Here is a 281,571-nt window from a genome sequence, read left to right on the forward strand (position 1 = left end):
ATGCTTTTAAATAAATTTTTCTTGTTTTTATTTTTGCATGTATTTTAAAAGCCTGAAAAAACATAGACATTTAATACCCCTTGATTGCAACCCCTGCAAGCTGGGCTCTACAGTATGAAGCCTGAATTCAATGATGTCATCAGATGTGTTTATGACCCACTGTTGAGCAATTGGCTTTTATATTAATAATCAACTGCATGTTATTACACATTTTTGGCAGGGGCTACACACCCACTAATTAAAGGTTTTCTTCTGAGCATCCCAAAACATTACACAAAAAAGCAGAGGACAATGTTTCTAGACACAAACCAGAGTCGTACGACTCTGACACAAACCAACCACACACTTTTAGTAGATCATAAGTAATAAAAGTCTGGTATTCTTTTTCTATGAGTCCATATTCCTCCTTTAACTACATCATAAACTCTAATATAAAGAAAAGTGACAATTAGTTTTAAATTAAAATAATAAATAAAGGAAATGTACAACTTTCTTAACCAAAAATATAATATTTTTGGAATTAAATTCACAATGACAGGTTTAATCATGAACATAAAAGTTTTCCAGCCCGATGCAGATAAAGAACAGGCTGAATAAATCCAGCAACAACAAAAAATGATAAAACTAATTACAATGGTTTCATCAACATACATAATGCAATTGATTCCTGAAAAACAGTGCAGCAGATGACTCTATATCGGAGAGGTTTAAACTTCAGAAAGGTTACAGGATGAACCACTGCCAGGTAACGCTCAACAAAAATCAAACACTCAAACAGAGGACGACCAGTGAAAAGTAGCCCTAAAAAACAAATCTCACAAATAGAGAAACTGAGGGTAAAACATTCTAATGTCATTCCACTTTCAGTTCCTGTAATGATGAGCCAAATAACACAGATATGTGTTGGACGACCAACCAAGACATTGATGCTTAATAAACAAATGAACAGAGAGTTTATCAGACCAATAAAAGGAGATGTAGAGTCTGTGAATAATTCAGTTGTGTTGAGGTTTAGTGTTGAGTTATTCATGTCCACTTTATCTTCTTTAACTGTGTGATCTATTGAAAGAGTAAATGGATTAGGTTATACACACTGCATAGAAAGTAATATACTGTTGGAGTTTTCTTATTATAATTAAAAAGTTTACTTTTCAAGTACACATGCAAAGCTTTAGTTTTAAGTTTTCTCAATTACATCTCAAATCTAGGGCAATCAAACAGACATTATAGAGTTACATGAAGAGTGAATCTGCAGTCTCTATGCATGTTAATACTGTAAATCTCTTTGCTGTGCTACATGAACATACTCTCATATCTGTTATGTTATGTGTTGCACATTTAGTCAAAACACATGCAAATGTTTTTTGTCTATAAGAAGTTGGTTCATATGATGGTCTTAAGTAGCCTGGCTAACACCAGACCAGTCTCATAGAGAATGAGACGTGGTCTGGGAACCATAGGCTCATTTTCTCGTATTTGAGGCGTGGTTTACGAATGCCCTGAGCCGTTTATTGGGCGCTACGAATGTCTATCAAATGCGTCTGTAGCTCATAGTCAATCGCATCCTTGCGATTCAGAATCGATTTCAGACATGCATTTTTAATGGGACACACAATTAATCGTTACATCCCTAGTTTTAACGTCTATAAGGGGACAAATTTAGATTACAAGAGAAATTGTTAATATTTTACATTTTTCAGACCTGCAATGAACAAATGTAATTTCCACCACATCTCAATATACAGTTGTTATTTAAAAATAGAATAACTTATGCCACTCCAGAATTGTCTAAGATCATTTTTGTACGCAGTTTTTCAATTTTTTCACATTGTACAGTAATTATACATTTGAATGGAACTTTTTAAATATTTTTTAAAAACGTGTGTGGTGATGGACATGAGAGGGGGGTAGTGGAAATGACAGGGTGTTGTGAAGTGACAATAAATTAATGTGACTGTAGAGATGTTCCGTAGAAAAATTCCTTAAACTCATCACACTCATTATCTCAATTCACAAAGTCATTAAACTTTCTCATTGTCAGCTGATGATTTTTGCAAACTTTTTTACAAACAAAACATAATTCATCAGCAACCAATTTTCTACACCACAAACCTCAGGACACACTACACTCATATCCAACATCAATTTTTTTCCTTTTTCTTCACTGGCACATTTCCATCCACTTTTAAGTAAGCCCTGGTCACTCCATTGCTTAAAAAAGCTACACTGAACCCCTCGCTCATGGACAGTTATAGACCTGTCTCACTAATAATTTTCATTTCGAATACACTTGAAAGAGCTGTTTTCAACCAGGTTACTTCCTTTATATATCTGAACAACCTGCTAAAGGACAAGCAACCAGGCTTCATATGCAACCACTCCACCGAAAAATAACTGCTATTGATCATGGAAGCATTACGGCTAGGTAAGGCAACAGTGGTGGCCGGTGACTTCTTTTTCGAGGGCGCTCCATGTGTTCTGCACGTCGAGGGATCCTATGTGCATCACATGTTTGTCAAAATAAGTGCCTGCTGCAGACGCGTCTAAAGGGTTTATGAGAAAAGAGACACTTGCACTTGCCAGATACTTGCATAATCTCATGCGTAATCAGAGTTTACTGTTAAGGGAATTTTGTGTGTATTTTGTGAACGTGAGTGTCTCTTTTATCATAAACGGTTTTGACGCGTGTGCAGCAGGCCCTTATTTTGACAAAACACGTGATGCACATGGTTTACATGATGCAACAAACACATATTTTGAAAACGCAAGCAACACACATGACACTCCGAACACTTACTTTGAATTTGCGCCTCTCGGATGAGCAGTCACGAGCCGCCACTATAAGGCAGAATCCAAATCCTCGGTTCGGGTTCTGTCGGCAGCCTTTGACAAATTCAACCATCAGATACTACTAGCCACCCTATCATCGCTAGGGATCACAGGTATTTCTCTCCATTGTTTATAATCGTATCTCTCTGATAGATCCTTCAGGGTGTCATGGAGGGGCACGCTGTCCACAGCTCACCAAATGGTCACTGAGGTCCCTCAGGGATCAGTGCTTGGTCCACTTCTTTTCTCCACCTACACAACTTAGGACCTATCATAAAGGCACATGGCTTCTCCTACCACTTCTATGCTGATGACACCCAGATCTTTTTATCATTTTACCCAGATGATTCCACCATAGCAGCACGCATTACACAGCCTGATTAGAACACATCTCAGCTCGACTAAAGCAGTTGGCAGAGAATCTATGTTTGGAAATATAGTCTATGTTGTAGAATAAACGTATTAACTGATCAAGTCAATATTTACCATGACTTATTCTTCATTTTGTTGTTGATGAAAATTTAAATTCTCTCCAGCATGTTCTCTAATGTCACTGGACATTTCCATTACGAAAATTAACCATGGTTTTATTGTGGTAAAAGTGTAGTAATCATGTTTTTTTTTGATGTATTGATTACTATCAGCAAAACCATGGTTTTACTACACTAACCTTGGTAAGCTAAATTTTTAAGCTTATTTTGTGGTTACCATGGTTTTACTACAGTAACCATGGTTTTTTGGTTTTAACTGTAGTAAAACCATGGTTAATTTTCGTAAGGGAAACCACTAAACTTTCACACAAACTTTTTAAAGGCACATTACAGTGTTGTGTTGGAATTGGAAATGACACCAATACTGTGCAACAGCTATATGTTGTATAAAAGTAATATTGATAGTGGTCTCACATTAAATATTATGATGTTTTTTTTTTATTATTTTACTAGTGCTTAATTCAGGTACATTAATAGTTACAAGCTACTAAGTCATATTTTTAAACTGTATTTTCATTGTTGAAACATAAAAGTCTGGGTGTGCAACAAGGAGAAAACTGTGAATTTGACACATAAGATTAAAAAGTATAAAAAAAACCCATAATGGAAAGGTAGTAAAAAAAAACGTTTTAAGGTGATTTTATTGTAAGTTTGACAAAGAAAGAGGAATTTGTCGAAAAATCATAGGCTATGTATTTTTGAAAATATGACCAAAGTACATGCTACACCCCCATAAGTGCCTACTGCAGACCCTTCGAATGGGTTTATGCATTTCACTCAATGCATTTCAATGGCTCAGTCACTGTATGAGCTTCCAAAACCTAATTGAAGTCAAGTGACGGCCGAGCTTTTTGGACTTCCATTGTCAAAACTCTCTTTCTAAAGGGCTCTGATATTACACCTCATTAAAAGAGGGGAGAGTTTAGTGAAACTACACAGAATCATTAAATTATATAATAAAATATTACATAAGACATCATAAAGTGCAAGGCGTTGTATTTTGATGTGTATGATTGTCAATCACAATAAGCTTGTTCGACTTCATGTGGCGCTACGACAAGTGAGTGACATTAAAGTACCGCGAGAGCGATGCGAGAAATCACACGGAGGAGTCTGATTTCAAATCGCTCTCGCGGTACGGTGATCTCATCCGCCTGCCGGTTCTTGTACTGGGCGCAATGAAGTCAAACAAGCATAATGTAAGCAACAACGGTCACTTTCGTTACGCTAAGGTATATCAGTAATGAAGGCTTTTAAATGTACAACTTGTAGTAGGCAAATTGGGACGCAACATACATACGTCTCGTACATTTAAAGCTACGCTACTCATTAAAGTGCAATCAAAGATGACAAACGATTTCCACCTGTCATGCCTATCACGTTGTAGCGAATTATTTGGCGGGAAACGTAACAAATAAATCACGCGCGTCCCGGTTTGATGTCCTAAACATTTAACTTTTACGTGGTAACAGAGCTTGCTTGCTGTGCATCATGTTTGGCTTTCTGCAGGTACTTAACAGCACGAGACTTCGACCTAAACGTGCTTTTATCCAGACCTTAAACATCACCTCAAAATCTACTAAACGGAGTAGTGGCGTTACGGTAGGTTTAAAAGGTAACGTTATAAGCAAATGTGTGCGCAGTAAGCTTTATCAAATAATGTTACTTAAATGCAACAATTTCTCTCTTAACTGCTTAGGAAAGTGTGTTTGTCATGGGCTTTCTCTTTGTTGCCGTCCTCGGTCCGGCTGGGTGGATCCTGTCCAGTTCGTCTGACTCAAACAGAAAACGCCAATCAGAAAACTGATCTGTGTTGTATTTTGGTTAACTTGCTCGTGTTCCCTTCCCATAATATTGCAAAAATACTGTTAGTTAAACTGTTTTGTTATTGGAGCACTAGTTTGTAAACGAACCTGAACCAGCAATCTTTGTAAGGCACGGGATGGAGTCATTGTTTGGTAAATCCATGTAAACTGACTTAACTCATTCTACTTAAAATAAATATAAAATGACAAAGTTAACTGTGGATCTTTGTCTGGCATGCACTCAGTTTCAGATATAATACAGATCATTACACAAATTTACTCCAGACATCAAGCGAGGTTTAAATCCCTTTAATAAAACTCATGAAAGGCAGTGTAACAAAGAAAAAACAACACAAAGCAAGTTGATAACATTTACAACCACAAAAAAACTACTGTACAACCCTAATGCTTTCATTTAATGCAGTGTCAATTTTTTCTGCAATCAAGAGCTTTAAATTTTGGACTGAAAAATTCATTTTGGAAACTGGAGTGGAAACAGTTTGTTTAATCATAGCATAAGCCTTGCATACAGACGTATGACTCAACTTTGCTGAAATGGGATAGTTTCTTTACAATGTAACCACAGAAAATACAGTATCACTTGTACAGGATATCATAATGGCCAGGGCGGTATAGCAGGAAGATGCGTGGTTCACTTCCTTCAGGGAAGATATGATGGTTCACCGTTCCACCCTCTCCTCTGTCCATGTATTCCACTAATATGGGCACATTCAGTGCCTGTGCCAAGGCAATGATATGGATGTGGTCGCTTTCTTTTGACATGGGCTCCACCTCCTGAAAGGTAAACATGGAATATTAGGCCAGCTGCAAGTAGTAAATAATTATGATTTATGCCGCAGTCACACTGGACTTTAAGCATGCAAAAGCTCTATGCAGAAACTGGTTATGACATCACGTCACAAGCTTATTTTAAAAATATTTTTTTTAATGTTAACTATACCATCTAGTCCAGTATGCAGATATGCACTATCATCTAAAACAAATTTTAAATGTATTTTTCAAAACAGGGTTTCCTGTCTGTCACACTTGCATGCATGAGTGCAAGTCAATGAAAAAAGTCCAGTGTGACCGTGGCATTATTCTTAAAGGATTAGTTCATTTTCTTAAAAAGGGATCCAGATGGTTTGCTCACCACCATGTCGTCCAGGATGTTGATGTCTTTCTTTGTTCGGTCGAGAAGAGGTTGTGTTTTTTGGGGAAAACATTCCGGGATTTTTCTCATTTTAATGGACTTTAATGGACCCCAACACGTAACAGTTTTAATGCAGTTTAAAATTGCCGTTTCAAAGGACTCTAAACGATCTCAAACGAGGCATAAGGATCTTATCTAGCAAAACGATTGTCATTTTTGGGAAGATAAATAAAACATATGCACTTTTAAACCACAACTCTTCATCTTCCTGTGACGAGCCTGCGCAACCTCACGTAATTGCGTAATGACGTTAAAAGATCGCATGTTACATATATGAAACGCACATTTGCGGACCATTTTAAACCGTAAACTGACACAAAGACATTAATTAGTATCATTCGACATACAACAACGTCAGAACGGTCCTCTTTCTCCATACTTGTAAACACTGGGGCGTAGTTTTGCATACGTCCTCCGTGACCTCTTGAGGTGATGACTTATTACGTGAGGTCGCGCTGGCGCATCACAGGACCGGAGATAGACGAGAAGTTGTGGTTTAAAAGTGCATTTTTTTATTTTTCTTGTCAAAAATGACAATCGTTTAGCTAGATAAAACCCTTATGCCTCGTCCGGGATCGCTTAGAGTCCTTTGAAACTGAAATTTTAAACTGCACCAAAACTGCCACGTGCTGGTGTCCATTAAAATGAGAAAACTCCTGGAATGTTTTTCTCAAAAAACATAATTTCTTCTCGACTGAACAAAGAAAGACATCAACATTTTGGATGACACGGTGGTGAGTAAATTATCTGGATTTTTTTAAAGAAAATTGACTAATCCTTTAATGACAGTTGAATACAGTTAAAAAGGCAAGTTAAGCCTGTAGTATAGTCTATACTAGCAAGGGTCTCTAACCTTTTTGTGGGCAAAGGCTACCACAATGGATAAAACAATCTAGAGGGCCACTTTTTTTATAAAACTTGTGTTTTACTTGATTTTATTTTACTTGTTGATATGTTTTATCACTGTTTAAAATGTTAACATTCATAAAAGAAGCGAAGCCAATATAATAAACATGTAATAAATAAATATTAAAATTGAGGCTATTAAAAGGATAGTTCACTTTAACATGAAAATTCTGTCATCATTTACTCATCCTCATGTTGTTCTAAACCTGTATGAATTTATTTTTTCTGATTAACACAAAAAATATATTTTGATAAATGATTGTAAACACACAGCAGTAGGTGACCATTGACTTCCATAGTAGGAAAAAAATATTTTGGAAGTATTGTGATAAATGACTAAGAAAACATTCTGATAAATGATGCTAAGCACACAGTTGACAGTACCCATTAAATTCCATCATATTTTTTATTCCTACTATGGAAGTCTAAGGTCACTTACTGCTGTGTGTTTACCATCATTTATCAAAATATCTTCTTTTGTGTTCATCAGAAAAAATTAATTCATACAGGTTTAAGAACAACATGAGGATGAGTAAATGATGACAGAATTTTCATTTTAAAGTGAACTATCCCTTTAATAGAAAGTGCTCTGGCAGGCAACTCACAGACTTTGTGCGGACAACCTGGTGCTCGCGGGCACCACGTTGGAGACCACTGATCTATAGTATAGTGTTTTTTTTATGTGTACGCAAATGTAGGGCCTTGCAAATTATAATTTATTTGACGATCTACGCAAACAATGTACAAACAGTGTACGTACAGTAGGCGGCTCACTCTTCTGATGACGTAAATTGTCATGTGCACTGTAGTGGACCCTTGCATATGCGTAAAAAGTGGACCATACTTCAGCTTACATAAAGTTTGCAGAGCTACTAGTATATTTATCTCATGAAAAGTTCAAATGTTGCTATATACTGTAGTAAAACATCTATAATTTTATCATCATCTGTGTGTGAAACATCCCCTTTACAATGGAACTTAAAAACAAATAAACAAAAATATAAACAAAAATAGCCATTTTTAAAGGGATAGTAAAAATGAAAATTGTGTCATAATTTACTTACCCTAAAGTTGTTTCAAATTTGTATAAATATATTTATTTATATATATTTAAGAAGAAATTTGTAACCAAGCAGATCTGGACTAGCCTGGTCCAACCAGACTCTCGTACATTCATTTCATTTGTACAGAGAGTCTGGCCACGCTCCATGCAAAGCGTTACTTCCGTTAAGGAGGGTCACCTGTTGAAGTGTAAAACTATTGGATCTGCCCAGAGTCACTCTGAATCTGCCATAACCAATCGCTAACCCCGGATTTCCACCCACTGCGGAACGGCTGCGGATCCACGGCGGAGTCAATCGTTTTCCATTCAAGTCAATGTGTGTATTTCCACTGACTGCGTTCCGAATCCGTCACAGCTCCGGCCATCCGCAGCCCTCCGGAACAAATACGCAGAGCTTCTATTTTTGCCAGATGCCGGACAGCTCCGCAGGGCGGAGCCATGACTATATCGCGTGATCATACCCGAATTCGCGAGATCTCGTGTTGTGATCTGGGCTGGTCCAGCAAAACATCATAATTTAACGTCATAATGGGCGGAGACAAAACTAGATATTGCGCGATCATCACGTGAGTTTGCGAGACTTCGTCACTTCAGCATGCAGCCGCTCTGCAACAAATACGAAACTGGTGGGTATGGCGGACGGCGGAGTGCGGAGCCGTAACGCAACGGAGCCGATCTGCAGCCGCTCCGCAGTCGGTGGAAATCCGGGGTAACGTTTGGTCGTTACGTATGTCATTCACCGAAACCGGCCGGAAACAACAAGTCCGAATGATCAGACCAACAAAACTTAGCAAACATTGTTCTTGCAACAACGGACCGAATAGCTTTTCTCACGTCTTTCTCCGCTGCCATTACTGAACTACAACTCAAACTGACGCACGACCTCAACGTCATCGTTCTTAGCAACCCCCCTCTGTTTGCTGATTGGACCTGCAGATTTTTGCCGGAGAAAACGAAACTCTACACAGCAGTCCCAGACGTAGTACTGAAGCGAAATGAAAATTAAGCGGAAACATAGGAGGGCGGAGCCAGGCTAAAATCTGGACTTCTATATAAGAAAAAAATTCTCTGGCAGTCAATAGTGTCCCAGATCTGTTTGGTGACAAAGACTTTTCAAAATCTCTTAATTTCTGTTCAACAGAAAAAATAAATGCATACAGTTTTGGAACAACTTAAAGGAATATAGTCTACTCATTTTCAATATTAAAATATGTTATTACCTTAACTAAGAATTGTTGATACATCCCTCTATCATCTGTGTGCGTGCACGTAAGCGCTGGAGCGCGCTGCGACGCTTCGATAGCATTTAGCTTAGCCCCATTCATTCAATGGCATTCAATAGCACTTTTGGGAGTACTTCGACTCGGCGCAGTAACACCCTCCCTCTCCCATTATGAGAGTGAGAAGGGGAGCGGACTTTTCAGGCGAGTCGAAGTACTCCCAAAAGTGCTATTACGCCATAAAATATAGTTCCTCTTTTAAATCCGCTTAGAAAAGCGCTACGTTTTATTTTGTACCACCAAACTTGCTCGTATAACTACTCGTCTTAAATAGGAAAAACGTTGATGTGTTTGGTCACTTCTAACTTTATCTCTAAATGGTACCATTGAATGAATGGGGCTAAGCTAAATGCTATCAAAGCATCGCAGCGCGCTCCAGCGTTACGTGCACGCACACAGATGATAGAGGGATGTATCAACAATTCTTAGTTAAGGTAATAACATATTTTAATATTGAAAATGAGTAGACTATTCCTTTAAGGGTGAGCCAATGAACACAGAATTTTCATTTTTGGGTGAACTATCCCATTAAGCGTCACAAACATACTCTCTTACCTGCTGGCAAAACTCTTTGACAGATCGACCTCCCTCTATGAAGTGCTGAAAGAACACATGCTCTCGCTGCAGGTATCCAGAGGTGAGAAGCCTCAGGTAAACCACTATGTAGTCTGAAACGCTCTGGTCATTAAAGGAGCTCAACAGTTCTCCGAGTGTTTGCTGCTTTTCACACAGATCAATCAAGTCCATAAACTGAGAAAGAAATCACAGGAAGCAAAAACGTAATTTATGCAAATGAATGATTAGTAAAATTATAGGACTGTAGCTCTATATTACAAATCAGAAATCATGCAATTAGGTTTAAATGACAATGCTACTTTTTCAACTCACAGTGTTGTGAAAGTCTTCAATAGTGAACTCAGTGAAGCCCTGGTTCACAAGGTCCAGCTTGCTTTTAGCTGCTACAGCTTTAAACCTAAAGTGTTAGAATATATTTAAAACAACATAGTAATGAAGCACAAGAATATATTTTAATAAACAAAGTTGCTTAGAAGGCAGGTAAGAAGCAAGCGCAAAGGTCTGCAACTTTTCATGCCAGCATCATCATTTATTGGGTTAAACAGTAGATTACCTTTGCAGCTCTTTGCTGTCATCCAGTAGTGACTCCAAATGTGCAAAGCCAAAGGCTCTGTAGAAACAATTCCCATCCGGCCGCGTCTTCCGAATGTGCGAATATTTTTTGTGAAGGTCCTATGGATGACAGCGGAGGTCATTTTCAAAAACATGAAATCAGATGTTTTTTTGGAATGCCTCAATCTAAACGATCAGATCAGAAGTGTGTTGTTGTTGTTGTATTATTCTTTCCTCATGCAATGAACATTCACTGCAAAAACAAATCAATGGGTTAATGCACAGTATATGCACTATAAATGTGCAGTGTTTTTGTCTTCATATGTCTGTCACAACTCTTATTGTATGGTAAAGTTTATTAACATTATACTTACACTTACATCATTACTATAGTCATTGATGTAGAAGCACTGGATATAGTCTGAACAAAATAGATGAGATTTCCTAACTTGGAAAATGAGTGCGAACAGTCAGCCTTGAAGATCGGATTTAAACATTCATTTCGTGGAATTGTGTGCACTGTGTAAAGAAAGCTGATAAAACTGCAGTCACCTTTATTTTGAGTTGGTAGATGGTGTCCTCTGCAGCATATTCTCCCTGAAGCACAGAGAGATCTTGTCTGTCTGACACTAAAGGATTAGTGGTGGCTATCTATTAAAACAAAACACATGCAATTCAAGTAATACATTTCAATTCTGTTATCATTTACAACACCCTCATGATTTTGTTAAATGTGTAAGACTAAGACTTTTTGGTGGAACCTGATGATCTTCACGAAACACACAAGGACATGTTTACACTCCTCCTTTTGGAGCCATGATGTTGCTTCACATGAGGAATGGACTGAAATTCAAGTCTCTGACACTACTCACTGTAAATCTTGCAATCCACCACAGTTCTTAAATCTCTTTTGCAAATATATGTATACTTTGTAGGGATGCAACAATAAAAGCCGATATACATTAATAATACCTGTCCGATAACTACTCTGAACACAGCCGATATTATGCACAACTATTTACTGTACTACGGCTTTTGATCAGTAAGGCCTTATCGATCTCAAATCACTGTTAGTTTGAGTCGTTTATAACATGCATGGTTCACGTGTTCTGAACGAAAATGCGATGCGGTAGGCTAGTCCTTTTTGTCCATCTCTGCTATTATAGATTATCAATATGGCGAAATGACATGGAAGCCTTCTAGGACTTACCCGTTCAATGTAAATAAAGAGAAGAAATTCACAAGAAACGTTTACAAAGAAAAGTCAGATCATTGGCAGAGGTAATTTGACACCAATGAGGACATATTTATGAAAAAAGACATTAATTTTGATTAATAAAAACACTTAAAAAAAACTACACATTGTCCAAAATTGTGACAAAATTTTCATTTCGGTGCATCCCTAGACACAATTTTCGTCATCAGAAGAGTGCTCCGCCTACTGTACATACACCCCCAGATTTTTTGAAACCCTTTGTTCACATAGACTATTGAATGTCTGTGTACACGTACGAATCAAAAATAATTATACTTTGCAAGGCTCTACATTCGCGTACACATAATAAAAAAACTAAATATTTTTCCAAAAATTAGAACTACCATTTGATTATTATTAGATCCTGGGACGGGTCAAAGATTGGAAAACAACATTGATTTTGATGCATTATTATTTTTTGAACAGGGTCAGATTTCTTTAAAAAAAACTCACACGTGTGATCCTAAAGCCACAAAATGACACCTAAAAACTGCTCCAAAAATATCATATATCAATATTTTTCCACTTTAAATTAGTCAATCTTTTAAAATTACTTCTGCATGAAACATACATATTTAATATTAATTATAAAACGGCCCATTCTGATTCTTCATTCTGATGAAACGCCGTGTTCTAATCCGTGATAAAATACCCCGGTAACCCCAAGGTTCAGAACGCATTACATATCACTCCGCCACTGTTACTGCGTACTGATTTATGAAAATAAACACCACAGTCTTTAATCATAATTTTTCTACAATTGCACAATTAATGGCGATATCCAGAAAAATGTCAATAGATATTGTTGAGTCATCTCGTCAATAAAGAGAAAACGTTCTCTTAGGAGTTTCTACCTTAAAATCATAGGTCCGCTATTATACACTAGATGGCGATCTTACCCAATTTAAACACTGACGCATTCACTCAACACTGAAAACACTGTGTAGTACTGTTCATGGCTCTGAATCTGATCTCTTACAAAAGCACGATATAAATGTTAATGTTTAATTCAGATGAATGTTGATTTATAAAAATAAACACCACAGTCTTTAATCATATTTTCATTGTGTCTTTGCTGCGTCTGCGTTGGTTGGGAACTGCGCTCTGTTTCAGCCACACTTCATTCTGAGGAGCTACTTTGTTTGGCGGAAGAGTAATATTTGTACTAATATAATAACAACTTATTTGTGTTTTATTTTATGAAATGCTGCTAACGTTATGCATATGAGGTAATTGTTTTATAAAATCAATAAGCCCCGCAAAGCAGTGGGGTTACAGTGCATTTTACAAAAGCTAAGGGGAAATTTGAACCTTTATGTGCCAGTTTGTTTACATTACACCATGTTTTTTAACAGAACCATGTTTTTTTAACTACCATTTGATTAATATTATTATTAGACCCTGGGATGGGTAAAATATTGGTAACAACATTGATTTTTATGCATTGTTATTTTTTGAACATGGTCAGATTTTATAAAAAAACTCACACTTGTGATCCTAAAGCCAAAAAAGTTTATAAATTATAGTCCCAAGGTTTTTACTATGAAGATGCTGAAATATAATAACAGTTTCAATCAATTTAATTTTGAAAATTTTGATTTTTCCAAAAGTATAAAACTGTTTAAACATTTTACTGTTTTTGTTACACATTGTTCAATGACATGAGTGTGATCTATTTATCTGACAAATGGAGGACAGGGGGATTGTTCATAAAACAAGCTATTATTTTTGCAAATCTATACTGGTGATTATACTGGCAAGGAAATTGCACCCTTTTTAAAAATATACACACACAATCTTTTGAACTTTTTGGAGGACATAAAGGGATAGTTTACCCCCAAAAATAAAAAATTCAATTCTGGTCATCATTTACTCACCCTCATGTTGTTTTGAACCTGTATGAGTTACTTTCTTCTGTTAAACACAAAAGAAGATATTTTGATAAATAATGGTAAGCACACAGTTGACGGCACCCATTGACTTTCATAGTGGGAAAAACAAAGTAAAAAGTATGTACTCACCATATTTTAAAATATCCTATTTTGTGTTCAAAAGAAAGACACAAATATAGGTTTTAGAATGAGGGTGAGTAAATGATAACACAATTTTTATTTTTAGGTGAACTTAATGGCAGTGCTGTGGTTAAATAGTGCAAATTAAGGGGCGCTATTACCCCCTTCTGACATCACAAAGGGAAGCCAAATTTCAATTACCTATTTTTTCACATGCTTGCATTGAATGGTTTGCCAAAACAAAGTGACTTAGTTTTTTTTTCACATTTTCTAGGTTGACAGAAGCACTGGGGACCCAATACAGCACTTAAACATGGACAAAGTCAGATTTTCACGATATGTCCCCTTTAAGTCATTAATCTGCTCACCTCTTGCTGAATGCGGTCCTGTTGTGCCATTATGGCCTCGTCATATGCGAGGCAGTTCACTCCTAATGAAACAAACCAAACAATATAATGAACAATACATTTGAAACAACAGCCTCTCCAGTAGGGGTTAAATCTTCAGCTGGCAGGCAGGAGCTGCCACAGAGAGACGTGATGTAAACAAACGCGTGTGTGGGAAAAAAACATACATGTTTTGAGTGACATTCCAAACATCGATTACTGTTATCATATCGCTAAATTAAATCACATTTCATTGAAAATATGTGCCTGTATATGTAGCGAACGATCATATTACTTTCCTGCACTAGATGTGCTTAACGTTTCTAACGCACGTCAACTGACAGCGTCATTTTAAACAACAGTGAAAACAGGACAATGTGTAAAAACGTTGAGACTCTAAAACACATGTCACTTGTTTGTAAAACAAGCCTAGTGTTCCTCACTTCTGCACAGTTAATACGCTTTGATCTGCATCGTCTCCTGCTAGCGCATTATTCAACGCAGACTTTATCCCTAACGCAAGATTCCTCGCGTGGGACCCTGCTCGTGGTTTTGTTTAAGCGTGCCGACTGATGATTATGACAGCGTGAAATAATTTTTTTTATTATTTTTCAACTTACCCTCCACCTCTCCCTTTGATGATTCCTGCTGCTCATCCGCCATCTTGATTCAATTATTTTTTTTCCGCCGCCCCCCTCATTCTATGTACACTTCCGGGTCATGTCATTCGCTCGCACATGCAAGCAAGACATTTAAAATGTTGCTTTTAAACCGATTTGTTGTCCCACTGAGGACTTTTCAGAAGCTTACGAAGGCACACCGATGGCACCATACAAGTTTGACAAGTAAGTGTAACGTTACTAATATTTTTATTTGACTATTTAATAGTTTTTTTTATTAGCCAAGAAGGGTACAATCAATAAGTTACATTTCATTAACGTTACGCACGCAGCGGTGCGTTTTTAAGCACTGAATAAAGTAACTGTAAAGCACATTATTTGCTTGTACAAAACGGTTATTGCATAAAGCCAGCACAGTATTAAAATATAAACACTCAATAACAAAAATGTTATACGATTATTGATTCAAAATCTATATTTTTACGCCAAGCGACGTAGTTATTCAGAGACAATTCAACAAAGTGGTTGCCAAGCAACAGACGCAGCGGCGCAGTAATACTGATGTAATAGGATCATAATCAAAATCCCAATCTTTCTGTTTTATAATATTTTTTATTTCAAAGCTTCTTGATTTAATTTTAAGCCATATAAATATTTAAAATTTGTATTACAATTATGTAAAACTTGTGTTGACAAATGAGTTGATTCAAAACATGGACAAAAAAGCAACATGGGACAGATTCTACACAGAAAATGGAAGCAAAGGCAAATTCAAACATTTTGAATGGTTCTTTGGATTTCCCGCAGTCCAGGACTTCATTCTTCCTGTAATACAAACTATGTCTCAATCCCACAGTGGCCCATTACACATTCTGGACATGGGATGTGGCACCTCCGCCCTAGGACCTTGTATTTACAGAAACTCCCCATGTGCTGTCCAAGTCACTTGTGTTGACATCTCCCCAGTGGCCATACAACTTTTGGAGGAACACACCGATACCAATTCATCCCAGCCACAGAACCCACTGTCTGCTCTTTCCTTTCAAGAGATGGACTGCACGCAGTTAACTGGACAGTTTGAGGCCAGAAGCCTGGATTTGATTTTGGACAAGGGAACAACAGATGCTTTGGTCAGGTCTAATGAAGGGCAAGTTAAGGCTGGTCAGATAATAAGGCAATGTTTAGAGGTGCTGAGGCCATCAGGAAGTCTATTACAGTTCTCAGATGAGGATCCTGATGCCAGGCTTGTATGGCTGGAGAAAGAGGTTAGAGGAACAGATATGGCAGCAGATGTGGGCGTTCAAGAAGTAGGGGAGTTGAGAGGAGTAACTTATTTTTGCTATCAGATTATAATGAAAATATAACATATGCAAGTTACAATTAATGATAAAGTGCCTAACAATAATAAGGCATTGATATAATCAAAAGAGTTTGTACATAATTTGCATCAGCTGAACACAATTGAAATCACAAAAATGTTTTTTTGTTTTTTTAAATAAATGTTTATTGGAGAATAAACAAACAAGTGTTTTGTCAAAAATATTTTGTGCTGAACTTTTCAAAGTGGCAAACCATCACTTACATTTATTTGGGTATCACATCATTGAAGAACTTCACACTCATCCAGAGTAAGTTATTTAAAAAAAAAAAAAAAAAAACATATTTCAAACAAAAGATAAAAACATCTGAATGTTGGCTATACAATATACACAGCTCTCATAACAAGAGAAACTAGCAAACAACCAATATGGCCAACATTTTATGCAGACTGAGTGGAGTACCTTAAAATACTTAAGTTTAAAGAACAGCTATATTTATGACACCCAGCTACACAGTTTCAACTGAATTTATTTATCTAGAGGTGGCGTGGCTTCTGTCGTGGATACGGATTATATGGTCTTCTGTTTCTTTGCTTCATGACAAAGTTGTTCACTGGCCAATAGGGGGCAGCACTCAAATTTGGATGACCTTTAAAAACAAAAAGCTTTTAGCACCATTTTTACCTTACACAATATTACATTTACATTATTATTATTATATTAAGGTGATTTAATAAAATAGGTCTAAACCTCCGACAAAGGCATTTGTTTCAAAGCTGTGATAACCTGGAGTGAAGGGTGGAGGTAGATCATCCCTGTAGAAAATTGGTGCGAAGCCATTATATTGCCCCATTAGTTGCCCTTGTCTGAATGCTGGACCGGGGGGATGACGGTAAACAATGCCACCTTGACAAACAAAATAACAAATATGAATATAAGCTAGCTACAATGTCACCCAGTACTTAGTTAATGGTGTTTAAAATGCATCTTAATGGACATTACTATGGTTGGTAAAGGGAATAAAAAAAAAATCTCTATCTTAAAGACACAGAAGGCAATTTTGTCCAGAAACATGTTTTGTTATGCCAGTTAAAAATCTCTTCACATCCTGAATTCAATCACTAAATACACTAGTCAACATTTTAAGTGGATTAAAACCTTTTATAAAAGTTGTCTTTGTGTTTTGAACAATACCTTAGGACAACTTCAAATGTTGACTAGTGTATATTTATATAAATATACATAAACTACACTCACCTAAAGGATTATTAGGAACACCATACTAACACTGTGTTTGACCCCCTTTTGCCTTCAGAACTGCCTTAATTCTATGTGGCATTGACTCAAAAAGGTGCTAAAAGCATTCTTTAGAAATGTTGGCCCATATTGATAGGATAGCATCTTGCACTTGATGGAGATTTGTGGGGCACCCGTTCCACTACATCCCAAAGGTGCTCTATTGGGTTGAGATCTGGTGACTGTGAGGGCCATTTTAGTACAGTGAACTCATTGTCATGTTCAAGAAACCAATTTGAAATGATTTGAGCTTTGTGACATGGTGCATTATCCTGCTGGAAGTAGCCATCAGAGGATGGGTACATGGTGGTCATAAAGGGATGGACATGGTCAGAAACAATGCTCAGGTAGGCCGTGGCATTTAAACGATGCCCAATTGGCACTAAGGGGCCTAAAGTGTGCCAAGAAAATATCCCCCACACCATTACACAACTGCATTAATGAGAAATTGAACAGATGTTCCTAATAATCCTTTAGGCATGTGTATATTGCCAAATGTTTTGGGACACCTGCCTTTTTATGCACATTAACCTGTATGACATCCCATTCTTATTCCATAGGGTTTAATACGGAGTTGGCCCACCCTATGCAGCTATAACAGCTTCAACTCTTCTTGGAAGACTTTTTTATACAATTTTTGACCATTTTTCTAAAAGCACACTTGTAAGGTCAAACACAAATGTTGGATGAGAAGGCCTCACTCGTAGTCTCTGCTCTAATACATCCAAAAAATGTTGGGTGAAGGTCAGGACTCTGTGTAGTCCAGTCAAGTTCCTCCACATCAAGCTCGCTCATCCATGTCTTTATGGACCTTGCTTTGGTGCACAGTCATGTTGGAACAGGAAGGGGCCATCCCCAAACTGTTCCCACAAAGTTGTGAGCAGGAAATTGTCCAGAATGTCTTGGTATGATGAAGCTGGAGTGATTGGAACACCTGAATTCAATGATTTGGAGGGGTGTCCCAAAACATTTGGCAATATAATATCCCTTCTGTGGAAGGCGCAGCAGGACCATAATATGTTCACCCAAAAAGTAAAAAAGTCATATAAACACCTATGATGACATGAGGCGAGTAAATTACAAGAGATTTTTTTCTCTCGATAAATATTCATTTAAATACGTTTTTAGGGGTTCTTTCATTCTTACCATTGTTGTAGTGGTTCACAGGCTGCATGGGTACTTTAAAGCGTCTCTGGTCGCTGTGAGAACCTGTTGAAAACAGGACTGTTTTGAATCACAAATGCTTAATTTACAATTAATGCACAGGAATTGTGCTTTACAAAGAAATATGTTACTGCCAAGTACTGCAGTTGAACAATAAGAATCATGTACTCCAGTGTGCGATAAGGAATTACACAGGTCATGACCGTACCTTGTTTGTTTCCTACAAGACTGCTTGAAGAAGTTTGCTGGATATGGCTCTGAGGCACAGCATGATCTGTTTTAAGCTCACCTGTACAGAAAGAACAAAAATAGAAAACCAGTCATATATGGAAGACCTTAAAGGAATATTCCTTTTTCCTAAAAGAAAAATCCAGACAACCTACTCACCACCATGTCATCCAAAACGCCGATGTCTCTCTTTGCTCAGTCCAGAAGAAATTATTTTTATTGAGGAAAACATTGCAGGATTTTTCTCATTTGAATGGACTTTAATAGAGCCCAACATTTAATACTTAACTCAACACTTAACAGTTTTTTTCAACGGAGTTTCAAAGGTCTATAAACAATCCCAAACGAAGCATTTGGGTCCCATCCAGCGAAACGACTGTCATTTTTGACAAGAAAAACAAAAAACATACACTTTTAAACCACAACTTTTCGTCTAGGTCCGGTCCAGCGCGACCTAACGTAAATGCGTAGTGACGTAGGGAGGTCACGTGTTACATATATAAAATGCAAATTTGCAAACCATTGTAAACAATAAACTGACACAAAGACATTCATTAGTATCAGTTGACATACAACAACCTAGGAACGGTCCTCTTTCAACACATTTGTAAACACTGGGGCGGAGTTTTGCGTTCGTCCTCTGTGACCTCTTAACTTCATGACGTATTGCGTGGGGTCACGCTGGCGCATCACGACCGAATTTAGACGAGAAGTTGTGGTTTAAAAGTGGATATTTTTTATTTTTCTTGTCAAAAATGACAATCGTTTCGCTAGATAAGACCCTTATGCCTCGTTTGGGATCGTTTATAGTCCTTTGAAACTCCGTTGAAAAAAACTGTTAAGTGTTGAGTTAAGTATTAAATGTTGGGCTCTATTAAAGTCCATTAAAATGAGAAAAATCCTGCAATGTTTTCCTCAAAAAACATAATTTCTTCTCGACTGAACAAAGAAAGACATCAACATTTTGGATGACATGGTGGTGAGTAAATTATCTGGATTTTTCTTTCAAGAAAATGGAATATTCCTTTAAGTAATTTCTTAAATGCAATTTCATAAAGTCCCCCTGTAGTTCATAACTTAAATAACTAAATACCCCTTAAAACTCATCTATAAGAATCAACACAGCATATGTAAACGTTTCTTCCTGTGATTTCTTGGTGCCATGTAACTCCTTTGCCTCATTTAGTATACACGAATCTATAAATAGGGGTTATGCACGCGACGTCACCTTCGGCGTAAGTGACTGCGGTTACGCCCTCTGAGTGGCAAAAGACAGAGCGGCAGCATTTGTGTACAGTGTGAAATCAACGAAAACGCATCTAAATGCGATAGACTGACTGTACTGTATTAACAGATTAACAAGAATTCGGAGCTATCGTTTTACAGACTGCCAAAAAACACAGAAATGAGAACTAAATAGATCGTTCATGCCAACGTCCACTGACCACAGGTGGGTTGACAATTTGCTAGGGTCACTATCAAGCAGAAGTCTTACTTTCTACTTAAATTACAAATACTTGAAAAAATAAGTTTATCAGTGTTTTTCTTTGGAAAACATACATTCCAAAACATATTATCATAATTTTTACTCTATTACATTTCATAAATAATAAGTTTTTGTTTTACTTTTAATATTTAACTACATTAATGTACTTTTACTTAAGTAAAATTACACAATCTTAATGTAATTAGGTATTAAATACATTTTAAAATGCAATATTAAAGAATACCAAGTATGATTCTATGCTTTAAAATGTAGTGAAGTAAAAATTTTCCCAAAACAAACAACCTAATAAAGCACAGATGCTTGGAAAAATGTAACTAATGTAACAAAGTATTGTCCACCTCTGCTATCAAGTTCAACTAAATTCGCAGCACCTGCTATGAAAACCAGCCATTTTGTTGAATGTTTGCCACTCAACCGGGTGTGCTCCGGCGTGGTCACGTGGAAAAGTGATGTCAATGCATACCCTCTATATGTGAATTAATAGACCAGCTTGGACCATAAATATACATGTACATAGATTCCGCATTCTGCAGTTCCAACACGAAAATGGTTTCCCAATGAATACGTGAGTTGGCTCGGACTGCCTGATCCACTTGATATGATTGGTTGTACGTTTGTGACGTAGGAAACTGAGGCAATTTCAAACCGCAGCAGAATTCAACATAAAGGACTGCCCGATGGTAAACCTGATGGCCTGATGCTGATCGGGCCAGCGTTTTACCCTCAGTCACCAAAATATATTTTCTGCCTGTGGCCGTTTGTATGTATGTATTCTTATGAAATGTTACCACCGTCGCAAACGTTTACTTCTCAGCAATGTCCTAAGGTTTCTCATACCTTATTGGGTGCTGTGGACACTGTTGCGTGTTACGTCAGCCGGAAGAGCAAAGAGACGTTAAGATTGTGCAGGCGCCCTCTAATTATGAGGCCGAACAAAAACTTCATTATTTAAAATCTTCGAAGCAGACATTTACTTGTGTAAAACACAACGAAAGAAACAATGCAATGTTTTGCACAGTTTGCCATCAGTTTCCAGGTAAAGCAGACAAGTCGGGAGCCTTTTTCGTTGGAACAAGCAACTACTGTAAACCAAAGCTTGAAGCTCATGTGAAAAGCCGACTGCATACAGTGTGCATGGTGTTGCCGATAACCCAAGTGAAAACCCAACTGGGCCAGTATAAAAAATTATTTGCGTTAAACCCTGCACAGTTTTGAGACTATCTTTGGGAAACTTTAATTTAATGGAGAAAAAACTCTTGATAAGTTGGAAATTTGGTTTGTCTTAAAGCATATTAAACCCCACATAGACGTATAAATGAACAATATAAACTTGATTTTCATTACAGGGGGACTTTAAATAAGAGATACTTTAAAAAAAGTTCAAATGTTATCACAAACAAAGCAAAGACACATTTATGCTAACAAATGTCTTTGTATTTCTTACCAGGGCTTGATAGTTCCACTCCCCATGCCTGTGCAGCATGCTCAAGCAGCAAGCATGTTATCTTCCGGTGGGCGACTGCGTTCCAGTGAATTCCGTCGTTGGTACGGAGATGCAGGCTGAAGCGAAACTGGAAATGCATGTCCAGTACATCAAATCCGAAGTCATCAGCTAACGTGGCTCCGTAGAAATTTGCCTCAATCACATCAAATCTTAATGATGGACCCTTATCCTGTATCTGAGTAGGTGGACAAGATAAAAAAACCTGCATTAGTTAGTGTCATTGTTAATGGCAGTTCACCCTTGTCCACACTCTTTGTAACTCACCTCCGGAACCAGGAAACCTCCCACTATCCTTTTGCCGAGGGGCATGGCCATGTTCCAGACAATGAGGCTTTCCTCTGGCAAAACAGCCTTAAGCTGCCTGAAGAATTTGTTCAAGTTAGCCCTGTATTCTGAATCCCAATTACGGCCGTACCTGTGCAGAAATACAAATTATTGCATTTTCTGCATTGTATTTTTTGTAAATTGCATTAAATGTCCATAACAAGCTTCAATAAAGTGAACGTGCTCACCTGGACACATCCCACACACATGAATTGACTATTACCAAGTCTGGTTTTATGCCACGCTCAAAGTCCGCCAGGATGCTTTCCATGTAGTGCGAAAAGATCCGAGTCACAAAATAAAACCGGACCAAATGATGGTCGCTACGATATTGACGCACTTCTCGGTACGCCGTCCCGTTGTTCATCGAAGCAAGTCGTCCACCCTCAACTAAAGTGTCCTTTTCAAAAGAAAACTCACCCTAGGAAATATAAATAAGACTGTATCAGACATTTCTCAATCATGAAACTCCATGTACTTAAAAGTGATATGCATGTAGTGATGTATAGTTTGTACTATGTATGGATTTTGCTGGTGGGACACTGGTATTTTAACAGTTTCATTCTAGCTGTCTAGGTCACATACGCTACATTATTAGGAACTTCTCATGCACCTTACAGTCTAGACAATTCCACAAAGCTAAATTGGGTTAATATCCATAATGTGTGGCATTATGTGGGTAGCAATGTTGCCTCAAAGGAAAAAGGGCCCCGGTTCGAGCCCTTAGGTGGCTTCTCTCTCAGCAGATGTGGAATTCCAATCTTTGTAGATTAACTATTATGGATTAACCGATTCTCTTCATAAATATAGCCATAGATTCTGGAATAGTGTTAATAAATAAATAAATAAATCCCCAAACAGACCTTTTACTAACTATTTGTTGCCCAATTGCTCTTTAATATTGTTCACATAAGGCCTAAATCTTCTTTTACATGAAACTGACATTAATCTGGTAAAATTTAATGAAGAGGTCATCTTAGCTTAGGACTTTATCTCAAACTAAATATGTATTTAGTTTTTGTTCAGTTCATCTGGACCAGTCGTTCTTTGTCATTAAAGACTGCAGTGTACATCAGAGTATAAATTAGGTTTTTGGTGATACAACGACTGTATAGTCTTTATTCTTTAAAGCAATAATCGACCTATGAATTTCTTGAGACAGATGTTAATTTTATGCCATTTTTGACTTAACACAGACATTAAAGGGGCCATGGCATGAAAATTAGACTTTTCCATGTTTAGGTGCTATGATTGGATCCCCAGTGCTTCTATCAACCTAGAAAATGTGAAAAAGATCAACCCAGTAACTTAGTTTTGGTAAACCATTCTCTACAAGCACATACAAAAATAGGTTGTTGAAATTTGGCCCTCTTTATGGTGTCATAAGGAGCTCTTACTAGAATAATACCACCCTCTTAATCTGCACTATCCAATCACAGCACTGCCATTTAGTGCAAAGAAAAAAAATTATTGACAGCACAATTGAGTTTCAATTGCAACAAACCACCATCATTGTGATCAGTGTTTGCGCTTCATCAGCTCATTTGCATTTTAAAGGACACACCCAAAATGGCACATTTTTGCACACACCAACAAAGTGGTAATTTTAACATGTTATAATAAATTATCTATATGGTATTTTGAGCTAAAACTTCACATATGTGTTCTGGGGACACCAAAGATTTATATGACATCTTAAAAAAGTCTTGTGAAATGGCCCCTTTAAAAAGGGATAACTCACCCAAAATGAAAATCATGTCATAATTTACTGCCCCTCATGTTGTTCTGAACCTGTATGAGTTTCTTTGTATGAGTTTCTTTACTTCAGTTGAACACAGCTGATGGTAAGAAAGAAACTCATACAGGCTTAAGAACAACATTAGGGCGACTGGGCGAGTAAGGGAGGTGTCTAAGTCACGTACGAACGTAAATCTAAATGGCAGTTTGGTGAACTAACTAATCCTTCCAAAACAGCAAAATATGTACATTATGTACGTTTATATACACAAAATAAATATATAATATCTTATACCAGACAGACAAATCATAACATACATCAATACAATACTTAAATAAGGTTAAAAGTAATGTAGCAAGAGAGGAGCATACACTTGTGACTTTACGAACACACAAGCCTACGTTTATCATTTTTGTCCAGTCAAGGAGACTGATAAAAATGGGCAAAAACTAACCTTGCTTCTCAGCTGTGAAGAGCTTAAATATGCGTCTTTCTGCAAGATTAAAACCAAGTCCTTGTAAACCGACCTCTGAACTGGATGAAAAGCAGAATTATTTGAATATAGTGCAGTTTAGAGAGACAATCAGGCCAATACGATAACTCCGTCATTACTCACTTGAGTCGCCCAAAATCACAACAAATTTGTTGTGGAGAAGTTGGTTTGCTTGGTGTTTAAGCACAGTGCCCGCCATGACTTTAAGGTTAACGTTAAGTTACCTGCCTTGCATTAACATGAGAGTAATTAATACACAAACGCAGCGTGTTTAACTTTGCGTTTACACAACATAATCATACACGTGTAACTTGTCTAAATCTTTATTTACAGCTTAATTTGAAAGTAAAACAACATATACCACCACCAAAACTTACGTGTCAGAAAATCCGTTAAGAAGAAACTGCTCGTAATGAGGCTGAGGTTGGTTGCCAGGGAAAGTAAGTGCGCCCCTTGTGGCTAATTTGGCTGCCAAATTGTCTTCATATGGATTTATTGTGATCTTATTTAAATTTCTCATAGAATGACGACGACAGCCATGTTTTTTTTTAAATTCCTAATATTATAGCCAATGTGGGTAAATACACAAACAGAAAATTAACAACTGTTGGTGACTTTTATTTCATTGTTTTATATTTCATTTCATTTTATTGTGTTTCATTTCTGCAATTATTATATTTTCGATATATAAAACGCAAACACATAGATAATTACAGATCAGTAGCGAACCGTGACTCTTCTACCACAACAATATAATGGGAGCAACGCATATTAGACATAATAGGTAATTTTTAAATGTTTTTAAATGTTGTTCTTAACAAAGTTAAAGTCGCCATGAAATTTTTTTTAAAAAATATTTTAGTATTTTTTTACAAATGATTATCTGTGAGCTTCGTTATTTTTTAAAAATTAATGTGCCCTTATATCTTCAAAAACACAAATCTTCCCCCAAAACGTTTCTCTTTAATTCCGGTATATGGGGGGGAGGGGGGGGTCCGGTATATGGACTGTTTCTGAAAACTGATGCGGGTTTCACATAGGATGCGGTGTGCGCTTGGTGCCTCACTGCCTCATGAAGCTAAAGGCATGAAGGCAGCTTAGGAAAACGCTTTTGGACACACTTCATAGGCAGCGTGTTTGTAATATAAACAGATAGCGCCTTTATGATAAATCACATATTGAAAACTACAATACTACTTTCTCGCTCGAAATGCATTTAAAAGGTGTAAAAAATGAAAATATACCAGCTGCTTTCTTGGCCGCCATTTTATTTTTTCAAACTCAACCAGGCTCGACCAATTACATTCAGAGTTAGGAAGTAAACCTAATCTCAGTTTCTGACTCAAAATGTTCCCACAGAGGCGTGTACGCATAGAGTGCATAAGGTGACTATGTTTAGTTTAATTCAGTACATAATTTTTTAAAATCGAATTACTTAAACTAAAAAAGTAACTTGCATTACTTTTTTGAAAAAGTAACTCAAATATAAGTAATGCGTTACTTTACTTGTTACTTCAGAAAAGTAATATTATAACGTAATGCACGTTACTTGTAATGCGTTTCCCCCAACACTTAATTTATATCACCAGGTGAAAATTAAGGCAATTGCTACTTTAGTTTCATTGCAACTTTAAGGGCCCCTGTGAGGGCCTACAGATGAACACAACAGCATAAAAAACACAATATTAGAGGTAGGGTTGTATCAAAAGAGTTGTTCTGCAATAAATAAATATTTTCAAATAAAATAAATATCTGTTCACAATCACTAAACACAATTTATACATACATTAGTATCATGAACCTAAATATATGCAATAACAATATTATACAATTATATATACAGGTACATTTACAATTGAGGTACAAACAAATATATACATATACAGTATAATTTACATACATAACCTGCCATTGAATGCTCATATAAAATGGTTTCATAGTGCGGTCTGACAAACATACAGTTGCAGGGTTTATATTCCACTAATCAGAAAGGCCAAACTGTTTCAGGTGTGGCTCCAATAGTCCTTTCACTAAATCATCTCTGCGAGGGAGCTTATTCATAAACTCATTTGTAGCTTTCACAGATTCTTTAAATCCCCATGACTGAACAATCAAATTTACCAGATTATATCTGTTATTCTTAGTTTTTTCAAGTTTAGACACAGGAATGGAGTCTCTGTTCTCACTGTTTCGCATTAAATGCTTTAGTTTTTTGAGTTCATCTTTGGAAAGATCCTCTATGATGTCACGAAGATCAGATTTCCATTTTTGTAAATTCTTACAATCCATGTTTCCTTTAATAAACAAATAAACAAATAATGAACATGTGAGTCGACTCATTTACTGTACATGTAATTCAAAATAAAATAAAGCTAAATAAATATTGTTTACCATGATTGCTTACAAGTTCTTCGCAGATGATTTGTTTGCAATTATCTACAGTTAAAAGAGAGAGAGAGAGAGAGAGAGAGAGAGAGAGAGAGAGAGAGAGAGAGCAAGAATTAGATGCTTGTTTATTACAGTGCCCAAAAATGCAACAAAAGGTTGAATTATCTCTTTTTGCTTTGAGAATTATCCAACGCTTCCAAGCATTTTTAAATGAAATACTATCATTTTTCTTTAATTTACGATTAATTTTAATTCGCAGTTCAGTCACACATTTGTCTAAAAAGACCTCAAATGTAGGATGGTGATTTCCAGCATGTAGAGATTCAAATAAACATTCCTAAACGACACACACACACAAAAAATGTTTGTAACCATACAACAAAAAGCAATACAGCATTTTAAAATTAATTCATTTTTACATTAAAGTATTAGTTTACATCAGCAGTGTCAAACTCTGCTTCTGAAGACTTCATTCTATTCCAGATGTTCATTCCAAATGTTTTCCCAACAGCATTTCTTTCAGCATTACAAGGCCCTTGATTTTTCATATATTTTTGTTAAGTATTTTTACACCCCAGTTTAGCTTCTAGGGGTTATGTATGTCTATATTTACCCCATTTGGTATAATTACCTTTGGTTGGACTCTTTCAGCTTGATTTGATATCAGCGTGTACTTTTCATTTAACCACAGTTTGCAGTTAGAGCTGGTCTGGATAAACTCATATTCTTGTTGCTGTTCTTTTATCTGCCAACCATACAAGAATGTGTGTGATATTTATTAAAATAATTTTTGTACAAAAAAAGTTTATGAAAGGTTGTCATACCTCTAAGAGTGGAACATTGCTTGGCAATAAGAAAACCCATATTCTTTGCTGTCTGTCAGACACATCTGGCTCCAGAAACAGCAGCACTTGCCCACTGATCATTTTGCGGTCATGATCTTTCTCATCCACAATTCCATACCGAGATAACCTACAGATATTTACAGCTATATGCGTTTTAGTTATTCTGACTGGTGTCATGAATTCCAGTTTGTCTTCATGTGTATGGACAACAGAGAGTTTCCCAATTTCATCAACTGTATATAAAAATAAATGGTACAAAAAGAGAAAAACAATGATTCGGATAAATAATGACAGTATGGTAAAATTATTTACAAGAGTCATGAATGATCCTTCTATGTTCTAAATCCCAATAACCTGCCCACCAGGATTTTAGGTATACACAATACTCCTATAACTAAACTGTATATATTAGTATATAATATAATTCTGGAATTAACTGTGACAAACATATTGAAAAAGCAAAGTGTTGATTATATTTTAATCAGCATTGAAAGGTAAACCCTTAAAGGGACACTCCACTTTTTTTAAATATGCTAATTTTCCAGCTCCCCTAGAGTTAAATATTTAATTTTTACCATTTTGGAATCCATTCAGCTGATCTCTGGGTCTGGCTCTACCACTTTTAGCATAGCTTAGCACAATCCACTAAATCTGATTAGTCCTTAGCGTCGTGCCTAAAAAAATAACCACCAAAGAGTTTCAATATTTTCCCTATTTTAAAGGACAAGTTCGGTATTTTACACTTAAAGCCCTGCTTTCAGATTGTTTACGATGAAATAGAACGGTTTTGACCGAAATTTCGACACATGCGGCTGCCCCGAGAATTTTCGGGTGTTTCTTGTTTCACCTCCCACCTCTATAATGGGTTTATAGGTGCACTGGAACAATCCTTCCTAAAATGCATTAAACTTTCGTTTACAAAGCATTCGTTTTAGCATTCGTTGTAAACTTGTGGACCTATTTTTCCAAACGCCTCACACCCGTATATTCTTCCGTTGAGAGCTTGAATAATAGAGACTCCAGTCCAGTTGGTGGCGATAATCCACCTTTGCCAATTGCAAGAATACAAACGGGTTCCCGGCGGCGGAGTAATACCGTACCTCACAGCACATCTAATACAAGTCAATGGAGTTGGACAAAAACTACGATAAAACCTGTTGGAATGCGTATTTTGCAGCGATTTTTGTGTGAGCATATCAGTGAACACCCCTGACCACTCGGTGAGTTTCACGTCTTTGTAAACCAAAGTTTAATGCATTTTAGGAAGGATTGTTCCTGTGCACCTATAAACCCATTATAGAGGTGGGAGGTGATACAAGAAACACCCGTAAATTCTCGGGCCAGCATCATATGTCCAAATCTGTCAAAATCTTTCTATTTCATCATAAACAATCTGAAAACAGGGCTTTAAGTGTAAAATACAGAACTTGTCCTTTAAACTTGACTCTTCTGTAGTTGCATTGTGTGCTAGGACTGACGGAAAATTAAAAGTTGCGATTTTCTAGTCAGATATTGTCAGGGTTTTGGAGGTAGAACCCAAGTGCAGACATTATGGGGTTAACAAAGAACACTTTATTAAATAACAAAACTGGAAAACAAAACCCACGAGGGAGGAAACAACATTGAACAAGATAATATAACTAAAGACAGATTAAACACTAAACGCGATTATAAACTTAACTAGACTAAACAGTGAACATGACTATAAACATACAAAGAACTTTTACACGCAGCAGCCAAAAATAGTCCCCTTAGTAACTTTCAATGGCAGTGGACTATTTTCGAGCAGTGTTTATATCATTGCGCCTCCTGCAGCCATGTTATGGCAGCAAATGCCTTGATTATTACGCCAGAATGAGAATATAGTTCCAGCCATATCGGCCTTGATAATCGCAGCTTTTAATTTTCCGTCAGTCTTAGTACACGATGTAACTACACAAGAGTCAAGTTTTAAATAGGAAAAATATTAAAACTCTTTGGTTATTTTTTAGCGCGATGCTAATGGTCTAATCAGACTCAATGGATGGATTATGCTAAGCTATGCTAAAAGTGGTAGCACCAGACCCAGAGATCAGCTGAATTTATTGCAAAACAGTAAAAAAAATCAAATCAATGTTTAACTCTAGTAGAGCTGGAAAATGAGCATATTTTCAAAAAAGTGGAATGTGCCTTTAAAGCTGAATGTGGAGATCTATATGGCATGCATATGTGCTTTCTGTCCATAAAGAGCTTTTGAAACTACATACTTTTATTACTCTAGTCCTTAATGCTTATTGATCAACAGACTTAAAGACTAAAACAACATGCTAGAGTGACAAGCAATGTTTTTTTTACCTTGTGTCTCACAGTGTGGAAGATGAAGTTCATACATTTGTCCTGCAGGCGTATTGATATCAAACAGAGGCCCAGCAGGCTCATAATGTGTTCCCATGAGGATACGCTTATCCCAGTGAGCCACGCTGTACTCTACACATCCACTTCCTTTCATTCCAAACACAAGTCCTGTTGCCTTGCACATGAAAAGGCCTCCTGTGTTGCACTGAAACCTGTAACACAAAAACAAAATGATTTTATAAAGCACAAATCATGTTCAAATTTTTGCATCTGATATGACAGTGTATAGAAAGGTTATAAAAATACATGAATATTTGCTCACCTATAGAAAATCTTGCCTTTATTCACTTCTAGTTCAGGCTCAAACTCCATCACATGATCTTCTCTCTGTGATATGAGAAGATAAGTTGTTATGCATTAACATAAACGCTTGATGCTTAATAACATCCTCTTTCTGCAAGTATGTCTACTGATTACCAAAGTGACATGGATCTGCGCTTTTGATTTTTTAAAATTTATTCAACAATTTTAAGACAACAATGAACAGATAACAGGGGGTAGATGGACATCACAATTTACAAAACATACAATACAATCAAATGAAGAGTTTGGTTCCAAAACGCAATAAATCCATTTTGACAAATTTCGGTAAAAATGTGTTTTCTATACCAAAAAAGTGACAAGATGAAAACAACTATTTTCCTTTACAAACTTTCACATAGCATCTTTAGGTTATAAAAACATAAAATATTCAAATCCATAAATTTATTTTCAAAGATTTATTATAAAAATTAATATTTTTTCCCACAAAATGCTATAAATCTATTGAATCAAATGTGCATTCATCTTTGCCATGTTATATTCATTTAGTTGAACAGTTATTGCTGCGGTTATACTTGCGACGTCGTCGCTGAACTTTTTTGACCGCGATCAGCTGTAAAATGTTTGGTCCTGCTCGATTTTCGATTTATTGCGTTCTGTAGAGAAGGAGGACTGGCGTTTGTCGCGTTTTGGGAAAAAAGGGAAAAAAGATGACAGAATAACACGGCGGATATTATATTTTGGAACCAAACTCTTCAAATATACTTTACTACAGAATTAAGTATATTAAAGCAACACCAAAGAGTTTTTTTACCTTAAAATAACGCTTCCAAAACAGTTTCAGTCGTTCATCCACTCTAAACAGGGCGAACAGCACTTTCACATTCGCTTTGCAGCCCTCTATCGGCCAAAACCGCACTAAAGAAGTTTCCAACCGTCGGGTAGCGGTCCTGTAGTCCGAGTGAATACTACAAAAACTTGCTTTACGGCAGACCTACAATCCAATCAGAGCCAGCTATGCCTCAGTATTTATGACAGTGGGTAATGGACAATTACGCTTCTAGCCTGTAGGGGGAGCAAAGAGCCAAAACTCTTTGGTGTTGCTTTTAATGTTTTTTGAGCTTTTGAATTTAAAGGCTTTGTCATACTGTCAAAGGTTTTGAAAAGGGACCTAATAGCCTCTTTCACACAGTATAATTCCAGTAAATTACCATGAATTAACCAGAATGAATTTACCAGTAAATACAAAATTGTGTTGTTCACACACGCAGTGACGTTCCGTCTTTTTACCAGTAAGACATCATTCACACATCAGTATCAAAATACCGGTAAATTCGGTGAGAAAGCGGAAGTTACCTGTGGCGCGCAGCGAGCTCAGTTTTGCATTTGTAAACAATCCACGTCGTTCATAACCACGGTCCTTTTTTTGTTGTCTTCACGTCTGTGGTAAACTCTGACAGTTGCAAAGTTGCTCGTGACCAAACAACATTGCATTAGGCGACGTCAAACCGGAAAATGCGTCTTAAACAACAGTACTGTTTGCATAAGGCTTCACAGAGGGTGTGCTGAGGACGTCGGAAATTCGGCAAGTAAATGGTAAGCTGTTTTAAACAACTTTGGTGAAGAAATGTGGACGTAAACTTCAGGTGTGCTCGACTTTCAAACAGCATGTGTGTGGACACGTCTGTAAACAGTGCGGGGTTAAACGCGTCATCTGTAGTAAAACGTTATGATTGGCCCGAAGCTGTCAGCGCGGTTTTACGCCGTCCGTTCTAAATGCCGGTAATGTGTATTTTTGTGTTCACATATAGCGCTTACCGGTAAATTACTGGTAATCTTACAACCTCTCTTTCTGGTAAATTGGCAGCACTGATTTACCGGAAAAGTTCTGTTCACACACGACATGTTAACTGCAATTTACCAGTAAATTACCAGTAAAGACTGTATGTGTGAAAGGGACTAATGTCTGTGGCAAACATTCTAAAATTAGGTTTAAAATGAATGGATCTGGCTTTATGAATATTTATGAATATTTGCATAGAAGAGAAATCAGAAAAATTTTTTATCAAGATAATGTCCTTAGTGCGCTTTTGATTTATTCACCCATCAGCTTAACTTCTGGTGATCCACAGAGAAACTTCAGTCTAAAAATGCTGGCCTTTCATTATCTGTCCAAACCCATGGGATAAAAAAGCATTCTGGGTAACAACAACCCAGCAGAGACTAATTTAAGCTCATTAGTTCATATTTTACCCAACCATGAGTTGAAACAACTCTCTACACAATGCCCTTGTTGACGTGCCCTGTCCCACTTGATCTATTGTATAACTGGTCTATAAAATTACTCTCTAGAACATATGCTACTGACATGTTTTGACGCCCTAACACTTTTTCCCAGATTGGATGCATATGTTATATGCATAACCCAACTTTTTAGAATGCTATAATATCAGACAAAAACTTTCTCTTTATGTATACAAACACAACGTTGTAACGTTTCCATACCTTAAAACAGGTCTTGTGTGTTTTTTCCATCTTGCTTTTTAATGTCAAATCTTTTGTCATATAACTCTGGTGTTGGGCACATTTTTGGTTGGTTTTTGTACCAGCATGTAGGGTTACAAAACGTGCTTCTTCCACCAAAAGCCCAGTCTCAGTTATTTGGTTGTCACAAAGGCTTTGGAAAAATGTAATAAACGATTTATTAAGTGTTTTATTGTGTACATTTTTTTTCAATAAAAAAATTGTGTGAAATATAGTTTTACACTATAATCACCATATGGTCTTTGTGAAACTGTTTCCTTCTAAGGCGCTGCACAGTCTCAGTAGTCCTTTGTCAGTAATCTCATTGCCACTTACACTACAAAATACAGGGTGGAGAACACAATATTAATCAGGCTGTTACAATAAAAAAATGCAGATGGTTGATAGGTCTACTAAAATTCATTCTTAGATAAGCTCAATGAATACTCACTCCAGAGTCATAATTTTGTGAAGGTAAGGGGTTAAAAGATCCAAGCATGCATCTGTGATTTGACAGCGACTTAGATTAAGATGTGTAAGCTCCTCTACGTAGTCCAAGACCAATTGCAGAGACTCACAAGTACGGTAGTTAACTGGAGTCTCACTGAGGTCCAGCTGTTTTCCAAGTGCTTTGGACAGTGATGATGCCCATTTCAAAGACATAGCCATTGGAGCATTTAAAATCAAGGTCAGAAACTGGCAAAGGAGGCCTTTGCCCAAGCTGTTGAGGGACACATTTTAGCAAACAAATCTTTAAATCATCAGATTATTACAGTGAACATACAGCAGGTAAATTAAGTATTGAACACGTCACCATTTTTTTAGGTAAATTTATTTCTAAAGGTGCTATTAACATTATGTCAGGACCCCGGTGTGATCGACTGCACTTTTTTTTTATTACCTTTTGTATCTCATGTGTGCACTCTCTCCTCCCTTCTCGTTATCCCTGATTGTTTTCTACCGCTGTTTCATGTTTGATCCCCTCTATTTAAGGTCTGTATGTCCAGTGTTTCACGCGTGTTCGTTGTACACTTCCGGGTGTTCGCTGCCATGGGTTGCCCGACTCTTCTTGGTCTTTGTTAGTCTTGTTTGTTTATTTTCTTCTGTTTTGTCTCCAGGACTCGGTAAAGACTTGTGTGAAGCCCTCGGTTCGCGTCTCCTCTCTCTCATTCATTCGGATTTATTGTGACTCTCTATTTCTTGTGGTTTACTCTTCCGTGGAATCTCTCCCACCCGCAGTCGGTGTGTCTGGTCTTTAGACCATTGCTGACTACATCACGCTCTCCTGGTACTGTGTAATCCTGTGAACTTTTTGTCCTTTTCTCTGCTCTGCTTATCGGTGTGTCTTTCCCTCAGACTAGATCCGGTGGAGCATTCACTGGTTCGGAGAGCTGCCATCTGCATGATCTTCTGGTTTCCGTGATCCGAGGAGAACATTCTCTCCAGTTTCTCCTAAGACCTGTGGTGGATATTTCTACGCCTGAGATCAGAGGAGAACTTTCTCTACAGTTTACCCCTGAGACCCCTTGTGGAAATTTGCTGCTGTCTTTCTGTTGGCTCTCCCCTATTCTAAATAAATAAATCTTCTATTTGCGTTCCTAACAGAACGAACGCGCCACAAAATGGAGTCTGCAGATGAAGAATCTGTCCAAGCAGTATTGGTCCAGCAGAGGGCGAGATTGTATCATCACTCCTCATTACTCACAGAAGCATCTCAGGACTTACGACTGCTGTCTGATCAACTCACTGACATTCACAACAAGTTAGAACAGATGACACAACTTATCGGAGAGGAACAGCTACACCTACTGAGGGACACCTGAGGGATCGAGCAGCCTCGAACGAGAACCTCAAGTTGTTAATCCTCCCATTTTTGACCTCAAGTTGTTAATCCTCCCATTTTTGATGGCAACTCCAAGACCTGCAGAGCTTTCTTGTCTCAGTGCTTCCTGGTCTTTGTGCTTCAGCCACGGAGATTTGCTGTTGAATCGAGCAAGGTGGCATATCTTCTCTCACTTCTGTCCGGCCGAGCGCGAGACTGGGGAATGGCTGTGTGTTGTTATTTGAGACCCTACGCTCAGAGATGATTAAACTCTTCGACCGGATGGTACAGGGAGATCTTGCAGCGGCTGAATTGACTCATCTCAGGGAAGTGCATCTGTTACAGATTACGCTATCGAGTTTCGGACTCTCGCGGTTTTCAGTGGATGGAACGATGCAGCCCAGAAAGCTCAGTTCTTGAGAGGTCTCCATGAGAAATTACAAGATGAGATCACGTCGCATGATCTTCCTGTCTCCCTGGAAGCTGATATCGACCTGGCTCTCTGAGTTCGTCACTTTTTTCTACACCTTTCGTCTGATCCTCCACTGCACAACGATGACAACACCCCCGTACCATCTTCCTCCTCGGCAGAGCTGATGGCAGCTGGGTCGGCTCCGGCTTACCGCTGAAGTTATACCACATTGACTCGTCAACGGCTTATGACAAGGCTCTCACCAGCCCGGTAAAAGGGTCCGCCCGCCAGTAGTTCCGGAAGTATTGGTGGGCGTTTCTCACTCGATTCTCTCGGATCTCGTACCTTGCTGGCTGTTTCCATCCACCTCGATAACAATGTGTTTCACTCACAGGATCTGTTGGATTCTGGTGCCGAGGTGAGTTTCATGGACGCGTCTTTTGCTGAGTCTTGGGGCATTCCTGGTGTTTTTCTTTCTGAGAGATTTTCTGTCTTTACATTAAAGGGACAACGCATGGCAGAGATCACACATTGCACCCCCCAGTAAGTCTTTTTGTTTCTGGAAATCATCATGAGGATTATAAGTTTAATTTGTTACTTTCTTCACAGTCTTCCATCATCTTAGGGCATGACTGGTTAAGGAAACATAATCCTCATGTGATTTTAGGCTTGTGCCGGTGTTAAATTTTCATGTTGCGGTGATTTATGAAGGTTTTATTACGGTAGACGGTATTACCACGGTGTTGAAATGCATTACAAAAACAAGTTGAAAAGATGAGCAAATGTCATTGTTATAGTGTAAATAAAAGATTTAATAACTTAAACTTGTTAAAATGATATAAATAAAACAATACACAGTAAACTGAACCAATCAGATTCAAACAGAATAAAGTCCAAACTGCAAAAGCAGTCAACTTTAGTGGTTTAAATGATTAAATTGCAAAATAGCATCAGTCTATATGCAGCCTGACGTTGGAAAGCCACTTTGACCGTTGACTGTATGGCTTCAGCTGAAAATGAGCCAGCAGCAGCACTGCTAGATGATTGGATACTCTGTAAAACAAAGAAAAATATTACTTCATGCCTTAAAGATGCATTTTAGACAATTATAGAGAATAAAATAAGGTAAAGGTTACTGATAGTTTGTCTTTACTTGTTTGTATGATTAAATATGATACATAAATATGTGTTCCTTTCATTTTAGTAAAATAACACATACAGCTAAATATGCCCATTTGTATTCACAGTACTGTTTATTCAACATACAGAGTCAAATAAATTACGTAACATATTTAAATAGTTATTATTACTGACGGAAAGTCTGACAGTGACACATCACTTAATTCACATAACGCATTTAACAGTCAATGAATATATACATAATGTACACAATTAAAATATACATAAAACACAATTTAGAAGATTAAAATAATTTTTGTAAAAAGATAACTTACCAGTGTAAAGATACTGAAATTTGGGTTATATGATCAAACTTGCGGGACCTGGTAAGAACTCTAGCAGCTGCGTTTTGCACTAACATTAATTGTAGTCTGTTTAATATTACGTAATTAACTTAACGTTACCTGTCAGGCTCAGTTTCAGCTATAATTAATAATATGTGTTTTACCAGATAGCAAGCGGTAGGATAGCTAATATAACGTTAGCTTAATAGACGTAATAATATTAGACAAACTAAACAGCGTAACGTTAGCTAGCGGACATTAGCATTGCTAAGCGGACCCTTAACTGTTATTATTTAGACACAAGATATGAAATATGATGCCATGATTCTTACCTTTATCTCCGTGAACTGTGGATGATTGTCTGGAAGATGCATAAAGTTAGTGTTCACGTAATTTGCTGACCTGTTCCGTCCACATATTCTACACATAGGGGAATTGTCTATCACCAGCACTCCCTCTTTGTTTTTTCACGAAGCCAAAAAAACGTCCATACTTTACTCCATACATAATTTTTTGTAATATGTAAATATAGTAAGCAGCAGCAGCAGCACTTATCCTTCCGTCATCCTTCTCCACTAGAGTCTGGTAAGGTGTGCACATGCGTATGAGTGACACATACGCAGCATCTGTGCAGTGTAATTTGAACCGGTCAAAGGAAAAAAAACAATTCACGTCTTTTCGCGGTAATTTGAAGACCCCGCAATAACACTACCGTGCAGTTTTACTACCGTGGTTTACCGTATTACCGAACACCGGCACAAGCCTAGTTGATTGGCAGAATAGTCTTGTCCCGTCCTGGTCTCCGTCTTGGTTCTGCTCCTTCTGGTCCTGTTTTTCAGGTTCCTGCGGTCGACGTCTCAAGGGTCCAGGTGGAGTACTCTGATCTTCACCGGGTGTTCAGTAAGGCTCGAGCTACGTCACTGCCTCCTCACCGGTCGTATGATTGTGAAATCAAACTCCTCTCAGGTACTTCTCCACCTAAGGGTCACGTTTTTTCCCTTTCTGGTCCTGAACGAGAGGCCATGGATAAGTACATTAACAAAGCTCATGTTAAAAAGAAAGACGGCTCCCTCTGTCCTTGTATTGATTACAGAGGGTTAAACGGCATTACTGTTAAGAACAAATACCCTTTACCTTTAATGTCAACTGCCTTCCAGTTATTACAGGAGCTTGCGTCTCCACTAAGTTAGATCTGTGCAACGCTTATCACTTAGTTCGCATTAAGGAGGGCGATGAGTGGACACAGCATTTAATACCCCCTCTGGACACTGGGAATACTCAGTTTTACCGTTCGGGCTAGAGAACGCTCTTGCTGTATTCCAGACTATGGTTAATGAAGTGTTGGGAGACATGATTAACAAGTTTGTCTTTGTATATCTAGATGACATCCTCATCTTCTCCCTTTCTATGCAGATACACACCCAACATGTTTGTCCAGTCTTACAACAGCTTTTGAAGAATCAGTTATTTGTCAAGGCGGAGAAGTGCGAATTCCACAAAGAGTCAGTTACATTCTTGGGTTTTGTTATAGCCGCTGGTGAGATTCGTCCCAATCCCGCAAAGATCAAAGCGGTTGCTGATTGGCCAGTACCCGACACACGTAAGGAGTTACAACAATTTCTGGGATTCGCCAATTTTTACCGGCGTTTCATCAGAAACTTTGGTCAGATCGCTAAACCTCTTACTTCTCTTACCTCCACTAAAGTAGGTTTCCGTTGGAATAACGAAGCTCAGAAAGCCTTTGATGATTTAAAATCCCGGTTCATCTCTGTGCCTGTTCTTTCTATTCCTGTTCCGACTGGAGGTAGATGCTTCGGATGTCAGTGTAGGCGCCGTTTTGTCTCAGCGATCGTAATTACGATATAGGTAATCGGGAGCTACTGGCGGTTAAACTCGCCTTGGGTGAATGGCACCACTGATTGGAGGGAGCCTCGGAGCCCTTCCTGGTCTGGATGGACCACAAGAATTTAGAATATATCTGTTCAGCCAGAAGATTAACATCCAGACAGGCTCGCTGGGCGCTCTTCTTTGACCGTTTCAACTTCACCTTTCGTACCGGCCCAGTTCTAAGAACGTCAAGCCTGATGCTCTCTCCCGTTTGTTTGGTGACTCTGAGCCCAAGCGGCCCGAGACCATTCTCCCGGAGGGGAGGGTGGTCGGGGCTATCGGCTGGGGGATCGAGCAGTGGGTGAAAAAGGCCAGACGAGGGGTGGAAGTTCCAGAGGGGTGTCCGGCGGGTTGTCTGTTGGTATCCGAGGCGTTGCGTTTGGATGTCATCCGGTGGTGTCATGAATCCAGGTTTGTCAGCCATCCTGAAGTTCAGAGAACGTTGGCTGCCGCCCGTCAACGGTTTTGGTGGCCCTCTATGGGTTTGGATGTCTGATGGTAACACTGTTATATTGACGTGGATCGCTTCTCTAAAGCAGTTCATTTCATTCCTCTGCCCAAACTCCCTTCTGCCAAAGAGATGGCTCAGATTCTGATCAACCACATTTTAGGTTACATGGTCTTCCCACGGACGTGGTTTCAGATAGGGGTCCTCAGTTCATCTCGCGTTTCTGGCAGGAGTTTTGTAGACAGATCGGCGCTACCGCTAGCTTGTCATCTGGTTATCATCCGCAGACCAACGGTCAATGTGAACGGGCTAATCAGGATCTCGGTAGTACGCTCCGTTGTCTGTCGTCTCGTTATCCAAACTCCTGGTGCCAACAGCTCCCCTGGGTCGAGTATTCTCATAATTCCCTTCCCGTTTCCTCGACCAATTTGTCTCCATTTGAAGCCTCCATTGGTTATCAGCCTCCCTTATTCCCATCACAAGAGCCCGATGCGGCAGTTCCGTCTGCTCTAGCTTTCGTCCGGAGGTGAAAACGCACTTGGAGGAGAGCTAGAACACTTTTGTTACAATGCTCCAGACGGATCAAAGCTGCGGCTAACCAACACCGGCAACCTTCGCCTGCTTTTCTTTTCTCTGCTCTGATCATCGGTGTGTCTTGCCCTCAGACTAGATCCAGTGGAGCATTCACTGGTTTGGAGAGCTGCCATCTGCATGATCTGCTGGTTTCTGTGATCCGAGGAGAACATTCTCTACAGTTTACCCATGAGACCCGTGGTGGATATTTCTACGCCTGAGATCTGAAGATAACTTTTTTCTACAGTTTACCCCTGAGACCCCTTGTGGGAATTTGCTGCTGTCTCTCTGTCCGCTCTCCCCCTTTCTAAATAAATCTTCTTTTTGCATCAGATTCCTCTGTGTCATGTCTAATACTGAGTTTACACCAAACGCGTTTTGGGCGTCAAAATCGCATCTACCGCGCCTAGTTTGCCGCTTGCACACTTTGAATGCATTTGCGCGTGTAGAGCGGAGTAGACGCGTGGAAAAAGCAAGCATTTGACGCTCGTCCGAGGCAAAATCCGCTTCTTGTGGGAGGGGCAACTGCTGTGCGAGTGTCTGTTTGCAAGATGACTGATGTTGATTGTGCATTTATCAAGAGAGTTACCAGTTTGTATTGGGTAACCTTACTATTGGGGGAAAATAAACGGCGCGGGTCGATAAACGTCACGTGACTCAAAAGTGAAGTGTGTATTACAACTCACCAGGTTGCCCAAAGTCCTCACTGACACTCTTTCAAGCAAGGTCCTTTTTATTCCTGTCTCCTCTATAGAAATAACAACTTGTGTCATATAGCTCCGAGTGACTGCTTGAGTGAGTGACTCCGGGAAATTACGCCAAAGTTCAAATTTTTCAACGCGGGCGTCAGCCGCAAATTCGCGTGAACCGCAAAATGCACAAAAGCACCATTCGCGCGTACCGCGCACAACGCTCAATTTGTGCCTTTCGTGCGAGCTTCACGCGCGAATGAGGCGGAAACGCGTCTTCCACTCCACGCCGAACGCCTCTTCCACGCCGCGGGACCTCCTGACGCGTGTCAACGCGTCTGCACATTGACTTAACATTGAAATCACTTGCGCTTCACGCCTCTACCGCGGTTGGTGTAAACGCACCATAACACATTAACTTTTTACCAGATGTTGGTAACAGCCCATGCAATCCACACATGCAAGAAATAAATCCAGAAATGTCCATAAATTAGGTTATGTGTAATCATGTAAAATGCAAAAGTATTGGATCCCTGAAAAAATAAGGTGCAAAAAGCTGTAATAACAGCTGGTTCAGTCCCAACTGATGGCCTATAAAATAGTGTCCCACTCCCTTTAGCAAGGTGTTATGCAAGAAACATCCTATGATGGGTAAACCCTAACTTGCAGACATAGCCAGGGAAACTCTCAATTGGTTTCAAAGAAAGAAAATCAAGCTGCTAAAATAGCCCAGCCAATCACCTAACTGGAATCTAATTGAAAATCTGTAGAAAGAACTGAAGAGGCTCCTTAAGATTTGAAGGCTGTTTTGTGGGGGAAAATGGTTCAAAATCACACCTGAGCAATGCATGCAACTACTTTCTACATACAGGAGGCATATCGAAAGGCTTTTTTATTAAATACATTTCAGCAATACTTTTTCCCTTTGCCATTTTACATGATTACACACAACTTAATTTATGGACATCTATAGTTTGATTTCCTTGAATGTGTGAATTGCATGTGTTGTTAACTGAGAAAAATGGTGACGTGTTTAATACTTATTTTGCCCGCTGTAAATGTTTTATTTATGTAAAATATATAAAAACTTACCGAAGATGCACTTTGTGTAAAATAGGAAAAAGAATTTCTAGTGCAGAATCATCTGCTTTGCAGTCTTCTAAAATTAATTCTGTGTCACACACACTTGATGTTTCAATGGCATAGGAAATGGCCATACAATCCATAACACTTAGAGTAAAACGACCACTGCTGATGGACGAATGGCAGGAGAAGTCTAGTTTGTGGTTCAGTGTGGTTAAGAGTGGAGACGTTGGATATCCTTGCTTTTCCATGTCCTTAGAGACACGAAGAAAGTTCAACATCAGCTTTCTATCAATCCTGGTTGAATGAAGTAACATATTAGCATTCATTAACAAAACAGTAAATGTAAGTATGAGTAGTAACAAAACAGTAGACAGACAGTAGACAAAAAATACTATAAGCACATGAGCACCTGAGATCAGAAACTCTGTGCAGAAGCTTGACAATGCTCTCCGTCTCATTACTTGGTATGACAGAGTTCAACAGATTGAGCTTAACCCCATCGCTGTAGTGCAGAGCAAAGCAGAGAGCTTTGCAATCGGTGGAGTCCAACTCTCTCATGCAAAGGTTAATCAGGTCAGCTGAAGATTGCAATAATTTCACAATAAGATGACCTGCCCGTTTTTGATATATCTCTCTCAATGCAGCCCTGACAAAACGTGGGCTTATCCTGCATTAAGAAAAAGCTTTTTTAATCCTTTAAAGTGAACAGTAATAATTGTAGAGGTGCTCATACAGGTTTATATTCAAATCTACAGGTCTTACCTTTTAAAGCGAACTGTATCGAGTACAGTGAGAAGGCTTGGAATGTTCGATACATTAAACCTTCCCTCTGGAAGGTCTAGTGTCACTTTTTTCTTTGAGCCTTTGATTAAATAATATAAAACATCCCAGGAGAGATTACAAGTTGACAAGTCTCTATCAATTTTTTCCAGGAACAACTGTGTCAGGTTTTCATCTTGAGCATCATACACAATATCTGCTAGTTGTTGCAGAGTGTCTTCATGAAATCTGTTATAGAAAATGGCATTCATTAATAAGGTAAATACACACTTCAGTGCACATTGTTATGAAAGATGTGTGTTAGACCGATATCCTGGCCAATATTTGCATTTTTTTATTTTATTAAATAAATCAACCAATCAACACTCACTTTTTCATGTGGCCCTGAATTATGTCACACACAACAACCGTCTTATTCAAACAGTACCATATGTCTTGTTAATGTTTCAAGTGCTTAACTCTTTCCCCGCCATCGACAAGTTATCTCGTCAATTACCGTAATTCGTCAAATAAAAGTGATAGTGGCGGGGGGTGTGGTCATCGCGGACAAATAAAGGCCGGTCTCAAATTAAGGCCGGGGAAAGATCAGTGCCAGGGGAAAATGAGAGCTTAGCGCGTCAACTATAAACGCCTTGTCCGTTTGGTGAGACGCGTGCGCAATGGAGTAGGGAGGGGGGACGATCGCGCTGGGGCATGATTTGGATAATGTGAGCGCGGTGTTATCTCCTAAATGCATGGGGTCTCATTTAGTGCTAGTGACGGACTTTTCAACAACCTTGAAAAAATATACTGTTAAAAAATGAATGATCTCTATCCACTAGAACTATGGCAAGCCGTTTTAACTTTTATTCATTGTGTTCTTGATATCAACAATTCAATTTTCACTAGTTAAAATTGTAATTCTTGATATCAGATATTACATTTCAATTACGTAACAATGGCAATTCTTGGTATCAACAATTACATTTCCACTAGAAACAATGTTAATTCTTGATATAATATGGCAAGCCGTTTTAATATTTTTTCATTTACATTTACTAGTATCTATTTTTTAGGTACTAGTTCTTATTTTTTAGTTACTAGTATCTATTCGATTAGATACTAGTTCTTAATCATTAGATACTAGTACCTAAAAAATAGATACTAGTGCTTATTTTTAGATACTAGTGCTTATACATTAGATACTAGTACTTATTCAATAGATACTAGTACTTATTCAATAGATACTAGTATCTATTCATTAGATACTAGTTCTTTTTCATTAGATACTAGTACTTATTCCAATAGTGACTATGATTAAATTATACTTTACTAGTTAAGAAAAATATAAAACTAGTACTTATTCTTTAGTTACTATCAACTTTTTTGATCAAAGATATCCTGAACTTTGTAGATACTAGTACTTTTTCATTTAAGTATGCAAATAATATGTTGAATAATAATGAAGCAACATTATGTAAGCTTTAAACATTGTAATGTAGAAGTGTCCAGTAGGGGTCACTTTTGGGTAACAATTCACAGAATATAGGTAGGAACCTTCCACAGTTTGTTGACTGCTACACAAGGATAAGCTATGCCACTAAGCAAGTGAGAAATATGCAGCTATGTATTGGTAAATTGTGGATTTTTTGACTGTTGGGATTCTTGCTTCTTTGAAATGAAGACCAATTAAATAATATCCACAAATTGACAATTAACTTGTGAGTGGACATTTTAGTTAATAACAAGCCAAGTGTGTGCATAGAGCATACATTAAAGAGCACTGTCTATCATCTCTCAGCTGCTTTAAGCAGTGTTGGGTGTAACGCGTTACAAAGTAACGCGTTACTGTAATAAAATTACTTTTTTCAGTAACTAGTAGTGTAAGGCATTACCCGTCTGAAAATGGTAAATGGTAATATTATTACCGTTTTCCCGAGCTAGTTACATTCGTCAGTAGCACCTTCATCACACAAGGCACACAACACAGAGAACAAAAGGGAAGGGGAGGAGGCTGTGAATGGAACAGTGATTGGTCTAAGTTTGGCACGAGGTATCATTTACCATCACCGATTGGTCGACACCCGGAAGCCAGCAGCACAGAGCGGCACACTCAAAGACAGATCGGGAAAATGGAAGCGTCAACAATGGCAAGCTCTTTTTCAGAGGAAGGTTCCCAGCAACAGAAAGCTAGTTTCGACGGGTGGAGATTCAGTCATTTTTTTATTATGTTCAACGGAAGGAAAATAACTTGACAGTGAAGTGCACACTCTTTAATGTTTCTCCGAACGCTGTGCCCCGTGTCCGGTAGCGGGTAAGGAAGCCAGCAGTAATTTTTATGTTGTATTAAAAGGTGGTGTATTTACGGTGGGTTTTCTCGCCGTGGAGACCTTGATGAATGTGAGGTTATGTCACGGTCTCCCGGCGCTCATTTCATTGTTTGTTTGTATGTAAACAGGGGTTGCGTGCAGGTTGTTTATCCCATCAATTTTGTATATAAATTTTACTGTAATTGACGAAGGCTGTGTCTTTAGCTTGAGTGATTTTAATGATATTTATTGAATTGATTGTGTATTTATTACTTTGCGGTGTTAAATTGATATATTTATATGTTTGGGTGTTGGATGAATTTGCTGTGCATTGCTGTGTATAGTGGGTGGGTAAATAATGTGCACTAACATCATGGTATCCCCCTGCTAAGAATACAGAACTCTTGGAAGTCTTTATCAGGAAATAATTTATTGTGATCCGTCATTCTTTCATCAGCTGTCCATTTAAAGGTGTCCATCTAAAATGAATTGCAACCTGTTGTCATTCCCTATATTTTGAATGAGTAAATTGTTGTCAAATTTAATCTAATAAAATTGTAACTTTTTATTGATTTGGGGATTTTGTGTTTGGATATTTTCTTGGCCGTGGCTTGCCCAAATAAACATTCTTGTCCAGAAAAAAATGTAACTAGTAATATAGTAATATAACTAGTTACTTTCTCCAGGGAGTAATAAAGTAAAGTAAGGCATTACTATTTTTGAGAGTAATATGTAATACGTAATATATTACTTTTTTTGAGTAACTAGCCCCAACACTGGCTTTAAGTATTAGAGTATGGATGCAAACGTGTCACATTTCAGCAAAATCCGCTGTTTTGGATCCAAAATAGGTCATTCTTGTGATTTGTCTAGATCCAATAAGTTTTCTAAAACAGGGATGAGTGGCGTCTGCAACGGGATTGCAGTGAATAAAATCATGAAAATCATGTCCATCTGTTACAATGTTAATTCACTAACCAGTTTGGTGGGTTATGTTTTACAATTTACAGTCAAATTATTTCCTGCAGTCTGTGTACATTGAGCACACATACTTAACTCTTTAGTATTTTCTCAACCGGATGCAAAAATACCTTGTGCATATTATGCGCAGAAGAATTGTGCTGAAGTTCATGTCTTATATTTATCTCTTATTTACGTATCACATGATTCTCATCACAGAAACATGCAAGGCAATGACAACACGCATTATTAAAGTCATGGAGTCACGTGGTGTACATTCTGCAGGATTTCTGTCTTACATAAGATTAGATAAAGAAATGAAATGTAAAATGTTTGCCTTTTAAAAAAGTGTGTTTTCATTGCCTTTATATGAAAACTTCGTAAGAACAACTTTCACCAACTCAACTTTGACTTTGTACATTTATCAGGAGATAAAGCGTGAACTCAGTGAGAGATGCTGTGCGCTGCATTGCCAAGTCCTCTGCCTTTTTGCAGACTTCAGATTTGGGGTACTTTTAAACAGTTTCAGCAAGTTTATTTTTTTTGTGGGTTAAAGATGAAAGGATTTAATTTATTAGTTATTGGAATTTGGGCCATGAATAGTGATAGGGAAGATTTTTGGATAGTTTTAATGTTCATTGGGCTGGTTTGATAAGCGAATCTGGCAACACTGGTTGTGGGATTGAGCTGACATCATTTAGATCGTATTATATATAATGTAAAAAACATTTTAATTAGATTGCAATGTTTAAGGTACATGTAAACTCTACTGTCTTAACCTAAATCATTAAATTCATTTGTATTGACAAATTTTTTTGCATGTAAACAGGGCACTTTGGTTTTCCAAAGTTACTAGCCACTCATCATGTTTGCTGGCCACAATTTTGTTGTTGGAAACATATATTTTATATTATTAAAATTGAATTTGGCACGCTAAAATTACATATATTAGCTGGTATATACCTGGTATTAATACAGATCATATCATCTATTTAGCTCCATTAAAAACAATCTGCCACTGAAAAAAAATCTTGAACTTTATCGGCTTCTTCTGAACTCTTTTCATCATCATAATCATCATCATCATTGTCCTCTATTGCCCATTGTTTACTTTAGGAAAGTGTATTTTGTTATACTGTGACTGCCAAGAAGTGTTTGTGTTTGTAAGGAGGACAAATATGACCCCATCCATCCGTTTGGCCCAACGACGGAATCCAAACGGCATGGCCGAGGATTATAACGCGTTCGACCTTTTCCGGCACTTACCAATGACGTTTTAATGTTACGCAACTTTACATCTGACTGCAAAGATATAAAACATATTGTAATATGAATTAAAATTGATGTAATTGTGGAATGTGAATAAACATTTGATCATTCTATTTATTCATGTTTACATTGAACTTGTTAATTCAATTACCAATGTCATATCAGCCCACACCGGCCGTTGTGCGGATTCTGAAACATAAAACTCGACCACACCAGAGGTCTGACAACATCGGCCACTGTATCCATCTATATATAACTTGATACAAACCCATAAGATGATCAGAGGTCCAAACTAGCACCTTTTAATTTGGTATAGCGAATCATATACTATACAACAACTTAATCAAAGTAGAGGTAATAACCAGAGGTCCAGGCGTATCTCCTTATAGCCTGCCTATAGTAATCACGATTACACACAACTTAGTTAGGGTTAAATAATTAGTCTATCCGTGTAACCAGAGGAAATGGTTGAAGCAACTGCCCCATGCTGGCGTGCCCTTATTAAAAATACTTACACAACCCCAGCCAACTACCTATAGTATATACAACTTAATATAGATCTCAAACTATGACCAGAGGTCCAAGTTAGCACCGTCTAACCTGGTATAGCGAATCATATCCCATACAAAAACTTAATCAAAGTAAGGACTATCATCAGAGGTCCAGGCTTATTTCTCTATGGCCTGCCTATAGTAATGTAATTGCTGGACATCTTAGTTCACCGGTATAGACAATTAGCATGAATTTATACCCCGGTCATAGATTTATGGTGACAAAAGATATTGTAATGCTTATAGTAACTTAAAAGAGTCAATAATACAGAGCAAATTAGAATGAATGCAAACGTAACAATTTATTAACCAGGTAGGTAAAACATAATTCAGAAGCCAATTTACATTCCAATTCAAATACGAAACAAACGAAAAACCATTGCATACCTGGTAATGAGATGAAGATCTGGTTACAGATTCCTCAAAGTAAAATAAAATACATGATGCTGTGCCAGGACAGCATCATGGGGGTGCATTTCTCGATATTGAAAGTCCCGCCTAAGTCTTCTACACATCTCCTTAAATAACCAGAGAACAAAGCATATAGGAATTTGGTATAGATTGGTTATTGTAAAACTCAGGGGTGTTGCCTAATATACATACGGTGGGTGATTGGTCAACATGTCTAAGGTAGGAGTTGTCTCCCAACATTAGGTTAAGTTTACTTATTTATTGTCACAGATTAACATTGAATCCTGTTGTCATATTAATAAACCCAAATGTACCACTTGCATTAAAACACTTCATAAAACACCAAACAAGAACTACAGATTGCTTTTAGAACATGAGGAGAGGGGGACGAGAAAGTGGGGTAGCTGTCTTGGGGGGAAGATGTGAATTCTTTGAGAAAGGTTTCAGATGATAATTCAACAGGAATTAGGAAGCGGTTTCCTGTGGATTCAGCCATTTGCTACTGGCTTTAGAAATACTTTTTGTCAGGGTTTGACACCACCTTACATGTTTGCAGTTGCTTGTTCTGTTCATCTAACCCAGTTCATATCACCATTTACCATCACTATGTTGGATACGTGTTGTATGTTTAATAAACTACCTGTTGCTTTTACATCTGTGACAATCCCATCTGCCTACCATAACAATAACATTCACATAGAGAATATTTTATATTATTTAATATTTTATAACATTAAAGGGATAGTTCGGCCAAAAACGATATTAAACCCATGATTTACTCACCCCCAAGCTGTCCGAGTTGCATATGTCCATCGTTTTTCAGACAAACACATTTTCGGATATTTTAGAAAATATTTTAGATCTTTCAGTTGATTAAATGTAATATTACGGGGTCCAGCCATAGTCCACGACCTTCAAGTCCAAAAAAAGTGCGTCCATCCTTCACAAATTAAATCCAAACGGCTCCAGGATGATAAACAAAGGTCTTCTGAGGGTAATCCGTGCGGTGTTGTTGTAGAAATATCCATATTTAAAATTGTATTAGCGTGATTAACAACCTTCCGGTAGCGCCGCCATCTTAGACTCAGGAGAGAGTATTAGCGTAGTGTACGCACTTTTCTTAGTAACGTATGACAAATTCGGAGCAGCAGCAGAGAAACCTCTGTACGCTGCGTAAGCTCTCATCCTGAATGCGTATGATACTAAGATGGCGGCGCTACCGGAAGGCCGAACTATCCCTTTAATAAACCTCTCCACTGGTGGGTTTCCTTTGATTTCGGACAAAACTATGATGTGTGCATTCTTGCCCAGAGAGTGTGCACGCACTTTAAATCTCTTCAATCACTTCCATGCAATTGTTTTATCTTTCCCGAAGTGTACGTGTGTGCGCTCAGACTGCGTCCCGTGCATTCGCAAATCCATCAGCTCTCGCGCTCTCTCTGGTAAAAAGGTGGCGCTTTGGTTCCAACGCTCCGCCGATCGCACGCGCCTCTCAAGAGACGGTCTCAGTACGTTGCGCTGGGTGCAGGGAGTGCTCATGGAAGTTTTAGTTTCCCAGTATCAGTTTGTATTGTTTATAATTTCGCATAACTTTTAAGAAAATTACAATAAAAAAAAGTAGATTCAACCAGCCAAAGTGGCTAGTGGGATTGGCTTTCTTACCCACCACAGCCGAAATCTACCCGCATTTGGCGGGTGTTATTGTCAAGCCCTGCATAAGATCATGTTTTTTGAAGTAACAAATTTCAAAAATTTCCCATTGATTTTTATGAAGATCGGTCATTCAGATATCAACTATTCAATTCTGACTAGTATGTATTCCAATCGTCACTAGTACCTAAACATTAGATACTAGTGCTTCTTTATTAGATACTAGTACTTATTAATTAGATACTAGTACTTATTTAATAAATACTAGTATCTATTTATTAAATACTAGTTCTTTTTCATTAGATACTAGTACTTATTTATTAGATACTAGTGCCTATTAAACAAATATTAGTACTTATTTGTAAGATACTAGTACCTTTTAAATAGATACTAGTTCTTATTTATTAGATACTAGTATTTATTCATTAGTTACTAGTACTTATTCAATAAATACTAGTACTTATTCATTAGACACTAGTACTTTTTTTAATAGAAACTAGTAAGATAATTTATTTTACTAGTAAGATTTTTAATTTTACTATACAGTGGCCATTTTGACTAGTCATTCCATATGACAGGTACAAAAACAATTGTGACTAGTAAGATTAAAAATGTTACTAGTACCTATTGTAAAATACACTAGTGTCTAATATATAAGTACTAGTACTTAATGAATAACTACTAGTGTCTATAAATAGGTACTAGTATCTAATGATTAAGCACCAGTGTTAAATAATACTTACTAGTATCTAATGATTAGTTACTAGTAATACTTAAAAAGATACTTGTCACTGTTGGAATAGATACTATCAGAAATGAATAGTTGATATCAAAAACAGAATAACTACTAGTACTTATTTATTTGGAGATATCTTCAATCTCAAAAGGAACTAGTAAGAAGCTGTTTGGAGATATCTTGATTCAAAGAGATCATTGCATAAACATGAGTACCCCTCAACCATCCAATCAGAGTTTACATGGTAATACAACGTATTATACTATTTAAAGTGATATTGATGGTTTAGTAACTGGCTTTGTAAATGTGAGCATATCTGGCTAATCGGTTAGCATAAAGACGCAAATAAAGACTTTGTTTAATATTTATTGCTTTGGGTGAACAATATTTTGTAAGAAAAATGTCTTCATTATGGTAGAGAGTTGAATTAATCTCATGTTATGGCATTTGGATTGATTATTGGCAGTTCAGAAGAACAGGTAGATAAACCTACTGTAGGGTCTGTTCACACGACAGTTTACATTCACAGCTCTAAAACAGTATGTATGAATATTGTAAGGCAGCAGGTTAAACAATAACAATGTAAATCAATATAATCTGCATTTGACCCTCAGGTGGGGCTGTTTACATTCATTCAACCCCTTTTATCTCTTTATCAAAAATTATTTCACCCTAAACCTTCGCCTTCAGGCTCACATAATTGGGTATCTGCAAAAAAAAAACCCCATGATCTTATGCAGCGGCCTGACAACAACACCCGCCAACCCGCCAAATGCGGGCAGACCTCGGCCGTGGCGGTTAAGACAGCCAATCCCACTAGCCACCTTGGCCGGCTGAATACACCTTCCCCATTGCAATTTTCTCAAAAGCCATGCGAAACTACAAACAATGCAAACTGACACTGGGAAACTAAAACTTCCATGAGCAATCCCCGCACCCAGCGCAACGTACTGAGATCGTCTGTTGAGAGGCGCGTGCGATCAGCAGAGCGTTGCGAACCAAAGCGCCACCTTTTTACCAGAGAGAGCGCGAGAGCTGATGGATTTGCGAATGCACGGGACGCAGTCTGACTGGGCAAGAATGCACACATCATAGTTTTGTCCGAAATCAAAGGAAACCCACCAGTGGAGAGGTTTATTAATGTTATAAAATATTAAATAATATAAAATATTCTCTATGTGAATGTTATTGTTATGGTAGGCAGATAGGATTGACACAGATGTAAAAGCAACAGGTAGTTTATTAAACATACAACACGTATCCAACACAGTGATGGTAAACGGTGATATGAACTGGGTTAGATGAACAGAACAAGCAACCGCAAACCCAAACACTTCTTGACAGTCACAGTATAACAATATACACTTTCCTAAAGTAAACAATGGGCGATAGAGGACAATGATGATGATGATTATGATGATGAAAAGAGTTCAGAAGAAGCCGATAAAGTTCAAGATTTTTTCAGTGGCAGATTGTTTTTCATGGAGCTAAATAGATGATATGATCTGTATTAATACCAGGTATATACCAGCTAATATATGTAATTTTAGCATGCCAAAGTCAATTTTAATAATATAAAATATATTTTTCCAACAACAAAATTGTGGCCAGCGAACATGATGAGTGGCTAGTAACTTTGAAAAACCAAAGTGCCCTGTTTACATGCAAAAAAAATTATCAATACAAATGAATTTAATGATTTAGGTTAAGACAGTAGAGTTTACATGTACCTTAAACATTACAATCTAATTAAAATGTTTTTTTACATTATATATAATACGATCTAAATGGTGTCAGCTCAATCCCACAACCAGTGTTGCCAGATTCGCTTATCAAACCAGCCCAATGAACATTAAAAACTATCCAAAAAGCTTCCCAATCACTATTCATGGCCCAAATTCCAATAACTAATAAATTAAATCCTTTCATCTTTAACCTACTGAAAAAAATAAACTTGCTGAAACAGTTTAAAAGTACCCTAAATCTGAAGTCTGCAAAAAGGCAGAGGACTTGGCAATGCAGCGCACAGCATCTCTCACTGAGTTCACGCTTTATCTCCTGATAAATGTACAAAGTCAAAGTTGAGTTGGTGAAAGTTGTTCTTACGAAGTTTTCATATAAAGGTAATGAAAACACACTTTTTAAAAGGCAAAAATTTTATAATTTAATTTCTTTATGTAATCTTATGTAAGACAGGAACCCTGCAGAATGTACAGCACGTGACTCCATGACAATGCGTGTTGTCATTGCCTTGCATGTTTCTGTGATGAGAATCATGTGATACGTAAATAAGAGATAAATATAAGACATGAACTTCAGCACAATTCTTGCACAATTGCATCCGGTTGAGAAAATACTACAGAGTTAAGTATGTGTGCTCAATGTACACAGACTGCAGGAAATAATTTGACTGTAAATTGTAAAACATAACCCACCAAACTGGTTAGTGAATTGACATTGTAACAGATGGACATGATTTTCATGATTTTATTCACTGCAACCCCCGTTGCAGACGCCACTCATCCCTGTTTTAGAAAACTTATTGGATCTAGACAAATCACAAGAATGACCTATTTTGGATCCAAAACAGCGGATTTTGCTGAAATGTGACACGTTTGCATCCCTACTCTATTACTTAAAGCAGCTGAGAGATGATAGACAGTGCTCTTTAATGTATGCTCTATGCACACACTTGGCTTGTTATTAACTAAAATGTCCACTCACAAGTTAATTGCCAATTTGTGGATATTATTTAATTGGTCTTCATTTCAAAGAAGCAAGAATCCAAACAGTCAAAAATCCACAATTTACCAATACATAGCTGCATATTTCTCACTTGCTTAGTGGCATAGCTTATCCTTGTGTAGCAGTCAACAAACTGTGAAAGGTTCCTACCTATATTCTGTGAATTGTTACCCAAAAGTGACCCCTACTGGACACTTCTACATTACATTGTTTAAAGCTTACATAATGTTGCTTCATTATTATTCAACATATTATTTGCATACTTAAATCAAAAAGTACTAGTATCTAAAAAGTTCAGGATATCTTTGATCAAAAAAGTTGATAGTAACTAAAGAATAAGTACTAGTTTTATATTTTTCTTAACTAGTAAAGTATAATTTAATCATAGTCACTATTGGAATAAGTACTAGTATCTAATGAAAAAGAACTAGTATCTAATGAATAGATACTAGTATCTATTGAATAAGTACTAGTATCTAATGAATAAGCACTAGTATCTAAAAATAAGCACTAGAATCTATTTTTAGGTACTAGTATCTAATGATTAAGAACTAGTATCTAATCGAATAGATACTAGTAACTAAAAAATAAGAACTAGTACCTAAAAAATAGATACTAGTAAATGTAAATGAAAAAAATGATAAAAATGCTTGCCATAGTTACAATGGAATAATTACTAGTCACTATTCCAATAAGTACTAGTATCTAATGAATAAGCACTAGTATCTATTTAAAAAGTACTAGTATCTAATGAATAAGTACTTGTATCTAATGAATAAGTATTAGTATCTAATAAATAAGCACTAGTATCTAATAAATAAGCCCTAGTATCTAATTTTTAGTTACTAGTATGTAATGATTAAGAACAAGAATCAAACGAATAGATACTAGTATCTATTGAATAAGTACTAGTATCTAATGAATAAGCACTAGTATCTAAAAAATAAGCACTATCTATTTTTTAGGTACTAGTAACTAAAAAATAAGAACTAGTACCTAAAAAATAGATACTAGTAAATATAAATGAAAAAATGTCAAAACGGCTTGCCATATTACTAGTGCAAATGTAATTCTTGATATCAAGAATAGAATTGTTGATATCAAGAATTGAATTGTTGATATCAAGAATTAACATTGTTACTAGTGAAAATGTAATTCTTGATATCAACAATTGAATTTGAATGGCAACCTATGGTGACATTTCACTAGTGAAAATACGATTACAGATATCAATATCAAGAATTGAATTGTTGATATCAAGAATTGAATTGTTGATATCAAGAATTGAATTGTTGATATCAAGAATTAAATTGCTGATATCAAGAATTAACATTGTTACTAGTGGGAATGTTATTGTTGATATCAAGAAGTGCCATTGATACTAGTAGAAACGTAATATCTGATATCAAGAATTAAAATTTTAACTAGTGAAAATTGAATTGTTAATATCAAGAACACAACGAATAAAAGTTAAAACGGCTTGCCATATACTAGAACGCTATCCCTTTTAATTTAACGGCTAATTTAAAACAATTATTTATCAAACAGATGGGATTTGAAATAAAGGCATGTCTCTAATAAAAGCCTGCTTCAAATAAAAGCCTGTTACCTTCGGCAGTTTAGGTAAATAAAGGCCCCGGTCTTTATTTGAGGAATTATGGTAAGAGAAAACATAGAAATTTACCATATTTGAGAGCTTATAAAAGAAAACAAATGAAGATAGGATGAAAAGTTTTTCCCCGTCATTTTTGTTAATTTGTTTGAAAGCAGAGGGTCTGTTCTTTTACTTGATATATTGTATGTTTATATACACTCACCTAAAGGATTATTAGGAACAGCATACTAATACTCTGTTTGACCCCCTTTCGCCTTCAGAACTGCCTTAATTCTATATGGCATTGATTCAACAAGGTGCTGAAAGCATTCTTTAAAAATGTTGGCCCATATTGCAGTTGATGAAGATTTGTGGGATGCACATCCAGGGCACGAAGCACCCGTTCCACCTCATCCCAAAGATGCTCTATTGGGTTGAGATCTGGTGACTGTGGGGGCCATTTTAGTATAGTGAACTCATTGTCATGTTCAAGAAACCAATTTGAAATGATTTGAGCTTTGTGACATGGTGCACTTTCCTGCTGGAAGTAGCCATCAGAGGATGGGTACATGGTGGTCATAAAGAGATGGACATGGTCAGAAAGAATGCTCAGGTAGGCTGTGGCATTTAAATGATGCCCAATTGGCACTAAGGGGCCTAAAGTGTGCCAAGAAAACATCCCCCACACCATTACACCACCACCACTAGCCTGCATAGTGGTAACAAGGCATGATGGATCCATGTTCTCATTCTGTTTACAACAAATTCTGACTCTACCATCTGAATGTTTCAACAGAAATTGAGACTCATCAGACCAGGCAACATTTTTCCAGTCTTCAACTGTTCAAATTTGGTGAGCTTGTGCAAATTGTAGCCACTTTTTCCCATTTGTAGTGGAAATGAGTGGTACCCGGTGGGGTCTTCTGCTGTTGTAGCTCATCCTCCTCAAGGTTGTGCATGTTGTGGCTTCACAAATGCTTTGCTGCATACCTCGGTTGTAACGAGTGGTTATTTTAGTCAAAGTTGCTCTTCTATCAGCTTAAATCAGTCAGCCGATTCTCCTCTGACCTCTAGCATTAACAAATAATACAAAGTGAAGTCCGCACACTGAAAAATACTGCTCCATACAAATATTTATTTAAAAGGCAATGTTTCGACCCTCGGGTCTTCATCAGGCACAATCTCAATGTAAGTGAGGAACACCTAAGGTGTTTTCAGTGTGCGGACTTCACGTTGTATTATTTGATTGTATATACAGTTGTCCTGCACCTGTCCCAAATTTGGGCTTATGTGATGTGCACACCACTTCTGTGTGCTCTAGCATCAACAAGGCATTTTTGCCCACAGGACTGCCGCATACTGGATGTTTTTCCCTTTTCACACCATCCTTTGTATACCCTAGAAATGGTTGTGTGTGAAAATCCCAGTAACTGAGCAGATTGTGAAATACTCAGATCGGCCCGTCTGGCACCAACAACCATGCCACGCTCAAAATCACCTTTCTTTCCCATTCTGACATTGTTTGAAGTTCAGGAGATTGTCTTGACCAGGACCACACCCCTAAATGCGTTGACGCAACTGCCATGTGATTGGTTAATTAGATAATTGCATTATTGAGAAATTAAACAGGTGTTCTAATAATCCTTTAGGTGAGTGTATTTATAGAAGAGAACTTTCTGGAAGGCATTTTGTGAAACTTTTGTGAAAATCACAAAAAAATGCGGGCAGGTAATGGGTTAAAAATGATGTGTTTATAAATATTATGCACAATAAATGTTTATTTAGTTTCAACAATTTTCTGTCTGTCATACCTGACACTATTTTGATTCTTGAAATATTACCTCATGGTTTGTTATGTCAATGAAAAATCAATAAACAAAATTCTGTCTGTCACTCATTTACTGTAATTACATTTGTGTTATATCGGCCTCATATTGCCCAATCAGCCACATTGCTTTCTCAGTATTGGCCATTAAAACAAACCACTAATAAATATGCACACTTACCTAATAGACAGGGGACTCTGCAGACTCAAGAGGGATATGAATAAGTAAGCCTCTATTTTAAATTCTGAAACATCCAAGTTGTGAACTGTCCAGACACTAAGAAGAAAATTCAGGCTACTTAACAGCTGACAAAGTGATTTCTCTGGTAGAGAAGAGCTAGACAAAGACAGCTTTTCCACAGTTATGGGTTTTGTTCCCGACTTAGCTGACTTCACCAGCCTCGCTAGCTTTGAAGTTGCAATTTCATTTACTCTGGAAAAAAGAAAGTTGAAGTCAAAACTAAAACTAAATATGTGACCCTGTCTGTGAAAACTCAGCCAATTTTTTTTAGATTTACTGTTGGCTACATTAAATAATCCTATATAATGTAAAGAACATTCTGTGAATATATAATCTTAATATCTTTAATATTGACTTTAATATTTTATTTGAGAGAGGTCATGTAAAAATTTTATATCAATGTGAAATTAATGAGTGAAATCAAACTTTGATGCTTGTTATCTCAGATTTGAATTTGAATATTTAACCTGGTTCCCTTTCGGTCTGTGTCTTTGACATCACATCGATGACAGACGAATTGGGAACCTCCTTAGACAGACCAATCTTCGAATGTATCTAGAAAAATCTGTGGAGTATTTACATTTGCTGAGTATAAATAAGCAACATCATCATGCAGCGCATCATCAGCTTTCGTTTTGGAGCCGAGCCAAGCGATCTTTGCCTGCTGTGCTGAAGTGCTGTCAGGAAGAGCTTTTTCATTTATTTGTTGGCATGAAGGCGTAGGAGCAGTGGTCTCACATTCTCGTGTGGTGATCAACCACTGCATGCTTCAACAACTTGCAAAAAAAGCTGTATGGGTGTATCTGCGTCTTTTTAAAGATGTGAAAGTTTTTTGGTCCATTGGATGGTCACGATCGCTGTCTCTTGTGCCTGTGCCGCCCATGTTCTCATTGCAGATCTATGGTCACAACTTTAATATTTGATAAAGGGGGAGTCCCAATCCCGCTGCCCCATACCATTCTGCCCATAGGACAGTCGGCTTCAAGAAGTGGATTATGTGTCCTGAGGGTTTGAGTAAGTCTCCCCCATAGGGAACCAACCTTCCGAGACCTCTCACTACTGGGATCCACATCCAGCTGAGATGTCGGAGGGAAGAGTCGGACCAGGTACACCGCTTCAATCCTTCAGCTCTCCCCATGACGACCACAGGTCGGTTGCTGCATCAGAGTGGGGCCTACCTTCTCTGAGGACTGGTTGAACGGGCTGCCGCCCTCCGGACAGGTGTTGCAGTCCACCCACCCATCCGGAGATGATGGCCATGCTCGCTCAGGCAGCCCAAGCAGTCAAGCTAGAGTGGGCACCACCACCAGTTCCCGAACCGTCTCACCTACATGATTGGTTTTAAGGGCAGGCTTGCGCTGTTCCTCAGCGGGGCCCTGGTGCCATTTTTCCTTTCAACATCAAGAATAGACCTGGTACCTCCCCCCACTCTCAATGTTGGGGGGGTCAAGTCTACCTGGCAGTACCATCCTATACTCTATGCCATTGCTGCAGATCCATCAGGCTAAGGCAATTAAGGACCTGCACAAAGGTGGTCGCAATCTAATGGTTTTTGAGGAACTGTGTGCAGCTACGGACCTGGCGTTTTGAGTGTTCAAGGTCACAGCACAATTATGGGGTCTTGCAATGTCTACGCTTGTAGTCCAGGAACACAATCTCTGGCTGTGCCTCGTTGACAAGAGGGATGCAAAGAAAACCCACTTTCTAAAGTTGCAGGCCGGCCTTTTTGGTGACGCAGGTGTGATCTTCGCCCAGCAGTTCTCGGCTGACAAAAAGCAGACTGAGACAATTAAACACATCTTGCCCTGGTGGAAAGCTGCCTCCACCTGTCCACAACCCCTCAGTCTTTTTGTCACAGCAGCAGCCTACATCTAAGCAGCATTGAGGAGCTAGACACAAGAAGGATGCCCAGTCCATCCAGGCTCCTGCAGTAACCCAGTAGGAAATTTAAGGGAAAGCGGCAGTGAGACAGGCAACTTGGAGTTAGATAGGGAGTGCTGTTCAAGAAGTAGTGACCGCCACCAGAGGAGAGCCCGGTGAAGAATCTTTTTTTTCTTGCTCTTCTGCCACTGGCTTTTCAGCCAAATTTGGCAGTAACCAAATTTTAATCTAAACAAGACTTTCCCCTTTCTTTTAGGTCAGATCTAAAGAGGATTTCGGGAGCAGAGCTGTTCCATCCGCCCTACATATCCTCTTGTAGAGTCAGAAGCATCTAAGGCCGTCTCATGCCATTCATATTCTGAGCATGCTCAATCATGTAGCCAACGAGCTCTTACAAACAATGCGTCTAGGCGAGTGGTGAATACTTGGGCAGGACACGGAGGTTCTAAGTAGCTTACCCCAGCAGGTAGTGCACACAATCAGTTCGGCAAGTTCACTCTCTATGAGATTGGTCTATCCTGTCCGAGCTCTATGACTGTACGTGGACTGAACTTGAAGCTTCAGGACCCCAGAACAGCACTTTGTCTGTTACAGAGGAAAGCATAAGGGAAAAGCTGTTTCCAAGCAGAGGATGTCCCCCTGGATAGTGAATACCATTGCCCTGACTTATTAGGTTTAGGGTGCGCCGTGCCCACTCAGGTTGCGAGCACACTCCCCCAGGAGTATCACATACTCCTCGGTGCTGGCACGTGTTGCCTTGCTGACAGACATTTGTAGACCTCCAGGCTGGGTGACACCTAACATGTTTGCCAGATTTAATTATAGCTTTAGATTAATGCCAGAAGATCCATATTGACAAACTCTGCCACTTTCTTCAATGCCCTCAGCAGCCAGAAGTGGCAGAGCATCTGATGCCAGCCTTCATTAGTTCAAGTCCTGAAAACCAATGTTAGGCTTGACTTATATGTTGCAACCCCTAGGCGATCCCATATGTGTATTTTCCGCAGTGTAGCTTAAGACCAAGTTTTTCCCTTAGTAGAGTCACCTCTCCATTCTCTCCATCAGTGTAGTCTCATTAAAGCCACCACAGAGACCTCAACATGCAGTAAAACCTTCTGTGGTTATTCCATACTGTAACCGCCATCTAGAATCTCCTGTGAGGATGTGGCTTCCACAGCATTTCCCGCTACCACCAAAACAGGTACGCTTTCCAATGTTATCTAAGAGTTCCTTAGTGGGTTGTGCAGGAACAGCAGTGACTGGCCTTCTCTGCATAAAGCCCTGCCCAATCTCCTCAAATAGTAAGAGGCTAATGCTAGGCACTGAAAGGGCCAGCACCAATGGTGCTTTGGTAGGCATTCCTAATTTGTCTGTCATTGACGTTCCTTATGTCTCGGCTGAGGATGTAACCCTTGTTCCCTTAACGAAGGTAATATAGATGTCACATCCCAGTACCATGGTTGCTGTGCCACTGCTGAACGTCCAGGTCCTCCTGGCTCGGCTCCTCAGTGAAAAACTGATGATGTGGTGCACCTGCTGTCTATTTATATTCGACTGGTGGGACGTCGCTAGCAGTTGCAAATACCACATACCAATGTTTATTGGCTCTTTCTAGATGCATTGTAAGCAGATTTGTCAGTCATCAACGTAACGTCTACTTTCCCTTCCTTTAGGAAATTAGCGTTACAATTGTAACCGAGACGTTTCATAGACAGAGTCACATATAGTATACATTTTTGTAGTCAGTAAAAATGTAAAAAAGTTAAAAAAGTCAAATCTATTGTATGACATTCAATTTCTTAGAATTTTTACCTTAATGTCTGAAGCCTTTTTACGTTTGAAAAGAGAAAAGCAGAACCGTGACAAGAGATGCTCTTAGGGAGAAGGCTTAAAGAAACCTTCTCATCATCCAGAAGATAAAACACGCTCGCAACAGCCTTACATAGGCGTCTTGGAAGCATCTCTGTCAATGAAATGTTAAAACCAAGCAGTCTTAACAGCTCAGTGACTTGTTTTGGGTTCCATTCCTTGTCTACTGAGACAATTTCACACACTGCCGGGAAAAACTCCTCAGCACAGCTGGAGAAATATTCAAGGAATACGTAACTACACAAAAAAACACAAAGTTGATAATCTGTTTTGATTTAAGAAAAATCAACTCACCTAAGATGTGAAATATAGGGTAAACAATTTAGGAAACTCTTAAGTTGGTCTTTGTCAAATGACCAGCTCCTGAGCTCCACAGTTTTTTGGATAGACCCGAGCTTTAATAGATCATTTAAAGGAAATGTCTTCTGTAGTTTTGATAGATCCAATTTCCATATAAATGGGGCAACCTTAAAAATGGGCTCCAATGCAGGCAGTACCATCTCCCATGCTGAACTTTTACTCAGCTGGGCGAAGAGATCTAAAAAGAAAAAGCTCTGCACATCTTTAGTGTCTTGAACAAATGGGAAGGTTGGGTAACTGCATGCTGCAGAAAGGCTACTTAGTGTCTCCTCTCCGCTTTCAGATGCAAAAATGAAAAGGTCGGCAACAATCTTCACAATCTTGGGGATGTCCTCAGGCTGTCTGAGAGCACTACTGAACCTGAAATATTTGTAGTGAACAACAAGAACTTGATCCAGTTATTTTAAAACAATACTGTTTCTATACATGCATCTTACTTACCTAATCTCTGTAATATAGGGCATGCATTGAAGAAATCGTTTAAGTTCACCGTGCTCATAAGTCACATCTAAATCAGCTGGCTTCTTTAAATTCAGAGCCTTCATGATCTGGAGGAGCAGTGACATTGCTGTGTTTGAAAACTTTACAACCCATACAGGCGGCAATGCATGGAACACAGGTTGTAAAGCCGCACAAGCATCCATGATCTTAGCATGTGCATGCAGTTTCAGTAAAAAATCACGCTGATCCTCAAAGTTTTCTCTTTCATTACTGCTGAGCACAGACAGTCGATTCCTTATACAACGTTGACTTGTCTTTATCTCATACATAGCTCCTTGAAGGAACAGCTCTGATTCTATAGCCAATTTCATGTAACTGGGAAAAATCCTATAAGAATTCAGACAAAAAGATCATGTATGACATTAGTAGAAAATTAAGTATCTTTATTTGTGTTACAAACATTAACTAGATTTACCTAATTGTTGCAATATTGGGTAGGCTCTCAAAAATGGTCTGCTGCAAAGACCTTGTTATTTTGTCTTCATTTACATGCAGATAAAGATGAACAGTCTCTGATCTCTTCTGCTTTAGGAGTTCTCTCATTTTTTGAAAAACTTTCTGGTCTTGTTTTTCATGCACATTAAAGTGCATTTCAAATTTAAATAGTCTAAACAGACTATCAAAATCGAAAAACTGTTCCGTTTCACAAGCCACTCTCCACATCTGAGACTTGCATGATGGCCTGAAAATGAAGAAAAGTACATTACTTTCGTCACTGCTTAATGCAAATCAAGAAAAAAGCACCAGCAGACAATAAAACTCATACCTGAGAGATTTGAGTTTATATAGTGACCCCAGGATAAGTTTTAACCCGGGGTCTGGAATGTTACAATTCGTGAGGTCCAGATGAACAGTGTGATTCTTAGAATGACTGACCACATAGGATACCACACAGCACTGATAGGGATCAAGATCTTGGTCCTGTAAATCAAGCTCACATTGAACCTTATTGAGGAAGTGTTGGCATGCTTCAGGAGACTGATACTCATAAAGGCATCGACACACAAAAAGGATGTTGTCAGCTTCCACAAACTGCTCACCAACTCCTTCTTGATTCAGTTCCTTAGTGTAAAGAAAAGTGTCTATAATCTGTGGAAAGTACTCGGTACGTGTGGCTTGTATCTGTTCTACCGGAACCAAACATTTTATATATTCGACCAGTGGATCGGACAGAAGACCAGACAAAAAAGGGATGATATATTTGAGGTATTTTCCTTCTTCATCGCTCTGACATTGAGTCAGCACTTTAGGAATATTCTCAGGATATAAAATGAGAAAGAGAGCTACCCAAAACTCTTGCATTGTATTGTGAAGGAATGCAGACACTTTGAGAGAGGGTGCAGATGGATTTCTGCTCAGGAAAGCATTTTGCACAGATCTGTGCGTATGGTCCAAATGTGTCAGGTTCACGGTCTTTGCTAGCATTGCGTCATATGAGGCTTGAGCTAAGAATACAATGTCTTTCTTGTTGTCTGTAATGTACACATCCAACTGCTCCACATCTTTGTTCCCGTGCTGTTTCATGCAAAAGCGAAAGATTCTGACATACATCTCTGTAATTGTAAATGACTTATTTCTGGTTTCAGTGGGACTTATTAAAATACAGGCAGTTACTATGAAGGCATACAGTGGCACAGAGCACAAACTAAATAGCTCTAGGTTGTCTAAAGCACAGACACCCGAATCAGCCTCTGTTCCCAACATCCATTTAAAGTATTCATGAATGGATTCATGATTAAATCCCAGAACCTCTACTCGGTAAGATGACCAAACTGACAGGTAGCCTTCATCCTCAGCTTCTGGTCGGCAGGTGGTCAAGACTTTTGCATCCATTAAAAGTTCTTTATCCATGAGCTGTTTAATCACGGAGTTGTCAATCACATCAATGATGCCATCAAAAATTAGGACAACATTCTCTGAATTTCTCTCAATATTTTCCAGCACATGATCTGATCCTTCATTTGGGTATATATAGTGGTTGAAAAGAAGATCATTCAAGGTCTGAGGTAATGGAGACTGGGAGAAGGTTCTCATCAGTGCCTCGTCAAAATAAAACATATAACTCACTTGAATGCTTTTCTCTTCTATCCAAAGTCGAAGAATCTCCAATGCAACCGTTGTCTTTCCCACTCCAGGTTTCCCCACAAGTAGGATGGTTTTCTCATCATTCATTAGTAAGTGTTTAGGTGACAGCATTTTTCTATCTGTTGGAATGCAGATCTTAAGATTTTTCCAGCGACTTTTATGTTCCTTTGTTTTTTTAAGCTTTGTAACTGTGATGGAATCTGTGTCCAGAACAAGAGGTATGTATTTAAAAGGTTTTCTTTTTGGCTCATTTTTCAAGAAGTTCATGCTTTGGTTCCATTTATCATCCAGTATTTGTCTTGCTTTTAGTCGCAAAAGACCTTGGTAGGCGGTACATGGATCAGTGTCTGAAAAAAAATACACGTTTGTTATAAAGTTGTTGTAAAATGTTCTACATATCTAAAACACTTTGAAATGTCAACTAGTCTCTGATGAAATGTGATTATTAGTATTAATAGACTATGAACGGTCACTCATCATCACATTGCAAAGTATTGTCAGTTGTAACCTGCATACCAAGCCTTGCCATTGTTTGTATTATTGTTTCATGTTGCCTTGCTTTTGTTATGACCTGTTTGCCTGTTCTTTGGATTACGTTAATGGATTACCCTTTTTGTCTGGTTTGCCTGGCTTGCACTTAGATTCTACCTCTAGTCTAAGCACGTAACAGATGCTTTATGTCAGTGCACAAACCATGGGCCTATCGGCGCCAACGATTACAGTGAAAATTAAATGTTAAATCATCAATTGCATTTTATTTTTCAATTTGACAGGGAAGACGCATTTTTTACCTTAAATGTTTTTCTAGTGAAATAATTTCATTTAATTTTCTATTTTGGCACAAATTTTGCATACTGTTTTCCATAATGAAATGGTAAATATGGTTTTCAATTTAATTTTCATAATTGAATTAATTTATTTTAAAAAGCTGAAAAAATCTGATGTAATATGTTATGCAATTCATAATATTAATAACATGTATAATATATGATTTATAATGTATATTAATAATTATATATGAAATAATAATAATAATACAATTATTTAAAAATTAAATAATGTATAAATATAGAAAATACAGTACAATATAGCAAAAAATGCTGTTAAAAAAGTTAAGTACTGTTTTTAGTTATGCATTCCTAATTTGTGTAGTGTAAATTTGCATTACAGTACAACACTGTAAATTCGAAATACAGTTGTCAGGAAATACTTCGGAGTCAAATGCAAGTTAAACAGAGTTTATTTAGAAAAATAGAGAATTAGAGAGTTGGAGTGCAAAGTCACTGGTAATATCCACACACGGCATACACCCTCGACTCACTCTGGATGGAATCACTACTGTTGGCATGAAGCACGTCCAACAGTAGGAGAGAGTGAGTCGGCGCTACAAGATAGTCCAATACTGATCTGAAGAGAGAGAGAGCCACCCACGCTCTCCGTTGAGAACACCAGCACCGTCACCACACGCTACAGAGGGATGATACACGCCGCCCTGAAGGCGGATGATGGCCGGAGATGGAAGGTGGAAAATCCAACGTTCTCAGATGGAGTAATCCACTGTGGATTTCTGATGTAGATGAAGCAACCCGGAAGTAACTGGTGTACCGCCTAGTAACGAAGCGAACCAGCTGTTCCGAGAGACAAACAGTCAATGGAGTCAATGTAATCCACAATGGTGAAATAGTATAATCCACTCACGGGTGATGGTGTAAGCCGATGGAAAGCAGAGACAGCTGGTGTACCGCCTAAAAACGAAGCGAACCAGCTGTTCCAAAAGACATACAAAGTCAATCAGTTCCAGTAATCCTCAAGCGAGCGGTCCAGAAGACTAACATCTAGGCAGGCTCGTTGGGCACTCTTCTTTGATCGTTTTAACTTCACTCTCTCGTACCGGCCTGGCTCAAAAAATACAAAACCTGATGCTCTCTCCCGTCTGTTCGAGAAGTCTGATCCAGAGCGGACTGAGACCATTCTCCCGGAGGGGAGAGTGGTCGGCGCCCTCGTATGGGGAATCGAACAGCGGGTGAGAGAGGCCGGTCGGGAGGGGAAAGTTCCGGAGGGGTGCCCAGCGGGTCGCCTATGGGTTCCTGAGCGGTTACGTTCCGATGTCATCCAGTGGGGTCACGAGTCCAAGTTTGTCGGCCATCCAGGTATTCGGAGAACGTTGGCTGCCGTCCGTCAGCGCTTTTGGTGGCCTTCTATGTCCACAGATGTCACACAGTTTGTATTAGCCTGTTCGGTTTGTGCTCGTAATAAAGCATCTAATTTACAGGGTGAGTCTCCCGTCTGGTGCCGGTCGTGGTGGGGGGGCTACTGTCATGACTGCTGGGTGATCGATGGCTGTGTGTGGGGTATGTGTGTGTGTTTGTTTACCTGTGGTGCCGGTTCCTCGTGTGTTCACTAACTCCGCCCCCTTGTTTCGATAATTGTTCACCGGTGGTGTCTCATTTACCTTTCCCTTTATATTGCACGTAGTCCTGTCTTTCGTTGCACGCTCATTTGTTTTATCACAGTCTTGCTGCTCTGCCTTGTCTTGTCGGACGCTTCCTTGTTTTTCTTCTCTAGTTACCCCAGGTTTGGATTACGGCATCCGGAGGCTCGTTTTCGCCCGGACCGCTCGCTTGTGGATTACTGGAACTGATTGACTTTGTTTATCTCTCGGAACAGCTGGTTCGCTTCGTTTTTAGGCGGTACACCAGCTGTCTCTGCTTTCCATCGGCTAACACCATCACCCGTGAGTGGATTATACTATTTCACCATTGTGGATTACATTGACTCTATTGACTGTTTGTCTCTCGGAACAGCTGGTTCGCTTCGTTACTAGGCGGTACACCAGTTACTTCCGGGTTGCTTCATCTACATCAGGATTCCACAGTGGATTACTCCATCTGAGAACGTTGGATTTTCCACCTTCCATCTCCGGCCATCATCCGCCTTCAGGGCGGCGTGTATCATCCCTCTGTAGCGTGTGGTGACGGTGCTGGTGTTCTCAACGGAGAGCGTGGGTGGCTCTCTCTCTCTTCAGATCAGTATTGGACTCACTCTCTCCTACTGTTGGACGTGCTTCATGCCAACAGTAGTGATTCCATCCAGAGTGAGTCGAGGGTGTATGCCGTGTGTGGATATTACCAGTGACTTTGCACTCCAACTCTCTAATTCTCTATTTTTCTAAATAAATTCTGTTTAACTTGCATTTGACTCCGAAGTATTTCCTCCGAAGTATCAACTGTGCTGCCAGTAACTTACTGTAAAAATATAGGAAAATTGTACGTTTACATTTAGGCATTAAGCAGACGCTTTTGTAGAGATAAGAATGTTAAGGATAGCCATTGTATATTATGATTATAAATTATATAAATTACAAAAAATAAGAAAAAATTTGTGCATATGCATGCTTAGTGAAAGAGACCCGTTGTTTGACATATTTTAGTCGGTTTTGGATTTGCATTTACCTGACAATTACACTGTTTCAGTTATTTATATTACACTACACTGTATTTATATAGAACACCTTTTTGTCACTGCCCAGCTGTGCTTTAAACTTTAACCCCTTTGTTCACTATAGTACACATGTACATTAAACACAAATAGGTATTGCATTATTTTTGTTTTTACATTTTACAAATTAATCTATCACTAGTGTTAATCTATTCCTACATATCCATCAAAATAGGACATAAGTTTTGTTATTTAAATAAGAAAAAGGAAAAGAAAGTTTAAAATGCCTGTTGTCTAAATGTTAAATATTTCTATTATTAAAGAAAAATTGAATTATTTGCTTCACACTGAACCCCTAAAAGGTATAATTTTGTTTTTTACCTATTACCTACAAATAAATTTAAATGTGAGCCAAGTAAAAATAATTGCATAAAACAGATAGCTTTCCTCTTAACTTAAAAGAATAAATACATTACTCTATTTTCTCAATGTGTGCATTTAATCATTGTAAAGCGCGTCTATTTAGCCTAGCACCATTCATTCATTAGGATCCAAACACTTCCATGTTTTCCCTATTTACAGACTGTTACATAAGTAGTTACAAAAGTAAGTATGGTGGCACAAAATAAAATGCTATTTTTTTAGCGGATAAGAAATAAGAACTATATTGTATGGCAGAAGAGCACTTAGTTTGCAGAACTTTGACCTCGGTGGCAGTAACATCATCACTCCTGGGAACCCCTTCTCGCTCAAACTTCAGTAGTCAGGAGTGATGATGTTTGAAAAACAGTTGTGTTTTCCTTCAAACTAGTTCTGAATGCATTAACAACAAAATCATAACAACATGCCTGTGCTGGTTACCCACCTGGTTTGCTTGAAGTTTGCGGTTGTGGTTCATCCTGGAAAGAGAAGCAGCTAATCCAGTGATGTAAATCTGGATACTGTAAACCAGGTCTTGGAAATACTTCAAATCTTGTCTTGTCAAGAATTTTTAAAAATGTATAACATGCTTCTTCTCCTTCAGAAATAACTGTGTCGAGCAAACTTTCCCATCTATCTGCTGCAGAGTTCACTAAATCAAGTTCATAATTTTTGAAGAATTTGCATTCATTTAAGCCTTCAAATACAGGATCACGATTCAGGTTACTGGTAGTTAGCAGAGTTCGACCTTTTTTTAGGAATTCTTTTGCAGACTGCAGGGTGCTCGCCATCCTGAAGATTCTGCTCTGTTCCTGCTGCACTCAAATTCTAAAAAAACTGTAAGGGAAAGAAAAGAAAAACAAGGTCATTTATAGTATATCTTAATTCTGTGAAAACACGGAAGTAAGTGATGTGACATTGTTATGTCTTAGATTTGTATTTTGGTTTTCTGTTCTAATTTGTGATTTGTTTTAGTTAAGAGAAGGCTCATTGACATCAACTGGCTGAATGGTATCACCTGGGAGAAGCCATTTTAAACCCTGGTCAGCTTTCCTCTTTCTCTCTCTCTCTCTGGCAACCGGCACTGGAGCAGAAATGATTTTTTATTTTAACTTGTTTGTAATTCAATAAATTCTATTTTGTTTTGCTATTCTAGTTTTGCGTCCTTTGTGTTGCTTCCCAAGAGCCTGAGTTGTAACATAATGGGGGCTCGTCCAGGATTTGAACCTGAGACCTCTCGCACCTCAAACGAGAATCATACCCTCTAAAAACACGCTCAAGTTCATGATGTGGAACAAATAAAGGACAGTTTGTGGTACACAACAGCCATCATCCAAGGTGTGGATATAAAATTTAAACTAGACACCAGTGCAGAGGCAAATGGGCTACCTTTATCAGTTGTACAGAAGTTCCCTGGTCTAGTCCAGCCTCAGCCTACATCTACAATGTTAGTAGCATTTGGGGGAACACGCTCCACCCCAAAATGTTGTGTCACTGAAATGCAGGACAGACAAAGCTGAAGCCACAATACAGTTCTATGTCTCCGAGTTTCCGAGACAAGCTGAAAGAAACTCTTCAAGATCTTGTGCAGAGAGGTGTTATAATCCCTGTAACATAGCCCACAGAATGGGTAAACAGCCTTGTTATAATAGAAAAGAAAAATGGTACACTAACTGTGGGTTTACACCAGACGTGAGTTCAATGATTTGCGTGAGTAGATTACATACGAAGTCAATGCAAAGACGAGATTAGACGCATCATCGCGTGGGGCGATGGGAATGACGCGATATGGGCGGTGAGTTTGCCACGAAAACACATGCTATTCGCCTGAAACGCGTCTTCGCCCAAGTTGAAAATATTCACGATTAATCTAGAGTGAGTAATGCGATGCCCCGCATTTGGTGTGTAAGTAGCATGAGGGTATATTTGGATCCTCGTGACCTGAACAAACTATAAAACGCCAGCACTATTCCATTCCCACTCCTGAAGATCTGTCCAGTAACCTGGCTGGAAAGTCCATCTTCACTATTCTCGATGAAAAAGACGGTTACTGGCAGATCAAGTTGGATGAACCATCATCAAAACTATGCACTTTTAACATGGGGCAGATATTGCTTTCTGAGACTCCCATTCAGTATAAAGTCTGCGAGTGAGATGTTCTCACATTTGGTGACATCCATCAATCCATGTCATTGCCAATGACATGATAATTCCTGCCTCAAAAGAGCAGGAACATGATGACATCCTTGATAAGGTCATGGAAACACCAAAAGCAGCCAATGTAAAATTTAATGGTGATAAGATTCAGTTCAAGGTCAACACTGTGACGTACATGGGACACATCATCACACCAGAAAGCCTCCGACCTCATGATGCAAAAGTAAAGGCGATCACGGACATGCTACCCCCAAAGGAAACACAAGGCTTGCAACGTCTACTTGGCATGACTAAGAACTTAGCGCAGTACATTCCGAATGAATCGTCACTCACAGTGCCTCTAAGACAATTGCTAAGGAAGAATGCTGCCTGGCAGTGGGATCCCCATCACATTGTTGCTTTAGAAGTTTAAAGTCTGTTCTAACAAAATCACCTGTGCTGAGGTTCTATGATCACAAGAAATCACTAACAATACAGGCAGACTCATCAAAAGACGGCTTGGGAGCCTGTGTCCTGCAAGAGGGACACCCTTTGTGGAATGCATCGTGAGCACTCACTGATGCTGAGCAAAGATATGCTCAGATTGTGAAAAAGTTACTTGCAATACTCTTCGCAGCAAGAAAGTTTCATCAGTACATATACGGCAAGCCTGTGACAGTACAATCAGATCACAAGCCCCTCGAGAACATCATGCAGAAACAACTGTGTAAAGCCCCAGCTCGTTTGGTGCGAATGCTCTTACAACTACAAAAGTATGAACTGAACATTGTATATACTCTGGGCAAGCACATATATATTGCTTACACACTGTCCCGTGCAACTGTAAATAAGGAAGCTGACCTCTATGATGAGAAAGTTGTGCATGGTCTTGAGGCCACTGACGCATTGAGTACACACCCAGCTAACACAAATACGTAAATGTTACGTAACGCCGACATAATATGATGACCAAACTTACATCGTGGTGACCGGAAAAGTGAAATTCCTGGATTTGTCGCCTCAACATAACTTCACAACATACAGTAATCTGCCTGTCAAAGTCATGTCGTAATAACGTAATGGATTCATAGTTTTGTGTTGGTAAGTTTTGTGTTTGGATCTTAAGAGAAATAACCGGTCCTGTCAGATGCCGTGCTGTGCCTGTGCAGTCACGTGCTTTGATTGAGTTCAGCTGAAGGTGGGAGACCAGTGGCGGCACCAAGTGGGGTCTTGAGGGGTCTTAAGACCTGCCCAAAAAACGCCTTGACCCCCCATTGGACCCCCCACCCTCTTCCTGATTTAATATATATATATATATATATATATATATATATATATATATATATATATATATATATATATATATATATATATATATATATATATATATCCAGGATAAATATTTAAAAATGTTTCTCTACGCAGAACAATAATAAAGAATAATATTTTTCGACATAAAAATATATATATAAACATAAAAATCACTGCGATGCACTGTGACGCATGAACGTCACTGCGTCATTGCGTCGCTGCGTCATTGCGTTCTGCTGTGAGCCCGCTAGAGCTGCTATGCTAAAGCTAGCTTCAAGCGGAAAATGGATCGCTTTGTCATACCTCAGAAAAAATTAGAGCAGACAGAAATTTAAGGACTGAGAATATACCCGTTGCCGTGGATGAAGAGCCGTGCTTGCTTATAGAAACAGAGGACAACGAGGAATTGGAGGAGGAGCAACTCGCAGCCTCCGAAGCGGGGGAGGCAGGTGAGCAGATAGACAAAAATGGCGCCTCATTGAGCGCTACAGCGGGCACGGATGGTGAGAATCCTGGCTGCAGAGTGGATTTAACGGGGGATTTAAGCCATGGCCCAGCCGTGAAACCAAGATAACCTCAACTTAAAGCATACCCGCGTTGTTCTTTTGGATCGCAGGGGCAGCTAGCATCCAGGAGTTTTAGTTACTCGTGGTTCAAACAGTACCAGTTGCTTGAATATTTTGTCTCAAAAGACGCAGCTTTTTGTTTTGCGTGTCGTCATTTTTTTCACAGTGTGCATGGATCTGGTGGTCACTCAGAAAAGGTATGGCTATGGCAGTTATAGTTTGAGCGTATTGTTTGTTAACTGGAATTGATTAATTAATAACAACAAAGTGGTTCATATGCTGTGTTGTTTTTGTTGTTAAGTAGCAGTAATATGCCATTATTAGCCTTGTCCACTGTATTTTTTGTTGGTTTTCATGAGACCCCCCTTGAAATGACTAGGACCCCCCATTGCCCCCCCAATCAAAATTGTCTGGAGCCGCCACTGTGGGAGACGCGTGCTGTTTTTTGTTTCTCATGTAAAGAGCAGCTTGCGTGGTGGTTAAATATTTATTCTATTTTGACTTATTTAAGGGAAACTTTGAGACTGAAAAATTTTAACAAGCTAACCTAAATAGAAAATGAAATTAATGTTTATATAATTGTAATGGTAATGAAATTACCTCACTGGGACGTAACAGTTATGTAGCCAGTAAGTTATGAAATTACCAAAATAGCATGAATATATTACTTAACTGGAACGTAGTTGGTTATCTCGCGATGTTAGGAGAACGTACTGGTAATGTAGTGATTTGGTACTGTTATGGTAATGAAATTACCTCCCTATGATGTTAACAGTTACGTTGCCAGCTGGAAAGTCATGAAATTACCAAAAAAAGACCAATAAATTATGTAACTAGTATGTCGCGTATTAGTTGGGCAGACACTGTAACAATTGAAATAGGCCACTGCTGCGGACCTAGTGTTGCAAGATTTGTGTAAGAAGGTTGAAACTGGCTGGCCTCGGAAAAGATGCAGCATGAACAGCCACCTCACAGCTACTGGCTTTCAAGTCCAACTAAATTTAATTTATGCTGATAAATGCATTTTCGCAGCAGCCTCTATGAAAACCAGACATTTTGTTGCACGTTTTGCCACTCAACCAGACGAGCTCTCGTGTGGTCACGTGGAAAAGTTACATCAATCCATACCCTCTATAACTTGGCCAATCAGAAGCCTAAGAAAAGTGACGTCACAAGGCAAAAACCCAGGGGGGTCAGGGGTTCATATTTTATTGAAGCTTCCCCGGGCTCCACCATTGATTAGCGGACCCCCACCTGCTGTTAGCAATCCATTGACTCCCATTCATTTTGCCGTCACTTTGACAGCAAATAACTTTACATCTGAGGCGTTTAAAAACTCCATTTGTCTATTACTTATTTCTAAAGAAACACGAAAATGTATAAAAGGCTCCATTCACTTGTGTTAAGGCCCAGTAGAAGCAGTTTTTGTAAAAACAGGCTAATGATTGCGTCATAACCTGCGACTCTCTGTCGCACAGTAGAGAAATTACCGTATGGACAGGAAGAGAAGCTCGCAGGCAATCTTTTACTGTCTATGAGGCAATCGGGTGGACGTGGAGGCATAAAGTCAAGGGAGAAGCCCATAGAAAGTCAATAAAAGCAACGGGACAAAATTGTTCAACAACGTTCCTTTTACTGTCTATGGGTGATTCAGATTTCACTTGGCACAGCTATTGGAAGACTTACAATCGTCAGACAGGTTGTTCACGTGACATCTACGTCATCAAGCTCAGTTTGATTCTGCGCAGTACGCCGACCCCCATGAAGTACAGGCTTCTAATTGACTTCACTTGTCTCCGTTGAATCCAATCGGGTCGCTGTGTCCATTTCTTTTACTGTCTATGCAAAAACCCCGGTTTTACTGTCAACACGACAACACAGCAACTGGCGTTTCTTAAAATACTCACCCTGGCAGGGGTTTTCCAAAATGTTCGGTTTCAGTGACGTCATCCTGCATTTCTGTGTAGACGAACGGCCAAACCACGTAAAAAAGTCACGGTTATAAAAATACCTGTGTCCGTGTGGACTAGGGATGTGCACGAATATTCGAATATTCGAATATTCGATCTGCAATAATTATTCGAAAAATAAAAACACTATTCGAATTTTTAAAAAAAATTCGCGAAAGGTTGCTTTGATGGCAATAAATGAAATGAATCTCTCATAAATCATGGGCACGCAAACTAAACAGCCACTGTTATAACTAAATGCATTGGGTGGCGCTGTGGCACCTGTGCATGTGATGATGTGCATTATTTGATGACTGGGGGTTGAAGAATGGCGTCGTCTAAAAATAAACGCAGCGGAGTCTGGAATTACTTTGATCAAAATGACCAACATGTCGTGTGCAAAATTTGTCAAATTGAATTGAGTTATCATAACAGCACCAGCACAATGAGGAGTCATATGAAATCCAAACACCAAACAGTCAATATTGACCAGTCAACCGAAGAAAGACAGCTCCCCATCACTGCTTTCACGACTGCAGGTAACGTTAGACCCAGGTGTACCCCGGAGCGAGCCGAGAAGACCACTAATCTCATATCAAAAATGATCGCGAGAGATATGCTTCCTTTAAGTTTCGTTGAAGGAGACGGATTTAAGGAAGTCTTACACTTTCTTGAACCGGATTACAACCCTCCCTCACGGAAAACCATAACCGCGAGAATCGAGCTCCAATATGAATGCAAGGTTTCCGAACTCAAAACTACTTTAGGGAAAGTAGAGTTTGTGGCAATTACAACTGACAGTTGGACATCATTAACTACAGAGTCATATGTCACTATAACGTGTCATTTTATTGCTGATAGTAAGGTGAAAAGTTACGTTCTGCAAACCCGAGCTTTGGAAGAGCGACACTCCGCTGCCAACCTGGCGTAACATTTTAAAACGTAGGTGGAACAATGGGGCGTGGCCGGCAAAGTGGTCGCGTGCTTGCATGACAATGCTAGCAATTTAGTTGCTGCAAACAGAGACGTGGACTGGGAATCTCTTCCTTGCTTCGCGCACACACTTCAGTTGGCCATTAATGATGGATTTAAAGCTGCGAGCATTAATAGACTCATTGGTGCATGTAGTAAACTTGTTGGACATTTCCATCATAGCACGATTGCCTCAAATGCACTGAAACAGTAACAAAGACAGCTGGAACTGCCGTCGCATAAGCTTATGCAATACTGCAAAACGCGCTGGAATTCGGCTGCTGATATGCTTGCACGTTTGCATGAACAACGCTGGGCGATCACCGCTGTCCTCTCTGACAGGACCACAACAAAGCTAGCGGATGCTAAGACTCTGGAATTAATTGATGATCATTGGCAGACAATCAAGGAAATATTACCTGTTCTCCAGACCCTGAAAATTGCAACTGAAGCACTGGGTGGCAAAAACTACCTGTCTGTCTCCATGGTGTATCCACTTGTGCACAGCCTTCTATCCAGGTTTGTCTATAATTTAAATTAACGAATAAATGTAACTTATTACTCTATTCTAGTTAATTTGATTATGATCTATTTCTAATTATTCTATTGGGTTCTTTCGATTTAAAAATATGCATTTATAAAAAGGAATAAAACGTTAATTAATTTAGTCTAGTGAGTAAACGGCATGTTTTATCATTTATTTAAATGACTTACAAATTATATATAAATAAGCAATACTGAATAAGACTACAGGTCAATTTTCATATTAAGTTATTTAATCTGTATCTACAGACACCTTCAGGTGAGCGGTGAAGAATCTCAGAAAGTGAACGAGTTCAAAAACACAGTTGCAGCATCTCTCAAGCAACGAGTAAACATCGCTAACTTGCAGAACGCAGGGAAAACCCCTCTTCTCGCGTCCGCTCTAGATCCTCGGCACAAACACCTCAGGTTCCTCGACAAAAACATGAGAGTAAGCGTAAGAGAAAAACTTTTTGAACAATATCAGAGCATTTCTTCTGATGTGATGGGTGCGGGTGGAGCCGTTGCCGCCGCTGCTGCTGATGAGGAGGATGAGCCTGTGCCTAGTCATCGGAGAAGGCTGAGCCTGTTCTTCGGCGAAGATTACAGTGAATCAAGCCGAGACGAGTGGGAACAGTTCTTGACGGAGCCGTGTATTCCACCAGATGAAGATCCCATAAATTGGTGGAAAGACAACACAAAGCGCTTCAAGAAACTTGGCCACTTAGCTCACCGTTATTTGTGTGTCCCTGCAACGTCTGTGCCGGCGGAGCGCGTTTTCTCTGCAGCCGGCCTTATTGTTAACAGACTAAGATGCCGACTTTCACCCGAGCATGTTGATATGCTTGTTTTTCTGAACAAGAACATGTAAAATAACGAAATAGCACTCAGACTTAGGCTAAACGTTCTGTAGCCTACAATAGCCTAATTTGAGCAGCCAGCTTTATTGCCGGTTTTTTTGTGCGCTCGCTGCTCTGCGTTTAGTGCTTAAATGCTTATCTTGTATTTTTTATTCTTGCTCATGTGTCTTTATTTGTGCACACAATGTTTGCAATAATTGCACAAAGGTTGAAATGTATAAGCTTGTTAATATAGTTGTAGCCTTATAGGCTTGTTCAGAGATGTTCATACGTAACAAAACTGAAGTTTGTTTGAAGTAACGTCTTTCTCAATAAACGTATTTAAATAAACGAATATTCGAATATTCGTTTTCTGTGAGCTCGAATATTCGAATGCAATATTTTTGAAAAATGCCCATCCCTAGTGTGGACAAGGCCTTGGTGTTTGATTAAATACATACAGTTACATTGAAATATCACCGCTCGCCATGCCTGCAAGAGCACAACAACACAATATGGTTGATTTATATGATATTTTATAAAATCATCTATCATCATTTCGTTGTGCGACTGACTAATCCCCTTACAAAAGTTATGGATGTCCCAATCCGATATGCTGGATCGGTATCGGGTCCAATCTGGGCTTTTTGGCTGGATCGGACATCGGATCGAGGACCAACAACATGACCGATCCAATTCCGATATGTGCGTTAGCCGTGGTTGTTACTGACAAGCTATTAAAAAGACAACGTATTATAAAAGCACCATAAACGTTTTATGCACTATATTCAAAGTCTTTTAATAGACTCAATAGCTTCATGTGAAGGAACAACCGTTACAGAAACACTGTAACTTACTCGCAAACTGAGTTAATAATCCACTGGTGAAGCGGACGGATGAAACGCGCCATTCACACACGCACACACAAGATAACTGTATAGGCTATTTTAAAGATCTGATTTTATAAAGTCTCAGTAAGCCGTTCGATGGATGCAATTCACTTTGTGCTGAGGACACGATGCATCTATTCTCTTTGGGTTTTAAAGGTGCTCTAAGCGAATTCACGTGTTTTAGACCATAAAACATTTTTTGTTACACACAGCGAACATCTCCTCACTATCTGCTTGCTGCCTGTCCGCTGATCAAACTGTAAAAAAACGCGATCTCTGTAGACCAGGGGTGCCCAACCTTTTTTTCACCACGGACCGGTTTCAGCTTTAAAAAAAATTGCGGACCTGGGGGTGAGATTTGGGGGGTTTGGGGTCGCTGAGTTGCTGTTCAAATGTGGTGAAAATCCTCCTTTTCGAAATGTACGTTTTAAACGGAAGTAAAGATAACAACCTAACAAGCTTTATTTAGGCTATAGTATATTTTCCACAGACGTGTAAAACCATATTTTGGCGGATTGTTTTTTACTTTCATTGTTTTTTACTAGTTTGCCTGCCCATTTAGTCTTAATAATTAATGGAACCTAAACGAACTTTGCTTGCTGTTCTCGAAGGCAGCTCGAATCTTGGTCGGGCTCGAGACCCAAGTCCAAGTAACAGAAGAGAAGAAAAATGCAGTGAAGGAGGAGAGATGCCAGAAGAATTGCGGCTGGGCGCAGAGGCACAGAGACTCACGTTTACCATGATTATTGATGATTGACAAGTTTAGGTTCCGTTCAAACCTACGTTCAAAGTGTAGCCGTTAAAATATTATTAGCCAAATAGTTTATTTTGATCATGGTGCTACGATCGATGGATAATTCTGAAGTTGTTTTAAAGAAGAATAAAATAATTACTTTTCAGTCATTTGCGCTGTCACACAGTTGAACGATATGTACATCATTGCGACGTACATTTGCAAATGATTCATAAAGTCATACCTCCGCAATTCTTTGATCGATTGTGTTTTAGAAGAACGTCTCGGTTACGGATGTAACCCTCGTTCCCTGAAGGAGGGAACGGAGACGTCACGTCGTGACCGACGAATTGGGAGCTCGCTTAGAGAGACCAATCTGCTTCGAATACTACTAAAACGCCAATGAACTTGGCATTGAGATATTTGCATAATGCTGGCGCCGCCCCGCCAGGTGCGTATATAAGGCGCACGTGCAAATAGGGAAATCAGCTTCTGTTCGCTGAGAAAGCCGGAAGGTGACCGGCCTAAACAGCAGGTGGCAGCACCTGTGGCGACGGGACGTGACGTCTCCGTTCCCTCCTTCAGGGAACGAGGGTTACATCCGTAACCGAGACGTTCCCTTTCAGTCGGTCACTACGACGTCACGTCGTGACCGACGAATTGGGAAACCCTACTAAAACGCCACTAGGGGCTGACCTCTTCCAGTGTCTGCATAAAGCCCTCCGGTTCCACTTAAGGATAGGAGAATTAGGTTTTAAGGCAGAAGGCCGGGCACTAGATGTTCCTTTAACCCACAGTAGTGCCAGCGACTGGGAAGCGCCCTATCTGAGCGGTCTAGGGACGCTGCGGAAGCCACCGCCCCGTTAAGGGCTATTGGTGGGCGAAAGTCAACCGTAGTTGAGGTAAATGACAGCCGTGGCTGTGTAAGCAAAGCAGTGCTCTGCTAAGGGAAACGTGGGCTGGTTGGATTAACCCCTCGGATTAATACTCACAAAGGAACCCGTTGGGACACAATGTGGGGCCCTGGCCAAACTCGTAGGTTAGTAAGAATACAGCTAGTAAAAGGCTGACAGCCAATGCTCCGCAACAAAGGCTGTCAAGGCAGTGGAGAGAGCAAATCAAACCATTACGCATTTTTGCTCTGTTAGCCTTCCATACTGAAACTCAATTTGGAGCCTCAGTCGGAGGCTGCAAGCCGACTTGCGAGTCTGCTCTCCGTGTCCTCCCTGGTGAGGACAGAACACGAGAGGATACAGGCTCGATACGAACATTGTAGAATCTAATGAACGTATTAGGTGTCGCCCAACCAGCAGCTCTACAGATGTCTGTTAGCGAGGAACCACGAGCTAATGCCCAAGATGAGGCAACACTCCGAGTGGAGTGCGCTCTCAAATTAAGGGGCAAGGAATGCCCTGCAAATTATAAACCAGGGCGATAGTATCAACTATCCAATGAGACATCCTCTGCTTAGTGACAGCTTTCCCTTTCTGCTGGCCACCATAACAAACAAAGAGCTGGTCTGAGGTCCTGAAGCTTTGCGTGCGGACCACGTAGAATCGCAGTGCGCGTACGGGGCACAACAAAGCCTCGGTTGGGTTTGCCTGCTCCAAAGGCAACGCTTGCAAGCTCACCACCTTATCTCTGAAGGGAGTGGTGGGAACTTTGGGCACGTAGCCTGGTCTGGGTCTTCAGTGAGACAGCAGGACCAAACTAAAGGCACGAATCGTCAACAGAGAATGCATGTAAATCTCCTACTCTCTTCATGGAGGCCAATGCTAGCAGGGTCAGAGCTTTCATTGATAAAAAACTTCAGACTCGCAAACTGCAAAGGCTAAATCGGAGACCTGAAGGCTTCAGCACCATGGACAGGTCTCAGGAAAAAAGAGGGAGGGCGCGAGGGGTTTAGCCTGCGAGCGCCTCTTTAAAATGTAATAATTAAATCATGCTGGCCAACTGATCTGCCGTAGATAAGTGAGTGATGAGCAGAAATAGCGGCGATATCAATTTTAATGGCGGAGGGACAGCCTACCATCTAACCCATGTTAAAGATATAAAGCATAATGTTAAAGGGCATTCTCTGGGTCCTCGTGTTGCGAAGAGCACCGGGTGACGAAAAGGTTTCATTAAGCGCGTAAGCCCGTCCTGTGGACGGTGCTCGAACCGCGTCGATGGTGTTAGATACCGCTTGCGATAAATCACCTAAACCTTGCGCGCGCTCAACGACCGTACATGGATATCCACAGGTCGGGGCGCGAGTGCCAAATGTGCCCCTTCCTAAGAAAGAAAGTCCTTCCTCAGGGGAATCCGCCAGGGAGGGCTGTCGCGAGGAGCATTAACTATGAAAACCAATTCTTGGTCGTCCAGTACGGACGATTAATAAAAGGCTCTCCTCGTCCTGCCTGACTTTGCACAGTGTCTGCGCAATAAAGCTCACTGGAAGGAATGCGTATTTACGCACCCCCCGCGGTCAGCTGTGTGCCAACGCATCCACGCCGAGGCTGCCCTCGGTTAGTGAATAAAATAGGCGACAGTGGGTATCGTCCGGCGACGCAAACAGATCTATCTACGCACAACCGAACTTCTTCCAAATTAGCTGGACCGTCTGGGGGTGGAGTCGCCATTCGCCGGGGGCGCAGCTCGGAAGCGCGTACCGCTGTATTGAGCGATCCCGGGATGTAAATGGCACGAAGGGACCTCAGATGCTTCTGACTCCAAAAGAGGAGATGACGAGCGAGATGCGACAGGTGACGAGAGCGCAAAAACCGCCTTAACGGTAAATAACGCAACAGTCGCAAAGTTATCGGTGTCGACAAATACATCTTTCCCTCGCATCTCCATAGCGGAGCGTACAAGTCCCAGATATACAGCGCACCGCTCGCGGCAGTTGGGGTGCTATGCACACCCCAGACTGCAGGCCCGTCATACGTGGCTGAACATCCCGTGCTTAGGGCATCGCATGCTACAGAATGCCAGGAGACCCCTCAGAGGCATATCTTGTTCTATCAGAAATGCTGGGTCTACTACGGGGAAATTTAAATGACACGCAGGTGTAGTGTTTACACAATGTATGCCGGTGCGCCACGCTCTCCTCGAGACTCGATCGTAAAGCCAACGCTGAAGCGGTCTCATATGACGCAGCTCGAACAGTGTCACGGCTGCAGCATGCTGTCATATGTCCAGGAGCTTCTGAAATTGTATCAGAGGGACCGCGTACTTCCCTCGAATTAAACCGAGGCAAGTCAGAACTGACTAGTTGCGCGCTCTTGTAAAACACGCCAATTAGTTGATCGAGTCTAATTCCATACTGAGAAAAAGGATCCTCTGCACGGGGCAAAGTTGCTCTTTCCCAGTCGACCTGATGACTTAAACGAGCGAGATGCCGAAGCATTAACTCTCTGTGTTCGCGCACGTCTGCCAAGAACGGGCTATTATAAGTCAACGTAAATAAAGCAGAATGCGAACAACGCTCTCTCTCTGATATTTTAATGCCGTGACTAACACTTTCATGGAGACACGGAGAGAGAGAGACAGCTCGAATGGTGTACTTAATATTAATATGCCCACCCCACGACGCAGAGCGAAAAACGGTCTAAGGCGAGGGGAGATGGACACAAAAGTACACGTCTTACAGGTCTAAAGCTGCAACCGATCTGAATATTGAAATACGAGCCTCGGCGTTATCATCCAAAAAAGACCACCTCCGTAGAGCCGGGCGTAAATCAAATCGATCGTAACCCACCGCGTATTTCGGGTACTATGAGATAAAGGCTGGAAAAACCCTATCATCATATCATCATCTCGGTAAGAGGGACCGGCTCGATAATCCTTCGCCAGCAGGACATCGACTTATGCACGCAGTACATGTGCATCGGATACTTTCACTATAGTGAAACGAAAGCCCGAGAATTTCGGGGTTGTGCCGGTAATTGTATTTCGTAACCGAGGCGGATCGTGCGTAAAACCCAACGAAACGGGCTGGGAACTGAAGCCAAGCACCCAGGCACCGTACGAGGAGAATTAACGACACTACCGGTGTACCCGCGGCGGGGCAGCGAGGCGGGACAGGCGGGACTGCCGGTGCGTCTGCCGTGACAGCATAAGCATCTACAGTATGTGTGTGTGTGACACTGACCTGAGCCCGCTGAGGGAAACGGTCGTCCGGTCTCCTCAGCTGAGGACGCAGACTCCGACGGGTTTGCTGGTGGTCCGGTCTCCTGAGTGGAGGGCTCGGACTCCTCAGAACACCCGCTGGCGATAGAGGAGAGGTAGGGTGAGCTGGTGTGTGCCCGCTCACGGCTCTCTCGATCCTCTGGAGACCTGAAGAGGGAAGAGGAATGCACTCTGTGTGTGGTTAGTGGGCACCGGCTAAACAGCCGGTGGAACATATGCAAACCAAGAATTTTCCACCCGACCCTCTATCGGGGGAAGGAGCGAATCACCGTCTCCTGAAGAGTGATCCTCTGCCAATCCAGGTCGCCCGCTTACTGGCCACTTAAACTCCCGATCTCACGGGAAGCGGCTAAGCGGGCGGGGCGAGCTGCTGACGACCGGTTCCCCCGCGCTGCCGAGATGGGGTCCGAAGAGGGGAACGGAGGTGGTCGCCGCAGGACGCCGACGGCGAGAGGCAGACTGAGGAACCGGCGTGGTGGTTTTTACCAAGGGCAGCTCTCCTTCGCCGGGGCATGACCACAGAGATCGCCTCAGTCTGCGCAGCGGAGCTGTACGACTCCACGGCCTCGCCGAAGAGGCCGGTCTGTGAGACAGGAGCATTCAAGAAGTTGTTCTCGCCTGCGTCCGTCAGCCAGACACAGCCAAAGGTGGCGATCTTGAACCACTGTCGTGAACATCGCACGACTGAAGGTCGCGGCCTCCCTCGTAAATCCTTGGTGAACCCGTAGCAACGTTAATGCGTGCAGGGCTGAAGCCGCCTCTCCGCATGCCTGACGGACAGCGCCCGTAACCGGACGACCATCTACAAACACGGGAGGGAAGGGTTGGGTGGTCCCTCCAGGAACGCAGCTGCATCGCAACCCCCCGCTCCACTGGAGGGTCCCTGCCCTTAGCGGCTCCATTGGTGAGGGAGGTGAGGGGTGAAAGCTGAAGCTGAACGGCCGGATGGTCGTAAACCACGTCAGCTCTTCGTGCCGTCGGAAAGAAAGGCACAGGAGCAGAGGACCGAGAGGCCCGAGCAGCTCCGAAATACCAATCACGTGGGCGGTACGGTTCGGGCGGAGAGGGGTTAACCCCTCCAACTCTACCGTTACCGCCGCTCGAGCGGGCACGGCCGCCATCTCCGGAACGACTCCACTTCGGAGGAAATTTGGACACCCCTCTGATGCTGCAGAAGTGAACGGGACCAGAAGGAGGTCCAATGGATTCGGCAGACATCGTAGAACACGACTCTGCCGTCTCCACCGGAACCTCAACCGGCTGAGGATGAAAGGCCGGTAGGTGGAGGACGCATCCTCCGTCCTCCTCAGCGTAGTAATGCGAAGAGCGTCATGCGAGCGCTTGACAGCCGCACCATGGCGGTGTCAGCACTGCAAAGACGCGGACAGCATTCCCGTAGAAACGTCAGTCGTCTCCGCAATCCAAGAGGGTTATGCTCTCACAGAGAGAACAAAAACTCTCCACGAGCGCAGCCTCAGAGTGCTTGATGCCCAAGCATGAAGACAGCGCTCGTGACCGTAACTGGAACCCTTATACCTCTCACATCCAAGATCGCACGGACGAAAAGCAATCCTGAAAAGGACGCTGATCTCCGAATATACGAGAGAGTGGCTGTCTTTAAAAAGACACAGAGCTCTCACGTATCACTCTTTTAGGGAAATCACTCTTTAGGTGCTCAGCTGATGATGCGCACAGGGAAAGGCAACGCACACACTAAACTCAAAACAAAAAATATGCAGAGCAGTGGAATACTGCGAGCGTCCGCTGTGTTAGTACTGCTTGTCAATCAACTTCAGCAACCGTTCCCAGAAGAGCAGATAGTAGCTTCTCAGTCAGATAAAGCCGGCTTTCGAAGCGAAAAAAGCTGATTTCCCTATTTGCACGTGCGCCTTATATACGCACCTGGCGGGGCGGCGCCAGCATTATGCAAATATCTCAATGCCAAGTTCATTGGCGTTTTAGTAGTATTCGAAGCAGATTGGTCTCTCTAAGCGAGCTCCCAATTCGTCGGTCACGACGTGACGTCGTAGTGACCGACTGAAAGGGAACTGTATGCTCAAAGTATGACAGCAATGTGATCGCTGATGCGCTGGTAGAGAGAGAGAGGCGGAGAAAAAGAGAGAGAGCGCGGCTCTGTACAAAAGTGGAAATGATCGATGTTATCGGCTCTTAAAGTACAAAATACCCGATTAAGCTATTATGTGGCTATTATACAATTTTTTTTTCAGGACGTTCTTGCGACCCGGTGGCAACTTGTCCACGACCCAGTACTGGGTCACGACCCGGTGGTTGGGGAACTCTGCTGTAGACAGCCTAGGCTTCACAAACTGCAAAAAAAACCAATGTGGCCAAACCTACCACCAGAAACGATAACAAAGTGTTCCAGCCAATAAACGACAAGAAGGATTTGGGGGTGGGTGTTAGGCGCCTTCATGAAAGCACGGAAGGGAGGGGGAGGAGTTAGCTACGCTCGGTTTGTTTGAAAACAGTTCAAACATCAACAAAAAGTGACGTCACACAGATTCACTTAGAGCGCCTTTAACAGTTATAAACTTTCCTTTGCCGTGGAGGATTCCCATGAGAGGATGCTTCAAGGGCATCTATTCTGCACCCAGAAAGCCCATAAACAACCAGAAAGCCCAGTATATGACTTAGGCGCATCAATTCTGCACCCGAAATGTGCATAAAAAGTCCGGTCAAGCTCATAATTCCCAAAATAAGCATCTGTACACTAAAGCTTTTTCACTATGACAGTTTTATGCAATTAAGAAAAAAATATTTAGCATACTTAATTGATCAAACGTACTTATATGTTTTCCTAAACACTGTCTTGATTATTATTTACTAATGTTTCCTGTAACTTGTAAATCATTTTCAATTATTGATTTTAACATTTAAAATGATACAAGATGTAGCAGAAAGCACTATACACATTTAATTACAATAGTACCGGGCAGATATTGGTATTTTTGAAAACAATTGTTATTTTGTGGTTAACTTTATTAAAACCATGGTTAATTTTCGTAGGGGAGAGTGGGGTAAAGTGAGACATCGGGTAATGTGAGACACCCCCTGTATCTAGGCAATGGAACACATTTGTGGTCATGTGACCATTATGTTTTTAAGCCCCTCAAATTTCCCCTTGGCCATGAAGGACAGGACCTCATGCTGGTTTGGTTAGCATGTTTTTTTCACAAAAATATATTTTTTACTTGTAAAAGTAAATTTTCTTGCTGTCAACTTAATCAACTGTCGTGCCAAAGCAAATTGATTTAGGTAGAAAAACGTCTCGGGTTACGAATGTAACCATTGTTCCCCGAGAAGGGAACGAGACGCTGGGTCGCCGAAGCTACGCTATGGGAACGCCTTCTGCGTGATTGCGTCTGAAGCACGTATGTCAAATCAATCCAATGGTCAAGTGACACGTCATAGGCGGGTGACGTGGGAACCAGGAAGCTATAAAAAGAGCACCCGCCAAGCCGACTTCAGCTAGATTGTGTCGAAGCAAGGCGAGACAGGGATGCAGGGAGACGCAGCGTCTCGTTCCCTTCTCGGGGAACAATGTTACATCGGTAACCCGAGACGTTCCTCTTCGAGGGAACTCGAGCTGCGTCACCGAAGCTATGCTATGGGAACGATGTACCAAAACACCATACTACCAAGTGCCTGTCTGTGTGTAAAAACGCGCGCAGCTTAAGACATAAGCACCTGGGCTCCAGGCGTAGCACCAACATCTAACTCGTAGAACCGAACGAATGTGAGCGGAGAGGACCAGCCTGCTGCATCACAGACATCCTGCATTGAAGCCCCTAGCCACAAGGCCTCAACTATCCACTTACTGAGTGTCTGCTTGGTCGCCGGCAGGCCTTTCTTGGGCGAGCCAAAGCACACAAACAGTTGTCCAGACCTCCTCCACAAAGAAGATCTGTGAACATAGGCATCCAGTGCTCGCACTGGACACACCAAGTTAAGCTTTTCCTGATTCCTATCCCTAAATGGGGGAGGACAGAGGGCCTGAAGTACAACAGGTTGTGGCATATTAGTCGGTACCTTAGGCACATAGCCAAGCCTTGGGTACAAGAAAGCCTTAACCATCCCCGGTGCGAATTCAAGGCACGTAGGTGAAACCGACAGGGCCTGAAGGTCACCCACTCTCCTCAGAGAGGTGACTGCCAACAGAAGTACTGTCTTAAGTGCCACAAACTTGACTGGAACGGTCTCAATGGGCTCAAACGGAGCCATGGACAGACCTTCTAGCACAACGGCCAGGTCCCAAGCTGGGACCCTGGGTCGGACTACAGGCCTCAGCCTCCGAGTTCCACGAAGGAAGCGAACCACCAGCGGGTCTCTCCCAAGGGACTACCCGACCAAAGGAACATGTTAAGCCGAGATGGCCGCCACATACACCTTCAGCGTAGAAGGAGATAACCCTGCGGTGAACTTTTCCTGCAGAAACTCCAAGACTGTACCAATTGGGCAGTTCACAGGGTCATGCAGGTGTTTGCTGCACCAGGAAGTAAAAACTCTCCATTTAAAGCCATAAAGCTTCCTCGTGGAGGGAGCTCTGGAGTGAAGAATGGTCTCAGCAGCCTCAGCTGAGAGACCAGATTCTATGAGTCTGGCCCCCTCAGTGGCCAGACCCACAGTTTCCATAACTCTGGGCGTGGGTGAAGAATCGAGGCACCTGCCAGAGAGAGGAGATCCCTCCTGACGGGTATTTCCCAAGGTGAGCCGTCGAGGAGGGACACCAGGTCCGAGAACCATATTCGGTTCGGCCAGAGTGGGGCTACCAACAACAAGCGAACGTTGTTGCGACGAACCCTCTCCAGAACTCCCGGGAGCAGAGCGATCGGGGGAAAAGCGTACAGCCGTGGCCGAGGCCGCTACACTGCAACACTGTCCGCTATGGTTTTCTCTCACACATCCAGCACCCAGCACCGCTGGGACTGGATGCCAGCGGTCTCATGTGAAGCAGCCCAAGGGGTATCACATTGGACGCTGCTGCCATGAGCCCCAACAACCTCTGAAATTGTTTTACAGTGTGTGACTGGCCTAACTTCACTCTGCCTACAGCCAAAAGAATGGATTCCACACGAGCAGGGGACAGATGTGCCTGCATTGTTGTTGAATCCCATATAACGCCAAGAAAAGCTGTCCTCTGTACTGGAGAGAGCACGCTTTTCTTTGCATTTAGCCTTAACCCCAGTCCTCTCATGTGGGTCAGCACAGCATCTCGATGCTGCACTGCCATACTCTCTGATTGGGCTAAAATTAACCAATCGTCTATGTAGTTTAAGACACGGATGCCCCGGAGTCGTAATGGAGCCAACGATGCATCCATGCACTTTGTAAATGTACAGGTTGACAGAGATAGACCAAAAGGGAGAACCCGATATTGGTAAGCCACGCCCCCGAAAGGCAAACCTCAGGAATCTCCTGTGTTGCGGGAGGATAGATATGTGAAAATACGCATCTTTTAGATCTATCGTCACAAACCAGTCCTCGGATCTGATTTGTGTGACGATCTGCTTTATAGTTAACATCTTGAACTTTAGTTTTGCAATAGACCGGTTCAGATGACGTAGATCTAAAATCGGACGTAACCACCCTCTCTTTCTTCGGAACTATGAAATAGCGGCTGTAAAAGCCTGACTCCCTGTCGTGAGGAAGAACACATTCTATGGCTTCCTTGCACAAGAGAGTTTCTACTTCTTGTTCCATTATTAGAGCCTGCCCAGCACCCACTATGGTAGATAACACGCCGTTGAATTGGGGTGGCTGGTTGCAAAACTGAATTTTGTAGCCTTTTTCTATTATTTGCAGAACCCACTGAGACACGTTTGGCAGGAGTTTCCACACTGCCAAATTTTCTATAAGGGGGACCAGCCTCTCGAGACTGGCTTTTGGTGTACTGCTTAAACTTTTCCCGGTGCCCTGAACCAAACTGGCAGGGTTCAACCTGGGTGATATTAATGCCTCCCTCCTCGGAGAGAGGTGTTGCGTGCCCCGCGCACGAGGCACACAAGAATATGAAGCCGCTGTGCCCCGAAACACACACTGCGGCGGGGTAAACACACTGGCATCCCGAGGGCATCGAGGAGAGATGGGCACCGTGTTGTGAGGTGACTGCCGGCTCTCCCCGATTGGGGGCTGCCCTCGGAAATATGACACTACGTCCCTCAGGACTTCTTTTTAGCCGACGCCTTCCTCGCCATAATAACAGCCCTCAGGTCTGTTTTCTGCTTGGATGATGTCTGAGTGCGACCGCCCGAACCCCAGTTTTTTTTAGGGGGACCACGAGTGGCAACACTATGCTTTTGCGATGCTCTATACGATGTCGATGGCTGCTCCCGCCCAGCAGCCCTAGAATCAAGAGCACGGCGGGGGAGATAGCGTTCGAACGCCGCCGACTGCTTACGAACCTCCGCAAATCTCTTGACGACAGTATTAACGGCATCGCCGAAGAGACCGGAGGGCGCAACGGGCGCGTCTAAGAGAAATGCCCTATCTGAGGTTTTTAAGCTCGGACAGATTAAGCCATAAATGGCGTTCCGTGGCTACGAGAGCTCCCATTGATCTACCCACGGCTTTCGCAGTCTCTTTAATCGCCCTGAGTGACACATCAGTGACTTGACGAAGCTCTTTAAAAATATCAGACGTACCCCCCGCCTCGGTATCTAAATCTTTAAGCAGTTCTGCTTGGTACGCCTGTAAGACAGCTAAGGTATGCAGTGAAGCCCCAGCCTGCCCTGCAGACTTATTAGCTTTACCCACTAAAGATGAAGTTAACCTAACCGGTTTTGTGGGAAGCGAAGGCGATTTTAATGATGACGCCGCAGCGGGGGAGAGATAGCTCGCAAGCGTCTGCTCCACCCGGGGCATCGTTAAATATCCGTGTTCACCCATCCCCACAATGTTGGAATACATGGTGGCGTGAGGGGTATGAACACGGGCTGAATACGGAGCTTTCCATGATCTCGACAGCTCGCTGTGGAGATCAGGAAAGAAAGGCATGTTGCGCCACGAAGGTTGAGGTTTTTGTTTTAAAAAGCGCTCGTCTAACATGCTCTGAGGACGCGCGCTCTGTGTCTCCGCCGGCCAGTTTAATTTTAAGCGAGCCACGGCATTAGTGACAACCTCCATTAAATCATCAAATGCGGGGGACGAATGAGAAGGCTCCTCAGCGTCCACCACGTCCACAGACATAATATCGACTTCCTCGGATAATTGCAAATTTGGGTTCCCGCCCTGGGCGGAAGAAACCTCAGCGCGGGCTTCCGAATCCAGAGACGGGGCACTAGATCCCGCGGGTGAAGGCTGAGAAAGGGGGAGACCCGTCTCAAGCTCGTCCGCGAGATCTAGTTGTGATCCCCACGATCGCAGCTTCCGCTCTGCCTCGGCAGCAGCGGGGCCAGAATCGTGGGGAACACGCGGCTCACCACCCTCCTCGAAGAGTGCGAGCCGCGAGCGCAACGTACGGAGCGGCATCTTTTCACAATGTGCACAACCACCCCTCTCAAGAGATGATCGTGCGTGTTGTGCCCCGAGGCACATAACACAGAGCCAATGCGAGTCCTCGCTCGTAATGAAACGAGGACACGGGGAAGCACACTCCTTAAAACTTTGTTTGGACTTGGACATGATAATGACACACACTCGCTTGCTGAGGCACAAACAGCTGAAGTCGGCTTGCCGGGTGCTCTTTTTATAGCTTCCTGGTTCCCACGTCACCCGCCTATGACGTGTCACTTGCCCATTGGATTGATTTGACATACGTGCTTAAGACGCAATCACACAGAGGGCGTTCCCATAGCGTAGCTTCGGCGACGCAGCTCGAGTTCCCTCGAAGGGGAACTTATATCACACATGTTTATGAACTACCAACATATAAAACCTTGTGATGATGCTAGCTGAAGATTCTTTATTTAACTCACTGTTAAATAAAGGCAAAAACTGACCAAAAAAATATAACTTTTAAATTATATTATGTTGTATTTACTGTACTTTCAAGTGTTTAGAAAAATAATTTTCTTAATTGACCAATCCCCTTGATTCTGTTAGGATTTTATCTGTTACAATATGTGCTGTTATGGTAGTTTCAGAGTGGAAAAAGTAAGTGGATCAGTTTACCCCGAGCTGGTTCACTTTACCCCCTTGATTTTTCTGGTCTGTCTCAGTTTACCCCTAAGCTGGGGTAAAGGGAGACACAAGACCACTTTTTTTAAAACAATCATATTTTCACTGCTCTTCGTCCTGAATACATTCTGGTAATTTCCATAGCTAGGAAACATCCTGAATTAATGGAAAACGTGTAAATTTGACTGATATATCTTTTTAGCTTGCTTAGAGGGGAGCAAATGTAAAAAATGTCTCACTTTACCCCACTCTCCCCTAAGGCTGTAGTGTGACTCACTGCCATGCAATGTGTGCAACACACTTCGTGTCCCGTTTTGTCCACTTTCTCTCTTTTAAAGAAACTAGCCTCTTAAAAGTCCTCGTACTCTTAACAATTTGAACCTTGATTACTTTTGTCTTTACTATATTTTCTTTCATTTTAAGGGGAAAATTCTACACATTTTCTTTGCACTAGATTTTTCATGATCCTCAGCATAATGCTGGGGCCACACCTAACAACTTGCTGAAGAGTGTTTCTTCCATAAATAATTTGTGAATTGTCTGTGTAATTCATGTAAACAAAGACTGAGTACAACTGGAAAAGACTAGGCATGATCTTATGATCAAATAATGCTCATAATCTGTTCAAAAATCATTAGTTGTGTCCCCATATGCTTTACAGACTTGTGCATACCGCTAATTAATGTAATGGGATAAAAAATAGGATACGATCAAAACTAACTATTGTAAATAACATGTATTAATATAGACAATGCTGACAAAATAGTAAGAACAGTCAAAAACTTCGCGTTTTTTTTTCTTAGCAGCTAGCAGCATCAATAAATTAAAAAATCATTACTTCCAACAGCCTATTTGTACTTACATTTTCAAAACCTCCTTTTTGTCGTGCAAGCAATAAGATTTATCACTTGTATGGGCACCACAGCTGACATTTTACCTCGTATCGAAGCGCTTGAGTGATTTTCTTTTCAACGGAGACAGGAACAGATGAGTTTTCTGTTAAACTTCTCAAGAACTGGAGTGCGGCCGTTCTCGCTGCTGAACTACCAGAGAACAAAGCATCGACGGCAAAGATTGACCTTGAAATACTTTGCTTGAAACCCTTTTCCTGTAACATGAATGTATCGTTTGAACTACGTTTGGTCAAATGTGTATGATGCCGAATGAATGAGTCACACACTGACTGAGAAACCGCAGATGTTTGTATTTCTGTATTGAGCGGGGCACAAACTACCGCGGGGTTAATTGTAACACACCTACCGGTACCTTACATATTTATACAGAGCCGAGAAATTTGTGCTTTTGGTCTTTTTACTGTCAGAAGATGATCTCCTGTGAATTTGTGAAAAGTTTTTTTTTTAAGATATTGAAGAGTGTTTTGGAGGCATGGAAGTTGGGTGTGTAAGTCACCAAATCCAACCTATATTAAATTACTGTCTTGTTATCTAAAACATAACATTTTGAAACATGTCAGCAACTCCTAGTAGCTGGGATTGAAAACATTTTTACACAGCGGTGTTAGTTGTAACAGTGTTACAATTAAACATCAGCTATACAATGATAATGAAATGAAAACAATGTAAATACTATTAATCAAATGATAACTGTTAATACAATATCTGGGTATATAACTCACAATTATCATTTTTTGTTTTAATTGTGCAGCCCTTTCAAAAAAAAATCTATTCATATACACTCACCTAAAGGATTATTAGGAACACCATACTAATACTGTGCTGGCCCACTTTCACCTTAATTCTACGTGGCATTGATTCAACAAGGTGCTGAAAGCATTCTTTAAAAATGTTGGCCCATATTGATAGGATAGCATTTGGCAGTTGATGGAAATTTGTGGGATGCACATCCAGGGCACGGAGCTCCCAATCCACCACATCCCAAAGATGCTCTATTGGGTTGAGATCTGGTGACTGTGGGGGCCATTTTAGTACAGTGAACTCATTGTCATGTTCAAGAAACCAATTTAAAATGATTCGAGCTTTGTGACATGGTGCAGTATCCTGCTGGTAGTAGCCATCAGAGGATGGGCACATGGTGGTCATAAAGGGATGGACATGGTCAGAAACAATGCTCAGGTAGGCTGTGGCTTTTAAACGATGCCCAATTGACACTGAGGGGCCTAAAGTGTGCCAAGAAAACATCCCCGCCACACCATTACACCACCACCACCACCAGCCTGCACAGTGGTAACAAGGCATGATGGATCCATGTTCTCATTCTGTTTACACCAAATTCTGACTCTCCCATCTGAATGTCTCAACACAAATCGAGACTCATCAGACCAGACAACATTTTTTCCAGTCTTCAACTGTCCAATTTTGGTGAGCTTGTGCAAATCATAGCCTATTTTTCCTTTTTTTAGTGGAGATGAGTGGTACCTGGTGGGGTTTTCTGTTGTTGTAGCCCATCCGCCTCAAGGTTGTGCATGTTGTGGCTTCACAAATGCTTTGCTGCATACCTCGGTTGTAACGAGTGGTTATTTCAGTCAAAGTTGCTCTTCTATCAGCTTGAATCAGTCGGCCCATTCTCCTCTGACCTCTAGCATCAACAAGGCATTTTTGCCCACAGGACTGCCGCATACTGGATGTTTTTCCCTTTTCACACCATTCTTTGTAAACCCTCGAAATGGTTGTGCATGAAAATCCCAGTAACTGAGCAGTGAAATACTCGGACCGTCCGTCTGGCACCAACAACCATGCCACGCTCAAAATTGCTTAAATCATCTTTCTTTCCCATTCTGACATTCAGTTTGGAGTTCAGGAGATTGTCTTGACAAGGACCACACACCTAAATGCATTTAAGCAACTGCCATGTGATTTGTAGAGTAGATAAATGCATTAATGAGAAATTGAACAGGTGTTCCTAATAATCCTTTAGGTGAGTGTACATTGATGCATAATACAAGAATGGTTAGATGAAGGATCATGGATAAATGAATGTGTGGACATTTATCTATTATTTGCAGAAATATAAGCAACATCCACCACAATACTCACATATTAATGTATACACATTATTTTATTGAATTATTTGTGTTTAAACAAAATTTTCTAGCAGGTGTTAAAACAAACGCTCTGTTTGTTACAATTAACCCCACCTATGGGGTAACATCAGGTGTAATTGTACAATAACGGTAGGTCCCCCAAACAAACTTTAAGTCATTTCTAGCAAAGATGTGTTTGTTGATTGTCTAAAAAAATGTAATTATTAATCTAACTTAAATATTTTTTGAATGATATCAAAGCCCAAAAGAGGTTGTGTCTCACTCTCTCTACTGTTTATGATGATTTTTTCTTGCTTGTCATTTATTGGGTATTCTTCTATACTTACATTTTATGTGTATGATACTTTTATACCTATATTGCTTTATTGTCTTTGTAATTTATTGTTTCATGCTTTTTTCACTTTCAGCTTCCGGAAGTGCCACTAAACGTAGCGGCACGTGCCAGTGGCTTCTGTGCGTAAGACGCCATGCCACTTTATGTTAAAAAACCCTTCTAAGACGTCAGCCAACTGAGTCTTTAGAGTGCTGTGCCTGGCTGATCGCCTCAGTCTCATGGCCCCTCCAGTCGAGTCAGGACCCCTTATCATAAGACCCCTCCAGCCTGGCCCCTCAATCAGCACCCAGTTGCATGAAAATCCTTAACCTTATATCAAAGGGATTTTTAAGTACTTTCATTCGACCGGGCACTGGCACGTCTGACCTTTTGAAAATTACATTTGTTTTAGAAATTTAGTTTGTAATATTTTCAAATATGTGAATGAATAACTTATGTTTTAAATTATACACAAGCAACTGCTATGTCTGGTGTTACAACACTATATATGGATAAGAGAACTGTTCCTGCTACTACAACTTCCTCATTAAGAGGAAGTAGCTCCAACCATAAAAGTCAAAAGTTCGTAGGAAAACAAAACTTTTGGGAAACTCCCGGAAATGATGAAACTGATCACCATAAATGGCAAACAGTGGTTTTGGCAAACACTCCCCCATTTATAAAAACAAACTTACTGTGTGATGATTATAATACAGGTTTTAAATGTGTTACATTTCCAACTTTTCCAATGTTTGTTGTTTCTTACATTGCAGTTTTTCAGCCTACAATGTGTTGTTAAGGTGGGACAAGTTTAATTTTAAAATGGAATTATTATTACAGTTTATTTACAAAGTAAAATAGAGCATCGAAATAGATGCTGCACTCTGTAATGTGACCAAGTTCAGACATTATCTAATCTAAAAGATTAGTTCAAAAAATATAGTATACACTTAAAATATAGTATACATTTACACTTTAAAAAGGTAACTTTTTTAGTGCCAAGCTAAGTTTAGTTAAACTAAGTTTATGTTCACCTTAACTTTTAATCACTTTCTAAGAATAATGTTATGTGCAATAACAGGGATAGCCACGGGCCTATTTGTAAATTTATACATTTAATTACTGTATAAACATATAATTTATTTCTGAAAATTCATCAAATTCATTAAAGATCATTTTAAATTGTCACTGATATTAACCAATTATGGCATTTTTCAGTTGTTACAAGTTAGTCATAATTTCTTATATTTACGGTATTTTAGTAATCTGATATCAGGATCAATGCTACCAATAATTTCTCATGACCAGGGATATACCTAATAAACAGACACATACTGTTCAGACCAACACTCGAATACAATGAGCTATCTTCACAATGTTTTTATTGTTCTTATTTCTTCACAAGTTATGAATAAGTGTGAACATGTGTTAGCCTTAAGTACCTACTGTATGTGTTCCTAACACCCAGTAAAATTACTGTTATATTTATGTATCCTTTAATGCCACATAAACAATAAAACATCAAATCTACACATTGCAAAAGTAAAACAAGCACACAACGGTTAAATAATAAAAAAAGAAAACTTGCAGGTAGTACTCCTTAAAGTAACATCAGGTTTTGGAACAAAAACATCTGCAGAAAGTCTATGAGGATTTCTATAATTACACGCCTCACAGCCACCTTAAATATCTGATAATAAACTAAGAATTATGACAAACATATCACAAACATATGTTTTTAAGCATCAATAAACTTTGAAAAGACAGAAGAACATCACACTGAACAGCTGGCAACCTAAATTAACCAAATGCTGTTTAACCAGTTAGCGACTGAAGCAATCTACCAAGTGTTTAGAGTTCCAAGGTCCAGCATTGTTGGTCAAGAACTGTAGATTGACCACAGACTTGGTTTCCTGATAAAGACAGGCAGCCATCTAGAATGAACAGAAGCAATTTAAGCTACAAGCAGATTATACAGTGCAAACAATATACACTACCCGGGTGATTCTCACGAAACCATTGAAACACCACGGCACTAATGATTTTAAGTTTAAAATGTGTAATATAGTAACATTAAAAAGCATCAGAATTAACACAATACTGTGTTCTACCTTGCACAATGTGTGATTTCAACATAAGAATTTATAATTGTAAATTTTATCTCATTTTCTGCTGAAATTCTCATTACCGCAATGTGTCCGGCTGTATTTGAACATGCGTTATGTTGTAATTTAATCAAATGAACACAAAAATATTAAGAAAAAAAATAAATGGATGTTTTGCTAGACTACTTTAGATGACAGAAAAAATATTTACTGAATATTCATGTATAATAATAATGAAGAAAAATTAGGAAAATGATGTGTCCATGCCTGATGTTCTCATCCTCCGCAACACTTTTTGAGAACAGTTTAAGCACACATACAGAATTTTAATAAAGTTTGATTTTGAGTGACCAAGCACATGGACCAGTTACTTCAAGATGGCTACCAGGTAAGATCATTTTTTTACAGTTAATTTGAAATATTGTCTTGTCAGAATGCTTACACGACATTTTGATTATCATTACCGCAACAGATGCTTATTAAATGTTCATTTAATTAATAGAAGCATAATACTTTGATGTTAAATGCATGTGCAGAATCTCCAAATTATGTTCTTTCAGGTTTGTCATGTCATTTTGAAAATATGTCAGTGTTGATGTTTTCTGACTGTTGCGGTAATGAGATTTTTTTAGGACTAATTATTTAAATTATGTTACAAAAAGTGTTAAATGATAAGTAAAAGTTTTTAAATTAATGTTCCCATTTACTCCAGACTTTGTTTTTCAATGTCTGGTGGGAAAATAAGTAAATGTAAGCAATTTTTACATTTTCATGCTTGACATTTTTAAAACCAAGTTTTCGTGAGAATCACCCACCCATCCAAAAAACTCACCAACAAGATTTATCAAAACAAATAGGTAAGAGCCTCGGCTGCAGTTAGTCAGGTCTAGGTTCAGCAACGCTATGTGCCCAAAGAATGAGGTCAGCTACTACTAAATGAATTAACGCAATAATTGTCATGACATTCCAGATGCTGATTGAAACGATACTATGACGAATACGTGCCGTAATCAAAACTAAAGACGGTCCAGTGCAATATTAGTGTGTGTGACTTTTTTGGGCTGGCAGTGTATAACATTCATAATACTGTTTCATTTTTACCAAATATTTAGCATAAACAACTTTCAAATTGATGTGGATATTATTATTTAATCTAAATAAACATACTTTAGCATTGCGGTATGTGGTGAATGACAGAAGGTCATGATGTCTGGACAGTGCTGAGACTTTTCTGAAGCAGAAGTAAAGTGCTCGCTTACAAAGTCTGCTGGTGGATCCTGGACCACTTACAAATGGAGAACTAAAACAAAGAAGGCACAGAAATAACATAGAAATGATCAATGATGAGATTTTAAGGAACTCTTAATAAGACAGCACTATTAAATGTGAATCTTAACATGGTTATCTTCGTTATTCCACATACCAGCTAATAGGGGACATCAGTGGATTAGACATATGCAAAACAATACCATATGTAAAGTACTATTACAGAATCTACAGTAAATATTATGCACAAATTTAAGCCATATGGTATATCTGTAATGCACCCTATAGACCCCTTCACGGTTCACGTCACAGGCGGTTCCCACTGCGCATGTCGGGGTCAGAAAAGTCATTACAGCAGATTGAGTTGCGTATTATTCGGTATCGTCAAAAATGCCTACTTACGTCGTGGGCTGTGAAAATCGCACCAGGTCTTCCGTTAAGTTTTCGCGATTCATGCAGAATCTCAAAAACAAAAAAATACAACATCTGCGTCTGCAAGCAATTAACATGCAGACTGATACAATGCAAATATCAAAGAGGCTTGTGTTTGTAGTGCTCACTTCATTTGAGGTAAGTCATCATTTTTCAGCCCTGTTAGATTAAATTATAAAGCCTAAATGTTATGAACAGTTTGACCCCATGCTGCGCGCGCACCCGATAGTCATTCAATGTTTACAAATCTTGAAGGGGTCTATTGTTATAACCCGTCATCGCAACCAAATTAAATAACATGACTGACTTGTTGATTGCATATCCAGTGGTGCTGTCCAAAACCTCAATACTCGAGTCTCCCAAACACCAGTTGACGCTGAGGTTTTTGCAGTAATCTGAACTCACGAGCGGCCCCAAGTTCTCTCCACCCAGGAAGAAGACAGTGCTTTGTTTGAACGGAGGTGGAAGTGCATCCGTCCAACCGGTGCCCAGGCGCTTGTTGATAATTTCAGACACTTTCTCTGAGCAGTGCCTAGAATCACCTAAGAAAAAGTGGTTGGAACAAAGCTATTTAATGTAACCATTCTCTGTTGCTTAGATTATGAGAATGAGTAATTACATTGAAAAGACATCTGGAACGTTCGACACTCATTCAATGTGCAAATCTTACCGAGAACCATGCTGGTAATGTAGACCGGATTAATAAAATGACCCAGCAGTGCCCCCTGTACTCCAGTGACAGTCCAGCGGGTGAGTTTGCCGCTGTCGGACATACAGCAGATGCGAGCGCCCCAGATGCTGGGGAGCAGGAAGGCAGCAGGTATGAGAGAGCCTCTGGCATGGCACTGTAGTTTTAAAGTGGTGTATGCATTGCTATCAGACTTCCTGTGAAAGAAAACAAATACATGCATATTATTTAGTAAATACTGTATACAATGCATATAAATCTATATAGTGTACACACAAGCTGGCAGATTGTACTATAAACAGTTAAAGAGTATACTTACAGAAGTATGCAGCGAGCTGCTCCTTTGGGCGTTTGGTTAGTGTACAGGTGAAGGTAAATACGCGGTTTGAGCTGAAGCAGCGGTTCAGATGAAACACTTTCAAATATAGAGCGCTCCTTTAGCTCTGGATCAGAACTGTAGAACAGCAGGAGCTGCTTGTAAAAATACCTGAGAGACCGCACAATAAATAGACAGTTTTACTTTTAAATAAAAGTTAGTACAAATTAAATACAAATTAAAAAAAAGAATAAAAGCATATTCTGAGAATTGCACGGTCAAGCCTAGAAGGGCAAAAAAGGAATACATTTGAGTTTGGGTAAACCCCTTCAGACCAGATTTTCCAGGTGTTTAATCAGTGTGCATTTTTTTGATTGGTTGATCAGCATTTTAATAGGCTAGAATCACAAAACATGTGATGTCCAATCTGGTGGACGCAGGGGTTAAAGAACATAAGAAAAAGACCCCACCCTCATGTCTCTACGATGTTCTGATGCAGAGTTATGAGAGTTGCTAAATGATTATTAGTGTATTCTGTTTGGTTGCTAGGGAGTTAATAAAATATCCGACAATGAGTGCATTTACATGCAGGGAATAAGCGAATAACTATCAAAAATCTGCTTATTATAGACGGTTTCATCGGACGTACGTGATACACGTCTGGATCCGAAACTTACTTCCGGTTTTCGTTTTTTTAATGGTCTGACTAGTTGCTAAACTGATCTCTTGAACAAATGCCTCGTCGAAAATAACAAATGTTTAGGTTTCCTAGGTAATCTATGTGTTGTTTTTTTGCTTGTTATATAAATAAACTATGTTTAAAGAACTTTGTTGTTATTTATTATTAGCGGAGTTTACCGGAAGTTACGTGCGGACCACGACAGCCGCTTGTTTATGTTGTTACTGCTGAAACGGTCTATAGAAAACTGTTTTCATGGTTTACATGCAAATCTACCGAGCCCCAAGGCGTCAATAAAATTAAGAGTTTTGTTGCAAAACGAGATAAATCCGTTTTTTTTTCTCATAAATCTCGTTTCTTGGTTGTGCATTCCAATTAATATCAATTCAATTGCAGTTGGTTTGTTTTGATTTAACCCTTCATAACTTAAAAAATACAGCTAAGTAGCACCATAAAACACAATAATAACATGATAACATAATAATAAACATGTTTTCACAAAAATGTAAAAAAAAATGGATTTATCTCATTTTGCAAAGAAACTCTTCAAATATCTAAAGTTAAGTTTCATGTGCTCACGTAAAACTGTCATGTGCTCAAAGTGAAACTGTCACGTGCAGAGACATTTTTAAGAAGACAAGTTTAGTTTCGCATGCTCACATGAAACTTTCGCGAGTGCACACGTGAAACAAAACACGATAGTTTCTAAACTAAACTTTATTCAATTTTTGCTTCAGGTCCCCTTAGGGGCTCCGTACAAATCAATAAACCAGCTATGTAGTCAACTGCATTTACATGGGACTCAGAGATTTGTCAGGTTTCTCGCAGGTAGTGATGTCACCGCCTACAGCAGTACATAATAGTAGGTTCAAAAGCCAACGCCATACCTATCTTAAGCTATAGACCGTTTCAGAAGTAACAAAATAAACAAGCGGCAGTCGCGGTCCGCACGTAACTTCCGGTAAACTCTGCTAAGAATAAATAACAACAAAGTTCTTTAAACGTAGTTTATTTATATAACAAGCAAAAAAACAACACATAGATTACCTAGGAAACCAAAACATTTGTTATTTTCGACAAAGCATTTGTTCAAGTGATCAGTTTAGCAACTAGTCAGACCATTAAAAAAACGAAACCGGAAGTAAAGTTCGGATCCAGACATGTATCACGTGCGTCGGATGAAACCGTCTATACTGTTGTATCTTTTCTCGTATCTGCAGTGAAGCAACACAGACAGACAAAGTTATTTTAAAAAGTTAACTTCATCAACTTTTTCAACACAGCTACCAGATCTGTGTACTTTAGTGGAGTGGATAGAAAACGTTAGCAGTTGGCCAAAAATAAAGTTGCCAGATACATATACAGGTATGTTAGTATATTATATTAGTGCAACCAAACGCAACAACCAGACATTTTGATGCTGGGCAAACCATTTTAATAAACTTTTTAAGTTGCTAACATGTTAGACCCAATGGGGAATAACACCTTCTGTTGCCTAAATGGGACAAAAGGGTCTATAACATCAGCTTTTATTTTCGCAGTTTCTCTGCCAACTGGTTAAAGGCGGAGTCCATGATGTTTGAAAGCCAATGTTGATATTTGAAATCACCTAAACAAACATGCCCCTACCCCAATAGAATCTGGACCTTCTGTTGATAGACCCGCCCCACACATACGCAACCCGGCATTTGATTTGATTTGATTGGCTATAAGTGTGTTTTGGTAGTCGGCCCGTCTCCTTTTCCAAAGCGTTTTTCAAACATCGTGGACTCCGCCTTTAAGTCGAGCAGAGACTTTTATGCATTACTTTGCACTTATTTAGCATGCGCACATGAACAAAACTGCGAGAAAGCCGGCTAAGGTGTTTACATGCCACGAGAAATCGGGGTGCTTACGCAGTTTATGGGCTTTCCCTGATAAAAGAAAACCATTTTACGCGTTTACATGACCCCACATGTTATGTATTTATTAAGCGTAATCGTCGTAAGACTGTGCATGTAAACGCACTCACTGATTATCTCCAAGCCACGAAAGGAATTATTCATGTTACTTTGTTTTTTTGCAATTTTCTGGCATTTCCGGTGGAATTTTGACATTTCGTCATTAACGTATTGTCCAGAAGCTTTATGTATATGTGAAAAAAGTGGTTTAGAGTTAACTGAAATAATGCTTGTGGAGATATTCGCAACTTTAGCCTGGAGTGTCTCTAGGTGCTACATACCGATTTTCGTGGCAGAAACTCTAGGATGACTTCTAAAAGGTATGTTTTACGAATAATTCAAAATTTTCATGATGGAAAATGACGTTATAGGGCCATCAAATTGTTGTGAGCCAAGGATTCAGATGAAAATTTTTTGTTTCTTCAACTTGATGTGATCAGAAGTTATAAGCAAAAACATAAGTGTAATTTTTGACTGTTGGTGGTGTTTGGGGGTTTGTGATAAAGAGGGACTCCAAATTTGGTGTGGTATCAGTGTGCCAAATTTCATAACTTTCGTTTATATGCTTCGGTGGGCTGCCATAGACGCAATGACGGAAGAAGCAGCAGCAGAAAAAAAGAAGATGAAGAAAACTAACAATTACAATAGGGGTCTTCATCCATTCTGGGCTTGACCCCCACTTGTTAAATGTGTATTTTTTAATGTAGTTTAAGTTTGAATTTTCTTGGCTGGTCAAATAGTGCACAAGGTATATACATGTGTACAAATAAATAAACAACTAGTAATCTCTAGTAGTTAAGTGTTTATAATAATAATGCACCTTTTGAGGGCCCTGCGTGCGATGACAATGGCGTGGCAATCGTGAACCACAGAGCCTGTGTAAGAAAGCCAACCACTGCAGCAGCTTTGTCCTGATCCCAGAGCCACCACTTCATACACTTCACAGCGCTGCCCATCGGGATCACAAACCTCTGACACACACACACACACACCAAAAAATAACTTTTGATAATACAAAAACTGAGCAGTTGTAGTGTTTTTTGAAGCTGGACAGATGCTTACCTCTCTCCAGTACAAAAGCAGCAAAGCAGCTCTTGGTGCTGTGGTACTCTGGACAGTCCCTGAGCAGTCTATCAAAACATTCAGAACTCACTGCTGTTACCCGATTTTTGTGCCAGTCTGTGAACAGAGTTTAGAGTAGTTAACAAAGACTGTCTCTAAAGTGTAGTTGTAATATTTAGATTAGAAAGTAACATACTGGACCATCTACGTATCTTATTTAGTCAATAATACCTTCTGTCTGCTGGTCCCTCCTGAGATGCCCGTCCATGTCATCCTCCGGTATCTCCAGGGTGCTTTCCCCTTCTGTTATTTCACCCAAACTTAATAAAGAAAGGGACTCACTGTCAGATCTCAGGTCCTCCATTTGAGGAAGAGGCTCCAGTGTGAGGATTTCAGAGGTCTCGGGGTCTACAGCAAAAGTTTCTTCATTATCAGCAGTGTTACTGATGTCTATGCCAGAGGATTGACTCTCTTCTCCAGTACATGGAGAATCTACAGACTCACTGTCAGGGGCACGAGGCTTAAAGCTGCCCCTGTGGATGCCAAAGGAGGGTTCACGCTCAGGGGTGAAGCGCATCATAAAAGTGGCAGCCATTCGTGGAAGACGCTTTCCCTCTGCACTGTGATCCGCCATTATCTTCTCTTTGAAGCACAATGCAGACCTGGTTATCCTTATATTAATACATAAACATATTGAAATATAAACATTTTTGTTATAAGTGAACCTGCAATGACGGGCATCGCTAATTATCACAACCGTTTCATTTTTGTTGGCTCTTAATTTTACACATTCTTGTTTAACTTAATTAACGTAGTGAGCGTTGGCTCATTGTCTGCACATAAAAGCACCTCAAACTTGCATTTATTTTAAATGATGTCGTTTTAATACTTTTAAAAACAAATTAGCTTTTTGCACACTGTTTAACTGTACCTGACTTCGTAAAAGTTGTTTATTGTTACATCCAATAATTGGTAGCACTCCTGGTCCACGTCTAATTATGAAGCATGCAGCAGGTCAGAGAGGGGGAGCCATTACGACACATCGGTCACGTGACAGCGCGTTAACGTATGGTTCGGATGTATGCACATTCCCATACTTCACGAAATAACGTTATGCAACATAAAAAATATTATTTTTGGCAATATTAGTAAACACTCTTATCTATTTATCTTTTTATTCTTTATATCATTTTATTCTCATTGTAGTATAGTTATGTGCACTAGCGTCAAGAGAAATTGTGTGAATTTATTAACAATAATTCTTGATTTTTTTTTAAAATCTGAGAATCATTTAAAGCTAGTTGGATATAAAGGTCAATACATTCCCCATACCTACATATTTTCATTGAAGCTCACTTATGTGCCATAGTACGTATACCGTATTTGACCAGCAGATGTCGCCAGCAAGCAGTGCTAAACTAAAGTATTTCATAAAGCAACAACTGCCGAGTAGAATCAAAGAAGCAAAAAGTAGTCTTCACTATGTTAAAATACCTGCAGAGACAATCATTACTGGCATGACTTATAACAATAATAAAAAAATAAAAATAAAAGTGTGACTTCGGTACATTTCGGCTGTTATAAATGAGTTGAATTAAATGTATATAAAATAAATATAAGTATTTTAAGTATTTAGTATTTATAGTTCTTAATAAAATGTATTTAGAATTTATTTCTCTAAGTTCTTTGATAAAGCATATGTAAATCATTCATTGGTGACATTACTTGTCAATCAACTATTTTAACAACAGGAAGATCTCCTTATACTTCTATCGGATTGGTCGATGGGATTATGTTCCCTCCCACTCATCCAATCACTGAACTCCATGAATCTTGTGTGGTGGAGATGGCGCGAGTTTTATATTTATTGCGGGACGAGCTGGGTTGGCGGGAGTTATACTTCTGGATTTTGTAGTTGACTACTTTATTTAGTAATTTTTCTTTAAACGTGCTTAAAAAAAGGATACATTTAAAAGCATTGAAATGGACGGCTTTGGCGTTTATGCAATATTTGGAGTAGATGAGCCACCACGACTTATCTTGAGGTAATGTTTACTGAATTAAACGCGCTTGGGAGGCTGTCTGCATAATATAATATAATTTTTAGTATAATTTAATGCTATGCCGCTCGAATATGGTTCTAGACATGGTTACAGTTATTCGCAAGGCTAGTTTTGGCTATATTTTCAAACAGATTCATACATGCTATTCGATTCATTCAAACGGCAACGTTGTTTTGAGAGTCTGTCTCCCGCTCCTTGAAGATCTTTCATTGCTTGATAAGCACGAGCAACCTGTAACTTACAATGCTGCAGCCACTTGACTTTATGTATCTACTTTTTTACATGCACAAATGTTCCAATTTTTTTCTCTATTTTTCCCAGCTGTCGTGATGGATGGCAGGACTCAGTTGAGATCCAGCCTTGTGTCCAGCAGATCGTTGTCTTCACCAGAGGAGACTGGGGAAAGATAGATTCTGTTACAGTGGAACTTACAGATGAAGAGAACATGCCCATTAATATGGGAAAACTAACCCCTTTTAGCAAGTAAATATAGTTCAAACTCAAAATAGTATATGTGATATTTTTATGTTTTATGTGTATTCTACATTGAGTTTTTGTAAAGCTGCTTTGCAACAGTGTAACTGTTAAAAGTTGTATACAAATAAATGTTAATTGAATAGAAATTGTTTGGCAGATGCTTTTATCCAACGCTGCTTACCGGACATTCAAGCATACGTTTTATCAGTATGTGTGTTCTCTGTGAATCAAACCTACAGCCTTTGTGCTGCTAACTACATTGGTGACCTTTATATCCCTTACTAATCGTTCTCTATTCTCAGGTGTCTGTCATGGGAGACTTCTGAGGATTGTGTCTGGTCCAGAGGAGCAACCTTAACTGTCAAAGTCAACCAGGTAAGTGATAGGATTCAAGTTAAGCTGTCTCATTGTCGGTTACATAATAAGGTCCAGTTGGATTTCCTGTGCTGTTTTTTTTTTTGGGTGGGGGGTCATGATGATCAATTTCCACACATTATGTTATAAAAGAATAGCCAAGCATCAGGGATTATGTGTATAAATTATTATGATCATGTTTTCTAAGGTTACAAGTGATTTGTTGGATCCAGTGCTGACTTTATCACAGATGGAGTGTACACCAGAGGTGAGATGAGCTTTACATTTATTTTGACTTGCCTAAGTTTGATTTATTCATTAAATTACTACAACAAGGGTGTCTGTTTGCCAGTACTTACCGCCAGTGTTTTTTTTATTTCTAGTGCAACCCCACAGTTTCGGTATTAAGTGAGTGTAAAGGCAAAAGGAAGAGGTCACAGGGAGAGGAGGAAGATGAGGTGGAAGAAGGTAGAGAAAAGGAGAATATTTGTCCCAATGGCTCAGGAAAAGTAACGCCTCACAGAAGGGGCAAGACCAATCCCCGTGGAGGGCAAACACGTCTGTTCCCTCAAAAAGATGAACCGTCTGCTGCCGCCACTTCTCAGAGCCACAAAGCTAAAGGCAAGCAGGCCAAAAATCCCTCGCAGAGTGGTGAGTGAGCTTTGTTATTTTTTACATATTGAGATTAGGTCAGGACTATGGGTGTTTCTCAAACGCGAAGATGCGTCCTGGGAAGGCTGCATGTCTCTGCTGCCACATTATCATGAATCATCGAAGGACATTTCAATCTGAAGGATGCTTCGAAGGCAGCCTCTGTTTTGTGCCCTTCATTCGGCCACTTTTGAAGTATGCATGAACTGTATCCTTCGTGCCCTTAAATCACCCACACTTCTTTGCACACATTCAAAAAAACATCGCAAGAATCAATTTGTCACTTTCGTCACCCAATTTAATTCTAAAATATAAGCCAAACATTGGTAGGAACCGAGTGGGCTCAGAGCTGACCTATGGCTAAGCCACGCCCCCTCCACTCACTCAAGCTAAGTGCCATGATGTACAATGCAGCTAGAAGCTAACGTTAATGTTTTCTGATGTTAGGTTAATGTTACGTTAGAGATATTAAAGATAGCGTTCAAATACGTTGTTGACTTAAGCACTATTCGGACAAGATTAGTTTTCCAAACGACGTTTGAGTTTCAACATGTCCCCTCCGACGTCTGTGATTTTATGTACCAATTCGGACGGGATTAAAATTCTCAGGCTATTCCAGAGATGGTAGTGTCTGTTTTATGGGTTTGGGCATTGCAGAAGAGCATGTGCTCTGGATACGCGTGTTTGTAAGGTTTTGATATTTTGCTTTAAATGTAAAATTATTACAGAACATGTAATTTATTAATTTAATTTAAACAAATCAAAATACTAAAGTAGCCTATGTGTTTTATATAACTGGCTGCTTATAATAAACCAAAAGAAATAATGATTAATAACAATTTATTATTTTTATTAATTAACATTACCATTCCGGACTTAGTTAGTTAGTTAGTTAGTTAAAGTTTATTTCGGTCAATTTCAAAAAAGAAAAGAAAAAAAAGACAATTTACAAGCAAACATAAACACAAACATTAAATTGCAATATAAACAATTATTTAAAAAAAAAGAAAAGGTTGACCGAAAAGGTATTGGCTGAAGCGTATGCTTATTACGACAATCCTTTTTACATATCATTTGTTTTACACACAACACAAAGACCCAAATTCATCTTACATGTAATGACTAAAAGAAAAGAAACTAAGTTTGATTTGCTTTATATAGTGTAATCTTTTTTTTTTTTAAATAATTTCTTAAATCTACTAATGGATTTGCAAATTTTCATCTCGTCATCGAGGCTATTCCACAGTGTAACTCCTTGAACTGACAGACTTCTTTGTTTAACATTAGTTCTAATTCGGGGTTTACTTAACATAAGAGTTCCTCTAAGATCATAGGAGATTGATTTCATTTGAAACAAGTTCTGGACACAGTCAGGAAGTTTATTATTTATTATTTTAAACATTATTTTAACTATTTTGAATTCCACTAAGTCTTCAAATTTTAATAAATTGGAATTTGTAAATAACTTGTTGGTTGGGTGAAGATAATCTGTTTTATTTATAGTCCGTATAGCACGTTTTTGGAGAATTACAATTGGTTTTATTATTGTTTTGTATGTATTTCCCCAAATCTCTACGCAATAAGTCATATACGGCAGTATTAGAGACTGGTAAAGTATTTTTAAGGCCTTTAAATCAAGAATATGTTTTGTTTTAGACAAAATAGCCAGAGTCTTAGAAATCTTTGACTTTATGTAAGTTATGTGGGGTTTCCAACTAATCTTATGATCAATAATGACACCTAAAAATTTAATTTCATTTACCATTTCTAATTCAAAATTGTCAATTCTAATCTCGACGTTTGTATTTATTTGTTTGTTACTAAATAGCATAAATTTAGTTTTATTTAAATTTAATGACAGTTTATTTAAATCAAACCATTTTTTTAACATTTTCATTTCTGCTTCCACTATGTCCAGAAGCCGTCCCAAATTTTGATTTGAACAAAACAAAGTTGTATCATCTGCAAATAAAACACAATTTAATTGAGTAGACACATTACAAATATCATTAATATATAATAAAAATAACTTTGGTCCAAGGACTGATCCTTGTGGAACCCCACAGGTAGCCCTCTGTAGGTCAGACCTGCCATTGATAAATTGCACAAACTGAAATCTATTCCTGAGATAGTCACTAATCCATCTTAATGCAACACCCCTAATACCATATATTTCAAGTTTTTTTAATAATATTTTATGGTCAATAGTGTCGAATGCTTTTTTCAAATCTATAAAAATTCCAACTGAATGATTTTTATTGTCTATTGCAGAGGTCAGTTTTTCAACCAGCTCTATTACAGCCATTTCTGTGGATCGATTTGCTTGAAAACCATATTGATGATCACTTAATAGTTTATATTTTTTAATGAAACTATCTAATCTCATTTCAAATAGTTTTTCTAATATTTTTGAAAACTGTGAAAGAAGAGAAATTGGTCTATAATTTGAAAGTAAATGGCTGTCACCATTTTTGTAAATAGGGATGACTTTAGCTATTTTCATATTGTCCGGAAAAACATCAGTTTGGAGAGATAAATTGAAAATATAGGTTAATAGTTTAACGACAAATGTTATAACTTCCTTAACTATTGCCATATCTATAATCGTTAAAATCAGTTAAAAAATTCTTTTTGAATATTTATTATATTTATTATTTCATTTTCATCTACTGATTTTAGAAATATTGAGCTTGTATTTGATTTAATTATGTCAACTTCCACACCTGCCTTCAATTCTGGTTGCACGATAATGTTTGCTAAATTGGCTCCTACATTTACAAAATAATTATTAAATTCATTAGCAATATCGATTGGATTAATTATAGTTTTCAATTGATTTATGAAGTACCTAGGATATTCACTTTTCTTAGTATTCCTTTAATTGCACTATTTAGTACCTTCCAAGTCTCTTTAATGTTACTTCTATGTTTCTCTAGTAAATTATTATAATAGTCCTTTTTAGTTTTCCTTAATATATTCACTAACTTATTTTTATATTGTTTATATTTAAGTTCGGCTTCCTTTGTTCTTTTTTCTAAAAAAAATTTATATAAAAGATTCTTCTTGTTACATGCATTTTGGAGTCCTTTAGTGATCCAGGGTTTAGCTTCATACTTTGACTGTTTTTGTATGCGCATAGGACAATGTTTGTTAAGCAAATGGGTAAAAATAGACAAAAAGTTATCATAAGATTCATTTGGATCATTAATTGAGTAGACATCATTTCAGGTCTGTACACTTAGTTCATGTTTAAAGGCTTTTATGGAAGCTGTGGTTCTAAGTCGTTTTAAATTATATTCCCCTTGTTTCTTTACTTTTTGATTCTGAAAAAATGTTGAAGTGTACTGAAGACAGGTAAATGATCACTTATATCGTTTATAAGGAGACCACTTTCTATTCTACTATCAACTACATTTGTAAAGATATTGTCAATTAATGTTGAACTATTGACTTGAACAAAATAAGTTGTGTTTACCTTGTACTGATATTACAGTGGCCAGTCTTAACAGTGTTTGATATTCAGATCGTCTTGATTTAAAGGCGGAGTCCATGATCGGCCCGTCTAATTTTCCAAAGCGTTTTTCAAACATCGTGGACTCCGCCTTTAATTATTTTATTTCGTAGAATGGAAAAAAAAACATTAATATCTGAATAATCCCGGATGGGATTAAAAACACAGAGGACCTCTTAGAAGCACGATTTTCTCAGAGGTCCCTCTGTAAAATTAATCCTGTCCGAATAGGGCTTTAACTTAGAACAGATGTAGGCATCCTTGTTTAATGTATCCAAGTTAAGTTGGTGTTGTGGTCTACCGCATAACTTAATCCAGAGCAGACACTTATCCCAGTTGAGATGTGGCTTGGGAAAGGGTAAAAAATACACATCGTCGCCCAGCCTCTCGGGATACCTAGTGTCGCAGTTGCATATACCCCATGCACACCGTTCGACCATTTTAAACTTAAAATGACAAGAAAACACATAAAAACGAATGAAAACTGACTAACTGTAATGCATTTCAATGGACATGGAAGCAGAGAATGTCCGAGTGTATTGGGTTAGCTATGCGCACTGTGATTGGCTCATTGCGTTTGGGGGCTTTTTTCAGTTTTTTGCACAAAGACATTTATGTTGTCCTTGATTTTTTTTTATAAACAAATCACAATGTTAAACTTCAAATTCTGTATAGAAATGGGGCTGGGTTCTGATATACTGATGATCCGATCTACGTGATCAGATCACCTTGATCGCATGTTAATGCAAAGTGTAATCCTAGCCTTTAACTTATCATTTTCATGACAAGATCATGGGGGTGGGAACCGATATGAAGTTGCCATGGACACTTACTATACCAACTCATTCTAGTGTTTAAAGTTGTGGAGGACTCTGAACTGTCAGAAGGACTGTACTAGAAAGGAAAATTGCCTTCCTAGGGCGTGTTTGAGAAACACCCTCTATGTGCATGTGCAAGGCTTGACATTAAGCATTGTCATGTGGTTATCCATAAATTTATCATTAACTTGTCGAAGTAAAAATGTTACTTGCAGTAAATTGTGTGACACCATGGGTGTGTTTACAGAACCTATCATGTGAGTGAGAGAGAGGTAGTAAAAAACGTAATGTGCAAAAACTCTGTTTGTGGAGGGCATTTTCAAGTTACTTACAAGTAAAATTGTCTCTCACTTGCCCATCCAAAACATTCACTTGTCACGGACAAGTGTCAATGTCGAGCTCTGATGTGGTTGTTATCATACTGAATTGTGTGTTTTTAAAGTAGTAATTTTATCCTTTTCTGTGTCATTTTTGTGTTTTCCAGCTCCATTGGATAAACCATCAGGGCGCTGGGGTCAGACTCTTTGTCCTATTGATCCACAGACAGCCATTTTGATTGGAGGACAAGGTGCCAGAATGCAGTTCTGCAAAGATCCAATTTGGAAACTGTGCACAGGTAAATGCCTTTTACCTTTTTTTTTTTTTTAGTATCATTCAACATTCTTGCAGAGTGTTGATTATAAATTATTAATTATGCTGTTGTCACTGGGTGGATATAACTCGTACTGATGTTCTTCAGAGGATCTGTCCTGGGTACCTGCCGAAACACTGGCTGAAGGACCCACCCCCGAGGCTCGTATTGGACATACAGCAACCTATGACCCAGAATCAAAACGTATCTTTGTGTTTGGCGGCTCAAAGCACAAGAAATGGTTCAATGACGTTCACATCCTAGACACGCAAAGCTGGCGCTGGACTTTGGTGGAGGTTAGTTTTCAGTTTATCTCAAGGTTTCCATGTAGTCCATAGAAAGTTGCCACTAAATTTAGATAATGTAAAAAAAACTCAAAATCTCAAACCTTGTATACCATTTTAGGCACAGGGTAAAGTGCCCCCTCTGGCCTATCACAGCTGCAGTATGTTCCGTGGAGAGCTCTTTGTGTTTGGAGGAGTGTTTCCTCGCCCCCATCCAGAGCCAGATGGCTGCAGTGACTCCATCTACATCTTTAACCCTGAAATGGCAATTTGGTATCAACCCATAGTCAATGGAGAGAAGCCTGCTCCTCGCTCTGGGTAAGGGATATTTTGAAACGGTAATGCTAGTGCAAAGTTAACGTTTCAGATGTGTAATTGATTGATGTAAACTACTTTTGGGCTATATGTGGCAGAAAAGTATTTTTTGCACTCATGAATGTTAATAATTTGTCCAGGCACTCGGCATGTGTGATGCAAGGGAGAATCTTTGTGTTTGGAGGATGGGACACCCCTGTCTGCTTCAATGACATGTTCATGCTAGACCTTGGTAAACCATTTCAAAATTCGTACTTAATTACGAGTAAACAGTTCACAGTGTGGTGACATCTTATATGTGTATTCGGGTAACAATAAATGTGCAAACATTTTACATTTAAATATTAATTTGATTGTAAAGTTTAAGTCTTATTTAAGTAATGTTGCTACTCTTGGATGAGCAAACGTCTAGCAAACATATATGGTAGATGAATACCATTTAACCACTGTTATGTACTTTTTTTTACCTGAGAAATGTTATGCTTCTATCTCCCGTGGCTTCTTCATATGTAGTCTTAACTGTAGACATCATGTCCACGGACTGCCCACAAACCAAGATGTATTCACATAAAATCCCTTTTTTTTTCAGGTTTAATGGAATTTTCTGCTGTTAAGACAAGTGGAGCTGCCCCTTCTCCCAGAAGGTATTTAAAAAGAGTTTACCTTAATATTAACTGGAAAGTTTACTAAAATATTTTTAGTGTACATTTTTCACTACTGAGTGTTTGACCATTGTCTGAATTACAGTTGGCATGGCTGTGCTGTTGTCTCAGACAGCAGTTTTCTGGTCCAGGGGGGCTACAATGGGAACAGTGCTCTGAGTGACACCTTCATCTTCAACACGGGTGAGACTAGGCTGTATTTACACTGCAGATCTTCATGCCCAATTTTGATTTGTTGACTATATCTGATATACTATATCTGGGACTATATCTTTTTCGACGACCTGTTTACATCATCTTGTAAAAGCGAATGATATCAGCATTTACACAAAACGCTTGGCATACTTACCCGGAACCACTTAAACGACAGAGGAAGTAAAACGTTGTGATATGTAATGGACACAGACAAATTGATTATCAAGGTTACAGGAATAAAGCTCTACACTCAAAAAAAATGAAATGTTGGATTTACTTAACAAATTATGTGGAACCTGTTGACAAAATATTTTTAAGTAAACTCAACGAACAATAATTAAGTTCATTTAACAAAAGAATATTAAGTAAACTTAACAAACAACAGTTGAGTTTATTGTACATAAAAAAATTAATTAATGATGACAAAAATTTGAATAATGCCATTTTATAAACCCCACCCCTTTTATCTAATAACTCCTTAACACTGAATCAATCAATCAATCAATCATAGTGCAGCTGCTTAATACAACTAATCATATAAGCCTCTTAATTATAACTTATCAAGTACATCACAAATAAATTTGAAATGAAATGTTACATTTCAAACCATTAATTTGTTTGTTTTTGTTCTAATAATATATCAGAACAAGTTAATTCACTCATAGTTGGCCACAGGTACCTATCTAATGGTGCTACACTTCTGCAAGAGGGTGGCAGAACAACAACAATTACCCATAATACACTGCAACATCATTAGCCAATGAGATGCCAGTCTGTATTGGTTTTATTAATCTGTTAATTTTACACAACACTGTTATGTTGGCTGAACAAATAATTTTTAAGTAAAGCTGACAAGACACATCTTTTTGTTGAATAAACTCAATTAAATTAAGTTCACGTTGTTAAATTAATTTTTTAAAGTAATCACAATATGAAAGGATTAAGTAAAACTGACAAAGGCGAAAGTTAATTTTTTTGAGTGTATAATAAGACATAAAACTTCATTACTCCACTAATGGCACTTTTCCATTGCATAGTACCCGGTTTGGTTTGGGTCAGCTCACCTCACTTTGGCTTGGTTAGCTTTTCCATCGAGTTTAGTATCACTTCGGAGTAATAGGGATTATAGGCGTGTCGTTATATTTGTGCTAGCGTCATTGTACTTGCATTCATTTATTTCTCAGTCTGCCAAAACTTAAAATTGACCACCACAAATAGATGTTTGGACACCGTGTTAATCACTACCTTTGTCTCACATGACAGTTTTTGTAAAACAACCGTGGCATCAGTCGACGCGCTCCGCTGAGCCTAATTTAAGTTGCATTTAAGCATATATGCGAACGTGCGCGTTGCAAATGTTCCATCACAAACTGCAAGTCTGGAAAATCTGTTACGGTGTTCCTGATTCTCAACCTGGTGGGTGTTTTTCATCGCTAAAAGGGAGTTTGGGAACTTATAGCAGAGCACAGATGACAACGTGTTTTGCTTGAGACAGCGCAAGCTACTATGAAGGTAAAGCTAATCTTTTACATTTATATCGATGACGCTGATAGTTACGATTCTCTCAGACCAATCAGTGATCTACAGTATTTTTGCGTCACGTTTTGGTGTCAGCTCGGGTTGGTTTGAACCCAACCGAGGTGGTACTAAAAAAAAGTATTGGGTACTATGTACTGCACCCAGGGGAAAAGCTCACAAAAGTAAGCTGACCCAAACCGTGGGGTACTATGCAATGGAAAAGCGCCATAGAGGAAGGTTTACAGTGCAGATCTTAATGCCCAATTCTGATTTGTTGACTATATCTGATATTTTTCGACGACCTGTTTACAAGGACTTTGCTGCCGTAACATGGCTGCAGGAGGAGCAATGATATCACGTAGGGCCTGAAAATAGTCCCCTTAGTATCTTTCAATAGCAGGGGACTATTTTCTGGCACTATGTGTAATATCATTGCGCCTCCTACAGCCATGTTACGGCAGCAAAATCCTTGATAATTATGCCAGAATGAGAGTATAGTTCCTAGCCATATCGATCTAGAAAATTACAACTTTTAATTTTCTGTCGGTCTTAGTACACAATTTAACTACAGAAGAGTCAAGTTTTAAATAGGAAAAATATCCAAACTCTGGGTTTTTTTGAGCACGATGCTAAATGGTCTAATCAGATTCAATGGATTATGCTAAGCTATGCTAAAAGTGGTAGCGCCAGACCCGGAGATCAGCTGAATGGATTCCAAAACTGTAAGAATCAAATGTTTAACTCTATGGGAGCTGGAAAATGAGTGTGTTTTCACAATAAATCCCTTTAAGGTTTTATGGATTGTATTTGTATTTGGGTATTTTCACATCCAACAGATGCAAATTCTGTAGAGGTTCTTGCAGAGGTTCTATTTGTGTTAAAAAATATTTTAGGCTAACTGTAACAAGCTTAATAACTGTCTCGTCAAAAAGATAATATTGAAACATGGCTTCTAGAGTTGTGAATGTGTTTGTACCTTTTCCTGTCTTTGTAAATGCATGTATTTGTGTGTTTTAGTCACCAGTTGCTGGTCTTCCCTGACTCTGCCCCACCTGAATTCTGTACCAAGAGCTGGGCTTTCCATCATAACCATGCCATTCACATGCAAAACGGTACTTCATATAACGTGTTGAACTTTACTTAATGAAAATCTTAAGTGGTTACAAAACTTTTTAATGTTTGTGTTTTTTTTATCTCAAAGGAATCTATGGATGAGCAGGAGGAAGCTTCAGAGCCAGCCCCAGAAACACTGCTGATTTTTGGTGGAGGTGACAATGAAGGGAGCTTCTTTTCGGATCTTATAACTGTGCCAGTAAAGGAGATAAGACAAGACTAAATGTTTGTGTCAAGATTCAGTTTATTAAATGAGACACTGAGATGACTCATTTTTATATTACTTTTATGGTATGGTGCATCGACATGTTTGTATGTGTGGATAATTGTTTATTTAAATGGTTCATATCTTTCTGTAAATACTCCAAATGTGTAATAGCGCATCACTCAGGATTTTGCTCCATGTCACTTGTTTTTGTGCAAACTAGGGGAAGTTACTCTTTACTTGGTTATAGGTGTGTTAAAGTGACAGTTCACCCAAAAATGAAAATTCTGGGTGAACTATTCGTTTAATAGCCTGTAAAATAAGTCTGATAATATGGACTATTGAGTATTGTCGACTCTACTACAACAAGGCAACTTGTTAGGAATAATTAACCCTAAAATTCCTTAACATGGTTTCAATGTTTTTATTCCCAGTTTTCTGTAGCCATACAAAAACTTATTGTGGACAGACTAAAAGTCCATATTCTCAAATTCTGGCCTCCGCTGTAGTTTTACATCACATATGAACCCTTTGGACATCAATGCATCTGTAGATGTTATTTGTTTCCATGTTTCTAAAGCAATAATGTCAAACCTGGTACTGTAACTGATTGAAAAGTTTTAATTATAGAGGAAGGGTGTAAACTAAAATTTAGGTCTGTTCTTTGCATAAATTCCTATTGCATGGCTTTAGACGACTGGGAATACCACACTTTAAGTATGGTATTCTTTTAAAAATATTAAGCTTGACATGCATGATCACTGTGACATTAACAACTAAAGGGTCATATGAATGTTTTTGCATATATTTTAGAAGTAGCATGATTTTTTTTGTAAACTATTGTAACTTCCAGACTTAGTTTTTCTGAATCAAAGCTGTAAGAATTGAGATTAGGTCTATCAGAAGACATTGTGTCTTTGTGTACATCTGTCTATTGGGATGTTTTATATGTGTGAATTGTAGCTGTAAATATTTTTGAAAACCTGTTGAAATTAAAGTGATTTATATTTCACTGCCTCTTGAGTTAAATGGTACTTTACATACAGTAACAAAGCAGGTCAGTCTTTGATTATTTCCTGGGTCGAAGTACCTCGATCTTGAAAATCTTCACGGCAACAACGACCACATGATGTCACCCGACGTCTGCAGTCGCCGTTACGGCAGCGAATACCGCAGTAGCACTGATTACGCCTGGAGGATCCGCGCACGGATCCGCCGCCCCTCCCTGTTCAGCCCCCCGCGCGCGCTCCGGAGATCGGCCATGTTGCTTCTCGAGCTTGTTCCGGTATCAGGCACGAGCGTTTGAGCAGCTCGGCCGCAGTACGACACCGATCCGCCTCCACCGAAGCCCGTTTCACCACAGCCCTGAGCCAATCATGGATTTTACTACCTGGTCGTGGATGTTTGTCTATGGACGTTAGTCCCAGCGCAAAGCCCGTAACGTTTCTTCTAATAAGAGAACCATTTCTTACCTTTGAGTGACAGAAGACGGTTTTGTGGATGGATTTGAGGATTTTGCGGGATTGATTATTTTTGAAATCCAGCTAACCTTCACTACAAACACGCACGTTTTTCTTCCCGTCTGTCGTCACTGCAGCGCATTTTGTTTCGTTTTGTCTGTAACCGGCTGTTGAGGTTTTTCACCTTTTTGTTGACATTTATTGTTGTTTTTGAAGGTCGGTAAACCTGTAACTGGTTTTTGGTCGGCCTAACACTTCATATCTTCGTGTACAGCAAAGCTTAAATAGTAACAGTTAAACCGCTTTATTTACGTATTCACACTTTCTATATCTATCGTTAAGTGGATTTGTTAAGGGGCAAGTATAAATTGACGCCAGTTCCATGTTAACCTTTTCGGGAAGACCTCAAATCTTTCAAAAATCTTTTTTTAAGGACCTCCTGTTTATCGTTACTGGATCCATAGACTTTAATACAAGTTTTCCCTCTGCATATGGACGAATGCTGGGCTTCAACTTGTTGATATCTGTCTGCGTGGCTAGTTCGGGCTAGCTAGCAACGTTGATCTCCTCTATCTGAAACAGGACGAATACACAGCTTTTAAATGCTTGTCCACCACTAAAAAAGGGTTTTCAATCTTAATTTCCCCTTTTGGCCCTAATTTTGAGAAACCCTGGGAGAAAATGTCAACCCGGCCTCAAGGAGTAGGTGTTATAGAGAATTCATCAGGCCAGGTGAGAGACATTTTCACATTGCTTATATAAACTAATGTATCAGTTGTGTATGTTTTAGGTTTAAAATGACTCTGTTTACGTATTAAATGTTATTTATCTTAACTAAAGAGCTTTTAAAATGACGTGATAGGTGACTTTTAAAATGATAGGATAGGAGTTAGTTCAGGAAGAGTTTAACTGACTCCACATGACTTCCCTTAGCTGTTAAAGGGTTGTCTTTTAAACCTTCCTTATTGTGGATGACATCAGTTTTGTATGAATTTTGTCTTGTTTCTACTTTTAGCCATTACTGTAATTCTCTATATCAAAAGTGGCACCTGCTCTCACCCACCTCATGCTCAGCACTGGTAAAGTTATCCAGAAGTTTAGACCTGAACAGCTAGTGCACTTGTCTTGGAAACCATGAAGAACGTAGCCTTGCCCCAAATGTGATAAGGCACAGATTGCATTGTGAGTACCTAAGGATGGAAAAGTGAGCCATTCGGAATGAGGAGGAAGAAGCGATTCAAAGGTCATTAATAACTAATGCTAGTGTGACTAATGCTGAGTGTGCTTCATGCAGTACTACAGAAGCCGGGCAGCACTAACATGTCAGTGAGTGGTTTAATGAAGAGAGAAAGAGTTTATCTCCTTGTCCAGTTCTGTGGATGCCCTCTCGTGATTCTTTTTTTTTAAATAGGTGTCTGTTTTAGCCGAGGAAATGTGTGAAAAATGAATCAGCGGCGTTAATCATAATAGTGAAGTTGTGGGTGAGTTTCAGCCTGCTATGTAGGAGGAGAGTTATGAAAATGTGTTGTTATTTTGCATTATCCTCCGTGGCTTTGATCAGGAGCTGGGAAGGATGCTTTGCATAAAAATTGGACTTGGAACAGAGTCGGCATGCATGTTTATGTTTTTGACTCGGAACGTGATTTGCATTTGTGGAAATGTGCCATTTTGTCACTATTTAGCAAAGGCAAAGCACTTTGATGGCAGTGTATGTTAAACTTTGGCTCAACAGTGCAATGCTCAACTTGGATTGAGGGCCCATGTGGCATGTCACTCTACTCACCAGCAGTGACATCCGTGTCTAAAACACACACCATTTGAATAAGTGTGAACATGAGGTTTCCTTGTCCGTAGTGTGTCGTCTTACTGGTGCAGTGACTTGACACCACAGGCTTGTGTTACAGATCACTGGAATCCCAGCAGCACCCACAAACACAGATTTAGAGAAGGAGAAAAAACCCTACACCTGCTTACCCTCTAACCCCTGGGTGGTGATGTTTTAAATCGTCTAGTTTGGGAACCAACGTGACATTCCAAATGTTTTTTCTTTCTTAATACATGTTCCTGGGCTTATTATGCTTGATTTGTCTGCATTTGAAATTCTGGTTTATATCACCTAGGCCGCACAGACAGTGAAAACAATGTTAACCAACAGCCAAAATAGGTGCTCTTGTAGGTAATACAGCTTATTGTTATTTTAACTTAGGCATGATTTTACAGAAAAGGCTTCGCTAAGCCAGGACTAGGCCTTAGTTGAATTAAGATGTTTAAAGGTTCTCTAAGCGAATCTGTGTGTTGATTTTTGAAATGTGTTTTCAAACAAACTGAGTGTAGTTAACTCCTCCTCTCCCTTCCGTGCTTTCATGAATGCACCCAAACCCAACCCCCAAATCCTTCTTGGCATTTATTGGTTAGAACACTTTGTTATGGTTTCTGGTGTAGGTTTGGCCAGTTTGTTATTATTGCAGTTTGTGGAGGCTGGGCGGTCTACAGAGATCGCGTTTTTTTACAGTTTGATCAGCGGACGGGAAGCAAGCAGATAGTGAGGAGATGTTTGCTGTATGTAACAAAAAATGTTTTATGGTCTAAAACGCGTGAATTCGCTTAGAGAACCTTTAACCTCTCGACGCGCACTAGCTCGGGGGCGGAAAGACGTCAGTTTTTTAAACCCTGCTAACAATATCTATATATAGCCTACTGTCTACAAACATGAATAATATTAACATTACTGATACTGTACATCGTTTATAAGGTCTACGGGTTTAGCATCAGTGTATGGTCTCTGTTTTGAGATACAGATGCTCTAGCGTCATAAATTTAGTATTTTGTTACAGAAGTCCAGATGACAACATGCAAGATATGAACGAAACTCCTTACCTTTGTGTTGATATTAGATCGCGAATCGAATCCAGTCTGTTTCAGATGTGTGAATAATCCATAAAAACTCTGCAATAAAATACAGCCAATGACCATTTTTGTCCACAAATGCGTATAATCCGTGAAATATAGATATATTGTCCATTGTTTACATCAGATTTCACATGAACGTCTTGTAATAGAATATAATAAAAAATCTGAGGACTATTTACATCTTAACACTTGTATATGAGATTACACTTGGTTCAAAACTGCGGTCAAACATTGTTTTTAAAAGTAGGTGGGAGTATAATACATAATATCCAAACAGTGCTGACAATATCGTGACGTCATCGGACTTGCTCGTTCCGCCAATGACTTCATGGAAAATATTGATAGAGAAAACATTTAGCCAATTAGATAACGAATCCAACGATCTTTGTGTGACGTTTTATTTCCTGGTGTGGAAACAGCATTTTATACACTTACATAAGGATAAATAATAATAAGGAGGAACGTGTATGCATGTAAACACAACTTTTATTTTGGGGCTGACTGGCACTTAGAAAAGTCACTAGTCTTACAAACTCTTGCAAGAACCTCCTTTTTGGGCCGATTGACCTCAAACGTGAAATATAACTTCTTTAGACTTGTGGCTTTGGCATCACTGCATTTCTAGGTTTCACACATTTATCATTAAGATTTTTAGTATTAAAAAAGATGTTATGCAAACATTTTTTTTTTTATTACAATGTACTTCAGCCTGACAGCCTCTCTAACTTTTTAAATGTTTATCTTAAAATAATTTTGAAACCTGGGAAATGAAGCTCAAAGTGTCTCTAATGATACCGCAGTTATGCTTACTCTAAATGGTTTAGTAAAAACAAAAGTAGGTCTTTTCATGGTTTGGGCCAGAGTGGGGGTGCTTTTCAAGAGGTTAAGAATCTTTTATAAACATGCCTTAGAAAAGTATGTTACTGGTGTGTATCATAAAGGGGACTTTATCATCAAAATCTGACTTTTCCATGTTTAAGTGGTATAATTTGGTCCCCATTGCTTCTATTATCCTAGAAAACACGAAAAGATCAAAACAATAACTTAGTTTTGATAAACCATTGTCTGCAAGCACGTGAAAAATAGGTCAGTGAAATTTAGCTTCCCTCTGATGTCAGAAGGGGATAATGCCTTCCCTTAATCTGCACTATCCAACCACGACACTGCCATTTCGTGCAGAAATCATGGAATATGGAAGTCAATGGTCACTCTCTGCTGTGTGTTTACTATAATTTCTCAAAATATCTTCTTTTGTGTTCAGCAGAAAAAAGAAATTCATACAGGTTTAGAACAGCATGAGGATGAGTAAATGATGACAGTATTTTAATTTTAAGGTGAACTATCCCTTTAAGATGCAAGTTGGTTTCAGTTGAGACCGCTGAAACATTTGTTTTAGTCTAGGACTAGCCTGAAGCATTGTCTTTGGAAACTGGGGAAAATGTAGTCAAGGTAATAGAACATAAAGATTTGCAAAAGAAGTTTTACCAATAATGTCTCATGGCATGGGGTGAACACCAACTCGACCTTTAGCTTCAAAAAGATACAAAGCACAGTTTGTGACACAGTTGCTCGCCGGGTACTTCAGTGATAGCTGCCGACTGCTCTGGGTATGTTTGTGCTTGTGTTCACTATTCACTGGGATGGGATAAGGTCACAAGCGGAGGTCACATTTAGGGTATGGGTTACCATAATTTTATTCCTAATAGGCAAAGTTATGTCCTGCTCTTAATTTTCTCATTAAATATTAGGAGTGTCACAATTCTCCAAATCCTCGATTCGATTAAATTTTTGATTCTAAGGTCATGATTCGATTCTCGCTTTTTACAAAAAAAAATGCTAGGCCATTTTTAGACTAGACTTTTATGAAATATAATATCTGACCTTGAACCCGGAGATGCCCTGCCATGTTAGTCGTGCTGCCAGTGGAAAAATATGGTACGCGCGCATACCTGATAAAACGAAACTTCCTGTCAGATGAACATTCATGTCAGTACTTTGTACCTTAAAAACGCGCTTTTATTACCGTCAGACGAGATTGTGAGGCTATACCCCAATAAGTCATGTTTAAATGCTGTTTTCATAACTCTTAAGCAACTGAAATAAGTTGTTGTTATACTTAAACAGATCTTAGTTTAGAGAAACGACCAGTCTTGGCACAGACGCTGCTCTGCTGTACACGCGTGTTCTGTTCTGATTGAGTTCAGCTGAAGGTGGGAGGTGTTTGCTGTTTTTTGTTTCCCATGTAAAGAGGAGCTTGCATGGTGTCTCCTACATCTGCCATGCTATCTTTTGATTGGCTGTGGTGGCTAGCTAAGTTAAAGGAGGTTGACTCGCAGCACTCAACACGTGTTTTTTTCCCGCTTGGCAGGCCGACCGGACATGACATGGGAGCGTGGCAGCATCGACGATTCCATTTTTTTAATTCGAAGTTCGAGGTTGTGATTGATTTCTATTTAAAATTTAAATCTTGACACCCTTATTAAATATTTTAATAAATCTTTAAAATATGTCACATTGCATAAGTTCTATTTCTTTTTGAGTGCCATTATAGCCAGACTTTAAAGTTCATTCATAGCAGCTATTTACAACTAGATGTTTTGCTGGCTTTTGTAACTAGTGTATCCAGCTATACTCAAGTGAAATGGTCTGTGAATAATGAAGAATAATAATGGATAATGTGTAATGTCTTGCATCTTTTTGCCCATTCTGTCTGGCTGTCACTATTTGTGCCTGCTGCTGAACCTTTTGTGGACTGTCAGAAATGTCAATGCACCTGTTTTTATAGATCATCCATTGTTTATGAGATCAAATGAGAAAAAAGCCCTCAAAGTATGTACTGTGCTGTGGTTAGGGCAGTATTTTACCACCGCGGTAAATTGGTGCATTACCACCGTGGTGGTAAAATACTGCCCTAGTTATAGAATGTGTGTGTGTGGGCGCGCACGGGTGCATGGGCAAATGTGCACACTCACATTGATGCATATAGGCTTATATATAATGCATACATATATTTTAAAATGTAAACGAGGATCAGATATACGTTTCCTAAAGGAAAACACCATCGTTTTTCAATATTTTATGACGTTCTTACTTCTTACCTCAACTTAGACAAATTAATACCTATCTTTTTTCAATGCATGAACTTCATCTTTGTACAGTGCGTCATGAATGTGTTAGCATTTAGCCTAGCCCCATTCATTCCTTAGGATCCAAACAGGGATGAAACACTTCCATGTTTTTCCTATTTAAAGACTGTTACATGAGTAGTTACACGAGTAAGTATGGTGGCACAAAATAAAATGTGGCGATTTTTTTTAAGCAGATAAAATTGAGAACTATATTGTATGGCGGAAGAGAACTTAGTTCGCTGCACTACAACCTCAGCGCATAGTAACATCATCACTCCTGACTACTCCCCCTCTCGCTCAAACTTCCATCAATATTACTGCACTCGAGGTTGAAGAAGTGCTAAAATTTAACGTATAATAATAATAATAATACTTGAAAATAGAAGTGGTTTCTATATTTTTAATATATATTTATTTATTTTATAAAAGTAAATCTTTTATTAACCGTATCTTAAAGGGATTGCGGAGGATTTTCTTTTTCCGGGTGGATCATCAAGACTATTGGTCCTCCTAGTTGTCAATCAGGAGTGTTGCGCAATTGCGTTTTTTTCAAAAGTGGAGAAGGCGGTTCTTTTCTAAAATTTGAGAAAATCCTCCGCTATACCTTTAAATGACTTTGGCCTTTTAAAACCTTGCACTAAACCAACAAATTACATTTCTGAATACATTTCTAAACTATTATACTATAACAGTGGTTCCCAAACTTTTTCAGCGTGTGGCCCCCCTTGTGTACGGTGCATTCCTTCGTGGCCCCCCAAAGAAAATTTGTGACAACAAACTGTTCTAAAACTCAACATTTTAATAAAAAAAAAACATTGTTATGAAAAAGTAGTGCTTTTGGTTAGCAGCCTAATTTTTTTAGGTCTAATTACACAGAATTCATGATAAAAATGTATTTCAGAAAATCTCATAAAACTGGGGCCCCCCTGGCACCATCTCCCGCCCCCCCTGGGGACCCCGGCCCCCAGTTTGAAAACCACTGTACTATAATAACGTTTTTACCACCAGTAAATGTTTCTGTTTTTATTTATTTTTGTTTTTTAGTCACAGTATTGGCTTCATTATGTTCCATCTCTGTTATATCACGGATTAAAGGAGTTTGCGATCTTTGAATGGGTAGTCAATGCTACACATGCTAGCTGCACAGAAATAAATAATATTACTCCTCTATGTGTAATATGTGTTGCATTACATCTACGGCTTTGCCTCCCTATGCAGTGTTTACATTAGAAGCTGTGACTTGTTGATGTGAACTAACCCCGCAGAAGCTGTTGGCTGAGTAACAGCTGATATCCACCCGGACGTAACAAATCTTCTCTGGACAAACACTACAAAGTCCCGACCAGATTAACTGATCGCATGGTAACAATTATATGATTGATGCGAGGCGTAGATGAGGAATTAAAATCCGATCAAGCATTCCGTTATCCTCGCCAATCGCCATCACGGAGAGCTAAAAGCTAATAAATAGTGACTCCATAAGTTTTCCTTTTCAATAAAAGTCCAATATAGCAGTATTCTCATCCCTTAAAACTGCCAATAATCATGTATATGTGTGTGTGTGTATTATATATAGTGTTTGTGTCAAACATTTGGACACAGTTGTTACCATTTGTGTTCATGTTTCATGTGTAAAAAACACAGTATTTTTCAAACAATTTACTTATCTGTATAGCACTGTTTTACTGTCCTAAAAACGGGCTGATGTCTTCCTTGTTCTATGAAGTCCCTCTTTCAAAAATACGTAACGAGTTGTGTAGCTTGTTAAGTGCGTTGTGATTCAACAGCAGCTTAGCTTAGGAGTCGCTTGATCCAAAGCTTGCGACTGACGTATTCCTGTGGGTGGAGTTTAGTCAAAAACTCTTCTATTGACGTCAATCAACTGGGAAGTAGAGGGCTGTAGTACAAACCGGCATTCGCTGTAGGCTTTAAAAGGGGAATTCTGTTAAAGAAAATATATCGCCTGGCAGTGAACTTTGAGCTTTATCATCTTGCAGGTATTATTTATGCTCTAACAGCAAAATTACACACTAACTAAAGTTTGAAAAATGGGATCAGGAAGAACGTGACTTTTAATATGTGTATCAACATGCCCCCCCCCCATAATGGTCAAGCTCTAGGTAGTACCATGCAACATAAACATTTTTATCAACTGTATCATAGTTGATTGTGACACTCCGTAGTATCACTGATCTCTTTCAGGTCCCTTTGTCCTGATCAGTCTCAAAGACTCGTATAGGTTTTTCACTGCAGTGATTTACTCCATTTAAAATCCTTGCTCCAGTAGGCAGATCATTTCACAGGAATTAAACTTTGTTTTTAATATCAGTAGTTTGTTGGGTGTGTGACAACCTAAGCTGATCTGCAAAAACTTAACTGCATTTCATTTTCAGTAATCGTTTCAGATGCTCCGATATAAAACCACCTAGTGTCATGTAATCTGTAGGGATTTACAGATTACAGTATACACACATTTGTAGTAAATCCTGATTTTAGATATGCGGCAACTTCAGGAAATCTTAGTCATTGAGTCGTGCAGATAAGTTACATCCATAGTCATTTAATCTTGGGAGGATGTAGCCTAACTATAAATTCTTCAGTTCATAAAAGTTGTTTGTTATCTCCTATTACGTTGTGGGGTGGTTTCCCGAACAGGGATTAAACTAGTCCTGGACTAATATAAATGTAAGGGCTGTCCAAACTGAAAACAACTTGCACTGACATATCTTAAAATACATCAGTGTCCTTTGTTTTGCCTCATAATGCACACAAGTAATGTTTTTAGTAAGGCATGTTTGTTAAAACTAGTAATTTTTCCGAATTAAACTAAGGCCTAGTCTTGGTTCAAGAAAATCCATGTTTGGGAAACCACCCCCATGTGTTTCTCATGGTTAGTTAGTCTTATTGCAATTTCCAAAGACATCCTCACATTTTAAGGCATCTTTTCTCATACTCTGTCATTTAGGTATGGTGAAATCTGAAGGGGTGGGGTGAAGGATACATTACATCAGATTCACTGTCATTACTGATAAAAAATGACTAGATAGATCATCACCGTATAATCAACTCTGTGGTAATCTGCTCTCAGTGAGGTCCTATAGCCTTATATGGCTACAGGGAAGGCCCATAATATAATGATCTGACCATGTTACAATGTTTTGCTGTATAACCAACGTGAAAGGAGCAGTGCAGTCACAGTGGGCTTAAATCTGAATCGATTTAGCATATAACACGAAGACACATTTTTGGACTTTGAAAGGAAAGTTGGCTTAATCATGCGTTTTCTTGTTTGTATTGTTTTTGGCTTTTTTTAAAAGCTTAAATAGTTTCAAAAGTTCTTATATTAGTAAAGAAAGCAAATGCATTACACTGTTTTATTACTGTAACCAACCAACGAAGCTTGAAAGCACATGAGCACAGAGAACAATGTGCACTTCACCTTTTTAATGGGTTTGGGTTTCAATGCCAAATTGTTGGCAAGATCTACCTTAGTCACTCTAGTAGGTCTTGTAAGTTTAAGTTACATAAAAATTGCTGTTAATAATGAAGAAGGGCTTAGTTGGTAACACTGTTACCTCAGATCAGTTCACCTTTATTCAATTCCCAAAGTATATTTTGTTGCAGCATATACATTGCATGATACATAAAACAACACATAAACACAATTCACAATAAAAATGCAAATTTGACCTTATATTTAAAAGCTTTACAGCTGAGCGGACAAATTAATATTTAAACAGATTTGTTTTAGTAATGATAATTATATATCGAATACCAGAAGGGAGATGGTCAAACTCATTATACATGTGGTGGGAATCATCTGATAATATGCTCTGGGCTTTTCCAAAACCTGTCTGCCATATAACTGGGCCATAAACTGCTGCGTCCTCCCTGTTACTTTACTACACTGGTTTACAACGCACTTTTCTTAGTGACTTATGATGAATGCGGAGGCTGATACACTATGCTGATACTCTCTCCTGAGTGCAGAGAAGTCTACCGGTGACTTTACCGGAAGCTAGTTATTTTTATATGTAAAGTTTTAAATATGGATATTCCTCTTACAAAATCCCATCGATTACGCCTTAGAAGGCCTTTATTTATCCAACTGAAGCCATGTGGATTACTTTTGCGAAGGATATATGCACTAAAGGTCTTCACGGGTTCATTTAGATTTGAAAACCCGAGGTCCAACTCGAGACCCGATCAAGGTTCGGACCCGAACTCTCTCGCGTGTGTGCGTCAATGGCCTTTTCATACCTCTCCTCTGTTTTCCAAGAGCGCTTGCGACATTGTGTGGCTGGAGGTAGGTTAATTTTTATTGAGACAGACATGTCAGTCAATTTTAACAGTATCTTTTAACAGTATACATACTGGGAACTATATTCTCAGAAGACGAAGCACTGCTACTCGGGCGGAATGATTTGCACAACTCTGACCGAACTCTTTGCTCCTTACCAGGCTTCTCGGGTGCTGTGAGCAAATCACTCCGCCCAAGTAGCAGTGCTTCGTCTTCAGAGAATATAGTTCTCAGTATGTATCCTGTTAAAAAATAGCTGTGTCTCATATGACCTTGTTATTTGTACACGCTGTAAATCACAACAAAAAAATATAGGAAATTGTTCTCGTTATTTTGTCACTTATTGGGAGCAGTATGCTAGCTGGAGCCATTCACTTCCAGTCTTTGTGCTAAGCTAAGCTAGCGGGGGCTGCGTCAGACCGAGTTACAGCACGCACGGAGATGAGAAAGGTATGTATGGACATATCTAACTCTGGGGGATGCAGTGAATAAGCTAAACACCCAAAATGTGGGCTTGTTCCTTTAAAAAAAGTTATTTAGGCACGTCGGGTATAAAGTGATTTGGGTCATTTCGGGTCGGGTACATTTCTTTGGACCTAAGAAGACCTCTAGTATGCACATTCTTTGGACTTTAAAGGGACATTCTACTTTTTCTAAAAATATACTCATTTTCCATCTCCCCTAGAGTTAAACATTTGATTCTTACCGTTTTGGAATCCATTCAGCTGATCTCTGGGTCTGGCGCTAGCACTTTTAGTATAGCTTAGCACAATCCATTGAATCTGATTAGACCATTAGCATCGCGCAAAAATATAAACAAAGAGTTTCGATTGGTTACTTTCAATAGCATTTTCGGGCAGTGCGTAATATCTCTAAGCCTGCTGCAGCCATGTTACATCAGAACCGAAAGAAACGTTAAAACGCCTCTTATATATTGTAGTTGACTGAATGCATGATGGTTGGCCTCTGGAAATGTATCTGGAGAGTCTACCATCTGATACTGTCTGTATTGAGTTGTTATTATTACAGCATCACAGCCTGAAGTCTGCAATTAAACCAACCAGTTTAATGATCAATACGTCATTGAACATAAGTTCCCACATCTGTGATTACTATTTCCATTGACATGTCTGTGAAAGTACCACACCCAAACAAATGAAAGTATCCTAAAAAAAACTCAGGCCAGATTCACCTTTGTGACGGGAAGAATTTGAATACAGTGAGAAAGCAGCGCAGGGCGTTGACACAGAGTTTGATGTGTAAGCTTAATGTGAGACTGTGAACACTGCAAACTATAAACCCTCTTTAGCTCCCTGACTGACCTTCCTTCAGTAGCTCGAACAGGGCTCACATTTACACATGGCTTTGCATTTTGTAAAGCACTGCGAGCATGGAGTCACTGTGTTGAGATCAAGTCCAGAGTCTTTACCCCGCTGTGTGTGTATGTGTGAACAGGCCTTTCCAGTTAAGTTGGGTGTGAAGCTGACTGAAGGGAGTGCCAAGGCCTTCTCTCTGTTTTCAGGAGCTTGACGTCATGAAGGTGTGCGTGCGTGGAAAAGACAGACGAGTCAATGCTGGTTTTATCCAAACTGAAGTGTATTATTGTTTTGCTTTGCATATGTTACATATAGTGTATATTTTAGTCTTTGTCTGCACCCTGCAGATTTTCCTGTGTTGTGTCCAGATCTCTTCAGACTTTGTCACTGTCTGTGTTTTTATATGATAACTTCACTCCACATGGACAAAAAGTATGCACCACACCCTGCCGCGCTCCAGAAAGCGCCGGCCACCCGCCTGATCTTTATTCCCAGAGGATTTACTGCTCATTGAGAGAGAGCATATTCATTTCAGGATTTTTTATTCACTGTTGATGTTTTTTTGACATAGGACTGGCTGCAGAAGTGAGGAGAATAAGCAGAAAGATCTCTCTGTCAAACTTCTGTTTGCGCCCTTTGCTGGTGCTAGACTTGGTTTTAAATAGAGATGGTGTGGGATTTACGGTCTCATGCGTTACCTTCATGCCCTGTGCTTCCTGTATTCACTGTTGCATTAGTTCATCCTTTCTTTTCTTCCTTTGTATGTTTCGTCTGACTGGTTTGATTTGGGACATACAGTGCAACTGAAGTTTGATACTCAGAAACAGAACAATCCCACCCCGTCTCTCTCTCTCTCTCTCTCTCTCTCTCTCTCTCTCTCTCTCTCTCTCTCTCTCTCTCTCTCTCTCTCTCTCACATTTGTGTTATAGTCAGGCCAGCACACTTACCTGTGGTGTTTGTCTGTGTACAGCAGTACACTGTGTGTTTTTTTGGGGTGGGAGTATGTGTGAAATGTTCTCTGCTTGGCTTTTTCATTTGATGCTGCCATAACATATTAGCCATCTATACACTGTAGCTAAATTCAGTTTTACTACCAAAATAACTCCCGCGAAATAGAGGTAGTGAAGACCACATGAACTGAAATCAACTAGTTGTTGATAAAATATTCAAATTAGGGCTGCACGATTTGGGTAATTTGTCTCATTGTGGTTACTGATGCTAATATTGCGATGCGCGGTTGGGATTATACTAAATGGCATCATGAGTCAACTTGATGGGTTTTAAGGAAAATCCACACACAGTTTAGCTAAAATGTGTATTTGTAAAACTAGAAATGTTTTCGTATTGCCACGTGATGTAGCAACTGCTCAGTGTCAGTAATACTAAATCCAAAATACAATTTTTTTTAGCTACCAGATCTCTGTCAACCTTCTTTGCATCCATCTTTGTTCTGGTATAAGTGACGACGCACGCCACACACTTGCATGCCACACGTGCACTGCCGTTTTTGTTCATTTTTCTTTCTTTTTTTAAACGGCAAGGAAAATCATCAAACTGTTATCACAAAGTTTGTGTTAACAAGTCCACACATTTATTTATTTAATATAATTGCAACATTTTGCTTGAACGTTTTGAGTTTACTCGCTTCATTCGCCCGTGAAATTGTAGTCATTCGAGACATTCATGTGAAAATTTGCATCATGGGAGAGGCTTCCGCGACTCCGCTCGCTCCCTGTAACGACGTGACTACTACAGCAAGCTCCTTATTGGTTACGGCGGCGCGAATATCCGCCAAAGTTCAGATTTTTCAACTCGCGTGTTTCCCGCGGCAATGCTCGGATGGTGCTTTCCACCGCATTTACACAGCAGCTAGCAAATACAATTACTAGTTAGGATGTAATTTAGGGGTGCACCGATATATCGGCCTATGATGCTTGCTATGCTTCTCAATGAATTAGGGCCGATTCACACCGGCTGCGTGGCGTGTGCGTTTTTATTTAGGCTCCCATGTTAGCAGGTTTGACAGTTCACACCGCCTGCATGACACCCACATCTCAGGTGCGGCTCGAGTCGCGCAGAAAATGCGGGCATGCTAGGAATAGGACTGACGCCTATTTTTCACGCCGCACGCAAGCGTCTTGGAAGCGTTTCCAGGCAAAATATATGTCACCTATAGCAACAGGGCATGGTCATGCACGATTCTGGTATGTACAGACACAGAAAACGCAACGCAGCTGCCACGCAACTGACATGCAACAGATACGCCACGCAGCCGGTGTGAATCGGCCCTTACGGTGAAATGTCGCTACATCCAAAACCAGGTAGCGGTCTCGTGCAGAAATGCGTGCTGCAGACGAGTAACTATACACACGCAGTTATGACACACAGCTCCAGGAAATGGCTTAATGATACATTTATATTGCTGTCCTTCAAAACTTTTCAGGTATTTTCATGATAATAAAGAATATGTATAATGATTATGTTTGACGAGTGTTGCTTTTTCAAATGCATGTTATAAACGACTCAAACTAACAGTGATTTCAGATCGATAAGGACTTACTGATCAAAAGCCATAGTACATGAAATAGCTGTGAATAATATCGGCTGTGCGATTCAGAATAGTTAATGGCCATGTATTATTAGTGTATATCGGCATTTATCGGTGCACCCCTAATGTAATTGATTTGTTGCAGGTAACATACACCAATTTATTAAACTACATGTAAAATAAGTTAAAATATCCAGTGTTATCCAGGTACATGTTTTAATGAGATGAGTATTATGGCTATATCCATATTTTTTTATTCGTTTCACGTCTAATCCCGTTTTCCTGACCTAGGCACCTAAAATCTAAGACCTTTAACTCATCTATAATGTTTCGTTTGTGTTAAGTTCTTCCACTATCCATCTCTGTAATGTCTAATCAATGCCCCGCACCTTTTCGTATTTGACTTCAAGTGGGCTTGCGTAACATTTTATCGGTTGATTAACTGAGGGCATGGTGACATAAAAAATTGACGCGTAGTGCAGTGCAAGTGAGAAGTTAAAACTTGGTGGCACATTGCGTCTAAAACGGTTTAAAACGGTCACAGTCTACTAAGTTACTAGCACATACAGTTTTACACTCACCACAGTGCAACAGCACCTTGGGTCATGCCACAATACCACCCTGGGTGTGCTTTTTTATTATTAAATGGCTTGTCATCAATTATTCCTCACATATTTTTGTAATGAGATTAAATTGTTAATTTAATTAATGTTCAATAAACTTATTTAAAATATGTAAGAGAAAGCTTTAGTATAAAGAAGCAACAGAAAGTTTTACTGTTTCGAAATGATCTGCATGTACTAACTAAAATACCATAAAGATGATAAAGGAGATGTTTGTAATAAAAAAATCTATGCATTAAACACGTTTGGATGTAGTTTAAGTTTCTTGCCTCAACTTACGACTATGGGATACGGGATAGTTCACCCAAAAATGTTGTCATCATTTACTCACTGTTGTTACAAACCTGTATAAATTTCTTTGTTTTGATAAACACAAAGGAAGATATTTTGAGTAATGTTTGTAACCAAACCGATCAGGGCCCTATTGACTTTCATAGTAGGACAAAAGAATACCATTCATGGAAGTGAATGAGGCTCAGTGATCGGTTGGTTTGGGTACAAACATTCCTCAAAATATCTTCCTTTGTGTTCATCAAAACAAAGAAATGTATACAGGTTTGTGGCAATATGAGGGGGTGAGGAAATGACGAGAGCAAGTGCATTTTTGGGGGAACTATCTCTTAAAAGTCCCGGTGCCACCAACTGTACAAATTGTTGGCACCAGTGCCACCCCTCTCAAATTTAAGTCTAGAGCCCCGCCTCTGTTAAGTTAAACTGAAAAACATAATCCTTTAAACGCTAGACAACAAAACCTTGCTATGGTTACCTGTGTGTCAATCATCATCCAGTAGTTTCAGGAATGAGTGTTGTTCTGTACACACATGGAACGATCATTTGAGGAATTCCCTCCTGTATTAAAATGCTGTTGTCACTCCCAAAACTTTTCAGTGTGTACGGGGCCATTGTTTAAGAGTTTGCAGTTTGAATTGAATCTGATGAGATAAGAGAAATCTTATGTTGTCTTTGTTGTACTGGCAAACTGTAGATTACAAAAACATCTGCTACACCTGTAGTACCTTCATGAACAATTTCATATAATGAGCTTTCTTTAAGACTAATAGGTGCCCAAGTTGGCTTTAAAACAAATGAACAACCACTGAAACTGGAGAACTGATTGACTGGATGTTTACACAGTTAAAGATGTTCGCTCACAAGAACACTAAAGTATGTTACTAAAAGTCATATGGTTTGTTTTAATATCTTATTTGTATCAATTTTGGGAGGGAGGTTTGCAAAAGCGGAATTTTATAGGAAACTCATGGTGTGTGTTTGTGTATGCAAAAGAGAAGCAGCAAGATGTGGTGTATGTGTAGGTGGTGATGTATTTATAGTCCTTTTTCATCGTGACTGTCGCTCTCTGGGCGTGTATGACCGCATCTGTGTGCGAGTTTTCTCTTTCTAAGCCGAGATGGCCTGCACTCAGTGTTTGGTATATTATGCCCAATTTCACTTTCACCACAACCTGTGAGAAAGACAGATGAAGAAGAGGAGAAAGTAATGGGGGGGCAGAGGGTACAGGAAGACGGAAGCTGTCCTTTAGAAAGGTAAAGAAAAGATAGCAAGAGGACGAATAACAGATCTCCATGGCAACGCTGCAATCACGACCCAGCAACTGACTGCTTCTTTAAAGATGCTCTGGATTGTGTGCAGAACAAGAGTGCATGCTTTAGCTTTAAAGCTGCTTGTATAGTAAGTGTTTATAAAATTCCAGTACTGCTGGCTGGTTCAATCCGTCTCCTACAAACAACAAACAAGAGAAAAGTTGAGTGAAAAGCTCTGTGATGACACTAATAACCAATTAGTCATACCGTTCTGTAGGTACATCAAGCATTTAGAAGAGTTTCTGGGTCTGATCAGCTGTCCTGTGCTCCTGCTGAGCTGAACCAGTGTCAGCTCAAACACCAGATCTCAGGAGAGGGTGGTAGTTAAGGTCCAATGTTGAAGTGAGCAGGAGTCCCAGTAAACCTAAAAAAGATTCTGCGACAGACAGCGCATGTTGTCAGGAAGAACATTATCCTATCCTCACTGCTGTCTGTGTGTGTTGGAGGGTATAATTACAAAGAGAGATAGATGATGACAAGACCCAGTAAAAGAAGGAGAGAGGAAAAAAGTAAATTATGTTTCACCCAGACAAACCTTCATCCTAGATGGTTCTTTAATAGTAAGGTAGATGCCAAAGAACATAGTTCAAGATACTAAAAATTAGCCCTTTGCCGACTCTGGCCCTGTTCCGTAACCTTGCGAGCTGCCATGCTGTCTACTGCCTATGTAAGCAGTTGCCTACTAAAGGGACATTCATGCTGATAGTGCTTTGATGAGCCAAAGCGACCGGAAGTCATTTATTTTCAGACTGAGTTTTAAAAGCTATTTGGGTTCAATTGAGTTGAATGTGATCTGCAAGTTACTAGTTGATGTGAAGCTCATGTGATCCATTACCTGATGCACTTCTGTATCGTATCAGTATATTGTTTATACTACATCAATTTTATTTTATTTAAAAAAAAATGTTGTGAATATTTTAGTACTAAATAGACTAGCTATGTTTGAAATGTTATAGTCTACTCATTTTCAATATTAAAATATGTTATTACCTTAACTAAGAATTGTTGATACATCCCTCTATCATCTGTGTGCGTGCACATAAGCGCTGGAGCGCGCTGCGACGCTTCGATAGCATTTAGCTTAGCCCCATTCATTCAATGGTACCAATCAGAGATAAAGTTAGAAGTGACCAAACACATCAATGTTATTCCTATTTAAGACGAGTAGTTATACGAGCAAGTTTGGTGGTACAAAATAAAACTTAGCGCTTTTCTAAGCGGATTTTAAAGAGGAGCTACATTTTATGGCGTAATAGCACTTTTGGGAGTACTTCGACTCGGCGCAGTAACACCCTCCCTCTCCCATTATGAGAGGAAGAAGGGGAGTGGACTTTTCAGGCGAGTCGAAGTACTCCCAAAAGTGCTATTACGCCATAAAATATAGTTCCTCTTTTAAATCTGCTTAGAAAAGCGCTACGTTTTATTTTGTACTTCTAACTTTATCTCTGATTGGTACCATTGAATGAATGAGGCTAAGCTAAATGCTATCGAAGCGTCGCAGCGCGCTCCAGCGCTTACATGCACGCACACAGATGATAGAGGGATGTATCAACAATTCTTAGTTAAGGTAATAACATATTTTAATATTGAAAATGAATAGACTATTCCTTTAACTGTTCACTGACTTTTTAGCTTGTTCGTTTCAGAACTGTCCACTAAAGCACTGTGTCAAAGTCTGTTTGACCATAGATTGTAAAAAAAAGATGGACGTAGTGTCCGTGACGTCACCCATAGGTTTCTAAAGATCGTTTTTGAAGCTTAAAGTAGACGGTGCCTGCCGTCACCATCTTGGCTGCGCTCACCGCATCACCTTACAAAGCATAGTTCATTTGACTCATCTACGTCTACAGACGTTCGACACATGCAACAATTTGCAATACCTCTTGTGGCCTACATACTCCTGTATGCATGGCCAACCTTCGCACAGGTTGCGTACGCACACTTTACTTGAACTCTTGCATACCTGTAAAAAATTGACCATACTTCGGCCTTAAAGCAATACTCTAGCCAAATGACAAAATTACCCCATAAATTACTCACCCTCAAGCAATCCAAGATGCATATGTCCATCATCTTACAGACACATTTGAAGTAATTTAAGTAAATGTACTTGCTCTTCCAAGCTTTATAATGGTAGAAAACAGGGATCAGGGAACAACACACTGCTCCAAGGGGTTAATAAAGGTCTTTTGCAAACGATGTGATTTTGTAAGAAAAATATGCATATTTCAATCTTTATAAACTGTTGTTTTCGGTAACGGCGCCATCTTGGACTCAAGCGAGAGTTTTAGCATAGTGAGTGTTTGTTGCCATGGGTACGTTGCACAGTGACTTGTGAATCGTGTGAGTCCAAGATGGCGTTATTATAGTTTATAAAATTCAAAATATGGATTTTTTTTTTTTTACAAAATCACATCACTTACCCACAAAAGTCCTTTTATTAATCCATTGGAGCCATGTGGATTACTACTTTGAAGGATGAATGCACTTTTTTGGGTCAGAAGTTGTTTCCTGATCCCTGTTTTCTACCATTATAAATCTTGGAAGAGCAAGGACATTTACTAAAATAACTCCAAATGTGTTCATCTGAAAGATGATGGATATTATGTTCAGATTGTTTGAGGGGGAGTAAATTATGGGGTAATTTTGATATTTGGATGGAGTATTGCTTTAAAGTAAAACACCACCGTTTTTCAATATTTTACTATGTTCTTACCTCATCTTAGACAAATTTACATATACCTATCTTTTTTCGATGCGTGCACTTCATCTTTGCACAGCGCGTCGTGAATGTGTTAGCATTTAGCCTAGCCCCATTCATTCCTTAGGATCCAGACAGGGATGAATTTAGAAGCCACCAAACACTTCCATGTTTTCCCTATTTAAAGACTGTTACATGAGTAGTTACACCAGTAAGTATGGTGGCACAAAATTAAACGTGGCGATTTTTTTTTTAAGTGGATAAAAAATGAGAACTATATTGTATGGCAGAGAAGCGCTTAGTTTGCAGCATTTTGACCTCAGCACGGAGTAACATCATCACTCCTGACTACTCCCCCTCTCGCTCAAACTTCCCTCAATATTACTAAAAATGAGAACTATACTGTATAGCGGAAGAGCACTTTAGTTTGCAGCTATTTGACCTCGGCCTATGTATTAATTCGTCTTGAGGTAAGAACATAAATAAAATAAAATATTGAATAACTGTGGTGTTTTCCTTTAAGGATCTGTGCATTTGCATCTACGATGCCTAAAATCTTGCGTAGGGAGCTCACACAGATTTTGGAACAGTGCTACTGTAGTTTATACTTTAATCATGAACCACATCTCATGCATTTCCATGTGCAGTGAGTCATCACGTGTAGTTCTGGTGCATAAGGAAGAAACACTATCTGAGAAGGAGTGTATACTTGTAAAAGTACATTGTGTCATTGCAGTGCAGTTTCATTGTCGTTTATGAGTGATGTACTGATATCGGTTCTGCTTCATGTATGTATCAGCGCTCCTGTGACATGGACACAAACTGTGCCAAAGTCTAAACCTGAGTGCCCAGGCATATCTGCACATATAAGTCCATGCCCCTGTCAGCACACTGTCAATCTTTCTGCTTTTATGCTGTGACCTTTGCTACTTCTCTTGGCTCACTTTACATATAAACACACACGATGTGAGAGTGCTGTATTGTTTTGGCCAGCTTTTCTCATGCCTTTCTTGTGAGCTGCCTCCCTTTTAAATTGGTATCATGTGAAATGGATAAATAAATAAAGTGTTTTTTATTTAGAAACAAAACTCAAAGCGTTCGTTGGATGACCTCAAGCAAAAATTTATGGCTTTGAACTTTGCTCGAGTTGGTCTTTGAAGACAGAGCTGTCGTGAATTACAGTGGATTTACAGTGGTGTGTTGCTTGCGCACACACACACACACAACACACAAAGCTCATAGACTTGAAGAGTGAACTTTATCTTTTATGAGGTTATTGCCCATTTTAGCTAGAGTATGAAATGGAGAAACTCCTGTAAAGTTGGAGATAAAAATATGAACACTTTATGATGCACACACTGTGTATTCATGCATCTCTACATTTTAGGATTTGTGTTTGATTTCAGCAGATGGACCCATCCGCTTTAATCTAATCTAATCCACTTTAACCTAATCCAATCTAATCTAATCTGATCTGTATGTTTCTCCTGTGTAATAGGGCAAAGTGGGAAATTAGGATTTAATCCCAATTGTGACCTCAATACAATCAGGGATATGATTTTTTCATTCACTGGAATGGTAATGCTTTCTCTCTTGACCAATTATTGTCCTGCCCTGGTCAGTGTTACTCACAATCCTGTCTGCTTGGTTAGTGCACAACTGATTCGGTTATGGCATTGTGTAGGTGATACAGGTGTCAACTTGTGTCATTTGCCCATCAATTAACACCCTCCTAATCACTTCTTGTTCTCTATGCTGTCACTGTTCAAATGCTGAAAAGTAGGGATGCTCCAAGTCCGATCGATCGGCTGCAGATCGGAATCGACCGATAATGGCATTAAATACTCGCTAAATTTGCAGATCTCATGAACCAATCTTTCCGTTTACTTTTGTTATCATAGCGATCCTGAATGCGGCTGCTATTAGAGATCTTTTTTAGTCAGTGCGAGCATTTTTATAACTCGTTGCTCATGTGCGACGTGCAGATTTGGATTTCTCTCTTTGCCTTTACAGAGATGCTCATTTTCTATAAGTACGCACTCCGGTTCTAACAGCTTGACGCGTCTTCACATCCCCATTAAACAGCGTATACAACACGTATCTATCGCGGACAATTGCATCCTCATGCCAAAAGTATTATTTGCATGTGTTTTAAAGTTTTAACAGTTTAAACTTTCATTTTCCACGCAGCTGGTCTTGTCAGCGTACACCTGACGCGCGCCCACACAGCAGCCATCAGTGCACGTGAACAGAGCAATCTCTCCGGCAATTCGCGTCAAATACCAAATGCACAAAAGCACAATTTGTGCGTAACGTGCCAGGAGATCAATTCGCGCGAACAGGGCGGAAACGCGTCTTCTCACAATGACTTAACATTGAAATCACTCTTGATTCACACCTCTACCACGGTTGGTGTATACTCAGCATTATACTTTATACGAATACGTGCATATTTAATTCATACAGTTAAGACTGTGAAGTGTTTTATTTTCATTACTTTTAACAGACATAAGCCTTTTTAAAGGCTTATTAAATTTTTCTTCGCCGAAGAAATATTTGAAGAGTTTGGTTCCAAAACGCGATAAACGCCATTTTTGAAAAAAATTAGTTACTGCCAAAATCAGTATTATATCAGGTCAGTAGTTAAAAGTAGATTCTTAATTTTACGCAAAATCCAACACCCGACGTGATATTCTGTCATCTTTTTTCCCAAAATGCGACAAACGCCACTACTCCTTTTTTACAGAACGCAATAAATCCATTCTTGATATTACAGCCCACCAGTCACGCAATGTAAACAAACAATGGCGGCGCGCTGAGTACACGGAGTCCTAGTTTTCCTCATCTACTTTGTACTTTGTGATCAACAAACAAAACAAAATAATACTTTAATTGCGTTGCTAAACCTGTGATGGTTTTCTGTGACGGGAAAGAAACGTAAGCCATCAACATCCTATAATTTCCGCGAGAGGCACTCGGTTGCTTGTTCTCCCGACAGCATCAAGTTTCTCATGCTAAAACATTGACCCCAGAGGATCTTATGAAACCTTTACATTATTTTACTCAAAGTCAACGAAAATCGAGCGAGACCAAAACATTTTACAGCTGTTCGCTGTGAAAATGTAAAAAGACGACGTCAACTATAACCGCAGCAATGTGTTCTTAATATAACAAAGTAAGTGTTTTGGTTAATGCCATTAATGTTTATTTTTTAATCATTGTATACCACTAGTCAACTAAATAAATATAAAATGGTAAAGATGAATGCACATTTATACATTGATTTAATAGATTTATAGCATTTTGAAATAAAAAACTGTCATGGATTTATTGCATTTTGAGGAAAAAATAATTCGTTTTTATAATAAATCTTTGCAAATCAAGTTATGGATTTAAATTTTTTATGTTTTTATAACCTAAAGATGCTATGTGAAAGTTTGTAACAGAAAATAGTGGTTTTTATCTCTTTCACTTTCTTGTTATAGAAAACACGTTTTAACCGAAATTTGTCAAAATGGATTTATTGCGCTTTGGAACCAAAGTCTTCATTTGTTGTGCTAATTTATTTGATTCTCTATTAAAACAATAATATACCTAATTACTGCAGGTAATGTAACAAAGGCAACATCTGTGGGGTAGGATTACTGTATCTAGATATTTTTTCTTCACTTTATTTATGGAGTTTTCCACATTACAAAATATCAAACACTTGGGTGGGGGCCCAAGAAAAAAAAAGGGGGGGGGGGACTTGCGCCAACTAAAACAATTGCTTAAACAACAAACACAATGCTTATTACAGAAGCAGTCACACAGTACAGAAAAATGCAACAATTAGCTATCTACCAGTATGCATGGAGTATATGTTTCCAATATATTTGAGGAGAGAACCCCAAATTTTATAAAAGTTCTTGATGGAATAGAAAATCTAATTTTTTCCAATTTAACAAAGTGAAAAACGTCTTTAATCCACAAGAAATGAGTAGGTGGAGCAGATGACTTCTAATGCTATAAAATACGTTGCATATCAGCTTGAAGAATCTGTATCGGCTAGGGCTGTGCCGGTTTCAGAATTGGTGATGACGGTTATGACGTGAGTCAAATGTGACGGTTCGTCACATAACCGTCTGGGGGGGGGGGGGTTGCTTGTGTAAATGCTCGTGGATTGACGCGAAAGTGTAGTTTTACCATAAAATCATGAATGTGATGCCAAGTGTGTTTTAAACAGTAATGCAATAACAGAAAGCAATTAAATATTTAAAAAACACACTGTTGCCAGAAGACTGCGCTGTCACTCTCTGCCCAGCATAAATGAATCCTCTATCTATCATTATCTTAATAATCTTCAGAGAAACAGATTTTTGCCATGGGCTTTTAATGTCTATATCTATATTGTGTCTATATCTGTCATTACACGGACCAGAACAGCACGAAAACAATGTGGATTAAAAAGCGTCTTGAAGAGGTTTTGCTCATAAATGCATGTAAAATAAAGTAATGTGAACTTGAGATTGTTATATTGTTATTAAACTGCGCCATATGCGCTGCAAACGCAGCCGATGTAAAAGCACAATGGCCACGCGCGGCAAACGCTCTCCGCACGCGCTGCTCAGTGCTCATGCTTGCGATGTGAAACCAGCATCTGAATAAACTAAACACTGATTAGCTACTTGCTCTACGTTTATTTACAATTAACAGCAAGACAACTAGCAGTGAATGTGCTTTCGGGAGAGTTAGTAGATTAACATGGGAGGATTTGAACTTGAAAAGCGGGGCGGAGCCTTTCCGCAGTTAAAACATCTTATGGTCGTTCGTTCATGTTTTTTTGATTCTGTAAATTAAATAGAAGGAAGAGATGATTTGAAAGGTGAGACTTTGTTTAATATGTTTAATCTCAAAAGTAACCAAAAAGTGCCCTGGTCTCTCCTGTATGTCAGCGCGTTGTCAGTGTCTGCTCCGCTCTATATTTTTCATTGCGTGACGTGATAACATCATGATATGGTGGGGCGTGTAACACAGACTGTTGACAATTGTTTTTAATTAGTATTTAAACATTCTTTATGATATATATTTTTTATATTTTAATAACACGGTTTTGTCGGTTATAGAGTTCTAATGACGGTGTTCAACTATAACCGTCGGTCTCACGGTTATATAAAAACCGTCACACCCCTAGTATCGGCATTGGTATTGGCCGATCACGAAGGCAACAAATCAGTATCGGCTTCTGGCACAAATTCTGATCGGAGTATCCCTACTAAAATGGCCAAATATAAGATTTAACTGTAACTGCAATTATTTGTATATTTTATAAAGAAATGTAAGTTGCGCTGCATTTGAAATCCATTCCTACTATATGTTGCTGGGCATTTGTTGGTATTTGCCATGGTCTTGCTATGTAGCTGTTAAGATGTTAGTGCAGAGCGATACAGTTTGTAAATTACAAAGCCCACCCGAAACTCTCAAATAATGTTCTGGTACCTACGTGATTTGGGACCCTTTAAAAAAAGTAATTGCATACCTTTCCCTGACAAGTTACACAATTTACAGTTTAAGCACTAAGTTTAATACTTTGGATGTGTGGATAGTCATAGCTTGCTTCAATGAAAAAGATTAATAAGTGTGCGTGCATGTGCGTGCGTGTGTGTGCTGCGTCAGAGTTTGAGAATAAAGGATCATGAGAAAGTTCAAGCAGCACAATATTGTATAATTTCTAAGCTGTAAACTGTAGACTGTATAAAGCTACAATTGTCTGCCCTTAATTCAGTCAACTGCTATTCATAGGCGACATTTACATAGCCTGTGTTTAAGATTGACAGCCGTATTTACTAAAGAGAGTGCTTCTCATATTGTGTTGTATTACAGCATACAGAAGCAGAATGAATACTGTTTTTATGTCTACAAGTATACTGACTGTGAATACAGAAAATATGACAACAGTATAACAACAACAGGAAGTCTTCAGGCCAACAACTGAAAATGGGCGTTTGTCCTTAACATCGTGCTTGCATCAGCACTGTACATCAACAGTAGATGTAAATGCAAATTTTTACAGATGCACAATAGGAAAGAGTGCAATGATGCAATGACGGGACCAATGACAAGTATTCAGCTTTATTTTAGGTAGTTGCTTGGGTTTGAGAATTTAGTTGCCCATTTTGTGTTTTTTGGTAACTAGATTGTGTGTGAACATAACTGTATTTAACACTCCATAAAGGATTGCATATTTTCCTGAAGATTTATCGGTATGTGAGGGGGTGTGTATGTGTGAGAGTGTGGGTGATGTGGTTGAATAAAAGTGTCTTTTGGTGTTGTTTGTCAAATCCTGTTGCTCAAAAGTCTTCCCCCCTTTTCAGACCAACGACATTGCTTCACCACAATCTGGAGATTTAATTTAAGATTATCATGTCATCATTTCATATGTTTGACTTCTGTATCCCCTCTTTTTACAGACCCATTCTGATGCCAAAGGAGGGGGGCGTTCTAACGTCCTGCGCAATCGGAGTTCGGTTCCGACAACGACCGATGAGACGCCACACGTAGGCAATTACAGACTGCTGAAGACTATTGGCAAGGGTAACTTTGCCAAGGTTAAACTAGCCCGACATGTCCTCACTGGTAAAGAGGTAACTAGACCTAGTTTTTTGGCTCTCAATATGAGTATATTAGCCATTAGGTAATATATAAGATTAAAGTGTGCTACTGTTGCAGGAGCTAGGGATGGGCATTTTCCAGTAATTTAATATTCTAATATATATAGCTCATAAAGAACCAATATTCGAATATCCGTTTATTTAAATTACATTAATTAAGACATACGTGTTTTGTATTTTTCATTTTGTCACTATTTCACAGAAGGCTTATAATTAGGAAATATCCACAACAAACTAAGCTTGCATTCTGTATGTATGTATTTTTAAGTTGAAAACATTGTTAAAAAATATATTTTTATAATTCTTCTTTAAAAAAATAGCCTACAAAAATGGTGTTAAAACCCGCACAGAGAAATTATATTATAACAAAAATATAATACCCAAACCCAAGTGACGTTTAAAGTTTGAGAACTAGACAAAGTACGCTATCATCATGTAAACAGACTCAAAACACCAAGGAAGAACCCCGAGCGAACGAAAAAACATAGACTACATAACGGACTGCTCGGTCGGCATATGAATATCTTCTCTGTTTAGTTTGACATGTTTTTGTGAAGAAAGACAACCAAATTTAGTCTACCTGCTCCCGTGATAGCCTGTTCTTCTGATTACAATAATGCCTGGCTGCGGAGAAAACTCTGCTCCGGAGTGGTTATCCGGTAAAAACAACAGACGGACGGATCTAACAAGAATATCTGAATTTAACATTATTTTACAAATAACGTAAGCTGGCTCGATACCTTATTGTTGACCAGGGGCGGAGTGGGACCAAAATATCTACCGGGACATTTCGTAGACCACCAGCCCTCCATGGTAGAAAAAAAAAAGAAGGAAATGACTGCACAACATGAAATACCAAGTGTTATAATAATTATTATTTTTAAAAGATCTTTAAGTCAACAACAGTCCCTAGTTTTACGTAAGCTGAAGTTTAATTTGGTTGCCAAGCAGTTGCTTATAAAATGATTAAGCCTATTAGGAGAGAGGGATGTTTAATGTAACAAAATGTCAGTCATCGTGTGATAACGAAAATATAACGAGGCCTAGACTACTTGTTCTGAGCATGTTGTCAGTGAACAGGCTGTATGCTGGCTAAGTTGCAGACACTCTGTAACAAAAACGTTTTCACGAAAACCTAGGTTATGGCAAAAATTCTTCGTACAAGAAGGCCATTCTCAAATAACAAATCTATGAAACCACATTATATGTGTACTCCATCAACCTGTACAAAATCATACTGACTGCACGGATGTACACTTACTGACAACAATACGGAAGCAATACAAATGAAAAACAAAAATAGAAATCATGGTTGTTTAAAATGCTTTTCAAATGTTGTAATTCTTAACTAAGTGCAACTCCAGCTACAGATAAACTAAAACAAGATAATATCAAAACAAAACATACTGTGACATCTCTTCACAAATCTTGTCATTGCAACCGCCAATAAACACTTATAAACACACAATAAAGACTTTAAAATGATGTGATAAAGCACACGTAGTTAACCAACTAAGACTATAACACTAGTAAGTAAAACAGGGCTAAATGCAAAAACAAGTCTTACCTTTTGTAGTCGTGCAGTTTTCAGTCCACAAGTGGCCATATTCAAAAATGCGCGCAAATAATACAATTCACTTCGACTTCGCTACAATTTCCCGGTGAAAGAGAACATGTATATTTATTCACAGAGAACAAATCATATTACTTCTGGAATAATGTATGCAATATGCATGGCGCGAGTGTGGGGGAGAACCGAGTCTGTTTGAATTTTAAAACAAAAAAGGAATTTACTTACGAAAATAAAGATTACAACAGCAGCGGTCATCATGAGACCTCCTGCAGGGAAAGGTTTGGGAACCCCACTGTTCAACTTCAAGCTGCGCTGCAGGAACGACAGGCTGATGACATCAAAGTACCGCGAGGGTGAGTCGAGAGATCATCGGAAGAGTTTGCTTTCGAACCGCTCTCGCGGCACGTTGATGTCATCTGCTTGTTGGTTCCTATGTTATAGCATAAAGTCGAACACACGTGTAAATTATCCCTATTAGTGATGTACTAATGTTCAGATATGTTCTACTAAAAATATTTAAAATTATATTTAATGAGCATCATTATAGCCTGTTGATTTCTGGAGTTTTGTCTTCTCTGTGGGTGAACGAGGATAAGCTTTTTTATTGGTTGTTGCGTTAAAATGTACCCAGATACAACAGTGCTATTTTCTGATTGGCTATCGTGTAGCCTCTTTCTTTCTATTTGATTGGCTGTTAAGCTGCACTCTCGACTGGAACTCCAGGGGAGACGGCTTCTTGATAGAGCGATGCGGCCAGATAAATTTTGGGCGCTGCGGCATATTAAATATGATTAATAGTTTTTCTGCGTGAGACCGGCCCTCAAAACACTACCGGCCCACCGGGAAAAGTCCCGACTCTCCCGATTGCCACTCCGCTACTGTTGTTGACTGTGCAAAGTTACAAGCTTAATTTAACAACACAAAGATGGGCTATATTGTCAGCTTTTAAACAGCCATGTGCAGTTATCCGGTTCATTTTCGAAAGAGCACCACATATAATAAATGTTCTATGTTTCATTTCGTTCTCTGTGCCTGTCTTGTTATTAAAATTTGAATATTCGTGCCCATCCCTAGCAGGAATCACTGCAGCAACATATGCACATTTTGCATTTATAGCCCAGTCTGCTTTTATAGTTGTATGAATCTGAATAATTTATTAAAAATCGGAATGGATTTTTGGATAATGTGAATTTATGTGAAGATTTATTTGTGGTGTTTGTTCGCAGGTAGCGGTGAAAATCATAGACAAGACACAGCTCAACTCCTCTAGTCTTCAAAAAGTGAGTCTGCAGATCTTCTTTCTTTATCTTTATATTTGTCTGGGGAGCGGGATAATTACAGGAAGAGAGGCTAAAGGATTTCCTCTGACTGAAATGAATGGGTTCTCCTTTACCCAAACCCCCCACACATGCACACACACACACACACACCATTACTGAAAGTCACCATGTCAATTTAAATACATGAACAGGATTTTTTGTGCTCCTGCAGAATCACAGAGGACTTTACAAAAACGTAGCTACTGCATCACTGCTATTGCTTCTGGCAAAATGTTAATGTGATGTACAGTATGTCCTGTAATGTTAATATGTAATCACAGTTTGTTGTGGTACATGAGCTTTTGTGAGAAAAACAGTGAAGTGTAAAGTCTTATGAAAGCACAAAATAGTAAAATGTTTAGATATTGATTTTCCATAATTTATTTCATCTGTTTTAGTTGGGGTGTCAGTTTACAATATTCACTTGATGATTATTTATATGTTCATACTGATGCATTTTAGTTCATTTTTAAGGTAAGGCCATAAAGGGGCGGTTTCCCAGACAGGGTTTAGATTCAACCATGACTAGGAATTAGTTATATTAGGACTTTTAAGTCGTTTTTCCAAACAAACCTTACAAAAAGACAAATACTGGTGTGCATCTTGAGACAAAACCATGGCACTGATATATATATATATATATATATATATATATATATCAGTGCCATGGTTTTTATATATATATATATATATATATATATATATATAGATACTTCAGTGCAATGTGTTTTTTTTTAAGGGGACATATCATGAAAATCTGACTTTCTCCATGTTTAAGTGCTATAATTGGGTCCTCAGTGCTTCTATCAACCTAGAAAATGTGTAAAAGATCAACCCAGTAACTTAGTTTTGGTAAACCATTATCTGCAAGCATGTGAAAAAATAGGTAATTGAAATTTGGTTATCTTTGTGATGTCATAAGGGGATAATTCCGCCCCTTAATCTGCACTATCCAACCACGGCACTCTCATTTAGTGCAATTTTAACATGCTATAATAAATCTATGGAGTCTTTTGAGTTAAAACTTTACATATGTACTAGTGATACGACCCGCGCATCACTAATATGTAATCTATTTACACCAAAGATTTATTTTACATCTTAAAAAAGTCCTGTGAAATGTCCCCTTTAAATTAAGAAAACTTGCTAGGATAAACCCTGTCTGGGAATTCGCCCCGTAATGTTTTACTGTTAAGGTAAGAACATAAAATGTGTTACTGTAAGGCGCACTCACACTATACAAACCAAATCACTAGCGCAATTGTCCACCCCTTCCTTACTCCCCCAGAAGCATGCACTCACACTATGCTTCTATCGATCCGAACTCGGGCATGCTATGTCATTAGGATGCAATTGTTTTAAAGGAAGCAGGAAGTAAAGTGCTCTCTTAACACTGGAGCCCATCGTAATGTTAAGTCTGTTTTTTTTTTATTCAGAGTTGTTTATTGACATCTCTCCTATTGAAACGCGCTCTGGCGTGATTTCCGATCACATTGCACATTCCGCTTCTGAGCCCAAGTAAACCATGCTCGAGCCCACCTCTGCAAGCCAGGCACGGTTTGGATTGTGTGAGTTCGCCCTTACTTTTAGCAATCGAGATGATTCAAATCCTTGAAAGTTTGTGAATCTGGGGGAAAATTTAAGGCCCTGGGAAGTTTTTAAAAATAAACATACATAGATACAGTCATTGAAAGTGCTTGAATCTATTTTGTGCAAGAGGTTTTCTGTGAAAAAAATCCATATTATTCCCTGTGTAGTGTAGGATAATATCATAAAAATTCTAGACTTTTTAACTAGGGATGTCCCGATCAGGTTTTTTTGCCCTCGAGTCTGAGTCCGAGTCATTTGATTTTGAGTATCTGCCGATACCGAGTCCCGATCTGATACTTCTATAATACATAAAAAAGAATAAAAAAGAGCGAAAAACAGAACCAGGATGTTCCTTATGTCATGCCGCATGCGTTGCTGTTTCTGTGTGGAGTCAAAAGAGTCTAACTCTGTGCCAGCGCATAACTACAGATTAAAAAATAATGAGAATATATATAGTATATGTACAGGGGTTAAATTGGGGTTTGTTTTGTGGGGATGCTCTGTTGGGAGGGAGGGTTCGAGGGGTAAAATGTTTAATCCTGATGACAGCAAAGCCACTGGTGTGTTTCAATTACTTTTTGGACCTCTGATAGGATTTTATAAGTTTCAGTTTTAAAGCTGTGCCACATGTTGACCCAAACTTTAAAACCTGAACTTTAAATTATGCAAATCTATGAGTCTGACACCCTATATGCATTTGTTGCACATGTCATCATTATGCACAATTGATCAAACTTTGAAGGAAGTTATAAGAATAAACCTCCTCTACTAATTCTAGGCATAAGATAGGCTACCCAAAAAGACTCAATAAACAAGAAAAAGAACATACTGATTCAGCAATATATCTTATAAATTAGCCATAGAGATTCCCTAAGCTGGTCAGCGGTTAGTTAAAAAAACCTATAGTTAGGTCGTAATTAATTTGTATAATCAAAATACATTATTTTATTAAACTATACAATCAGTTGTATCCAGTTATCTAGTTATCTAAGTTACATACTTTAATACTTTGTTTCTAGACTTCTATTAAGTTTTTTCGACCTGGGCACCATTCTTACCTCTCTCTCTATCTCTCATCTCTACAGTAATGTCAAATGATCCTGTGTGAATGCGCGTTCTTGAGGTTCTGAGTGAGACGCGGAGCTGCGTCTGAGCACATGGTGACAAAACGATTAACGCGTCGTTTAAATGAGCAGTAAAAACCCGGTGTTGTGTCGAACTCAGTTCCCCCTATGTTTTCCTTTAGTGTAGTGCTTTTATAGCGTTTTAATCACGTTACATTTATAAAGATTAAAGGTTTGAATTGGTTATACTAAAAAGGCATAATATCATGTATTTTAATATACAATTTATTAAATATTTCATACATTTGACAGTTTTCTATTAGGGTATTTCTTTTAAAATAGCCTGTCTTTTTCTTTTTTTCCTTTACTGGTTGTTTTAAAAATGTAATGTTTGCATACATAATTAAATAAATATTATACATATAATATGATTCATACTGTAAAAATAATTTACTTACCGTTAAGAACAATACCGATACATTACAGAAATGCACACATATACATCTCAGTAGCCATTAAAACTTTAAATATATAAATAATAAAACCTTTAACGTGATGAAGGCGCCAATAGAAACACTACACTGAAGGGAAAAATAGGGGGAACATGGGGGGAACAGACTTCGACACAACACCGGTTTTGTCGTGGGTTCCCTGCACGCACGAGTGTAAAGCCTATGAATGAAAACACGTCAATAGGCTTGTTCGACTTCATGCGGCGTCGCAACAATCGACAGCCGGATGACGTCAAACTACCGCAAGAGTGATCTGCAAAATCATACGGAGGAGTTTGCTTTTAAATCGCTCTCGCGGAACTTTGACGTCATTCGGCTGCCGGTTCTTGTGACGCCGCATGAAGTCGAACAAGCCTATTCTCTGCTCATCAGTTCACACGCACCAGCACAGCGCATACACTGGCGCGGAGCAGAGCGAGACCTTGATGGATTTTAAACCCTGCATATGTATCCGAGTCTTGATCGGGAGGTGACGTCCGATTCCGATCGAGTCCGAAATCACGTGATCGGGGCCGATTTCCGATCATGTGATCGGATCGGGACATCCCTATTTTTAAGCACACGTGCTAAACTGTTCACTTTAAATGCTTTTATCTTCTGTATGTGAATGTTGATTCATACCAAAATGCTTTTTTGCATAGTTGTGTTTGACGCATGAAAACGTCTCGGGTTACATGTAACTGTTGTTCCCTGAGAAGGGAACGAGACACTGCGTCTCCTTTCCCATACTTGCTGAATCCCTGTAACACCGTCTTTGGCAATATTTCAGATAGTGATATACTTCCTGACTCCCGCGTCACCCTGTCTTTGTCATTAAGCCTCACCATTTGTTAAATTTGACATATACACATTCAGACACACTTACCTGCGGAAGCATCCCCAAAGTGTCACCGCAGTGACACAGTGCAAGTTCCCTCAAAAGGGAACTGTAACAATGTATCTTAAAAGGTAACAAGATGTAACCTTGCTCTCACTTGAAATGTGTCCCCACATTTAGTCCTTGAATTTGAGGGTATTGGACCTGGAAAGTTTTTGAATTTGAGGGTATTGGAAATGGAAAGTCCTTGAAAGGCCCTTGAATTTGAAGTTAACTAAGTTGTGGGAACCTTGAAACAGTTTCTGTGTCTCACTATGCATTAAAACACACTGGAAAGCAGACTTAAAAATGCTAATCTGCAGTATTTCGTTAATTCAATAAAGTTGGCACCAAAATTAATATTTGAATAATTAATGCTGAATAAATGACAACTATTTCACTCATGTGTTTTATTTCACTTGTTGAGGATAGTAAAATTTTACTATATAAAGAATGCAAATGATTTTGAGCATCTTGTCAACTTGTCAATTTTTCAACACATTTTGCATACCCGTTTACAGGCACCGGTCTCTGATCCACTCGGTACTTTTGCATTTCCAAACAAGCCTGTTTTCTCTATTGAGAAATTTGGAAAAGTATTTTAGGATAAATACAAGGTCAATACAAATTAAGTTTGACAGTTTTTAAACGAAATTCATCTTGAACCTTTTTTTAAACCCAACTCTCGCAATAGCCATAGAAGCTGGCATGGGGTTAAAAAAGAAAAGAAAGAAAAAGTGTGAACAAGGATGCTGGTGCTTTAAGACAGCCTGCTCAGAAGTTTTGCTCAGTGGCCGGTTGCATAAACTAGTCTTAAAAGTTAGTCATGAATTTTTTTTTTAAAGACTGATCATAACTGTTTAAAGTTACATAGAAAGGTAGATTGGTCTATTTTAAATCCAAATAATAAGACTGATTAGCCCTAACTAATTGCTGGTTAGTCAGGCTCGTTCTTAAGACGCAGTCTTAACTTCACGGCTATATTTATGCAACCAGCCACAGTTTTAGAAATCACAAAAGTGGTCTGAGCCGATGGTGTAGTGGGCAGTGCTCCGTCATATGGTGCAGATGCATTTTCGGCGGCCCGAGTTTGATTACTGTCTTGAGATCATTTGGTGATCCCGTACACTTCCCTCAACCCTGTACTTTCCTTGCATACTATCAAATAAAGGCAAAAATGGCCTAAAGCAGTTATAATGACAAATTAAATCTGTATGTAAACTTTTTTTTGTATGTTAATTTTTAATTATTAGTTAATTTCCTCATCTCCTTTAAAATAAGGGTGAATTTAAATTATGAATAGCTGCCTTTATTATGTTGTACCTACACACAAATCAGATTAATGGGCTCTTGTCCATGTATTATGATCTTCTCAAATGTTCTTTATTTTATTTTCACAGCTTTTCAGAGAAGTGAGAATCATGAAGCTTCTGAATCACCCAAACATCGGTGAGTGCCGCAAAGCCAAACCGGCTGCTTCCTGGTATAATCTGTTGTATTATGTCAGTATTTTGGCTTAGCGTTCTGGTATTGGTATTGTCTAATTAAAGATTACATCAGCCTGTCGAAATCGCAGACGTCAGCATTCCTGAAGGTTGAAACGTTTGATTTGTGCTGATATGCGATCACTCACAGGAGACAACCTACACATGAGTAAAATGATGCTGATGAACTAAATGTGTGTGTGCTTTCTCGTGCTGTGTCGGCGGTCTTGATGAAAGCGCGAGCTCATTAACGCTCCGCTTGTGCTCATAAATATCAAAGTACAGAGCTGAAATATGAAAGGAGAGACCTGCCCCCTTTGAGGGTGGATAAAGGAATCAGTCATGATTCAGAGCCTTTGCTCTCTTTGTTTAACAGTTGAGTGTAGCTATGCTTGTGACACACACACACACACACACACACACACACACACACACACACACACACACACATAGCTGATTGATCTTAAACACTCCTTGATCTTTCAATGATGACACACATGAGATTATGTATTTTATTCACTGCATTAATATCGAAGCAGCAGTAGCCTGTTTTGAATAAATACACTGTGTTTAATGGTATCAAGTTCATTTCTTTAATTGTTTTTATTACAGGCATATGTTAGTTTGGATTAGAAGCATATACTGTATGTAGGACTGTTGTGTGCATTTATAGGTTTGTTTTTGTAAAACACAAATTTCGGAATCAGTTTGTACATTTTGTAATATTTAGGGATAAATTCTGGTTAAGATCTGCTCTGCTGCAAGAGACGGATATTATGTTTTATAGCATTTAGAGCAAAGCCTGTAGCGCTTTGAGATGTACATTATTTATCACTGTTGCTTTCATACATAATGTTCAGTGTTTCCTATGGAGTAATAATGCTGTGTTTTATGGAAGATACAAGGACAGATCTTATTTAGTTTTTTTGTCACTTCCCTTTTTGATTCGTTTTACCCCTACAGAAGTCTTTGTTTGTTTGTCAAATGTGATGAATAATTCAGGCAGTCTATTTAAGTGAATGTGACGTGAACAATTATCCTAGGCCTAGCTTTAAATAATTTATTGCATTACAATCGTTTTGACACTGTGGGATATTTTAAGATTAGTTGTTTTGTTTTCCAACCAAACAAATAAACGTGTTAAAGGAATAGTCTACTCATTTTCAATATTAAAATATGTTATTACCTTAACTAAGAATTGTTGATACATCCCTCTATCATCTGTGTGCGTGCACGTAAGCGCTGGAGCGCGCTGCGACGCTTCGATAGCATTTAGCTTAGCCCCATTCATTCAATGGTACCATTTAGAGATAAAGTTAGAAGTGACCAAACACATCAACGTTTTTCCTATTTAAGGCGAGTAGTTATACGAGCAAGTTTGGTGGTACAAAATAAAACGTAGCGCTTTTCTAAGTGGATTTAAAAGAGGAACTATATTTTATGGCGTAATAGCACTTTTGGGAGTACTTCGCCTCGGCGCAGTAACACCCTCCCTCTCCCATTATGAGAGTGAGAAGGGGAGCGGACTTTTCAGGCGAGTCGAAGTACTCCCAAAAGTGCTATTACGCCATAAAATATAGTTCCTCTTTTAAATCCGCTTAGAATAGCGCTACGTTTTATTTTGTACCACCAAACTTGCTCGTATAACTACTCATCTTAAATAGGAAAAACGTTGATGTGTTTGGTCACTTCTAACTTTATCTCTAAATGGTACCATTGAATGAATGGGGCTAAGCTAAATGCTATCGAAGCATCGCAGCGCGCTCCAGCGCTTACGTGCATGCACACAGATGATAGAGGGATGTATCAACAATTCTTAGTTAAGGTAATAACATATTTTAATATTGAAAATGAGTAGACTATTCCTTTAACATTTCACACAGTTTTACTGAATTTCCATACTTTTTTAAAACACTGAGGGACCTAAATTGGTTTGAAAATTAAAAATCTAGCTAGTATCAAAAGCAGATCATCATATTTCAGACTATATGAGAAAAAGTTCAAAATCCTATTATTATATATATACTGAGCAAAAGTCTTAGGCAACCAGGGGTTCCCACGGGTCCTTGAAATCCTTGAAAGTTTGTGATTCTGGGCAAAAAAATTCAAGGCTCTGGGAAGTTTTTGATAATATACATACATGGATACAGATCATTGAAAATGCTTATTTTATGCAAGAAGTTTTCTGGAAAAAAATCCATAATTCCTGTGTAGTGTAGGATAATATCATAAAAATTCTAGACTTTTTAAGCACACGTGCTAAACTGTTCGCTTTAAATGCTTATATCTTCTGTATGCGAATGTTGATTCATACCAAAATGCATTTTTGCATAGTTGTGTTTGAAACATGAAAACGCCTCGAGTTACGTACGAACTGTTGTTCCCAAGCTATTTTTGGGGAACTAAAGTCCTGAAGTCATTCGATTAAGATTAGAATTAGAAATTAGGATTTAATTTCATTTAGGTTTAAGAGATCCTGCAGCTGCCTGCTATTGCTCAAGTGGAAGGGGAGTTTACCCTAAATCCCTGACACTTTTTATACTATTTTATACTGTTTTAATAATACATACAAAGAAACTGATAAATTATTATATGATGATCACTATACCATTGGAAAAACAACAAATCTGATGTTGGCATGGTGGATTAAGACTTTTGCACAGTACTGTATGTGTGCCGAAATGTAGACTTCATGTTCACATTCAGTTGATCTAATTTGTCTCTTTCTCTCCTTAGTGAAGTTATTTGAGGTGATTGAGACGGAGAAGACCCTGTATTTAGTTATGGAATACGCCAGCGGAGGTGAGTGGCCTACAAGAATGTGAACTGTCAGCTGTCAATCAAATCAAGAATTGACAAGTGTTCTCTTCACAACCAGTTTGGATTAATGTAATGTCCTTTCTTCCTTTTTCTCTTTTGTTCTTTGTCCTCTAATCTTTCTGTTCCCCTTTTCTTAACGCATCACCTTCACCTGTAACTTCCTCTTTAACATGTTCTACCCTATTGCTGTGTTCCCCCCATTTTTAGGTGAGGTGTTCGATTACCTCGTTGCTCACGGGAGGATGAAAGAAAAGGAAGCGCGTGCCAAATTTAGACAGGTGAGGGTGGGCGCACGTTAGTCAGTCATACCAGTGTCAAAACTCACATGTACATACAGTAAAGGAACAAAAATATGCGTTGCATAAGCATTATATGTATTTTTATAAGAATACCAATGTGAGTTAAAAGTCTAATGGAGAAGTTAGCATGGATTGGCTGTACATTCATGACATGCAAAGTGATAATAGAGATCATTTAAAGAGCATATTGCATGTTATAGTGGAAATAAAGTTAGCATGGTCAATATGTTTACTGCTTATTTGTAGTGACCTGGAAGTAGTGAAGAACTTCTATTTTTGTTTGTATAACTTTTGGTTTTAACAATTGCATAAGCCTAAAACTTAATTTCCAGGTTTAAAATACATTTCTTACATTTTTAATGTGGTCTCCGAACTCATTGTATGACTGCACATTTACATATCTCTGTTGTGTACATATACTGTGTGTGATATACATATATAGTGGTGCTATGGTTCACTGTGCTAGTAGGAAAGTATGTGTGTGTCATTACTTATATAGGGCAGCTCTATCAATGAGTGCCAGCTCCCATGAGCGATCGGTATTACCTTACTCACCACACCTTCTGTTTTTATCTCTCTAGATTGTGTCAGCTGTGCAGTATTGCCATCAAAAGTGCATTGTGCACAGAGATCTCAAGGTGAGTGTGTATATATGGGCTCTATACAGGCACACAGTTGTTATGGTAGATCTGTCGATTGCTGTAATTCTCCTCCACGGTCCAACCCTAACATTCAGCCCCCCCCCCAAAAAAAACGTGCATTGTCCGATCCTGTGTATCTCTCTCTTTTACACCTTTTTGCCTATTTGACTAAATCTTAAGTAATGACACCTGCAGTGCTGAAGATGTATTATTACATTGTAATAGGGCAATGTTTGATATAATGACTTGATAGGAGAACCACAAATAATGAAGCACTTACTGAATAGTCACAGATGAAACAATGATTTCCCCTGGTATGATACCGTGTTTTTTGTTTGATATGTGGATCCAAATAAAAGAAGAAAATGTGTGTGTTTGTACCACTAAACTACACCTTTATAGTATAAATCAGCCGTTTAAGGGCTGGATTGCTGGCTTAATGTTGTATTTCTCTTGCAAACGTTTTTGCTGGGTTGGTTTTTCACACAAGCACCACAGGCAAAATATATTTTCTAGCTGAGTTGTGAGCAAAGATGTAGATATAACAAAAATAGGCACTACTATTAGTATGAATGGGGGAAATGCAACGCTTAATATGGCCACCCCAGCTATGAAAGTCTTGCCTTCCAGTAAATAGAACCTGTTATGAGCGGATAAAGAATATGTGCAGAGTGTTGCGAGATGCTCGCCAACCTGTACACATGCACACTATCTAAGATGACCTTGAAAAAGATGTTTTAGCACAATTTGAGCTTAAGAAACATATGTTATGGTACAGGTGAAATTGTTGCTGTTTTGAAATATGTTGTGTAATTTGAGATTTTTAGCACACGGTCAGTTAGCGAACAGACAATGCAGTGTTAGGACACTTCCAGTTGCAAACTGATGCTGTCTATGAGCTGGTTCCTTTAAATGAATCAATCAAGAAGACTTCTGAATCAGTCTGAAACACTGATGTTCCTTTTTAACATATCCTAAAATGAACAGAGAACTGTAACTTTGTTTTGTCTGTCTGATTTAACATGTAGTTAAAGGTATTGGGGAGGATTTTCTTTTTCCGGGTGGATCATCAATACTATTGGTCCTCCTAGTTGTCAATCAGTAGTGTTGCACAATTGCATTTTTTTTAATTGGAGAAGGCGGTTCTTTTCTAAAAGTAGAGAAAATCCTCCGCTACACCTTTAAGCATACATTCTCTTAAGGGTTTTTCTGTAAAAGATGTTGTATGTTGCCTTGCTTACTAAAGTATTCAGTAAAGGGCCGTTCACATTATAAGGATAACGATAAATAAAACTAATAAAAATATAGTTTTAGACATCATTTATTATTAAAGAAAATAGTGGCGTTCACACCACAACTATACCGATAAAGATGCAATTGACCTATGGCTAAAACACGCCCCCATTGAATAAAGATAGGTATGTATTCATTCGTCTAAGTTGAAGTAAGAACATAGTAAAATATTGAAAAACGGTGGTGTTTTCCTTCAATGACGTAGACAATTACAAGCGTTTTTATTAAAAGAAATATGCAATATTGGTTAATGCCATTAAAGGCAAGTAATTTGCGCAAGTGCCGCGTACATGAGCGAATTAGAAAAAAGTTATCGTCTGGTGATGGTGACGCTATATTAGTTATTATAGTTAACATCATCGTTATAATGTGAACCGCCATTTACGATCCAATTTGGCCGTTGGTGTTTCCTGTCTACAAAACAACAAACAACAAAGTATTTCAAAAGGTCTGTGGTATGATTGGGTAAATCCTCTGACGTGACAGTTTGATCAGACTGTTTATATTCATCAAAGACAGGCACAGTTAAATAAATTTGCTATTTTAAACGCAGAGTATATTCATCAGGGAATAGCGAATCATCAGGGCACTCTAGGCCCTCGAAGAGGACCTAAACTTTGTTAAAAATAAAATTTCGAAACTTTTAAATGTCGTCTAGTTCCACTTTAACAATCGCAATGCAGACCGATTGGCACATACAGAGAGGTCTAATCTCACATTTTTCACGTTCATACGCCCGCTGATTTGTCTTTGCAGCGTCACATTAAATCCAACACACTTCGTGATTGGTGGTCCAGCTATGAAATTACAGAAGGCCAGGCAATAGTAAATCAATGCGAGACTCATTTTAAGTGACAGAAAAACTGACCAATCATATTGTCCCTTTTGATTTATGACTCCTTTGGGAATCACCAGTCTAGTCTATGCCAAACCCAGATAATAACGTCATCCAAAAGTACAAGGATAAACTTAGTTTTTAAGTAATATAGTGACTCCGATAATTTACCAACTTAGCGGTCATCATGCACATTTGCTGTAATCACGATATGAGCAGTGTATTTTGGTCTACCGCAACATCCCTCTGGAGTGGTGTTGGGGTAGAGAGTCTAGGTTTAAGACTCGCGGTTATATACTCTGCTCATGCCTCATCTGTTTCTTTGTTGCTCTGTATGTGTATGTGCTTGTAAAAGTTTGGCTCTGTTGGCTGAGTAATATTTAACTCTGCAAACTGAGCCCATTTAGCACCCCGAATCTGTTGCTAGGCAACACGGCCATCCTGTGTGGCTAAAGTTGGTGTGTAGATGTTGAGTGGCAGCACAGAGGGCGAGACTCGACACAAACACACACAGGCATAAGAAAACTCATTAGGAAAGTTGGATAGACACACATGAAGAAGAGAGCGAGAGAGAAAGAGAGAGGCAATTCTGATAGTCAGTGTTTGAAGATAAAAGCCAGATGTGGGTCATGCGGGTGTTGCTGATTGTGTGTTACTGTGAAAGATGATTTTGTATGTTTCTCATACTTTATATCAAGTGTCTGCCCTTATTCAAAGCTTTGCTGGACTTTTAAATGCGCTTTTTTATCATAATCACTCCATTCCCATTCTGTCTTTCTCAGGCTGAGAACCTTTTGCTCGATGCGGACATGAACATAAAGATTGCTGACTTTGGCTTCAGTAACGAGTTCACGATGGGCAACAAGTTGGACACGTTTTGCGGGAGTCCACCATATGCAGCCCCCGAACTCTTCCAGGGCAAAAAGTATGACGGACCGGAAGTGGACGTGTGGAGTCTCGGAGTCATACTGTACACGCTAGTCAGTGGCTCGCTCCCTTTCGATGGACAGAACTTAAAGGTGAGGTGGAGTAAAAAGGCAGTGGCTGTTTTTGGTGTGTTTCTACAGTAATTTCGCTTTCATTTGTTTGATTTTGTCAAACAGTTTCGCTTTGCGTCATCATTATTGTAGTCACTCATTGTTTTCTTTCTCTGAGGCAGGAGTTGCGGGAACGCGTGTTGAGAGGAAAGTACAGAATTCCCTTCTACATGTCTACAGATTGTGAGAACCTGCTAAAGAAGTTCCTCATTCTCAACCCCACCAAGAGGGGAAGTTTAGAGGTGAGCTTAATTTAGATGTGTGTACGGTCCCCTTAGAGCAGCCTTTTATTAGGTGCCTTGCTCATAGGCATGGGGTGATTCGAACCTGCAAGTTTGCAAGTACCAGCCTGGATTTGTAACCCCCGCCACAAAAAATTTCCAGTCTGATGATGTGATGCCTAACAATGACCACGTTTACATGCACATCATAATGCGATTAAATGGGATTTTGGCAATATTGCGATTATATTTTGCCTCATATAAACACAATACTTCAATAAAAATAATGCGATTGGGTGATTTTCACGAAATTCAAACTTAGAAAGTGTCCAGCATTAGATTTTTTTAAAAGCCCTTGAAGCCAAATTTTTTTGCACATATAAGATTAAGGTCTGAACTTACTATAACCATTATTTTTAGAGGATTTAAAAAATATTTCCTATAGAATTATTAAATTTTTTTTGATTATCATTATCAAAAATGATCATTACCGCAACATGATATTACATTAAATATATGCATTTACAAACTCATGTTTCGGTAATGAGAACTAAAAAGTTGTCTAGGTACTATGACAAACAAAATTTCAACTTTTATCTGGAGAGAAAAAATATGAACTGCTTACCTGGTAGCCATCTTGAGTATCACAGTCAATTATGTCCCTTCCAACTATTTTTTTTTTTTTTAAAGGTTAGTTCATTAAGGGCTTAAACAATTATTGAAAGTTGTTGTGGAAGATGAGAATTTTTTTCTTGGAGACATTTATATTCCTTATCATTGTCTCTACATTTACCAATAATCACCAAATACCACATGTTTCTTTACTGTAAATGTTTATAGTATAACATGCCCTGAAGCGTTTTATTTTTTAGATTTTTTTAATTATAAATTTTCCATGTCAAAGAACCCAAATCCAGGCATGGAGACGTTGCGGTAATGACAATTTTCCATTTAAATGTGGAAAAAAACAACCAAATTGGTTTGTATGATGTCATTTGAAATCTTGCAAAATAGTACATGAAGAGATGTTTGTAACTGTATGCTTCATATTTTAATACTCTTACTTTGCATTCACTTTTTTTATCAAAATGTTTCATGGCAACTCATAAGTCTAATTTCGCGAGAATCACCCGATTAAGATCATCAAGTATAATCGTATTAAAACAGGTGGGTACTCTGTTGTAAACGGATATGTAAACACTTTAATCGCATCTATAACGCACTAACTGAAGTATGCGTGTGTTTTTGTCATGCACCTTAAGTGCGTATTCATTTTAAACTTTAAGGGATACATTAAGGTGTTGTGCACACCAAAACTTTTTAACGCGTCTGAAAATGCCTGGAGGACGCCAAATGTCAGCTGTTTTATCAGCTGAGTGCCAGCTTTCTTCAGCCAAGCGTTTGGTAGCTGTGTTACTTCAGCTGTGAGCCGGTTTGGTTGCTGTGGTAATGTCCCGCCCCCTTCCACTGTGATTGGACGGTCGTTTGAGAACTGAAATTGACGAGCGGAGCTTTTCACCCAAAGTTGAATATTTTTTTATCGCAGAAGAAAACTGCTAGCTGCTGGCTTTTTTGAAAAACGGCGAGCTTCCATTGGAAATGATTGAAAACACGAAGGATTTGGGGGTGGGGGTTGGGCGCGTTCATGAAAGCACGGAAGGGAGGGGCAGGGAGAGGAGATAGCTACGCTCCGTTTGTTTAAAAACAGTTCAAACATCAACAAAAAGTGACGTCGCACAGATTCGCTTAGAGCCCCTTTAAGTCCTTATTCTGATTATTGAAAATAATCGCATTCTGTCTGGTTTTTCTTTCTGTGTGTTTGGCTCAGCAGCAGATCATGAGGGATCGCTGGATGAATGTAGGTCATGAAGACGACGAGCTGAAGCCGTTCATTGAACCCCAACCTGACTACAAAGACCCCAGGAGAACAGGTGTTTGTATGCCACTTATGAGTGAGTCAACATAGAGCCATGATGTTAACTCTTTTAACGCCATTGACAAGTTATCTTGTCAGTTAAGAGAAAAGACGAGTTTTTACGGCAATCCATATATTTTCGCTATTATGCACTAGATGGCGCCCTTACCCAACTTATAAAGCACTATAGCTTATACAATTTCAAAAGTAGTCTCTCAATACTCTTGTATGTTTTCATCATCGTTCTGAATCTGATCTCTAATGAGAAAAATATTCTGGAAAGCATTAAACTTTTGTAAAAATCATAAAAAATGCTGGCGCTGGCTGGTTACTTATTTTTTAATTTTTTTAATGCTGTCTGGAAAAAGAGTTAACTAAGCATTAGTATAACGTGCGTGTGTTTCCTTTACAGATATAATGCTTCAAATGGGTTTCTTACAAGAGGAAATACAAGACTCCCTCGTCAACCAAAAATACGATGAAGTCATGGCAACCTTTCTGCTTCTTGACTATAGGAATTCAGAGGTATACACATGTGTAAATGTACACGCGTACCTCAAACTGTGATTATATATCCTGTTATGCTATAAACTCCTTTGTGCTTATGCAGCTTGACGAGGGTGTCAACTTGTCGCTAAAGCCACGCCAAGGAAATGACCTCACAAACAGTAACGCCCCATCTCCACCTAATAAGGTACAGCGCAGCGTGTCGTCCACTCAGAAGCCGGTCAGAAGATCGACAGATCAGGGTGCGTTGATTAGCTGCGTAGATCGTGATGCCTCAAAAGACCTTTTATTAATCTTCACACCCGTTCTTGATCTTAATCTTTTGCTGTTGTTCTCCTCAGGCTCGCACTCGAAAAGGTTTCAGGGAGAAAACAAGCATGGAGTTGAGGATTCTGGGAGGAAAGGTTCAAATAGCTCCACCAAAGTTCCACCCAGTCCCGTCATCTCCAGCGAACGCAAGAAGAGCTCCACACCCTCCACTGTAAGTGTGTTGTGTTGTGTGTGTATGAATGAGATTATTCTTTTATGACTAATGTTCAATTATTTCCTCCCTTTATTGTTTTTTACTTTAGGTGCACATAAACTATTAGTTTATTAAGGAATGGCAAAATGTAATGTTGTCTTTTGAGTACAGTTAGCGCTCTTATGGTTGACTGGAGTTGGAATCCAGCTTGTCTCTTTTCCTAATTCTATGTAATTAGAGAAGTTCTAACTAAACAGAGCGGTTGTTGATCTTCAACAAACTGAAATTAAACAATGTACAGTACAGCACGGTAGTCAACAGAGCGAATGAAGTACCAAATTTACATAGGGAAACTCCTGCAGCATGCACAATGTTTGAGGAATATGTCATTACGTTATGAACTATGGAAGCTTTTCAACTTTAATAACAGGGTTTGCGTTCCACATTGATATTTCTCAAGCAGCAGATGGCAAGGAGGGCTTGCCCACTGTTGAAGTGATCTCTGTCTGAACGAGCGATGTTTGGCATGCTCAGTTTTCTTGGCTTCTCTGGTTATTTCTGTGAAAATGTGACAGAGATTTCCGTTTTGGAGTAGTTTACATAAACCAAAGCAGACTTGGAGTTTCTGTGCTTGTGAAAAAGGCAAATATTTGTCTATAGATAGTCTTAACACTTTCTTTTGTTCTCCATACGAAATGCAAATACTGTGTTTCCAAATATAGATTTACATGCCTTTAGTTAATAAACTAGAAACTTTTTTTTAAGTTTTTAAGAAAAAAATTTAGATATACAAAATGCAAAATGGAAAAGAAATTGGGGCGGTTTCCCGGACAGGGTTTAGATTAATCCAGGACTAGGCCTTAGTTATATTAGGACTTTTAAGTTATTTTTACAAACATACCTTAATAAAAAACCATGCTGTGTGCATCTTGAGACAAAACCGTGGCACTGAAATATGGTAAGAGATGTTAGTGCAAGACATGAAGGAAGGTCAAACATGCATTTTAGTCTGGGACTAGGAAAATCACTGTCCAGGAAAACGCCACATTAAGGCATAAAGACTACGCTTGCAGGCGAACACTACTTGAGTATTTTAAGTAAATTTTCCAAGCATCTGTGCTTCATCAGAGTGTTTGTCTTGGGAAAAAATATATTTTTACCCTTTTGTATTGCATACTAAAATTGATTTAATACCTAATTACATAAAATTCTGTACTTTCACTTTTCTTGAGTAAAAGTAAAAAAAAAACAAGATATTTAATGTACTTAAATATTAAAGGGGCCATGGCACAAGACTTTTTTAAGATGTCAAATAAATCTTTGGTGTCCCCAGAGCACATATGTGAAGTTTTAGCTTAAAATACCATATAAATAATTAATTATAGCACGTTAAACTTACCACTTTGTAGGCGTGTGCAAAAATGTGCCGTTTTGGGTGTGTCCTTTAAAATGCAAATGAGCTGATGAAATTCAAACACTGATCACAATGATGGTGGTTTGTTGCAATTAAAACTCAATTGTGCTTTTATCTGCACTAAATGGCAGTGCTGTGGTTGGATAGTGCAGATTAAGGGGTGGTATTATTATAATAAGAGCTCCTTATGACATCACAAGGAGAGCCAAATTTCAATGACCTATTTTTTCATGTGCTTGTAGAGAATGGTTTACCAAAACTAAGTTTCTGGGTTGATCGTTTTCACATTTTCTAGGTTGATAGAAGCACTGGGGACCCAATCATAGCACTTAAACATGGAAAAAGTCAGATTTTCATGCCATGGCCCTTTTAAATATAAACCAAAAACTTGAAATTATGAAATGTAGTGGAGATTATGATAATGTGCTTTGGAATGTATGTTTTCCAAAGAAAAACACTGATAAAATACGAATACTTAATAATTTACTTTTGTGTGGAGTGTTAAAATACTTAAAGGGGTCATAGGGTGAAAATCTGACTTTTTTCATGTTTAAGTGCAATAATTGGGTCCCCAGTGCTTCTATCAACCTAGAAAATGTGATGAATATCAACACAGTAACTTAGTTTGGGTAAGCCATTTTCTGCAAGCATGTGAAAAATCAGGTTGTTCAGATTTCGCCTGTTTTGTGAGGTAGGTAGCAAGGCGAATTACAATAATACCGCCCCTTAATCTGTACTATCCAACCACAGCACTGCCATTTAGTGCAGAGAGAAAGATGGAAAAAAGAAAGAACTGACAGCACAATTGAATTTCAATTACAACAAACCACCATCATTTTGATCAGTGTTTGCATTTCATCCGCTTATTTGCATTTTAAACGACACACCCAAAAACGGCACACTTTTGCTCATGTATATAAAATACTAGCATAGGGGCACACAACACATTTATTTAGCTAAGGTTTGCACATGGTGATGTGTAGGCATGGGCCGGTTTTAAGGTACACTGAGGTTTTAAACAGTCAAGGTATGAGCTGTACATAATTCATTAAATCATTAAGACATGTGATTGATTTGGTATTAACATTTAAAGTACATTACGAAAATATCATATATTTTTGGAAAGGATATTATAATTTAAAGCCTTTATTTTTACCTGGCATTTGAAAAGAACACATTTTAGTGTTGCAATGGCAATACCACAACGCTGCGAAACCGTGGTATTTTTGCTAAAGGATATCATACCGCCCAAATCTTAAACCGCCCCATGCCTAGTGGTGTGTTCTCAATGACAGGTTACCAAATATTATATCCTATTATATTCCAAAAATAGGAAATAGGCCAATATACCGCCGACTTTCGCAATACCGCAATACAATGTATCATATTGCAACGCAACCCATGTATTGTGATATGTATCGTATCATTCTTGCCTATATACAGCCCTATTTCAGAGTCATCTTGGTTTACATTTATTTTTCTTACCCCACACAAGTACCTGACGTACAAATCGAATTCTTTGTCACATTTTGTCTGTAAGATTGTTATCTTGCACAGTTCTTGCAAGTACATTTATATTCTGTCCAGATATTTGGATATTTCCCCTGGTAATCCTTTTTTAATATCCAGATAATTTTTGTTGATTGTAATATTGTTGGCTTGTGTGTATATTTGTGATTTCAGAATAGTATCCTGTCCACGACCACAAACCGCAGCAGAAACTCGCCTATTTCTGAGCGGGCCACTCTGGGAGTGCAGAACGGGAAGGACAGGTACATTTAAACACACACATTTTTTTAAAGGATTATACATCTCAAATATGCAAAAACAGAAAAACCCTTTCCTTTGAGAAAAAGGTTTTTCTTGTATGTTTCAAAGTTTAGAAAACCCTCTTACACACACACACACACACACACACACACACACACACACACACACACACACACACACACAGTTCGTGCTTCCAGATAAGATCACTAACAAAATCAGTCATAAAATTTGCTCTAATATACACTGTTATGCAACCACACACACACACACACACACACACAGTCAGTCTGCCTCTATTTCGGTTTCTGTGCCGTTGGCTGTTACCTGCATGCCCAGCCTGGCAAGCTTTTGATCCCCAGAAAGACAGAATCGTGCCAGATTAACATACGTCATCCTGGATTTCAGTCGGATTAGTGACGCCTCTTTGATTTGGTTTTAAGAGAACCATTTCATTCAAACCCACACAATCCAAAGTCCATCACTTAATATTGTGTTACCTTTCCTTAAACCCATTTAGATGCCTTAAATAGGTAACACACAGACAGATACACCTAAGGTGCTGTTCTGGCCAACATAACTCTGGAGAGGTTTAGACGATGCTATTACACAGAGTCCGCATCATCTTAACAAACCCACCCCTTTACCACCACAGACCCAATCAGTCAGTCTCACTTCCTCCACTGCACCTCCACACTAACCATATAACTCCTTGCTGCCTAACATTTACATGCTAAGGATACATGCATATGCTCACATTGCACTGTGTAATGACTGTATCCATAATGCATAAGCATATGCATGACATGTTGTTTTATTAAATGGTGATAGAGCTTTCTGCCTACTGGAGTCAGAGATGATTTCCTTTCATTTCTGAATCAGGAAACAAACTAGGCACACGCACACATCAAACAGAAGGTGTGGCACTTTATATATGCATTTAAATATTTATTGTCATTATAGTAGCATGTAAAAAGCAAAAAAATGACCTCTATGAATTCAAACTCAAAGTTTAATTGTGCAGATTCCAGTGTAGAAAGCCATTTGCCATAATAAAGGCTTGTTCACACTACATCTCTAAAAAGGTAGTTTTAGATATTTACAGCTTGAAGAGATTGTAGAAGAATTTATCAACTTTGTTGTCATTCAGTCTTAGTGTGAACAAGTGTTAACTGTACTCATTAGAGCTGTTTTATGTGTCTATGGGTTTGTGTAAATGTTTTTTTGTTAAAGACCCCATGAAATTCAAACAGTTTTGTGTTTTTTTAATGCATGTCTGTTTCTCTGTTAATGCACTTCTGCAAGCTGATTGTAAAGTGCTTCTTCTAGATAAAGCAAAAATGTTGATGATTTAATTTTATTAAAATAAAACATTTATAAAATTCTCCTTAAATTACCAGTATCCCTTTCTGACTTGCAGTAGCAAGTGGCAAATTGTAGTACATGGCTGTAATGCAAGCTTATATTATAATAGTATAATAAGTGCTCTACTATGTCCCACGCCAACTTCCTGTTTATAAGAAATATGTTATAACAGTAAAAATAAAGAAAGCAGTGATTTCATGGGGTCTTGAAGAGTTATAACCTTTTGTTCACTTAATGATTTGCCTCTGTGTTTTCTCATGAGCTTATCTGAAAGCATTCAGCAGTGTGTCGGGTTAAATGTTCCCCACACATCGTTTTCTTTTCCATTTCTTTTTCTCACTCTCTGTCTTTCTCTGTCTGTGTCGTACGTGAGTGTGTGCCTTTATGTGTTGTGAGTGTATGTATAGCTTTAAGTGGATTAGGGTGGCTTGTGATGGAAAAAAGCACTATTAACTCTGTTGTAAGATTCCTGTAGTCGTCTGTAATGGGCTTAGCTTCTGTCTGCCACGCATAGCAAAGTGATGGCATGTTATTTCTCCAGCACAAGCTCAGCTGATCCCTGCGTGCAGTGTGTGACTGTGTGTTTCTTTTGTTTTTTTTCTGTGAAATCAGCATGACCTCTCTCTCTCTCTCTCTCTCTCTCTCTCTCTCTCTCCCATCAATCCATTCCATGTATTCATCCATCCATCCATCCATCCATCCATCCGCCTACCTATCTACCAATATCTCTCTCTCTCTCTCTCTCTCTCTCTCTCTCTCTCTCTCTCTTTCTTTCTCTCTCCCATCAATCCATTCCATGTATTCATCCATCCATCTATCCATCCGCCTACCTATCTACCAATAACTCTCTCTCTCTCTCTCTCTCTCTCTCTCTCCTCTCGCTCTCTCGTCTATCCATCCATTCCATCCATCCATTCCATCTATTCATCTATCTCATTCATCAATCCATCCATCCACCTACCTATTTACCAATCTCTCTCTCTCTCTCTCTCTCTCTCTCTCTCTCTCTCTCTCTCTCTCTCTCTCTCTCTCTCTCTCTCTCTCTCTCTCTCTCCCCATCCCATCCATCAATCCCATCCATCCATCCCATCCATTCATCTATCTCGTCCATCAATCCATCCATCCACCTACCTAATTACCACTCTTTCTCTCTCTCTCTCTCTCTCTCTCTCTCTCATCTATCCGTCCATCCCATGTATCTATCCATCCCATCCATCTATCCCACCTATCCACCTACCTATCTACCAAACTCTCTCTCTCTCTGTCTCTCTCTCTCTCTCTCTCTCTCATCTATCCATCCATCCATCCATCCATCCATCCATCCATCCACCTATCGACCAGTCCATCTCCCATCCATCTATCCATCTATCTCATCCATCAATCCATCCCATCTATCCATCAGTCCATCCCATCCTCATCCCATCTATCCATCCATCTCCCATCTATTCATCTATCTCATTCATCAATCCATCCACCAACCTACCTATCTACCAATCTCTCTCTCTCTCTCTCTCTCTCTCTCTCTCATCTATCCATCCATCTATCCTTCCCATCTATCCATCAGCCCGTCCCATCTATCCATCAGCCCGTCCCATCTATCCATCAGCCCGTCCCATCTATCCATCCATCCCATCCATTCATCTATCCCATCCACCCACCTACCTATTTACCAAACTCTCTCTCTCTCTCTCTCTCTCTCTCTCTCATATATCCCATGTATCTATCCATCCCATCCATCCATTCATCCACCTACCTATCTACCAGTCCATCTCCCATCCATCTATTCATCTATCCCATCTATCCTTCCATCCCATCTATCCGTCGTCCATCCCATCATCATCCCATCTATCCATCCATCTCCCATCTATTCATCTATCTCATCCATTAATCCATCCACCTACCTACCTATCTACCAATCTCTCCCCCTCTCTTTCATCTATCCTTCCGTCCCATCAGTCCATCCCATCTATCCATCAGCCCGTCCCATCTATCCATCAGCCCGTCCCATCTATCCATCAGCCCGTCCCATCTATCCATCAGCCCGTCCCATCTATCCATCAGTCCGTCCCATCTATCCATCAGCCCGTCCCATCAGTCCATCCCATCTATCATTCTATCCATCCATCCATCCCATCCATTCATCTATCCCAGGGTTCCCCAAATCCTACCCTGGAGGGCCGGAGCACTGCAGAGTTTGGCTCCAACCATGACCAAACACACCTGAGCAAGCTAATCAAGGTCTTCATGATCACTAGACAATTACAGGTGGGTAAGTTTGATATGGGTTGGACCTTGACTCTGTAGTGCTCCGACCCTCCAGGGTAGGATTTGGGGAACCCTGATCTATCCCATCTATTCATCAATTCCATCCATCCCATCTGTTCATCTATCCAATCTGTTCATCTATCCCATCCTATCTATCCATCCTATTTATCTATTCATCTATCCCATTCATCATCCACCTTCCTACCTACCTACCTACTTATCTATCTATCTACCTACCTACCTACCTTTCCATTTATCTAATGTGTGTGTAGTGTGTTTTTTTTTCTAATGGAATGATTCTCCCTTCCTCCCTGCTCCACACATTTGCACGCACTCGTGTCTACGCGTGTGTCGGTTTGTGCGTGTGTGCGCATGGAGGGAACGCTGTCCGTTCTCTCTTCCATCAGCCTGAGCACTCCGGGGTCCCGCGCCTCCACGGCCTCGGCCGGCGCCGTGCTCTCGTCATCCTCCTCTTCCTCACGCCCCCGCCATCACAAGTCCCTCTCCACCTCTGCCCATCCTTGCCCCGCAGACCTGCACTCACACCGGCCCAGGCAAGTCCACACGCCACCACAAAGAGAGCCTGACTGGAAACAGTCGGCAAGTCATGTCAGATACCTGACAGTGCCATGTAAAGCGATGACTCTGGAAACTTTATTCTGGGAAGCTATTAACTATAGCAATTAGAAGTGACAGGGGATTTGGCATACTTAAAAAGCTGTGTTTTGCAGAAAAGGAGGTTGTGAAATTGTTTCTGGAGTTTACAGAGAGTCAACAACGAGATGTTTAAGTAGTACAAAGGAAGGCAAATATTTGATATCCCTGCTGAAAAGACCAACATGTCTGGCTAGCAGCATATATTGTGTTAAGGACATTGGTCCGCAGCCTAGGATAGCCTACTCTAGTGTGCTTGTGTCCTCACAAGATGTCTTGACTAGCTAAACTAGCTAAACTTCTATGGTCATTATAAACCAGCCTGGACTGGGATGGAAATATGTTGCTGGTCTCCACTGGTATTTTCAGCAGGGTTTTCAGGGACAAAGATAAGAAATAATAATATTTGCTATTACACAGTATAGTTATGTGTTTATTTTACTTGTTAAGAAAGGAAATTGATGATGATAGCTAACCCTTGACAATAGGGACTGTGATGCTGTTTGTTTACTTTGTACCTTTTTACCACACACACATGCACTGTGGAGCAGTTGTGCCACATTCCTATATCACCCCAGTCAAAGATAACATCCCTCTACTGACAATAAACAGACCCCACTTCACTCTGTGGCCAAATGACACTTCCACAAGCTGTTTTTCTTTAGCAAAGCACATGTGACCAAGCCACGACCTGTTGGTCAACACCACCACCAGTTGATACAGCACATTAAACCTTGCAGTTATTGTGGGTGGTGCAAGTTTGAGTCCGTCTTGCAACATAGCATCACATTCATCTTACTTTCCCCATCAATCAATTAAAAATATAAACAAACACCATATTTACAAAGCCTTGATTATAGCGTGGAGTGGGAATGATTGGTGTCAGTGCTGTTGTAAGTGAATGGCTGGTCTGTTGCATGCAGTGAGCTGAGGCTCTTCCGAGCGTGGTTGGGGACCATTGAGAGAAGGTACTGCTGCTTTATACATCACTTCTCTCACTCCCATGTGTACCGTTTCCTCTTTTAAGTGAAACTGTACCTCAGTGCAAGGGCCATATATACAGATCTGTGCATTGTATATATGAGTGAGTGAAGAGCCATGTATAAAACATAGTGTGACTCCTTCTGTCTTTTCAAGGCCTTTCACATGATTTGAATCACATGACAAGTGTGGTGCCCCATTTAACTTTCATGTTAAAAGCATTTCAGGTGAAGTCAGGAAGGGGGCAAAAAAGTGACGTATTGAACTATATTGAACATATTGAAGGAATAGTTCGCTCAAAATTCTGTCATCATTTATGCACTCTTGACGTGACGTTAATTATTTTGTGTCCATATGGTTCAATTACATGTAAAAGGGGAAAAAAAATCTAAATAAATAAGCAGATTATTTTCATACAATCTCTTTTTGAGGACCAAGTCAGGTTTATTTAATTTTGAAAGAATATTTGGGGGATAATTGCAAAAATGTCAATGTGGTGTAACCGGTCTGTGTCAATTGGTGTTAGGTACACTGAAAAAAATGATTCATTAAATTTAATCCATTTTTTTAAGGTAAGTGGTTGCAATCAATTTGTTTAAGCTACATTTACACAAAAAAGATTAGTAACGTAAAATAAAATATAAAACTTTTGTTTAAATGTAGCTTAAATGGATTGATTGCAACCACTTACCTTAAAAAATTGATTAAATTCAATGAATCATTTTTTTTTTTTGGTGTAGTTAACTAGTATTTTTTAAATGAAAATATAAATATATTCATAAAAAATTTGGAATAAAATATAACCATCTAGTTTAGTGTAATATGATTTGTTTACATACATTTTTACATCATTTGTCAAAGATTATTTAGAAAACATAGCTGTTTTTAGCATATGTCAGGACAAATTTTACAAAAACGCATTAAAATTTTCATGTAGAAATAACTAATAAAATTATATTTAAAAAAAGGTTTTTTATGATTACGCTTCAATGCCGTCAAGGTGGATAAAATATTTATTATTTCTCATTCTTTGGCATTATTGGCAGTTACACCATTTGACATTTTTAGGGCCATTCAGTTGTAACTTTCATAAAAATGGTGCAAATGTATTTTTTATTGGATAAATTTAACATAAATACACTGTGCATTGAAATAAACGCGATGCATGCTTTTAAAACAAGTTTTTAAAGATTTTAGAATTTCTCATCTTGCCAAACCATTTTTGTCACTGACCCTGTTACAAACCTGTATACATTGCTTTGTTCTGATAAACACGAAGGAATGTAACCAAACTGATCAGGCCTCATTGACTTCCATAGTAGGAAAAAATACTATGGAAGTGAAAGGTTTGTAGCAACATGAGATTGAGTAAATCATGACATTTTCATTTTTGGACGAACTATCCCTTTATATCAGATAATCATGGCAAATACGTGCAGTAGAAGGACTTGGTTTACAAATCTATTTTTTTGTAATGCCGAAGTACAGTAGTTGTCAAAAGTGATCTCCGGGGAGAAAGCAATCTTTTTTCAAACTATCAAATTATTTTTTTGCATTACTATGTAGTTCCTGGCGACGCTGTTGCGACCAAGTTCAGCGCATTGAAGAACAATGATATGAGTCATGTGACACGGCCTTCACTTTAACACCCCAGCAATGTGTGATTTATCACTGTGAAATCTCAGCTGCAAGCATCAATCGTAACACGTGTTAAAGCTAATGTTACACGGATGTTACATGCGTGTCCTGACATATATGCAGATGTGTTTTCACAGTGATTTGGGTTTGGTCCTTAAGCTCCTGTCAATATTTGCTGTTGTGTGATTTTAACTTAAAATTTCCTTACACACTTGGCCAGCATACTATTGTGTTACCACTGGGTCCCTTGCCTAGGTGATGTGTTTGTGCGTGTTAGTTTGCCTAGGTCCAAGTTTATCCCCAAATAGACCCCTGAATGTTCTTGCTCCGTGTTACAATGCTGTCCCAGTGATCATGTGTGCAGTGATTCAGGCCTCATCCGCACACAGTCGAATGTGATGAAATGCTGTGAATTTTCCTGTTCAACTTGTGATCATATTTAGTCCATGTATTGGGGGTTATGTTTAGATTTGTAGGCAAGTGATGGTGAATCACAAAATAGAAAAAGACGTTTGAGATGTAACAGAGAGAAAAGAATAGACGTATGTTTAAAGTGAGTCAGTCGCATGGTGACCAAAAATTATGCTTTGAAGTCAAATTAAACATGTACTGCTTTAAAACATAATATTTGGAAGGAAAACACTAAAGTGCAGGACTATTTCTATCTATCAACAATAACTGAATCATAAATTTGGTGTTTTATAACAGAATGAATCAAGAATGCAAGAATACAACATAAATGCAGTCGATCGGGTCATATTTATTTAAGCCTCAAGTGGTAGTGAGATGGTTACCAGACTTAGAGACAGAAGGTCAAATTCATGTTTGAGAGCATCTCAACATATTACAAGTATTGCATTAACCACCATTAACTTTTTATTGCCTGAGATAGTACAGTAGCCTATAAACATTTGCAGTCATTAAGGCAGTCGTTTCAGAGACAGGATTTAGTACTAAAGTTTTCTACAAAAGTTTTCACTTTTCAGACTCCAGCCAGTGTGTTCAACCTTGTAAAATCAGGAGCTTAAAAAGGTCATTATAGGACACAGCCATGTCTGAGAGATCCTCACACTTCACCTTTTTGCTGAAGTGACTGTACAGTGTTTTGTAATCTAGCTATTTGGCAAGTTAATGCATCCAGAGTCATGTGACTTCCCCAGCTTGTGCCAATTGGCGCCTGGTTTTGGCAAGATTTAACTACACTGGTTGTCTCTTAAACAGATGTTGGCATGGACATGACATGGTTGTGTGAGATTTTCACAGACACTTTGCCGAAATTAAAGTCCGGGGGGAGAGGCTCTTCAGTGCGCACACACATGCAGTAAAAATGGTTTACAATATGTGTGTGTGTGGGAGAGAGAGAGAGATTAAGCCGATTAAAGAACTATGGGTTGGGTCAGATATGTGATGTAAGCTATTTTGTATTATTTTGACATTGCATAACACGTAGCACAGAGGACATAATGCAAAAATATCTACAAATATGTAGCATTTGTATTTACAAAGAAAAAATTAGGAAAAGATTAATTACATTCATGGTGAATCTTATAAATAAATTAAATAATGAAAATTTCATACCATCTGTTGCTGTTCTTTCTGCAGATTTAGATTAGGAAAATCAACCTTACATGTCCCTGCTATCATTTTAGAATTTATTTAGGGGTTAATTGTTAAAGTGCATGTAAAAATAATACATTATATATATATATATATATATATATATATATATATATATATATATATATATATATATATATATATATATATATATATATATATATATATATATATATATATATATATATATTATATTTTATATTTTATTTATATATATATATAAATATAAATTATTATATATATAAATATATATATATATATAAATATATATATATATATAAATATATATATATATATATAAATATATAAAAAAAAAATATATATATATATATATAATGTATTATTTTTACATGCACTTTAACAATTAACCCCTAAATAAATTATATATATATATATATATATATATATATATATATATATATATATATATATATATATATATATATATATATATATATATATATATATATATATATATATATATATATATTAAGTATATAATTTAAAAAATATATATATTTATTTATATATATTTATATATTTATCTTTATTGATGAAATTGCTTATATTTGCAAAACATATGCCATTTACTAATTTTTATTTGTTTTCTTTTGTTTGTAACAAACATCGCTTGTCACAGTGATCCCCCTCAGAGAGCACCTGGTGCCTCCCCATCAGCCCACAATATCAGCAGTGCAGCTGGGACGGATCGTACCAACTTCCCAAGAGGGGTGCCAACCCGCAACACCTTTCACCTCGGGCAACAAAGGGGCGCGCGAGACCAACAGGGTTCTCCGTACCACGGAGGCCCCGCCTCCCCTTCACTCTCCCACGGCAACAGCCAACAACGACGACCAGCGGCTTCGGGCATCTTCAGCAAGTTCACCTCAAAGTTTGTGCGCAGGTGAGAGAGAAAGAGTGACATCTGTGATGGGTGAATGACAGGGAGAGACTGTGCAGGTTTCGCGAGGTGTTAACACAAAAAGCCAGAGTCTGGCTGAGAAATGTGGTGTGAAGATGAGTGCAATGCTGGGTATTTTTGGCGTTAAAAAGATGGTGGTGAAAAACCAGAGAACGAGACTTAAATAAAGATTAAACAGAAGGCGGCCGCATTGACACGTCACATTATCACAGCTCTGCTTCCTACTTGAGCTGTGCGTGTGTGATGCCCATTTCATAGGTTTCAGTCATTACGATAAATTTGTAACGTTGAAACAATCTGCGAACTTTTCACAAGTAGACTTTTTCCTCACGAACCACATCTCACCCACAGGGTCAGGCCTTTATTTGACAATGAATGTGCTGTAAACTCAACACGAATCTCGGCTCATTTATTCGCTTGCATATTTCTCGTCAGTTTCATCATCTCTGTCTCTAACTTTCAGCAACACATTTCTACCTTTCCCACACCTTCGTGGCGACAGTATCCTTGGTAACAGCTGAGGTATTGCATTCCCCTGCTCTATAAATACTTATGAAGGGGACACCTCGGTACGCTTTCACTACTGCCACCCCATAGCAGTTGACATAAATCTTACGCTGCATAATAACACGGCTCCTTCAGACAGTATACGTTTGGTTTAAATGGTGTAATATTTAACAGCACAGCACAAAACTTTTTGATCAAAAAACTTTCTCAGCGTGTACAATAGCAGTCTTTTATCTCATGTCCAGTTTCAGATTTCAAAAGGAAAGGGTGAAATGGCAGTTGCCGTTCTCCAAACAATTGTTTTGTGTACGAGTGTGTGTGTGTCTGTTTGTTTTTATGTCCTTTTGTATGCAAGTTCAAGCCAGTGTGGGAATGAAAGTGTAGTGTTTAAACAGAAAGTCGCATAAAAAATTATCAAATGTGAATATAATATAAAGTATTGATTTTATTCTTATGAATTTGGTTTGATCTTGAGAGCAGGCATTCTGTACCAAAAAATTGTCCCTGTAATTGAGTCAATTTAGAGATAGCAACCTGGAGGTCCATCTCAACATATCCCAATGCCATTTGTGTTTGCTGTAACTGCTATAACCTTTATTAACTCATTCCCCGCCAGTGTTTTTTTTTTTTAGTTGACCGACAGCATTTTTTGTGATTTTCACAAAAGTACCTTTCAGGAAAATGTTCTTCTAAAAATATATAAACATGCAAATTAAATGAAAGAACAGACCCTCTGCTTTCAAACATACAAACAAAAAGGGGGAAATGGTTCATCCTGTTTATAAATTCTTAAATATGGGTATTTTTCTTCAAAAATACACAATTTTGAGCAAAAACCTAAAATAAATGCATTTTAAATGTTTTTATTTTTTTATAAATTTGGTAAGAGCGGCATCTAATGATTAATCGCAGTATTACAGATTAACATAAAAATCATCAGGAACACATTTCTTTATGCAAATTTTCTCTTAATTGACGAGATAACTCGTCAGTGGCGGGGAATTAGTTAAGCGTAACCGGCTTAAAAAATAGTTCACCCCGAGATGAAAACTGGCCCGTATTTTGCTCATCCTCAATATTTTAACTGATGTGTATGACTTTCTTCTTTCAGCCAAAATTGTTGAGTTATATTTAAGGTGCATTGTAGCCTGACTAACACCAGACCAGTCTCATAAAGAATGAGATGTGGTCTGGGAACCATATGCTCATTTGCTTGTATTTGAGGTGTGGTTTACGAATGCCCAGAGCCGTTTATTGGGCGCTACGAATGTCTAACAAATGCGTCTGTACGTAGCTCATAGCCAATCGTTTCAAATACACCAGATGACGTATGTAGAGTGACATGAATTCAAACGTAAATTACTTGTATCGGTTCGTGTGCACACAGCTGAAAGCTATGCAACAAAAACGGTAGCTGTATATTGTATTGAAAAGCAACACAATTTAGCGGCACTGTGACAACCACAGTACAGGCATAATGACAATATGATATTAATAAATACCACTTACCATTTATAAGTTAAAGCAACACTATGTAGTTTTTTTTACCTTTAAATAATGTCTCTAAAATTATTTCAGTGATAGAACAACTTTTAACTGGACAAATTGTACTGTTGCGGCAACCTGAGCAGCCTCCTAGCTGCTACAAGCACACTCTGAAAGTGGCGGTGGAGGGTAGGAAACACAGCCCCATCCCTCCCCCTGCCTGCAGAAGAGTGTCTGATACCAGGCACTGTTGCGCTTTTCAACCACATGGGGGAGCTGTAAGTCATTTTTACATGGAAACTACATAGTGTTGCTTTAAATGGACTTCGTCGACGACAATGCCTAGCAGGTTGGACCTATAAAACTCTGTATAAAAATTTTTAATGCCAAAAGTTGCTCTTTTTTTTTTGATGAACTTGCATTCAAAACTACTTCGAACACTATCTAAGGCTGCATCAAAAAGTAACTTTGTGTCTGCTCCTGCGTTGGATAAACAAAACTCCTTCGGTGTGTTGCAGACGTCACCATCGTCTTGCTGCCCCCGCCCCGTTCTGTAATTGGTTCCCTATTTGAGGTGAAAAATTGGTCCATGGTTTCCATGCTAGACTTGCAGTGTTAGTAAATTTGCACGCAGGGGAGCATGTGGAAACCCAGGCTAGGTGCATTGTGTAACTTTTAGAAGAATCTCTTTACAGAAATGCAATATACATAACTATATTATTAGTAGTGTATAAAGACCTTACAAAATAAACTGTTACGTTTTTATTTATTACCTTAGAATGAGCCGTTTTTATCTACATAGACCGCAGGTCCCCTTGCTTAGAAGTCGGTGTCATGTTTCTACAGTAGCCAGGGTTGTGCCGATAGACGATAGTATCGTGTATCGACGATCGTCAGACATATTGCCAATAGCAGGCTTTCATGGCTATAGTGGGCGATGGTGGTTATTATGATTTTCATAGTTTCACATAAAAATGCGCATTGCCTGCTTTTCCTCGCATGAGAGGGTTTGTGGGTTTCACTTTGTGCGATATCGGCGTGTATCGCGATCTCACAGGCTGACCATAGGACAATCTGAAAATGAGGCATATCGCCCAACAGTATGAATGCTCTTTTTCAAGCTTTAAATATCCAATAATATTATAAAGGTGAAATTATTTAATACAACCTAATCTGTGTTTGGCTGAAAGAAGAATGTTATATATACCTAGGATGGTTTTATGGTAAGTAAAATATACGCTAATTTTCATCTCGGAGTGAACTATTCCTTTAAAATGACTGATTGCAAGATTTTACTGTATTACTTGCAACAGCTCTTCAACTTTTTTTGCTTTAATGTGCTACCCAGTTTATTACATTGTTAGTAAAGATCCTGTTCAATATGTTATAAAAAAGACATTTTGATGTCATGTTGACTAACATTATTTTAAGGCAGTTTGTGTTTTGAGCCCTAACAAAGGGTGATACCAATTGACTTCATTGTTTAATTGCATGAAGTGACCCATATGACTAATGTTACCTGCTCAACAGTTTAAACAACCCGACCACTTAGAAATTTTTGCTTGTTTTTTTTCTTTTTGGTCTTAAATTTACAAATGTACTTTTTTTTTCTTTTTACTTTTTTTTTCTTTTCCTCTGTTTTGTAGAAATGTTTCATTCAGATTCCCCAGAAGGTAGGCAACAAAGCCCTAACCCAACCCCCCCCCCCCCTTCTATTTAAGTCCTGATTTGACCTTTTATTTCTCTTTCCTTGTTCCTTGTCTACACCCCTCAGGGTTTTCTGTGATTTGCCCTTTTGCATTTGGTTTCTTTTATATTGTTTTTATTCGTGTGCCGTGTCCTGATCACCACTAACCACCGATTTCAGCCCTTAAAACCCCACCGCCCTAAACTTCTCGCAGTAACACCCAAAGCCTCTCCCTCTCTCCCTGTCAGTTTACCTGGTGACCTCACCTGTGTGTCCCAGATACTTTGTTATGTGTGTGTTTGACTGGTGTCTTGGCCTGCTCAAATAACACAGGGCTTTGATAACAACACCTGATGATGTCATCATTAACACGACTAATAGGATATGATGTCATGGAAAACGAAATCCACAGCTGTGGTGAAGGCACACAAACTCAACTACTTTGCATTGATTTGCATCTGTCCCTGTATTGTTCAGAAATCTTTCTAGCATGTCATCTCGAGAACGCAAGGAAATAAAACGACTAACTAAACTCTTGCAATCAAACATCATAGGAATACTATTTAAATATTTCATTAAAGGAATATCTCTCATCATTTTCATTGTTTACTTGCCCCTTGTGCCATCTCAGATGTATGACTTCCTTTTTTTAGTTACAAACAAAGTTAGAATATTATTTCATATAAATGTATGTTTAGCTAAAGAAAAGAAGTCATATAAATCAGGGAGATCACGAGATGAGTAAATATTGAGAGAATTTTCATATTTGGATACATAAAAGGCAATAAAACAGGTATATTATCAGGCAATATTATACATCTTTATAAGGTTATGTTTGAAATGAAATGATATGAAATGTCCTGCTCAAACATCGACAAACAAATTTTACTCATCACATACCTCTCTCTCTCTCTCTCTTTTTTGGCACCTGGTGAAAAGTCACCATCTGTCTGAAGTCACTAACACTAACAAATAAGACATGTTCTTCATCTGACATAATTACATTGTAATAAGTACATGTTTGTTATCTTAAAGTGACTGAAAATGATGTGAGCTGCTTGTAAAGTTTTTCATTCCAACAGAGGGCGCAAGTGAGCGGTTTGCTCAGACACTGATGACTTTGCGCCCCCTGGTGGTCACACGCTGTATTTTGTTATATATTAATAATTTACTAATTATTATTTGCAGGAATTGAATGCATTGTGTGTCGTTCAGTGATTTTAATGACACAGATGCAGCTTTGCACGTGTTTTAACCCTCCTTGCATTATCCACACAGATTTGGGTTATCAAAGCTTGTTTTTCTTACTGTGTGTTGTGTTATTTCTGTCTGTTGTGTGGACTTTAGCAGTAGGGCTTTGGTAGTAATATTGTTTGTTTGTCTGTCTGTGCGTTTGTCTGTGTCTGGTGATGTATTTGGGATGCTTGTGTGTGTTGGGTTATGAGGCAGACGGACTGTAGGGGCAGGTGACTGTAGTTACCATGGTGACGGGGCTGTGTAAAATCCTTTAGAGCATCTTGGACAGGCCTACATCACTCCACTTCATATTACTGCAATTCCTGTTAATCTGTTTATTGTCGTATATGACTACACTTGCATACACTTTTAGAAAAAATGGTTCCTAGCTGTCACTGGGGTGGTACCATTTTTAAAAGTCTACCTTGTTAGTCGCTCAGAAATGCATATTGGTACTTCAGAGGTCCATATTATTTCCAAATACTTACACATTTGTACATAAATGGGACATATAAGGACCTTTTTAAAGGGTACATCCCCAGTGACAGTTAGGGATCATTTTATTCTAATTGTGTATTGCAAATGTTAAACTTTTAAAATGAAATGGACAAGTGAATTGGTGTGGTTATGGGATGGAGTGGATGTGGAAGGGTAAATGTTTTCCTAGCCTTATGTGGTGCTAGACTGGCCTTCCTCTTTCCGCTCAATGTATTAGATGAGATAAACTAGAACTCAGACTAAGACCTGTTACGTTTTTTCCGAGGAGCCCCTATGAGGGAGAGGGTCGAGAGGATGGGAGCAGGTGAGAACAAAACGCAAAGATTTCCTAAATAAGTCCTAATCAGTAGAAATTAAGAGGTGTACGTGGGAATTAAGAGGTGTTTTCTATTAGTTGATTATTGTACAAATCAAATATTAGTAAATGGATTTGATTGGAGGAATAATTGGTGTGTGTGTGCGCCTGTATGATTTTTAATAGATGTATTTTGGTGTAAGTTTGTGAATGAGCTTCAGATTACCACCTGTCTTTCTGATGTGCAAACACATGCGCAGTTGAACGTTTTTTGCTTGTGTAATCTGGCCAGGCACAATTAATATTACTAGTATAACTTAATGCTTTGTGTACATGTACATATTGCCTCAATTTACATATTACAGTCTCAGTAGTGTTAGATATTTTGGGCAGTGTCATGAATTGAATTGGAAATAAATACAGCATTAGTACTGTATTCATTTTAATATATTACAAATCATCATTTTTTAGTTGAAATGTGGTGAACATGAGTGCCACCACAGTGTTAAATTTGCCCATGCCAAAAGTGGAAGATGCACTTAAAATATGATTTTTGAATTTGAAACATACACTGGAAAAATAGATTTGTTAGTCAACTTGGAGTAAGTTACCTGGTTGCCTTAAAAGGATAGTTCACTTTAAAATGAAAATTCTGTCATCATTTACTCATCCTCATGTTGTTCTAAACCTGTATGAATTTCTTTTTTCTGATGAACACAAAAGAATATATTTTGATAAATGATGGTAAACACACAGCAATAAGTGACCATTGACTTCCATAGTAGGAATAAAAAAATATGATGGAATTGAATGGGTACCGTCAACTGTGTGCTTGCCATCATTTATCAAAACATTTTCTTAGTCATTTATCACATACTTCCAAAATATTTTTTCCCTACTATGCAGGTCGGTGGTCGCTTGCTGCTGTGTGTTTGCCATCGTTTCTCGGGGTGTCTTCTTTGGTGTTCATCAGAAATAAGAAATTCATACAGGTTTAGTGCAACATGGGGATGACCAGATGATGACAGAATTTTCGTTTTAAAGTGAACTATCCCTTTAAAATCTTAGTTGACACAAAAACTAATATTTTGTATTTTACTACGTTCTTAACTTGGATAAATGAATGCGTGCCTATCTTTATTCAATGCGTGCACTTAATTTTTGTACAGCACGTCATCAATGTGTTAGCATTTAGTCTAGCCCCATTCATTCCTTAGGATCCAAACAGGGATGAATTTGGAGGCCACCGGGCGCTTCCGTGTTTTCCCTGTTTGAGGACTGTTGCATGAGTGGTTGCACGGGTAGGTGGCACAAAATAAAACTTGGCGATTGGATTAAAAATGAGAACTATATTGTATGGTGGAGGAGCACTTGGTTTGCAGCATTTTGACCTCGGCGTGCAGTAACATCATCACTCCTGACTACTCCCCCTCTCGCTCAAACTTCCCTCAATATTACTGCGCCCAAAGTCGAAGTGCTGCAAACTAAGCGCTCTTCCACTGTAGTTCTCATTTATTAATCCACTTTAAAAAATTGCGCATTTTGTTTTGGGCCACCATACTTACTCGTGTGGCTGCTCATGTGGCAGTCTTTGGATAGGGAGGGCATGGGTGTGTTTGGTGGATTCTGGATTCATCCCTGTTTGGATCCTAATGCAGGGCTCACACCAGACGCGGTACACACGGCAAGCGCGAGTGATTTAAATTTTAAGTCAATGCAAAGACGCGATTAGACATCCTGGGGCGCGGTAAGCGTGGCGCGGATGGCGCGTTCCGTGCGAATTGAGCGTTGCCGTGGAAAACACGCGAGTTATAAAATCTGACCTTTGGCAGATTTTCGCGCCGCGTTAACCAATCAGGACCTTTCTGTAGTAGTGACGTGATTACAGGAAGCGAGCAGAGTGTTGGAGTTTCAGCGGAGTCGCAGAAGCCCCCATTGACTAGAATTTCACGCGCGAATGAAGCGATTGAACTCAAATGTTTAAGCAACCAACTACGCACGAATAGCGCATTTTTGCCGCCTCTACGGTGGCGGGTGGGAATGCACCATAAGGAATGAGTGGGGCTGGGCTGAATGCTGGCACATTCACGACGCGCTGTGCGGGGATTGGGTGCACGCATTGAGTGGAGATGGGTATGTATTCATTTGTCTGGGTTGAGGTAAAAACATGGTGGGATGTTGAAAAACGGTGGTGTTTTCCTTTAGGGCAACCATGTTACTTACTTTAAGTTAAACCAACTTTTTTACATCTTTATAGTGAATTGCATGAATTCTGTTTACTCGAGATACCCAGCTAAACCTTGTGGTTACATTAAAGGGATAGTTCACCCAAAAAGAAAATTCTGTCATCATTACTCGCCCTCATGTTGTACTGGGCCTGTATGGGTTCCTTTATTTTGTTGAACACGAAAGAAAATATTTTAAGAAATGATGGTAAAGCACACAGCAGATTGTGGCCATTGACTTCCATAGTAGGAAAACACATATTATGGAAGTATTGTGATAAACGATGATGAAGATATTTTTTTGATAAACGATGGTAAGCACACAGTTGACGGCATCCACTGAATTCCATCGTATTTGTTAATGATTACAATCAGCTGTGTGTTTACCATCATTTCTCAAAATATCTTCCTTTGTGTTCATCAAGGTGGAGAAACTCATACAGGTTTGGAACAGCATGGGGGTGAGTAAACGATGACAGAGTTTTCATTTTTGGGTGAACTATCCCTTTAAGCTGTTTGAACTTTTCTAAATGCGTAATATTGACTTTTGGGCATAAACTGATATTTCAGGGCTTCTTAATGGCTTAAACTCTCACTAACAGGATAAAACACATCAATGCGAGAGTTTTAGTTTGTGAGGTGTGATTTCACATCCTGAGCAGCAGCAGCAGCTGCATGTTAGCGAAAGACTTTCCTCCGTCTCATGTGTTTGCACCACATAAATTTGCACACTCACATGTGCATGCATGCTTATATCTAGTTGTTTAAAGCCGTATGTTTCTCTCCAACCATTATCACTGCCTCATCCTCTCTCTCTCTCTCTTCTTCTTCCTCAACACCCTCAATTCCCCTCTATTTTCTGTCTCTCGACCATTTCTCGCTTTTCTCCCACGCACCTTCCTACATCCTCTTTGTTCTCTTGTTTCTATCTTTCTCTTTCTGTTCACCCCCTACCGACATCATTTCTCAACCTCCCCCACCACCATCCCTCTCTGCCCATCTCTTTCTCTCCAGATCCATGCTCAGCAGCGCAGAGAAGTCGGAGAAGACCAGCGTCGGGCCGGACGACGACAACAAGGACCCCTCGTCCTCCCCAGGGGGCGGGACTTCTCCGTCGGCACCCGTCTCCTCGCTCAAAGAACAAGCCAAGCCTCGCTCTCTCCGTTTCACCTGGAGCATGAAGACCACCTCTTCCATGGAGCCCGGCGAGATGATGAAGGAGATCCGGAAGGTCCTGGACGCCAACAGCTGCGAGTACGAGCTGCGAGACCACTACATGCTGCTGTGCATGGCCGGCAACCCGGCGCGCGACGACTTCGTTCAGTGGGAGATGGAGGTTTGCAAGCTGCCTCGGCTGTCGCTCAACGGCGTGCGCTTCAAGAGGATATCCGGAACGTCCATCGCCTTCAAGAACATCGCTTCCAAAATCGCCAACGAGCTGAAACTCTGAGATTTTCCAGTGAAAATAAATGCAGGAATCGCAACGTAGCATTTTAAATGATGTGGTGTCTCAGAACAGGTGCGAGTGGAGGAAATCGCCACTACTCAAACACAGTCTACACTGCTGGTGTGGTTAGGTACAGACAGGTCTAAGATCAGATACATACAAATGCTAAATCTAGCATTGGCCCTTCAATTCTGGATACTGAGATTATAATTTGGAGGTTTGGGAATGTACAAACTATAGGCAGGGTATTTGTTTCTCATACGCCCACAAACAAACCAATCGCCTATTAAAGAGGGGTGGCACTTCAGGACAGAGGATCGATGTTCCCGCCCCCTTTATACACACACACACACACGCACTCCCGGCATGTCTTATACAGTGTCAAACAGGGTCGCACCTCAGCATTACACAAACACACAGTGATGGGCCAACACATGTGATCAGTACTGAGAAGAGACTAAATTATAGTTCAATTTAATTTCTTAATCGGCTGGGTTTAGATTTGCTGCACTGGAACGGGTGTATTTCTGTTGCCTTTTATTTTCTTATAGAAATTGATCGTTTCATTGTTGTATTTACAGATGATTATGTTTTAATATTCTTAGGAACAACTAATTCTTTTCTCGTGGTCTCGTGTACTTGATCGTACTCTGCCTTTGTATAAAGAATGTCCGAAAAAGCACCCACGCCGAACGCTTTCACACTCTCGCCCTACACAAAAAAAAAAATCACTGGAAAATACGCAAGGACTCTATCCATGCAACTAATCATTCCCATGCCATCGTCGTGACTGAGGAACTGACGTTAAGCTATTTTTACACCACCCTTCATCCCAACACCTGCCTGGTATGACATGGTTCAAGCCAAGAACTTCCCATCTCCATATTGTTTGGAGGTGGTGGTTTGGCATTATGCCTTTGATGGTACAGTTTTTATGAAAATGTGAGTGAGTGTGTATGTGTGAGAGAGATGATGATGATGATGATGATGATGGAGTGTCGTATCTGAATAACACAAAGGCACGCTTAGTTTCCTATTTAATGCAGAGACTGTATTAACATAGCCTTGAGACCACAGTCAAATATTGGCAATATTTTGTCGTCATTTGTGCAAAAGCAGATCAGTACTATAAAACGAAAGGAACCAGTTAATGCTTTTGTGAGGTAAAGGGTACCCTGATGTTGTGTTACAGTCAAATGTACTGTATATCCATCCATCCATCCATCCATCTCTGCTGAACTGTACATGATTGCATGCATCCTCCAGTTGACATTGGGTGCAGTGTCACCTTCGTTGTTATTTAAAGATGAGGAGATGACGCCTCCTTATAAAGTCTTGTCACCGGTTTGGCGACACGTGCACATGTGTGTTTTATATCTTCATAGAAAATAATGATTCTCTTTTTTTCGTCATGTAATTTGCTGTTCTCACAAATGATCATTTGTTTAAGGTGCTGGGGATCCAATTATCTTTAGTATTGTTTCTTTTTCTTCAGGGTTGATTATTTGTATTTACATAAGTTTTTCATTGCTGTAATTTTATGTTTCGTGTCAGACTCGTTGCTGTTGGGTTTAAGGGGGTTCGAGAAATACACCTTTTTTCTTTTTTTGTGCAAAGATGACTATGATTATGATCAATAATAGTAATAAAAACAATTACATTCACACTGGCTGTTTTTAAACTGATACATTGCATTCTTATATTATACTATATACAGGCTTCCCACACCTTAGTTAAATTTAAATTCAAGGACTTTCCAGGTCCAATAAATACCCTCAAAATCAAGGACTAAATGTGGGGACACATTTTAAGTGAGAGCAAGGTTACATCGTGTTACCTTTTAAGATACATTGTTACAGTCTCCTTTTGAGGGAACTCGTGCTGCGTCACTGCGGTGACACTTTGGGGACGCTTCCGCGGGTAAGTGTGTCTGAATGTGTATATCAAATTCAACCAATGGTGAGGCTTAACGACAAAGACAGAGTGACGCGGGAGTCAGGAAGTATATCTGAAATATTGCCAAAGATGGCATTACAGGGACGCAGGAAGTATGGCAAGGGAGACGTAGCTTCTCATTCCCTTCTCAGGAAACAACAGTTACATACGCAACCCAAGACATTTTCGTGTGTCAAACACAACTATGCAAAAAAGGATTTTGGTATGAATCAACATTCGCATACAGAAGATATAAGCATTAAAAGTGAACAGTTTAGCACGTGTGCTTAAAAGTCGAAAATGTTTATATTACACGAGGAATAATATGGATCTGTTTTCCAGAAAACGTCTTGCATAAAATAAATTCAAGCACTTTCAATGACCTGTATCCATGTATGTATATTTTCAAAAACTTCCCAGGGCCTTGAATTTTTTCCCCCTAGATTCACAAATTTTCAAGGACCCGTGGGAACCCTGACATGTTTTTTTTTTTGTAAATTAGACAATTTTATCAGAGTCTTAATGGATTCTGGCAACAAACAAGGTTTTCTGAAGACTTGAGGCTGAAAGTTAGCAAATTTGAAGCGAAAGTATTTGATGAATGTATAATACGTTAACATCATTATCAGATGTGGCTTTAAATGGCTTTTGCATCTGAGCTCCTCATATATATATATATTGCTACGGAACTCTTCATATATATATATATATATATATATATATATATATATATATATATATATGAAGAGTTCCGTAGCAAAACGAGATAACCACCGTTTTTTAATTGTTCAGAAATCTCGTTTTTTGGGTGTGCATTCCAATTAATATCAATTCAACTGCAGTTGGTTTGTTTTGATTTAAACCTTCATAACTTAAGAAATACAGCTAAGTAGCACCATAAAACAAAATAATAACATGATAACATCATAATAAACATGTTTTGACAAAAATTTTAAAAAATGGATTTATCTCGTTTTGCAACGAAACTCTTCATATACAGTCTTGTTCAAAATAATAGCAGTACAATGTGACTAACCAGAATAATCAAGGTTTTTAGTATATTTTTTTATTGCTACGTGGCAAACAAGTTACCAGTAGGTTCAGTAGATTCTCAGAAAACAAACAAGACCCAGCATTCATGATATGCACGCTCTTAAGGCTGTGCAATTGGGCAATTAGTTGAAAGGGGTGTGCTATAATTTTGAACAAGACTGTATATACACACCCATTTTATGCATCTGTAAAGAATACTCTTATAAAATGTGTCTTGTGATTGTTAATCGAATAAGTTCTTCATGTACTTGCTTTTGAATCCATGGGAACGTTGTCTGGCCAGGCAGGGGATGGAAGATTTGCTCAACATGGGCCACACAACGGCATGTTCAAATGGACATTTATACATTTGAGGTATACTTCATATTTTTATAGCAGTATGTGCGTTCCCTGGGATTCAAACCCATGACCTTTACACTGCTAACGCAATGCTCTAACAGCAAAGTCACTGATGTTTAATGTACTTTTGGTGTATACATGACAGGGGTGCCCAAAATTTTTCCTACCAAGGGTAAAAAAAATCGAACTTGACTGAGGGCCGTGGGCCGAACGTAAATGTTAAATGTGTTATATTAAAATTAAAGTTGCCCTGATTCTCATAATTTATACTTTTCTAATGTTTAAAAAATAAGCAAACATGTGTTACCTTTAAAGATACATTGTTACAGTTCCCTTTTGAGGGAACTCGCGCTGCGTCACTGCGGTGACACTTTGGGGACGCCTCCAGGGGTAAGTGCGTCTGAATGTGTACATCAAATTCAACCAATGGTGAGGCTTAACGACAAAGACAGAGTGATGCGGGAGTCAGGAAGTATATCGCTATCTGAAATATTGCAAAAGATGGCATTACAGGGACGCAGGAAGTATGGCAAGGGAGACGCAGCGTCTCGTTCCCTTCTCAGGGAACAACAGTTACATACGTAACCGGAGACATTTTCATGTGTCAAACACAACTATGCAAAAAAGCATTTTGATATGAATCAACATTCACATACAGAAGATATAAGCATTTAAAACTAACAGTTTAACATGTGTGCTTAAAAAGTCTAGAATTTTTATGATATTATCCTACACTACACAGGGAATAATATGGAATTGTTTCCCTCGAAACGTCTTGCATAAAATAGATTCAAGCACTTTTAATGACCTGTATCTATGTATGTATAAATTCCCAGGGCCTTGAATTATTTCCCCCAGATTCAAAAACTTTCAAGGACCCGTGGGAACCTTGTTTAGTTCTGTATGCAACATGTAACAATCTCATTTGGTAATTTTCATTTTATTCTGAAAAAATCTGAAAACAAACAAAAAATAGTCACAAGCAAATCCAGTTGACATGTAAACAGTTCTCACGTACGACATTTTGGAAGAAACGAGAATTCATCTTAACAGCGTGCTTTTTCAGCAATCCTCATAGTGTTCGATGTCTTATGTTTGTGCCTTTTAAGAGCAAGGTGAACTCAGTGTACTCCAGAGTTGCAACAAAAACGATCAAGTATTTTGCATTATTTAGTGCTTAGTCAATATTAACTAGTACTACGTAAATTCACTACCTAACAATATCTTAAGGACCTAATTATACAAACAACAAAAACTGCTTCACCCAGTATAATGCTATGATCATGGCTCTTAACACAACTTCCCAGTTTCCTGATACTGGGTGCAGTTCAGAACACACTTTAGTGTCTTTGTAGTCGTACACACTAGATGATGTCCGGCTGTTGCCATAGAGATGACCATCGTGCCATAGCAATCCAGTGTATAAGGTTTTCTACCCCTCAATTTTGGTTAAAAATTATACTTCTCTACTTTTTTGCTGAGCTTTCTATAACTGATGGTGTTTCAATAGCTGTAGTTGCCGTGGAAACAGTTGTGCTTGGGATTGGTTACGAGGTATAACTGTAGTACCTGAGGACAGGCGAGTTGGGGGGGCAGTAGGGTTTCTTGGTTTTGGCAACACTGAGGTTCAGAATATATGCATGTATGTGAAGGGCCTTCGCTTCTGTCCTGAAGTGAAGTGCAATTCCTTGGTAAGTACACCGTAACCTCCTGATCTGCGAGTCTAACTCACTAAAATAAGCATATTTTGGTGCATTTCCAACCCAGCACTGCTTCCTGTTAACATCTATGTTTATTTTTGTCTTATGCCCTTTTACAACCATTTTGAAAATTTTCCAGTAACAAAAATTCTTAAATCATTGTAAAAGGGCAAGTACTACATGACAATCAGTGTGACTGAGGGGATTCCACCTTCAGCCCAACCAGCGAGGGTGGCAGCTGTCCAGCAGAGGCAGAGGAGGAGTTCCTCGCTGCCCCCTGATGGATCGATGGTGCCACTGCAGGTCTGATAAGCGGTGGGGGTGGGTGATTGTGTGGCGTCCGGTTTTGTAGAGGTCGTGTTTGTAGCGGGGGAGGCTGGCGCAGCAGGCTGGGAGGCGCCGAGGGGGGAGCAGGACGCAGTAAGGGTGGAGGTTGAGTGAGGGGTGGGGAGGACTGGGTGCTGCCAGTAACACTGGTGTCAGAGAAGGGCAGGGGACTGTTGGAGTGAGGGGGAGAAACACCGTCCATCCTCACCTGTAGTGACAACGAAAAGACAAAGAAGGAATTGATGGACTCATTTTACAATACATTTCTAGGACAAACATTTCTTCTTTGTTCATAAAGAAAATAAAGAAATATTTTATTACCAAATAAAGTTGATCCAACATGCAACCAATGGCTAACTCAATCATTGTATACTTGATAATTGATAAGTTTTATTCCTCACCTCATCCTCTTCCACTCCTGCCGACCCATTCAGGTCCACGTCTGCAGTTCTCCCGCTGTTCCCCTGAACCACGTCCTGTTCTGCCTGCCATTCACGTAGCACCTCGTCAAGATTAAAGCGTCTTCGGTAGCTCACGAAGAATGAGCTCACCTGTGCTACTGTCTTGTTGCCGATCACATCTGCTATGGCTGCAAAGTCTTTACCGTATTTCCTGACAGCTGCAAAGGACGTGGAAGGAAAATACAGACATTAAACTGCATGAACAAAAAGGCGTTCCCCCTTTTGAACCCTTATCCTACCCGAGAGGGCCTTTCCAATGAGCCAACCCCAAGACTCTCTAACCCTTTCCCTGGCTGAGATATGGCATGCCACTCCCTGAACTTCTGTCCAATTGGTTTCTCCAAGGTTCCCACACCTTAGTTAACTTCAAATTCAAGGACTTTCCAGGTCCAATATCCTCAAATTCAAGGGCTAAATGTGGGGACACATTTCAAGTGAGAACAAGGTTACATCATGTTAACTTTTAAGATACATTGTTACGGGTCCCTTTTGAGGGAACTTGCGCTGCGTCACTGAGGTGACACTTTGGGGACGCCTCCAGGGGTAAGTATGCCTGAATGTGTATATCAAATTCAACCAATAGTGAGGCTTAACGACTAAGACAGGGTGATGCGGGAGCCAAAAAGTACAGTGAGGAAAATAAGTATTTGAACACCCCGCTACTTTGCAAGTTCTCCCACCTAGAAATCACGGAGGGATCCGAAACCGCCATCGCAGGTGCACGTCCACTGCCAGAGACACAATCTAAAAACAAATCCAGAAATCACAATATATGATTTTTTTAACTACTTATTTGTATGATACAGCTGCAAATAAGTATTTGAACACCTGTCTATCATCTGTTAGTCTGCCTTTAAAATGTCCACCTCCACTTTATTTATTATCCTAAATTAGATGCACCTGTTTGAGGTTGTTAGCTGCATAAAGACACCTGTCCACCCCATATAATCAGTAAGAATCCAACTCCTAACATGGCCAAGACCAAAGAGCTGTCCAAAGACACTAGAGACAAAACTGTACACCTCCACAAGGCTGGAAAGGGCTACGGGGAAATTGCCAAGCAGCTTGGTGAAAAAGGTCCACTGTTGGAGCAATCATTAGAAAATGGAAGAAGCTAAACATGACTGTCAATCTCCCTCGAACTGGGGCTCCATGCAAGATCTCACCTACACGGGAGCCCAGAAATACACGGGAGGAGCTGGTCAATGACCTGAAAAGAGCTGGGACCACCGTTTCCAATGTTATTGTTGGTAATACACTAAGACGTCATGGTTTGAAATCATTACCTGCTTAAACCAGCACATGTCCAAGCCCGTCTTAAGTTTGCCAATGACCATTTGGATGATCCAAAGTCGTCATGAGAGAAAGTCATGTGGTCAGATGAGACCAAAATAGAACTTTTTGGTCATAATCCCACTAAACATTTTTGGAGGAAGAAGAATGATGAGTACCATCCCAAGAACACCATCCCTACTGTGCAGCAAGGGGGTAGTAGCATCATGCTTTGGGGGTGTTTTTCTGCACATGGGACAGGGCGACTACACTGTATTAAGGAGAGGATGACCGGAGCCATGCATTGCTAGATTTTGGGGAACAACTTCCTTCCCTCAGTTAGAGCATTGAAGATGGGTCGAGGCTGGGTCTTCCAACATGACAATGACCCGAAACACACAGCCAGGATAACCAAGGAGTGGCTCTGTAAGAAGCATATCAAGGTTCTGGGTGGCCTAGCCAGTCTCCACACCTAAAACCAATAGAGAATCTTTGGAGGGAGCTCAAACTCTGTGTTTCTCAGCGACAGGCCAGAAACCTGACTGATCTAGAGAAGATCTGTGTGGAGGTGTGGGCCAAAATCCCTCCTGCAGTATGTGCAAAACTGGTAAAAAACTACAGGTTTGACCTCTGTAATTGCAAACAAAGGCTACTGTACCAAATATTAACAGTGATTTTCTCAGGTGTTCTGGATTTTTTTTATGTCTCACACATTTTTTTTTTATTTTTATTATGTCTCTCACAGTGGACATGCACCTACAACAACAATTTCAGACCCCTCCACGACTTCCAAGTGGGAGAACTTAGAAAGCAAAATAGCAGGGTGTTCAAATACTTACCTTCCTCACATTTCTTTATATAGCACATTTACAAAAAACTAAGTTGACCAAATTAACAATTAAAAATGGTAAAATGACATCAGAAAGATTATATGTAACTGAAATCAGAGCAAATAGCTGTGTTTTCAGCTAAGACATAAAGATCCCCACTTATGAATCCCACTGAAAATAGAGTCTAAGAACAGCCAACGTGTGGCATGAACCAATATGAGAGATACCCGTATGCAAATAAACAAGTAAACTTTTAGTTTTGGAAAGGTCTTATTGGGTCTAAAAACTGTTTCAAAGTTTCAAAATATATAACGGTTTATAAAATGTACTGCATTCCTATTTAATGTGCTAAATAGTGCATAATGTTTGACTGTTAAATAGTGAAAACTATGTGATTGTCAATTATAATAGCCTTTGGGTTACAAGCCTGACTCTAACCATTAGGCCACAATAGGCCACTATGCAAAATGATACATTTGTAGTGAACTTTACTGATGATCAGAGATCAGAGATGATGATGATGTAGCTCACCCTGAACAGCCAAGAGCTGCTCCTCTGTCGTCCAGCGCGAGTTCATTTTTTGGTTGGGCTGAAAAGAAAAACAAAACTGACCTAAATTAGCCTTTCCCTTAGTACACACAGAGGCTGTTCACACATGATATTAAGATGCGTTCTGGTCACCGCCTACTCTCCACCTCTTTACTCTTTCCCCGCCCTTGACAAGTTATCTCGTCAATCCGCAATACCGCTATTATCCACCAGGCGCAACCTAAAAAACCCAGAAGTACGGGACAAACAGCTGTATGTCCGTCTAAGTTTTATTTAACATCTGCCTGCCTTGGACTACAAATGAAAACTAGCCTGTATGGCTAAATTTAATTAAAAAAAAATATTTTTTTGCATTTTGCCTTTATTTGACAGTCAGTAATCAAGAGACGACAGGAAAGTACAGGGTGGAGAGAGGGGCATGGGATCGGCAAAGGACCTCGAGCCGGGAATCGAACTGGGGTCGCCGGAAGTGCGTCTGCACCACATGTCGGAGCACTGTCCACTACACCATCGGCTCCGACCTGTATGGCTAAATTTGCCATATTTTCATGCTCTATGTTTTGCGTGGTTATGGATGTGCATTGTCCCATTTCTTAAATAAATAAACTTAAACTTACAAATCAAGTTTTGAGGATCACTCTGCATCTGATCTCTATCAAAAGTCCTTTCCAAAAAATCCTTTCCAAAAGTCCTTTACAAAAAAATTGTGTTTTTGACGAAACCGACCCATATTTGAGAGGTGATAAAAAAAACTAATGAAGGTAGGATGAAACTTTTTTTTAAAGCAGAGGGTCTGTTTTTTTATTTAATATATTGTATATTTATATTTTTAAAGAAGAGCATTTTCTGGGAGGCATTCAACTTTTGTGAAAATTATGAAAAATGCTGGCAAGGAAAGAGTTAATACCAGGTATAAACAGCCCCATACAGATTTATTAACACTTGCACTTTAAAGTGTTTGGAATTCACAGCTTAACCTGTGACCCTACAAAAAACACTCAACACCTTGTATTTTTACTTGCTCTAGGAAACCTTTGTGATACAATTAATGCAGTTACGCAACGTTAAGATCTCAGTGAAGTGTCATGTGTGTGCCTGAGAAGTGCATGTGAGGAAATACCTCTGTGGGTCTCACTCCATCAATTCCTTCACCTATGTTGTGCTTGAGAATGCTGTTGCTTTGCTTGATACTTTGGACCTGATTAAAAGTAAAGTCATAAAAAGAAAGATTAAGATTGATATGTAACGTGTGCCTGTTTGGCTATACTAACTAGTAGTGGTGTCAATACAAAAAAAAACATCAAAATGACAGAAAGTGTAATGAAACTTTTTCCAAGTACAATCTCAAATCAGGAGGTCAAACTACACAAAACCTAGAAATGCACCGATAGTTTAGAAATAGGCGATAGCCATGGCTAATATATCCTGTTAATTAAAAGAGAACAGGAAAATGCAATGAATCTGTGCTATGTGTATAGAAAATGTAAAGAAACATCAGTAGTTCAATATGGTCATTATATGAATGAATAACATTCAGAAAATGTAACCTTTAGAATTTAGTTAATGCAAGTTAATATTAGGGATGCATAACGATTAATCGCAAAATAAAAGTTTTTGTTTACATCATATTTGTGTGTGAACTGTGTATGATAATTAGGTATATATAAATATGCACACATGCATGTATAATTTTAAGAAAAAAAAAATATTTATATATTAAGTATTTATATATAAATTATACATAAATATACAAATGTATATACACATGTGAACATTTCTTAAAAATATACATGCATATGTGTGCATTTATCTATACAAAGTTATTATACACAGCTCACACACATATATGATGTAAACAAAAACTTTTATTCTGCTATAGATTAATCGTGATGCATCCCTAGTTAATATAACCACCAAACTATCAGTCTGAATAATTTTATCAGTGGGAAAATGTAATATCTTTAACTAAACCATAATAAGGTTTGCCCTTTTTGCCACCCTGTTATGATAACCAAATACACTTTAAAATCCTGATGTGTAATTGTGACACAGTTCTAGCATTAAACTTAAAGAAACAAATTCCAAAGTGGGTAACAGGGTTGTAAATAAAGCTGTTATTTAGTAGGCTCTAGCTAGTTTGGTACAATATGTTTGTGATTCCTGATAAAGAACTGTTTATTGTCTATTATTAAATTGTTCATTAAAATTAAACATTAGCAAGACAGAGAAAAGCACCTCCTGGTCCTATTTTATGGTTCATCACTGACTTTAAATGCATAATAAAAAACTAAATTTTTCCTTCAATATAATATTTGTTTTCATTGTTTTATCAAAATTGTTCACATTTGACTCTCCAGGATTTATACCAAAAGCACTGTGATTTGATCATTTGAGTGATGTGACTCTATGCCATATGTCATCACCTGTCTCTTAAGTGACACCAGCTGTGTATCCAGGTGTCTGACAGTAACTGCTCCTGAATCAGTGGAGGCTGAGAGGGCGACAATGTCCTCCTGGCCCAGGTGCATGCCTTTAGGAGGCCTCCGGCGAGCCCGTAGAGGGTGGTGTCGGTACTGTGCACCCTGGTTTTCTTTCCGTGTTAGACCAGACTTGCTTGAGCCCTTATCGCTTCCTCCAATTCCAGAGTGCTGCTTTCCAGTCTGAAAAACAATGCATATGTACTGTAAAATAAACAAGTAAAAGAATAATTAAAGGGGACGTATCATGAGAATCTGACTTGTTTAAGTGCTATAATTGGGTCCCAAATGCTTGTATCAACCTGAAAAATGTGAAAAAGAACAACCTAGTAACTTTTTTTTAGTTTTTGTAAACTATTCTCTGCAAGCATGTAAAAAAATAGGTCATCGACATTTGGCTCCCCTTTTGATGTCAGAAGGGGGTAATGCCGCCCCTTAAAGGGACAATAAGTAGGATTTACCCCCATTTAGTGGTGAAATTGTATTTTGCATTCAAACGAATAGTGCTCTCTAGCGCCTCGCTTTTCCAAATGCAAATTGCTGCTTTTGTAATTACTGATCTCCTTGTCCGTTTCAGCTAGTTCACGTGTTCTGAATGAAAACGCGTTGTGTAAACGCGTTGGTAGGCTAGTGCTTTTTGTCCCTCTCTGCTATTATAGTTTATCAATACGGCGGAACGACATGGAAGTCTCCTTTGGACTTACTGTACCCTTTCAATGTAAGTAAAGAGAAGAAATTCTAAGCTTACAAAGAAAAGTCATTTCATTGGCAGAGGTCATCTGACACCAACGAGGACATATTTATGAATAAAGACATTGATTTTGATTAATAAAACACTTAAAACCCTACTTACTGTCTCTTTAATCTCCACTATCCAACCACGGCACTGCCATTTAGTGCAGAAATCAACTCATTTTCATTTTAAAGGACACACCCAAAACGGCAAATTTTTGCTCAGACCTACAAAAGTGGCAGTTTTAACATGCTATAAAAATGATCTATGTGGTATTTTGAGCTAGAACTTCACATATGGACTCTGGGGATTTATTTAAAATCTTAAAAAAAACTTGTATGAAATGTCCCCTTTAACCCTTATGTGTTGTTGGGGATGTTTTCATCCACTAGAGGGTTTTTTTACTCTTAATTTGGCAACAACTTTCTCTCTGTTTTAGCAAATTTAATGATTTTTGAAGACAAATCTTATAATTACACATAGTTTAAGAAAATGCTTTGAAATTTTTCAAAAACTCAACGATATACCGTGGGTACAAATTTACTACCCTTTCGTGTTGTTAGTGGATGAAAACGGCTATAAAAATGTATCAGATTAATATTTTTTCCAAAAATTTTTCATAAATCTGTTAAACACCCTCAGTACTAATCAAAACTACCAAAACTTCCATGATTTTAACTCTTTAATTGCCAAGTTTATAAGTGGTGTCACTGATTTGGGTAAAAAACACATACATAATGACCGATTTTCAATATAAAAAGTGATTGTAACCTGGATTTTTTAAAACCTTTTTCACAGTCTCGGACATGTCAAAGATTGGTAAAAACATTGGCCTTGAAGCATTTCCAGTTTCTGTGTAGACTCAGTTTTTATTTTGTCTCCCTCATTTATTGTTAGTGGCTGTTTTTGCCCCATTGACTTCCATTATAACCATATTTTTTGATTGCAGAGCTATGACACCTTTTATCATGCATTTTTGAATGTTGGTGTTTTTTCCTTTTGCTAAGAGGTCAAATTTGTAATTTTTACTGTTGATCACCATGTGGCACCACCAACCCCCCAGTAGGTCCATGCAAAAACAGCCCAATTTCTGGCTTGTACACTGAGCCACATGAAGCACAACTCCACAATAAAAGCATATTATTGTGTGTGTGTGCGTGCGTGTGCGTGCGCGTGTGTGTTATTGAGTTCATTGTTCAGTTTACAGTATGTAAACAGATAATGTTCAGAAATCTGATGCATCTGATGAACATATTTTTTCACACACACACACACACACACACACACACACACACACACACACACACACACACACACACACACACACACACACACACACATAAATATGCTTTTATTATGGAGTTATACTCCATAAAACACAACGTACAAGCCAGAAATTAAGCTTTGTTTTTGGACAGGGCTACGAAAGGGTTAATAGTGCCACATAGTGTTCAACAGTAAAAATTTGACCTCTTAGCAAAAGGAAAAAACACCAACATTCAAAAATGCATGATAAAAAGGTGTCATAGTACTAAGGTTGATTAACAGATTTGTGTAAAAAAAATTGGAAAAAATATTCATCTGATACATTTTTATAGCCGTTGAATTTAGTGGATGTTTTCATCCACTAACAACACGAAAGGATGTAAATTTGAACAATGCACAAGGGTTAAAAGAGGAGTGTAAATTCGGTCATTATTTACTAACCTTCATGTTGCTCTAAACATTTTCTGTAGCTCAAATTAAGTAAAATTTGGAAGAAACTCGACATAACTTACTGCCATACAATGACAGTTCATAGTGACCACCACCTCCAAAAAACCTTTTTTTATAAACAATTATCAACTTTTTACATAATATTAAGTCTTAAAATGTACACAAAGCCATACAATGGAGCAATTTAAGTAGTTATTGATGGAAAATTCCCCTTTGCTAAATCTTTAAAATGTCATTGTCCACCGTCCATCCCATTTATTTAAACATTTTGTGTCCCCAAATAAGGTAAGTAAAGTGTGACATCATTTTACACCCTTAAAGGTGCAGGTGTAATTTTTAGAAGAATCTCTTGACAGAAATGCTAAATAATATACAAAACTATATTGTCAGGGGTGTATAAAAACCTTTCATAATGAACCGTTATGTTTTTATTACCTAAGAATGAGACGTTTTTAACTACATACCGAGGGTCCCCTTACATGGAAGTCGCCATTTTGTGCGCCATGTTTCTACAGATCTCTTAATGGACAAACTTTTTTTTACTAAGTTGTCTCCAAAGATGACATGTTTGTCCGGTGGCGGCTACGGTAGCTTCTTTATGCATTTCAAAAGCGAGGGGTGATCAGTGAACTGAGCCATTGGTTGCAATTCGCAACCTCACCACTAGATGCCGCTAAAATTTACACACTGCACCTTTAATATTTGTTCTGAACAGTTATTGATGATAGAAATATATCCTGTAATAGGCCTCAGACAGTAAAGGCTCACCTCTTTTCTGGCATTAATTTCAAAGTCACTGTCGCTGCCTGGCTCCCGTTCCTCCATCTCATCATTACTGGCAAGTACAAAAATACACACTTAATAACTGTGTATGTCTGAAAGCTGTACATTTATTATTCACTATTGGTTTCCTGTATTTTTCTCTCCACTCCTCTCACCTCTCATCCTTTTCTCTTTTGCTGAGGAGCTTGCGTGCTTGGCGGTCCATGACGCTTGTTCGGGTTCTGGTTTTCTTCCAGGAATAGTAGTATTTCACCAGACTTGAGATCAGCTTGTCAGGCAGCTGCGAAATAAATATTACAAATGATTCATGTAATCGATACATATCATTTTAGGCTTTATCATTTAAGCTTATAGATTAAGCTCAATTCCTCTCCCATATCTAACGTTGTGATAGTTGTAGTGTAATGGGTGACTGTGATTAGAGTCGGTCACCGAGCTCACAGGAACCCTCGGGTCAATACAAATCAATAGTTCAAAAAGGCGAGACCTGGCTATGACTCAAGGATGTGTGAATCTATACTGGGCTCCATCTACAGACGCCTGCTCTCCTGTAGCAGTAGGCAGATGTAAGAGCGGCAGATGACTCTTATATAAACCATCTTGCCTCCATCCCTCCCGCTCTCTCTCTCTCTCTCCCTCTCACCATCTGTTGGATGCGGTGGAAGCTCTTGCCGTGAAAACTGAAAGCCTGTTCGAAGAGAACTTTGTCTTCCACTGTCCACTCATCAGGAAAGGGAGTGAAGTTGGCCAGATCAGCCAGTGACTTCTCGACATCATGCTTGTGCCACAGGAGCATGCCAAGAGCCTGTTGGGATAAGAACAGAGCATCTTATCAAGGGCTTTTTCAGGGCAACTAATGCTTTTATTTGAAGGATGTGGTTTAAAAATCTAATTTAAAATGTGGATTGGCAGCCTATACCTGTTCCATGTTGTACCCATGCTTCTCTTTGGCCATCACGATGTACTCATCCACTGAGAGTGAGAGATTACAAAATAAAGTTAAATAAAACCTTTTAAAAAAGAAATACAAACAAGCCTTTTGACTTAAAAATGCCATTATGAGCTTTCCATTAATGTATAGTTTGCTAAGATAGCGCAATACTATATAAAAATCTGGAATGCAAATAAATCAAAATACATAAAAGAAAAATGTATCGTTCTGACCCATACAGTGTGTTTTTGGCTATTGCTACAATTATACCCGTGCTATTTGAGACTGGTTTTGTTATATATTTATAACAAATATAATTGGTTACGGTTTAGCTGGGTGCACAAATGGCAGAGTGATGCAATCACGTTCATTTAAATACAATCTTGGCGACTTCCTGCCACACAAGGGGGCGTTGGTGACAGGACATGGGCGTGTCCAGCTACGCGACAAAGCTAGAAAATGTCAACTTTATGCAAATAATGAGCGACTTTCAGGAGCTAAGTCCTACCAATGGGAGTTAAAGCAGTGGAGCTCATGTAATCCGTTTCTCTTTTTATTTACAGAGGTTGCGTCCGAAATCGCATACCGTGACAGTAGGTACTGAATTAGATGAAGTACATACTCATTGACCGTTAAAACAGTATGTACTATATAGAATGAATGAATTTGGACATACTACATCTGCCATGTTGACATCACGTGACATATGTCGCCATGACAACAAGTTAGTCATTTAAAGGATAATTTAGGTATTTAACACTTTGAGTCTCATTTCTGGATGAACTACAGTGATGGACACTGAAATTTTGACAATGGGTCTTGTCTTGACTTTTTGACTCGTTTAGAAGTGTCTCTTGACTGCTTCAGAATGGAAGTCAATGACCATGCACAAACATGTCATTAAAACAACACTTAACGTTCATTTTCAAAACTGTGCTGCTCACCGAGTGGTTTGTGGTGTTCGTTGATGATTAAAAACAAGTAGTGTAGCGAAATACAGTTTCTGTCGTGTTTTATTTGGCATTTTGTAAAATTCCATTGACTTCTCTTGGAAGACTCATTGCTCGCTGATATATCACTCCGCCGCCGGAAACGGAAAAGGGGTCTGTTTACATGTGGTTGTAGTTTTTTCGCTGGGTTTCTCTCAGAATACATTTTTCGCATATTTGATGGCTCAGTGACCAGCCTTAGGTTTGAAGTTGAGCTCAATTGTGACTGTCTATACGCTAAACACCGAGTTCTGTTCAGCGTCCTTGTACGGCAAAGTGGTTGTCGCCATCAAGTGGTCGGGAGTGTGCTAACGCTTCAGACTCAAATATAGAGCGGAAGTATATATGCGGTTGTGAGGTATCTGAAAAAATAGTTCCACTATAGCAAATAACACGGATTGAAATCATATATTGCGCCGATATATATGTTTTTAATCATCAACTAACACCACGAACCACTTTGTGAGTAACACAGTTTTGAAAATGAACGTTAAGTGTTGTTTTAATGACATGTTTGTGCATGGCCCTTGACTTTCATTCTGAAGCAGTCAAGAGACGCTTCTAAACGAGTCAAAAAGTCAAGACACGACCCATTGTCAAAATTTCAGTGTCCATCACTGTAGTTCATCCAAAACAAACCAGAAATGAGACTCAAAGTGTTAAATACCGGAATTATCCTTTAAGGCTGAGTGCACAATGTTTGAAAAACACTTTGGAAAAGGGTGTTAGGCCGACTACCAAAACACACTTGTAGCCAATCAGCAGTAAGGGGCGTGTCTACTAACCGACATCGTTGCCTGGGTTGCGTATGTGTGGGGCGGGTCTATCAAATGAAGGTCCAGATTCTATTTGGGATAGCAGCGTGTTGGTTTAGGTGATTTCAAATGTCAACACTGGCTTTCAGAGATCAAGGACCCTGCCTTTAACTGGAATGACGTTAAAGGGGACCTATAATGAAAATCTGACTTTTTGCATGTGCTATTATTGGGTCCACAGTGCGTCTATTAACCTAAATAATGTAATAAAGGACAACCCAGTAACTTGTGGTAAACCATTATCTGAAATCATATGAAAAAAATTGGTCATATTTTGTTCCCCTTGTGATGTCATAAGGGGATAATACTGCCCCTTAATCTGCACTAACCAACCACGGCACTGCCATTTAGAGTTCAGCTCATTTGCATTTAAAAGGACACATGCAAAAACTGCAAATTTTTGCTCACACCTACATAGTGGCAATTTTAACATGCTATAATAAATTAACTATATGGTGATTTGAGCTACAACTTCACATATTTACTCTGGGGACACCAAAGATTTATTTGACATCTTAAAAAAAGTCTTGTGAAATGCAAAAAATGATTTTTCCCCCCTGTAATTTAAACACAAGGGACAGCTGTTTAATATAGGTATTTGCATTTGAATAGAGACACTTTTGGGCATTTTTTAATAAAACAACGCCCCTTCGTCTTCTTTCCGTTGAGGGCTCACGGGGTAGCAAAGTGTCCATTGAATAAACACTTTGGGATCTTGCCAGAAGTAGTAGGTCATCAGGGTATTTTTCGCCTACTATTTTTCAAATACTATGACATAGTACTCGCCTCGCCTACTGCTTTTTGCCTACTATATAGTATGGCAGTAGGAGGTTTCGGACGCAGCCTGAGAGTATGATTAGAATTGTTACTAGGACAACTAGAATTAGGAACGCCTCCTAACGACCTCATCGAAAGAGACTGGTAACACACAGCGACTGTGTTGCTGGCGGTGTGCACGCAGCATTAGAGTAATTCTGGATGTGTAAACCCGAAGAGAAACATTTTCAATTAAAATGTATTTGTACTGTTGACAATAAATCTTGTTTCATAGCAGCTTTACAAAGAATACTGCCTTACAAACCCCAGTGAGAAAGATAAAGAGGACTGTAATAATGAATACACACTAAAAAGCCATTATGGGTATTACCATTATGACTAAGTGTATTTCGTTCATCTGCAGTTTTTAGACATTTCTGTGTGTGAATAATGGTTTCTTACACATGGCATCCGACACAATGTTGTTGGGTGACCAAACCAGCATGCTCCTCTGGTCCTTCTCACTGTAGCGAGTTGCAGAGTCTGCCAACACATCGAAGAAAAATGTCTGTCACGTAGCTGCCTCTTTCACGCCTGTAATCCTCTCGAGTGACATACAATCCTGCATGGTCATGTTTTATCTTACACCATTTTGCTGTTCTTCTAACTAGTATGTTCTATATGATTTATGTTTATAAACGCTAGCTGCTTTCTCTCCTGCTTCTGTGCACAAACACCTACAGTATCCTTCATCCCTTTAACTTAGACTTCTCTTTAGCATGCTGTGAAAATGGCAACGGATGCATCAGTTATATATTCGAATGAAAAGGATCTCATTTTCCATTTTACCTGGGTTGAATTCTGGGATCTGTGCCTGGTAGTCCCCACCAACGCGAATCATACTGTCTGCTTAAATAAAAAAAATGAAAGAAGGATAGTCAAAGACAGAAAGAAAAAAACCACAAGCCAAGGGCAGGGGAGTAAAAGTGAGAGGAGGCGAACAGGGGAGGCCTGCTCGACTAGTGGGTGTCTGCTCATAGAGACATTGATTTATAGAAATATTCGACACTTTTGGGAATTAATCTCTTCGCTGCCATACAAGTAAACGAAGGTGCAGATGGTGCTTTCGGGTTGCTGAGATGGTGTGCGGATGTGTCAGACGTACCATGTGTGTGTTCCTCATCACTGCTCTCGTCGTCGGAGTGTTGGCTGTTGCCATTTGTGACTGTTTTGGCCCTGCTTCGGGACAGAACACCGGAACCGGATCGCTCCATCACCGATGGCATGGCTGGGAGAGTAAAGAGAGGATCAAAATTTGCTTTTGTTTTCAATGCCAAAACACAAATATGTTTTTATGCAGTTTAAGCTTTGAAGTTAATTCAATCTAATGCATAACGCACACAACGGCCTCATAAAGGGAACTTAATTTTTATTCATAAGACACATTTCTACTAACACTATTACACTTAACAGATAAGAAACAGGGGAACATGTTAGAACTAGTACTTGACTATTACAATCACATTATTTCAAAAGCCTTGAAAATGTATGCAAATTAACCCAAATTTGTATTTTGGCTTTAATCAGCATAGCTTTATCACGAAAATATATCTGTATAGAAACCATATGCTTGGTCACACTAGGAGGCAGGTGATGGAGTCCATTATGCTGTATCCATTTAGGCAACATCCTCTAAAGCGCGGGACGTAAACATTACAGTACGGTTGTATAAACGTTTAAAAGCAGTAACAATATTTTTAAATTTTTTAACGTCTTGTGGTGTAGATTTTTTAACTTTAATACACTTCATTGCTTTAATAGACTTACAAACATTTCCAGAAAATATTTCGTATTTTAGAGAGCGGAAACTGCCTGAAGCCTTTATTACAAAACTGTTAAAGGCACCGCTCGTTTTTCTACCTACACGGTTTCGGGAAACTTTTAATAATGTGCCCTTGAACATACAAAAACTAGCAAAAAGTACAACCAAATCTTGTTAAGTGAACACAAAGACTTGGACCAAGATGCATTTAAAAGAGAAACTACCAGTGAAATCCATAATATAATTAATTTTACAATATATATTATTTTGTATTACGTATCATAAACATGTAAACTACAATTAGTTGAATAGTTTATAGGTAAAATAATTCGGTGCGTGTCATAAAATGACCCCATCACGACCATTGACTGGAGTTGTGACGTCACGTTCAGGGTCTCATTGATTGAAGTTGCCGTCCGGTATATTGCGAATTAAACATGCTCTTCAGGTGCCTTCAAAAGACTTCATTTGTGGCAGTTAGACGTACATCCCTAAACAAACTGTCTCCATCGAGTCTTAATAGTACTTCAATTGAAAAACAGTTATCGATTGCCCCCTTAAACTCCTCCGAGAGGTCGCATCACTCCGTCCACCGTCCAATCAACCGTTCCTTGTTCATTTAAACATATCTGAAAGTAAACGCGCACGGATCCTGTGTGGTCAACGGTGATAAATCGTCAAACTTAGAAAGTACAGAAAAATTAAAAATCCTATTTACCCTCACCTTACTTTTGGAACAGTCGCTCACTCAAGTCTGAGTCCTTTTGTGTGGAGCCACGCTTATGTCCCTATTCCAGTTGTTGGCTAGCTGTCGCTGAACATTTGCCTTACAACGGTAGTTACAAGTCCGAGTAGCAGTTCATTGCCTGGCTTGCTTTCTCTCCTATTCAAATGTACAAAGCGACAGAGAAGTGCTCTAAAACATCAACTCCAGCCACGTTTCTTAGTATTGCTTCAAATACATATAAACCTGAATGGATATTCACACGTTTCTCATTCTCTTCAGTTCACAGCATCGGTCGCATACAGATTCAATCCGTGTGTATGTGCCGGGGAGACCTGAGAACCTCACAACTGAGAAAACCTTCCGCTCTGTTCGCCTCTCCCCAACTAACTTCCATGTCAATTATATAGTCCATAATACTAGCGTCGGATTATAAACACGATATTCAGTCGACGTGGAGTCTGTTTTCTTGTAAGATCGTCTTGCTTTCATAATTGCGATGTGAGCCATAAATGAATATGTTAATTAAATTCCATAATAATATCGGTTATTCATGACTTTTGTGTGCTTAGGTTTAACGTTGAAACATATATTTAAATCCATTATGAGTAGCTCTCATAACGCTATCAGTATTTATATCAAGAATGTTCCATTCGTGCTTTACCTGCGGTGCTCCCATATTAAAAATCATACGGAACTACTTCTTGCTGTGTGCGCGGATGGATTCGTCAGCTGTGCAATGCAGTGCTGAGGCTGTCCAGACCTTCTACTATGTGTGCAGGAGATTGTACAAATATTAGAACTTGCTCATATTTATAATATTAATGAGCATGTCATGAAATAATCACATATTGAGCTTCAAATTATTTCCCTTATCTAGTTAAATAGGAGTGAATGAGCCTTAAAGAAATCAATATCATATACACAGTGTAGGCCACAGTTGTTGGTCTACATTGATTAAACACAACCTAGAGGTATTATAGGTAACAACAAACTTAATATCTAGACACAGCTCTTATCCTGAAATGCACATTGAAATAAACAGACTGAAAACTGCATTCAGTTTGATCTCAAACACCTCTTGACACAGCAGGCCCAAGTGATGGACAGATCATTCCTGGCACATCCTCCTTACACATTGATATTCTGTTTTTGTGGCTCTTTTTACTTGCAAACAAGAACAGAGACATACATACCAGCACTTGTGGCACAAGACCCCTCCCAGCCATCCTCTCTCTCTCTATCTCTGCTTTCTCCTTTTCCTACCATATCTTCCCTCCCCTCCATTGTGCCATCTTCTCAGTTACCTTCAAAAGCACCATCTCCATTTGTGTCCAACTCACCTTAGTTGTCCTTTTATTATAATCTTTCCTTGTGTTTTTCTCCTTCTTCTCTGTTTCTCCTCTTCCTCTCTGTTAGACTTCCTCCATCCTCCTCATCACCTCTGAGTTCCTCTTTCCTCCCCTCCCCCTCTCTATATTCCTCCTCTTCATGCACCCCCCCAACGCGGGCGTGCACGCGCGCACATACACTAGGCAGTGAAAGAGGGAGAGTCTATTCTGTGCTCTCAACCACAGGCCTGTAAAGTGTCTCTACCAAAATTTCACACAACCATACAACAACCAAGCGTCAGATGGGCACTCTGGGCAGTAACAGGAAAGCACATCCCATTGTTATCTTACATTACTATATATTAGTAAGCTTTCGTTAGACTGGTTTCATTCTCTTTTTTCAGAAACATGTATGTTTATTTAGGCTATATACCACTGCAACGAGTAGAGACGTGAGTTTGGTGTAAGTTGTGGTGCAACGGAAGAAGCGATTTTAACAGCAGTCAACTCTCTGACCCCCTCCCTTATTTCCCCTCCTGAAAATGCCATCTCTTCCCCGTCGCGAGACAGATTACCCGAAAACAAAAGACTAGAGGAGGGGCTTTGTGACGGGCCATCTGCGAGAGGGGCGGGGCCAGGAATATAGAGCATCCACAGTATTCAACATATAAGACCCCTTAAGTTATGGATGTTACCTAATTTTATTAGTCAAAGAACTGGCCATTAAATAAGGAATATTCTTACAGATTCAAACTGCTTCCAGTCAAGAGTGGGGTTTAAACATGAACATTTTCATCGTTTTACATTAGCATTCAAATGTACACGGCAATGCAATCCAAAAAAATCATTCGATCATTGTCTATGGTTATGATACACAGTAGCCGGGCCTACAAAGTAACAACTTAAATTGTTGCCCTGTAGTCAACTACTGCTGCCACGTGGACAAAATAGGTACTGACGCGTGATCCGCGTGTTTGTTGTCTTGGCCATAACCAATTATTAGGCCTGTATGTATATTTTCATGAAATTGCAAGAGATTTCATAAATCTGAGATAAACTCAAATGAAAGTCTGTCACCTCTCAATCTCACCAATGTTTTACATTTATGTTTTTGACACATTCTTTATTCCAATGCAGTTTATAGTGCATTCAAGGTATACATTTTTTTATCATTATGTGAACCCACAAGCTTTGCATTGCTAACACCAATTAAGCTACAGGAACAAAAGCATTAAACTTGTTGTTTTGCATCGGAGTTATTTCATTTTAACAGGATTAACTGACTTTGAAATCACAATATGAAAAATATAAACATAATCTTTAACCCCTCTCTAACTGTGTACTTTTTTAATGTAAATCTTTCGATTTCAATTACATTCATCATAAAATAAAATTGTGGGTAGCACTGCTAATATTGAGTATCCCTTAAGTTATGTTTTTCATAATTCTAAGACATTTTGCATTAAATTTCAGGCAAAATCAATAAATGTTAATAGATAACTCGGATAGACAGATACATTTTTGGTGTATTCGGCTGTATACATAATATATGAATTTGAAATCACAAATTTAAACAGTATTTGTTTGTTCTTTGAGAGAAAGGTAAAGGGTTAAATCCTGAGTTTTGGTCTTTATCCACTGGCTTCTTATATATTTTGTCAACAAAGCAAACTGTCCTTCTCAAGGATTTACAACATATTTGGCATTGCTATTGATAAACATGATGTTGGATTTCTGAATGTGAAAATAAAATAAAATCAACTATTATATTAATATATAATAATACAGTGAATCTGATAGAAAATAAAAAAACATATTGTGAGTACTTTGCGACATCATTGTTGGCAGTGGCCTCTGTATGTCGTAACAATTCTTCGTGCTCTTAGGTTTCAATCATCATCCTGCCTTTAATATATTGTAATTGGTATTTAAATCAATTTATCCTCATAGTTTCAGGGCATCAAAAACATCTTTACGTGAGGAAGCATGTGGCGAGAGCTTGACCCTTAACCCCAAACCCTATGTCGTCATTTCCCCAAGACTCAGCGGCTGCAGCTAATGCCCAATGCTGCTGCTGAGAGGGAAAGAAAGAGTGAAGAGAGGGAGGGAGGAAAGGAGAAGAAGATAAAGAAAGGAAGAGTAGAGCGCGGAATTCACGTCCCCGCTTCTTGGCGCGAACCTGGCAGGAAAATTTTAAAGAGATCGACCGTAGCTAGATGCTTATTTTCTAGATAGCTTTGTGTTAGTGCAGACTAGCTCGGTCGTTAGCATTTTTAACATTCTTTACCTCAAGCCCCATCTCATCTGTGATCTCTTAACTTCTTTAAAGCATTTAAGGGTACAGTAGTCGCGTCAAGGTGCTCATATAAAAATCATCACAATGGGGGTGAGTTTGTCCATGTTGTGTCTTGTTAGCTTTTCTCTTACTTTGGTTTTGATAAATGCGTGCAGCAATTTGAACAAAGACTGATGGAAGCAAATCATGATCCCCGGAAAGTGTGTGTGTGATCGAGCTCATGAATAGCGAGGGGGTGGTAGTGAGAATGTTTATTTAAAGATGTCCAGGTATTGAGTACATTGTTGTAGTGACCATCTGAATGCACGCGTGTTCCCTTTAACGTCGAGCCCTCGTTTCTGGATAATTTCAGGTCGAACGTCGACTGCGACACAACACGGATCTGTTTAACATGACAAACTGTTGCTTTTTAGTTAAACCTCCAAAAAACGCATTTATAAACATGTCGAAACATCAAAGCCAAATAAGGATATGGTGAACGATAAGTGAGATGTGTAGATAGTCAGGGTCTTCATACAAATATTTCATCAGCGGACATGATGCCAGCTAGACGCCGCGAGACAACGTTAAACCCCTCGCGCCAGCCCCGTATTAATATAGTACAACAATGCTTAATCGGGTTTGAATTATACATTGATGGCTGGTTTTAGTAAAAGGAAATTGAACTTTAACGATAGAGCACTAAATTTTGAATCACGTAGAAAAGTATATTTAAACACGCTCATCTCCACGTGCTTAACGTCTACTCGGCACCTGTTTCCTGCTTTTTTTGCCAGTATACCTGGATCTTTCTTTCTGTGCCCTTAAATAAATGCAAAATCTTCCTTTAGTGCGTATAAATGATATATAGCATATTTCTTCAGAGAAATACATTTTAAACCTTAAAAAATATAGAAATATATTTAACTTATTGCCACTACAACACTGGTACAACGACTTGACCAATTACTGACTACTGATATCATGTATTAAAGTAAAATAAATTGTATGTTTTTTAATACAGGTGCATATTTGTTATCAACTATTTTGTGTGCTATGGCTTGTTTGTTATCATTGATTTGTATTAGCATTTACATAGATGTCCAAATAAGACCAGTCAGATTTTATCCCAGAGTAGGATTCTTAAAGTTGTATCGAGTATGAATGACTTGGGCACAGTTTTGTTAATTTTTTGTCTGAGGATGATGTTTGACCTGTTTCTACATTATCGTTTAGAGAAAGTCAAACAGAGCAAAGGAGAAAAAGCAGAGAAGGCTCGAAGAAAGGGCAGCTATGGATGCAGTGTGTGCCAAGGTTGATGCAGCCAATAAGGTACGACATCTTATAAATGCATTTTGGGAATGCTTAAAAAAAAAGAGCACAATGAAAATGTTACAGTTTGTGTGCCTTGTTAAAGGAAAACACCACCGTTATTCAAAATTTTACTATGTTCTTACCTCAACTTGGACAAATTAATGCATGCCTATCTTTATTCAATGCGTGCACTTCATCTTTGTACAGCATGTCGTGAATGTGTTAGCATTTAGCCTAGCCCCATTCATTCCTTAGGATCCAAACAGGGATGAATTTAGAAGCCACCAAACACTTCCATGTTTTCCCTATTTAAAGACACTTACATGAGTAGTTACACGAGTAAGTATGGTGGCACAAAATAACCATCCTTGTTTGGATCCTAAGGAATGAATTGGGCTAGGCTAAATGCTAACACATTTACTACACGCTGTACAAAGATTAAGTGCACACATTGAAAAGAGATATGCATGTATTGATTTGTCTAAGTTAAGGTAGGAACATAGTAAAATATTGAAAAACTGTGTTGTTTTCCTTTAAGGTATTCTTATAATAGAGAATTATTAACAGTGTTAATGTTTGGTTTCAGCTAGAAGATCCCCTTTCTGCCCTTCCAGTGTTCAAAAAATATGACCGAAATGGGTAAGCAGTCTTTTTATCGGTCTTTTCGCCTAGCTTGTTATGGTTTACCAGCAAACTATTAAAATGAGTTAATTGAGTTTATGCCGTACTAATGTTGTGAATGTGTGTAAATGTGTCACAGGCTAAACCTGGAGATTGAATGTAAACGGGTAGCTGCGTTAAGTCCAGACACAGTGGAGTGGGCCTTTGATTTGACTAAAGCCAACATGCAGACGCTGTAGGTATTGAGCAAGTCAACATGTGGGGAAATCCAACATCCCACAATGTTAATGCTTTAGTAGCTTGTGTTTTAATTGCCACATCAGACTAGTCCAAAGCTTTTAAATGGATGCCTTGTAGCTTTTCATGTCTCATTCATATCATTTGGACTGTACTAAAGTGGGTAAAATGCTTACAAAGTCAGTTTTTCTATAGCTGCTCCACTTTTGTAGTCCTTTCTTAATTTAGGGTGTTGTTTAATAAGAAGTGTCTTTGTTAGCTATTTATGTAAGAGAAATGTGGTGTTTACTTTTGAGAAATATTTTATAGTGTTTTTTGTTACATTGTGTTCTGCAGATATGAACAGAGTGAGTGGGGGTGGAAGGAGAGGGAGAAAAAGGATGAGATGAAGGATGAGAGGGCGTGGTACCTCCTGGCCCGGGATGCTGACTCCACACCTCTAGCATTTTCCCACTTTCGATTTGATGTAGAGTGTGGAGACGAGGTTTTGTATTGGTAATGTTTCTTTATTTGTTATTCAGGCACACAGGGCAGCTCTGTTACTTAGACCAGTGGTCACCAACCCTGTACTTTAGTTTCAACCCTGCTTAAACACACCTGCGTTCAATTTTTTAGGTAGCCATGAAAAGCAGGTTCGTGTGTGTTTAATTGGGGTTGGAGATGAACTATGCAGGTCAGTAGATCTTCTGGAACAGGGTTGGTGACCACTGACTTGGACAATATCAGTTTGGGGTTAATAAATATCCATCTTTATATGTATTGTGACTTCAACGTCAAGAGTCTATATTTAAATTACAATTACATTATTCTTGATTGTTCTTGGGAAGCGAAAACAAAGATACAGGTTTTTGCACCCAGTACCTATTCAGTTAACACATAGCGTTGTGTTTGTAAGTGTGCACAACTGCACCCTTCAGTCTAAATTTAGTGGTAATAAGCAAGTAAATGATTGCTATAATTCAGTGTTTAATATCTATGCGCTAATCAAATAGGATTGGAATATTGCATAATGACGGTAATGTTATATAATCTTATCTTGCCAAGGGCCTGCTGATTCATGTCTTACTATTCCTATCTGTCTATCTATGAATTTTTCTCCTACTGTGTGTGTGTGTAGGGGTGCCTCATCTTTGCTTTGTGTAACTTTAGCGATTGTCTGAATTATATTAGACAGAGATGACAGTATGTACCTGACTGATACGAGTAATTTTTCTCTTCAGTTATGAAGTTCAGTTAGAGAGTAAAGTCAGACGGAAAGGTCTTGGGAAGTTTCTCATCCAGATACTTCAGCTTATCGCAAACAGGTACCACATACAGCACTTAAAGGGGACATACCATGAAAATTTGACTTTTTCGATGTTTAAGAGCTATAATTGGGTCCCTAGTGCTTTTATCAACCTAGAAAATGTGAATAAAATCAACTCAGTAACTTAGTTTTGTTAAACCATTCTCCACAAGCATATGAAAAAATAGGTCATTGAAATTTGGCTCCCCTGGTGATGTCAGAAGGGGATAATACCACCTCTTAATCTGCACTATCCAACCACAACACTGCCATTTAGGACAGAGATCAGCTAATTTGCATGTTAAATGACACACCCAAAATGGCACATTTTTGCACACACCTACAAAGTGACAATTTTAACTTGCTATAATAAACTATCTATATGATATTTTGAGCTAAACCTTCACATATGTACTCTGGGGACACCAAAGATTTATTTGACATCTTAAAAAAGTCTTGTGAAAAGTCCCCTTTAAAGTTGTTTAATTTATGTCAGTGCAATACTTTTTCTATAAATCTTGAATCACCGTTTGTGGCTTTGTATCTTTTTCAGCACACAAATGAAGAAGGTCATGCTGACAGTATTTAAACACAATCATGGGGCTTATCAGTTCTTCCGGGAGGCTTTACAGTAAGTCACAAGCTTCTGGACTAATATGTATTTAAAAAATGATCACTGATATTCCTATTTCAAATGTAAATTTTAGGGCTGTCAATCGATTGAAATTTAATCTAGATTAATTGCATGATTGTCATGAGTTAACTCGTGATTAATCACAAATTAATCCAAAATTTTTATCTAGTCTGGACATAAATGGGTGGTTTCCCGGACAGGGATTATCTTAAATCAGGACTAGGCCTTAGTATTAAGTTGTCATTGAGTAAAAATACAGTTGACGGTTGTCTGTGACCTAGTTAAAACAAAAATTTCACTTGAACGTGCAAACAGCAGCAACAGATCAACAACAGAACCAGGATTCATACATTATCAGATATTCACGCAATATTACCTTCTCAAAAAGCACGCAATCAGTCCAGATGATTAATATCCAAAGAGGGCAGATTGTCTCTTGCATCTACCACAGTGGTCATTTCTAAAGCAGGACGCTTTTCAAAAAGTTTTGCTTTTGCGTCGTCTTTCTCTGTTTGTGCAAAAAGAGAGACGTTTATGGCCAGGGTCAGAGGCCATCAGCGAACGTCTGTCCGGATGTGCGCGAGACAGAGACGGACCGCGTCATCTTGCGCGGACACGCGCGCGTCTCCGTTCAGCTTCCAAACACGCACACAAATGATCTCTCATACAAATGATTACTTTATCAGGCCGTCAGGGCAGCAATAATTTGTCTCATTTACAGGACATTCACAAATTAAAGATAGAAAAGTGGCGAAATGTCTGTCGGCTCATGAGGACACGCACCATGCATTAACAAATATTTTTTTTTCTTTTAACTGATAATGTTAATCGGTCATAAATTCTTACCTTCGGTTAACGGTTAAACAGTCAATGTGAACATCCCTAACACTGATTTATTTTAAGATATGTCAGTGTAAGTTTTTTTCAGTTTGGACAGCTCTTACATTTATTTTAGTCTAGGACTGGTCTAATCCCTGTCCGGGAAACCGCCCCAAAATGCGCTTTACATCCACTGTAGAACTTACACCTGTTGCACCAGCTTGGCGTAGCTCACGTCTGAGACTAAATCTAACATCTAGTCAAGTGTAGCTGTAAGTATAAAGCCTTGACTTGTTTCTATGGCAAAAATAGAAATAATCAAATTTGACCAGACATTGGTGCGTCTAATAGGCATGATACATGAGCAGTGTGCTTTCATGTGTGGCAGAGTGAGAGACCGTACCAATAGACCCCTTCAAGGTTTGTAAACATTGAATGACTATCAGGTGCGCGCGCAGCACGGGGTCGAACTGTTCATACCATTTAGGCTTTATAATTTAATCTAACAGTGCTGAAAAATGATGACTTACCTCAAATGAAGTGAGCAGTACAAACACAAGCCTCTTTGATCTTTGCATTGTCCCAGTCTGCACGTTAAATGCTTGCAGACGCAGATGTTGTATTTTTTTGTTTTTGAAATTCTGCATGAATCGCGAAAACTTAACGGAAGACCTGGTGCGATTTTCACAGCCCACGACGTAAGTAGGCATTTTTGACGATACCGAATAATACGCAACTCAATCTGCTGTAATGACTTTTCTGACCCCCACATGCGCAGTGGGAACAGCCTGTGACGTGAACCGTGAAGGGGTCTATAAGTTCTTATATATCATAAAATACCTAAATATGTACAAAGACACAGCAAACTTTTTAACAGCTTTCAGTTAATTTCGCTATAAATAATTACCTTTTGTGAAAACTGTAAAGGCTTTCGTTTAGGTAATGTGCAGGTTGTGTTTGATGGGTCTGCACATGATGCACACATTTTGAGGGGGGGACACAGTGGCAAATGTGTGAGAGGATGGAAAGCTCTATATTGTGGCAGAGAGTGCAAGTTTATAACCCTGGTAATGCATATGGTGTCTCAATATCACTGTGGTTAAGCGTATACGCAGGACGTGCATCGTCTATGTAGTGGTTCCCAATCCTTCAAGGCCTCCTTGTTGCCCACACCAATATTTGAAGGCTGCCACACACTCATTTTTTTCAAATAAAATTAACTAGAGCTTGGAATAACTAGACAGATGTATATTCCCTACTAAAATTGTCAAAAAAAGAAACATCTTGATTTTTGCTCGGTTTAGCTTATTTTAATGCTTGTTTTGTCCAATTTTTAATAATTTTAAGTCATCTTGAGGCCCCCGGGCCCCTGTTTGGGAAACACTGGTTTACGCTGAGCCTAGCTGTGCCTGGTCATAGTTTCAGATGTGCAACAGGCGTAAAAATGTTCACAACATCGGACGTAGCTAAGGCCCGATGTAGGGCTTACAAACTAAATTTTAATTGTTTTACGCCCCCAGATATTTTTCCCCAACAGTTAATCAAACGTTTACCTAAGACATAACGGATTATATCTACATGAATTCTTGTCAAAACCAACTGTAAACTGTAATTCTGTCTATGTATGCATATATCGGAGTCGCGGACCTGTGTGCATGCTTCAGTTGTGTCAGGCAGCAAGTCGTTTTTGAATCTTGTCACTCTTAATAACTCTATAAGAGAACACACAGACTTTTTGGGATTTAGCTTATTCACCGTATTCCCAGAGTTGGAAAAGAGCATACATACCCTTTTCATCTCAGTGCGTCTCGTGACTCTGTCTGATGCACCAACCGCTAGCCTAGCTTAGCACAAAGAATTGAAGTAAATGAGTGACAGAGTAACGCAAACATTTTTCTATTTATATGTTGTGATTTGTATAGTCACAGCGTGTACAAATAACGAGGTCATATGAGACAGCCATCTTTTAACCGTATCATACTGGGAACTATATTTTCAGAAGGCAAAGTTGAGCTAATCACTCTGTCCAAGTAGCAGTGCTTCGCCTTCTGAGAATATAATTCCCAGTTGTATGACTATACAAATCACAACATATAAATGGCAGGATGTTGGTGTTATTTTGTCACTTATTGGGAGCAGTATGCTAGCTGGAGCTATTTACTTCCAGTCTTTGTGCTAAGCTAGGCTAGCAGGGGGGTGCGTCAGACAGGGTTACGGCACGCACGGAGATGAAAGGCTATGTATGGAATTATCTAACCCTATGGAATACGGTGAGTAAGCTAACATCCCTAAAGGTCGGTGTGTTCCTTTAAACATCAATCAGGTCCAGAACTTTCTCTCTTAATAACTTTTTTAACATCAACCAAGTCTTGCACTTTATTTTCTCATTCCTGCATGTTTTAAAACCGAAACGAAAATCTCAGACGCGCATATGGATGGACACGCGTCTTTGTATTAGTTAAGCATTTAGGACAGTACACATCTCAAAAAAATTTACAAATAAAGATCATTTTGGACATTTCATAAATATTTCTAAGGCTGCGTCTCAATTCATCCAACAACGGGCTAGGCTAAGGGGTCAAACAGAAATTGCATGTTGCATTAATCGCACGTTAATAAAATTAGTGTTGTTAAAATGAATTTGCGTTAATGCGTTATTAACGTGTTCGTTTTGACAGCCCTAGTAAATTTATATGATAAACTGGATGGATTATCATAGCAACAAATGCTGAACAAACTACTTGTTAATAAAAATACTGTGAACGTGTGTCCCTGTAATATATCTTATGCATGAATAGTTCTTTCATGTCCGTCTGCATCCTTTCAGGTTCGAGATTGACGAAACTTCACCCAGCATGTCTGGTTGCTGTGGAGATGACTGCTCTTATGAGATTCTGAGCCGAAGAACAAAATATGGCGAGGGTTCGGGACACGCGCACGGTGGCGGGCACTGTGGAGGCTGCTGTCATTAAAATGAAGCAAGCCTACTAGTATTTTCTCTGAGCTTCCTCATCCTCATTCCCTACCCACATAGAAAGCTCTTATTACAGTCTGTCCTGATCATTACCACCGATTTAAGGCCCCTTTATGCTTGCTCCTGGTTTTAACCTAAACTCATTTACCATTTCACATAGATACGGTATTCCATTCTCAGTTTCATTGAGGTTTAAATGGCCACTGTGAACCAAATGTGACTTCTCTCACCTCAGGTATCAGCATGGTGAGGCGCAGTTGTATGTCTGAGTTGTACATTCTGTTGACATCCAAAAAAAATTGTTTTTCCCATACAGACTGTTGGTTGTTCCCCTCAGCTATTTTATTACCATAGTAAGTGAATGCAAGTGTTGGTCACAGTGGTTATTAAAGCCATGTAACTCTATATCACTTTTCAGGGTAAATGTATTTTAACAAAAGCTAAAGTTTGCTAAAATATCTTCATACTTTAAGAATCAGAAGACAATGAATGGTACTGTTTATAAAATTCGTAATCACTGAACTGACACAGTCTGTCTCAGGTCATTCATCTTAAGCTTTTAATACGGCTATATTAGGGAATTGGTGGATGAGGGTTATGTTGTTTGTTTGCTAAGAGTTGGCAAGTTAGTTATGGTGGACCTTTAGTATAGAATTATTCTTTCATTTTACTGTTTTTTAATGTATCATTTTATCATGTTACTGTATATTTCCATTTTCTTCACTGTATATATATATATTCTGTTTTCCATGTACATTTTATTTGCCTTCACAAATCATTGGAAGAATGATATACAGACTTTAAAAGTGACGAGAGTTGAGCGTTCCTGTCTTGTGCTCTTATTGAATTGAAAGATTATTACAGCTTTGTCATGTGTTTGATTTGTATGCAACAAATAAAGAAATCTTGTTTGAATTGCTGAATTTGGGTGATGTTTAAAACCCCTTAACTGTCACTGGCCCACAGGTGGGCCTAAATCGTTTACGTAACTATTATTTGAAATGATAATATTACAAAACTAAAATAATCTTGACAAAGTATGTATTGTGTAGTGTAGTTTTCATATTTCATATATCCTGTTCTGAAAAAAATCTTGAAAACCTCTGTAACGTTGAAAAGCTTCATATTTCAAAGCCATTTGGTGATAGAAATGATGAAGTGGCAGTCATTTTAGTTAGTGTCACTGACCCCATAGATGCATATTAATATCTAGTCATAATACTAATGTCATATTATAAATCTTAAATAATCTTGTCAAACTATATGTTATTGGAAAGCTCAAAGAATGTAGTTTTCATATTCCAAAACCTTTTCTACACTAATAACAATGCAGTGACCGCAATGTACCAATTTGTTACAAGAGTCTCAAACCAATGAGACATAGAAAATTGTAATGTTGGTAAATCTAATAAAATTGTCACAAAAAAATATAGGAAATCATCAGATACACATAAGTACATGGAGTCTAGAAGAAATTCACATTAAGATCATAAAGGGGGAGAATAAATAAATAAAAAATAAATAAATTTGCAAATTAAAGTAAAAGATTGAATAACTTACAAATTTTAATAGTTTTTATAGCTTTCTTATTAACAGATGTCAAAATTGTATCCAAATATAAACTCAATTCTTGTTTGAAGACATTGAAGTGGGGATTATTTTTTTATTATTTACATTTATGGATATGAAACTTTCCAGTAAATAAAAGAAGATTTGTATAAAAGCTTGCATTGAATATTGTCTTGTCATCAACATAAAATCCAAAAAGTGTCTATAAGTTAAAGAAAAAATTGGAAGAATATTTTGGACAATTAGAAATTCAATATCACTCCAGAAAGACTTAGTTAAAGGACAGTCCCAAAACAGATGATTATTAGTTTCAGAAGAAACTTGACAAAAGGAGCACGATGTATCAATCTCATTTCTAAATTAAATTTCTGTAAAAAGTGTTTGACTGGATAAAATCTTTGGATAATTTTATAAGATATCTCTTTAACTTTATTTGTTAAGAAAAATTTTGGGCGGAATGACCATACATATGTCCACTGTATATCATCAAATATATTGGTCCAATATGAAATAGTGGATGTGAAAAACTTTAAAATATTTTCTTTAAGAGACCAAGATTAGCAAACAATACCAAAGTTTTACTGATTTGAAGTTGAACATCAACTCACTCAAAAAACAAAGGGGGGGTTTACAATTAAGGGGTTAAACTTTATATTTATATCACATTGTAAGTAGTTCAAAAACGGAACTGTTTTCAGGTGTCACGTTTTTTCCGGGCGTTAGTCGTGTTGCACATTCTAAGCGGAAGTTGTTGGTAGTGCGCAGTGGTTGAATGAGAGCTGTATGTTACTATGCGACAGTTAACCAACATGCACGAAAGCAATACATTATTCAAAACAGACATAATGAAGAAATAGCAAAGGTCTTATTCACCGAAGCTTTACGCCTCTCTGTGAGTAATGCATTCGATCTTACGTATTGTGACAGGAAGTTAACAGTGCAGTTTATCCACCATCTAAAATCAACATATCTGATTAAATGGTCTCAACCTGTTGCGAGCATTTGGGAAGTTGCACCGACTAGTACCGTCGTTGCAATGCATTCACATGGGTTGCCTTTGTGATCAATGGTTTCATTGCCCCACGTCAGTCTTGATTTCAGCATCATCAGAACATCATGAGAGTGAGACTGAAGCTAAAGACCGTGTTTGTCTTTTACTTCACGGTGTCACTACTGGGACTCATGTATGCGCTAATGCAACTGGGTAAGACGCTCTCTAATGCAATTATAATCACGTAGCTTCTGTCATATTCATGTGAATGATAATGTAAACTCAACATGGACGTTATGATATTAACTCTTTAATGCAACTGGGTCAGCGCTGTGACTGCAGAGATCATGACTTCTCTAAAGATCAGCAGATCTCTCAACTGAGGGGAGATCTGCAGAAGCTACAGGAACACATTAAAACATCAAAACTGTCAAAAAACTCTGATGTACCCACAATTTATGTGATAACTCCAACATATGCAAGGTATGTAACAGGTTAGGTAGAGTTAGGTTTTTCAGATTATGGTCACTGGAAAGAAAATTTTTATATAAATAATATATATTTTATATTTATATTAATAAATTTGAGTTGTATTACTTGTTTAAAATTTGTGAAGATGGTTAAATAGTTTGAGAAGTATATCATTAATCTTATTTCCTTCTCTCGTCTCTTTTCAGACTGGTGCAGAAGGCTGAGCTCACACGTTTGTCCCACACCTTTCTTCATGTTCCTCAACTACACTGGATTCTGGTGGAGGACGCCCCCCAGCCAACTCGACTCGTCACAGACTTCCTAACTGCATCTGGCATGACTTACACCCACTTACACACGTTGACCCCCAAAGACCGGAAGCTCCAGGAGGGTGATCCTAGTTGGCTGAAGCCTCGGGGTGCTGAGCAGAGAAATGAGGGTCTGCGCTGGCTCAGAGAGATGGGTGCTGCTGCAGAGGGAAAAGAGGCGGCTGCCTTTGAAGATGCTGTTGTTTACTTTGCGGATGATGACAACACTTACAGTCTGCAGCTTTTTGAAGAGGTTAATAAAATAAGTATTGAACATGTTACCATTTTTAACCCATTTGAAGGGACACTACACTTCTTTTTTTTTTTTTTTTGAAAATGTGCTAATTTTCCAGCTCCCCAACAGTTAAACATTTTATTTTTACCTTTTTTGGAATCCATTTAGCTGATCTCTGGGTCTGGCGCTACCACTTTTAGCATAGCTTAGCATAGTCCATTGAATCTGATTAGACCATTAGCATCGCGCAAAAAACAACAACAAAGAGTTTAGATATTTTTCCTATTTAAAACTTGATTCTTCTGTAGTAACATCGTGTACTAAGACTGACAGAAAATGAAAAGTTGCGATTTTCCAGGCAGACATGACTGGAAAAGTCCTTGATTATTACGCCAGAATGAGAGTATAGTTCCTAGCCATATCTGCCTAGAATATCGCAACTTTTAGTTCTCTGTTAGTACATGATGTAACTACAGAAGAGTTATGTTTAAATAGGAAAAATATCAAAATCTTCGTTATTTTTTAGCATGATGCTAATGGTCTAATCAGATTTAATGGATTATGCTAAGCTATGCAAAAAGTGGTACCGCCAGACCCGGAGATCAGCTAAATAGATTCCAAAAATCAAATGCTTAACTGTGGGTTCACACCAGAAGCATTTGAGGGGTCAAATTCGTGTCTACCTGGTCTAGTTTGCCGTTTGAACATTTTGAGTTTACTTTGCTTCATTTGCGTGTGAAATTCTAGTCATCGAGAGATTCACGTGGAAATTCGCGTCTTGGGAGGGGATTCTGCGACTCCGCTCGCTTTCTGTAATCACGTCAATACTACAGCAAGCTCCTGATTGGTTAACGTGCGTTTTTCCGCCAAAGTAAAAAATGTTCAATTCGCACATTTCCCACGGCAATGCTCCATTCGCGGTATTTGCGCAAACGAGAAATCGCCTCATTTACGCCGCAAGACCTCTAGTCGCGCGTCAACGTGTCTTCACATTGACTTAACATTAAAATCACTCGTGTTTGATGCCACTACCGCGGCTGGTCTGAACGCAGCATAACTCTAGGGGAGCTGTAAAATAAGGATTTTTTAAAAATGTGTCTCCTTAAAGGGACACTCCACTTTTTTTGACAATAGGCTTATAGTAAATTAAAAGTGGCCATTTTCTTGGCCGATATGGCTTGGAACTATACTCTCATTCCGGCGTAGTAATCAAGGACTTTGATGCCGTACCATGGGTGAAGTAGGTGCAATGGTATTACACAGTCACAGTGCCTGAAAATAGTCCCCTGCCATTGAAAGTTACTAAGCGGACTATTTTCGGCTGCTGCGTAATATCATTGGGCGGCAGGAGAGGTACACGATTAAAAACACAGTTTCAACAACCCTGATCCAAAACCATATGGTGTCTGCATAAAGAAACGTGTTAAAACCATATGGCATCTGGTGTTTTGCCTATAGATATTTGATGAGGCATCTTTATGTATCCCCCAAATGTTAGTTGAGATATTTCATGAATGCACAGCCTTGAAATGTACGCATCATTTGACTGTTACACATACACAGGTGCACATTGCAGTAATTCTCGTCTACATACTACATATACAAAGTGTGTGCGGTTACAAAAATCTTGCGATGTGCGTACTATTCTGAATAAATTTGCGTCACAAGCCCTGTAGGTTTACTCTCATGTGATACCCTAAATTAAATTAGTTTTTTCTCACTAGTCTCTTTTATCTAATACTTTTCTCCCTTGTTATCTCAGATGCGATACACACGGCGCGTCTCCGTTTGGCCTGTGGGTCTGGTGGGCGCCATGAAGTTTGAAAGCCCTGTGGTGCAGAACGGAAAGGTTGTACGCTTCCACACCGGCTGGCGCCCCAGTCGGCCCTTTCCCATAGACATGGCTGGTTTTGCAGTGTCCCTAAAGTTGATTCTAGCCAATCCAGAAGCATGTTTTGATGGTGATGCCCAGATGGGGTTTTTGGAAAGCAGCTTCCTTCAGCATCTGGTTACTATGGAGGACCTTGAACCCAAAGCTGATTTGTGTACCAAGGTAGGTCTCGTTTCCAGATGGCAGACTCGGTACATGTTACAATTATGCTTAGTCTTGCGCTATAATCTTAGGCCATGTTTTTGTCTTAATATTAAGCTCTTTTTGGAAGATATTTATTTTTATATTTTTACAAATGTACCAATTTTAAAGCATTACTGTATCTTCAGTTGCATTGTCATGCAGGAACACAAAGTGATAGACAAAAATTAACTAGTGATGTATTAGTACATTCATCTGCCATTAAATAATTTGGGATGAATTGTAATAATAAGTGCACTGAACTACAAAGCTTTAATTACCATTGGCATTACTCTCCTCTTGCTCAGGTGCTCGTGTGGCACACCCGAACTGAGAAACCAAAGATGAAGAGGGAAGACGCAATGCAGAAGCAGGGGTTGGGGTCAGATCCCGATGTGGAGGTGTGAGGGACAAATGCTCAAAACATTCATGGACTTCCATCCAACATCTCACACACTTCCATGGTGCCATGGGAAAATTCTGATATGCTAAAAGACACACGAGTAATAAACTGATTCCTGATCCCTACAGATACTAAAGACACTTTAGACTTTGGTTCAAAAGTATTAGGAATGAAAGGAATGTGTTCATGTCAATACATGCAAAGGATCAAAGGAAACTACAGAAGAAATGGATTTCCATAATCTCATATACAGTCCTAATCATCTGTATACTTGAACTGTATTTAAAAGAGAATTTTTTCTTATTGTTGAACACAGGTTGTATTTATATATTTGTATTTATCTTTAGACATGAATGTGTTTAGTGTGTGATATGCTGGGTTAGCCTGTATTATGATGTGTTAATATATATGCTGGCTATCTATGTCTCCGTAATGTATGCTGTATGAACGAGTAGTACTTGCTTGTAGTTTTTGTCTATGGTGTTTTTTGTCCTATGATTTAATAGTGGTTTCCCTTCTGTCACTGATATATGAAGTAAAGGACAGAGATAGGTCAGATACGATGTTTATTTATGTAATAATTAATCTCTTCTGAATCTGTTTTTGTGTACGTGGCGCTGATAAGGCTTGGAGAAACAGTGTGTAAGGTTCAATGACTTTATGATGTCATTTGTACTTGCAATGAAATATTGAAAATATTTGAAGAATTTAAGAGCATTGCACGTCACTGTTCACTGTATGGGTAACGGTGTGAACAATGTAGCAGATACAATTATGCACCTTGTGGGGTAGTTTTATATTTAGGAATTTTAGTGAGGAAGAACAATAAATCTAAAATGATTAAAAAGTAGTATAATCCAGCAATTTAATATGTTTTACTAAATCCAAGTGACATGTCATAAAAGTCATGAAAATCTGACTTTTTCCATGTTTAAGTGCTAGAATTGGGTCCTCAGTGCTTCTATCAACCTAGAAAATGTGAAAAAGATCAACCCAGTAACTTAGTTTTGGTAAATCATTCTCTGCAAGCATGTGAAAAAATAGGTCATTGAAATTGGCTCCCTTTGTGATGTCATAAGGGGATAATATCGCCCCTTAATCTGCACTATCCAACCACAGCACTGCATAGATCATCTTATTTGCATTTGAAGGCACGGACTAAAATGGCACATTTTTGCTCACACCTACAAAGTGGCAATTTTAACATGTCATAATAAATGATCTATATGCTATTTTGAGCTAAAATTTCACATACATACTCCGGGGACACCAAAGATTTATTTTACAGCTTAAAAAAGTATTTTGAAATGTCCCCTTTTCAATGCCACATATTATTAACACATTAAAAAAAGCTTGGCTGAAGTTAACCAATCAGTCAGTGGCTGTGGGCAGGGCTTTGTCAGTGTGACATCACATTAACTAGCGAATCAAATCGCATGTCTAATGGTTCGAAAGGATTGAAAGGAGGAGTGGGTGGATTTTTTTTCTTTTTAGGGTGGTTGTGTTCACACCATATCAAACACACATTTATGACCAAACCTTGTAAAAGTGAATTTTGCATAATATGGGCCATTTTAAGCATCACAGAATGTTAGCTTCTATTTAAATAACATACAGATGTAAACATTTTTGGTTTAAGAATATGTATAACGTAAACTAAAACTTAATGTTTTTTTTAATGGCATGCTGATGTACACTCTAAAAATGCTTGGCTGTTTCCATTTTAATTTAACCCCAATGGTTGTGTTTGTCCATATTTGACCTAACCATTTAGGCCTAATCTTTTACACTCCTTCGGTAAAAAATCTCTGCGTCCACACAAACAAGCAAAAAAACGGTATGAAGTGCTGTTAAAAGCACTGATCTATATAAATGACTGGATTGCGCATGACGTCACAACTGTGAAGCCACCGCGCCGCCATGTTGGTATACCCAAACGTTCTATTAAATCAATGGACGTGATCAGATTTTAATGATAAAACATCACTTTACTAGTCTTCGTTTTTATATCTGAAGTTACCCTGTACATTATTACAACACAAACGTCCTAAGCATGTACATAGCTATTTACTGAAAGTTGTACATTTTAGTTTTTAATCAGTTATTATACATTCATCTTCATTGCAGTATCAGATCAGCAGACAGGCCGCAGCATATTTAGTATTAATGACAAACGTGCTCATTCTGAAATCTAAATAAATAATCATACTTTGTACCGTATGTGCATGCAATAATTTGCTGGTTTTATGTTATCTTAACTTACAAGTTACCTAAACTTATTTAGAGAAATAACGCTGACTGTGTAGCTGAATGTCAAAAAAAACTTTATTTATACCCGTGTCATTAACAGAACACAGCAGACACACTCACCTTAAAGGTTTTTTATAAATCCGTTTTCCTGCCCGATTAAAGCATAAACATTGCAAATAACACCAGAATTAACAGTTCATTTACGTACACATATCCTAAAAATAATCTTGCGTGACTGATACGCTGTAAAGCGGGTGAATTTAAAACATGATTTTGAATGGAAGTCAATGACGCCGTCGCCGTCTGCTGGTTGGGTATACCAAGATGGCGGCTCGAACTCTGCGCTGGCTTCACCAAACGCTGTTACGTTAAGCGTTCTATGCGCAATCCAGTCATTTATATAGATCAGTGGTTAAAAGCATGCCAAACAAACAGATGGCAATATATATCCCTAACTGTAAAGCCATGCTGGACAATCAGAAGCCATTGCGAAGTTTTGCCTTGGCACGAACAACGACGTTGCAAGCCAAAAACTCTGGTTTCACCCGGCTACACGACAACGCTGCACCCAAAATTTCTGATAATCTTCACCCATGGCAGGTGTTTTCATATAAGTGCATTTATTTTCACATGATACTGCATTTGCGTGTGGACGATCGGCCATACCGCATAGAAAAAGCAACGGTTGAAAATATTGTGTATGTTTGAAGAGCGCCTTAGGGCGCAGTCACACCAAAAGCGCTTTAAACGCTTGCAAACGCAAGGCGCGATGCACTGCCTTTTTTAAAAAAAGAGCAGTGCGCCGCGGCTTTTCATATTGCTAAGAAACCACCGAGTCAGCTGTCTTGTCAATCAAATATTGAAGCGTGAGCGCTCTTTTGCTGTTAACTGTCATATTAGCAGAAACTTTAAAAAGAGGACGCTTGCTCTGACCTTGTTTGAGGGTGAGAGGTGCACAAACACGCAGGAGAGAGTGAGCGAGTGGAGTCCGGTTCTTCAAAGCAACTGTAACTTCCCTCACCACAACGTAAGGCCCGCCTCTCCCCTCATTCGATTGGACAATGGAAGACGCGAATGACGTCAGGCGCTTTCTCCGCTCTCAGCGCTCCTTCAAAAACGCGTGCGCGGCAGGCGGCAGAAAACCGCAAGGCGCTCGGCGCGCATAAACAGCGCGCAAACGCGCCCTGCCCATAGAATATCATTCAAAAAAGGCGCCTGCAACTGCCATAAACGCTTTTGGTGTGACTGAGCCCTTAGAGTGCACATGTGTCATCGTTCTCAACAGACTGACTCATTCGGATCTTTTTATGAAATCTTTCAGCAGCTACTGATTGCTAAGACGATGTTGCCATGTGAGTTACCAAAAGTCAAAACAAATGAATAAGCGGACAGTACAACGCGTCAGCTTTATGATTCAATACAACACCTCTGCCTCGCCAACACACATGCAATGTAATGAACAGCTGTTTCTGTTTGTTCCAATATCACCTAGAGGAAGAACATTGCCACTGGGCAATACAGTACAGGTTTTAACTCTTCCTGAGACACTCCCGAAAGTGATTGTGCAAAGAAGATACTTTAAACTGCTGTTGTCTTAAGTATTTAAAAGAAAATAACACACTTGTGTAAAATTACATGGAAAATTCATGTCCACGTGATTTTTTTAAGTAAGCTATTACCATGTACCCAACTGACCCTTCGCAGAAGTTTGATTGACAGGCGACCTGTCTTCCATAGTAGGATAAACAAATTCTATGGAATTCAGTGGGAACCGTCAACTCTGTGCTTAACATATTTTATTAAGATATCTTCATTATCATTTAGCACAATACTTCCATAGTACCTCAGGCATGAAAATCCCTCACCTTTCGGCGAAATTCGCCGTTTTGAATCCAAAAAAGGTGACCCACGTGAATCATGTAGATTCGATGAGAAAACATTTTTGGGGGGAGGGGGGTATGCGCGCGTTGTTTGAAGACGCGCCCTTCGCCGTCATCCAAACATGTATCCCAGGCATTAGATTTGTTTGTTCATGCTGCGCTGCAAAAACCGACAGGCAGGCAGGTGACATCAAAGTATCACGAGAGTGAATCGAGAAGCCATAAGGAAGTCTGCTTTCGAACGGCTCTCGCGCTACTGTGATGTCATCCGCATTTCTGTGTTCTTCGTCATACAAGCTTGTTGAAGATGCGTAGAGTGACTGCCTTCGGGACGTAAAGTCAACACAAAACGCTGTAAAACTATCATTGTAGAATTCTAATGCGTCAATCAATTAAAACAACACATCTACATAGACTGACACTGCAAAGTGACCTAAAAGATTTTTGTTGGAATGGATTGGAACGAATTATGGACGTACTCCACATTGGTCTACTAGTCTACGGCTGTAAGTACTTAAATGTAAATATGGTGAAACTGCAAAAATATTGCATGAAATGCTGTAATAAGAACATACTGTTACTAATACAGTTCATAAGAAAGTTTGCCGTTTACAGTAACATTTAAGCGATTTTAGACTATTTGAGCGACAAAGATGCTAAAGTGAACTGTTTTCAGTGCGCATACGCGCACAAACTCAAAAATCACGCAAACGCATATTGTTTTGGGCTTGACAGGAGATATACGCACAAACTTTATTATAATACCACAGTCTATGCAAGTATTTTCATAAATCGTTTATTATAAGTGAGCAGTTGATCTGCGCTTATCCGTTGTTAAAGGGAGAGTTCCTCTTATAAGAAATGCTTATGTTTTTGTCACTATGTTAATCAAACTACAAAAGACAAAAGGAAATCACTTTTATAGCTTTAAAAAGATTAATTATATTTAATTTATAGTATGAAAACAGTGTTATGTTAATTTGATACTGTTTTCTACCTAATCAATAATGTTAGATCTTACTTTATTTGTAACTTTGTTCTTTTTTATTTTATGTGCTTGTAATTTCTTGATTTGTTCTAATTTTATTTTCCCACATTACTTTGTTTGCTGATCTGAAAATTATTCAACCCATGATTCAAAAACCATAATGTAATTCATTTAACCTATATTGTAAAATTAAGTCATTTTAAATTAGATGTAGGCCTTCAGGTCCACCCTATTGCAAAACCAACTTAAAATTGTATGGCCTTGTGACTGATGGTCTGATTATGGCAAAAGAAAATTATTGCAGATGTAAAATAGTAAGGGAATTCTACGTGTTACAGCTTTCCACATTTATCAACCCATTTAATTAAATATGGTTTCTGTTACTAGTCAAATGTTTACATTTTAAATCTAAATTGTCCGTCAGAATTAAATAATTGAAATAATGGTCATGTATGTTATGGTGGGAATTTTGTTTCTGCCCATGTGGAGGGATGTTGAGTTCCTTCCTTCTTTTTTGTCCTTGGCCATTCACATGCCTGAAGAATAAATAAGTTAAGTTACAGCATGTTCCCTAATGAGCCCATAATATTTATTCTGGGGGGGTCCTCCCACCTCGCGGCCGCATCAGAGGCCACATCGCCCCTCGAGCGCCCTTCTCACCTTTTTCACCCCTGACCCGTTTTCATGCCTGGTACCTGTTTATCCTATGGAAGTCAATGGTTTCCATCAGCTGTATGTAATCATCATTTATCAAAATGTCTTATTTTGTGTTTACAGAATATATAACTTATATATTTAGTAATGCATAATTTTGACAAATAAACAACATACGTGTTGCATACAGTGAGAGATTTTGTGAAGAAATATTTCTTTGACAGCATGCAATGCAATCCCACCTAGTGAATAATCCCCAAACACCTGCTCCAGTCATTCAGATACCTTAGTAGTATATCAATCTTGGCAACATGTATTTAGGGTTAGTTTCTGCAGCAAGTGTTTTTTACTGAGATACTGTGTATTTTGGGAACAGTCGGCTGATACTTCATAAAAGGGTTTTCTTTTCTGTTGGCTGCTTTACCTTCTGTAGGTAATTAAATGTGAGAAGACTGGAGATACGTCAGCTTGAATGTTGACAGGATCAGACAGTGTGACGATTGTGTGAATCAGAGTAAGGTGAGTTGAGGACCGAACGAGAGAGAGAGAGAGAGAGAGAGAGAGAGAGAGAGAGAGACCACAGTCACACGAAAGCAGCCAGCAGGTAAGTCACTCAGCTTCTTTATCTTCACTTTGGTTCTTTGTATATGTGTAAACTCTTGAAATCTATTAATGTAGACGACTTGTAACTCTGTTGATGTAGTTAACTGTATAGTTGGTCAGTTTCTTTTTTTCTAAACAACAAAACTCATTTGTACAAAAGGTGTACAAATGAACATGATGCTTTCAAACCAGCAATAAAACATTGGTCATTCTTGTAATGTGAAGATAATAGCACCACTAAACCCACTTAACATCTCCTAAATAAATAAGTATTGTATTCTTTTAGGTATTATTGTATCTTGAACATTGTCCCTCAGTTTCACAGATGATGCTTAAGGCTAGTCCTAGAATAAAAACATGTTTAATCTGTCTCAATCTTAAAATATGCCTGTGCCATTGATTTGTCTCAAGATACACACCAGTAACGTCTTTTTCTGAGGCATGTCGATAAAAGATGCTTAAACATGTTCATTTAACTAAGGCTTAGTTCTGGCTTTAGCTAAGCCTAGGTTGTGAAACCAGGCCGTAAGTTCTTATAGCTTTTACATATTTATAGCTACCACTTAATCTACTTGTAAACTGTTTTTGTTTGCTACTTGTAAAGTAGCGTAAAAAATCACAGACTAATGCAATTCCTGATATAAGATAAAATACAAAAATAATAATATTTACAGGTGCTGCACTGTAAAAATACTTAAACATTTTTTGTTGAATCAACTCGGATTTACAAGTCATTTCAACTTACTATTATTTATCTTGACTAGACATGAGTTGTTATAACTACAGGTGAGTTGTTATAACTTATAAAATTAAGTTGACTTTTCTCAACTATATTTTATAAGTTGTGACAACTCATCTCTGTTGACATGACATGAAATCTTAGTTGATTTAACAAAAAATTTTAAGGCAGCAAAGTATTTTTTACAGTGTGGTCATAAAATTAGAATATCATCAAAAGTTGATTTATTTCACTAATTCCATTCAAAAAGTGAAACTTGTATATTATATTCATTCATTACACACAGACGGATATATTTCAAATGTTTATTTCTTTTAATTTTGATGATTATAACTGACAAGGAAAATCCCAAATTCACTATATCAGAAATTTTTTAATTATTACTTAAGACCAATAAAAAGAAAGGATTTTTAGAAATCTTGGCCAACTAAAAAGTATGAACTTGAAAAGTATGAGCATGTACAGCACTCAATATTTAGTTGGGGCTCCTTTGCCTGAATTACTGCAGCAATTCGGCGTGGCATGGAGTCGATCAGTCTGTGGCACTGCTCAGGTGTTATGAGAGCCCAGGTTGCTCTTATAGTGGCCTTCAGCTCTTCTGAATTGTTGGGTTTGGTATATCGCATCTTCCTCTTTACAATAATGGGTTAAGGTCAGGTAAGTTTGCTGGCCAATTAAGAACACTGCATTGTGTGCAGGTGCCAAGTCCTGTTGGAAAATGAAATCTGCATCTCCATAAAGTTGGTCAGCAGCAGGACGCATGAAGTGCTCTAAAACGTCCTAGTATACGACTGTGTTGACCTTGGACCTCAGAAAACACAGTGGACCAACACCAGCAGATGACATGGCACCCCAGACCATCACTGACTGTGGAAACTTTACACTGGACCTCAAACAAACATGGATTGTGTGCCTCTCTTCTCGTCCTCCAGACTCTGGGACCCTGATTTCAAAGGAAATGCAAAATTTACTTTCATCAGAGAACATTACTTTGGACCACCCGGCAGCAGTCCAGTCCTTTTTGAAGGCGAGACGCTTCTGACACTGTCTGTTGTTCATGAGTGGCTTGACACAAGGAATGCGACAGCTGAAACCCAGGTCTTGCATACATAGTGGTTCTTGAAGCACTGACTCCAGCTGTCCACTCTTTGTGAATGTCCACCACATTTTTGAATGGGTTTTGTTTGACAATCCTCTCCAGGGTGCGGTTATCCCTATTGCTTGTGCACTTTTTTCTACCACATCTTTTCCTTCCCTTCACCTCTCTATTAATGTGCTTGGACACAAAGCTCTGTGAACAGCCAGCCTCTTTTGCAATGGCCTTTTGTGTCTTGCCCTCCTTGTGCAAAGTGTCAATGGTCGTCTTTTGGACAACTGTCAAGTCAGCAATCTTCCCCATGATTGTGTAGCCTACAGAACTAGACTGAGAGACCATTTAGATGCCTTTACAGGTGTTTTGAGTTAATTCGCTGATTAGAGAGTGGCACCAGATGTCTTCAAAATTAAACCTTTTCACAATATTCTAATTTTCTGAGATACTGAATTTGGGATTTTCTTTAGTTGTCAGTTATAGTTATCAAAATGAAAAGAAATAAACATTTGATATATATCAGTCTGTGTGTAATAAATGAATATAATATACAAGTTTTACTTTTTGAATGGAATTAGTGAAATAAATCTACTTTTTCATGATATTCTAATTATATGACCAGCACCTGTATGTCTTTGTTCCGTATGACGAATCTGTGAGGGATTTTAACTCATCCTTGGCACCAGTTGAAGTTCCAGCACGGCCAACTGGAGTCAAAGTCAAAAAAAGGCTGTGGTTCATCTTATCTGAATCATAAAGCAGAGTGTAGTCTGTCAGCTTACTAGACATACTGTCCCTAAAAAGGAACTTACTGATACGCTGTACACACACAGATTGAACTTTGAACAGTGTGGCTATGATGACGTGACTGATAAACACACATTTCTGAGGCACAGAAGGGAGAGATAAACCTCAAGCCATGTAGATTTTCATTTCAGCTGTACTTTGAGGAATCCAGCTGTTGTTATCTGTCTGGGTATGTAAGGAAAGTCTTTAAAACCTCAGTGACTGGTATATATATTTATAATCCTATGTTTCCACAGACGACAAGCGTCACATGCTAAAGTCACTTGTTTCATTTTCCTTCCTCTTTAGATTATAAAAAACTGGATTAACTTCTCAAGTTCACAAGACCATGACTATCGGCAGAAGCTCCAAGAAAAACAAGGCCCCTCGTTCTCCTCCTTTTCTGGACAAGGCTAATGGATTCTACGGTCGTCTGGATGAGATAGGTGGAGATGATGTACAGGTCGAGGGTATGATCGCTGAAGACCAAATGGGAACCTCGAACGGAGGAGAGAACCAGACAGGGCCGGACAACACATCGGGCTGGATGGAAGAGGAGGACCATGCGATTGACTTTAACCAGGGAATGATGGATGACGATGGCACCACCTTACTGAAGAGAAAGCCAAGCAGACTAAGTCGCCGCTGGAGCAGAAAAAGTTCAAGGAAGCCTAAATCTTCCCCAGGAAAAGAGGCACAAAAGCAAAGTGCTGAGAGTGAAAACAAAGAGATGCCACCAGCAGCCCAAAGTCTGGAGGCAACAAACAGCGGAGAACCAGAAATGGTCCACTTTTTTATCAAAGAGCATGCGGATGATCAGATACTGATTTCAAGAAAGAACGAACGGGAAAAGGAGCAGGAAGATGCAAGAAAAAATACGGAAGGGAAATTGAATGGAGATTCAACAGAGATTGTAAAGAGGAACACTCTCAACAATTATTGCAAGGTGAGATTTAGCTGGATGACTTTGTGTTTGCGTCAGTTTCTTTTCATTAGATTAACACACAAATGTAAAACTACAGCTGAAACCGCTTTTAAAAGTTTGGCTTAACCCGCTCAGATGTTAAGTGATATACTTGTCATTGATTTTATTGTTGACTGACAAGAACACAGTGTCCAAACAAGTTTCATACACAAGTTGTATACGGTATCGAAAGTTTAACCATATTATTTGACTCCTTTCATAATGAGCTAAATAGAGTTAAATATTACTTAAATTGCAAATATTTAAAGTGCCCTTGTACAGAGAGGGCAAAAGTTATTCTGTAACCATCTTTGGTTCCAAAATAGAACATACTGTGAAAAGTCATGTGGGGTAAAGTTCCTCTTCACAATGTGCAGAAATAAGCAGTCCATTAGTGCCACCAGATAAGACTCATGTAATCTGTTTACTTGTGCTGCAATAAACCATGTCAATCCACTTTTTTCTAAGCACTGTCAGAAAAATAATCCTAACCTGTCATTATTTAAAGGTCCTAATATGTACCATTTAGGTTCAGATGTATATATTTGGAATCAGTGTGCACCTCTGATGTACAAATATGCACTATTTGGTACCAATATATACCTCTAGGGTACTCAAAGATGAACTCTTTAGGTGCAAAGATGTACATTTTTAAAAAGTACCGCCCCAGTGACAGGTAGGGACCATTTTCGGACAATGTACCTAAACGGTAATTGGCCTCCTGTCTTCTAATTATGTAATATCACGTTTTCTTTTTAATAAAGTCAGAGGAAAAGCAAGTGATGCAAGAACAACACTTTTTTAATCTAGATTTAGTTGACCTTGGTCTGAGAGTTTCCCTGATGAGGAATTTCAGCAACCAAGGGACACTGTTGCTTGCACATTCCTTCTGTCAGATTTGATCAATGACTGAACCGAACACTCCCGTGTTCACAATGTTCTGTAATCTTGTTAATTTAGTTTTTTATGTTTTCTGTAGGCTGTTGACAGAGCTTTCCGTCGAGGATGGGAGACTTTCATTACCAATCTGTATAGTGTGACCCTGACACCGATCTCATCAACTTCATCTTCATCAACATCATCTTCATCAGTCAAATCCAAACTGGACAGGAATCGTGCTTTAGCAGAGTTTAGATAAAAGCAGACTTATTGTAATTTAAAATCTAGCAGTATATTTGTTTAATTTAAATGCACTCTGATATTTAATATGCCTTTATCTTTGTGTAGAACTGATCAGCACTTAATTTGTTTTAGATTGATCACGTAACCAGACAAAGGGGGTCAATATGTTTCATCAGTTTATTAAGTTATTGCAGTAAGTATAGGGGCATGTTGCTGATCTTTGTTCCCTCAGGGGAAAACATGAGGCCTGTGCCCTTGATAATCCCATATGGAAAGATTGTTTAAGTCCGGATTGGATTATTTTTTGAGCTGTGAACATTATTGTGGCGTTTCTGTACTGTGGCCTTGAACTTGTATTTTTTCCAAATACGATGTAAGGGTAAACTTTAACAAAACAATTCTGGGAGCTCAAAGAGCTTTAAAGAAATAATTTCAAGAGATACAACATCATTGGCAGTGAAGTATGTAATAAAACTGAGCCATGAAATGAAGTAAAGATGTTAGACTGTGTTCTGTAGACTTATTTCACTCTGCAATCTTCTAATTCACCAGTGTGATGTTAGAAAACTGTGGCTATGTATGTTTTAAAGGTGTTTGTGTTTTTGTTGTAATGTCCTGTTTTAAATGCTTTGTCACATCAAGGCAATACTTATAATTAAAAAAAAGAAAAATAATACTGTCATCTTAACTATACTGTTATCTTAAAACTTTACATTTTATAGGCATCGCATCAGCTCTTCAAAAATACCACTGGACATGTTCTTCCTGCCTATCTTCAAAATGAAAAATAAGAATACTGTATACATACAATTGTAAAAGTGCAGTTATAAAAATGTTATAATTTTTTTAATATTTTTTGTAGTATATTACATTGTTGTCAAACGAGCTCATTACTGTGCATGTTTACCTTAAGGAGTGATGTCGCTGGAATAAAAAAAAAGGTTATTTTTAATTTCTATTCCAATTTGTATAAAAGTGTCTTAACTTTAAGTAGACTGAGTGTACAGTAAGTTAGGGAAGTAATCTTAAAATGACTATTAATACTAACTTTACTAATTTATTACACTAGAAATGGAAGGTAACGCTGGGCACATTCCTTTGTGCAATAAAATGTGAGGGGTCTTAACAGAAAGAGTATGAAATAGGAGTATGCTATATGTTTTTTTTTAATATGGCCTGTGTACTGGTACCTCCTTATTGCAGATATGATGCCATCTAGTGGCAACATTTTAAGATTTAAAGGGGACATTTCACAAGACTTTTTTAAGATGTCAAATAAATATTTTGTATCCCCAGAGAATGTATGTGAAGTTTTAGCTCAAAATATTACAGATTAAGGGGCGGTATTATCCCCTTCTGACATCACAAAGGGAGCCAAATTTCAATTACCTATTTTTTTAAAATGCTTGTAGAGAATAGTTTACCAAAACTAAGTTATTTGGTCGTTCTTATTTACATTTTCTAGGTTGATAGAAGCACTGTGGACTCAACTATAGCACTTAAACATGGAAAAAGTCAGATTTTCATGTCTCCTTTAAAATGAAGGCCGTTTCTCAATCGGAAGCCTGCAACCTCCGGAGGTCGCACATGCAGGCTCCATACGTCATCAAACCTGGAGCATTACATTCTCAAGTCATAAGCATATTAAAACAATTTACGATGAACTAAGAATAATTGACAACTTTGTAGTTGTTAATATTCTGAAATAAGTCAATCTTTATGACGTTTGCAGCCGACATATGCGACCTCTGAAGTCTTGAGAAACTGCCAATATAAAGTTAAACAAAGTCATTATTCAATAAATAAAGTTTTCAAAATTACAAAGTTTTTTATTTCATAAGGCTCATAATATTTTTCTGCGGAATGAAACCTTGTGCGATTCGTTGAATCTTATTGGTTGTTGCAAAGTGGGCGTATATTTCACATTGTGACATGTATAAAACGCGCCGCCGCCGTTTCTTCGTCCATTTTGAAGCAGCATTTGTCTAGGTGAGGCTTTTCTGGTTTTGTTGTATCCAACGTAGTTTCCATGCGTTTTATAATTCTTGTTTAGCTACAGTTAAATTTTTAGTAACACATAGCCAGCATCTGATTGGTTTTCATTTAAGATTTACATTTTGTAGATGTTACTTTCCTTGTACGGCCCCTCCATCTGTACATTCGACCGGTTGCGATCAAGACGATCACTTAAATCTTAATCCATCCTTGATAGTTTGTCAATATTTTTGGTATATCATGGCTTTATTTTAATGATAATTAGTTAATCGTCCTTAAAATCAGTATATTTTAAGCATAGCAATCGTAATTTCTGATTTTTTCTATGTATGCCGAGATCTCTCAATGATGATAATTTCACAGACCTGTACTGAAACACTGTGATTGCACATTTATTTATCTGATGAGAGATTGCCGGTTTTTACTTAATTCATGAAAGTAAAAAGTAGCGAGTTGCACGTGTTCTGGAAGCGTCACGTGGAAGTGTTTGACCTAACTGAGATATTTCTCTTTTACAGCCATGCGGTCAACGATGAGCTTGCAGTTTATGCGGTGGAAAGGTCAGTATTTGTGTTCGGTCTAATCATTTTATACTACTATAACTCACTTTATGTGTGAGATCTAGGCAGCATTTTACCATTGCATAATCTTGGTTAAACAGGCCATTTTATGCCCTCGGCTATCACGCAAGAAATCCCAAATGCTGCACATCCATAATCGTAATTTTGATTGTGGTTTTGAATTCAGCCAAGAGTAATTTTAACTTGGACACTAATGCATAAGGAGCTTTTCATAAAATCAAGTGTTACTATCACAATATCGAGTAATTTAAGTGCATTGGTTTAGGCTTCATCCAGTGCTACTGTGATGACTTAAAGAATTCTCTCTTCCTGATTTGCGTTGAAGACGCTTTTCTTAACTGAGTAGCATTGGACACCCCCTCACCTTAACAAGGGAATTGGTGGAGAATTTCAATGTTTGTGAACAGGGCCTGTTGTTAAAATGCACTTCTGTATGTTTTGCAGGTTCGATTGGGCCTAGTGCACTGATGCTAAAGCTTTTAAACATAATGGTAAGTTTTGTTAAAATGTGTTTCATATTTTGAATATTAGAATGATGATTACAACGACAAGCATATGTCTGAGTTTCAGTGATGTTTGCATTTTTTAAATCTGACTTTGTAAGAAACTGGACTGCACTTTAGTCATTTCCCTTTTGTAGTATTAATGTTTTATTTAATTTTTTTTAAAGGGTTTCTACACATGATCCTGGGGTGTGAAGTGTGCTTAGTGCATGAATTATGATGGTAAGTGTTTTTTTTTTTTTGTTAAAGTCTTAGTCTAACAATTTGTTTGAGATGATTAAGTATTTCTTTTTGAATTGGACGACACTTGTCTCATGGCATTCTAGTCACCAAAGTATGATCAGACAAGAGAAAACTTGTTTTCCTTTGTGACCGTTGAGCGAGTCCTTAAGTTTGATTTCTGTTTCAGGTTGTGCCTGCACACAGAGACCATTAACGGATGGGCTACTCGTGTCAAAGGTATGTTTAGTTCTCTTCTGACTAGTTTTGTGATGTAGTCTCTGTGATGAAGATACTTAGCTCACTTTGACCCTATGTGAAACGACACGAACAACTGAGAGATTGATAGGTTTTGTCTTAGAATTCTTGTTTTGTGACTCTACGTAACCTTGGTGCCTCTTTTCAGGATTGGCCATCTGTGATTGGTCATGTGTTGAGTCCTCAAGCACTTTCAGGTGAGATGGTGGCTATTTTAGATTAAATATTTAATCCTCCTGTAACTAATGATGATTTCACTTTTGGAATCTCGTTCGTCTGAAATCCTGTTGATAAATCTTATTTCTGATGTTACAGTACTAGCTTTGTCAATGTGCTTGAGAAATTGTGCTCCGAATAACTTGGACTTTTCTTTTTTCTTCAAGGTATTGTACCTGACATCTGCACAGGTGAGTTTAGACATCTGCTATATAAAATGCTTTGCAGCTGGTCCTTTAATGATGCAACTTGCACATGTCTTACGCCCTGTGTCGGCACCAGAACCTGAAAAGGTGAACCCACTGGTGTTACCTGGGCAAGAAGGGGATGACTTGTTGGGGTTACCAACAGTCTGAAAAGGACTAGCTTTAGGAATAGGCTACTTTTTTTACTTAATCCACAATTCCCTTAAATATTTCTGCCTGCTCTCTCTAGTCCTGCAGAGGATAACAGCGTTTCCCAGGAATGGCTGCGCCTTTTGACTTGGTAAGATTTGTTGTTTTCTCCCTAATTCTGTTTTATTAGCACTTACTAGTAGGTGGTTACATGCTAACTGCCCCAGTCTGCATTTTGGCTGACTAATTGGTAGCCCCCTGACCTCCAATAGTTAGTTTATCACTTCGTTTTATTTAAAATAAACAAGTTTTCATTTCTAAAGGTGATTCCAGGCCTCGCTTATGTTGCAGTGCTGCATGCTAGTTTCTAAGGTATGTAGACAATGTTGCATGTATTCAACACAAATTTGCACAGACATGATGATTTGTGATTACCGCCCCAGTCTGATTTTTAGCTGACTGATTGGTTTCCTCTGACCTCCCCTAGTCGTTAATGGTTCACTTAAAACATTTTAAATTCTGTACTTTTAAACCCTTTTTTACTCCCTCAGGTGACCATGCCTTGCGACTTGCTGTCTAGGATTGTAATTTGAGGTATGTATTTCCAAGTATGATGCAGTTTGGTATGGATGTGATGAGTTAGGATTACCGCCCCAGTCTGAGAAATCATGATTGATTGGTATTCTCTCTGATCCATATCTCATGACTGTACTGCACGTTTCTTTGTGCACTAATTTTGGTTTTTTGCCTCATCCAGATTTGCACCTGCTGTCGTCTGATTCTAAAGTTTGACCAGGTTTGTACCGTCAGTTTCTAATTCTTACTATTTTACTTGATAAATGATGATTTTAAAATTGTACCGCCCCAGTCTGATGTTTCATGACTGATTGGTACCACCTCTGATATAAGTGTTTATCTAAAAGTACTTGATTTGCTGTATGTTGTTGTACTAATTACTTGTTACTTTTTGGCAGAAATTGAACTCTGGCTATGGTCCTGAAGTTACTGAAGATTCTGGAGTTGGTGTATGGAGTTTGCAATTGTGGATTTTGCTGTACCTTTACACCTCTTGATGAATTCAAATGTTTTAATTAGACCTCATTCCTACTGGCCTAGTTGAAAATAAATTTAGTCTGACCCATTATTTTCTCAAATATATTCTAGAGAGTTTGGAAGTATTTTACTTTGATAAGAGATTATCTTTTTACAAGTCCATTTGTGAAATTTTGCCATTTAGATTAAATGCTAAACTATGTGCTAACATAGGACAATGTTGGGGTCCCTTACATGAGAAATTTCTTAATACTTTATACATTTTTGGTAACAATTTCTGTCTTAAAGTTGAGATGTTGTCTGTGTAATGTGGTGTTTTGTGTTGAACAAAATAAATGGCTTCTTTCCTATCCCTTTGTGTTGTCTTTTGAAATATGTCTTGTATTATATTGGTGACCTAGAACAATGGCTTCCATTTGGGGTCTGTAAGTGTTTAACCCTCAACGGTGAGTGTTCCCCTAATAACATTTGGGTCTTTAGTGAACTGGGTTGTATATCTAGTACAAAATGGTCCCAATTTCAGTGTGATAAAGCATGATTTTACATTTTGAAGTTCACAAAGTCACTTTAATCGCTTAAGCTCTGCAACATGTGAAACATTAAAGGCGGAGTCCACGATGTTTGAAAAACGCTTTGGAAAAGGAGGCGGTCCGACTACCAAAACACACTTATAGCCGATCAGCAGTAAGGAGCGTGGCTACTAACCGACATACTTGCTGGGTTGCGTATGTGCGGGCCGGGTCTATCAACAGAAGGTCCAGATTCTATTGGGGTAGGGGCGTGTTTGTTTAGGTGATTTTAAATATCAACATTGGCTTTCAAACATCATGGACTCTGCCTTTAAGTTTACATTTTGAAAGTCCATACATTGACTGAGCCTACACAAGGATAGAGGAGGGTTAAATCTTATCCCAGGATCTTGGGCCACAGGCAGGGTACATTCTGTATAGGTTGTTAGTTTATTCTGTAATTAGTGACTCCGATTTACCTCATCTGCATATTCTTAGACTGAGAATTGGAGTACCAGACGGACACCCAAGCTATCATGGATAACATGCAAAAGGCTCCCTGGCTAAGCCAGGCACAAATCATTGTAGCCACCATAAAGAAACAAGCATGAAAAACCATTTAACATTAATTTTTAATTTGTGTTATTACATTATCTTGAGTCTAATGGTGACCCAATACACTTTTGTCAAAACATGTTTATGATAATGTTATCATGTTATTATTTTCTTTTATGGTGCTACTTAGCTGTATTTTTTAAGTTATGAAGGTTTAAATCAAAACAAACCAACTGCAGTTGAATTGGCTATATGCCCAGCTGCACCACCTCCCGAACTTCAGCCGGTTCCCCATTCCCTGTTTGCCATTATTGGACAAACTGATCAATCCAGGTGTGTCTGATTATTGTTGTTGTGACTACTGATGTCAGGCACACCTGGATTAATCAACCTGTCCAACAATGGCAGACAGGAAACAAGGAACCGGCTGAAGTTCAGGAAGCAGTGCAGCTGGGCATAAAGCCCATTGGTATTAATTGGAATGCACAACCAAAAAACGAGATTTCCGAAAAATTAAAAAAACTGAGTTATCTCGTTTTGCAACGAAACTCTTCATATATGGACAGTGAAGAGTGACCGAAGACTTTTTCGCGCAAGGGTTTTGTAATGAAAGAGTCAAATTTATGAAATACCAATGAAATGACTAAAGTGATATTTATGAAAATAAGGCATTTCAACTTCTGATCAATAACCTTTTCATTGCCATTAAAGTAAAACTACTGAACCTATTCATTAGAGCCTGATAAAAAAAGCTAATTTGTCAGACACAATTAAAGGGTTTTGCCTCTCAAGTTTTAAACTGTAGGATCCAACGCAACTTCTTTGCAACGTTGCAGTGATGTTAACATTTTTCAGGTTTAATAAAACAATGAACCAAACACTACATATATTAGTTACATGGAAAATTAACTTCATTTTTTAAAGCAAGCGTATTGTAATTTTGTGTGTATATTTTCTTGGGGCTCAGCACTTCACACGCAGCCAAAAACTTAACAGAAAGCAGCTTTGTTGGTGGACTCAACCCTGTTGGTTGTATAGCTAGTAGGTCTCTGAAAAATATTTGCATAAAGCAAGTTCAGCAGGAACCTTCTGTACTGTCCGTTATTTGTGTTGAAATGCTCAGTCCGTCAGTCAGCTGTAAAGATCCGAGCTGCTATATCATCAAGTAGCCAATCCACACCTGTCAGCAGGTTCTCACCAGTCACAGCACTGCATCCCACTATACACCAGTGATGGGTCTTGATGTCATCAAGGGATAAAACCTGTATAAAACAACCAATCAAAATATGACCACCAAATTTACTGATTATTCACAGTTGTGGCATGTATGCAGGAATTATGCGTTTGTTAACCAGAAGGAATGAAAAAAGAAAATGACCTCTCGTATGGCATCTTTTGACAAAGCACCAGGCAGGTCCTGTTTGTTGGCAAACACTAGCAGAGTGGCTCCTGCTAATCGCTGTTAAAAAGAACCAAAATACACTCAATGATAATGTGAATCTACAACTTTATCATATTAAGAGGTAAAATAACAAACATATGCATTAAAAAGATAATCTTACTTCTTCTAGTAACAAAACATCCAACTCTCTTCTGCAGTCCTCCATTCTCAACCTGTCGGCACTGTCCACTACCCACACCAGTCCATCTGTGCTTTCGAAATAATTCCTCCAGTACGATCGCAATGATTTCTGACCTCCCACATCCCAGATATTCAGATTAAACCTACGACAAACAATATAAGAACAACAACTAACTAACTTTTCATTACATCAAGACTAATGCACCATTATGTGAAATTTACACATCATAAAGGGATAGTTCACCCAAAAATGAAAATTCTGTCATTATTTACTCACTCTCATGTTGTTACAAACCTGTATAAATGTTTTTGTTCTGATGAACAAAAGAGAAGATATCTTGAGAAATGTTTGTAACCAAATCGACCATGAGTCCCATTCACTTCTACAGTAGAAAAATAGAATGCTATGGAAGTGAATGGGACTCATGAATGGCTTGGACACAAAATTCCCCAAAACATCTTCCTTCGTGTTCATCAGAACCATAGACTGTAAAAAAGATGGATGACGCAAAGTCGCTTCCTTCCATTGTAATGAACTAAATGTAAAATGTAAGACGATGGACGCTGACATGTTAAGCAAAACATCAGTTTGGAGCCAGGGAATGTGCAGAAGGAATCGTCCGTGGAGCCCGGGGCGGAGCTGCGGTATCAAACTTCCACCCAAATGCTTGCGCACCCATTCAACCACGCCCCTTGAACGTCTCATTTGACTGGTGTGCTAAAATAAGGCAAGTTAAATACAACTCATTTTGTCTGTGTAAAAATAACACAGAAATCGAAAATGAATAGTTGGTTATATCTTCAATCTTCCCTCGAAGCCCTGTCTCAGGGAAGCTGTCAATCACAAATGTCAATCATAATGACACGCCCCATTTCTATAGCATCAAATTATTTGATAAAATGAAACTTATCACAAAAATGATAAATTGATCATATATCAGCATGAAAACAACTACCTTAAAGAATCAAAACCATCTTTCGGAAATTTTTGTTGGAAGTGTAATTTTTTTATGTTGACCCGGGTCCCGTTCGTTTGCATGGAGAGGGCGGGGTTTATGACTAGTACTGCATCCAGCCACCACGGGCGATCAAAGAGCCAACAGCTTCACTTTGATGTATGAGGCACACCCAAATTTTCAATTATTTTTCAACTATCCCTTTAAGGCAGCATTACTTTGTCCACATTCTGGCAAAACTGGGACAAAGCATATCGTCTTTGCTTCATTAACAAAATAAATAATACACAAATAAAGGAACAGAGTTATTCCTAAACATGCCCATTAAGAATTAAGGTGCCTTTAATAAGACACATTTAAGTAATAAAGACAGGCAGCTCTTCACTTCTTGTTGAAGCTTGAGCACAAAGAAGAAACAGCTTATCGTTTACCCCCTATGCTCAAGTGTCTTTATGTTAAATCCCAACGTTGGAGAAATAGTGCTGACATCTTCGCCATTGAACTTCTTCAGGATGGTTGTTTTCCCAGCATTGTCAAGCCCTCTGAAGAGAAATGTTAAGGATCCACAGTGTGATCATCAACACAAAAGACGTTACTCCTTTAAAGAGAACATAATACGTACAAACGAAGTATGAATACATTCATCAACATGCTTGGTCATGAAAAGATACAGCATCAGTAGTCGCATTTCGCGCTCCTTGTGCTTCATCTTCTTTAAAATCGTAAGTAAACCCATCGTGAATGTTAGCTTCTAAAATACGTAAGTTGTTTACACTCGAAATCATATATTATCTATTAAACAATACGAAATACTTCTAAATAAATGCGTACTTGCGTCCTACATGCGTTACTACAAAGCCATTCTAAAAACAAGGAAGAGTAATTTGTCGTGACGCAACATACTTACATATGATTGGTTAGAAATTCCACACGTGGAACGTTAGACTAATATGATTGGTTAATGCGCTTGTCGTTTTAATGTTCTTTTAGTCTATTGGCTAAGGAACACCGCTGCATGGGCGTGTTCTCGTCTTGGATTGGCGAGAAAGGTGACTGTGAAAAGGTGGGAAACTGTTTTATTTTTTTAAGCCACACGCACTTACATTTGTTGTTTCTATGGCAGCGCCATCTTGTGTGCATTTACAACAAGACAACGTGAGCAGAAGGCGCCGTACAAGGTAAATCAATAGACAAAATGATATTTGATCCCATACGACAGCTTAACTAAATCAAATCATAAAACACAAAAATATATTAAACAGTATCAACAAATTGGAATGCTATCTGTTTTAAAGAGAATATAATTTGGCTTAATACTTGAAAACAGTGAAAGACCCTAAATGTAGAGTCTCTGCCCTACTGCATACCAGCATAAGCTGGTGAGCTCGTTTTAGCTGGTCTCCCAGTTTGGTTTTAGCTGGTATTGCTTATGTAGCAAGCTGGTCTAGCTGTGTTTGTTCACTTTTTAAGTTAGCTTAATTTGCCAGACTGGGAGGACCATCTTGAACCAGTTACCAGTTTATGCTGGTGTTAGCCGGATTTTTCAGTAGGGTGTACAGACACACAGACAGTCAGTCAGTCAGTCAGTCAGTCAGTCAGTCAGACAGACCTATCTATCAAAAGAACACATAAAGTGAGGTTGAAACATGACAGAAATTTGTAACAACATGCACAGATTTCCCCAATTCACAAACAAAACGACAAACTACCATAGGCTACATACTAGCCCTACTGAAAATATTAGCATAGACCAGCATAAACTGGTAAGCTGTTTTTAGCAGGTCTCCCAGTTTGATTTTAAGTCGTTTTGTTGGTGTAGCAAGCTGTTCTAGCTGTGTTTTGGTCACTTTTTAAGATGTCTAGCTGGAATTAGCTGGTCAGGCTGAAAGACTAGCTGACCCACCAACTTTTCCAGGTTGGGAGGATCAGCTTAAACCATCTACTGCCACCTAAAACCAGCTACCAACTTATGCTGGTCTTAGCTGGATTTTTCAGTAGGGAGGAGAATCCTACACAAGTAAACCTGGTTGTGATGTTTGTCAAGTCCTGCCATCCCTACTGAAAAATCCAGCTAAGACCAGCTTAAGCTGGTGAGCTTGGTTTTAGCTGGTTTCGCTGGTGTAGCAAGCTGGTCTAGCTGTGTTTTGGTCACTTTTTAAGCTGGTCTAGCTGGACTTAGCAGGTCATGCTGGAAGACCAGCTGATCCACCAGCTTGACCAGCTTTGCCAGGCTTGGAGGACCAGCTTAGATCAGCTACTGACACCTTAAACCAGCTAAAACCAGCTACAAGCTTATGCTGGTCTTTGCTGGATTTTTCAGTAGGGATGGCAAAGAGACAAACAGTGGAACAGGACCATGACCAGAAAATATCCAATAAAGCCTATTTAGTGGCGGTTTCCCGGACAGGGATTAGACTAGTCCGAACATATCTTTAAATACATCAGTACTCTTTGTTTTGCCTCAAAATGCACACCAGTAATGTTTGTAGTAAGGCATGTTTGTTAAAACTAGTCATATTTCCTTATTAAACTAATCCCTGTCTGGGAAACCACCCGCAAATATTGTAAAAATATCACAATATCATGTTTTTTTTTGAGTTTCTTATTAGTACTCATAATTTACTGTTTTAATTCTATATGTTTTTAAATAAGTGTATTTTATGTGTTTTGCTTTGGGAATTTAAAGACTCACTTATCCATGTTAATAAAGTCTTCTCATCTGAATCGTTAATGTAAAGCTTTTATATTTGTGTGAAGTGCTCTTTAATGATCGTCACTAATAATGTTTTTATCAGTGAATCTCACCTTTTATCATATGCTTCCAGTCAGTTTAATGTTACACACCATTTCATGTGGCTTTTCACATTACATAATGGACAATAAACAAAAGCAACCATAAAACCATTATTACAGAAATCCTCTGTAATGAATTGCACTAATTGTAGGAAAGCCCCTTATTTAACCATGACTGTAAATGTCTCTTCTCAGGTTTTTGTTAACATACATAAACTTGCAACCTTTGTGTTTGTAATCATGTTTATTTCATTTAAACGGTTTAGACTATTTCGCCAGTAAGCCTTCAAGGGGCAAGCAGAACATTTTTGAAGATTTTTTTTAAATAAATGTAATGTGCCACCATATCAATGGGCACAACCAGCTGATATGGGGAAGAAAAGCAGGCAATGATTATCATCAATAACAATCTTGAGATTAACAGCATATAGTACACAAAGCGTTGTTCAGATTTTGGAAATGAACTATTAAACAACTTCGCAATCAAAAGAGCTGCTATGTGCAGAACTTCAGAATGGAAATGATGGCCAGTATACTTCAGCAAAACCCTTTTGATATGTAAGCATCGTGTCAGCACTACATTAAAAATAAAACACAGAAAATCACTATCAATGCATCTCACAGTTCCCGTCCAGTACTTAAACAGAGGTCCTTCCTTTATTTTTTGTTAACGTACAAGTTTAAATGGCAAATGAAACAGGCCAACAGCACTTTATCTGTATATCGCTGTTCTTGATGACTGGAATTCCCAGTAACATTTTCGGGAACGTCTCTGTGTACTGTAGCGCAGGAAGCGAACAATCCAAATACGGGCAACACCCTCCCTGTGCTATGACCTTCCTCCTAACCGGGCCATTTAAAATAATCCGAAACCGAAAACACATGAATCCTTATTGCGTCACCTCATGAAAAGAGCTATTGGCTCATTCTACCGCCTACTGCATTCATTAGCCTACACACAGGGACACAGAAAGGTTTAAAATCATGACCAGGCACTTCATTCGTCTGGAGTCTAGACGATTGTTCAAACAGCTGCTTTAGGATTCATTTGAACGCGATTTGAAGATGGTATTTTCTCAAAGCGCACATGCAAGCTTCTGACTTATTTTAGTGTTGATGAAAGCGCGTCCGTTAGTCAGAGATGCCAGCTGTCATCATGGACAACTTTGACCGAAGTAGCCCTTTCTCTCAAAGTGATTCGCAGAGTCCTCAAGACTGGGTAGGATTAATATTATTCAAAATAGATGCCTTTTCATTAAACGACATTACATGCATTATTTATTGTGCTTATGTTAATTCGGATTTAAGGGCACGGGACAATCAACTGAGCCCAGGTATCAGCGCAGAGAGAAGAACAGAGATGCAGCTCGCAAGAGTCGCAAAAAACAAACAGAAAAGGCAGACGTGCTGCACGAGGTCAGTATCATACTGTCAAACTTGAATTGTATCTCAATTTGTGAATGTCTTGATCGTATATATTCACATATAATTAAATCTTTACTTTATTTCTAAGTTATATATTCTTTACATTCAAGACACTAACACAGTATTTTATCCAAAGCAGCTATTTGATTAGTATGTGCATTCCCTGGGAATTAAAGGGGACATTTCACAAAACCTTTTAAAGGTGCAGTGTGTAATTTTTAAAAGAATCTCTTGACAGAAATGCTAAATAATATACAAAACTATATTATCAGGGGTGTATAAAGACCTTTTTATAATGAACCGTTAAGTTTTTATTACCTTAGAATGAGACGTTTTTATCTACATACACAGAGGGTCCCCTTACGTGGAAGTCGCCATTTTGTACCGTCATGTTTCTACAGAAGCCCTTAACGGACAAAAAAAGTTGTCTCCGTTGATAACATGTTTTTCGGTGGCGGCTAGGTTAGCTTCTCTATGCGTTTCGAAAGCGAGGGGTGAGCAGTGGACTGAGTCGTTGGTTGCAATTCCCCACCTTACCACTAGATGACGCTATAATTTACACACTGCACCTTTAAGATGTCAAATAAATCTTTGGTGTCCTCAGCGTATATTTCAAGTTCTAGCTCAAAATATGTGCCATTTTTGGATGGTGCAATTGAGCTTATCTCTGCACAGTGCCGGTTGGATAGTGCAGATTAAGGGGCCATATTATCCCCTTCTGACATCACAAAGGGAGCCAAATTTCAATGACCTATTTTTTCACATGATTCCAGAGAATTGGGTTGTATTTATTTACATGTTCTAGGTTGATAGAAGCACGGTGGACCCAATTATAGCACTTAAACATGGAAAAAGTCATGATATGCCCCATTTAAACCCACGAACATGGTATTTGTAGCTCCTTGCTCTGGTATTTGAGCTGCAGTGAGCTCATGATAAAAATGTGTCATTATTGCATTTGTTAGCTGTGAAGCTTTGTCCTTATAATCAGTATGAGTGATGGTGTATCATCCTGCAGGAGGGTTGATGTCAGTTTGTGGCATAGCTTAAAATTATTCTGTGGTGTGTGAGAAATGGTACTGGTCTGTATACTGTGGAGAATATTTTTGGTGTGTTTGTTAATGATTTCTTGGTAGTCCGTAGGAGGTTATGTGAAAGTGAAGGCATTAGTATTGCACAACCCTCCTGTGATGACAGAGATTTCTGGGAAACCCATGAATGGGACAGATCACAGCCAGACGTTTAGAGCTAACTGTTTTTTTTTGGGGTTTCATAAAAGCTTTGTAGCAGGTTTGTTTAACTTGGTGATAGTTTAAATAAGGATAGTATACATTAACAGTACCTTTTCGGTTTCAATATATTTTAACATAAATCAATAAAGTTATATTATGAATGAACACACAATCATCACAATACACAGTCACTTTCATTTTCACTTTCTCTTTTGTTGTACAAACATCGGAGTTTCCCCTTTTCATTCAACTGACAAAGCACATCTTATACCTCTCAGCTATTCTTTAACTACTTTTTATGTTAGTGTTCTTTGTTTTATTTCATTATTTACTTTTTAAAATTTCATTTAAGTAATAAAGCAACCTTTTTTTTCCACATAGGAACTCCAAAGTCTAGAACGGTCCAATGCTGCATATTTGAAAGAAATTGCTGAACTGAAGAAGGAGCTTCAAATCTACACGACTGCCTTGGAACAGCACGAACCTCACTGCATTAAACTGTGCCCATCTGTACCCATGACTGTTCAAGGAGGTCCATCCACAGCTACTCCCCCTTCCTCAGATTTCACTTTTGTCCCAGACCCTACTCCTTTGCCAGAACTTGCATTTTTGCCAGGCTTGCCACACAATTCAGTGGAGTTTTCTCTAACAGAACTTCTTGACAACACTGACTGGCATCCATGGGACTCTGTGAATGGTGATGGCTTGCAGCAGTTTTAAAACGCACAACAAACCTTGTATATACAATCAGTTGCATTGTTATTTGGTGACATAGTTTACACACTACAACCCTAGCTAAAAGTTCACTTACATTCTGTGTTGGAAATGGTTGGGTTGGCTCGTTTATTCACTGGGGGGACTCTAGTTGGGTACATAGGCTTGTTTGTATTTTTTAAGCAAAGATGTGTAAAACCACACTCTGTTATGTAAAATTTGCACAAATCGATTTGATGCTATTATGTTGATAATCTTGATAGTCCCCCCTTTGAAATTCACTCCATGGACCCCCCCATTTCCAGTTCTGCTGATCACTGGTGCTAAAGTCATTTCCCTTAAAAGTGTGAATATGTTGCTAGTTTTTTAATTTATTTAAGCTATATTTTTACAAATGAATATATTTAATGTACATGTCACTATGTTTTGTTTATACATCAAAAGACCATGGCTTATCTTGGCCCAAGTTGTTCTTTATATATTTGATATGAATTTTATGAATGATCATATGAATAAATTTAATTGCTTTTATGTGTTGGAATATCACTATGAGTCTTTTCTCGGGGGCATTGCCGTTAGGGATCTCTCGACAACCATAACGCCCATACCTTTCAGCATTACATTTAGTAGTAGCCTAGTTAGTCACCACCAACAACACGTTGTCGGTAAAGTAATATCACAGGGATCCAAAAATACCTTTTTTACTCCGGATTAAACAAAGACCAGCAGATAACTCGGCGGCTGAGCTGGCGTAATGATGAACGAATAAAGCGAGAACAATGGCCAACCTGACAGTCCCAAAACACAGCGCCTGCTAATAGAGACTAGACTCAACCAGAGAGGGAGTGAGCGAGGGAGGGAAGAGGCTGAGGTAGATAACAGCTGTCTGATAAAAATACGGCATAGGTAAAAACAAACGTGTCGCTTATATCTAGGCACCTAAACGGTGAATATACGGGTACGGTATAGACATAAGATCGCGATGTCTAGCGGAGGCTCGCGCTTGAGTAACGTAAAATAAATAAATAAATAGGAACGTGGCTAGCGTCATCTGCAGTGTGTGTAGCATCTACATCTACTTGCACCACCTGAAGACAACGACTGAGACTGGCTGCTGGGAAATAAAGCAACGGTGGGAAAACGCGAGCAACGACGGACAAGAAGGACGACAGACAGAAACTGAGGAAGACCATCAACGTCCTTGTGATTCAGAAGCCATTGAACAGCGGTTTGTTGTATTTGAGGGAAAGTAGGAGGAGGAGGAGGTGGAAAGGGGGTATCAGTGCTGCAGCGGCCGCCGTGATGCCGTACACATGTAGGCACGTTTGAAGCAGTTCATCCCCGCCCTGTGTGGATCTGAACCCGACCGAGTGTACAATAACGGAATTAATAGGTGGACTTTGAAAGGACTTGAGACGCGGAGCTGGTAATATGACGATAATAACCTGTAATTATTAAGTGATGTATTTGTAACCGTTTAAAGGAGATATATGACAGGCTTTTTAATCACGTATTTGTTTTCAATATGGTATGATTGGCCCGTGACGAACGGATAGCAGAATGATTTTTACAGCCGAATTTTAATACGGTACCGATGTATGCCTCTAATCTATAAATATTTAAATAAAGACCAAATTTAGGCCGATGACTTTCCGATGACGACAGTACAGCAGAGATGTCTTTATTGTTGCGATTAATGTCCACATCATTGTCTATTTAATGATTTAAGATTTAAATCATTCCATTTCTCAGCGCTTATTTTCGCACCTGATCGTCGTTTTGGATGGGATTTAATGTGACACATTCAAGAGAAGCGTCAAATTGAACAGCGTTAGCTTTCACCGTCCCTCTATCCACATATTTCGACCAGGTCAGATAACTTCTATCCTTGCTCGATCGTTTTACTTTCTCCATTCAAGAAAGAACCCATTGACTTAGTAACAAGGTTAAAAGACACTAAGGTTACAACAGCCGTTGGCTTCCTTCCTCGCACAATCCTCTTTCGAGCGCCTCCTTTGCAGCTATGGAGACTCCTACGAAGCTGCCTCCGTCGAGCCCATCATCGCCGACGACGGGCTTCTCTGTACCAAGCGCGGAAAAGGTAGACGGCTTTCCCCGCCGCTCGATGCGCCGTGCCCGGCAGCGACGGTCCCACAGCTCCTCACAGTTTCGCTATCAGAGCTCCCAGGTGGAGCTGACGCCGCTGCCCCTAATTAAAGGTAAGTTCCTCTAACTGGCACGTGAGGTGTTCAGTTTCAAATGAAAGGTGTTGACAAAATATACTTCACAATATTATCAGATTCATTTGATGGTTTGAGGGTACTTGAGAAGATGCTATGCTATATTGATAGACTTCCATCTGTAGGACTTAATGTAACTGGATCTTGCAGAGGAGAACAAGTACATGGGCAACCCAGCATCTATCTTTATAATGGTTTATATCCTAAATATCCACATGGCTTATGTTTTGTGCCTGTTAGATTATCAAGTTATATGCAAGTTTACTAAATATTTAGGAGACTAATCATTTAATCTCCATCACACCAACCTGAAGTGAGATCCTGTACTGAACACATTTGTGTGATTTGGGCTAAAGAAGTCTATATTATATATGAGGTCCATCGTTTTGCAACCATATAAGTACCGATAGCTCTGGCTAAACAATATTTATTGATCAAAATAAGCACTAAAATGCACAGTAAATTGAGTACCGGAGTCTTAAATGGCATGATGGGATACCTAAAACCTAGTTTTAATATAAAAAGACAGTCTTTTGTGTTAAGTACAGGATCTCACTTTAGGTGGGTGTCTGTTGCCATATGTAGTGTTATGTATTGTAGGGTCCCCAGTTTTACACACAAAAAAGTAATGATTCACACAGGATGTGATTCATTTAGGGGCGGTTTCCCGGAAAGGGATTAGACTAGTCCTAGACTAAAATAAATGTAAGAGCTATCAAAACTATATAAAATACATATCTTAAAATACATCAGTGCCCTTTATTTTGCCTCAAAATGAACACAAGTAATGTTTTTACAGTAGTAAGACATGTTTGTTAAAACTAGTTATATTTCCTAATTAAACTATGGTCTAGTCCTGATTTAAGCTAATCCCTATCCGGGAAACCACCCCTTAGTGTTATACTGGAATCATCTGAGCAACATTTCCAGTGAAACAGGTTTTAGTGCTATACCAGCCCTCCAAGAGATGCTCCAGCTGAGGGATAGCTGCCAGTTGATGTGTCACAGGGGCCCTGACTGAGCCCCTGTCCTGCTTAAACATCCAGCTGACCTCCTTTTAGTCATTCACATGTCACAAGGACAAATCTCCAGTTTTAATCAACATCTAGAGTAGTTTTATTAATCCAATGCATTTACTTTCAACTCTTTTGCTGGCTGTAGGTAAATTTAGTTGAAGATTTCTTAACCCAGCTGTTTAAAAGGTGGCTTGTTTTGCTTGATTTATACTTCCAAAACATTATCATACTCTTTTTGATTCATTAAAGTTGACATTGACAGTTTATTGTAAGAATGACCTGCTAACAACAGTCATTGTCTTCAGCCTAAATGGATCTTAATCATTCTTTTTTTGGACCTTTCTATACATTACAGTTTTTAAAGATTATTATAGGGAGGAGTACTTTCCAGTTTTCCCTTATAGCAAAAACAGCGGTCTCTTTTGATTACATATATGATTGCAAACATACTTAGTTTATCAATCAAGTGCATCACCAAACCTTAGTTAACTGATACACCAACCCAGTGTCACAAAATGACGTACCTATAGTCACCTAAATTTTTGATTCTTTTTCGCGACACTTTTACGATTTTCCACATTTTACATGACTGTATCACGCATTTTTCTTTACGTGTCATTGTCACGTATTGGTTTCCCAACTGCTTTTTCCTATTTTCAAACCATTGTTGCTTCGGTTTCAAAAATTGACGTGCCTATAGCTACATAATTTCGTGATACAGGGTTGCAACATACACTTACTGGTGGTCAACCCAGTCTCACAGAGTTGCGTATATATAGCAAGTGTGATAATCGTGCAATACATCGTGCATATGATATGCCAGTTCTTCCCATTCACTTAAGCGGCGCATCTTTTTTTGTCGTTTATGGTTTATACATTTTTTTTGCTTTTTTCACCATTGTGGCTTGGGTTTAGGGTTAGAACAACTTTTTTTTATATAAAAATGACATCCTAACCCAAATTCCAATTCTAAACCCAACCGCGACCATGGCTTAAAAATAGATAAAAACATGGACAAACCTGTATATTAAATAACCTCCTTAAGCAAATCTTAAATCTAACCCTGAACCCAAGTGAAAATGGTTTAAAAAACAGAAAAAAATGAAAAAAACAATAAATAAAACGACAAAAAAAGATGCACCGTTTAAGGGAATGGGAAGGACTGGCGTATCAAATTGGAATTTGCCGTATGTATTGCACGATTTTCACAATTCGCACTATTTATACACATCTACATGAGACATTTTTATTGTTTACAATAAATGTCACAATTTTCAGTTACCAACAACACAAATATAGACAACATACGAACACAGACAAATCAGTCCTTTCAACGTACACATTTTTACATAAATCGTTAATTAATAAAAGATGACACCCATTTATACGTAACAAACATTTTAAATAAACTCAACTATTATTAGCCTCTGCTTCCATTTGCTTTGTGGTTTAGTTGCGCTGATCCTGCTTTTTATGTGCATTAATGGAGAAAAGCAGGATGTGCTATGTAGATCTGCTGGTTACATAAGCTCCATAACCGGTACAGAAGGTTTCGGTATGACATACATTATAATACAAGATACAAGATGTAGTGCAGCACCTCTAAGTGCTGGTTATTCATGAGGTGTTTTTTGTGTATGGATTAGAGATCAGGTGAAGAAAACACCTAAAATACCCTATCAATCCAAAACGCAGAATTGCTGGACTTGTCATCTGTAAGACATTTGAGCTGTAAGGTTTGCGGCAAGCAAGCTACCGGAAATGTAGGCTTGTTAGTGGTGTGAGTGATACATTTAATGTTGTTTGTAAACCTTTTAAGTCTACTCTTTTTATCAGCTTGTGTTATCCCGTCCACCTCTGTAGTCACTTGGTGGAGTTCGTGTCTCTGTAAATAGCTATTGGTGCCGGAGAGAGAGTCTTCCACAGGACTAAACTTATCAGCATACTCACATACTCAAACAGAATATATATATATATATATATATATATATATATATATATATATATATATATATATATATATATATATATAAATAATATACATACATACATATATATATATATATATATATATATATATATATATATATATATATATATATATATATATATATATATATATATATATATATTCTGTTTGAGTATGTGTGTATGCTGATAAGTTTAGTCCTTTGAATTTGATCCTAAAATTTCAATATTTTGATTATAGTAAGTTGTCATCTGTTGAATCTGTTAGTCAACCTGGCTGTCAGCATTTTTTGTACTAGGCTGAGAGATTTTGCCGTGATTTATTATTGCAAAGTGAAATATGTCTTGTGTCTGTTCAAGAAACTCAGTTTTACAGTGCGGGCTATATGTATCTGCCTGCTTATTCCTGCAGGGTCCAGCTGGTCAGGGCTGGTGTAAGGTTACAGTACACAGAAGGCCTGCTCCCTCTCTGGCCTCCTCCGATCAATAAAAAGGGCAAGAGAGGAAGAGAGAGAGAATAAAAGAGCGAGTGAGTGATTATTGAGACAGCGAGAGAGTAAGAGACAAAAGAGCATTAGAGAAAGAGAGTGAATTGGATAAGCATGTGAAACAGTAAGTGGAGGAGCAGTGGTGAGGTGCAGTGCTGTAGTGGTACACACAGAGAATTATTGTTGAGCAAAAGACTTCAGGCCAAATCTGGCCTTGTTCACTGAATGTGAATATAGTGCATGTTTTTTGTTTTTAAATTATTTTATGACTTTAAGATAAGGTTTTAAAACAACAATTACTCAAATTTGATTTATCTAATTGCTAATAGATGTAGGGCTGTCCAATGATTAAATAATCGTCTCATCGCAATAGTTTGACCTCATTGCGATGATTTCAGATCACCGCAATGATTGTACATCTCTTTAAAAAACATAAGGGGGAGCTGCAGCGCCTGTATAAACGACACAGTATCAGATAGCGCTCCTTAATTGACAGTGTAACGTGATAAATGCAAAGCATTTAAAGAAATGCAAAATTTTGATAAGCAGTATGAACTACATTTCCAAAACATCAATTCCAAATTTAGGGAAGTGAAGGATGCTATTCTTAAGGATCTGTAAGAAATAGATTTTTTTTGCAGCCACTACAGACATGTGGTCCAGTATTGATATGACCTTAGTATGTTTGGCTACTATTTAAGGCCTGTTCTGGTATAGTCAGTTTATTTTGATTGCATTTTTATTTTCAGTTATTTTTCATACACTTTATTGTGTTTATTTCATATGAAGAATTTTCAGTTTTTGAAAGATATATTCTTTAGATAAATACTTTTAAATATGTGTTATATGTATTCATTTTTACTGCCAGGTAAACCTTGCAAAAGATTTCATGTAAATAATCATAACAATGTGTGAAAATTATTTAATGAACAAACAAAAAATTGTATGAGAATTAAATGTCAAGGCAATAAAACAGACACTTAATCGTCATAATCGCCAAAGCCCTGAAACAGGCAATTAATCGCCATAACCGTCACAATTTATTAGACAATTAACCATCAGACAAATTTCATAACCGTGACAGCCCTAAATAGATGTTATACGTTACCTTGTGTAGGGTGCATCCATTTGAGCCCCACAAAAGAAAATTTATGACATAAAACAATCTCAAACTTAGAATTTGAATAAAAAAAATACTAAATTATACAATGTAGTGCTGTTTTGTCTAGTGTTGGTAAGTAGCCTTTTTTCAGAGTAGCCTTATTTTTCTTACATTGCACTGAATATATGACAAATTAAAGGGACACTCCACTTTTTTTGAAAATATCCAGCTCCCCTAGAGTTAAACATTTGATTTTTATCGTTTTGGAATCCATTCAGCTGATGACCAGGTCTGGCGCTACCACTTTTAGCATAGCTTAGCATAATCCATTGAATCTGATTAGTCCATTAGCATCGCGCTAAAAATAACCAAAGAGTTTGGATATTTTTCCTATTTAAAACTTGACTCTTCGTATACTAAGACCAACAGAAAATTAAAAGTTGTGATTTTCTATGTAGATATGGCTAGGAACTATACTCTCATTCATTATGGCGTAATAATCAAGGACTTTGCTGCTGTAACATGGCTGCAGCGGGCGTAGTGATATTACACACTGCCCGAAAATAGTCCCCTGCCATTGAAAGTTACTAAGGGGACTATTTTCGGCTGCTGCATATTTTTTTAGCACCATGCTAATGGTCTAATCAGATTTAGTGGATTATGCTAAGCTATGCTAAAAGTGGTAGCGCCAGATCCGGAGATCGGCTGAATGGACTCCAAAAAGTTAAAAATCAAATGTTTAAAGGCGGAGTGCACAATGTTTGAAAAACGCTTTGGAAAGGGAGTCGGGCCGACTACCAAAACACACTTGTAGCCAACCAACAGTAAGGGGCGTGTCTACTTACCGACATCCTTGCCGGGGTTGGGTATGTGTGGGGCGGGTCTATCAAAAGAAGGTTCAGATTATATTGGGGTAGGGACGTGTTTGTTTAGGTGATTTCAAATATCAACATTGGCTTTCAAACATTGTGCACTCCGCCTTTAACTAGGGGAGCTGGAAAATGAGCATATTTTCAAAAAAAGTGGAGTGTTCCTTTAATGTATTTTTAGCACCATCTCACAGCCCCTAAGGGGGGCCCGCCCCCAGTTCGAGAACCACTGAGATAAGATAAAATCTATTAAATATAATATACAACAGTTTTAGTATTGGAGTATTAGTACTTTACTGGTATACTTTACTGGTTTTGGCGGTATTGCTATCATTGAATATTAATTATTTTGAATTAAAGTCATGATACTTTAAGTCATTGGAAAAGCCCAACTGTGATAAGTGAGATGTATTCATTTACTTTTACTTTTTACTGATTCACATCACAATGTCCTAGAAGCACAATGCAGATTTTAATTAAAAAATCATTTCACATCCTTAAACAGTCTCATGCCAAATGGAGTTGTTCCTGTTTTGTCTTGATGTGTTTTTCCTCATCAGTTTTCATGGTTTCGTCGTTTGACCAGAGGTGGTTTTGGTGGCCCCAAATTACGGGCATATCTGCCACCTAAACACACGAATAATTTTGAAACTAGAAAGAGTTTCCAAATTGAAAATCCACTGATACAGAAAGAACTACACAGAGAGAGAGAGAGAAAGTGAGAGAGAGAAAATGAGAGAGAGAGAGAGAGAGAGAGCTGGGTAGAAGGATGACGTCATCTCTCCTGCTCTCCCTGCACTGCTTTCTTCCCCTAGCATGCATCTCTCATGTCCCAGTGTTGCTTATTGGCTACTCTATATTTAGCACCTTTGCATTTACGACATCACAGTGTTTAATACAGCGATGACATATCTAACCAGAGAGATATGGATCATTTAGCTAGTCAACAAAATAGTAGATTTAGACAGAATATTGTTGCGATTTCTTCACATAAGTCAGTATAATTCTCAGACCCTTTCTGTTTTTAGAGTTTTTTAGTATTTCTAATTTGAATTCCCTACATATCACCAGTTTTTGTCTCACACATTTACCTGGAAAATATAACAAACATTCTGGTTTCCATGTTTTGTGGGGACATTCCATAGACGTAATGCATCTTATACTGTACAAACTGTATATTCCATTCCCTTCCCCTATCCTAAACCCTAAACCCAACCATCACAGAAAACTTTCTTGTACCTTAGATTTTCAATAAACATCATTCTGTTTGATTTATAAGCTTGTTTCCTCATAGGGACCTCAAAATGTCCCCACAAGGTCACAAAAATACTGGTATTCCTATCTTTATGGGGACAATTGGTCCCCACAACGTGATAAATACCATGTACACACACACACACACACACACAGTCACAAAAACCTTTTGGCAGTCTTTAATCTATGATAAAGTACCATTTAGTAGTTTTTTTAAGCCATTTACTTCTGTAAACCATGTTTAGAGCATAATAAACATGTCATTATACACTATTCATGTTAACCACATATACAAACACCCCCCCCCCACACACACGTAGTCTTTATTTTCTTTATCTATTTGTTTCTTCTTTCATCTTTTTGTTTCTTCTTCTTTGACCTTACTTGCCTCCTTCCACACCTCTTGATTGGCTCTACGTGAGAGAACCTGTGAAGGTTAAGATTAATTCATTTTTAATAGGCAGTACTTGTATGAAGTGGCATGCTGGGACTGGAAAAAAAAAGAGAGTGAAACCGAGAGAACATTTTACATGCTGAAGTACAGGCACAGTAGGGCATGTACTTGTGGGAGTTTTTGGATGAATTGAACGGATTTTCATGGTTATTATGGTTTGAGTAACTGTGTCCGTAGAGGGGCCAAGACAGCGCAGGGTTAAAGATAGAACCCGCTAATCCTGTTAGCACCAGACGCCTCCACTCATTTCTCATTAGCACTTGAGATTAACCTGCTATCTACTCTATAGATGCTAATGTCTGTGTTAATCAAACCATATACTTTAAGATGTAAAAAGTAAGGAAACATAAAAACACATTAATATGTTTTGGAATAAAATTGATGCTACACTTCACAGTGATGCCATCGATGCCATCGAAAATTATGCCCTTATTTGGGTGAGAGCAAAAATGTGGTGTTTTAATGTGTGTAGCTTTAAATGCAAATGAGCATTCTCACTCCCTTACTAAAACAGACAGTGATCGCCTTTAGTTAAAATAGATCTGATTCCTGTGAATTAGGGTTGGCAATATGAGCAAAAATTCATATCCCAGTTTTTTTTTTTTTCAGAAATGGCGGTATCCAATATATATTTTGTCTACATTCATGAGGCGCATCCAAGCGTCACAAAGAGTTTCTGCGTGTTCCTCCATTTCGCGTACTACTTGCTGGGGCGGGTGGGGTCGCGTGTTTGCGCGTGTGTCGCATCAAACCATATCGATATGAACGGTATTGGCTTATTCCGCATTGCGTCGGACCATATCGATATATACCCCAAATCCAATATACCGCCCAGCCCTATTGTGACTACAGTCTGAGACTATAGTATCTCACTATTGAGATGGCGGACAGCGTACAACTCTCTGTTGGTGGAAACTATAGTAATGCAGGACTGTCAGTCAGTGTCTGTGGGTGGGGCTTTATCAGTGTGACGTCACATTAACAAGAAAATCAAAACTCACACACAAACCTGCTGATGCTTATTTTGATTTTGTCGTCACACACTTTCTTCAGCCTTATATTTTTAATGACTGCATTGCATTCTGGTTAATGTAGTTTTATTTGCGTCTCAAGCATGTCTAATGAGACAGCTTTGGTTTAATGGGGATTAAAAAGAAAGAGTGGATGTATTTCTTTCATTGTAGGGTAGTTGTGTTCACGCATTGCCAACACACATTTATGTCCAAATACTTTGTAAAAGTGGATTTTGCATAATAGGTTCCCTTTATGGAACCTTTTAGTTTTGTTTCTAGTGTATATTTTGACTGAAGGTTCTTTAGGGAACCAAAAATGGTGCCACTGTTGTAAAGAACTCTTTGTAGCACCTTTAATTTCAGTGAACAGTGTTACATAATCCTTTATAAATCATCCTAATGTGTTCATTTTGTACTTGAGAAATCATTTCTAATTATTATCATCAAAGTTGAAAATGTTTGTGTTGCTTAATGGTATGTGGTAATCACATACTTGCATTTCTTGCTAGTCAAAATGTCATGGGTCAGTGTTCAGTGGCAGCTTCATTAAACATCAGACTTGAGTTTTATCTGCACAAAGTGGACTTAGTGTGATTTATTTTAGAGAACATCATAGTCTTACTACGGTACATCCAAACACCATAATTTTAGTAAGTGTACATATGCAATTCTGTTGTAGCATGAGTGCCTTTATTTCATTATTCTTTTTTATTGTAAAGTGCTTTTCATAGCTTACCTAGTTTAGGGATTTGAACAATGAATTGAAGGATTTATGTATGTGGCCCTCCTTAGTTTCTGGACTGACATGTCGTATGCAACAATATGTAATATTTGTAATGAATGGAGATCTGAATGTGTCTGATGCTCTGGATTTCATGGCATGTATCTCTCTGCTCTCATTTCTGTCTCTCAGATGCTCCAGTGGCAGAACTTCACGACTTGTTCTGTAAGAAGCTTCAACAGTGTTGTGTGCTTTTCGACTTTCTGGACTGTGTCGCCGACTTGAAGGGTAAAGAGATCAAACGTGCCGCGCTGAACGAGCTTGTGGAGAGCGTGGCCACCAGCCGCGGGGTCCTCATTGAACCCCTGTACCCAGAGGCCATTAAGATGGTGAGATGGATCGTAAAAGAGAGAGAAAATGATGGATGAGATTTGATAAACAAGCAAAGGAGGCAGGGGAGAGAAATTGTTTTGAAGAACGTGCTGGATGCTCTAAAGTGCACTTAAAGAACCATTTAGGTTTCCTTTTGTTTAGCTACATTAAAATTACATTAAAAAGTTACATTGTGTTTAGCTTTGCTTGCAGTTGTTTATAAAACACCTTCATTAGAAAGCAGTTGAGTTTTGGTTAACCAGTCTAATACATTGTATTGAGATTGGGATTGTCATGTTTTTTGGACAGGGTATCATGGTTATATCAAATGAAGAGTTTCGTTGCAAAACGAGATAAATCCATTTTTTAACATTTTTGTCAAAACATGTTTATTATTATGTTATCATGTTATTATTTTGTTTATGGTGCTACTTAGCTGTATTTTTTAAGTTATGAAGGTTTAAATCAAAACAAACCAACTGCAGTTGAATTGAAATTAATTGGAATGCACAACCAAAAAACGAGATTTCTGAACAATTAAAAAAACGGTGGTTATCTCGTTTTGCAATGAAACTCGTCAAATGTTTTTGGAGAAATATTTAAATATCATAGCACTGTATATGAAAAGCTCAGATGCAAAACCCTCTGACAAGAGCGTCTGACATGTTTTTTTGTAAATGCAGACTCTTAATGGATTCTGCCGATTAACCGGTATTTCTGAATTACCTATAACCGGGATTAAGTAGATTTTAAGCGAAAGTATTTGATGAATGTATAGTATGTGCCGAGAGCATTCGGTTATTATCATTATCTCATTTTTGACAGAGGTGGCGTTTAGAGGCTTTTGCATCTGAGCTCCTCTTATGAATATAGTGATAATTTAATACAAATCTAACATATTATAGTAACATGGTATTATTAGCACTGTATCATGGTACAGCCCAGTCTCACGAAATTACGTACCTATAAGCACGTAATTTTTTACTTTTTTTTCTTGATACTTTTCGTGATTTTGTATTTTTTTGTGATCGTATCACACATTTTTGTTTACATGTCATTGTCAACTGTTTTTCCTATTTTCTTACCATTGTCGCTTCGGTTTAGGGTTAGATTTACATAAAATGATGTCTTTACCCAAACCCAACTCTAACCCTAACGCCAGGCGACAATGTTTTAAAATTTAGAAAAAAAAATTGTATAAACCAATTCTTAAAGTGACATCCTACCGCAAACACCAAATCTAACCCTAAACTAAAGCAAAAATGATTTGAAAATAGGAAAAAGCAGTTGAGTAACCAATACGTGACAATGACACGTAAACAGAAATTTGTGATACGATCACGAAAAAACACGGAAATTCGTGACAGTATCATGAAAAAGGATCAAAAATTACGTGCCTATAGGTACGTAATTTTGAGAGACTGGGTAGCATGGTACCACCACAGCACACTTTTAAGTGGGTAAACACACACTTAAGGGATAGGGGAAGAATAAAAAATTATTATGAGCAGACAGCCTTCATTCTGTTATTTCTTTTAAAGGATTACTTAACTTTCATAAAAAATCCTGATTATTTACTCACCCCATGTCATCCAAGATGTGTATGTCTTTCTTTCCTTAGTCGAAAAAAAAGTAAGTTTTTTGAGGAAAACATTCCAGGATTTTTCTCTATATTATAGTAGACTTAAATAAGACCCAATGTTTTATAGGTCCAAATGGCTCTAAACTATCCCAACCGAGGTATAAGGATCTTATCTACCGAAATAATCGTCATTTTCTTCAAAAGAGAAAAAAGTACTTTTAAAGTCTTGCACTAGCCATGTGATGCATCAGCGCAATCTTACTTATTACGCAATCACGTCGACAGTGAAATGCACACTTGCGGACCATTTTAAACAATAAACTGACACAAAGACATTAATTAGTATCATTCCACATACAACAACGTCGGAACGGTCCTCTTTCTCTACACTTGTAAACACTGGAGCATAGTTTCGCATATGTCATGCGTGACCTTTCGACGTGATTATTATGTAATACCTAAGGTCACGCTGGCGCATCACACAGGTAGTGCATAGGGTGACCATACGTGCCATTCTTCCCGGACGCGTCCTGTCCAGGATTTCGGTGTGTCTTCCGGTAGTCGTATTTGTTGACCGCATACGCCATTTAGTTAAAAACATAAGACATACAATCGTAGTTTCATTCTTACCATAAAATGTAACGGTTGCTTTTCTGTAGTAATAATAATAATAATCCTCTGTGAAGTATGTGGTCGACAAATACGACTTCCGGAAGGCGCACCTGAAATCCTGGACAGGGAGCATCCGGGAAGAATGGCACGTATGGTCACCCTACTAGTGCAAGATGAGAAGTTGTTGTTAAAAAGTACTTATCTTTTATTTTCTGGTAAAAATAATGATAGTTTTGCTAGATAACACCCTTATGCCTCGGCTAGGAATGTTTACAGCACTTTGAAGGTGCTTCGAAACTGCAAACTGTGGAGGTCCACTATATGGAGAAAAATCTTGGAATGTTTTCCTCAAAAAACCTAATTTCTTCTCGACTGAACAAAAAAAGACATAAAAATCTTGGATGACATGGGGGCAGGGTAAATTATCAGATTTTTTTTAAATGAAAGTGTAATATATATGACATTTATTGGGATTTGCTGTAAAGAGGCAGTGGTCTTATTTGCTTACAACCTTCAAACTCTTCTTCACTTCTTTACTCTCTAGATCTCAGTGAACATTTTTAGAACCCTCCCACCCAGTGAGAACCCAGAGTTTGATCCAGAAGAGGATGAACCAGCTCTGGAAGCATCCTGGCCACACTTACAGGTACATGAACATTTTTGCATTTATATATGCAGTATATACACACACATACATGTTGGCATATGTGGTTTACGGTGACAATTCCATAGATGCAATGCATTTTATACTGTACTGTATAATAAAGTACCATTCAGTATGTACTTTAAAGCTGTTTAACACTTCCTGTGTCCCCATAAATTATGTTTATAGCATAATAAACATGTCATTAAACACTATTTATGGATCCCCGTAAACCACATATACCCCCCCACACACACACACACACAAACACACACTCACACCAACAAATGTATTCACACAATGGGGTGAAAAAGCATAATGAGTTTCTCAGTTAGATCTAATTTTCTTTCTCTACTTTTTTATCCAGTTGGTGTATGAGTTCTTTTTACGCTTTCTTGAGAGTCCAGATTTCCAGCCTTCTCTTGCCAAGCGCTATGTGGACCAGAAATTTGTTCTGCAGGTATATGTGCATGCATGGTTTATTTCAAGAAATGCAATATAATATACATAACTGTATTTTCAGTGGTGTGTTACTACCCAGTCTCACAAAATTATATAGTCACGTAATTTTTTGATTCTTTTTCGAATACTATCAAGAATTTCCGTGTTTTTCGTGATCAAATCACGAATTTCTGTCCATGTGTCATTGTCACGCGTTGGTTACTCAACTGCTTTTTCCTATTTTCAAACCATTTTCGCTTCAGTTTAGGTTTAGATTTGGTGTTTGTGTTAGGATGTCACTTTAAGTATTGGTTTATACTATTTTTTTCTGATTTTTTTTATATTTTCTAAATTTCAAAACATTGTCGCCTGGCGTTAGGGATAGAGTTGGGTTTGGGTAAGGATGTTATTTTATGTAAATCTAACCCTAAACCGATGCGACAATGGTAAGAAAATAGGACAAAACAGTTGAGTAACCAACACGTGACAGTGACACACAAACAGAAATTCGTGATACGATCACAAAAAACGTGGAGATTTGTGACAGTATCATGAAAAAGAATAAAAAAATTACGTAACAATAGGTACATAATTTTGTGTGACTGGGCTGTGTGTAAAGACCCTGCGGGTCCATTTACATGAAAGTTGGCGCCATGTTTTTACAGTAGTACCCTAAAAGGACAACCTGCTCTACAAAACGCGTTTTATCACCATGCTGTCACTATGTTTTTGCTGTGACGGCTACCGTAGCTACTCTATGGTCCCTATTTTACCGATCTAAGAGCATTGTCTAAAGCGCACGGTGCACGGTCTAAATGGGCCAATGCCATTTTTGGTAATTTAAGCGCATGGTCGAAAAGGGTTGTACCAATTCTAGTAATGAGTAATAGGTGTGTTTTGGGCGTATTGTGTAATAAACCAATTAGAGTCTTATCTCTCATCCCCTTTAAAAGCCAGTTGCGCTGGCGCTATGTCTAATCCCTATCTATCCCTATTATACAAAACTAAGTGGAGGAAGAAGACCCCCAGTTTAAGAATAATGTTAAAAAGATGTGTTGTTTTAATTTTTATTGAAATTTAATTTTTTTGGATTAAAACGTTTAAAAGCCTTTTTTCTTTCAGTCATAGAAGTACAAATAGCAGGCTTTTAATTGCTGTAGAATCATTGTAATCTCATAAAATAATTAGCAAATATGCAAGAAAAGGTTTGTACTCTAAAAATACAAACAAGAGATAAAGAATTTACAAACGCGCAGAGAGCCGAAACGTTTCAGCACCTGGACAGCGCCGTGGGTTTTTTAAAAAGCATCTCACCATATCCACAGGTACAGTGTCATCATGTACAATAAATCTGTGGTGTAGCAATTAAAAAAACATTTAAAAACAGATGCATTTGTTTAAAGCAAAGTATTTATTTACTTACCAGGCTACAAGGTTAAACAGCTCTTTTTACGCCTTCTAACGTCTTATAATCGGTCCTCATTTATTTCCAAGAGACTCAATCATAATCTTTTACATTTCTATTCTTTTATCTTTCATATTTTAAAGCGTTTTTGTGTTGCTGCGCATTCATGTATGTGTCAAGCAAACCCGCGTTGTCGTCCCGTTTATAGGCGCATATTACTAACATGCTCTTTAAATAACAAAAAACATATTGTGCCATTGACTTTAGACTTTAGACCAGGTTTTAGTTGGTCAATGGCGTAGTCTATTTTAGTTGCCTCAAAATAGCAACGCGTCAACAATGCGCCTGGACACACCTCGTTTTCAGACCAGAACGCCCATGGGCTGTAAGGAGGACGCAGATTTGCGGATGTTTATTTAAAACAAACCAATCTTACAAACAAATCCAAATCGTAAGGCGTGAGATTGGAGCTTAAGAAGGGACAAACAGGAAATTAACAGAGAAGGAGAGGCGGCACCATGTCAGTACTCCAGAGAGGGCTCCCTCTGGTGGCGCGGCGTATGGACGTTACATGGGCGCAAAGTTGGAGCAAATGCATTTGCTTTTAGGCCATTTTTTTGGGTCAATAACCAATATTTTCCAATTTCTATATGTTTCATGATGAATAAACTTTTAAATGGCCATAAATAGAGAAAAATGCTGTTTGGGCCCAGATGTTGTAATCATAGCAGGGCTTAATAGTGACCCTGACACATGAAACCATGTCTGTAAAATCCAAGCTTAAGTCTCATAATCTAATTATAAATAAAGGAGAATCAATTATTGATTTTTCACATTGATTTCATTCTTTGACATGGCCTTAGTTAATATTACAGATATCAAGGTTATATTTTCACTGAATTATCTTTATATTTTGTAGGATGATTTTATGTAGAAAAAATGACTTAAGCTTACATATGATTTTAATAATGTGCAAAAGGCTGACAGCGTGTGTGTGTGTGTGTGTGTGTGTGTGTGTTTGTTTGTGTGTGTGTGTGTGTGTGTGTGTGTGTGTGTGTGTGTGTGTGTGTTTGTGTGTGGATGTAGCTGCTGGAATTATTTGACAGTGAGGACCCTAGGGAGAGAGAATATCTGAAGACGATACTGCACCGTGTCTATGGCAAACTCCTGGGCCTGAGGGCTTACATTCGCAAACAGATCAACAATATCTTCCTCAGGTCAGACACAGTAATACACATAACATGGCTAAGAATGATAATAATACAAAGCCAACGTGCTGTATTAGTACTTTAAATGTCATTATCTGTTTTTTTTTTAACTTTGCAGGTTCATTTATGAAACTGAGCGTTTCAACGGAGTCGCTGAACTCCTGGAGATTTTGGGAAGGTATATCCTTATTCACACCTTAATGACACCGATGTTGAGTTGCGTTAATTGATTTCATTTCACATTCCATATTTAATTGAAGTTATATAAATATTTACACAGCAAATCAATGCATGTCAAACTTTCATATTTCTATTATAAGGTAGATCCCTATGATTTATTCGTTATTTACAGTGTTATACAAGTACATACATCTTGTGACATTTGTACTATAATTTCATAGCAGTAAATTATAGTGTTACATAACTTGATGATATCCGTGTGTTACTGGGTAGAGGCTATATGGTGTGCATACGCTGGTGATTCAGACACTTCGCAACGCCTGTCGCATGTATCTGCAGTCATATTGCTCATCTCCATGCCATTCACGACGACCATGTTCTCAGCAAACCGCTGCCGTTTTGTCTATTTGATTTAATGTTCGATGCAATCAAAATGGTGCCTATTTATGAGTGTGTTTAATAGCATAAACAAAGCGAACCTTTGACAGTGAGAAAGAGGGGGAGAGTGAGACAGTTCCAGGGGAAGGGATGAGTCAGAGTGTTGGGGATGGAAGTCTAAATTCAGGTTGATGCCAGTAGTATTTATAGTGCCTCCCACCCACACATCTCTGTGATCACTACTGAGAAAGAAAGAATGAGGTAGGGTGAGAGAGAGAGAGAGAGAGAGAGAGAGAGAGAGAGAGAGAGAGAGAGAGAGAGATGTAGAGGGAGAAAAGATAGGTGGGATAAGAGATAAAGTGAAGAGATATGCAGAAGAAGATCGAAGGGCGAGACAAAAAGAGAGACACAGAGATTGAATATGTAAACTGAGAATGATGGAGTCAGGGGGTAGATGGCATAATAACAGAGAGTCGAAAAGATAAAGTGTCAACAGAATAAAATAAAATACTAGTTAAGCAATGGAAAAAATAGAATGAAGATAATGAAACAACTAAGAAGAAGAGGGACAGGAAACAGAAAGAGAGGAATGATGATGGGGTTAATCGGGAATTAGCGAACGAATGTAGAGAGCATTATCAAGACAACTGATGCTAATCCTGTTTAGTCTCCTTTTGCTCTTTTCTGCTTCCTACTCACTCCTCTGCTCTCCTCTTTTCCTTCAGTATCATAAATGGCTTTGCTCTGCCCCTCAAGTCAGAGCATAAGCAGTTCCTGGTGAGGGTCCTGATCCCCCTGCACACTGCCAAGTCTCTCTCCATTTTCCATGCGCAGGTAAGAGTCAGACACACAGATCTGATGCTGTTAATTAAATGCATTTTTAAAAGAATTTATCATTACTGTCATATTTATGCATGTCTGCATCTAATCTCTGCACTTTTTTCTATTCAGTAAGAAGTTATGAATTTAAGTATTTAGTATATTTTGTTGTTAAAGCCTCCATATTGGAAAGACAATACAAATTGCATTGTAACTCAAGGATTATATAAACAGGTTAACTTAGTAATGTACTGTAATGGAATAAAACAGCACGGGAGGGTGCTAAACACTAAAACTGTGTAAACGCAGCCCTAAAAAGTATGATTTACTTTTCATTACACAATTTCACATTCTTTTTCCTTACAATATTAATCACTTTGTCAAGACTTTTTAGAGACCCCATACAATATAAAGTTGGTATTTACTGAAGAAACAAGTCCTGTGATATACTTGGTACATTATGGCTAAGGGTGTCACAATTTCGAAATTGAGTCACAACCTCGAACTTCGAATTAAAAAATGGAATCGTCAATGCTGCCACGCCCCCATGTCACATCCGTTCGGCTTGCCAAGCAGGAAAAAAAATGTGTTAAAGGGGGGGTTTAATGGTATTTCAAGCATTCTGACTTATTAACACAGTTATAGAGTTGTTTCCTCATGCTAAACGTAGGCAAAGTGTCAAAACCGCAGTTGGGCGTGTTTCAGAGTATTTCTGTGCCGAATGCACTTCGCCAGGGTTCGTTCAAGTTTCGGCTAGTTTTTTTCGATTACAGTTCTAACTGACGTTTCAGGGGTTTTCGATACGTATCACTTCTCTGAACTGAGATGTGTTTAAGTATCACAACGACTTGTTTCAGTTGAAAAAGAGTTATGAAAACAGCATTTAAACATGATTTATTGGGGTATAGCCTCACAATCTCGTCTGATGGTAATTAAAACGCGTTTTTAAGGTGCAAAGTACTGACAGGAATGTTCATCTGACAGGAAGTTTCGTTTTATGAGGTATGTGCGTGTACCCTATTTTTCCACTGGCAGCACGACTAACATGGCAGGGCATCTTCAGGTTCAAGGTCAGATATTATATTTCATAAAAGTTTAGTCTAAAAATGGCATAGCATTTTTTTGTGCTTTAAAAAAAAGTAAAAATCGAGAATCGAATCGAATCTTGACCTTAGAATCGAAAATGTAATCCAATCGAGGATTTTGGAGAATCGTGAGACCCCTAATTATGGCACTTTCGTGGTGTTTTTGGCACTTTTTGTAGTTCGACAGAAGTGGTCAATACAAAGTGCTGTTGTAAAGACAGAGCTATTTGTTGAAATAAGTTGAAAAAAAAAATACTTCAATTGGTTACACCTAAAAAAATTGCAGTTATTCATCTTACATTTTCTCACTTACAAAAGCTTAGATTTTTTAACTGTTACCTACTGAACAAATTCTGAAGTAAAAAAAATTACATTTGTCAATTAAAGTTGCATTGTGTAACTTTTAGGATGATCTCTTGATAAAAATGCATTAACTATATTATCAATGCTGTATAAAGAACTTACATTATGAACTGTAATGTTTTATTACCTAAATACGCCGCTGGTCCCCTTACATGGAAGTCGGCGTCATGTATCTACAGTAGCCCTAAACCTTCAAACTGTTCTACAGGGTGAGTTTCGTCCCTACGTCGTCTCCATAGACTGTAAAAAAGATGGACGTAGTGTCCGTGACGTCACCCATAGGTTTCTAAAGATTGTCTTTGAAGCCTATCGTCACATATCCAAAAATGGCTAAAGAGGTGGGAAGTGGGTGAGGCTGAGGTGGTTGGTTGCTGAAACCGCACCCGCCTAGTATTTAAACATATGAGTTACAAAAAAATTCACCCCCCCACAGTTGTCATGAAGGGCAAAATTAGCAAGGAAGGTTGCCCCTTGGTTGTCTCAGACGACGACATGTTTGTCCTGTGGCAGCTACCATATGCGTTTTGAAATTGAGGGGTGACAGGGTTCCCACGGGTCCTTGAAATCCTTGAAAGTTTGTGAATCTGTGGGAAATAATTCAAGGCCCTGGGAAATTTTTGAAAATATACATACATAGATACAGGTCATTGAAAGTGCTTGAATCTATTTTATGCAAGAAGTTTTCTGGAAAAAGTGTAGGATAATATCATAAAATTTCTAGCCTTTTAAGCGCACGCTTATATCTTCTGTATGTGAATGTTGATTCATACCAAAATGCTTTTTTGCATAGTTGTGTTTGACACATGAAAACGTCTCGGGTTAGGTATGTAACTGTTTTTTCCTGAGAAGGGAACGAGACGCTGCGTCTCCCTTGCCATACTTTCTGCGTCCCTGTAACGCCGTCTTTGGCAATATTTCAGATTGCGATATACTTCCTGGCTCCCACATCACCCTGTCTTTGTCGTTAAGCCTCATCATTGGTTGAATTTGATATACACATTCAGACGCACTTACCCCTGGAGGCGTCCCCAAAGTGTCACCACAGTGACGCAGAGCGAGTTCCCTCGAAAGAAAACTGTAACAATGTATCTTGAAAGGTAACACGATGTAACTTTGCTCTCACTTGAAATGATTCCCACATTTAGTCCTTAAATTTGAGGGTATTGGATTTGGAAAGTCCTTGAATGGTCCTTGAATTTGAAATTAACTAAGGTGTGGGAACCCTGGGGTGAGCTGTTGGTTGCAATTCGCAGTCTCACCACTAGATGCTGCCAAAATTTACACACACCACCTTTATAGTGAGAAAATGTAAGATAAATATAAAAGTAAAATAAATATTTTAATTGTTTAAATATTCAGTTGAAGTATTTTTTGGAAGAGAAGTCACCAGCCCCCACTGGTGAGTACATAAGTAAAAAAAATTGGTGTACTAATTAGTACTTATTGAAGTACAGTCGTCCAAAAAAAAAAAAATCTTATCTTTGTACACATAAACATTTTGCATTATTATTTTTTGCAGCTTATTAGCATGTTATACTAAAGTGTTAGTTTGTAATGTTAATGCTGCCTGTTTGTATACATACATGTGTGCATCCCAAAAGTGTTTGCTTTACATTCCCACGCTTTTCCTTTCCTTGTCAATATCACCCAATCCATAATTCAGTGGTCACACTCGGGGCTGTTTGTACTTCTTGCTGCCACAAGGGTATTTAGGGTTCTCCCAGGGAATGCCTTTGGTTGGCCAGCAGCCTCCATAGAAACATAGGCACAGTGCAGCCAAAATCTTAACCACCCTTTGCTTAAGGCTACCCCAATAAATCACACATTTCTAAATAGCTTTTAGAGAGATAAAAGGCTGTACAGAATTTGTTTTTTGACATGTTTAGAAATGGTTTTGGCACAAGCATGTGCATCATTAACTGTATGTTTTAGTGATTATTTTGAATTGTCTGTATTTTGACTGAGGTGGAAGAGAAATAAACATAAGGAGGTCATAGGCTCTTATCCCAAGGGATAACACTGAGATTTTATGTGACATCAGCCCTTTTGAATTAAACACACACACACACACACACACACACACACACACACCCTCTCCACACTCCAGGCAACCATGCAGAAGGGCTTCCTTGGTAACAAAACCACAAATGCACTCATGGCCACATCAAAGGCACATATACATGTGCACATAACCTCCCTACGGAAATATATTTTTCTCACTTTTGCCCGTCTTCTCTTAAGAGTATATACATAAATGCAGCATGGGCATCTGTGTGTGTGTGTGCACACTAAGGATGTCATCATTTACTTTTGTATAGTATCAGTAGTTCAGTGACATTTAAAAAGCATAGATTAAGTGCTTTTCAAGTCTACTGTAATGTACAGTGTCATTAGTTATGAATCTGTAATAATTGCATTTTTTACTCTACATATAGATGATCATGGCTATGACTTTTTAATGGAATAATTTGTTAAAACTGAAACTAAAAGTCTATAATCGGTATGCAGAAATCACCCTGAACTTATGAGTCAGCAGTATTGACAATACACTCAATGTTATAAACACATTAAACATTAAACCGTTGCATATACACTCACCTAAAAGATTATTAGGAACACCTGTTCAATTTCTCAATTATCTAATCAACCAATCACATGGCAGTTGCTTCAATGCATTTAGGGGTGTGGTCCTGGTCAAGACAATCTCCTGAACTCCAAACTGAATGTCAGAATGGTAAAGAAAGATGATTTAAGCAATTTTGAGCGTGGCATGGTTGTTGGTGCCAGACGGGCCGGTCTGAGTATTTCACAAGCTGCGCAGTTACTGGGTTTTCACGCACAACCATTTTTAGGGTTTACAAAGAATGGTGTGAAAAGGGAAAAACATCCAGTATGCGTCAGTCCTGTGGGTGAAAATGCCTTGTTGATGCTAGAGGTCAGAGGAGAATGGGCCGACTGATTCAAGCTGATAGAAGAGCAACTTTGACTGAAATAACCACTCGTTACAACCGAGGTATGCAGCAAAGCATTTGTGAAGCCACATCATGCACAAGTTGCACAACCTTGAGGCGGATGGGCTAAAACAGCAGAAGACCCCACCAGTACCACTCATCTCTACTTCAAATAGGAAAAAGAGGCTACAATTTGCACGAGCTCACCAAAATTGGACAGTTGAAGACTGAAAAAATGTTGCCTGGACGAGTCTCGATTTCTGTTGAGACATTCAGATGGTAGAGTCAGAATTTGGCGTGAACAGAATGAGAAGATGAATCCGTCATGCCTTGTTACTACTGTGCAGGCTGGTGGTGATGGTGTAATGGTGTGCGGGATGTTTTCTTGGCACACTTTAGGCCCCTTAGTGCCAATTGGGCATTGTTTAAATAGCACGGCCTACCTGGGCATTGTTTCTGACCATGTCCATCCCTTTATGACCACCATGTACCCATCATCTGATGGCTACTTCCAGCAGGATAATGCACCATGTCACAAAGCTCGGATCATTTTTAAATTGGTTTCTTGAACATGACAATGAGTTCACTGTACTAAAATGGCCCCCACAATCACCAGATCTCAACCAAATAGAGCAACTTTGGGATGTGGTGGAACGGGAGCTTTGTGCCCTGGATGTGGAAGATGCTATCCTATCAATATGAGCCAACATTTCTAAAGAATGCTTTCAGCACCTTGTTGAATCAATGCCACATAGAATTAAGGCAGTTCTGAAGGCGAAAGGGGTTCAAAAACAGTATTAGTATGGTGTTCCTAATAATCCTTTAGGTGAGTGTATCTGATTTATAACACTGCACCCTAAATCATTATGATTGGTCAGTGGTGATGGTCCAAGGTTTTTTATTCCCAGATACAGAAACATAACACAGCCTCATTCGGGTACAATTTTTTTTAAAATGGAGAGTAACATTATCAATATGAAAGCTTATTAAATAAGCTTCAATTGATGTATTGCTTGTTAGGTTAGGACAATATTTGGCCGAGATACAACTATTTATAAATCTGGAATCTGAGGCTGCAAAAATATCAAAATATTAAGGAAATCGCCTTTATAGTTGTCCAAATTAAATCTTTAGCAACACATATTACCAATGATAAATAAATGTTTGATTGATAGGACATTTACTAAATATCTACATTAAACATCATCTTTACTTACTATCCAAATAATTTTTGGTATAAAAATTTTATCATTTTAACCATACAATGTATTGTTGGCTATTGCTACAAATATACCTGTGCGACTTACGACTGGTTTTGTGGTCCAGGGTCAAACACATTAATATATAAAGAGTTTGGTTCCAAAACGCAATAAATCCATTTGGACTAATTTCGGTAAAAACGTGTTTTCTATACCAAGAAAGTGACAAGATAAAAACCACTATTTTCTGTTACAAACTTTCACATAGCATCTTTAGGTTATAATAACATTAAAATTCAAATCCATAATTTGATTTTCAAAGATTTATTATAAAAACTGATAATTTTTTCGCAAAATGCAATGAAGTTTTTGTTTCAACATGCTATAAATCTATTGAATCAATATTAAATGTGCATTCATCTTTGCCATGATATATTCATTTAGTTGACTAGTGACATACACTGATTAAAAAAAACACATTAATGTCATTAATCGAAACACTTACTTTGTCATATTAAGAACACTGTCATTGCTGCTGTAATCCTTGGGACGCCGTCGCTGAACTTTTTTGACAACGAACAGCTGTAAAATGTTATGTTACTTCAGAGAAGGAGGACTGGCATTTATCGCGTTTTGGGATAAAATGGAGATAAGATGACAGAATAACACGGCGGATATTGGATTTTGCGTAAAATAAAGAATTAACTTTTTAATACTGACCAGATACAAAAGACCTACTGATTTTGGCGGTAACACAACCAAACTCTTTAATTGTAAATATGATTGATGTGACCTAATAAACCTTACATCTAAAATGTGTCTGGTTTGATGCCACAAGGAGCAAGAAATCACCATTGTGTCTTTCAGGAAGGCAGCTTAGGAGCAGATCACCCCTATTACACATTTACTGTGTCAAGAGCCATCTAGATGACTACTTACCTAATCTAACCAGCTTACCTCGCACAACTGCCATTACAACTACACATTAAACAGTCAAAGGAATTTGTTGACCAACATCTATTATCTATACCCACATTCCTGGCACTTAAATATGTAGTTCAGTATGCTGGCAGGTTGATGATGAAAAGCCATGCGGTGCTGTTTAGGTTTCTGATTAGCAGAAGGATTTATTTGTAAAGTCAGCTCAGTCTTTTAGACCAAACCCTGAAAGACAGATAAGAGCCCTAATCTTTCTTTCACCGTGTAAGAGGAACGTGTTTGCGTGATAATCGATAAACAATCTCTCCAAAGCATGCTGGCTGCACTGACCAGCATCACCCCCCAACCCAAACCGAAATCTTTCCCTACCCTAACCACTCCGCTCCACACAATCACACATCTCTTTAATCAGTAGCACCTGCAGATAAAATCAATAAGCCTTTGAAGACACGCAGGCAACCTGTGGACTTGAGGTGACTTTATTAAAAATCCTCTTCTTGTTCTGTTTTTGTGTAGCTGGCTTACTGTGTGGTGCAATTCATGGAGAAGGACGCCACAGTTACTGAACATGCAAGTCCAATTTATCTGTCATGCCTTACTTGGAGTATTCACAGCCATTTTATTCAAATCACAGACATTTCTCATTTGTCGGTTTACTTCTTTATTAGATCATCAGGGGGCTGTTGAGATACTGGCCCAAAACATGCACTCAGAAAGAGGTAAGAAAACTATGGCTGGATAAATTGCAGGAGATCTACAAACAATCTGTATGGATAATTATGTTGGTTAAGGTGATTTGGCTGGTGTCTGAAATGTTTTGATTATTGGCACTGGCTAGTAACAATGTTTTACTCATTTAATGAGAAGTTTGATGTACAGAAGAATTTTTCTTCTGCAAAAGGAAATATTAAATGATATCCTTTAACCACAGGTGATGTTCCTGGGAGAGATTGAGGAGATTCTGGATGTGATTGAACCATCTCAGTTTATCCGTGTGCAGGAGCCTCTATTCAAACAGATCGCTGCCTGCATCTCCAGCCCTCATTTCCAGGTCAGCTTTCAAGCAGTAATACCACACTGTGTTTGAACCCTACCTGTGTTTACCAGCTGATGTCTGTCTGAAAGAAATAGTTCACCCCAAAATTTTACATTTTGTCATTATTTACCCTCATTTTGTTGAAATAGCTGCACTGTAAAACAGTTGTTGGTTAAATAAAAAAAAGTAAGTTGCCTGTTTGCCTGAGAATTTTGACTTAAAAATATTAGTTGATTTTAATATAAGTTTTTGTTATAAATTTTTAAAGTTGAATTAAGGCAACCATATAACTTACTTTTTTTGAAGTTGAACTAACAAGTATCTTTTTACCATGGACGCTAGAAGTCACACGCGTCACTTCACGCGACATCTTTGTTTTATATCAAGACTCAACAATGGCATGAAAGAAAAAGTGTGTTTTCGGATGTTGGAAACATAACACAGAAGTAAATGACACGAATGACACGATAATGTTAATGACACGAACATTTAGTGAATCATAAGTTATCCAGTATTGTATCCTGTGTTGATTGGCCTGTGAATCGCTCCTCCCGCAGCTCTTGACTCCTCCTGAATGTGTCTGTGCGTTTCCGAAAATATTCGCTAGAGCGAATCTGATAAAACTAAAGACTCTTTGGAGATATGAAGGATGTAATACTGCACTATAGGTACTCCAGATTAACATCAGATATGCAGAAACAGCGTGTGTGGAGCTTTAAAGGAATAGTCTACTCATTTTCAATATTAAAATATGTTATTACCTTAACTAAGAATTGTTGATACATCCCTCTATCATCTGTGTGCGTGCACGTAAGCGCTGGAGCGCGCTGCGACGCTTCGATAGCATTTAGCTTAGCCCCATTCATTCAATGGTACCATTTAGAGATAAAGTTAGTGACCAAACACATCAACATTTTTCCTATTTAAGACGAGTAGTTATACGAGCAAGTTTGGTGGTACAAAATAAAACCTAGCGCTGTTCTAAGCAGATTTAAAAGAGGAGCTACATTTTATGGCGTAATAGCACTTTTGGGAGTACTTCGACTCGGCGCAGTAACACCCTCCCTCTCCCATTATGAGAGTGAGAAGGGGAGCGGACTTTTCAGGCGAGTCGAAGTACTCCCAAAAGTGCTATTACGCCATAAAATATAGTTCCTTTTTTAAATCCGCTTAGAAAAGCGATACGTTTTATTTTGTACCACCAAACTTGCTCGTATAACTACTCGTCTTAAATAGGAAAAACGTTGATGTGTTTGGTTACTTCTAACTTTATCTCTAAATGGTACCATTGAATGAATGGGGCTAAGCTAAATGCTATCGAAGCGTCGCAGCGCGCTCCAGCGCTTACGTGCACGCACACAGATGATAGAGGGATGTATCAACAATTCTTAGTTAAGGTAATAACATATTTTAATATTGAAAATGAGTAGACTATTCCTTTAAGTGTTAACGGCTGATAACTATACTGCCCTCCAAAGGCTAAGTGCAGTAACTACGCAAACACTGAAACCGAGAAAAATGCCCTTAAAGTTTTTTTTACCAGCCAGTTAAACATGTTACTGCAATTTTGGCACACACGTTTCTCTGAATTGGGACACAATTTAACCAGGAGACTTTGTCACAAGACACAACAGATCTCACAAAGCCCATTTCAACCCTTAACTCATTTTTGACTAACTGCGTGTTTACTGCGCTTTGGCTTTGTAGGGCAGTATAACCGCAAATCATTCACCTTTAATGGCATTAACTAATGTTGCATATTTTCCCTAATAAAAATGCTTGTAATTGTTCACATGTCATAAATATGCTGTTCTTGTTGCATTCACACAGCGGGTATATGTCCCCAACATACTGTGTTTGTGTATCTCTAAACAGTGAATCTAGTAGTTTGTGTAATCTAATATCTTACCTTTTGGCGTAGTCAGTGTAGTAGAATAAAAAGCATTATGTAGTCAATTTCACAGCAATTGCATGAACGCTGGATACCTGAGGTCATTTTATGTTATGAATCTCAATGAGATTCTCCACTTTGTCATCTGTTATTTCAAATGTGCGTGTACTTGAAGTTTAAATAGATTTGATTGCCTTTCAATGGTTTATCGTTCGTCAGTTGAAAAAAGTGATCCCAACAGTATCGTTCATTGTATCTTTATCGCTCCAGTTATGGTGTGAACTCCGTTATTCTCTTTAATCTAAAACTATTTTTAAAACTATATTTTATCGTTATAATGTGAATGGCCCTTTATTTTGCTTTTATGTTTTAAGCAATAAAAAGTAGATCCATATGACTCGTGACATATTTTCCAAGTGTCCTTTTGACATATAAATTGGTTTGGAGAAAAACAAACTAAAATGTAATTTTTTTTTTTTTAATGAAACTCTCGATCAGATTTTTTTTTGCGCGTAAGCGTACACAAATGACACAATTCACTCATCTGCATTACTGTTGTGGATATTGCTATTGCAGCTGTAATGCATTATTTAAAATAATTACCCAGCACTCTGGAATGCTTGATTCTGATTGGCCAGTGGCGTCATTCTAAAGTTTGTTATTTACAGATAGCAACTGGCTGAATCTAATAACACCGCTTCATCCGGGTACTGTGAGTCATCTTGACAGGTGCATTTTAATACTATAGGCCCTATTTTAACGATCTATTTAAACAACGTGGCGATAAACGTGAAAATGATAATTGCGGCAGGTTGAAACTAGCAAAAGACACTTGCGTTGGGTGTATGATGGGGCCCTTTAAAACATTTATATAAATATGTATTACTATATTTTAACTTATGAAATAAATTAAATGTAAATATACACAATTAAAGGTGCAGTGTGTAATTTTTAGAAGTATCTCTTGACAGAAATGCAAAATAATATACAAAACTAAATTACCAGGGGTGTATAAAGACCTTTCATAATGAACCAGTATGTGTTTATTGCCTAATGAGACATTTTATCTATATACAAAGAGGGTCCCCTTACATGGAAGCCGCCATTTTGTGCCGCCATGTTTCTACAGAAGCCCTTAACGGACAAACTTTTTTACTACGTTGTCTCCAACGATGACATGTTTGTCCGGTGGCGGCTACCGTAGCTTCTCTATGTGTTTTAAAAGCAAGAGGTACGCATTAGACTGAGCCGTTGGCTGCAATTCGCAACCTTACCACTAGATGCCGCTAAAATGTACACACTGCACCTTTAACTCTTTCCCCGCCAGCGTTTAAAAAAAAGTTGCCAGCCAGCGCCAGCATTTTTCATGATTTTCACAAAAGTTTAATGCCTTGCAAAAATGTTCTTCTTTAAATATATAAACAAACAACATATCAAATAAAAGAACAGACCCTCTGCTTTAAAAAACAAACAAAACGTTTCATCCTGCCTTCATTAGTTCTCTTTTATCACCTCTCAAGTTTCTTCAAAAACACAAATTTTTGAGCAAAAAGTTGAGATAAATGCATTTTTGTGAAGGACTTTTGATAGAGATCAGATGCAGAGCGATCTTTGAAACATACACGGAGTTCTTTGTCTTTCACGTGAGGGGCTACTTTCGGGTTGTATAAGTTGCGGAAGAGCGGAAATAATAGCAATATTGCGGAAAGCCTGAAATTCTCGTCATTGGCATGGAAGCGTTTTTTCTTAACTGACGAGTTATCTCGTCAGTGGCGGCGAAAGAGTTAATAACTTATATGGGATTTTATTTACGGAAGGTTGGCATTTCTTAAAGAGCACCTATTACGTTGCTAAAAAAAATGTATTTTGTATAATACAATACTAAAACATAAAACCATGTCTGCTTTTGTGATCGTAGAAACGACAAACAAGAAGCGCTACTCAGCACTGCACAAAACACGTATTTGAGTCATGGTTCAGTCAGTAGTAAATTCTTTAAATATGAAAACATAGACTATTTACAGGCTGTGAATCAGACGCGGGGGGAATTATGATAATAACCGTTGTGTCCACGACAACCGGCCAAGGAAGCAAACTGTTGCCTACAATCCGAGTGTTTGTTGTAGTCCAAGAAAAGAGATTTAGGTTGGAGATGATAACATGTACTAACACACATTAACAGACCAAAGGATGTGTAAAATTATGAATTGGAAAATATGTGCTCTTTAAAAAATAAGCTAATAACATAGATGAAACCAAAACTGTGTGTCCATAGTTGTGGCAAGGAGCCGTGCCAATATAACCAGCCATTTGCTATCGCAAATAAATTTATTCTGCAATAACAACCAGCTGGCTGTACATTATCCCTTACGTAATACATCACAGACTGTGCCAGTGATGCTATTCAGGCACAGAAAATGTGCACAGAGAGAAACAATTTCTTAAAATAATGGATTATATTTTCATTTGTTTTCACCAATGCCTTTAGCATAGATGGAATATAAAGGTATTTTCTAACACTTCTGCAACACTTTTGTGGAGATTGGATCGCAATTCTCTCTCATTGTAAACAGACACAGCAAAACAACACTTTAAAATTCACATTTTTGGTTTGAACACAGAAACCCATAGCAGGTTGTAATGACACAAGGATAAGTAAAAAATGACAAAATGTTCATTTTTGGGTGAGTTAATCCCTTAAGCACTGTATAGGTGCGAAGAAAGCTCTTTATAAATGAAATGTTCATATTCTCTCTCTCTTTGTATCTCTCTTAGGTTGCAGAGCGGGCTCTGTATTTCTGGAATAATGAGTACATCCTGAGTCTAATAGAGGAGAACTGCCAGGTCATCCTGCCTCTGGTCTTTGGCACACTGTACAGAGTTTCCAAAGAGCACTGGAACCAGTCAGTATCTTCTAAAGATATGCCTCATTTAAAAGTTATTGACATGAATCAAGAAACATCAAAACGAAATCCTATTCATAAACTAACACGACATTTGTTCCTATCTATTCTCTTCTTATAGGACCATCATCTCTCTTATCTACAACGTGCTGAAGACCTTCATGGAGATGAACAGCAAGCTCTTCGATGATCTCACTGCCTCTTACAAAGTGGAAAAACAGAAGGAGTTCAGAGCTGAGAGGTACTATGACTCCAGACAAATAAAAGACACATTTAACATGACATACTTCCAAGTGAAACCAGAATGTTGGGTGGGACTATTTCTTAGGAACTGATTATATTGGGAAAAGTAAGCTTTGCATACTGGAATTAAAATGGGTGGTCGAAGGGAAGAAGCTTAAAGCGTAACTAAACCCCTGGTCAGAGCCTGACTCCACCCACTGGCAATATTTGAAAAATGCAAGAAAAGTGGGCAGATCCCAACGGAGATAGAGGGGACAAACTAAGCTCGTACCAAGTGTGTCGTGAGATGGTAACAAGGGCGTGGTGAGCTTGAACCTGCTTACGTCACGAGTCATTTTTTGGACCCAACATTCAATAGGAAAATTCAACTGCAGTAGCAACCGTTCAACCTGAAGAGGGCAGCACTCAGACGTTTTTACACCATATATTGCGGTATTGAAACACTTTATATTCAAATGTCAAAAAACTTACTAAAATCAATGAACAGCACTAATAAAGCATCATTGTTGGTTTAGGGTTTAGTTACTCTTTAAAAAAAAGAAGTACTGGATCAAACAGAGACTGAGGGTCAGTTTCCTTACAATTTTTTTATCTCTTAAACCCTTTGCTTTCCGTAGGGAGCTGAAGAAAGAGAGGGAGCGAGCCGAACTGTGGAGGAATTTGGAGGAGGTGCAGGAGAGGCGAATGCAGAGTCTGGCGGAGGCCAGCAGAAACCAAAAGAACCTGCTGGAACGGGAGAACACCAGCAGGAGCCAATCAGAGTCCAGCGCTACCAACACCACCTAGAAACCGCACGCGAACATACACCCACTCACACTTTTCACAGATTTATCAATAATTCTGACTTTGGAACCAATCAATGCCTCAATTACGTTCTGATATAACACGCCATGCAAACGATACGATCCCAAGCACCAGACAGAGCACATATACAACGGGCTGTCCATATGTAGATATTTTACACTTAAACACTGAAGCACACATCACACTCCGGGTGAGATATTAAAGATAAAAAAATCAGTACCTCTCACACGCGTCCTACTCTCGCTTCATACGTGCTTTTTACACTTTTGCCTCTCCGCATCTTTTCTTTCTATTCACACACCTGGATCGCAAACCTCACAAAACACACCTGCATGGGGTCCGATCGTCACACATGCGCACACTCCAAATCAAACATGTTCATAACCGTCATTCCAGAACTGCCTGTGTCTCCCGGGCCCGATCTGAGCCCCCGTCAACCGACCAACAGACTCTGCATAATGTCAAACACTGAAGAGGAAGTTGATGATGATGATGATAAAGATGAAAATTCTTTAATGTAATGATTCTAATGATCCTACTTCTACAGCTTATTCTATAAGTACTACTTCTATGCTCCTATAACTGATGTTTTATATATATATATATATAATATATATATAAATATGATATCTATGTCTGATTATAGTGTTGGTGGGGGTATTCTAGTGTAGCACCTCATAAACATGACTGAAGTATGCTGCTAGGTAAAACTAAACATGTTATGAAGTGACAATACTTTAGTCTGTTTTTTATGTTTTTAATATCATCACATTTTATTTTAACAATATTGTCATTTGTTTAAACTCTCTGTGTCAATTTTTATTTATTTATTTATGTATTTATTTATTTATTTTTTAAAATCAATATGCTTGCTAACACTATTGTGTTCCAGTATAATTTTAAGAGGACAGAGTCCTGTTTTGTATACTTGTTTTTTGTATGTTTGTTTCTTGCTGTTCATATTTATTGATGTAGAGGCTTGATAATGGAAAGAACTGTGTGCGTAGGCATATTGAGAAAGCCTATAGGAGAAGATTGAGATGTGTGTGAGACTGTGTGTGTGTGTGTGTGCGTCTGTATGAATGTTGTAGAGCAGAGGTTTATCTCCAGTTTAGAAAAGATCAGAATGTAAGATTCACTTTGATTGTGCTTTAATGCTCAAATGAACTGCCACTGTCGATTATTGATTTTCAGTAGTCTCTAATTTATTGAGAAAAGAATGAAAATAGAAAACAATGTCACTCTTGTTCTTTGAAAAAAAAAGTCTCCAGTTTGATTTTCTTTTTAAACCTGTGTGGAAACTGGTATTTGCAAAGCATCACATTTCATACGAGCAAACAGGAAATAGGGAATGAAATAGAATAGAGATGGCAATAAATATGGACTGAGATTGTATGCAGAAGTAGCATTAATAGAGTTGCACTGTCCTTTTGATCAATGTCTTCATGTGTTTAAACATAGCAATGTATTTTTGGGAAACAAACGGCTTTGGGGTTTGAATGTACAAAAGTGGGATGTAAACATGACAATTTCTGTTAAATAACTGCGCATGAAGAACACTGTCATTATTTACTCATAAACCTTTCGTTGTCTCAAATGTAACTTATATACATGGCCCTCCGTAGGTATTGGGCAAGGTAAAGACAAATTTGCTTTGTTTGCTGTGGGGACTAGACATTTGTAAAGTGAATTTCAGACAAAAATACAGAATGATGTCACATTTTATTAATAATGATTAACATTGACAACCTTTCATTCTGACATATGTGTGTTGTCATCAAATGCAGAAGCAATGGATTAAACTGATACTACACATACTTTGCATTTGCTCTGTAAACAGTTAATGCATCAGGACACAGTTCATCATTTAACATTTGTCAGACAATAGTCTCAATGTGCTCACATTTGATATAAGAATAAAAATCCAACCGTGTTGCTCTGTTAATAAATTTACAGTTGGATTTTTATTCATATATCAAATGTGAGCACATTTACTAAATTGTATATGTTAAAACGGGTGAAAAATAAAATGTCACATTCTTTTGTCTTATATTCACCTTTCAATGTTTAGAGATTTCTTAAATCTACAGCAAACACAGACATTTTGCTTTGCATTTTGCATTGTCACAATACTTAATAGAGGACACTGTATTTAACTTTTGACTTAGTATACATCTAAAATGTTTATAAATTAAAACCTAACCCTTAGTGTGATTTACTGCTTTAAAGGAAAACACCACCGTTTTTCAATATTTTACTATGTTGTTACCTCAGCTTAGACGAATTAATATCCCTATCTTTATTCAATGCGCACACTTAATCTTTGTACAGCGGGTCATGAGTGTTAGCATTTAGCCTAGCCCCATTCATTCCTTAGGATCCAAACAGGGATAAATTTAGAAGCCAACAAACACTTCCATGTTTTCCCTATTTAAAGACTGTTACACGAGTAAGTATGGTGGTACAAATTAAATGTGGTGATTTTTAAAGCGAATAAAAAATGAGAACTGTATTGTATGGCGGAAGAGCATTTAGTTTGCAGCACTTCGACTGCGCAGTAACATCATCACTCCCGACTTGAGCGAGAGGGGGGAGTAGTCGAGGTGTAAGGGGAGTGGTGTTTTCTTTTAACTACTGTTACACTGGTTTAAATGGTATCTCTTTTCTATCATTCAAAAACACCAATAAGTACCACACAAGTGCGACGCGTGCTGGTCAAACGTTAAAATTACAACCGCTTGCGCATAATGGAGTGGGATTCGGAAATGTTACGAGTTCAGACTCAGAGCACATGAGCAACCAAATGAAGTGTTTACGAGTGGGACTTTGTTTATACTACTTCCATGTAATTTTCTAATTTAAACGTGTTTTATGTTATATGCTGCCTTCAAGTGCACATGTTAAGTCCGAGCATCGTGCATGCGTTATAACGATGTATCAATTATAACAATAACATGAAAGTAACTCAACTATCAATTCTCTATCAAACTGAAACATGTTTATTGTTCTGGCTAAACTGACTTCAAAACTAATACCTTGTGGAAAAAAATAATTTGGTTTCCGAGGGGGACATCACCCACCGCTGTGCTGATTTAGCAGCCAGGCAAGAATTTAAAGTTGCCATGAAGATTGTCTTATTTTCCCCATGGTGATGTAGCCTATATGAAACGGCTTCTGAAATGAAATAAAAGTAGGGCTGGAGTGGAATTCGTCCATTGAGAATTGATTGGATTGTTGGAAGTTGGGTCATGTTGCTATTTGCTAATCAATGTGATCTTTTCTCAGACCCTGCATGCCTACCCGCCATTCCTCGTGACCGGAAGTAAAAAGAAATTTTTTTGAGGAGTTTTGAGGAGGAGAGGGGATTTGCAATTTTGATAAAAGATTATGAGGGCACATGATTTTTTATAAAAATAATAAGGCTCACAGATAAGAAAAATTCCACAATATTGCAAAAATTACAGTTTTTAATTTAAATTTCATTGTGATTTTAAAGGCGGGATGTATTATTTATTGAAAATCACTTTGGAAAAGGGAGTTGGGCCGACTACCAAAAAACACTTGTAGCCAATCAGCAGTAAGAGGCGTGTCTACTAACAGATATCGTTGCCTGGGTTGCGTATGTGTGGGGCGGGCTTATCCAATGAAGGTCCAGATTTTATTGGGGTTGGGGTGTGTTTGTTTAGGTGATTTCAAATGTCAACATTGGCTTTCAGAGGTCATGCGCCCCGCCTTTAAATATCTGTAGCTAACAATACGTTAATTTTAAACAGTAACATTATCTTGTTTGATATAAACAAATCTGGTTACTGGTTATTTGCTTGTTATCAAAAATAATCTACACTAGAAGATTCTTTGCGAAATATAAGTTTGGTCCACAAAAGATGTTTGTTTATGAAAATGGCTGTATGCTTGAGACTTTTTGATGTCATAAGGTCACAATCGAATGATGTCATGGCGCACGTGTCACGTGAGAGAATTTAAATGTCAACAAATTGTTTATTTGATTCCAGTGCTATGGATAACTGCCACTTAATAGCCCATAACTAGCCCAGACCTGGGTCTACCAATTCTCAGCCATAGATAAACCACATCAAAACCAACATTTAACCAGGGCCTCCAAAACTGAGTCATAGCCCAGCCTAATCTTGCACAAATTATATTAATAAAT

The 281,571-nt window shown here is 38.6% G+C and overlaps 14 protein-coding genes and 6 non-coding genes across 36 annotated transcripts; 14 read left to right on the top strand and 6 right to left on the bottom strand.

The window, feature by feature from the left end:
- Positions 1–5,419: 5,419 nt before the first annotated feature.
- On the bottom strand, positions 5,420–15,484 carry otub1b (OTU deubiquitinase, ubiquitin aldehyde binding 1b). Of its 2 annotated transcripts, none has more exons than XM_055200143.2 (7): positions 14,989–15,484; positions 14,351–14,412; positions 11,268–11,366; positions 10,717–10,835; positions 10,476–10,560; positions 10,143–10,337; positions 5,420–5,920 (listed from the first exon to the last, which is right to left on the bottom strand). In XM_055200143.2, the coding sequence occupies exons 1-7, from the start codon at positions 15,029–15,031 to the stop codon at positions 5,723–5,725; spliced, it is 801 nt and encodes a 266-aa protein (XP_055056118.1). In that variant the 5' UTR covers positions 15,032–15,484; the 3' UTR covers positions 5,420–5,722. The 2 variants fall into 2 exon arrangements, with proteins under 2 accessions (XP_055056118.1, XP_055056127.1); XM_055200152.2 differs by lacking the exon at positions 14,989–15,484 and adding an exon at positions 13,848–13,884.
- Positions 15,485–15,643: 159 nt separating this feature from the next.
- Positions 15,644–16,648, top strand: cskmt (citrate synthase lysine methyltransferase). The gene has a single exon (XM_055200131.2). It carries the CDS (start codon positions 15,702–15,704, stop codon positions 16,350–16,352), a length of 651 nt encoding a protein of 216 aa, XP_055056106.2. The 5' UTR covers positions 15,644–15,701; the 3' UTR covers positions 16,353–16,648.
- On the bottom strand, positions 16,633–25,085 carry fam113 (family with sequence similarity 113). Of its 3 annotated transcripts, none has more exons than XM_073859945.1 (10): positions 24,935–25,085; positions 24,685–24,770; positions 24,523–24,602; positions 22,519–22,751; positions 22,271–22,421; positions 21,947–22,181; positions 18,976–19,056; positions 18,750–18,827; positions 17,094–17,213; positions 16,633–16,956 (listed from the first exon to the last, which is right to left on the bottom strand). In XM_073859945.1, exons 2-10 carry the CDS (start codon positions 24,758–24,760, stop codon positions 16,844–16,846), a joined length of 1,167 nt encoding a protein of 388 aa, XP_073716046.1. In that variant the 5' UTR covers positions 24,761–24,770; positions 24,935–25,085; the 3' UTR covers positions 16,633–16,843. The 3 variants fall into 3 exon arrangements, with proteins under 3 accessions (XP_073716046.1, XP_073716048.1, XP_073716047.1); XM_073859947.1 differs by having other exon boundaries at positions 18,750–18,812; positions 24,935–25,083; XM_073859946.1 differs by having other exon boundaries at positions 24,685–24,776; positions 24,935–25,066.
- Positions 25,086–26,246: 1,161 nt separating this feature from the next.
- LOC129440668 (uncharacterized) lies at positions 26,247–90,397 on the bottom strand. The gene is made up of 21 exons (XM_073859944.1): positions 90,043–90,397; positions 67,402–67,793; positions 61,780–63,445; positions 61,429–61,695; positions 60,954–61,340; positions 60,447–60,872; positions 60,096–60,362; positions 56,343–56,594; positions 42,115–42,360; positions 41,762–42,019; positions 41,359–41,646; positions 33,424–33,693; positions 33,226–33,309; positions 32,955–33,126; positions 30,451–30,515; positions 30,129–30,340; positions 27,774–28,027; positions 27,581–27,694; positions 27,109–27,286; positions 26,953–26,991; positions 26,247–26,855 (listed from the first exon to the last, which is right to left on the bottom strand). The coding sequence occupies exons 2-21, from the start codon at positions 67,745–67,747 to the stop codon at positions 26,542–26,544; spliced, it is 6,105 nt and encodes a 2,034-aa protein (XP_073716045.1). The 5' UTR covers positions 67,748–67,793; positions 90,043–90,397; the 3' UTR covers positions 26,247–26,541.
- Positions 90,398–93,880: 3,483 nt separating this feature from the next.
- Positions 93,881–102,089, bottom strand: adad2 (adenosine deaminase domain containing 2). Its single transcript, XM_073859948.1, has 9 exons — positions 101,935–102,089; positions 101,235–101,674; positions 101,004–101,120; positions 100,762–100,912; positions 97,326–97,493; positions 96,989–97,203; positions 96,626–96,860; positions 95,788–95,920; positions 93,881–94,449 (listed from the first exon to the last, which is right to left on the bottom strand). Exons 2-9 carry the CDS (start codon positions 101,635–101,637, stop codon positions 94,339–94,341), a joined length of 1,533 nt encoding a protein of 510 aa, XP_073716049.1. The 5' UTR covers positions 101,638–101,674; positions 101,935–102,089; the 3' UTR covers positions 93,881–94,338.
- Positions 102,090–102,832: 743 nt separating this feature from the next.
- On the top strand, positions 102,833–114,817 carry krcp (kelch repeat-containing protein). The gene is made up of 13 exons (XM_055200208.2): positions 102,833–103,048; positions 103,388–103,549; positions 103,846–103,918; positions 104,106–104,165; positions 104,281–104,548; positions 109,362–109,493; positions 109,617–109,804; positions 109,914–110,110; positions 110,248–110,339; positions 110,697–110,751; positions 110,855–110,952; positions 113,500–113,594; positions 113,684–114,817. The coding sequence occupies exons 1-13, from the start codon at positions 102,987–102,989 to the stop codon at positions 113,816–113,818; spliced, it is 1,617 nt and encodes a 538-aa protein (XP_055056183.2). The 5' UTR covers positions 102,833–102,986; the 3' UTR covers positions 113,819–114,817.
- A 140-nt stretch (positions 114,818–114,957) lies between these two features.
- On the top strand, positions 114,958–183,133 carry mark2b (MAP/microtubule affinity-regulating kinase 2b). 4 transcript variants are annotated; one of them, XM_055200182.2, is made up of 18 exons: positions 114,961–115,992; positions 140,837–141,010; positions 143,837–143,890; positions 149,352–149,400; positions 152,172–152,237; positions 152,463–152,533; positions 153,136–153,192; positions 156,106–156,342; positions 156,483–156,602; positions 158,410–158,512; positions 158,909–159,021; positions 159,107–159,245; positions 159,345–159,484; positions 162,564–162,652; positions 166,685–166,831; positions 171,808–172,071; positions 177,771–177,806; positions 181,037–183,133. In XM_055200182.2, exons 1-18 carry the CDS (start codon positions 115,942–115,944, stop codon positions 181,470–181,472), a joined length of 2,346 nt encoding a protein of 781 aa, XP_055056157.2. In that variant the 5' UTR covers positions 114,961–115,941; the 3' UTR covers positions 181,473–183,133. The 4 variants fall into 4 exon arrangements, with proteins under 4 accessions (XP_073716053.1, XP_073716051.1, XP_055056157.2 ...); XM_073859950.1 differs by having other exon boundaries at positions 114,960–115,992; positions 158,413–158,512; positions 159,107–159,484; XM_073859952.1 differs by lacking the exon at positions 166,685–166,831 and having other exon boundaries at positions 114,958–115,992; positions 158,413–158,512; positions 159,107–159,484.
- A 2,587-nt stretch (positions 183,134–185,720) lies between these two features.
- Positions 185,721–203,444, bottom strand: rcor2 (REST corepressor 2). Of its 10 annotated transcripts, none has more exons than XM_055200228.2 (14): positions 203,025–203,437; positions 201,682–201,840; positions 200,301–200,423; positions 199,985–200,044; positions 199,598–199,678; positions 196,564–196,616; positions 196,288–196,449; positions 195,800–195,924; positions 195,630–195,696; positions 192,359–192,595; positions 191,056–191,133; positions 189,918–189,975; positions 187,225–187,442; positions 185,721–187,031 (listed from the first exon to the last, which is right to left on the bottom strand). In XM_055200228.2, exons 3-14 carry the CDS (start codon positions 200,419–200,421, stop codon positions 186,684–186,686), a joined length of 1,608 nt encoding a protein of 535 aa, XP_055056203.1. In that variant the 5' UTR covers positions 200,422–200,423; positions 201,682–201,840; positions 203,025–203,437; the 3' UTR covers positions 185,721–186,683. The 10 variants fall into 10 exon arrangements, with proteins under 10 accessions (XP_055056203.1, XP_055056200.1, XP_055056192.1 ...); XM_055200225.2 differs by lacking the exon at positions 203,025–203,437 and adding an exon at positions 201,946–202,086; XM_055200217.2 differs by lacking the exon at positions 203,025–203,437 and adding an exon at positions 201,928–202,054.
- Positions 203,445–205,021: 1,577 nt separating this feature from the next.
- Positions 205,022–214,086, top strand: naa40 (N-alpha-acetyltransferase 40, NatD catalytic subunit). Its single transcript, XM_055200288.2, has 8 exons — positions 205,022–205,398; positions 206,524–206,619; positions 207,188–207,240; positions 207,362–207,457; positions 207,796–207,954; positions 208,680–208,763; positions 209,298–209,375; positions 213,025–214,086. Exons 1-8 carry the CDS (start codon positions 205,393–205,395, stop codon positions 213,167–213,169), a joined length of 717 nt encoding a protein of 238 aa, XP_055056263.1. The 5' UTR covers positions 205,022–205,392; the 3' UTR covers positions 213,170–214,086.
- A 1,352-nt stretch (positions 214,087–215,438) lies between these two features.
- On the top strand, positions 215,439–219,926 carry b3gat3 (beta-1,3-glucuronyltransferase 3 (glucuronosyltransferase I)). Its single transcript, XM_073859954.1, has 5 exons — positions 215,439–215,932; positions 216,043–216,214; positions 216,409–216,763; positions 218,508–218,798; positions 219,125–219,926. Exons 1-5 carry the CDS (start codon positions 215,857–215,859, stop codon positions 219,221–219,223), a joined length of 993 nt encoding a protein of 330 aa, XP_073716055.1. The 5' UTR covers positions 215,439–215,856; the 3' UTR covers positions 219,224–219,926.
- An 8,313-nt stretch (positions 219,927–228,239) lies between these two features.
- On the top strand, positions 228,240–235,807 carry LOC129440790 (uncharacterized). 2 transcript variants are annotated; one of them, XM_073859955.1, is made up of 14 exons: positions 228,240–228,399; positions 228,519–229,155; positions 230,153–232,284; positions 232,809–232,850; positions 233,316–233,362; positions 233,542–233,596; positions 233,784–233,833; positions 234,000–234,048; positions 234,235–234,258; positions 234,503–234,553; positions 234,726–234,774; positions 234,954–234,996; positions 235,160–235,198; positions 235,377–235,807. In XM_073859955.1, the coding sequence occupies exons 2-3, from the start codon at positions 228,559–228,561 to the stop codon at positions 230,309–230,311; spliced, it is 756 nt and encodes a 251-aa protein (XP_073716056.1). In that variant the 5' UTR covers positions 228,240–228,399; positions 228,519–228,558; the 3' UTR covers positions 230,312–232,284; positions 232,809–232,850; positions 233,316–233,362; positions 233,542–233,596; positions 233,784–233,833; positions 234,000–234,048; positions 234,235–234,258; positions 234,503–234,553; positions 234,726–234,774; positions 234,954–234,996; positions 235,160–235,198; positions 235,377–235,807. The 2 variants fall into 2 exon arrangements, with proteins under 2 accessions (XP_073716056.1, XP_073716057.1); XM_073859956.1 differs by having other exon boundaries at positions 228,263–228,403.
- LOC129418139 (small nucleolar RNA SNORD29) lies at positions 233,872–233,936 on the top strand. Its single transcript, XR_008636000.1, has one exon. It is a non-coding gene; the product is annotated as a small nucleolar RNA SNORD29 (small nucleolar RNA).
- Positions 234,093–234,163, top strand: LOC129418143 (small nucleolar RNA SNORD30). Its single transcript, XR_008636003.1, has one exon. It is a non-coding gene; the product is annotated as a small nucleolar RNA SNORD30 (small nucleolar RNA).
- Positions 234,302–234,428, top strand: LOC129418169 (small nucleolar RNA SNORD22). Its single transcript, XR_008636013.1, has one exon. It is a non-coding gene; the product is annotated as a small nucleolar RNA SNORD22 (small nucleolar RNA).
- LOC129418150 (small nucleolar RNA SNORD31) lies at positions 234,815–234,885 on the top strand. Its single transcript, XR_008636005.1, has one exon. It is a non-coding gene; the product is annotated as a small nucleolar RNA SNORD31 (small nucleolar RNA).
- LOC129418162 (small nucleolar RNA SNORD31) lies at positions 235,027–235,100 on the top strand. Its single transcript, XR_008636010.1, has one exon. It is a non-coding gene; the product is annotated as a small nucleolar RNA SNORD31 (small nucleolar RNA).
- Positions 235,234–235,311, top strand: LOC129418164 (small nucleolar RNA SNORD31). The gene has a single exon (XR_008636012.2). It is a non-coding gene; the product is annotated as a small nucleolar RNA SNORD31 (small nucleolar RNA).
- Positions 235,808–237,355: 1,548 nt separating the features above from the next.
- On the bottom strand, positions 237,356–239,942 carry arl2 (ADP-ribosylation factor-like 2). Its single transcript, XM_055200347.2, has 5 exons — positions 239,729–239,942; positions 239,489–239,599; positions 238,082–238,244; positions 237,898–237,978; positions 237,356–237,781 (listed from the first exon to the last, which is right to left on the bottom strand). The coding sequence occupies exons 1-5, from the start codon at positions 239,791–239,793 to the stop codon at positions 237,647–237,649; spliced, it is 555 nt and encodes a 184-aa protein (XP_055056322.1). The 5' UTR covers positions 239,794–239,942; the 3' UTR covers positions 237,356–237,646.
- A 1,655-nt stretch (positions 239,943–241,597) lies between these two features.
- On the top strand, positions 241,598–245,752 carry batf2 (basic leucine zipper ATF-like transcription factor 2). The gene is made up of 3 exons (XM_055200360.2): positions 241,598–243,069; positions 243,159–243,266; positions 244,889–245,752. Exons 1-3 carry the CDS (start codon positions 242,992–242,994, stop codon positions 245,225–245,227), a joined length of 525 nt encoding a protein of 174 aa, XP_055056335.1. The 5' UTR covers positions 241,598–242,991; the 3' UTR covers positions 245,228–245,752.
- Positions 245,753–245,902: 150 nt separating this feature from the next.
- On the top strand, positions 245,903–278,947 carry ppp2r5b (protein phosphatase 2, regulatory subunit B', beta). The gene is made up of 13 exons (XM_055200333.2): positions 245,903–247,440; positions 256,539–256,735; positions 259,457–259,558; positions 259,923–260,015; positions 262,488–262,618; positions 262,728–262,787; positions 263,893–264,001; positions 271,040–271,093; positions 271,192–271,242; positions 271,455–271,574; positions 276,226–276,353; positions 276,475–276,594; positions 277,214–278,947. The coding sequence occupies exons 1-13, from the start codon at positions 247,245–247,247 to the stop codon at positions 277,380–277,382; spliced, it is 1,530 nt and encodes a 509-aa protein (XP_055056308.2). The 5' UTR covers positions 245,903–247,244; the 3' UTR covers positions 277,383–278,947.
- The last annotated feature ends 2,624 nt before the right edge of the window (positions 278,948–281,571 follow it).

This window comes from Misgurnus anguillicaudatus, chromosome 21, assembly GCF_027580225.2.
Source record: "Misgurnus anguillicaudatus chromosome 21, ASM2758022v2, whole genome shotgun sequence".
NCBI classification, from domain to species: Eukaryota; Metazoa; Chordata; class Actinopteri; order Cypriniformes; family Cobitidae; genus Misgurnus; species Misgurnus anguillicaudatus.

What these genes read in the sequence shown, in the direction of transcription:
- otub1b (XM_055200143.2), bottom strand. Translation starts at nt 15,031, where the DNA reads ATGGCGGATGAGCAGCAGGAATCATCAAAGGGAGAGGTGGAGG. An exon ending in ATCAAAGGGAGAGGTGGAGG is followed by an intron (nt 14,413 to 14,988) that starts GTAAGTTGAAAA and finishes TTGTTTCATTAG; the next exon opens with GAGTGAACTGCCTCGCATAT. An exon ending in TCTACCAACTCAAAATAAAG is followed by an intron (nt 10,836 to 11,267) that starts GTGACTGCAGTT and finishes TGTCATCCATAG; the next exon opens with GACCTTCACAAAAAATATTC.
- cskmt (XM_055200131.2), top strand. Translation starts at nt 15,702, where the DNA reads ATGGACAAAAAAGCAACATGGGACAGATTCTACACAGAAAATGGAAGC.
- fam113 (XM_073859945.1), bottom strand. Translation starts at nt 24,760, where the DNA reads ATGGCGGGCACTGTGCTTAAACACCAAGCAAACCAACTTCTCCACAAC. An exon ending in TGTGTGTGGGATGTGTCCAG is followed by an intron (nt 22,422 to 22,518) that starts GTGAGCACGTTC and finishes ATTTCTGCACAG; the next exon opens with GTACGGCCGTAATTGGGATT. An exon ending in GAGGTTTCCTGGTTCCGGAG is followed by an intron (nt 22,182 to 22,270) that starts GTGAGTTACAAA and finishes CCACCTACTCAG; the next exon opens with ATACAGGATAAGGGTCCATC.
- LOC129440668 (XM_073859944.1), bottom strand. Translation starts at nt 67,747, where the DNA reads ATGGCGAGCACCCTGCAGTCTGCAAAAGAATTCCTAAAAAAAGGTCGA. An exon ending in CCCTATATTTCACATCTTAG is followed by an intron (nt 60,363 to 60,446) that starts GTGAGTTGATTT and finishes ATATTTCTCCAG; the next exon opens with CTGTGCTGAGGAGTTTTTCC. An exon ending in AAAAGGCTTCAGACATTAAG is followed by an intron (nt 56,595 to 60,095) that starts GTAAAAATTCTA and finishes TCTTTTTTCCAG; the next exon opens with AGTAAATGAAATTGCAACTT.
- adad2 (XM_073859948.1), bottom strand. Translation starts at nt 101,637, where the DNA reads ATGGCGGATCACAGTGCAGAGGGAAAGCGTCTTCCACGAATGGCTGCC. An exon ending in CATTACCAGCATGGTTCTCG is followed by an intron (nt 96,861 to 96,988) that starts GTAAGATTTGCA and finishes ACTTTTTCTTAG; the next exon opens with GTGATTCTAGGCACTGCTCA. An exon ending in CCACATACCGCAATGCTAAA is followed by an intron (nt 94,450 to 95,787) that starts GTATGTTTATTT and finishes TGTTCATTCTAG; the next exon opens with ATGGCTGCCTGTCTTTATCA.
- krcp (XM_055200208.2), top strand. Translation starts at nt 102,987, where the DNA reads ATGGACGGCTTTGGCGTTTATGCAATATTTGGAGTAGATGAGCCACCA. An exon ending in AAACTAACCCCTTTTAGCAA is followed by an intron (nt 103,550 to 103,845) that starts GTAAATATAGTT and finishes CTCTATTCTCAG; the next exon opens with GTGTCTGTCATGGGAGACTT. An exon ending in GCTGCCCCTTCTCCCAGAAG is followed by an intron (nt 110,752 to 110,854) that starts GTATTTAAAAAG and finishes TCTGAATTACAG; the next exon opens with TTGGCATGGCTGTGCTGTTG.
- mark2b (XM_073859950.1), top strand. Translation starts at nt 115,942, where the DNA reads ATGTCAACCCGGCCTCAAGGAGTAGGTGTTATAGAGAATTCATCAGGC. An exon ending in TAGAGAATTCATCAGGCCAG is followed by an intron (nt 115,993 to 140,836) that starts GTGAGAGACATT and finishes CTCTTTTTACAG; the next exon opens with ACCCATTCTGATGCCAAAGG. An exon ending in TCGATGGACAGAACTTAAAG is followed by an intron (nt 156,343 to 156,482) that starts GTGAGGTGGAGT and finishes TCTCTGAGGCAG; the next exon opens with GAGTTGCGGGAACGCGTGTT.
- rcor2 (XM_055200245.2), bottom strand. Translation starts at nt 200,421, where the DNA reads ATGCCATCGGTGATGGAGCGATCCGGTTCCGGTGTTCTGTCCCGAAGC. An exon ending in GCAGCTCTTGGCTGTTCAGG is followed by an intron (nt 187,443 to 189,917) that starts GTGAGCTACATC and finishes CGTCCTTTGCAG; the next exon opens with CTGTCAGGAAATACGGTAAA. An exon ending in CAGGAGTGGAAGAGGATGAG is followed by an intron (nt 187,032 to 187,224) that starts GTGAGGAATAAA and finishes TTGTCACTACAG; the next exon opens with GTGAGGATGGACGGTGTTTC.
- naa40 (XM_055200288.2), top strand. An exon ending in CTTCAGCTTATCGCAAACAG is followed by an intron (nt 208,764 to 209,297) that starts GTACCACATACA and finishes TATCTTTTTCAG; the next exon opens with CACACAAATGAAGAAGGTCA. An exon ending in TTCTTCCGGGAGGCTTTACA is followed by an intron (nt 209,376 to 213,024) that starts GTAAGTCACAAG and finishes GCATCCTTTCAG; the next exon opens with GTTCGAGATTGACGAAACTT.
- b3gat3 (XM_073859954.1), top strand. Translation starts at nt 215,857, where the DNA reads ATGAGAGTGAGACTGAAGCTAAAGACCGTGTTTGTCTTTTACTTCACG. An exon ending in ATAACTCCAACATATGCAAG is followed by an intron (nt 216,215 to 216,408) that starts GTATGTAACAGG and finishes GTCTCTTTTCAG; the next exon opens with ACTGGTGCAGAAGGCTGAGC. An exon ending in GTCTGCAGCTTTTTGAAGAG is followed by an intron (nt 216,764 to 218,507) that starts GTTAATAAAATA and finishes TTGTTATCTCAG; the next exon opens with ATGCGATACACACGGCGCGT.
- LOC129440790 (XM_073859955.1), top strand. Translation starts at nt 228,559, where the DNA reads ATGACTATCGGCAGAAGCTCCAAGAAAAACAAGGCCCCTCGTTCTCCT. An exon ending in CTCTCAACAATTATTGCAAG is followed by an intron (nt 229,156 to 230,152) that starts GTGAGATTTAGC and finishes TGTTTTCTGTAG; the next exon opens with GCTGTTGACAGAGCTTTCCG.
- arl2 (XM_055200347.2), bottom strand. Translation starts at nt 239,793, where the DNA reads ATGGGTTTACTTACGATTTTAAAGAAGATGAAGCACAAGGAGCGCGAA. An exon ending in AAGACACTTGAGCATAGGGG is followed by an intron (nt 238,245 to 239,488) that starts GTAAACGATAAG and finishes TGTTTGTCGTAG; the next exon opens with GTTTAATCTGAATATCTGGG. An exon ending in CAAAAGATGCCATACGAGAG is followed by an intron (nt 237,782 to 237,897) that starts GTCATTTTCTTT and finishes TGTTTTATACAG; the next exon opens with GTTTTATCCCTTGATGACAT.
- batf2 (XM_055200360.2), top strand. Translation starts at nt 242,992, where the DNA reads ATGCCAGCTGTCATCATGGACAACTTTGACCGAAGTAGCCCTTTCTCT. An exon ending in CGCAGAGTCCTCAAGACTGG is followed by an intron (nt 243,070 to 243,158) that starts GTAGGATTAATA and finishes TTCGGATTTAAG; the next exon opens with GGCACGGGACAATCAACTGA. An exon ending in AGGCAGACGTGCTGCACGAG is followed by an intron (nt 243,267 to 244,888) that starts GTCAGTATCATA and finishes TTTTCCACATAG; the next exon opens with GAACTCCAAAGTCTAGAACG.
- ppp2r5b (XM_055200333.2), top strand. Translation starts at nt 247,245, where the DNA reads ATGGAGACTCCTACGAAGCTGCCTCCGTCGAGCCCATCATCGCCGACG. An exon ending in CATCCTGGCCACACTTACAG is followed by an intron (nt 259,559 to 259,922) that starts GTACATGAACAT and finishes TTTTTTATCCAG; the next exon opens with TTGGTGTATGAGTTCTTTTT. An exon ending in ACGCCACAGTTACTGAACAT is followed by an intron (nt 271,094 to 271,191) that starts GCAAGTCCAATT and finishes CTTCTTTATTAG; the next exon opens with ATCATCAGGGGGCTGTTGAG.